This window comes from Sarcophilus harrisii, chromosome 5 (genome assembly GCF_902635505.1).
Source record: "Sarcophilus harrisii chromosome 5, mSarHar1.11, whole genome shotgun sequence".
Taxonomy (NCBI): Eukaryota; Metazoa; Chordata; class Mammalia; order Dasyuromorphia; family Dasyuridae; genus Sarcophilus; species Sarcophilus harrisii.
This window is the reverse complement of record NC_045430.1, coordinates 96,040,286-96,328,643: the sequence shown is the minus strand read 5'-3', so window position 1 is coordinate 96,328,643 and position 288,358 is coordinate 96,040,286. Positions and strand designations below refer to the sequence as shown.

Here is a 288,358-nt window from a genome sequence, read left to right as displayed (position 1 = left end):
TGTGGATAATAAATTATGAAGGAACAATTAGTGTAGGAAAGGACTTGATCCTGCAAATTCAATTAGAATAAATGCAATAATCCAAGTGAGAAGTGATGAGAGATTGAACTAAGATGGTGGCTGTGTCTAATGCTGCCGAGTGGGTCTAGATAAATGAGGGCTGTGAAAAGATCATGAACTTAGCAATAAAAACATCATAGGTGACACTGAAAAGATCAGTTTCCATAAATCAATAATTATGGTAACCATATTGCAAGGAATGAGAAAATGGAGATAGTTCTTGGCATTTTGGAATTTTCTTGGAATTTGACAATGAAAAGGAAATAAGAGATAATACCATAAGGGTATGTCAAGTGAGGGTTTTGGGTTTTTTAAAACTATTCTTTGAATTGGCCAAATACGACAAAATGTATTAAAATCTAAGTAAACTACCCACTTCTATGGCATTTTCCTGATGTACCAGCTAATAACGCTGATAAAAAAAAAAGGGGGGGGGGGAAACTGATATGTTCTTGATTGAGCCTGATTCTTTGTAATTGATAAAAATTGATAAATTTTTAATGCTTACTAATCATCTTTGTGATCCATTTGAGAATTTTGTTCGCAGACTCTGTTCTCTTTCCTTTTAAAAAAAATTTTTTGAAAGGGGGGAGAGGGGGAAGGGTGTGTTTGTATGTGTGTGAGTGAATTAGAATATTTCCCTTCTCCAGTCCACCAGTACCTTTTCAATTTTCCATGGGCTTCCAAATATCACTGAAAATGGCTAAGTAATTGTAGATGCCAGTTCTTTCAGGACTTATAGATGGTTTTCATATGTGCCAAGTGACATGAATTTAGAAAGGGCAAGTAAGTACTTTCTTATTTCCTTACTTATCCTGGGTATCACTTTCTTGTTGAGTCATTTTTGTTCTGTCATTTTCTGTGCAAAGATCTTGCTCTTTGACAGTCCAAAGAGAAACAAAATCAAGACTTGAAGGGCTCTGCCTTATTTTTTGTGATCAATCTATCTGCATCAAGCAATGGTTCTATCTTTTCTTTGTTCTTTTCCCCAACATACATAAACAAAGAGCAACTGTTTTTGTGGTCCTTAGCTTCTTTTTCCAATAAAATCAAAGAGATTCCCATTAATTGGGGAATGACTAAACAAGCTATGATATATGATTGTAATGGGATATTATTGTGCTATATGAAATTGACACAAATGAACTCCCCTCCAAAATCACCCCCTTATCAAAATGTAAAATAATCACTGAAAAATTTTGTAAAATAATCACTGAAACCATGTCCCTTTGATCTGCAAAAGAAGAAGAAATCAGGGTTTCTCAGGTTCCAAGGATTCTAGAGAGAGGGCCCATCCTTCCAGGATGAGAGAAGCAACATTATTCAAGGGCAAATTAATTCCCATTGATCTTTTGGGAAGTTACATACTCACTCAAGAAATTCTAAAATCTTCAAAGCAATTCCCATTCAATTGAGAAATCCTGGACTGATTATCAATTCAAACTGCTCCCAGATTTATTCATAAAATAGGTCTTTGCTAATCATTCTTTGCAAAATATTTCTTCATTAAGAAATAGGCGAGTTAAATGGAAAGCCTCTTAGTGTAAAATAAAATCTCCTTTTTTGTCACAGACTCTGGGGTTAGTGAATTTTTTTGCTTCTGAACCTGTGTACCTCTAAGCAGAAAGGATCTCATTCATTTATTCACATATCTCATTATTGCTGGCCCATACAAGAATCCCAAGAGCAGGCTGAGGTAAGACCCCTTTCCTCTGGCCCATTCTATAGTGAGGACGGCCCAAACTCCCAGAAAAACTTTAGGCTGTCTGGGGCTCTATGCCAAAGCAGATTTTTTTGTCCAAGGACACTTGGCCAGAAAATTTCCTGCAACTTGACAAAAAGCCCCCTTAAACAGGAGGCTCTCTCTCTCTCTCTAGGGACACCTACAAAAAATGGAAAGCTATAGAATTAGGAAAACTTGGGGCCAGTGGCAAAATAAAACAGTTTACTTCCTCTATTCCTAAAGATTCTCCTTTAGGCTGTCTCTTAAAAAACATGGACAAATTTGGCTTAAAAGATCTCAAAACAAAAACGCTCATTTACTTTTGCAATGCTGCCTGGTCTCAATATATCTTGGAGAACCAGGAAAGGTGGACAGTTAACGGGTCAATTAATTACAGCACCATGAAAGAGCTTGACTTATTTTGCCCGAGACAAGATAAATGGACTGAAGTTCCTTATGTTCATGCTTTCATGGCTTTTCTCTCAAGACCCTAAATTAAGGCAAAATTGCTGAATGTTACTGGACAGGTTTAATGAAGCAGAACTGGAGATAGAAACTGACCTTTTAAGATGACCCCCTCTTTTTCAGTCCTTTAGGGGTGCAAGAAGCATCTGCTCCCCATTGCAGCCCTCATCAGGAGGATTGCATAGTCCCTCCAAAACCATGCTCTTATCAAAAACAGGACCTTGGGTCCCACAATAGATGACTCTCCTCTCTTCTGAAGCCAGATTCTGGGATCGCAAAGCCCCCACTCCTTAGCCCTTCTCACACAAGAAGAGGGATCCCTTTTTCCTCAACCAGCTCCCTTCTGCCTCCTTCTGAAGCTGCCCAGCCCCCATGCCTTAATCCTTCTCATCCTGAGAGTGGAACTCTCCTTTCTCCTCCCCAAGAGCCTGATTCAGCTACAGATCCTGATGTGGCTACTTCTTCTAAATTTTGCCTAGTGAGGGAAGTTGCCAATCCTTGGGGAGGAATGCTTAGAGTGCAGATTCCAGTTTTCCCAAATTAAGGAGAAACTGGAGAGGTATTCTGAGGACCCTACCAAGTATACTGAGGATTTAAAGCCATTGCCTTCTAATAAGATCTTCCCGGGTAGATATTAATATCATTATCTCCTCCTGTTGTGCCACAGAGGAGAAAAAGAGAATCTGGGATCTGGCCCAAAAGTTTGGGGATGTGCTGAATGAAATGAGCAGGACCAGGAGATCATTATATACTTCAACAACGATACTAAATGATGATCAATTCTGATGGATACGGCCATTTTCAGCAATGAGATGAACCAAATCAAGTCCAATGGAGCAGTAATGAACTGAACCAGCTACACCCAGCAAAAGAACTCTGGGAGATGACTAAAAACCATTACATTGAATTCCCAATCCCTATATTTTTGTCCGCCTGAATTTTTGATTTCCTTCACAGGCTAATAGTATACTATTTCAAAGTCTGATTCTTTTTGTACAGCAAAATAACTGTTAGGACATATATGTTTTAACATACTTAACATGTATTGGTCAACCTGCCATCAAGGGGAGGGGATGAGGATGGGGGAAAGGAGGGGAAAAATTGGAACAAAAGGTTTGGCAATTGTCAATGCTGTAAAATAAAAAGCTATAATAATTTTTTTAAAGTATATCACTGCAAGCTGTAAAAAAAAAAAAAAAAAAAAAAAAAAAGTTTGGGGATGACATGGCCTCTGGTAGGTAGCCCCCGGAGCTATAGCTGTGCCACTCTCAGACCCCAGGTGGAGCTACCAGGAGGGGAGTGGAGATGGAGTGAGAAGGGACCACTTCCTAACCTGCCTCACTGAAGGCATGAGGAGGAGAATTAAGAAGCAGGTTAATTATGACAAAATCAGGGAGATCACCCAAGCAGCTGAGAAAAATCCCGTCCTTGTAAAAGGCTGAAACTCTGAAGAGGTGCATTGGAATCAGACAACCGAGCACTTAAGGCTAATTGCCTATTGGCCAATACTCTATTAGTATAGGCTTAGAAAATGGCCCTTCTCACTATTCTGTGCTGGCTCAATCTTTTGGTGTAGACAGATAATTGTAGGAGGGATTAGGGGGTGGAGTAAGACAAGCCAGAGTCACTTTGGTGGTGGATGAAGAGAAGGGAGGTTGTGGAGAGCTTGTGTCCATCCCCTTCACTTCTCCCCCTAGAGACCAAGAATAAAGACCAAGGACTTTTGCTTATCCTGACTCCATCTGATTCTAAGGCATCCAGGATGCTAACTTGGACTTTACACGCCCTTTTTCAGGGTTGCCTTGTAGATGCTTTAAGGAAATACACTTATCTGGACTCCACTTCTCCAGAGGGGACCACTGTCTTCAGCATGCATTTTATTAACCAATCTGCCCCAGATATATGAAGGAAACTGCAGAAGTTAGCCTTGGGATCCCAGATTCCCATGACCCAATTGTTGGAAGGGGCTTTTGGAGTTTTTAACAACAGGGACTGAACAGCAGCAGAGGAGGAAGACCAAAGGGCCAGAGCAAGAAATGAAGAGCAGCCTCAATTATGCTGCTTATTTCCAAAGAACACAGGGATTCATGCTTTAGGTGTAAGGGGCAGGGGCCCTCCACCGATCCTTGCCCTGAATGCAATAAGGAAGGGCACTGGAACAGGTAGTGCCCAGAGAGGGGTAGAACTGCCACCTCAAACCTCGCCTCCAGTCTCCTCAGGACCAGAAGTAATGGGGCCTGGGGTTTGGCCAGCCCCCCCCCCCCCCCCCCCCCCCCCCCCCCCCCCCCCCCCCCCCCCCCCCAGCCCTTACTCCATCACCACCACCAAACCCAGGGTCACTTTGGAAGTAGCAGTAAGCCCACTGAATTTCTTTTCGATATGGGGCCTTCTCTTTCGGTTCTGCTCTCACATTTGGGTCCCACTCGTCCCTCACCTCACAAGGTAATGGGAATTGAAGGGAAATTTCAGAACTGTTGGGAAAGATCTGACATTGAAAAGGGAATCTGCACTCTAACAGCATTTCCTCTGCTTTGCCAGTTCAGTGACCTATTGTTTCCACATTCCTTTCTAATAATCCTTTCCTGTCCCGCCCCATCATTGGGGTGAGATTTGATGGTGAAGCTGGGGGCCCAATTCTCCCTTCTCAGACCTCTGAGTGATCTTTTTATACTCCTTTCAAGACCCTTGAATATTCCCTATAAAATCTGGGATGAAATAGATTCTTTTGTGTGGGACCAGGAAGGGCTACATATGCTACCCCAGCCCTAATTAAGCTGCTAAATCCTGATGTATTTCCTCATAGACAGACACCAATAACCAATTAAACCTGAGGCCAGGGAAGCATTACAACCTCTGATTGAGAAGTTTCTTAAGTTTAAGCTTCTGATTTCCTGCCAGTCTCCATGCAACATTCTAATTCTTTCTGCTAGAAAACCGAATGGGGAGTTCCACATGGTACAGGATCTTAGGGCAATTAATGAATTAGTCATTCCAATCCATCCCATTGTGCCTAATCCTTATACAATTTTTACTCAGATTCCAGGAGACACAAAGTGGTTTTCCACACTAGGTCTTAAAGATGACTTCTGTATAGCTTTGTATAAAGACTAGCAGTTTCTCTTTGTTTTTTAATGGAGGAAGCCAGGGGAGCTTCCCCACCAACTAATTTGGATGGTTCTGCCTCAGGCCTTCCAAGATAGCCCACATATATTTGGACAGGCATTAGCTAAAGATTTAAGGCAGTGGTTCTCAAAGTATGGCCTAGAGAATTCTGGGGATCTCTGAAACTCTCTTAGAGGGTCTACAAATTCAAAAATAGTTTCTATTTTCAATATGGTAAATGTCTATAAATATAATCCAGATAAACAAAAACTCTTTGGAGAGATCCTCAATAATTTTTAATAGGATAAAGATACTGAAAACAAAAGTTTGAGAACCACTGATTAAGGGAACTAGAACTGCCCACTAATAGCCTTATCCAATATGTGGATGACATTTTACTCTTTATTCCACCAGAGAGGAGTCCCTACATGTAGCCACAAAGACCCCAAATTTTCTAGCCTCAAGAGACTATGGGGTCTCCTTATCAAAGGCCCACATTGTCTGCCAGTCTGTCAAGTATTGGGGACACAATCTCACTCCCACTTCCTGCTCTCTGAGGAGAGAATACAGGCTATTTATTCTAAGCCTTCCAGACCCTGCCTCAAAGAAGCTACTGCATACCTTTTTAGGCATGGCTAGCTTCTGCAGGATCTAGATTCCCAATTTGGGGATTATTGCCAAATCTCTCTATGATTCTAGTCAAGGTCCCAATAACCTTCCTCTTGAATGGGGACCTGATCAAGCCAAGGCTTTTAAAACCCTGAAAGCCAAACTGACCTCTGCCCCTGCCCTTGGCCTGCCTAACTTAGAGAAGTCCTTTACCCTATATGTGGATGAAAGGCGTGGACAGGCTTTGGAGTCCTTACTCAGGCTCTGGGAACTGCCCCCAGACTAGTTGCTTATTTCTCAAAGAAGATGGACTTAATTTCCCTAAGATGGCCCTCCTACCTCAGAGCAGTGACACCACAACCCTTTTAATTGAGGAGGCCTCAAAACTAACCTTGGGACAGCCTTTAGAAGTTTTAACCCCCCACAGAGTCCAGAGCATTTTAGAAGACAAAGGACACCAGTGGCTTTTGAGTGGGAGGTTTACTAGAAACCAGGCCCTCCTGCTAGATACCCCCGACCTAACTCTCTGAGTGTGTCGTCATACTTTAAATCCTGCCACCTTGCTCCCCGACATCTCCCACCCTGGAGAAATTATCCATAATTATGAAGAAGCTCTAGATTCTGTCCACTACAGCAGATCTGACTTAAGGGAAATTCCCCTTGAGAACCCAGATGGGGAGTGGTTTACAGATGGGTCTAGCTTTCTTGAAAATGAGGAGACAAGGGCAAGTTATTCTGTGGTAATTCTTCATAGCATCCTGGAGGCTGAGCCACTACCTCCTGGGACTTCTGCTCAGAAGGCTGAGCTCATAGCCCTAACCAGAGCTTTAGAACTGGGCAAGGGAATGAGAGTGAGCATTTATACTGACTCTAAATATGCTTTTCATAGGTCTGTTGATAGCAAAGAATTCTTCCATTAAACACACAGAAGAAATTCTGCATCTGTTGCAAGCTGTCCACGAACCCAGGGAGATCTCAGCCATATTTTGTAAAGGACACCAGAAGGAAGATTCGATTCAGACTAAGGGAAACTGGCTTGCAGATTCAGTTACTAAAGCTGCTGCCTGTTTACCACCATGGCACCTTTAATCCCCCAGCTTCCTGATTCTTATATTGCCTTCCTATAGTTCACAGAAAAAGCCCTTCTTCTGCAAGGGGTACATCCTTTCTTCCTCTGGTGGGTTTCAAACGCCTTCAGACCACCTCTTAATCCCAGAGGCAAGTCAGTGGAAAGTGATCTTTGGTCTTCATCAGGTTACACACCTGGGGAGAAATGAGCTCCAATCCCTGTTGAAATGCATTTTCCCTGCTCAAAAGCTGGGAGAAACAATCAAACCCGATTGCCAGGCCTGCCCAATTTGTGCCCAGGTGAATCCTGAGAGAGCTGTTAAACCTCCCCCTCTCCTGAAGCCAGTTGAGAGAAAGGGCACGTATCCTGGTGAGGATTGGCAAATAGATTTCACACATGTGCCCCCTTGTAGAGGTTTCAAGTTGCTTTTGGTCTTTGTTGATACCTTCACTTACTGGATAGAAGTTTTTCCTTCTAGAACTGAAAAAGCTCAGGAGGTATCTAAGTACTTGCTGAAAGAGATCATTACACGTTTTAGCTTGCCTAGCTCCTTACAAGGTGATAATGGGCCGGCTTTTACTTCTCAGGTAACGCAAGCTGTATTCAAAGGGCTTAAAATCACCTACCACCTCCACTCTGCCTGGTGCCCTCAGACCTCTGGGAAAGTAGAGAAAATGAACCATACTCTCAAATGAGTCCTCACTAAACTGTGCTCAGAAACTTGAGAAGATTGGATAAGGAACTTCCCATTAGGACTGCTTAGAGTCAGAACTGCCCCCTCAGAAATGCAAATTAAGACAACTCTGAGATACCACTATACACCTGTCAGATTGGCTAAGATTGTGATCTTAGGAAAAGATAATGCGGAATGTTGGAGGGGATATGGGAAAACGGGGACACTGATGCATTGTTGGTGGAATTGTGAACACATCCAACCATTCTGGAGAGCGATTTGGAACTATGCTCAAAAAGTTATTAAACTGTGCATACCCTTTGATCCAGCAGTGTTACTACTGGGCTTATACCCCAAGGAGATACTAAAGAAGGGAAAGGGACCTGTATGTGCCAAAATGTTTGTGGCAGCCCTCTTTGTAGTGGCTAGAAACTGGAAATTGAATGATGCCCATCAATTGGAGAATGGTTGAGTAAATTGTGGTATATGAATGTTATGGAATATTATTATTCTGTAAGAAATGACCAGCAGGATGATTTCAGAAAGGCCTGGAGAGACTTACACGAACTGATGCTGAGTGAAATGAGCAGGACCAGGAGATCATTATATGCTTCAACAACAATACTATATGATATTCAATTCTGATGAGATGTGGCCTCTTCAACAATGAGATGAACCAAATCAGTTCCATTTGTTCAATAAGGAAGAAAACCAGCTACACCCCAGTGAAGGAACACTGGGAAATGAGTGTGGACCACAATATAGCATTTCCACTCTTCTGTTATTGTTTGCTTGCATTTTTATTTTCTTTCTCAGGTTTTTTACTTTCTTTCTAGATCCAATTTTTCTTGTGCAGCAAGATAACTATATATACATATTACATGTATTGTATTTAACATACTTTAACATATTTAACATGCATTGGACTACCTGCCATCTAGGGGAGGGGGTGGGGGGAAAGAGGGGAAAAGTTGGAACAGAAGATTTTGCAAGGGTCAGTGTTGAAAAATTACCCAGGCATATGTTTTTGTAAGTAAAAAGCTATTAAAAAAAAAAAAAAAAAGAATTGTCCCTCAGGAGATCATTAAGCTGAGCCCTTTTGAACTTCTGTATGGAAGGCCCTTCCTCATCTCTGACATTCTTGTGGATCTAGAAAAGCATCTGGTCACTCAGTTTGCTACACAGCTTGGTGCAGTTAAGAAGGTCCTTTCTGAATATGCAAACTGCCATGTCCCTAAACTTATAGACGCTCATGCTCAAGTTGTCTCCCCTGTAAATCCTGGGGACCTGCTGTACTTAAAAACCTGGACCCCTCAAGGGTCTGACCCTCTAGGTATAAAGTGGAAAGGCTCATACAAAGTTGTTCTGACTACTCCAACAGCAATTAAATTGGAAGGGTCCCCCAGCTGGACTCATATTTCTAGGATTAAAAATGCTGCTTCTGTTACCTCTCCTTCAGATACCTTAGGATATTCCTATGAACCCATAGAGGAACTGAAGTTTTTCTTCTGCAAGAACCTTGAAAAAACTTTGGAGAAAGGAGGGTGAAATTGCCTATAAACTCCTTCCCTCATCATCATGAGGATTGTACTCCTAATACTCTCTCCAGCTTTCCTGGTCTTACTCTGAGCCCTTGCCAGTGGAATGATAACTTCCTGATCAGACCAGGGAATTCTGTGGGGAATGGGAGTGTCCAGGATTGTTGGATGTGCCATCATCACCCCCAAGGTGGCCCACAGATGGGGCTTTATGCATTTTTTGCAAAGGTTCCCATTCCCATATATCACCAGATCCTCCCTGGATGCCGCCCTATTTGTACCAGCCAATCCCCAAGGGAACTACTCTGACCCGACTGTTCCCCGTTTTCTAGCTGGGAAAGATCTCATATTTACACATCACCTTACCACGGAGACAGTGGTTGTCACTGTGGCCCATAATGGCCATGTTTACATCCCTGACATTGGGACCTGTACCACCAATACTGTTGTGCAGGCAAATGTGACCTCTCTCAAGCCTGCCACAATTTCACCTCGGCAACTTGCACTAGCTGAAGAGGTGGGTCACAGGCTAAATGAATCCCCAAAGAATAACTGTGCAAGAATAACTGTAGGGTATCTATTCCGAGATTATCCTGGCAAACTCACTCACAGTGCTTCTATAGCACCTTCTTTGAAGCTTCTTCATAACCTCCTAAAAACTAACATTCCGATTGATAGAATGTTATGTGACTACAATCATCCTTGGGGACAAGCAACCAGGAGACTGCTACAGAATCTGACCTCAGGGACCATCTGTGCACCAAAGGGATATGCTTTTCTCCGTAAAGTAAGTTCTCCATTCCACTTCAATGTTTCTAAGGGGCCTGTTAAAAGAAATGCCTCTGGGACCCTTCCCTACCTATAATTCTCTTTACCCAGTGCCTGACCCTACCCCCTTTTTTTATTATAGCTTTTTATTGATAAGATATATGCATGGGTATTTTTTCAGCATTGACCCTTGTAAAACCTTCTGTTTCAACTTTTCTTCTCCTTCCCTCCACCCTCCCCTAGATGGCAGGTAGACCAATACATGTTAAATATGTTAAAATATATGTTAAAGACAATATATGTGTACATATCCATACAGTTATTTTGCTGCACAAGAAAAATTGGACTTAGAAATAAAGTAAAAATAACATGAGAAGGAAATAAAAAATGCAAGCAGACAAAAACAGAGGGAGTGGAAATGCTGTGTTGTGGTTCACACTCGTTTCCCAGAGTTCTGTCACTGGGTGTAGCTGGTTCTCTTCCTTATTGAACAAATGGAACTGATTTGGTTCATCTCATTGTTGAAGAGGCCATGTCCCATCAGAATTGAATATCATATAGTATTGTTGAAGGATATAATGATCTCCTGGTTCTGCTCATTTCACTCAGCATCAGTTCATGTAAGTCTCTCCAGGCCTTTCTGAAATCATCCTGTTGGTCATTTCTTACAGAACAATAATATTCCATAATATTCATATACCACAATTTATTCAGCCATTCTCCAATTGATGGGCATCCACTTAGTTTCCAGTTTCTGGCCACTACAAAGAGGGCTGCCACAAACATTCGTGCACATACAGGTCCCTTTCCCTTCTTTAATATCTCTTTGGGGTATAAGCCCAGTAGAAACACACACTTCTGGATCAAAGGGTATGCACAGTTTGATAACTTTTTGAGCATAGTTCCAAATTGCTCTCCAGAATGGCTGGATGTATTCACAATTCCACCAACAATGTATCAGTGTCCCAGTTTTCCCACATCCCCTCCAACATTGGTCATTATCTTTCCCTGTCATCCTAGCCAATGTGAGAGGTGTGTAGTGGTATCTCAGAGCTGTCTTAATTTGCATTTCTCTGATTAATAATGACTTGGGGCATCTTTTCATATGACTAGAAATAGTTTCCATTTCTTCATCCAAAAATTGTGTTTATATCCTTTGACCATTTACCAACTGGAGAATGGCTTGATTTCTTATAAATTAGAGTCAATTCTTTATATATTTTGGAAATGAGGCCTTTGTCAGAACCTTGCCTGACCCCTTTTAAGCACTATACCTTAGGCTACTTGAGTGTTCCTTTCACTGTATACAATGCCAGCACCTCAGACACAGCTCCCACCCCTTCAAGGAGACAAAAGCAGGGATTTGGGGAAAATGTCCTGTGTTATGTAAAGAAAGGCACGGCAATTCTAGTACCCTAGGTTGGATATTTAGAACACAAAAGCATTCTTTAACCTGACAGCCATAATCAACCAGCTGGCCAACAAAACTGCATATTCTTTCCAGGAGATACAAGAATCCCTGGACTCTCTTGTTAATATGGTTTTAGATAATCAAATGGCCTTAGCCTTGCCTCTAGTGGGGGTATCTGTGCTCTGGTCAATTGATGCATGCACATTAACAATTCAAGGGAAGTCGAGCTTCACACTGAGAGAATTTTAGAGAAATCTGACTGGATGCAAGACATTCATAAGCAACTACTCATATACCTTCCCTCTCCAACCCCCCAGTCTTCCTCTGGATAGGAGTTTCTGGCTATGGTCTCTACTAACCCCTATACTAACTTCACTTCTAATTATTATCTTTTTGCTCATAATCGGCCCCTGCATTTTCAGACTCCTCATGAGATTTGTTTCCTCTAGGCTTCAAGCTGCAAATGTTGAACTGTTCCTGAAGCCTGGAGATCATGGGACAACTGATGGGAACACACATCATGAACATCCATTGGATGCCGCAGCTATTCTCTTCAGATCTCATACTTCCTTCTAGCACGAACCCCCAGTGAGCTCAGGGACAATTCTATGACCCTTCTCAGCTTGAAGAAGTTACAGAAGTCTGAGATCTTCACTCTTTTTTCCCCAAATGAATTTGAAGGTAACTGCTTAAGGGGGAAGATGACACAAGTGAACTCTGTAAAAATTGTGTAAAATAACCACTGAAACCATGTCCCCTTTGATTTGCAAAAGAAGAAGAGATCAGAGTTTTCCAGGTTCCAAATAATCTAGAGAGAGGGCCCATCCTCCCAAGATGAGAGAACATTACTCAAGGGCAAATCAACTCCTACTGTTCTTTTGGGAAGTCACATCCTCACTCAAGAAATTCTAAAATCTTCAAAATTCATTCAATTGAGAAATCCTAGTCTGATTATCAATTCAAACTGCCCCCAGATTTACTTAAAGAATAGGTCTTTTGCTAATCATTCTTTGCAAAATATTTCTTCATTAAGAAATAGGCCCATCATACCCTTTGATCCAGCAGTGTTACTACTGGGATTATATCCCAAAGAGTTTATAAAGAAGGGAAAGGGACCTGTATGTGCACGAATGTTTGTGGCAGCCCTTTTTGTAGTGGCTAGAAACTGGAAACTGAATGGATGTCCATCAGTTGGAGAATGGCTGAATAAATTGTGGTATATGAAAATTATGGAATATTACTGTTCTGTAAGAAATGACCAACAGGATAATTTCAGAAAGGCCTGGAGAGACTTACACGAACTGATGCTGAGTGAAATGAGCAGGACCAGGAGATCATTATATACTTCAACAACAATACTAGATGATGACCAGTTCTGATGGATCAGGCCATCCTCAGCAACGAGATCAACCAAATCATTTCTAATGGAGCAGTAATGAACTGAACTAGCTATACCCAGAAAAAGAACTCTGGGAGATGACTAAAACCATTACATTGAATTCCCAATCCCTATATTTATGCACACCTGCATTTTTGACTTCCTTCACAAGCTAATTGTACAATAATTCAGAGTCTGATTCTTTTTGTACAGCAAAATAATGTTTTGGTCATGTATACTTATTGTGTATCTAAGTTATATTTTAATATATTTAACATCTACTGGTCATCCTGCCATTTAGGGAGGGGTGGGGTAAGAGGTGAAAATTGGAACAAGAGGTTTGGCAATTGTTAATGCTGTAAAGTTACCCATGTATATATCCTGTAAATAAAAGGCTATTCAATAAAAAAAAAAAAAAAAGAAAAGAAATAGGCCCATCAGCCCTGTTTGTAGTGGCCAGAAACTGGAAACTGAATGGATGCCCATCAATTGGAGAATGGCTGAATAAATTGTGGTATATGAATATTATGGAATATTATTGTTCTGTAAGAAATGACCAGCAGGATGATTTCAGAAAAGCCTGGAGAGACTTACACGAACTGATGCTGAGTGAAATGAGCAGGACCAGGAGATCATTACTATATGATGATCAATTCTGATGGACGTGGGTCTCTTCAATATAGAGATGAACCAAATCAGTTCCATTTGTTCAATAATGAATAGAACCAGCTATACCCAGCGAAAGAACTTTGGGAAATAAGTGTGAACCACTACACGGCATTTCTAATCCTTCTGTTTTTGTCCGCCTGCATTTTTTATTTCCTTCACAGGTTAATTGTACATTATTTCAAAGTCTGATTCTTCTTGTGCAGCAAAATAACTATGGATATGTATACATATATTGTATTTTACATATACTTTAACATATTCAACATGTATTGGTCTACCTGCTATCTGCAGGGGGGGAAGGGGAGGGAGGAGAAAGGGGAAAAATTGGAACAGAAGGTTTTGCAATTGTCAATGCTGAAAAATTACCCATGCATATATCTTGTAAATAAAAAGCTATAATAAAAATTTTTAAAAATGAATAACAAAAAAACAAAAAAAAAAAAAGAAAGAAAGAAAAGAAAAGAAATAGGCCCCTTAAGGGAAAGTCTCTTAGTGTAAAATAAAATCTTTTTACCACAGACTCTGGGGTTAGGGAGTTCTTTCGCTTCTGAACCTGCATGCCTCTGAGCAGAGGAGATCTCATTCATTCATTCACATACCTCATCAAAATGACAAGCAGGAAGATTTCAGAAAAACCTGGAAAGATTTATATAAACATGGTGAAATGAACAGAACACTGCACACAATAACAGCAATATTGTTTAGTGAAGAACTGTGAATGACTTAGCTATTTCCAGCAATACAATGTTTGAAGATAATCCCAAAGGATTACTGATGAAACATATTGTCTGCCTCCAAAGAATTGATATTAAATACAGATTGAAGCATGCTATTTTTTACTTTCATTTTTTCCCCCAAGTCTTCTTGTATAAAATGATTACTATGGAAATGTTTCACATAATTGCGCAGATATATCTATATCTGATCGTTTATTGTTTGGGGATAGCGGTAGAAGGGAAAGCTAGAACTTGGAACTTAAAGTTTTAAATTGTGGAAGTGGAGAAAAAATTGCCTAGAGCACCAATATATTAATTGACTTAAATGTCAAGTGTTGAACCATCAACATGTTTCAGAGGGAAGACTTGACCCCAGTCTTCCTCATTTCCAATTCTATATTTTCTCATACAGTAGAAAAAAAGCAAATGGGGAGAAAATCCTGCCTTACGACTCTTATCCTCAAAAAAACAAATAACAGAAAAATAGATAAAAACCTACAAATCTATTTAATTTTATGATCTATTTTCCTTAAATCACTATTTCATAGTGAAATTATTATATGTGAACTCATGGCTGAGGAGCTCAAGAAGACGGATCTGCTGACCTTGAAGAAATCTATGATAAAGCACATCAATTTTTAGGGCAATCAGGGATCACTTTTTAAGACACCATAAAAAAAGATGAATCCAAGAGAATATTTAAAAGGTTATGGATGTTGCTTTTATAAAGAAAAAAAAAAAAAGGGAACCAAGATTATATAAATTAAAAATGCCTGCTTTCTCATTTCTATAGCATATTTCTTTCTTTCTTTCTTTCTTTTTTTTAATTTAATAGCCTTTTATTTACAGGTTATATGTATGGGTAACTTTACAGCATTAACAATTGCCAAACCTCTTGTTCCAATTTTTCACCTCTTACCCCCTACCCACTCCCCCAGATGGGGATGACCAGTAGATGTTAAATATATTAAAATATAAATTAGATACACAATAAGTATAATGACAAACTGTTATTTTGTTGCCAAAAGAATGACTCTGAAATATTGTACAATTAGCTTGTGAAGGAAATCAAAATGCAGGTGGGGTATAAATATAGGGATTAATTAATGTAATGGTTTTAGTCATCCCCCAGAGTTTTTCTTCTGGGATAGCTGGTTCAGTTCATTACTGCTCCATTGGAAATGATTTGGTTGATCTCATTGCTGAGGATGGCCAGGTCCATCAGAACTGGTCATCATATAGTATTGTTGATGCAGTATATAATGATTCCCTGGTCCTGCTTTTTTTCACCAGCACGTCTGAAGCCTCCAGGCCTTTCTGAAATCATCCTGTTGGTCATTTCTTATAGAACAATAATATTCCATAATATTCATATACCACAATTTATTCAGCCATTCTCCATTCAGTTTCCAGTTTCCACTCAAAAGGGCTGCCAAAAGTGGACATACAGGTCCCTTTCCTTCTTTATGATCTCGGGTTATAAGCCCAGTAGTAAACCTGGATCAAAGGGTCTGCACAGTTTGATAACTTTTTGGGATAATTCCAAACTACTTCCAGAATGGTTGGATTGCCACAATTCCACCAACAATGCATCAATGTCCCAGTTTTCCCGCATCCCCTCCAACAATCATCATTATTTTTTCCTGTCATCTTAGCCAATCTGACAGGTGTCTACAGCATATTTCTAAGAATTGAATTATAAAGTAAAAGTATCCTTGATTTTGAAAAAATAGAATAGAATAAAAAATAAAAAAGAATAGAAAAGATAAGACAGTGGTCTACATCTTTATTGTGTTATACAGAGGACAGGGAAGAAGAGATCTTTCCTTATCCTATTTAGAAAAAATCATTTGGGTAGAAAATAGTTTCAAGGACCCAACTCCAGCAAAATGAATAGTTTAAAATTATTTAGAATACTGACAAATATAACTATAGAAATAACTGTCAATAATCAACTTGAGGTGTACAATAGGGAAACATGAACATCTAAAAGTGTTTGCTTATCACAGAATATGGACACTTTAGGAACCCCCCCACCTACATAAAAGGAAATTCCTTATGTGAAGGTCTTTAAATAGTCTTATTCAGATGACATATTAATCACATAGAGCTCCTGGAAAATATTGCAAATCCTCTTTAAGTGAGTTCAAGAGCAAACTACAAGAAAGTAGACGAAACATGTATTGTTCAGACTAGGGCACATCACTGTAAATATCTTTCCTACTGCATTTACTACTATTGTGCTCTATACATGCTTTGCTCAAGCTAAACTGAAACACTTAACTATTTCCCACTGGTGTCCTGTCTTCTCACACCTTTGTGATTGTGTATGTCACCCATTATTCCTGAGATTATTCTGAAATCCTCCTTTTCCTTAAAATTCCAACATAGACAACAGCTCTCCTGGAAAGGCTTAATCTATTTCTTCTTCAAATCTTTATTCTATTGTTTGCCCTTTCCAATGCAATTAACTATGTTTTAATATGTATTAGATTTTTACTTCCCTGAGGACACTGTCTTTTTCCTTCTTGTGTCCTCCACAAAGCAGAATTAACAAATGTTGGTTGAACTGTTTATTTGGATGTGGGATATGTGGACATTTTGGTCAAACTGGAGAAAGTCTGGGATGCCATAGTGAAGGATTTTTTTTTGGTAAACAATGGGAAAGCATCAAATAATTCTGTCCCCTGATCGTTTTAACCTTTACCTAAAGAACTATCCGTGTTAGGGGGGAAAAAAATTAAAAAACACCCACACTCACACACACAAACACATAAAATGTTTTGCAAATTTTAAAGCTATATAAAAGTCAACTATTATAATCATTATGTTTGAGTTCTTTCTTAAATCCAATTAAAGCTTATTTTTTACTTCAGACTGTCTTGATTTTTGTATCTGCTTCTCAAAGATAATTTTTTAGAAACTCATGAAATAAAAAAAAAAAACCTCGGGAAAAAATTTCAATATTCTTTAAATATGAAACTAATATTATCATAATGTTATATTTTAGGCTACACACACACACACTCACACACACACACACACACACACAGTTGGGGGATGATGTAGTGTGGGGAACGTGGACCTCTACTGACCAACAGTGAAAAGTAGATAGGAAGCTTCTTTGTGAAACTAGGTGACAACCAGGTAACATAGCTTGATGATACTGGGCTCAGAAATTGGGATTACTACTTTGCATTTAAAGATTCCTGTGAGCTAGCTACATATTGACTTAGAAAACTACTTTAACATTATCTATGTTCTATTGTGTTTTTTAAATTAAATATCTCCAATTACATTTTAATCTGGAGGGAATATTGACACCTCCAAGTTTCTGCATATCTAATATCTTTGACTGAATGCTTGTTTGGAGACAGAAAGACCTAAATTAAAATTTTTTCTCAGATTCTTATTAATGCTATGATACAAGCAAGTTACTTAACCTTTCTCAGGCTAAGTTTCCCCATCTATGTAAAAGGAATAATAATTCCTACTTTATTAAGGTTGTTCTGAGGATCAAATTAGATAATATAAAGTGCTTTGCAAACCTTTATTATTCTTTATTATGCAAATGGCTAGCTATTAACTGCTGTTAAAAAATTAAGTGGTTAAGTTACTATTCCTATCTAGACTGTTGGTAAGAAATTAAAAACCTGGCATGCATTTATTTAAAAAAAAAAAAGTACATAATTTAATTTAAAATCTCCTAACTACTGATAGGAAGAAGATAGAATCTGTATTTTTAAAATATTTTTAATTTTATATATTTTATATGTATATGTATAATAAATATATGATTTTTTAAAAAATATTTAAATTATTTCTTGAAAATGCAAAAAAAAAAAAAAAAAAAAAGTAAGAGTCAGAATGATAGACTTGTTGAATCAAACCCAGATTTCAGGATTTAAGTATTTCTGACAGGACTAAAAAATGAACAAAAATCAAAGTCCAAGTTTTGCCTGTGCCATTTGCTTTGTTGTCTTCCTTTTTCCCATTAAAAAAATGACTATCTTTAGAGACCAGCCACTATTCATCTGAATTAGTCCACTTAACTTCAGGACACTTTAGCAAATTGGAATTTTTCTCATTAGTAAGTGATTGAAAACTTACTATCAATCTAGCCAAGCCCATATCATGTTTCATATCCCATCTAGTCATTCAACTAGAACAGCAGGAGTAGACAGTATTGTGCCATTTGCTCTGAGACTGGCACCAAGTTGAAGGCATACCTACATACTTTCACTTCTTCCTATTGCTCTGGGAACAAATATTCAAATCACTATGACTACTATCTTATTTGGTGACAATCTATTTCCATATGGTTCCACTTATAATCTCTCTGACTGCTTTAACTGATGGCCTTCCCTGGTCATCACTTCCCTATAGATAAATTATATCTCCCTATTAGAATGTAAACTCCTTGAGGACAGGAATTATTTCAGCACCTAATGCAAATGCCACAGTAGACATTTAATAAATGCTTGTTAAAAAAAATATCTGCTTATCAACTTTGATAAAGGAAAAAAGAACTTCTTTGTTTTCTGAAATTAAAACATAAATTTCTCAATATACTCTATTTGGCTTAGATTCTGTAAACATTTATTAAATGACAAAGACTTTTACAGGAATTATATTTCTTATGTGTTTTGATTATTCAATTGCCATACAACTATGCTAAATGTTCAGGCAATCATGAGTAGGATTTATGTAAGAAATAACTATATTTCAACAGCAAAAAACTCACTATCCTGCCCATGTGATAAAAAGTTCATTGAGAACAATTATTCCCAATAAAAGGCCCACTAAAGAGGTCATAACTTTCCTCTCACTATATTGTACTTAAAATTCTATTTCTGCTCTTTGAAAGACAAATTGATGACTCCTTTTAATTAATCAAATACATTTCCAGTGATGATGTCCCTTATGACACTTCTCATGCCTACTTAAATCCACAGTAGGCGTGTGTGTGTGTGTGTGTGTGTGTATTTGTGTGTGTATTTTTTTTTTTTTTGTAGTTTCTTGCATTACTTACAATTTTGATTGTTTCATCATCATGGAGTTCCATAATCCACAGCTATAGAAATTTAGGAAAATTTTGCTGGTCACAATACTGACTTTTGTAACAGTGAGTAATTTAGGATCAGTGAAAGAACTGTACAATTCTCCAAATTCAATCCAATCTGATCTCAATTTGAAAATTACAATATTTAAAGGGCCAAAGTTCTAAGATAACAGTTTCACATTTAAATCTGAATTAACTTACCAGCAAATGCAACCGAGAGCCTGGAGCATTGCTTGATCTTCATCTTAATCATTGCATGATTTTTGTAGCTTGAAAGAATTTTTCATTAAGCCTCAATTAGTATTGCCTCAGTAATCAATTCTTTATGTGTGCTTCCACTACATACACTAATTATTTAGTAGTCTACCAATCCCTAGACTCATCTATCAGTTTTCAATACTTTGCTTTATTTTTAAATGTTTGATTTCTTCTTTTTACCACTTCACAATTTTTCTTTCAAATTTTGAAATGCAATACTTCTTAAGTTATACTTAGAAACCTAACCCAAGCCAAGAAATTATCCTATCTTACAAGTGGTACATAAGTTAATGGAATATAATATAGTGCTGCTTTCTTCTTTTCCTTTTGGCACAGTGTCATACTACAGGGTCATTATACATAAACTGGAGCTTGCCAACTTAAATCTTCATTTTATGTTAAACTTATAGTCAATTATTTTGGAACTTTTCTATTCCTCTGTCAGAAATATTTAAGTCCTGAAATCTGGATTGGGTTCAACAAATCTCTCATTCTACTTCTTCTTCTTTTTTTTTTTTTTTTTTTTTTGCATTTGCAAGAAACGATTCAAATATTTAAAAAATATGGACTCTAATTAATACTATCTTCTTCCTACCAGTGGATTTTAAATTTCATATTTTATCAGGGGATTTTAAATTAAATCATATATCTTCATAAAGTTTATTTGTATCTCTAGCTACCAACACAGTGCCTGGCACTTAATAAATACCTGTGGGCTGACTGTATTTGAAATTTTAGATGCAATTAGCATTTCTCCTTTTTAGCAATACTAACAGAGGCAACACTTTCAGTCTTAAAAATACATATCAAAAACAAGCATACTTCATATTAAGGGACAGGGACTGTAATCTGCAGTGTGATATAATGAAAAAAAAAATCAATTAACATTAAAGGATAGCAATTTCACTTTTAATTATTAATTAAAGGATGTTAAAAATTAGATAAGTGTTGAAATCTTTAAAAGTATGAAGTAATTCTAACTCTAGAATAAGAGTGGCTTCTAATATATTATTTAAAATTTTGTACACATCCATCATAGAGATCAAACTATCCAATATTTCACAACAAATTATGACTAAGAGTTCTGCCTCTAAACATCACAGTCATATCAATTTCAATAGCTTCTTTACTGCTTCTTTATAATGAGAAAGGTTATTTTTAGTATCACCTTCATTTTTAAGTGCAACAACAGATTTTTTATAATTCTCAACTTCCTCCGAACAAAGAAGGTCTTCCTGTGTGACTTCAGCAGTTTTTTCTGAAGCTTTAATTTGGAGAAGAGTCTTCAGGATATTTTTTTCTGAGCGGCTTTTCTCCCATATATATTCCTCCATGTCTGCTTCAGTCTTCTTTTTCTCCCAGTCTTCAGTTTTCTGGAAGAAAATAGTTTTGAATGTTCAAAATTCCTTAATGCAGATTTAAAAAATTTGAATTTTAAAAATTTATTGTGTAAAAATTAGCAAGCCACTTAAGCTCTTTCTGAACCATAGTTTCATCTATATTTCTACAATATTTCAAAAATCTGTGACTGTCAGTGTGAGTACCTTGTACACCCATATATACTATATATTTCCTATGAAATGATGTGGACAAAAATTTGTCACCTTGAAGCAAGTTTTGTTTCTAATTTTGAGAGGCTGGTACTGAAACTATGAATATATACTCCATGCCACATCCTTAAAGTGAAATTTGTACTGATACTGATAATGATGATGATAGCTAATAACCTTTATTGCCTACTTCCCAGGATTACCATGATTGGAAACTTGGGACAATACAGGGATAAGAGGGAAAAATAAACTCTTTCATAGAGGTTTCTTGCCAGACTCTCCCACCCCACTGTAAGAATAGCTACAAGGGAAAGTTTAAGGACCTGCAATGTTTGAATGAATATAGGAGTACTAAGAAATAACCTCAAGGCTGTATGTCATCCAGCCTCAGCATTCTAAATATGACAACATGGAAAATGCAGTGACAATGTTGAAAATATTTTGGGTGAGTATTCATGCAATATCAGATAACCAAGTGGAACACAGGTATATGCGAATGAGAAACCTGGGAGCCTTTACAACGTGTTTGGGACTTGGCATGAAATACTTACTCACTTTTATTTTGAGGTAACACTTCTAAGAAGAAACTGACTTTTTTTTATAGATTATCTTCCTATCATATTGAAATGCAATACACAAATTGCAAATTAGGGAGAGTTTTCCATGCCAAACTTCAGTTCTTAAAAATTGTCAAGATGCTGCCAACAATCTCATACAGCATTTTTCATGTTTTCCTTAATCCAGACACAGAGACAACAAGAACTTCATACAGGTATAGTGTTCTCACACATAAAGAAAACTAAGTGCTGCACCAAGCCACAATTAGAATACAAAATTTATCCTATTTTCTGGAGTCATCTCTTAATTTAAACAAAAAGATCATTGTGAGATCTTAAGACATCTTTGAGTTTCTAAGGCTTTTTAGCTGATAAAAGTTAAAGTATAATAATCTTTTTATTTTTTGCGAAAATCCTTTTTTCCTCTTAATCTGTAACTATTTTTCAAATAGATTTATTTTTTAAAGATAGCTTTTATTTTTATGTCATCTAGATTTCCCTTTGTATTCCTCCTTTTCTCAACTCCCAGGGAGAGTCCTCTTATAACTTTTTTTTTTTTAATAGAGGAAGAGAAAAACTCAGGCAAAATAGATCAACACATCAAAAACAACAACAAAAACAACAACCTACAAACCAAAAACCAAACCAAAAAACCGGATACTATTTGAAATACTCCACCTTGAACCTTCATCACTGCAAAGAGGCAGGAAAAATGATTTCTCATATCCCCTTTTTGGAGCCATGCTTGTTCCATATAATTCTGAAATATTTATTTTCAATTGATTCAAAGATGTTGTTTTCCCCCTAACACTGCAGTCACCAACTATACTGTTTTCTTAGCTCTAACTCCACTTTGTATCAGTTCACATAAGTCCTTCTATATTTCTCTGTACTCATCTCTGTTGTATATTACAGCACATTAATATCCCATTAGGTTTATGTACTACAATTTGATTAGCTATTTCCCTATTTGCTGTTTCCATTTCTATGCAACCAACCTCCTACCCCTATTCCCCCAGCTATAAATATTTTACTGAATAAAAGGCTTTTTAAAAATCAATCACCAATGAACCAAAACAGTTCCAATAGAGCAGTAATGAATTGAACCAGCTACACCCAGCTAAAGAACTCTGGGAAATGAGTATGAACTACTACATAGAATTCCCAATCCCTCTATTTTTGTCCACCTGCATTTTTGATTTCCTTCACAGGTTAATTGTACACTATTTCAAAGTCTGATTCTTTTTGTACAGCAAGATAACTGTATGGACATGTATACATATATTGTATTTAAAATATATTTAACATATTTAACATGTATTGGTCAACCTGATATCTGAAGGAGGGGAGTGGGGGGAAGGAGGGGAAAATTGGAACAAAAGGTCAATTGTCAATGCTGAAAAATTACCCATGAATATATCTTGTAAATAAAAAGCTATAATAAAAAAAAAGACATGTTGTAAAATGTAAAAAAAAGAATAATAATTTGCACTTCTAAAAAAAAAAAAAACAATCACCATTCTGAGATACATACTTAGTAGGGGGCTCTCTGGGTCAAAGAGTATGTTCATAATTACAAAGTGCTTTCTAAAATGATTCTATCAAATAGCACTTCCATCAACAATATTTTGGCAACTTTATCCTTCTACAACTCCTTCAACTGTTTAGTGTTCCTATCACTTCAGACACTTTGTTGGATATGAGAGGAAACTTGAGGGTAATTTTGATTTGCATTTTAAGTGACATGAAGCATTCTTGCACATGGCTGCTAATAATTTGCAATTCTTTTGAAAACTTTTTGTCCACATCTGTTGACCACTTCTCTACTGGAGAAAATGACAATGAATAACTAAATGAAATTAAACTGGCTCTTAGTCTCACATATTTCTGTTACTTGTTTATATGTTTCGATATCAAACCCTTATCACAGATTTCTGAGAGATTTTTTTTAATAATTTGCTTCCCTTATTATCTAGAACATTAATTTTGTTTATGTAAAAGTCTTTCAATTTCATGTAATCAAAATCTATTTTTTTTTTTTTTTATCTTTCAGACTGCCTCTCTATTATCTGGTCAAGAAATTTTACCATACCCATAGCTGCAAAACACATATTATAGACGGCTTTTCTAATTTTTTTTTTTTTTTTTAATGTTGTGATCTTAATTGTATGTTCAGGGCATGTATCCATTTTGAATTTATTGTGGAATGTAGTTTAAAATGTTCATCTAGGACCTGGGACCCATTCCTGCCTAACTATTTTTCATTTTTCTGTGTGTGTGTGTGTGTGTGTGTGTGTGTGTGTGTGTGTGTCTGCTGAGACTTGCCCAGGGTCACACAGCTAGAAGTGGTAAGTGTCTGAGGCCACATTTGAATTCAGGTCCTCCTGACTTCAGGGATGATGCTCTATCAACTACGCCACTCCGCTGCCTCCTAATTTTCAATTTTCTAGCAGTTCTTACAAAGCAGAGGGTTCTTTCCTAGGCAATCTGTTTTTTCAATTTATGGGTCACTAAATTCTATTATTTCTTATTCTTCCTTGTCAAGTCTGTTCCAATATCTGTTTTTCTATTTTTTAAGCAGCAACAAATGAATTAGATGATAGTTACTTCAAAATAAGTTTGAAGACTAGAAGTTCTATTCCTCAAACCTCATTTCTACCTCCTTCCCATAATTTTTTTTTCTTTGGACAATCTAGATCTTTTGTTCCTCTAAAGGAATTTTGCATTATTTTATCTAGATCTGTAAAAGATTTCTTTGGTAACTGGATTGGTACAGCATTAAATCTCTGTAAATTAACTTTGGTGGTACTGTCAGCTTACAAAATTCCAAGGTTTGCTAATAACAGTGAAATAAAAGGAACTATCACTGGATCAGTTAGGATGTAACACATAGCTGGTTGAGAAGTGCTGCTGATCTATAACTATTTAAATACTTTTACATATTACAAAATTTTCTTAACTTTAACCTTTATTGCCAGTACAGTAGTAATATTCTTTCTTACAATGCTGACTGATTCTTTGGAGATTTTTATTCAAGGTGAAAATGAAAACACTGGAATTAAACTGTAATTTTATATTTTTAGTATGTACATAAATTAGCACAGTACATCAGATTATTTATGATAATAATTCTAGGTTCAAATAAATAGTGTTTGAGAAAAAAAACAATGTCATGACATTATGATAGTAATAATAATTTATGAATTCTGACAATGATTTTTTTAAGTAAAAGCTATTAATAAGGACCGTTTTTGCTAATTAAATCTTGGATGAGGTAAAAGATGGTCAATCAAACCACCAATTCATCAATAAGCATGTCTGAAGAACTTTACATTCATCATGTTACATATTTAAGGATGTACTGAATAAACACAAAATAAACACAAAGTACCAAGACAGGGAGTATACGGAAAGAAGAGGACAAATAGACAGGATGAAACCATGTGAAAACACAACTGGGAGAGGGGAGCATGACAAAGATAATTGGCAAGTGAGAGTGAGAATTGGTTAGGCAGGTAACAGGAGGAGTCAGGAGAGGTGTCAGTAAAGAGCAGAAAAGAAAGTTTCTATGAGGAGAGTGTCAGCAGGGGCTAATGCTGAAGGATGAAACAAATCTCATGAGATATGGCAACTAAATGATTATTTGGTAACTTAGGAAGGGGTAGTTCCAGTTCAGTGAGGAGGTGAGAAGCCTGAGAAGAAAGGAAATGAAATCAGTAAGCATAGACAGCTTTGTCTAGGATGTTAGCAAAGAAAGCGAGGAAGAATATAATGTAAGAGCTTGAGGGAATATAGGAGGGACTGGTGAAACTTTAAGGATAAGGGAAACTTAAGCATCTTTGAAGGCAGTATGGAACAGAGAAGTAGGAAGGGAGAGATTGAAGTTTAAAAAGAGAAAGGTGATGACTGAAGTGATCAATGCTTTAGAGAAAATGCGGGGGGGGAGGGAAGGGAAGGGGGGAGTGATATGAGAGGGAGAAGAGAAACAATCTCAAAGCCTAGGTGATTGGTGTACATACCAAACTACTTGGGAACCCTTTTTTTCAAACCAACTTAAATGTTCAGTGTGCTGTGAGTCTCCATGACAAAGAATACCTAACTATAAATTATTTAAGAATTACCATTCTAGACACTATGGTTCTCTTACATATTGTTGTTTTGCTTTGTTTTGTTACATTTTGGGGGGGAAGGTGAGGCAATTGGGGTTAAGTGGAGTTAAGCCCAGGCTCACACAGCTAGTAAATTTACATAATGTTTTGAAACTAAAAGGGAGGTTTTGTGTTAACTTTACAAAATAAATGCATTTCACTTCCAAGTACATCTAAGAGTTTAATCTTCTTATCCATGCCTCTTGCTGCAAGTAAATTGGGATCAGGATTGAACTGTACTTACTAATCATTTATGCCACAAGAATTTCAACATTTTTAGAAAAAGTAGCATCCAGCTAAGTGAAATGACCAGAACCAAGAGATCATTATAGACGGCAACAAGAAGACTATACGATGATTAATTCTGATAGACGTGGCTCTCTTCAACAATAAGATGATTCAAACCAGTTCCAATTGTACAGTAATGAAGAGAGCCATCTACACCCAGAGAGAGGACAATGGGAACTGAGTGTGGACCACAACATAGCATTTTCACTCTTTCTGTTATTGTTTGCTTACATTTTTATTTTCCTTCTCAGGTTTTTTTCTTTCTTTCTAGATTTGATTTTTTTTTTTTGTGCAGCAAGATAACTTATAAATATGTATACATATATTGGATTTAACATATATTTTAACATATTTAACATGTATTGGACTACCTAACATCTAGGGGAGAAGAAGAGGAAAATTTGGAACAGAAGGTTTTGCAAGGGTCAATGTTGAAAAATTACCCATGCATATGTTTTGTAAATAAAAAGCTATAATAAAATAAATTTTAAAAAAAGAAAAAAAGAGATAAAATACTATAACGAATTTATTAAGTGTCAAAGTTGAGTATATATCAAAGATGGTTTTAGGGAAGAAGTTTTATACACACACCTATGTATATTTCATATATTCATATATATATACATGTGTATGTATACATGTATTTTTAATGATCCAAGGATTATATACCTAAAATGAATTATAGTCAACCCAATTCAAAGTAGTCAATGGTCCATCATTCCTCTGCTTCCCTAGGAGGATATCATATAATGAAAAGTATGCTAGACTTAAAGTCAGAGACCTGGATTTGAATCCTGATCCTTCCACTTGTGCAGCCCTGGACAACATTTTAAGTCTCTGGGCATTAACTTTCTTATTTTTAAATTGAGGGTATTGATCTAGATAGATGACTTCTAGGTGCTTTCCTGCTCAAATCTCTGATTCCCATTCTCAGTTGCCTCTTTTAAAAAATATATATATTTCCCCTTCAAGGCAGCCCTTAATGTTTTTAACTTGATTTCACATGTATGGAAATGATGGGCAGAGAAAATTATACAGTATAATCTATTTCCTCCTCAGAGTCCCTGGGGATGGAATCTCCCTAGTCTCAAGTCATCATTATTCTATCTTCAGGAAATTGTTAGGCGCCTGACTGCTCCTGTGACACATTCACACTAATGTGATACTGAGGTCTTTGTTCTGGCTCTGCTGTTATAAACTGCTTGCTGCTCTTTTAACAAAAGAAACCCTAGCCAGAAGTTCTTAACCTAGGGTCCTAGAACTTGCTATCTTAATACATATATTGATAACTTTTAAAATATTAATTTACAATAATTAATAATATATTATGTTATTATATGCATAATATAATAATATATTTAATATAATAAATATAATTTAATGTCCTTTACAAAAAAAAAAAGAAAAAGAAAAAGTAGCATCCAATGAAATTCTTACACTTCCCATTAGGGGAAAAAAAGGCAATATGGATTACAGAGCCCCCAAGAAACTGAATCTTACTTTACTAATTCATTTTATATTAAATAAAAACTTGGAGAAACTATTTTAAAAATCTAACTACAATGAATTAAACATGGAACCAAGACTGAACATCACTTAATCATGCATATGTTTTGCAAATAATGTGTATCAACACATCAATAATATGAGAATTCTTCAAAGCACAAGAATTCCAGGATCTTCAGAAAATGACCATCCACATATTTTTATACTTCCCATAAAAATTAGACAAATTGAATTATTGTGGTCCAAATAAATCAAATCTTTATCTTAGTAATTCTGCAACAATTTATCAATGAGAACTCAAAGCTTTTGTCCCCCTGACTCAAACCCAAAACTAATTAAGGGGAAGGGAAGAAAATAAGAACATATACAGCATTTACTACATGTCAGGTATTGTGCTAAGTGCTTTTACAAATATTAATTTTTTTGCTCTGTGTCTATTTTATTAATCAATTACTTAGCAAAACAAAAAAAAAACAAAAAAAAAAACCTAACTCCATCTCCTGTTTTCTAAGGTCCTCAACATTCTCTCACCTATATCCTAAACTTTAAAACTGTCTACTCCTTCCACTGGCTCCTCTGAAATTCCCATTTCAAAATGAATAAAATTCTCTTCATCCTGACTTCCTTTTGTCACACCCCCTCCATCTATTAACCCTCATTAGACTTGGCTCCTTTTCCTCCTTCCCATCCCCACCATAGTCTGGTTCTACTCTATCCTCAACTCACAGGCCCAACACAATTGTCTTGGAGAGGGAATGCCTGCTTCCACTTCCAGTTTGCTTCAACACCATCACTCATCAACTTTTCCTTCTCAGAAGTTCACAATATCAAAAATTTTCAGGATTATGGTGGCTGTTGTATCCTGGATTATTAATTCCTTATTAAATAGTTTAGTACTTGACTCACTTTGTTCTTCTCTTCCTCGTCTCTTGCTCTTATCCGGAGGGACTTCAACATCCAGGTGGATGCTCTCTCAAATTCCTTAACCTCTTAGATCCAGAGTCTCTTCCAAAGTGATGGCTTATCTCTCTGAGTTGTTCCACTTCCTTAATTAAATCTCTTCCTATGCCTCAGCCCTCCTAAACCCTTTCATTGTGTTCACTGTGACCTCTAATCCCTCTACTTCTCATTTTCTGGCTTTTACATCCACTCTGATTTTATTTTCTCCCTTCTCCAATCATGAACCTAGATTCAGTCTACTGTTCAATTCTACACTATATTCTCTCAAATTCTGTGTTCTCTTGTCCTACACTGCTCATTCCTTGAACTGTATAAGCCAAGCAAACTGACTTCTGTTGCTCCATATCCCATCTCCATTTACTGCTTTGTCCATACTCCATGGCTGGAATGCAATCTCTTTAGCCGTGCCTTTACAGCATTTACAGCATTTCAGGGAACCTCAGATTCCATTGGTTTTATTATAATCTCTGTGCAGATGACTCAGAGTCCTATATATCTATCCCCTGTCTTTCCTCTGTACTTTAATCTCACATTACTAAGCTTACTGAACTATTTTTTAAAAAAATCTCAGAGTATAAAGTTTGGCCCCTTTATTTGCCTGATAGGCAAACTGCCAGAGAGAAAACTTAACCATACCAAAGTGGGCTCTGCAGCTTAGAATCACAAGGGTTGTCTACAGCACTGAGAGATTACAAGGTGAACAAGCTAGAAAATGTTAGAGGTGACACTAGTCTCCAGGTCTTCCAAGTTTCGAGGCTGGCTCTCTTAATGATGCTGCTGCACTGTTTCATGTCTCAAATTCAACACTTCTCAGACAGAACTCATTTCTCATTCTTGCATGCCCATAACTTTTGATCTTCTTAACCCTTCATCCTTCTTCACTTCACGTATTAAAAGTCATCAAATCTTACTTTTCCTACTTCTACAACATCACCTCTATCCAACAGTTTTTCTCTATAGTTAACATCTTAGTTTAGGCCCTCATTACCTCTCACTTAGATTACTTACACAGTAAGACTCTTAATGAGTCTTACTGCTTCTGGGCTTTCTCCATTTTGTTCCTTCTTTTCTACTGCTAGCAACCTGATTTTCCAAGTATAGATTCTCACAATGTCATTCTCCTATTCCCAAATCTCCAATGATCCCTGTTGCTTCTAGGATCAAATATAAACTCCTTTGTTTATCTTTTAAAGTCCTTCCCTAATTTGTCTAAACCTATGTTTCCAGATTCATTATAGTCATTCCCCGTCTTGACCTCTGTGATCCAGTCCAACCGGCTTTCTTTCTGTTCTTTACATATACTCCATCTTCCATCAGCTGGCATGTCCACACACCTGGAAAGCATTCCCTCTTAAATCTGTCTCACAAAAACTCTTCCTTATTTGAAGAATGATCAAGATACACCTGCTAAATGAAGCTTTTCCTTATACCCTCAATTGCTAATAGTCCTCCCTTTCACATTACACTCATTTAAAAACATAAATAAATTTACTTATATATACTCTCCTCAGATTTATTCTACATTTATTTATACACATCTGTGTTGTCTCTCCTGTTAGAAGTATTCTTCTTATAAGGATAAGTTGATTCACTATGTTTGTATCTATAGTGGTGCACATAGTAGGTGTTTTGTAAAGGCCAAATGATTAATTGATAGGACAGTAATAATAAACATCACTGAGTTGAAAAGGTCTAGAAGACAGGACTATTCTTCATTGAATACTAGGTGGTACTATCAAATTTCAAATATGAATCGCACTTCACTAAAGGAAGAAAAGACTGCAATTCATTAAAAATTTTGTTTAATCCTGTATATTTCCATGTCTCATCTGGATTCTTCAACTCAAAGCCTCTTCAGGGATGGGACTTGTTGAGAAAGGATCAAGAGCCAAATTTAACACAGTCATTATTTTAATTACATCTATTCACTTCAGTCTAATTTGCTCCCCTGGCACCAAAGCAATGAACCTTCAAGATCAAAGGCTTCTCAAGTGAATCCAGAATGCAAGCTTATTTGGATTCTAGGATAGAGAACCAGAGAAAGAATCTGCTAAGTCAGCTTTTTATTTTAACAGCTATTGGCAAAATGAGAGAAACAAAAAACTATTTGTCATTTATTTGAGCTGTATTTACCAGGCTATAGGTTCTGAAAGGAGTTTTACTAATTCAAGTCAAAATTACTTTTAAGTTAAATTGTCTCAAGGCAAGAGTATCATTTCACTTTTGCTGGCATTCAAATAGAGTAGATGGATCTGAATAAACCCAGCAACAACTCTCATTAGCTGTGTGACCCTGGACAAGTCATCTCACCAAATTGTGTCAGTTTCTTGATCTGTAAAATGTGTTAGCACCTCCCTCTCAGGACTGTTGTAAGAATCAAGTGAGAAAACTGCTTAGCAGAGTGCCTGACAAAGAGGAAGTACATGATAAATATACTTGTTCCCTTCTCCTCCCACATAATGTATATTTTAACTTACTTTACTCTCAGTGCAAAGCTAATAATGACATTCTGTAGCATATTTGTGTTAATAGCCACAAACACTCAATTGAATATTTTTAATAAGGTTTTGTGAAAATTAACATCATTCGAATAAAAGCTTTGCTAAAGATGTTAAATATTCAAAACAGAATAACTTACCCATGATTCATGGTATAAAACTGTTAAGAGATACATGGTATAGTCATAATTCTGTCTCTGTAAAGGGCACCTTTAAAAGGGTAAGAAAAACAGGGATTAAAATCTCAGTAAACTGAATTTTTACAACTGTATATACTAATTTACACTTCTTATTCCTCAAAAACATTTTAAAATTCAGTCCTTTACTTGGAAACTTTTTACATAACTGATATATTCTTCATTCTATGCCTTATATTATAAATAAAAGTATTTTTTTACTAGTTATTTAATTCAGAGCTTTCTTTTTTCTACTTTTATTCACTTTTGCTTTCTTGTTTAATAAAACCGTTTTGCCTAGTAATTGTTTTAGACTTTTGAAATTTTAAAATCTCTCCAAACAGAATTCTATATTATTCATTCTCTCAGTGATGGCCACTTTTCGTATTAATGTATTCATTAAACTTCTGTCTACTAATAGTTTCAATACTGAAAAAAGAAAACTTTTCTCAAATCTAACTTTGTAAAGTTCACTAGAGTACATAATCTTATTTTTTCAGTGTAGATAATCATCAAACATTAATCTTTCCAAAAGTTTTGAGATGTATGTGTTCTGTTAAACTTTATATAAGAAAGCAGAAAAAGAAATAAAATCTCATTTGGTTTATTTAAAAATAGAAATGTAACTTTTTAAAAAAAAATCAGGCCTGTGGTTTCACTGGTTTAGAGCAGTGTGTTAAACTTAAATAGTAACGGGGTCCACCAGACCATACATAAGGATCTCTGCAGGCTGAATATTGACTTTAAAAACCACTTATGTTTATACTTCTTTTTTTTACTAATTAATTTATTTTGTTAAGTATTTCCCAATTACATTTTAATCTGGTTTGGGCCACACTCAGAGTGTTGTGGGCCAAATGCGGTGTTTGACACTTGTAGTGTAGACAACTCCTGATGAGGACACTCCTTCTACTAATATTCAGCAATTTACAGTCTTAAGAAAGTTGCCTAAGGCACTGAGAGAGTAGGTGATCTGTCCAGCGCCAAATAGGTAGAAGCAAAACTTGAACCTACATCTTTGTGTCTCTGAGGCCATCTTTCTGTACACCTAACTATACCAATGTAATTACCACATAGCAAATTGCTTGAATTGCAATTCTATTCAAAATTTATTTTACACCCTTCTACTGGAAATAATTATTGCCACAAAACACATAAATATAAACACAGAGTATAATTTATGTTATAGTCTGTACTAGAGGACAGCTAGATGGCCCAGGGGATAGATAACAGAGCCTGAAGTCAGAAAGACCCGAGCCAAACACTCACTAGTTGTCTGCCCCTGAGCAAGTCACTCACCCTGTTTGCCTAAGTTCCTCATCTGCAAAAGTGAACTGGAGAAGGAAATGGTAAACCACTCCAGTATCTTTGCTTAGAAAACCCCAAATGGAAAAACAGAGTCAGACATGACTGAACAACAAAGAATTTCTTTCTAATCTTAAATATCTTGATATTCCCATCATGCTAAGGAGCTAGAAGAATTTCAATAATATACCTCATGATGGATTTACATAACTCTTGTCCAAATGCTAGCCTACCTAAATTTGGAGAGGCTCATCATTCAAGGGATTGTCTCTGGCCACAACAATTCACACAGATTTTCTACATTATGGCAAGGGCTAGTATATGTGCATCAGTGAATTGAAACCCCTCAACCCTTATCTTCTCATAATAAAACCTTAGATTCTTGAAGTAACACAGCATTAAGTTAATAAAGCTTAATCACTTAAGTTTAATTTATTTAAATTTAAAGATTTTTTTCCCCAAGTTACACAAGTTGAATAACAACCACATATTTATTTTCATCAAGAAGGAAAAGAGAAGTGAAGCATCAAGAATCGATCACGGCCAATAATTAATGATCCAATAAGAATTCGTGTAACCATCCCTCTGCCAGTAGTTTCAATAAGATAGTTTAGGATGATAAAAACTTGGCTACTTTATATTTGCTGTATAAGATTCATATTTTATTTGGTTCAGGTTGAACAAATTATTTTTTTTCTATAATGCCAAAATATATTAATTTTAAAATTAATCATTAGTAGCTTTTTTTCCTATATACTGCAAATATCCAAATGTTTGGCAACTTGAAAAGAAAAAATCCAGATAAAAAGATCAATTTTCTACTTTACAACCTAGATGTTTGACACATTGCAGACCATAAACCTTCACAGTGAATTCAAATTTCCTAAGATCACTTCTACTTTGACCCTACTTCTACTTATCAAAACCAATTGAAGTTCAATTTATTAAGCTAAAGTAAACTTTAATTCTGGTCATGAAAACTTTACTACCTCAAGAAGATATTTTGTTTGATAAAGGAATCTATTATTAAGGTAAAATATTTAAATTATTATATATTTTAAATGGTCTCTGCAAAAAAGTTTACAATTTTAAATGGCCAATAAATCCTATTTTCATCTCATGAAATGAACATGTTTCCACTGACTAAAGTATAATAAATAGGTAAATTTAAAATTAACAGCAATTAAGTGAAATGAGTAGAACTAAATGATCATTAAACATGGCAACAGCAAGATTATATGATGATCAATTCTGATGCATGTGGCTCTCTTCAACAATGAGATGATTCAGGCCAATTCCAATAATCTTGTGATGAAGAGAGCCATCTGCATCCAGAGAGAGGATTGTGGGAACTGAGTGTAGACCACAACATAGTACTTTAACTTTTTTTGTTGCTGTTTGCTTCCATTTTGTTTTTTTTCTCATATTTTTCCTTTTTGATCTGATTTTTCTTGCACAGCATGATATTTGTGGAAATATATCTAGAAGAATAGCATATGTTTAACATATGTTGGATTACTTGCCAGGTAGAGCTGGAGGGAAGGGGAGGGAAAAAATCTGAAACAAGATTTTGCATGGGTGAATGCTGAAAATTATTCATGCATATATTTTGAAAATAAAAAGCTTTAATTTTAAAAAATTAAATTAACAGAAATACTGGATAAACCTAAATCTGAGATTGGTGTTAAAATGACTGTGCCACAATGATTCCTGATAGAGGCAAAGTGGATAAAGTGGATAAAATGAAGTTTTTGTCTTTACCTGTCTGTAGTGATGGTTAGTAAATCTGTGTTCTTGCAGTACCGCTCTCCAACGAGTCTAATAAATTTCTTCTTTGCATGGTCATTTAAATTCAGTTTGGAAAGTCTAATCTGAAATGTCCAAGAAGGAATATAATTCAGCAAAATTAGTTTAGATACATTTAATACCAACAACCACAGACAGGTGATAATACTAGATTTATATTTTTAAGTCAATTAGGATGAAATCACATCAGAATTCTAAAAAAACAAAAAAAAATCATCTGTTGGAACATAATACTAATAGGCTTATTCTATTTCTCATTGGAAACAGATAGGGAGCAAAATCATGTTAGGTATCTTTGAGTTTTCTGTCTTGTCTATCCATTGGATACTTTCCCTAAAAGATCAAATGCTGGGAAATTGAGATTTTCCTTCAGGAAACTACGCAATTCTCATAGATAGATAGTTAAGACTAGGATAAGCAGTAAAAGATAAAATGTAAAAAAAAACCACACAAATATTTCATTATTCCATGAGCATAGGATCATGTAGTAAGGACTGAAATGAACCCCAGAAGCCAATTCGTTCAGTTTCCTCATTTTCTATCTAAAGAAACTGGGGCTCAAAGATTGAGTGGTGTTGCTCAAGGCCACACAAATAATAAGCAACAGAGATAAGATCTGAACCCAGGTACTCTAAAGAGAGACCTACTGATCTTTTTCCTAGAAGTTGTGATTGTTTCATTACATGTATTTGTATTTCAAGCACAATGCCTGGCATATAGGAATTGTTTCATAAATGCATGGTGACTTTGATGGATTTACTAGACCACCAGAATCATATTACTATATCTAGTTTGGAGGCATTTACATAACAGGGACAGGTTAGACCTTGAAGAAGATTAGAAACAGAAACTAAAGGGGAGAAAAGTCAAAAGACATGGTGTCACAATCTGAAGAAAGGGCACCTTCACTATATTTTATAAATATGTGGTCATTCTTTATTCAATGTTAAACGGAAAAACAGCCTTGAAGTTATAAAAAGAGTGGTAAAGATACAGACAAACTTCTGGAAACAGGATACTAAATGCAACTGGATTCTCCTTACAAAGAGATTTTTAAAAACAAATTATATATCTAGAATAGCTTGGGTAATGTCTATCTAGTAGAAGGGAAAAAAGATTAAGAGATGACTTTCTCTAGCCCTTTGTAAACCATCTTTTATTAATTTTAGTAGATTTTATTTTTAAAAAGAGATGGAAACAGTTTTTGATTTGTTAAGAATTACCTAAACAAAACAGATTTTATTAGAAACACTTTTTAAAACAATAAAGGGAGAAACAACCAAAAAAAAAAAAAAAAGGCAAAATGAAGTTTTTAAAGCACTTAATAATAATATTGACCTTTAAAAAATCTGCCAGCCAAAAACAATGAATATGTTTCAAATACTTTGAAAACATAAAACTTCTAAAAAATATTTAATAACCACTATAATTTGACTATTTACCTAAGAAATATAAAGAAAATGTATATGTGTAGCTGAAATCCTTATTTTCACAGTATTATTCATGTCACCACTTACTCATTTTCACATTAACATTTTAATACTTCAGCAAAATTGAATAGTTTATACCATAAGCCCATAAACATTTCAAAACAAGTTTATGGCACACTTGCGCCACCTGCTAGCACACAAAGGCATTGCAAAATTACTTTAACCTTAAATACAATGACACCAGCATAGGCAGCATTTCTTTTTCATTGTTTTAATAAAACTACCAAAAAAAAGTTTTTTAAGGTTCTCTATTTTAAAATATAAAAATGTATTTTATTAGGATTATACCAAAGTTAATATGGAACAATTCAAACTCCTTTCATGTTTGATTTACACGGGTGTTCGTTGTTTCTTTTTTTTTTATAAAGCCATTTAGCAAGATGTAGAAAAAACAAATGTGTGTGCACACACATACATTCACAAAAGCTAAAATATTTTAATGATTTCTTTTTGTTGATTCTAGCCAAAATAAAACTCAGAAGATCAAGGGAATGAATAAGTAACGAGATATTTATTTCCTTCCTCTGTAGTAACAGTTCTCATGTCTCAAGGGCCATTTATAATAGATATTAAAAACAGGTTCCTAACAATAACATTGCCCTAACCTGGAAACTATGAACTTATTTAAAATATATATATATTGATAACTGTTATTTCATTGTAATTGATTTACTCTGCAATCTACAAAAAAAAAAATCTTTTAAATTTTGCATTAAATAATACATTTAAAAATGTTAATTTAAGAAGAAATTCATAGGCTTCACCATCCCAGTGATCATGAATAAGCTACACTTCTCTCCAATCTCTACCTCTAATTCTCTCATTCTTACTCCCCTCAATCCTATTTTTTCTTTGTCCCATTCCTTCCACTAAGCACTCTGGAACTCCCCTTTCATGAATAACAAAATTTCTTTCATTTTTGTCCTGGAGATTCCTTCCATCTTGTTATTCTCATATTTGGCCCTAGCTGTCTTTACCCAGCATTGGATACTCTTTCTGACACCCTAGTTCTGGAGGACTCAGAATTTTCCTTGCTCCCTGGATCGATTTTTCTTCTGCTACCAAAGTACCATTCTCTGAGATTCACATTATTGTACTCTGAAGCCAATGACTGATGAGTCCCTTCCATGAACAATCATATCAGGAGAAGGTCCAGTTCTGTTATTACATTTCAGGCTCACACACTGTGGCTTGATCTTCTAACCTCTCCACTTTCCTCCAGGCTTTCCAGCTTCCCTTTAACATTTTGTCTTCAATTTTCATAACTCCCCACATTTAGCACTGTGCCCAACATAGAGTAAGTCTTTAATAAACCCATCCATTCATCTATCTATCCATCCCATAATCCTAATATCAATTATCTATATTCCCCAAGTCATTCTGCTTCTTCTCAAGAAATTCAGTACCCTAACTTATCTTGTAATGCCAGAGAAACTGAGGCAAGACAGAAATTAAGAGAGTTTTTAATATTTAATTTGAAAGGGAAAGATTGTGCTGGGGGCCTGTTGCCCCCAAGGATGATGTCTAAAGCGTCCAGCAGCTAATGTGTGCTTCACATGAAGTATATATATACACATGGCTCCAAGCTACCCTCTGGTAGGGCAGAGTCATAGCACTGAGAACAGGAACAGACTATAAATCTGATTCTGATAGGGTGGAGGAGGCACCAGATATTCTGAAAACTTGGGATAAATTACAATGACAAGATAGGGGGTAGGACCATAAATTCTAACAAACTGGGAATTAAGAAGGTGTCCAGCTTAGAGCCAAGGAACTCTAGACTCCCCCTTATCTTCAGTTTACATACTGACAATTTATAACCTTAAAGTAAGTAGCCCTGAGTTATATCAGTCTTAATGAACCAGAAGTGGGAGAGGTGGGGGGAGTGGGGAGGGGTTTGCAACTAAGGGGATTGAGGCAGAATAATTAAGGAAATTGAGGCAGGACCAATTAGAGAAACTGAGGCAGAACAATTAGGGAAACTGAGTCAGGACAATAAAAGTGAAGTGTAGCACAACAGTCTGTCACTATATACACTATACTTTCCTCAACTGCTATGACCCGTTTTCTCTCTACTTCAGTAAAACACAGGAAAGGAGATATCCTTTAGCTCATCATATCCACAAGTCACTTCTCTTTATCAAATCATATCCTCCTATCAGTCCATCTCTCCCAATAACTTAATTTTCCCTACCTAATCTTTGACCTCTCCTGGATCACTAATTTCCCCCCTCTTCCCGCCATCTTTCAATACTTTTCTAGGCCATAAGCCCTGCTCTAACATCCCTTACTTCTCTTTTCAATCTCAATTCTATAATTGAGATTTAATGACAATTTAACTATATATCATCCTCTACTCGAGTCTCTTACCCGTCTTTCCAAGCCCCAAATTTAGATTATTCTTATTTACCTCCTTTGCTCCTATAGCCAATAAACTGAGCTGGAGGAAATCAGGCAACTGTGCTATCTGAATCCACTACAAATTTATGTTGTACTTGTTTGTTCATTTCAGTTGTGTCTGACTCTTCATGATCCCATGGGGGGGTTTTCTTGGCAGAGATACTGGAGTGGTTTCCCATGTTCTTCTTCAGCTCATTCTTACAGTGGAGGAAACCAAGAGAATTAAGGGACTTGCCTGGGGGGGGGGAGGGGGGAATAAAGCAAATCTGAGACCCGAACTGAACTTGAGAAGAGCCCAAGGCTCTATTCACTGAGACACCCAGCTGCCCAAATTTGTGTTATCTGAACCCAATTGGATCTCTACACCAGAAAGATAATTCTTTCATTTCTACCTAATGGTTTCTCTACCCCATTTTATTCTAATGTTGTTACAACAACAAAGATTGTTCTAAACTTTTTCTTCTCCCCTAAAGTCTCCCACTATATCCTTCCCATACTTTCTCAATTGAGGACCTCACTGAGAAAATTAAGACCATTCAACAAGATTATGTCATGATCAAGTCTGATTGATCATCAATCTCTTCAATAGTGAGATGATTCAGATCAAAAATTCTTGTGATGAAAAGAGCCACCTACAACCCAGAGAGAGGAGTGCAGGAACTGATATGGTTCACAACATAGAATTTTCACTCTTTTTGTTGTTTGCTTTCAGTTTATTTTTCCCTTTTTTTTTCCTGTTTGATTTTTCTTGTACAGCAAAATAATTGTATAAATATACATGTATATATTGGATTTAGCATATATTTGCACCCTGTTTAACATATATTGGATTACTTGCCATTTAGGGTGTTGTGCCTCAGTTCCTAATTCCTTATTGTTCTGCTCAATCCTGCAACAACACTACTTCCTTCTAATCATCATGATCCAGATAAGGAGAAAGACCTTTTCTATCTTAGACATTATGACCCCAGACTTCCCTACTTATCCAGAACATCCAGTGCCTCCCCCCATTCTGTCATTGTTGTTCTTGATCCAACTTATCAGAATGTCTCCCCTACCCTGTCAGAACCTGATTGATAGTCCATTCCCGCTCTTAGTGCTCCTCCCCTGCTTTGGTCTACCCCTATAGCTTGGAGTCGTGTGTGTATATATATTTCATGGGAACCTCACATTTCCAGCTGGATGCTGGATTCTTGAAGATAATAGTCTCATTCAGCCCTGGGACCAAACCATGGATCCATTTGGTTCCAGTAAATCTCTCCCTTTCAAATAAAATATTAAAAACTCTCTAATCTCTATCTCAGTTTCTCCAGCATTACATTGGAAGGGGATGGAAAATTAGAACACAAAGTTTTACAATGGTTAATGTTGAAAAATTATTCATGCATATGTTTTGAAAATAAAAAGCTTTAATAAAAAAAAGAAAACTAAGATCATTTGTCATGAGTCCTACATCTCAAAACTTCTTAATATCATTCCTTATTCTTTCTTTACCTATTTTTGATAAACTGCTATTAAATCCAATCCCATTATATGTATTCTGAATCCTCTCTTATCTTCTCTATTGGTCTAACAACTAATCTCTCATTTTTTTTTGCTTGCAAAAGAAAAGTCCAAGGTGACCAATACTAGACCAAACCTAGGCTCTATCTTATCATTCCTTCAAATTCCACAACTCTTCCCCCCTTACATAAACTCTTGGAAAAAGCTATCCATACTTCTTACTCACTTATTGTATAAATATATATGCATGTATAAGATTTAATATATATTTCTACCATGTTTAACATATATTGGAGGACTTGCCATCTAGGGGAGAGGGCAGGGAAAGAAGGGAAAAATTGGAACGCAAGGTTTTGAAAGAGTTAATGTCAAATTATCCATGCATATGTTTTAAAAAATAAAAAAAACTTTAATAAAAAATTGTATAATAAACTTGGGTAATGGGGGGGATGTTTCTGAAAGCCCTCAGATTCTCTTAATGCTTACCCCTAGAATGTATTTTCTCTTTTTCCCTTTACTTATTTTTGTATTACAAATGGTCTCTAAAACTATTAAAATATTAAATTATATGTCAATTAAAAATATATTCATGGAGATAACTCTTCAACATTAATCCTTGAAAAACCTTGTGTTCCAATTTTTCTCTCCTTCTCTCATCCCTCCCCTAGATGGCAAGTACTCCAATATATGTTAAATATGGCAGAAATATATGCTAAATCCAATATATGCATACATATTTATATAATTATCTTGCTGCACAAGAAAAATCAAATCAAACCTGGAAAAAAAAAAGAGAAAGAAAATAAAATGCAAGCAAACAACAAAAAGAGTAAAAATGCTATGTTATGAACCACACTCAGTTCTCACAATCCTCTCTCTGGGTATAGATGGTTCTCTTCATCTCAAGATCATTAAAACTATCCTGAATCATCTCTTTGTTGAAAAGAGCCACGTCCACCAGAATTGATCATTGTACAATCTTCTTATTGCTGTGTACAACGATCTGGTTATGCTCATTTCACTCAACATCAGTTCATGTAAGACTCTTCAGGCCTCTCTGAAATCATCCTGCTGATTGTTTCTTATGGAACAATAATATTCCATAACATTCATATACTATAACTTATTCAGCCACTCAGTTTCCAGTTCCTTGCCACTACAAAAAGGGCTGCCATAGACATTTTTGCACATGTGGGTCCCCTTCCCTCCTTTTAAGATCTCTTTGGGGTATAAACCCAGTAGAAACACTGCTGTATCAAAGGGTATGCACAGTTTGATAACCCTTTAGGCATAGTTCCAAATTGCTCTCTAGAATGGTTGGATCAGTTCACAATTCTACCAATAATGTATTAAGTGTCCCACTTTTCCCACATCCCCTCCAATAATCATCATTATTTTTTCCTGTCATTTAGCCAATCTAAGAGGTATGTTGTGGTATCTCAAGAGTTTTCTTAATTTGCATTTCTCTGATCAATGGTGATTTAGAGAACTTTAGATTTAGAGTCATTTGACTAGAAATGGCTTCAATTTCTTACATCTGAAAACTCTCTGTTCATATCTTTTGATCATTTATCAGTTGGAGAATGGCTTGAATTCTTATAAATTTGAGTCAATTATCTATATTTTAGAAATGATGACTTTATCAGAACCCTTAAATGTAAAAATATTTTCCCACTTTATTGCTTCCCTTCCAATTTTGTCTGCAACTTTTTTTTTAAGAGGAATTATTCTTTATTAAAATAAGTTGTAAAAAAAATTTTGCTATAACATATTGGGAAAATAAAGAAATTTTAGTTTTGATAGACTGCACTTAAAAAAAATTAAGAGAAATTCATACTAAAATCAAAATATTAGTTCAATATCCAATATATAATTTCATGTTCTTCGCTGACAAGTCTTCCATATATTTTTACTCAGGTGAAATACTTAAAAGTGCTTGATCTCCTTCAACTTCTCTGCAGGCTTCAGGTATAATTCCAGGAAGCAAGTCAACTTCACTTAAACAGGTAACCGTTATCAGCCTTTACCTCTTCTGCCCTGTGGTCTCTTTGTTGCTAGTTACCTCCTTTGTCATCACAAATGCCTCTGTGAATAATCAGCTCTAACACAGAAAGGAGCAGCATCACTCTCTAGAGGGAGCAGCAGCAAGATTTTCTGTCTCTCCCATTTGAAAATCTTTATGACCTGAATACAGAGCTTCAAATCCACCATGAGTTATAGTGCCAAAATAATCACAATAATCTTCATATCCATAATAACCTGAAGGATATCCCTTTATCTTTTACCTCCATAGCACTGACCTCTCACTGAAGGGAGCATATGAGTGAACTAACTATAACAGTAGAAATCATCATAATTTGGTTTTTAGCTGCTTGACTTTACTTACTTTTTTTAATCTGCATTAGAATAACTGCAACATTTTCTCCCCTCTAAGTTTTTATAGCACCATCTCACTCACCTAAATGAATGAATGCATAATTCTTGTTTAACTTTTTTTTTCCCCTGAGGTAACTGGGGTTAAGTGACTTGCCCCCGGGTCACACAACTAGGACGTGTTAAGTATCTGAGGCTATATTTGAACTCAGGTCCTGCTGACTTCAGGGCTGGTGCTCTATTCCACTGCACCATCTTACTGCCCCACTGAATGCATAATTCTTTAGTTGCTTTATTCCTGCTAGTCTCCCAAACTAACAAAACAGAGATGCATACACAGCATATTCACCGTTCAAGATCTGGCTCAGCCCAGAATCCTTGCTTCTTTTTTCTTATCATTCAGCTGGTGGCACAAAAAGATACCTCCAAGGCTCTCTGTAATTTGCTAAATCCTTCAAGAATCTACTCCTCAGATTTGCTCTTAGGAATAAACAAAGCAAAAAGTTCATTATTGGTGACTGAGATGCAAATACTGATGTTTCCAGAGCGAATTTCATGAATATTACATAGTTTAACAGTTTATATATTTATATTATATAGTTTAACTCTTGAATTGTTTTACACAGAAAACTACAAAAGCAAATACTCTATTTAGACCAGTCTAGTTTAGATCTGTCATTAAGTAAGATTTAGGATCACGCAGACAGGCCTAGCTTTTTCTAATAATAGAAAAAGTCCACCTTCAAACAGTTATGTGCCAATGAAATGCTGCTGTCTATAAACAAAGATTTAGAGGAAGTCCTCCCCACCCCCATCCCCTACTTCCTTTGAGTGGTCGCATCAATTGCATAACCTATTCTTTCCAAGACTGCCTTAATTGTTTGCCATAACTAGTCCTTGGCCAGAATCAACTATTTTGGTTCCATGTTGTTCTCTCTACCTTTGTTTCCATAACTCCATCAAAAAAGGTATTTTGTTCTAAGAAATATGAGAGCAGTTTTTAAATTGTTGAAGTGCTACCATTGCATCTTCTTTGCCAAATTCTTTTAAAACTTCAATTCCTCTTTCTTCTAATCATTGTGTGCAACTAACATTGCAACATAATTTCATCTCGTGTGTGTGTGTGTGTTTAAGGCAACTTTCTATGGAAAACTAGTATCAAATAATGTTTGGAAATTCTCAGGAGTAAGTATAAAAGTATCCAAAAGGTCTTTAATATTATTCTCATTAATATGTTTACTAGGCACATTTCTAGAAATCACCCCATTCAGAATGGTACTAAATCCTGTCTGAAAGGATCAAGTTTGGGGAATTGTGTGCTTATTCCTTCCTCTATCCAGCACAAGTGGAGTTACTGATGGTGACCTCTTAAATACCAAATCTTATGGCATCTTCCCAGTCCTTGTCCCTCTTAAGACTTTTTCTAACACTTGGCACTGGGGACCACCTTCTCTCCTGAAAACTCTTGAGTTCTCATGACGTTAACATTATTTTGATTCTTCTATCTGTCAGAATGTTCCTTTTAATTTCCTTTGATAGCTTATTATCCATATTATGCCCCCTAACTACGAGTATTCTCCTGGATCTTTTCTCAATCCTCTTCAAATCTCTAATTTGATAACCTCATTTAGCTCTAAGGATTTATTTTTCATCTCTATGCAAATGATTTTCAAACCTCTAGTCTTTCCTAAGCTCTAATTAAATAATATATCTCCAACTGCCTACAGGATATTTCAAACTGGCTGTTTCTGAGACATTTTAATTTTAAACTCATCATGTCCAAAATAGAATTCATCTTCCCAACCATTTAAAATTTTTTTTTATAGTTTATTCATTAATATCAATATTGGCATCTTATTTTGAGACTAGGTCTCCCATTTTGTCCAAGCTACAGGTGCCACTCATGGGTTGATCCTCCTGCTGATTAGCCAGAGGCTTTGACTTGCTCCATTTCCAGCCTGGGCTGGCCTGCCCTTCCTTAAGCAGCCATGCAGTGTTGCCACTTCTGGAAGCTCACTATACTGATGCTAGATAATATGTATACTTAGTGCAGATTTGTTAACTCTGCTGTACCTCAGAGCCTTCAAGCTTAAGTAATCCACCAGTTTCCTTCTTCCCAGGAGCAATGATTGCCATGAATAATGAACATTCATGCACCCCTATATACTCAGTGACATTCTTTGTTTTCATTTCACCTAAAAAATCCCTCCCCATCCAAAAAAAATCATCTCTTTTTAACAAAGAATAAAAAGAGGGAAATTTTTCAGAAAAAAAAAAAAAATCAATGTAACAACCATGCCCAACATTATATACAGGGTCTATAAAACAATCTAGATTATACTGCACAAGTCATTAAACTAAATACATACATATATATATATATATATCTTTTGCCCTAGGAATAACTTTACTAAGCACAAACCCACAAGAATGAAATATAAGTCTTATATATGCAGAAATATTTGTAGTAACATTTTTTAGTGGTAGCAAAAAACTTGTAACAAAGTGGGTGGCCACTGACTGAAGAATGGCTGAATATATTGTGGCACATGAATGAAATGGCCATTTTACTGTGCCAAAAAAAATGACAAAATATGAAAAATTCATAGAAATTTGGGAAAACTTATGAACTAAAGAGAGAAGTCAAAACACTGAAACAATTTACTCAATGACCACAATAATGTAAATTAAAATTACACTAGAAAGACATCAGATATCTTTTGCTTTTATATAACCTTCATTTCAAAATTTTCCTATGTCTTCCCAATGCTTTAGGAAACAAATCTATGTATCAGACAATTTTTAAAAAGAAGGGGGGGAAAGCAGGTCAGCAAAATCAATCAACCAAACAACTGAGACTAATAGTATATATAATATTCAATCCCCAGTGGTTCCCTCACCTCTGTAAAGACAGGAGGGAAATATATTTTTTCCAACTCTTTTCCAAAGCAAATCTTCTTGATTATTATGATTATAAAGCTTTTTTTTTTTTTTTTTTTTGGTTCTTTCTACTTACATTGATGTATTCATGTTATATATCAGTTAACAAAACCCTTGCATTCTGTTCCATAAAGGTGCATCTCACCTTTGTCCCTTCCTTTCTAGTCACTTATCTCACACTACTAACTCTGGGATCAGATATGTTTCTCTGATTGCTTTGTAAGCCCTTTACAGCCTATCCTCAACACATCTTTCTAACTTCATTGTCTATTATTCCCCTTCTTACACAGTCTAACCAAATTGGCCTCTGTGGGTTCCTTAAAAACAGTGTATGCTGTCCTCCATATCTGGAAATCTACACTCTCAGAATCTCTCCTTTCCTTCGGAGCTTGGCTCAAACATCACATTCCACATGAAGTTGTTCCTGATGCCTTCCCTTCGGCTACATGTATCTTCTATTCCAGAGCTTCTTAAACTTGCTACTCACAATCCTTTTTCACCCAAGAAATTTCTAACTTTCCAGGTATAAAGAAATATAAAATAGGTTTACAAATCAAACAGTTACTGATAATAAATCATAATTTTATGACCCTCTCTTTCAGTCAAGTGATCCCATATAGGGTCGCGACTCCATATAAGGTCCCAACTCCATACAGGGTCATGATTCATAGTTTAAGAAGCTTTGTTCTACTCCAAAATTAGCAGGCATTTATTTTAGATACACTTTATTTTATATATTTTACATATTATACGCATTTTGAATTTAATATTTCTAAATATTTCTAAAGCCAACTACAATGCTCAGAAACCAGTGGGTATTTAATAAATGTGTGCTTATTGATTGATTGCATATTTCCCTACAGCAGTTCATATAAGTCTTTCCAAGTTCTCTGAATTCTCCATATTCATCATTTCTTATACCATGGTAATATTGTTTTACCTTCATTTACCACAAACAACAATTTATTTAATTATTCTTTACTTAATTGGCATTACCTTGTTCCTAGTCCTTTGTTATCACAAGTACTATATGAATATTTTGGTATATATGGAATCCATCTTGGAGATCTTTGATCTTCTTGACAGTATATGCCTAGCAATGGGATATCTGAACTATGAGTATTTTACAAACTTTTCTTATTTTTAAAAATAATTCTAAACTGCCAACCAGAAAAGTTTATCGAGACTGAAGGAAAGCATCTGACTGTTTTCTTGTGGAAAAGATCCAACGATGTGGAATAGACAATAATATGGTGAGGTAGATTTGGAACTAATTCAATTACCAAAAAAGTGAACATTAATGGATAAAAGTCAATTAGGAAGAAAAGACTCTCTTCAAGTATCCCACTGACCTATGAATGGCCTTTACTCTTTAACATTTTAGTCAACACACACAAGTTGTAAATAATACAAAGCTGGGACAAAAGAATCAGAATTCAAAAGAGTCTTAAAAAGGATTGAATGTTGGGTTGAATATAAGAGAAAATTTAATTGGGATAAATGTAATCTTACATTTGGATTAAAAAAAAATCATCTCTTTGCACAAGCATAAGCATAAGATGGGGAAGGTATAGTCAGTCAAAGACTTTTTAGGTGTTTACCTGTGATGTGATGTGACTTTCCTGTGGAAAAGAATAGCTGAACCTATTGTAGCATATGAGTGAAATGGTCACTTACTGTGCCAAAGGAAACAACAAAATATGAAAAATTCATACCAGACTACACCAAAAAAGACCTAGAGCTCAGAAGCAGATAAGTGGTAGTCCCTATCACATTTTACTCTGGTCAGATGCCATCTTAAGTAGAACAGTACTTAAATGTGAAGTCAGGTATCAGTGAAGTAGGGTGATTAAACAATGCTAATTTATTTTAAAGTTGAACCTAAAAATTCTTAAGATAAATATGTCACAATGCTTCTTAATGTTTTTAAAAGTTCTCTTACCTTTAATGTCACAGTTCTTGCTTTGGGATTATAAAGAGATGGTCCTGCTGACACATAACTACTTGTCTCAATTTCGATGGGAAAATGCTTCTCACATTTCTCATCACTGTCCAGTGCTTTTGGCCATTCAGTACAGAAATCTGGGAATTTTAAAGTTTATTTCAAATATGGCTATGTAGAGAATTATAGAGACCTCTTCAGACTCCCATAGTCTTTGTTTATCAAATTGCAAAAATAATAGGAAGCTGATTTATAAAATATATTTTCACATTTTCACATTATCTTTTTGATGCTCATATTAAGCTTGTCATCAAATGAGACAATGGATATAAAATAGTTTGCAAACCTTAAAGTACTACAAAAATGTGAACCATGAAGATGATGATGATGATGATGATGATGATGAAATGAGAAAGCCAAAGCAGTTGATATATCCCCATTTAACAATGAAAAAAATGAAATTTAGAAATATTCAGTGACTGATTCAAAATTACACAAGTTGTTAATGGCAGAACTCTGACTAGAACCCAGTTCTCCTGGCTTCTAGTACTATTTTCTTTCAGCTAAAGAATTTATTCTTCAAGAATCATATTCTCTGTTCGTGGTCTTCCCTCATTTTTTGGTCATTCCTAGTCTCACCCTTCCTTTTCTCTCCACCACTCAGTCCATTACAGTCTAATACATAGTCAAATTAAGGAAACAACCAATATTTACAAGACTATAAAGGCATTTTGGGATAAAAAAAAATTTTTATTATATATTATATTATAGTGAAAGTACCATACAAGTATTATTTTACATTGTTTAGTTAACTTGCCAGAGATTTAAAGCATAAAGAGCCTCTTCCGGGCACCTCCCTTTAATTATTTCCTTATCTCTCAAAGTTGAAATTTCAGCTCAAAGCCTTATCTACCCTTCAGAAAGGGTGTAATTTTGGAAAGAGTATATTTATTCTCTGTCCCTTTTTTGTGTTACTTTGGCCTACAGCCTAAATTATTGATCACAGGAATTGAGAAATCAGAATCCAATAAGGAAAGCCTGTCCTAGACTGAGGTGGGAATGGGAATACTAGAATGAACTTGCCTCTCTGAAGTTCTACTTTGTTCTTCTATCTTTGCTCTGAATGCATACTAAGCTTTCCAACAGGTGGTTCCCTGTAGTCCTTCCACTTTGTTGTAAATTCAACCTACATTTTTTAAACCACCTTTGAATTCAATTTCTCAAAAAATATATTCACAAATTTGCTCCTCTCTATAACCCATCTACTTACTAAATCTAGAGGTCCTTGTCTCCTCGAAAGGTTCAAAATAGTTCATTCTTATGGTTTCACTTACTTAAAATATTAACATCTTGTTCTTTGATATCTATTTCTTCAATTTGTACTATTTTAAATTTTATTTGGTAATATTACTCTCTAAATATATTTTTTGCCTTTTTACATATGGATTTTCTATGTCAACTAAACTAAACTATTCTAATTCTTTTTATTCCTCATAGGGTCTAGAACAGAACACTGCAGTAAATGATGATTAATAATAGTATTTATTTAGTACTTTAAAGTTTGTAAAATACTTTATAGATTTACCTACTCAATTGATCCTCACAACAATCCTGAAATAGAAGCTATTATTATCCCTATTTTACAGGTAAAGAAACTAAGATCGAGATATGTTATATGATTTGTCCAAGGTTATACAGCAAGCTAAGCAGGCAGGATTTGAATTCAGGTCTTCCAGACTCTCAGTCTCTATTATTCTACCTGATAAAATAAATTCAATAAATACAACTAAAAGACTACTAAGAAGCATGGGGAAAATAATATAAATTTTTTTAAAAAGGAGAAATTTAACAGAAATATTAAAACAAGTTAGAAGTTTTACAACATATTACAGTTATGAAATTTTTTAGTTTTTATACTGTTTACATAAACTTTAAATAATCACTCACCTTTTAGAACTCCACAATGCTTTTTAATTGCTACAGGAGTCAAATGTAAGAAATTGGGGATCTGAAATGAATCCACATTTAAGAAAATAAGTTAATAAAATATCTTAAGAAGATTTTAAAAAATATTTGTGAAAACTAAAGCATATTCCCTCAAAGAATTTTCTGATAAATCACAATAGCAGCAGCAACTTCTCTACTTTAAGTTGTTCTCAATCTCTATTGTTGGAGTTAGGTCATTCAACCAATTCAGAATCTACTTAATATTCCTAATCTAGCCCACAAGGTTATGGGGAGAGACTTTATTAAATACTTTGCTGAAATTCAGTTATCCTATATCTACAGTATTCCTATTACTGACCAGCCTGGCAACCCTGGCAAAAAAAGGAAAGATGGTAAAAGTAATGTAGCTTTTTGCTTTCTTTGGGCAGAAATTATTCTATTAAATCATAGCATCACAAGCATTGTGAAGCATTTAGAAGATACCATGTGATACAAAGAGGCTCATCTGTGACCAATGACTCAGTTCCTCACAAAGACAATACTCGAGCACAAGTCTCCATGGAGCCATTTTTAAACAAAAATATCCAACTTATTCAACAGACATGGGCCCAAATTATTTTTGGTTATTTGTAAAATTCAAAGCAACTCTCAGACATAAAAAATGTGTCACCTAAGGATTCTTGAAAGAATGTACTTTGAAGACAATTTCAAAAGAAATATCTAAAACTGTTTTCATTAATAGTAGCATCACTTGATTAAAAGCATATGGCTATACAATGTGACAATTTTCATGAGAAATATGACAGACAGATCCTGGTATTTTTTTTTTATAATAAATAAATGAATGAATAAATAAAAAACAACAATCAAAAAAACCCAAAAAACTTTTACGTTGAAGCCACATCTTTTTTCAGTATTTATAATTGTTAATTATGATTGCATCTACCCTGTACCTTACTTCAAACTAATTCCCTCTGTATTTGAGGATGGGACTGAACCTGTGATTTCACTGATCACTCCCTCAATCAATTCAAGTCACCAGCTTCTCTTCAGTTTAAAAGCCTTAGAGTTTTTTCTAAAACATTTATAGGTAAAATTGGTTACCTAGGGTGACATATCAATATGTATATTGACATACAAGAAGGAGAGACAGGAACTTGAGTTTCTGAGATCACCTTTCTCTCTATTATGCCATGCTACTACTTATTATTCGTACTCTACTATATATATATATGTATATATACACGAATGTATGTATGCAAAAATATTATCAAATTCAACTATCAGAAGCATTTATAATTTCTTAACTTGAATGTAATTTTCTTAGATTCCTTCAAATATTCCCTTTAAAAACACAGCTCATTTTCAGCATTCTCCTTTAGTCAACTTTTTTCTAAGAGTCAAAAAGAATATCTTTTAATAATATTAACAATAACTCACATTTGCATAGTGCATTAAATTTTGTCATTATCACTCTGTGACGTATATAGTATAAGTATCATTATATCCACTTTATAAATGGCTAAGAGAAGCTAGATGACTTTCTCAAGATCACATAGGTATGAAGTATCTAAAGTGGGATTCAATTCCAGTCTTCTCAACTCTAAGTAAAATGTTCTATGCTGGGCTGATTTAGTGGAGTAACAGACATAAGACTACTTAGTCATTTGTAATATAAGAAGAAATGTTCTCCAATATAAATCACTTTAGTAGCCCTATTTTCTTTACAAAAATAAAAAATCCTACCGCTCATATCATTAAATAAAAAATCTGCACACATATTATAGTTTTATAGTAATCAAATTATTAATGTGTAACTTCATGATGTTTCAGGAATGCAGAAGTTGACAAGCAAATCTCAGCAATATTCTACTGTCTTTCTAGAGGGGTAAGAAAAGAGAAGTGACCAAGGAGTAGAATTTTCATAATCTTCTCTCTGGCAAAACTTCTAATTTCTACATATTTTACTTTCCTAGTCCCATGGCTAAAGCAACAAAGCTAAATAGTTAGCAACTCCATTACTGCCTCCCTAAGAAAATTATGAACATATTACATAAATTACATGAGCACATATTAAAATTAAATGTGTGGATATTATACCTTAACTCAAGTTACTACATTCAAATGAAAATCATTTTCTTTTTCTTTTCTTTAACCAATAAAATTGAAATTCATTTTACCTTTATTAGTTCTAGATTTCCATCCTTGGCCATGGGTACTCCTTTTTCCACTGGATAGCCCATTCGAATAGGAAGAGGCACTGCTGAAGGTTTAAATGGTGCTGCAGCAGGATAAACACTCATCCAGTCCTGATCAACTGTCATCTTTGTTGTCCTAGGATTTAGAACCTAAAGAATAAACATTTTTAAATATTTAAAAATAAAAGAATATTTAAACAAGAATATGTTTGTGTATGTCTAATTTTTTTCTTTAAAAAACATTTAAAAAGCAACAAAATAAAGCAAAATATATGCAATAGAGAGGAGTAACTTGTGTTTTAGTTTCGAGAATTTCATGGAATAAGAGGTCTCACTTATCCTTTGTTAAACCAATTTTTCAGAATTTATCTATCTCACTAAGGAAGAATATTTCACTAAAGTACCATTCTCACTGACTCCTTAAACCCTAAATAGAGGGACCTTCACTTACTTCCTTCTCTGAAAATGATTCCTCTCTATTCATGAATTCACACTATGAAAATACATTTTGCATTTGGGTTGTTACATTTCCCTTTACTCGAGGCAGGGAGAACAATCATTGAAGTAATTATGTATCAACATATGAGTAAACATTTAAACCTCCCAAAATTATACTTAAAAATTTTTGGTAAACATTACCTTTACTGCTTACCTGTTTTCTGGACTTTCCAGATGTTTTCCCTGTTTTATTGCTTTCTGTTTTAACTACAAAGCAAAATAAAGGGTTTTAAAAATTAATTTTGTCACTTTAACTTTAAACTCATAATGGTAACTCAAAGTTGCTTAATATTTAAAATTAAAGGTTGGCAGAAACCAGCAAAGAAGATGGAATAGAAAGAAGCAATGCAGACAACTCCTCCCCAAATACCCACAAGAAAAACTTTAGAAAGAGCATTAAGCCAAAATATAATTGTGAAATCCAAGGGAAAAAATCACAAGTCATTTTGCTGACTAAGGTAAGCTAGAGAGACAGATAGAGGTCTGAGGGCAGTAGAAACAGGACCTAGGCAAAAAAAGCCTGCCAGTGCCAAGACTCAATTGGAACTTATAGCTATATGCTAGGGTAAGAAGCTGGACCGAGTCTAATGGAGGCAGGAAGAGTTGCCAATTGTCAACTCTGTGGCTTTGCACCCCAGAGATGGTCACACATCCAATGTGCACTGAGGGGAATCTATACCTTTACATACTAGGTCTGAGAGTGTAGGTAATGGGAAAAGAAACGAAGAAAGAAGAAGCTATGTGATTTCAACCTCAAGGCATATCAAATTAATCAAATTACTAGAATCAAAAATGAAAAAAAGAATTCACAAGAAAGACTCAAGGAAATCATTAGAAATTACTTAATCCAACAGCATGACTGAAAATCAAAACAAAGGAAATGAGTGAATACTTTAAAAAATACAAAATGCCCAAATAGGACAAAAAAAAAAGAATTTAAATAATCCAATCTCAGAAAGAAACTAAGCAAAACAAAAATGAATACCACCTCCCCCCCCCAAGTAAAACAAATCAAGCATATAAGCATAGGCAAAAAGGAAATAAAATTATTGCTTTTTGCAGATATCATTAAAGAACACTAGACAATCAATTAAAAATTAATTGAAGTAATTAATAACCTCAGCAAAGTTTCAGAATATAATATATTAACTTTCAGCATTTACTAACAGCAGAAAAATTAAATGAGAAATCTCCTTTAAAATAACAACAAAATTTATAAAATACCTGATAGTCTACCTATCAAGATATGTACAGGAACTTTAAGACTACTATAAGATATACAGAAATAAAGATAGACCAAAATAATTAGGGAAATAAAAACTGATCAGAGTAGAGATGAGCCAATATAATGACAATATAAAACAAATTAATTCAATATCATACCAATATAACTACCCAAATATTGCAACAAAATTACAAAACTGACTGGAAGGAACAAAAGGTCTAAAGGAGATTAACACACAGAAGGAAGGGGCCCTATTAGTAGTATGTTTCAAACTAAACAACAAATCATTAAAATAATTGATATAGAGAGGTCATTAAATAGAACCGATTAGGTAATAAAACCTACAGAACCAAAAATAAGCAAGTATTGAGTAGTAATAACAGGCAAGTTGAAAGATCCCAAGTACCCCAAGATAGAACATCACTATATGGCAAAAACCATAAGGAAAGTCAGAAAGCATTATGACAGAAACTAGGTGTAGAGCAATATTTTGTGCTATATGTCAAAATGAGCTTTGAATGGATACATAACTAGGACATAGAGGCTGACACAATAACCAAAATGAAGATGTAATGAATAAATTACCTTTTAGATCCAATAGTTCATGACAAAACATTGGAAGAGAAATAGCCAATTTTGATGACATAAAAAGGAAACCTTTTTGTACATACAAACTCTGCCTCAAAACCCCCAAACAAAACATGGCAGCTAAAATTTGAAGGGAAACGGGTAACTGAGGAAAGAAATTTTTGCAGCAAGTTTTTATGGGAAGGGATTCAGTTCCAAGATGCATAAAGTACTGATTCAGATCTTTAAGAAAAGGCCACCCTCCTTGGATATGAATAGGTTGCTTTCTAAGAAAGAAATCCAACCTAGCAATCCTCACATGAAAAAAAAATGCTACAAGTCATTAATAAAGAAATACAAATTAAAGTAACCTCAGGTTCTACTTCTGCCCCACCAGATTGGCAAAGCTAACAAAAAAAGGAAAACAACAAATGTTAAAGGCCCTGTGTTGTGCAAACAGATGCACTGTTTGTGGAGCTGTGAAATGATTCAGACATTCTAGAAAGTAATTTAGAATTGCTACTCCCCAAAAGTTACTAAACTGTGTATCTTTTGACAAAGCCATATTATAACTTGGCCCTTAATCTAAGATTTAAGAAAGAGCAAAAAAGGATCCATAAGGATAAAAATATTTCCTGCACATCTTTTGTGACATTAAAGAATTAGAAACTAAAGAGGTAGCCATCAAATGATGGCATGCTATGCTCCACAGAATCAACAAAGAGTCAGATAAAACTGAAAGAATGAACAACAACAAATTATGGCATATGAATATAATAAAAACTCTTTTGCTTTAAGAAAAGAATAAAATCCATACCAAATGTTTCCTATATGCAAAGCACTGGGTATATAGAGAAATATAGGCAGTTCTTGCTCTCAAGAAATTTACATTTCAATGAATGAGACAATGCATATAAAAGGTTTCATCTGCAAACCAGACAGAAAGGTCCCATGGTCCTTAGGGTGCAGTGGCAAAGCAAATGTTGATTCTTTTTAAACATTACTTCCATGGAAAATATAAATTTCTGTTATTGAACCATTGTACTTTCTTTTTTGGATCTTTAATAGATATAGCTACAGCACCTATAGAAGTAGTCACCTGGCTGAACTTCAATAAGACTTGCTTCCCAGGTTGATGGCTGGTGATACTGGATTGAAAATATCATTTTTTTCAGTCCAGGGTTCTGGAACATTTCCATTCACGGCACCTCTAATGAGATGGTAGTCAAAGTGGTGGTAGTAGTTTGACTTGCCTGGCACATGCTGCTTCCTGTTTCTCCCTCAGGGTGCCTTCATTGGAAAATGGTAGAATGGTTTCCTCCTTTTCCAGAGGAGTTGCTTCCATCAGTGACAGCTAAGAGGTCTGAGCATGAAGCAAGTGGTGGGGGAAAGGGAGAAAGGGAGGAAGTGCTGCCACTCCCAGGGTTCCTGTGCTCTTGTTAGTTGGTCAGAACTAGTGGAGGGGAAGGTGAGGGAATGAGGAAGGTGGGCTTTTTCTCCATAATAATTTCTTCCTTTAGTGACAGCTGTGGGGGCCTGGCTGGTGGGCACTGATATCCCCAAGATTCTGGAGTTCAGATTCCTGGGACTGTTTCCTTAAAAATCTGAGGGAAGATGATAGTCAATCTAGCACATTGCCTCCTTTCAGCTGCCCTGATTCTTCAGCTGGGCTGGCTTGCCTAACCTCAAAATAACAGGGCAGCAAGTTGATGAAGATGAGTGATCCCTTTCCTATATGAGAGTCATGAGGGCTATGCTAGAAGCAAGACTATACAGACTATACAGTATGCAGAGTAGTACAGCCATTCCCAAAGCCCTGTGACAATTTGTTTGTTGATGACAACTGGTCAGCAATTGTTGCTGGTGGTAATGATGGATGTGGGTCCCCTTTTGCACAATGATTTCTTCCCTCTGATGGGGATGCCATGTGTAGTTCAGAAATGGTGAGGGGTCACCATTTAATAATAAAAAAAAAAAGCTGGAGAGATCTCTAGAAGCAAAGCAAAGTTTATTATACATTCTCCCAAGAAGGGCGTCCCATCCATCAAGCAGACAATCAAAGGGAGGAAGCACCGTCAGGGCAGGGCCAACACTTTTAATCCCTAGCACAAATACCCTCTCCCACAACTAACCCTCATCCTTATTGACTGAGAATCTTACATTCTAAACGCAGGAACTACCCAAGAAATTGAATTTGACCAATAAGTACATAATTGCCCATATTTGACTGAAAGGGGGAGATACTGATGTCATGAGAGGATAGCAGGAAGGGGACTTAAGTATGCCCTTGACTAAACACTCAAAAGTCCTTCAGGCCTACTCAAACTCTGAAGTAGATGAAGCCTTACTCGATTTTCAAAACTGTCTTGAAAGATCTCACCTCATCTCGTTTCAGTCGGAAGCAATCTGAGGGACAATCCTATTCCCAAGACTTTTGGTTTCAGAGTTTAGTGCTGTCTCCTTCAGGATTTGAGGGGTGATGGTGGTCCACCTTACCTGGCATATGCTACCCTAATATCTCTCTAAGGGAAGAAGTTGGGGAAGATGTATATGAACTAATACAGAGTAAAGTAAGCAAAACCAGGAGAACAATTTATTCATTGACAACATTTAAAAACAAACAAATGATGAATGTAATGATTAACCCAGGATTCTAAAAGACTAATGATGAAACATGCTATCTACTCTCTGACACAAAGGTGATGAACTCGGGGTACAGAATGAGATAGATATATTTTGGATAGGGCTATTACTGACGTGTTTTGTCTGACAATGCATATTTTTCTTTTTTAATTTGTTTTTCCAAGGGAGAGGAAATCTGGAAGAAGGGAAAAGTTTTCTGTTAATTATCTTTTTAAGAGCAATAAATCTAGTGAGAGAAAAGTTAAAAGAAGGTAGGAAATGTTCTGATGTTCATAAAGATTATACATTTAGAGTTGGAAGGTATAAGAGAAGTCATCTTTTATGGATAAGAACCAAAGAGGTACACACAGTATCAGATTCATAGTAGTATCAGTGGATTTGTATCCTAAACCCTAACATCAAACTCAGAGGTCTTTCAGTAATTAACTGCCACAAAATTATACTATTGGTAAATAAGAACGGACTTGTATTAAGTGCAATATTCTAATCCTTCTTCCATGTAAATTATTTTCTTAAAAAAACATATCTTTTGAAATGTGATGGACTTCGAGAACAGTTCAAGATGTTACCATCACTTCCTGGTCACCTGACTACAAAACAATCAAGGAGATTGAGATAGTGAACAATTAGGAAGAGGAACAGAAACCTCACTCAGGTGAATGAATTCAAGATGTCCTCAAGACTAATCCTGGTTAAATATCCTTCTCCTAAGCTGGGTAAGCAAATTTCCTTTTGATAACTGTTGAATAACCTATGATTATCTTATTTTATCACAATATGGAAGCTTTCTTACCAAAGGACTAGCCTGAATCAGGTCCAGCCCAGAACAAGTGGCTTAATTTATAGGACTGGTACAGAATGAAGTAGGGGGTGGGCAGTGCAAAAGGTCAGCCCAGAAGTGATGGTTCTGGTAATGCCTCTAGAGATGGTGATGGCCTTTGTCCTATCCCTAGAAGAATGGAGAGTAAATTGTCTATGGCTATTGAGCAAGCCGAGTCTGATGTGAATGTGTTAAGAAAGGTACCTTGAAGAAGATAACTGTGTTAAGTCTTTCAGACTTACCAGCTGTATTGCCCTGTCAGCCTGGTAATTTAAGACCCTTCACTCATCTTACCTATAAAGCAGCCAAGAGAGACTGGATTTTTTGGGTACTGAAAAGGACTTTCAAACCCTTATAAAAGGAATATTCTAATTAGGAAAAACAGAAAAAGCAATCTTTCTATTTCCCAATGGAAAAAGCAAACAAAGAAAGAGAAATACTCTCTAGAACTCAGTGATTTTGAATCACTGTTATCACCTAAATTCTCAGTGTAGAGAATATGGAAAGAAGGCCCCTTCCAACTTTAAAGGAGGGAGTATTTGTGAGTGAGCAAAGAACTGCTTGGTTATGAATGATTTTTCTAAAAATGTTATAAACACTAAAAAATAAGTTAACCATATTAAATAGTGGCATGTGGGACCCCAATTTGCAAGAATGCAAATTAAGGTAGAGCCCTAGAATTTCAAAGTTGTCTAATAATTGTGCTAAAAGAAGAAACTGTTTATTTTTATGTAGTAGTTTAGAAATTTGTTCAGTTGTATCCAACCCTTTGTGACCCCATTAGGGTTTTTTTTTTTTTTTTTTTAACAAAGACATTGGAGTGGTTGCCATTTCCTTCTCTAGCTCATTTTACAGATGAGAAAATTGAGGTAAATAGGGTTAAGTGACTTACTCAGAATCACATAGCTCATGATGTCTAAGGCCATTTGAACTTGGGAAGATTCCTCTTCCTGACACTACATCCATTGTGCTACCAAGCTGCCTGGATCAGAGATCAAACAGAATTTTGTCACATGGTTTTTGTTATGATTCTTTAGGGTAGATCACTTAAGAAGATTCCTGAAAGCATAATGGACACTTCTGGAATTAGAGTAATGGACAAATGTTGCTTTAACTTGCATTTGTCTATTTATTAGTGATATGTACCATTTTTTCATATGGCTATTGATAGCTTGGATTTCTTCTTTACAAAATAACCTCATTTTAAAGGAGGGAAAGGGACTCACATGTGCAAAGATATCTGTGGCAACCCTTTTCATAGGGGCAAGAAATTGAAAACTGAGTAGATGTCCATCATTTGGAAAATGGCTGAATATTATGGTATATGAATGTAATGGAATATTATTGTTCTATAAGAAATGATCAGCAGAATAATTTGAGAGGCCTGGAGAGATTTACATGAACTGATGCTAAGTGAAATGAGCAGAACCAGGAGACCATTGTATACAGCAACAACAAGATTATATGACAATCAATTCTGATGGATGTGATTCTTTCCAACAATGAAATGATTGAGGCCAGTTTCAATTGTCTTGTGATGAAGAGAGCCATCTACACCCAGAGAGAGAATTGTGGGAACTGAGTGTGGATCACAACATAACATTCTCACTCTTTTTGTTGTGGTTCACTTGCATTTTGTTTTCTTATTCATTTCTTTCCTTTTTGATCTGATTTTTCTATGTTTACATATATTGGATTTAACATATATTTTAACATGTAAAAAACATAGTGGATTGCTTGCTGTCTATCTAGGAGAGGAGGCGGGGAAAAGAAGGGGAAAATTTGGAACATAAGGCTATGTAAGGATCAATGTTGAAAAAATTATCCATGCATATGGTTTTTTTTGGGGGAAAAAAGGACAATAAGAACTTCAGAGAATAAGAAGGGATGCTATTAATATCAAAACATTTTATAAGTTCTACTGTCAACTCTTCCTCTATTTGGCAAGCTTAAATGTTATCTTTTTCTGTTATTTTATTATCTATTCACTTGACTTTTGTATCAATAGACATTTAAATGTCTTTGTTTTAATAAAACTTTCTAAAATATTTTTATTTTAAACCAAAATAAAAATAAACTTTTATAAAAAAAAAAAATAACCTCTTTATATCCTTTAATCATTTATCAATTGAATGGGTTTCATTCTTAAGGTTTTGAATCAGTTCCTTATTTATAACACTGAGAGGATTTCCTATACAGAAGTTTTGAGACCACTAAAAATTACACATTTAGACAATCATGGGTGGTTTACAATCATGGGTGGTTTATAATCTGCAATCTTTGGAGAAACATCCACATCAATGAAATTGCAAATTCATGTATTTTAGTAACTCCAAGGATACTCTACATATTGGCTGCTTAACACATTTTGACTGGAAAAAAAAAATCAAATTCTGCCAAAAATTGAGATTAAATATCTGTTTATAGAAGGCCAGACACACCACCCCACAGACACTAGGACTAGAGGTAATTACACTAACAAGCTCCTTAGAACCAGGAGAACATTGTACACAGTAACAAGACTAGTGAAGGACTTGGCTCTTCTCAACAATAGGGTGATTCAAGCCAATTCCCATAGTCTTTGGATGGAAAATGTAAATCACATCCAGAAAGAGAATTATGGAAACTAATTGTAGATTAGTATTTTCACCTTTTTGTTTGTTTTTTTCTTTCTCAGGTTTTTTTTTTCCCCTTTTGATCTTATTTTTCTTGCACATGTTAAATATGTTATTATGTTTCAGAGGATTACATCTATATCAGATTGCTTGCTATCTTGGGAAGAGGGGAGGTAAAAGAGGGAAGGAGAAAAATTTAAAACACAAAACTTTACAGAAATCAATGTTGAAAACTATCTTTACATGTATTTAGAAATAATAGAAAATATTGAAAACACCCCACTAACAAGCTCCTATAACTTTTTTTTTTAAATGAGCAAGTAAAGAAGAAAGAACCCAACCACAGAAACTTAGTGAGAACAAAGAAAGGCATTTATCTTTAGAGAAGGATACTAAAACAAAAAAAGCCTCAATCAAAAAAGTAACTTCAAATGGTCATCTGCTCAAAAAAGACTTCAGAGAACTCAAAAAAAGACTTTAAAAAAATCAAATGAGAGATGAAGGATAAATTTTTTTTTATTTATTTAATAGCCTTTTATTTACAGGTTATATGCATGGGTAACTTTACAGCATTAACAATTGCCAAACCTCTTGTGATGGAGGATAAATTTAAAAAAAAAAAATCAAGAAAAACAAGATTATGAAGAAAAAATCAACCAACTGGAAAAAGAAATCTGGAATCTTAAGGAAGAAAATGACTCCCTGAAAACTAGAATTGGGCAAGGAGAAAACAGCAAAGACATGAGACCAACAACAAATAAAAGAAAATATTAAAAATGAAAAAAAAATAGAAGAGAATGTGAGATCTCACAAGAAAAATACCTGATCTAAAGAACAGATAAAGAGAAAATACAAGAAAAACTAAAATTCCTGAAAGCTACAATAGAAAAAAAAGTTGATACAATAATATAAGAAATAATTAAAGAAAATTGTCCTTAAGTGTTAGAACAAGAGGAAAAGTAGAAATAGAAAAAACCACCAATCACGACCTAAAAGAGATAAGGAAAACTTAGGGAAACATCATAGGCAAATTCCAAAACCCACAGGTCAAAGAGAAAATATTACAAGCAACAAGAAAAAAAGAATTCAAATACAGCAGAACCACAGTTAGAATCACACAAGACCTACTAGCAATTACATTAAAAGACCACGGTTGAAGAGCAAAAAAATTGGGGTTGCATATGAAAATACCATACCCAGCAAAACAAGTTTAATCCTGAATGGGAAAAAAAAATGGATATTCAATGAAATGCTAGATTTGGAGAATTTTGTTGCAAAATTTGACATATAAGACTAAGAAAAATATAAGGTAAACATCAAAGACTAATTACAAGGGATTCAATAAGAACAAACTATTTATGCTTTATACAAGGAAATTTAAACAATGTCTAAGATAGTCAGTAGTAAATGGGCAGTTCTAAGGATTGGGGCAGAGCTGAATATGATGTGATTATAAAAAGCAAAACTGTGTAAGAAAAGATAAAGAGTAATTATGTTATATGAAAGTGGGTATAAGAGAAATAACTGACAGGAATTAGATGGGACAGGAGGGCAGGAGTAGTTTTGGAACCCTACTCTCATTGGGAGTGGGTTAATGAACAAATAATTGACAGACAGATATATCTAGAAGGGTGTAAGTTTCCTAAATTTAGAAAGAAGCAGGAGGCTAGGGGGATTATGGATGGGGGAGAGGATAAAAGAAGGATTTTGAAAGGGAACCCTACTCACATCAGATATAGGTTAAAAAGAATAATATAAACATTTGGAAGGAAATAAAAGTTCTGAATTTATAAAGAAATGAGGGTAAGGGAATTGGATGGGAGGGGAAAGTATAGAAGAGTAGACAGATTAATGGGAATGAGATAAGGTGATTAAAGGTAATGAGATAAAGAGGAAGGGGAAAGATGAGGGGAGAGGACAAGGAAGGGATCCTTGGAGGAAGAGTGGGAAGGCAAAGGAACAGGTAGGTAGGGAGGTAAAGCAAAGGAAACAGGAGGGATAGGAAATAGGAGAAACACACAATCATAATAATAAAAATCAGGCATAAAATGTATTAGGTCAAAAAAAGCAAGGATAGCTACTTGCTGGTCTGAAAGTATATTTGATCTATATCAGCCATATTAATAGTTTAGACTATTTAAAGTAACTAGACATTATAAAGTTGGAATATTGCTGTAGTGTAGGAAAATGTGAGTTAGTGAATTTAGAAGAATATGAAAAGACTTGAACTTATGTAGGAAGATAATATCTATCTTCAGAAAAACAGGATAAATAAGCACAGTATAGTGTATGAATACACCTGTGCATGTGTGTCCATCTATAAAAAAAAGTATGTATATATGTGTATACATGTATATACAGTTGGTACCTTAGTATTCCTCATTAATTAGGTCTAGAAAGCAAGATGAGGCAAAAACTACAAATAGAGAACAAATTTTTCCCATAAGGAGTACATATCCAGGCTGCAGCCTAACTATCCCTTCCCACCCAATTCCCAAAAGGGTGGTGGAGAGACAAGCCAAGCCAGCCAAGCTCCTTCCTTCTTGACCCAACTCATTTTCTGAAAGAAATCTTTATATCCTTCCCTCTATCCTAACTGTCCAAGCTTACCTGGGGGTGAGGGGAAGGAATCTCGATATGAAGGCAAAAACTATGGGCCTAACATGCCTGGGCTCAGGGTTGTGAGGAATCCTAGGTCATCTGCCACCATAGCCTCCACCTGGGCTCCCACCCCTGGCTGCTGCTGCTGCTGCTTCTCCTCAGTGACCTTTCCAGTACTGATGTTTTAGAAATTGGGAAACTACATGCTGCAGTAGCAGGACTGCTCAGCAACCTGCCAGCTGACGTGTACAATCTAAGCCATGGACTACAACCAGAAATCCTCATCATTACTACCTTAGTTGGGGAGGGGCTACTCAAAGCTGAGAGCAAATAGCAGGGGCATCAAGAGCTAGGCAGTATGTGTGGCCAACCTCACATTACTAAAACAAGACAACATAGTGTGACAAGTGCTGAGCAAGGGTTGAGTGTCAAAGGATATTTTTTCTTGTCAAAATGCTTAATTTGACAAGTTTCGAGGCAGACAAGGGCCAAGGTATATGTATGTGTCTATCTATTTATCTCCAAGCTTAATTGTAGCTTTCTTGGAGGGAGGGAGGGAATGAGACCAGGAAAGGGGAAAAAATAAAGTAAAAGGTGCACAGCAGAGAACAAAAGAAAACTTAGAAGGAAGCAAAGATGGACAGCTCTGAACACGAAGTATAAATATGTAGTATTAATTATATAGGCTTTCTTGAAATTGAAATTTATTATTTTATATTTTGAATTCTCTTGTACTTTGTACACATGGTAAAGTTTTTTTTCTATTTTGTATTTATGTTGTATATATAAGTATAAATAATCATAATAAATGTTTACATACATGAACAAAAAGCAATAAAAACAGGGCGTATTATTCTTTTTGGCAGACAGAATTAATCAATTTCCATATTCAATTTACCCTAATCATAGTTCAGCTCAACTTGTAGGAAAGCCTGCCATTTGCAAGGGGGATTAATCTTGTTCTTACTTGGATGCAGAGAATCCAAAGGGCTTGGAAAAATCCTATTACTCTAACTCTTGACTCTTTTCTCTGCCTGAAATGTTCTCATTACTTTTTTTTTTAATTTCCAACTAAAATCTTGTATTTTACGGGAAGTCTTCCTCATCTCCTTTTACTTTTAGTGTCTTCCCTCTATTAATTATTTCCTACTTATTCTCTGTTCAGCTTGCTCTGTACACGTCTGTATATTGTTTCCCCCATTGAATTATAATTCTTGGCGGGAAGGGACTTTAGATTGTTTAAAGAACTTCACCAAAGTGCCCGGCACATCATAGGAGCTTAATAAACGATAGCAAAAAGGAACCATTTCAACTGCAAATAAGAAAGCATTTCGATTAACTAACTCAAAGGGGGAAAGGCTGCCTCCAGAAACGAGAGGACCAAAGGTTTAGACTCTCGGCAGTCATTCAGCGCAATTCCTAGATCGTTTTTAAAGGCAAAGCTAGAATACAGGGAAGCCTTTCACAGGCTCCTCTAGCCCCTCCCGCGACAGGTTCCGATTGGTCCGGACCACCCTCCCGCGACAGGCTCCGATTGGTCCTGCACGCTGTCTCTCTCATTCGATTGCAAGCTTCTCGAAGGCAGGGGCTCTCCTTTGCCTTTCCGGTTTACGCGAGCGCAAGGCGCGGAGCTGTTACGGCTTAGTAAACGTTACTTGACGCACAGTGAGGGGGGTCGGGGACAAGCTCCGCAGGATCCCCGCTGCGCTGCGGGCGGCCCGAGGGAACTTCCCGCTTCCGGCCCCAAGCTCCGCACAAATCCCGCCCCCTCCGTCCCGGGCTAACCCAGAGCATCGATCGGGGGTGAACAGAGGCAAAGTCTAAAAAGAAACGGGGTGGGGAGGGGAAAACTCACGCATATTCGGCACGTGCGAGTCAGCCTGCGCGTCTCTGGCCGCAGACAACGCCGTAGCAAAAGGGCGCAGAGCCCGGGCCTGGGGCCGCCCGGCACGCCTGAGAAGGCTTACGAGCGCCGCCATTGTTCCTCTCTAGAGCCGGGGACGGCGAGCCGCGAAGGACAAACATAGTATCTACGCGAAGGGGGCGGAGATTGCCTAACTCCGTTTCTTGACGCAGTCCTAGATCTGCCCGCGGAAATACTAGGAGAGGAGGACTTTTAAAGAGACAAACCCACGTGCTAGCGTGAGTGCCATCAACTTCCTCATCAATTTCATTTATTTAATGACTAAATGTGTACAAGATGCTGAGGTTACAACAACCTTGGAAACATTGTTGCAAATGGTGTAAGTTTTATCATCTCCACTTTCAAGTGGAGGCGCTGGGACTCGGGACGTGATTTGTCAAAGTTAGCAAGCTGGGGCTCCTTTGGAACTCGGGTACTCTGTGCCGAGTTCTCTACGAAATACGTTTGCGTATGCACGTATGTGTAGATACAATGTACATGCACATTGTATACACATGTACACACATATATCTATACGTGGGTATTTACATACATGTATATATATATAAAACAATTGGCATTATTCTGGAGTCACGGAGGACTCCCCCATGTTGGGGGAGGAAAAGAAAAGGAAAGAGAGAAAGGAGAAGGGAAAAGGAGAGAAAGAAAGGAGGAGCAGAAGAGGAGGAGGCAGACAGTAAAGAATAAAGCTGGAGAGGCCTTCATAAGGCAAGGCAAGGTGTTGGTTCTCATTATAGCAAAAACAAAATAAGGATAAGGAATAAGAGGAGAAATAAGCGATCAACGATTTTGAGAAATTGGATTTAAAACTATTTTTTAAAAAAGGAGGGGGACATCTTACTGGATAATTTACAAAAAGCATGAGTTGAAGTCCTCATGCTATGCATGTGGGCTTTGCCTGCTTTCTTTGATGCAACCAATAATGATCTTCCATCTTTATGATGCTGGCCAATTAGATGATTTCTGTACTTTGTACTATATTTATAAAAAATGTATCACACTCTGAATTTGGAATCTCTTGGCCAGAAGCAGAGCCATTTGACCAACCCTTTATTATCGGATCTTATGCCCCTCATAATAAGTGATGTTTTATTTGGAGATTTTCCTTAGTTTACTTCCTTGATTAATTTCAAACATGATATTATTACCCTGGATAGGAAAGTGGAAGAGTATGGGGGGAGGATATGTCAAGATAATGAATTCATTTTGGGATATATAGTTTAAAATGTTTACAGGACATTCAATTTAAGATGTTCAAAAAGCAGATGGTGATAAGGCACTAGAACTCAGGAGAAAGACTAGAGTGCGAAAGACTATTTGTATATATACAAATCTAGGAATCGTTTTCATAGAAATGATCATTTAAACCAACAGAGATCACAAAGCAAAAAAAAAAAAAAAAAAAAGAAGGCCCAGGATAGAGCTTTGGGGGACATGTAAAGATAACATTGACCCTCCCAAAATCTTCTGTTCCAACTTTTCCCTTCTTCCCCCCACCCCCTCCTCTAAAGGGCAGGTAGTCATGGTTATCTTCAAAGGAGCAGCCTGCTAACCCATAACTTTTTCATTCTTGGAGATTTCTATTTATACCATCTCTTACCAGCCCAAAATGGCTATTGGTAGCTTCTAGTTGTATAAGGAGCAGCTATTTTGATGCCAGCAAGAATGTAAAACACCTCATCTGCCTTGCTAAATGAAACTCCCAAAGTGAATTGAATTAGACCTTATGGATGTTAAAAGGAATATATTCATCCCAAGTAAAAGATTAGACTGATTTCAAAGAATGGCAGTTCAGAAGAGGGTCAAAATATAGAATTAATCTAAGGTTAAAATATTCATTTTGGATATAATATGCCAAAAAAAGCTAATATCCAGAAGAGGAAATTAGCATAGTTATTAAAATGCATAATATATTGCATAGTAAGTGCAATTAGGTAAAAGGCCAGCAGGTGGGAGCAGAGGACCAAGAAATAACCCCTTTTTTCTCAATCTATTCCACTGATCTGATTTTTTAAAGTTTTATTTACTAATTATTACTGTTTTATAATTGAAATTGAACTTGAATTCCATATAATTGAAGTTTATTTCTCTTTCATTACTTTAACCATTATTTTCTTGAGATTCTAAAACTTTTGTTCCTCCCAATTGCTGTGAAAGGTAATGAAATGTTTTTTGCCTTGAACTAATAAATTCCTGAGCAGGAAAGAGAGAAGCCCTCTTAGGAATCTGTGAGCTATAGTTTTGAATAGAGACTAATTTATGAGTCCACCTTGAATCTCATGCAATTTTGAATGGGAAGATAGGTTACCTTTTTACAAATGAACCATAATCCCTTTAATTTCAACCAACATAGGTACAGTAGTAGACAATATTCTGTAAAGATTGCATTTGTGTCTAGGAAAGAACCCAGGGTCAGAACCCAGCATGATGTATATATAGCTACACAAATGCCAGGGAGCTGGTAAAAATTTTCCTGCCAAAAACATGACAGTGCTTAGGTATAGTGTAGTCTAGATTATAAAATTTGAATTGAGGGCCCTTCTGACTTGAGTCTGTAATTCTGGATTTTGCAACATCTTGAAAAAAGCACTTCAGATATTTAATGAATTCAGTCTCATGTCTGATACTTCAAAGCCTGACTTTACTGTAAGAACCCTGAGGTCCAACCCAATTTGACACAATTACCACTCTCAACTTCACAGTGTTTGGTGGTGTTAACACCTTTCCAATGGTACTTCTCATCACCATGAGATCCTGAAAGGTTACAAATCAGCAGGTTCCCTTGGGAATTTATAACTAGCAAATATGCATTTCTGACTCCCCTAATCCTAGCTGATTAAGTTGGCACCAAATAATGGGATTTGGTAGTAATTGCTAGTTTGAGTAAAAAGCATGTGAAGAAATCACAATGGTATTCTCTTTGCCAAAAGGTATCTTTACTTATAAAAGGTTACAGACAAAATGAGGAGGTAAAATAGACACCAGAGTGGTAAATATAAAATAGATTTGGGAGAACATATAGTTAACAAAGAAAGGGATTTTAACAATTAACAAAAGAAAAGACAAGTTCCTCAGTGGAACAATTGATGGGGAGACAAGGAATACACCATGAAGAAAAAGTACGCCAATGACTGGCAAGCTAAATCTATAGAGGAGTTTAGCACTATAAAAGAGTGTTAGCTATAACAAGGAGAAAGACATTGCAAGGTATGAGGGAGAAGGGCAAGACAGCGCAAGGCAGAATGCTGTGTCGGGGCTGATCCCAAAAAAGGATTCAGCAGTGAGACATCATAGTGATTTTAAATCAGTAATTTATTGTTAAAGGGGTTATAGCTTATATCAAAGTAATGAAGTTTGGGGAAGATAGTACTGTGGATCTCCACTCTTTTGGAGAGGTATTTTCTTTCTCTGAGGTTCATTTTTCTTGGGTACCTATAAATTGATTCAGAGCAAAGCACCAGTACTAGCCATCTTCCTGTTCTTGCTGAGTCTTTTCCCTTAATTATTCCCTTAATTATCAGCTTGTCTGGATTGACAACTGGGATGGATGGTATGGAAGAGGGAAGAAACAAATATTTGCTTGTTTCTTGAGAGCAGTGTTACTAAAGGACAAAAATAATCGTTATACATATATTGGATTGCTTGTCATCTCAGGAAGGGGGTGGGGAACAGGAGAAAATCTAAAACACAATGTTATGCAAGGATCAGTGTTGTCAAATTATCCGTGCATGTTTTAAAAATAAAAACCTTTAAAAATTAAAAAAAAAAGTGTGACCCTGAGCAAGTCACTTAATCCCAATTGCCTCCGCCAAAAATATTTTTTTAAAAAATAATCGTTATACTTGTGAATAAATACTTAAGAGTGATAAGTGTACGTATATAGCCTAACTTTTTAAACTGTCATATAACATCTCATAACTAAATTTGAGAGGTTGCAAAATAGGATTATCAGCAAATATTTTATTTGTATACCTATTTTATATACTATATACCTGAGGTCATGTAAAAATTTCTCAGATGAAAAGGATTTGTGAGTGGAAAAAGTATAAGAAACCCTGTTATACAGGACTGGGTGTCTGAGTTCGTAGAAGACATGACTAATATTTCTGAATTGGGAGATGAAGGAATTGAATTACATATTAAAATTCTTGTGTAGTTTTAATATTCCATGCTTCTAAAAGCAGTGTAATATAAAAGAAAGACTATAATAGTCCTTGGATTAGGGAATCAATAGATCCCAGTTCTACACCTGATCCTAATACTAACTGGCTACATGATGAAGAATTTCTGGCTTAGGTTTCTTACTGTCATCATGCTCAGAAAAACACTGTCCCAGTCTCTATCTTGAACTTTCAAGCTGGAAGCTTAGTCACGTTAACCCTTACATTATGATCTTTAAAAATCAAGGCTGGGAAACAAATCAGTTTCAATTTTGACCAACTAGATCTCTTTGTGTATAAGCTGAACCTGAATAATAAAAATATAATTAACTGTAGTTAGATGGAGATTAAATTATTTGTCCCAGAAAATACAGCTTGTATTTGTTCAGGATTGGGAATTCGGACCCTGGACTCTTCCTTGCTCAGTGCTCCTTTGCCTGTATCATATTGTAAAACATTTTATGTAATTCTCTCAATCTATTTCAACTCTAAAATACTCATATTTTGATTTGGTTGACCAATCATAATAATAGGGTATAATAGGATTAGTAGATTTTGTCAGAAATTGATGGCACTTTCTACATGTGTAAGGATCAAAATGAAATGATACTTACAAAAATGCTTTCTAATCCCTTTCCACTATAAAAAAAAGACACTACAAATAAAGTGGCATTGTGACTTTATGAGGTTTTGTCTTAGTTTTATATGTTCTTCAAATACTCTATTGTCTGGGACAAATAATCTCTTTAAGCCTCCTTTTCCTCATCTATAATATGTAATACTTGCCTCAAGGAACCATTGTGAGAATCAAAGCGATAATGTACATATAAGAATAGAGTTATAAACCTTAAGTTTACAAGTTTTAACTTGTAAAAGTTAATTCTACTTTTACTCATAGTTCCTAAGAAAAAAATTATATGAGAGATCACTGACTAGGTACTGCTGTCAATCACCTTCTTAGTGACACAAAGATAATAATTTTCTTGTTTAGGTACAGAGGAATAAGGATCAAATGAAATACTTAAAAAGTGCTTTGTAAATCCATTCCACTATAGAAAAAGAACTACAAAGAAGTGGGTATCGTTACTTCTAAACTGATAAGGCAGCATTTATGTTTTAAGGCAACTTTCTACGAACTTTGATCTATTTACTGGAGTTTTCAGAGATTAAGAATTGAAATCCTTACTGTCTCAGCATTTATTTTCCCTTCCTTGGTTTTTTTCTTTCCCATAATGCTAACATACTTACAAGAATATTTTTATTTTTTAGAAACGCATAGCATATTATATTCTTTATGTAGTTTTCCCTATAGCAACTTCCACAGCTAGATCTGCACACAGTAAGCTGAGCTGTGATGGCTTTCCAAGAGATGAGAACATCCCACAATACTTCATTTAGTCTTTAAAATTTCTTTATTGCTAAGATCACATACAAAAGAAATACCTGTTATTAGGCTAACTCGGTTCACTAATTTCCTGTCTAAGACACCCTCCTTCCCAATCTTACTCCTAGTCTCAGATGCTTCCAAACATTAAAGATTACTATACTCCCAACAATAAATGAATCTCTCATGCATGCAAACAGAAAAAGCACAGGTTTGATTATGTTTATTCCATTGGATCCCTATAGCCTTTAGGGTAAAAGATATTTTTTTTTGCTTGGCATGTCACACGCTGGCTGATTACCCATTAGTCTCTTCCTCCCCTCCCAACTTCCTCACTCTCTATACTCTAGTCAAATAAAATGTTGTATATGGGTAACAGCAAGACTTCTGTGTGCCTTCACATAATCTCTCTTACCTCTTGAAATTGGTAGCTTCCTTTAAGGCTTAATTCAAGTAATACCACCCTCAAGAAAACTTTCCTGAATGCAAGTTATTAAGAGAAATTCCCTCTGCCTCTTTTAATGTTGTAAGGATTCTGTACAATTTTTACTATCTATGAATACAGGATCATAGATTTGATGCTAAAGAGGATTTTAGAAGTCTTCTATTCCAATTCTACTTTACAGATGGGTAAACTGAGGTCTGGAGAGGACAAATGATTTATTTAAGTATATACACAGTAGCAGAGCTACACTTTGAATCTGGTACTCCAACTCCAAACCCATTATGCATTCTACTATTCCATGTTCTTTCCCCACAATAAAATGTAAACTCATTAAATGTCAGGAAGGTTTCATTTCTGTATTTGCATCCCTAATGTCCAGCACAACACCTGTCATATAGTAGACTCTTCAGTAATTAACTGCTTAATTGAATCACGTCAAAGAATAAAAATGACACCACTTTTTAAAAATTTACCAAAGGATAAAAATGATGATGCCTTAAAAATGACGACACTAACAGAATTCAAGATAACTCAATTATACAATAAGAACTTGGAGATATAATTTATCACGGGAATTAAGCCATTGGTAAAAACTTAAAAATAACTTTACAAGAAAATCAATCTATTTATTTTAAAATTTAAATTAAAATTACTTTAGATGGACAAATGAAATTATTTAAATTGTGACCCTGTAGATGGGAATATTATTCAAGAAAGAATAAATTCAAGTTATTGTGCTTCACTGGATATATTTATAAAAATTTGTTTAAAGAATATTAAGAATATATAATTATATGTTAAAAATAATTATAATATTCAGAAAAAATATAATTCAAGATTTTTTTTTAAGAGGCAAAAAAGGAGGTTTTCTTAGGCTATTTGTTCAAATCACCGAAGTATAAGTCAAAAAGCCATGATCTGGTATTCACAAGTTAGACAATATTCAGAGTTATATGAAAACTTTGGATCTTAGAGTTCATATTTAATTTTCAGTCAAGTTTAAAGTTGTCTTGGCTAATTCATCTTAAAAGCAGACATCGTATGACTCTAACAATCTAATATTTGACAAACCCAAAGGCCCTGGCTTGTGAGATAAGAATTCACTATTTGATAAAAACTGTTGGGAAAATTGGAAACTAGTATGATAGAAAGTAGGCATAGACCCACAACTAACACCGTATACCAAGATAAGGTCAAAATGGGTTCATGATCTAGACATAAAGAATGATATTGTAAACAAATTAGAAGAACATAGCATAGTTTACCTCCCAGATTTGTGGAGGAAGAAGATAATTTTGATTATATTAAGTTTAAAAGTTTTTATGCAAACAAATCTAATGCAGACAGTATTAGAAAGAAAGCAATAAACTGGGAAAACATTTTTATATCCAAAGGATCTGATAAAAGCTTCATTTCTAAAATAGAGAATTGACTCAAATTTATAATAGTTCTAGCCATTCTCCAATTGATAAATGGTCAAAGCATATGAACAGGCAATTTTCAGATGAAGAAATGGAAACTTTGTAGCCACATGAAAAGGTCCTCCAAATTACTATTGATTAGAGAAATTCAAATTAAGACAACTTTGAGATATCACTACACACCTCTCAGATTGGCTAAGATGATAGGAAAAGATAATGATGAATGTTGGAGGGGATGTAGGAAAACTGGGACACTAATATATTGTTGGTGGAACTTTGAATGGGTCCAACCATTCTGGAGAGCAATTTGGAACTATGCTCAGAAAGTTATCAAACTGTGCATAACCTTTGATCCAGCGGTGTTTCTACTGGGATTACATCCCAAAGATATCTTAAAGGAGGGAAAGGGATCCACATGGGCAAAAATGTTTGTGGCAGCCCTTTTTGTAATGGCAAGAAACTGGAAACTGAGTGGATGCTCATCAATTGGAGAATGGCTGAATAAATTATGGTACATGAATGCTATGGAATGCTATTTTCTGTAAGAAACGACTAGCAGGATGATTTCAGAGAAGCTTGGAGAGACCCACAAGTGAAATGAGCAGAACCAAGGAGATCATTATACATGGCAACAAGACTTTATGACAATCAATTCTGATGGGCATGGTTCTCTTCAACACTGAAATGATTCAAACCAGTTCCACTTGTGCAGTGATGAAAACATCCATCTATACCCAGAGAGAGAACCATGGGAACAGAGTATGGAACACAACATAGCATTCTCACTCTCTCTGTTATTATTTGCTTGCATTTTGTTTTTTCTCAGATTTTCTTTTTCTTCTTTCTTGATCTGATTTTTCTTGTCCAATAAGGTAACTGTATAAATATGTATATGTATATTGGATCTACCATGTATTTCAACATATTTAACATATAAAGTACTATCTGCCAGCTAGGGGAGGAGATGGGGGAAAGGAAGGAAAAATTTGAAACAAAAAGTTTTACAAGGATCAATGTTTTAAAAATTACCCATGCATATGATAAAAAGCTTTAGTTAAAAAAATAAAAAGGCAGATATAATGCCATCTCTATTAAGGAGATTTCAAAAAATCTGCATCATTCATATACACTTGGAAAAAGCCCAAGAATTCAGGGTCATAGGATCTGAGTTCAAGTTCTTTCTCTTATTGGGTCCTCATTTTCCTCAAGTAGCTTCAAAAAGGTATATTCTTCCTTTCCTCAGGTCTATTCTGTGGACAATCATAATATACAGGAAAAGTAAATCTTTGCCCAGTTTTGTGTAAGATCCCAAAGTGGTTTGTATACTTTTTTTCCCCTTGAGGCAATTGGGGTTAAGTGACTTGCCCAGAGTCACACAGCTAGGAAGTATTAAGTGTCTGAGGCTATATTTGAACTCAGGTCCTGCTCACTTCAGGACTGGTTCTCTAATAACTGTGCTACCTAGCTGCCCCATATACTTTTCTTAAGCTCAAACTTGTTTCACCTTTTCACACCCACCCTACCTCCTAACAAAGGAAAATATATATACCCTTGACAATTTGGGTAAATACAATTTTAACCTTATTTCAAATAACAGTCACACCTTCACTGAAAAGCAAACTTTCAAAGTTGTTTTATTGGCTTCCTAGGCAAATGAACAAAAGTTACATGAAGTTACGTGGTTATTTTTTTTCCTGAAGGTTTTTTCATGCTTTTTTTTTTTTCCTGTTTCATAATCACAATAATACAATCATTTGGAACATAGCTTAGCATTTTTTTATTTGCCACCAAAAGAAGTGAATCTATCACTTGATACAATGCTGTTCTAAACCCATTTAACACATAAATACATTAATTAATGCTGACACATTAAATGCTCTTATGCTTGAAAAGAATAAAATCCTTTGCTTTGACAAATGGGTTTATATTTGCTTGGCTTACCTAATCTAAAATTGAGAAAAAATTAATATAAACCTTGCTTATCTTATTCAGTTTATCATTTTTATGCAAGTACTTTTCTAACAGTTCTTTGGTAGATAGACAGCTCTTTGTATTTAAGATGTTTTATAGCCTTTTCTCCTGATAGGCAGTTTTGAATTTTCTTATTTTCAATACTGTCCAAGAGAACTCCTCTGATGCCTTCAGGCGTTCCTAGCACACCAAAGATGATAAATAAACCCAGACAGTCCTCACCTATCAAATTACAGAATTCTTCCATTTTCTCAAATCGATCTCCTTCCCCCCCTCCACTAGTATACACATCTAACACCACATCCTTGTTGAGCAGGTCACAGGAATTAGATTCAATGTGAAGAGCCGTGGACATCTGTAAAGTCTGTATAAACAGTTGAAATAGGATTTCCTTACAAGAGCCCCAGAATGTCCATATCCAATCAGTCCTAAACAACATGGCCTGATTCTTGGTCATTTTGTTTGTAGTAATCTTCTTATCCATTCCATTTTTATGGCAGAAACTAATAAAATGAATTTAAAAGATCTCATTCAATGCATTGGAATTTAGGGACAGTTTATTTTGAAGCTCTTCAAATCCAAGACAGTCTTTCAGTTTCTGAGCAGCATGGACCACAGTTTGATTAAAAATGTTACACATAGCATTGAGATCAAGCTTGTCCTCCCGAGTCACTTCTTGGGATGATTTCTGGCCCATCTTCTTGGCAATAAATTACTTCGAAATTTCCAAAATGAGATGCTGTCAAGATAGATTTTTTTTTTTTCACAAAACAGATTTTGTAGGTAGTCATTAAGTTGCACCTGTTATTTGTACATGGTCATCTCTCTTTTCTAGCTCTAAAGTAAAGACTATATATCCTAGCAGAAGATGATAAATTATGCTTCCTGGCTTGCCATCTGGATGTATTCTGTTTGGATTGACTCAGACTGGTTAAACAAGGTTTGGTAACTAACATCCACACAAAGCATCCAGGATTCTCTAGAATTCAATACCTTTGTTTTTATCTACTTTATACTCTCTAAATTTCCTTCCTAACAGTTTCAAATTTTTAGTTGAATTCATATTAACACCTAAATTCCATTTACAATCTTCCTTTCATTGTATTTTTTTACTTTCTAAACTCATGCCAATGAGTTATTTTTTTATATTTGTACTCCCTTGCACTACGACCACCCACAATCAGGTCTTTTTATTATTAGCAGTAAAACATTACAAGTTATAATCTCACACTTCTATTCTTTGGCATGTATTCTATATTTCTAGTGATTTCACAAAAATAATGCATGTAGGTTGTCAAAAAATTCCAAAAAAGACTAAGAATTGGAATATATGGAAATTTCCAATTGACTTTTACATAGAAATACCCAGTATTGCATGCTGTTTTGTAATTTTTTTTGAAGAAAAAATTGTTAGCTAGATTGCACTAAATGAAGCTAATTTGGCATTTATATTATTCTCCAGATGTTATTTAGAGCCATAACAGGAAGCTGGTAAATTTTCCAATAAGTAAAATGAATGGCTATTTGAATTTACATTAAAATACAGTACATTAATAACAGTTTCTGATGCCATTATCAAAAAAAATTTTTGGTAGGGTTAAAGGTAATATTCTGATCAATTCATGGTAGTTACAAATAATCTAAAACTATAAGACTTGAAAGAATTTCCTGGTGACTAATGAAAAATTTATGTCTTTGATAATTAAATAAGTTTGCAATTCATATATCCTAATAGTATTTATGAACTCCCTTAATCTTAAGATCCTTGAACAGGGTTATTTACTAAGTTGTCCTACTGAAGAAAGGAGTAAATTAGCATGACAATTTATGTATATACATTATTGGGTCAAAATTTTTTCCAAATCTTAAAAAATTGTAATGGTAGGAAATATTTTATTTGAAATTTTCTCTTCTCTTTCCAAAAAACATAGGACCACTATACCATAGCACAGTTTGGGCTCCATTTAATATAACAAAATTGACATCACAAACTACTTTTCCAGTAGTATAAGAATACTGAACTGATTGGATAGAACTTTATTTTGGGATTAAACTTCAAGGAAGTTAACTATTTCAAAAGCTCCATTCATTGGTAACAGGAGAGTTTATAATTAAAATATACTAGACAACTTATTGGTAGGTTTTTGCTGTGGTAATGTGTTTATAGAAGAAAAATAAGGAGTTTAATATTATAAAGTTTTTTTTTTTTATTTTGAAATTCTTTCTAAATAACTCCTTTGGAATAATAATTTTTTTAAAAGCTATTCTACTTGCAGAATAAAAAATAGCCCTCAAGTTCTTCTTCTTAGGTGAAAGAATTCAGGATTTGAAGTCAAAAGCTTAAGTTACATAATACTCCAACCCATGGTAGAAAAATAATTCTTGGGGATTTCAGATTCACTAACTTAACTCATCACTAATTATGTCACAATGGTCAACACTTGTCAGCATTTGGTAAGGTAAGAAAGTCTTGAGCTCAGAAAGTCTAATCTTTCCAGGAGCCAGTTGGTACATTTGCAAATGGTATTATATGAAAAGATGCCATAAAATAAAAGTTCTCTTTGCTGTGATTAATGTATGAATACATGCTTTAGAAAAATATACAAAAATAAGATAGCAATAGTAAAAAGGCATGTAAGGACATAACCGTGACATTCAGGTAAACATATTAAGTTGTTAAAGGAATTCTATGTATTGATGTCTAGAAATTTACCAGTGATCACTTAATTTTTGTCTAAAAAAGCCACAGTAAATGAAACGGAATACTTAACAGTCCATTTTCTTCCAAAGTCATTCACCAATGTGAAGAACAACATAGTAACATCATTTAAAAAGCAATACTTTAAATATATCACAGAATTGTACATTAAATAAAGTAAAAACCATTATACTATCATTCAACAGTGTTTCATTGTTCATGGCAACTTCAGAATAGGCACCTGCCCCACCCCTTTCCTTATCCCCTTGAGAAAAAAATCACTTCCAAACAAGTAGAAGTGAGCACGATAAAATGAACAATCTGTAGCCCAACACATCTCTTGAATCTGTTTCTGAAATAGGACAGAAAAGAGGAGTCCTTATAGGTACCCAGCTATCACTGTCACACATTGGAGTCTTCATCTGTAATACTAGCACTAGGAGAACGTGTGGCAAAGTCTTTAAACATGTCATCTTCTTTCAACATATGCTGGAAAACAAAGAATAAGAAACATACTTGTGAATCAAAAGTTCAAGAATTGTAAAAGCTTAGATTTGTTGGATTCAAGTATGTTTGATACTTACTGTTAAATTGTTGATGCCTTCTGAAAATGCCCCTATTTGCCTTACTGTTCCTTCTGAATCTTCCATCTGCATGAAATAAATCATTCAGAGATATTTGAATTTCAGACAAATGTAGCAACTACAAACAATCTAATAGTAATACTACATACTGTACCTAATGAATAGGTGTGGGTATGACTTAGATCCAGAGGAGACTGTAGTAATATTAAATGGGGCAAATTCAACCTTTACACACAAGTATTTTCTCCCAGAATTAATCTATAGCAAGCAATGACTTCTATAAACATCAATGTGCACACACATAATTAGTATCCTAAGAAGAGCTTTTAAATATAGGCCCTTAACCAAATGTTTATTCATTGACTGGGTGAAGATCATTACAAGGAGAAAGGTGACTGAACCAACTATCAATAATTAGAACAGGAAGAGGAAAAGGATTTAAACTGTATCTACAGGGATATAATTATAAGGAAGAATATTTTTATTAGTTAATATAAAATGTATCAATAAATAAGAAAAGTCAAAAAGATTACAATGATAGATCCCTCAATGCAGTGTTTGTTCTATTGTCTTTGATAAAGACACCAAATAGTTTTTTTTAAGTTGAATGATCATGATTTCCTTTTAATCTGAAAAGGTCATAGATATAATCTGAATATCTCTGGCTTAATGCTTATTCATATGATTATGTTGATAATAGCATTTATTTAATTCCTATTATGTTCTAGGCACTAAACTAAGTGATTTACAAATATCTCATCTGATCCTCACAACCATCCTATTATCCCCATTTTTTTCAGTTAAACTGAAATAAACAGGTTAAATAACTTGCCCCCCCTTTGGCTAAATAGGTAGTGAGTTTGTTTGGCAAGATGTGAATTCAGGTCTTCCTGATTCTAGGCCATAGGCTCTATTGACAGTACTACCTAATAGCTGCTGTATAAATTTACCAAGAGAGAGAATAACTTTTAACATTTGTGCTGGGAATAATATCTGTTAATAGCATTATTAGGATCTACTATCTATCTAATAAGCAGAGAAATGTTACTAATAAGTTCTAATCAAAACATAAGTACCATTATAACTTTTTATCTTAGAACTCATATGCCACGTAGTATCTGAATAACAATTCACAATCTCATTTACCTGTTCTAGTCTGTCTAAATCGTCATCATCATAAAGACAAATATCCAAACCAGAATTATATCCTTTCTTGGCTGCCTGTCCCAATTCCATTGGGCATATATATTCCTCCATTTCTTCTTGTTTCTTTTTTCTCAGATTCCCAAAATTGCTGAAAGTAAGTTTCTTTGGCTTTAAAAGAAAAATGTGAAGTTAGTAATTCAGTAAGATCACTGACCTGATCTATTCATTATTTTAGTATGAGCCATTTATAGATAAGAAACTTATGATTAAAGTCACTAGCTTCATGCACCCAAAGTTGAAAAATGAGTTTTGTCTTAAATTTCATAATAATCCTTAGGGATAGGCAAGTAAGTATCTGATATATCTCTTCCTTTCTTTGGATGGTAAGGACAAGGAGCCAGGAAGGGTTTGTCATTTAGATCTTTATCTCCATTAAGTTTATTAAAAGTACCTTGCTTGGAAAATTAGAAGAGAAAGAAATAGCCTGAACTGGACATGAATCTGATAACATTTAAGAATGCACTTAAATTGGCAGACATTCCTAATAAAAGTTTTTTAGCCTGTGTAATTTTTATTCATTCTTCAAAATAAATATAATTCATTTTGTTGATTGCCTCTTGAAATCTTACTGATTAACTCACTGATGAAGTTGATCAGGCAGCTGTTATTAAACAAGGAAGTGCCCTTCTTATCTTCTGGATAAGAGCCTAAAAACTGTCTAATACTTTGTTCTAAGCTACACAGCAATAGAGATTATAACACACTTCACTAAGGCTTGCACCTTGTAATTTTGGTGAAATAATAAAAGTTCCAATGACTAAAATCTCTTAGATTGGTGGCTCACATATGTCAAATGCTATTCTATGCATTATTTAGGTAAATATAACAGGTACAGACTAATATTATTCTTCTTTATCATAAAAGGAATAAGGCCCTATTTAACAGGATGCTCTGAGATTCCATATGTAATCTTGGTTGCTTGTACATACTCAGTGATAGGAAGCTTAACTTACTTTCACTTTGGCAGTAGCTGTTAGAAGTACATAGTCAGGTGATTCCATTGTCTCACGCTTCTGATGTTGAGCCTCAACACCAATCAATAAGTTGAAATGGGTGGCCAGATGCCGTCTCAAGAGTGTTTTATTTGGTGGAATGTTTAACAACTGAGCCATTGTTTCAACATTAAAACGAGGCTCTAAAACCTGTAAACAAATTTTTGTCCATGACATTAAAAACCAATATTCAAGGTGCAGCATGGGTCTATACATACATAATCAGTAGAAAAGCTTTTAAATACAGCAAAGAGTATTAACATGGAGAATAGTGGCTAGGTATTATACAAATCCAAATAGGCCAAGAAAAGGAAATAAATTTAAATTGTACTCACAATTACATTAACTAGCTATAGGGAAGAGTATCCTTAGAGTAAAAGATTATTATCCACTAAAATGTAACAGTAAGGAAATTTGTAAGATCTAGGACCTACAATCAAATCAAGACTACCATTATTTCTGGAAAGAACACTATTCTACTCACTTTCCCTGTCCTCCTAATACCTTAAGGAGATAAAAGGTGGAAGGCAGAAGCACCTGGGTGGGGAATACCCTGGGGTGCTCCAGGAGTGTGGCACTCAGGACAGTCTCTGATATCTGGCCTCTCAGCACCATGTAGGGAACAAAGTCAACTTAGGTAAGAAGAGATCACCATCTCTCTCCTTGGATGTCTTCACTCAGATGGCAATTGTCAGGTTTGGGGAACAAGGGCATAGATTCCTTCAGTATATGGTGAGTTGGACTAGACCCAGGCCACTTTCAACTCTTAAAATTCTGTGATTTTTCCCCTGAAGATCTCTAAAAATTGAAGTTGTCTGTGAGTAATTATATTTCTCCCTAACAGCAAGTGCATGAACTAAGTAATTTTAAATACTATTAGAATTCATGTTAGAAAACTGATCAAAACAGAGAAAATAACATGCTATGTGTAATTTTTTAAAAATGCCTACTGTTTGTGTTCATCAAATACACTTTAAACTGAAACACAGCTTTACCATGAGTCCACCATGTACACCACTCCCTCTCAAATTTGGTGCATACTCTGCCAAATCTACAGAACGTAGCCATTCCATCACTCGATGATTGGTCCACTGAGAAACTTCTGAAGGAGTGATATTATTCTATGGGAACAAATAATCATTGAAATTTTTACTTATTGACATACAAGTTCTACCCTTAATTAACTTTTCCTATTTTGTCAATAATTCCCACCCTGTCTATATAATCAAATTACCACCCCTACCCCCCCACACACACATCCTCTTTGGGTAGTAAATGTATTTGTTTTTTACGACAAAGATTAAAGTAGTCATCTTTTAAAGCATTTTAAAGACACAAATAATTTTAATTTCCTTTACTAAAAATTACACTATATACTTTTTCATATGTATTTCACATTATTTCACTCATTATATACACATCCTATAAGTTTATAAAGTTACAGTAAAACATTACCCTACTGAAACACAATGTTTTAAGGGAAAAGAAATTGCCCAATACTATCCAAGTCTCCTGACTCCCTAGTCCAGCATTCTAAAAGCAGAAAGTTGTTATTGTTTTGGGGGTGGACTCACTCTCCTCATCTATAATGTAAAAGTAAGTTTAAATATCCTACAAGGTAAAAAAAAAAAAAAAAAATATATATATATATATATATATATATATATATATATATATATATATATATATATATATATATATCCTACAAGGTCTCTTTCATCTCTATAATCTATAATTCCAAAGAAAAGATTTTTTTAAAAGTATCATTATGGAGAAAAGTAATATAACAACACAGATTTAGAGTTATAAAGTACATTAAAAGGTCATCTTACCCAGTCTCCTCACATTATAGATTAAGAAATTGAGGCTCAGAAAAATTAAATCTTGTATGTAATGTAAATATTAAGTAATGTGGTTGAAATTCTAACCAAGGTTCTCTAATTTCAAACCCAATACATATAAATGGGAGAAAGCTATAATTTTTTTTTTTTCTTAAAAGTTTTGAGAGGTAAGGTTTAGAGGGTTTTTGTAGTTAACTTTAAAAAAAAAAAAACAACAAAAAAACACACCACAGGCTCTCAGGCACCTGGCAAGAACAAGCAGACTTTGGTTATGTGCTTTTAGCCTCAATAGCAAATGTTACCTCATCTGATGGTCGCCTCCGTAGACAGTTGGGTTCAAAGTTATTTATCCTTAACACCTGGATGGCTCTTTTGATACTAAGATGGTGTAGCACACTAACAACCTTCAAAGTCAACAAATCATCCTGGGAAGGGTAAAAGGGAAAAAATTACTTAGTATATATGTTGGATTATAATAAGAATATCACCTCTATCAGAAAAAAACAGACTTTAAAATCAAATTCTCCATTTTCTTAGATTCTCACAAAATGAAATCCTCCAAGTTAGTAGAGTATCCACTGCTATACTTCCAAAGTCTCTTAAGTACCAACAATCTTTTAATAAAGCATCTATTTACTACCACTGGAAGCAACCACACTATCCTCTCCCCAAGAAAAGCATACTCAGGGGAAAATTAGATCTCCTAATCAGTGGCATTTCCTAACTAGTGAAAAAAGGAAGTTTCTAATAGCTTTTGTTTATTATTGCTGTTCCATAAAAATTCCCTAACTTTTGGATCTTTGCCACCTTCTACTCAATCCATAAAAGATTGGTTAAAGAATTTGGCTCTAATCTTTCATGTGAGGATTTGAAACAATTTTAGAAATACAGTGCTAACAAGAGAACTATTCAGTCCTGCACACATATGTTGTATCTAGGATATACTGTGACATATTTAACATGTATAAGACTGCTTGCCATCTGGGGGAGGGGGTGGAGGGAGGGAGGGGAAAAGTCGGAACAGAAGTGAGTGCAAGGGATAATGTAAAAAATTACCCTGGCATGGGTTCTGTCAATAAAAAGTTACAATTATTTAAAAAAAAAAAAAAAAAAAAAAAAAGGCAGCTAGGTAACACAGGATATGGGATCTGGAGTCAGAAAGACTCTGACTTCAAATCTAAGTTCTGACATTAACTACCTATGTAATCCTTGGGCAAAGCATTTGATTTTGTTTCCATTTCCTCAAATGTAAAATGAGGAAAATAAAAATAATAGAACTTAAAAAAAAAAAAGAAAGAAAGAAAGAAATACAGTGTTAATTGGAGAGAAATGAAGGAGGAAGTAAAAGTTTGCAATACTTTGCAAATCTTAAAGCTGTGTGCAAATGTTAGCCATGATGATGATGATGAGGTAGAGTGTTAAAATGCAGATGCCACAGAAAAGACTATTTCAGGGAAAGCATTTTTGAAGGCAGTGCTAAGATACCCCAAAACACCTGCAGTAAGTGAAAAGGAATAAAAAAAGTCATACTTGACACACCTTACTGATAACAGATATCAGATAAAAAAGGAGAGGAAAATAAGTTTTTTAACTGCTTATTATATTTTAAAAGAAAAAAAAAAAGGGAGAGTACATGGAGCATTCCTATTTTCATTGCCTGTGGTTGCCAATGAAGGAAATTCTAGCTTTAACTAAATAAGTTTTCTTGAAAGATATCTTGATATATCTTGATATCTAAATCTTGATATATAAAGGACATAAAAACATATTTAGCATTCTTCAAGGACTTTGTTATCCATGGCAAGATATTATAACTTTATATTATTTTTATTTTACTAAATTCTGTCAAAGGGATATAAGGCAAGAAGATGCATTTGTTATCCTTAAATATCACTGCGACTTGAACTGGAAAAAGAGATTTAGTAAAGCCATATTTATACATTAAAAATTGCCAGTGAGTAAATTCATCAACCTAAAATTTTACAAGAAGAATTCTACAATGATCAAGAGTATGCCACTCTCAAGAACAAAATTCTGAAGACATAAATACAAACAATTCTAGGAAACAAGAAAAAGGGTGAGTTGTCTAAAAAGACTCACATGGAAGTGAAGAATACTTCTAAAAGAAAATGGAAATAAAGGAAAGTCACAAAATATGAATGCAAAAAAGTAGAATAATTTTGTGATTATGTCAGGAATGCTAAATCCTAGAAATAACAGAATCCTATCATGAATAGCATCATAAGGGTAACAAAATGAGCTTTGACAGCTTAGCTGGTGGAAAGAGGAAGAATTACTTACAACAGTCATATAATGAAGCATGCGACCATCTACCCTTCCTTCATCAAACTGTGTCTTATATTGGGGAAGACCAATGTCATCCAACCACCCTAAAACAAATCAACATTATTAGTTCTTCCTTATAAAACTATGTGATATGTATTAAGGATTCTTATAACAAGGTCTACTTTCCTGACATTTGAGAAACAAAATTAGCAAAATCTTTTATAACACTCATAAAATCTTACTGGTGACCCAGTTGAAATCCAGTTTTCCATGATTAGTTTCCTCTTCAGATCCCAGGGCTTGTAGAGCTAGCTGTAGCTTCTTTCGATGAAGTGAATATTTAATTCCCAGTTCCTAGAAGTATAAACAGATAAATTTACTTCATAATTTTAGCAGCAAGAATTGGATATTTTTGACAAATATGAAAATTCATTTCCCCAAAGTGAAGCTTTCAAAATCCCAGACCTATACAGAATCATAAAAGTAGCTCAATCTTGCTGGCTAATTAAAACATGTAGCTCAATCCTAGGAAAAATACTTTGTAAAAAGCAGGGCCACCAGAATTTAAGAGTATTTTAGATGTTCATTTCTATGTAGGTTTCATTCACAAAGTATCTGTCTATAATGAATATTTTCCTCATTATTTTATTCAAAATATTAATACTACCAATCTGCGATTTTATTGGTAAGGGTACTCCCTCCACCCATGTAGATTCAAACCTCTCTGAGCCTCAGCAGATGGTTTTGTGAGTAATTCTGTCGAAAAAATTCAACACCTGGTGGCCAAGTTTTTGGTCATAGGCTTTTACAAAAATCTCTGATAGGATGCTTTTCACACAGTCATAGACTATGACTGAGCATACAAAAAACTCCAAAACTTTTCCAGCTTGATAGAACCTGCCAAAGTTTGCAGCCCTGTAGCACATAGAGGAGTTTAACGAAACCTGAATCTGAAGCATCTTTCTTATAAGATGGAATTTAGAAATGACTATGGAAGAGGCAAGGTAACTGGAAATGGGGGCGAGGAAATCGACATGATTGTTATGGTCATACTATTATTTAACATTTAATGCCCCCACTAATTTAGATGGACTTTGTGGCATCTTAAAGGCTTAGTCCTTACTCTCAAAGAGACCAAATGCTATGCACATGAGATGGATATGGAACATGACACATAGACTTACTCAGAAACTTTACGGTTTCCCCTTTTCTTATCTTAGTTATACACTGCAAAACCATAAACATATATAAAATCAAAAGATAATTTAGGTAGGCAAAATAAAACAAAGCAAAAAACTTTCACCTTTTCTAGATCTTGCTGAGATGCCTGCAAGAGAGTTTGCCCAGATGTAATCCAGTGTTTGCCTGAATTCGTGTATGAACCTAATCCTTGGTCCAAGAGCCAGTTGCAAACCTGCTCTTTTGTCCATTTGGCAAATGGCATATCCAAGTCACTAAAACGAAAATGAAAATATTACAAATGTAAAAGTTTCAGATTTATATTTTCACACTAAATATTATTTTTACTGATGACCCAGCATCCCTTGAATCAAGCCTATTTAATAAATCCAGGCAAAGAATAAAATGTGATTCTTTATTTGAGAAGGAAGTAGATCAGTAAAATTAAGAGACTGCCGTCTAGAGCCACATTTTTTTTCTTTTTTTATTATAGCTTTTTAATTACAAAACATATGCATGGGTAATTTTTCAATACTGACCCTTGCAAAACCTTCTATTCCAAATTTTCTCCTCCTTCCCCCCAGCCCCTCCTCTAGATGGCAGGTATTCCAATACATATTAAAATATATGTTAAATCTAATATATGTATACATATTCATACATTTATCTTGCTGCACAAAAAAATTGGATCTAAAAAGAAAAAAAAAACCTGAGAAGGAAAACAAAAATGCAAGCAAACAACATCAGAAAGAGTGAAAATGCTATGTTGTGGTCCACACTCAGTTCCCACAGTCCTCTCCCTGGGTGTAGATGGCTCTCTTCATTACTGAACAATTGAAACTGGTCTGAATCAATTCATTGTTGAACACAGCCACATCCATCAGAATTGATCATCGTATAGTCTTGTTGTTGCCATGTACAATGATCTCCTGGTTCTGCTCATGTCACTTAGCATCAATTCATGTAAGTCTCTCCAGGTCTCTCTGAAATTATCCTGTTGGTCATTTCTTACAGAGCAATAATATTCCATAACATTCATATACCATAATTTATTCAGCCATCTTCCAATTGATGGACATCCATTCAGTTTTCAGTTTCTAGCCATTATGAAAAAGGCTGCCACAAACATTTTTGCATATGTGGGTCCCTTTCTCTCTTTTAAGATCTCTTTGGGATATAAGCAAAGTAGTAACACTGCTGGGTCAAAGGGTATGCACAGTTTGATAACTTTTTGAGCATAGTTCCAAATTTAGAGCCACATTTTCATTTAAATCTGAAGCAATATAAGTTTAAAATGAAAATTTCAGTGTGGGCCATTCAGCCAAACACATTGCTTAAAAAAGCAATCAAGCAAATGGCTGGTACTTTTTTTAATCCTTCCCATTTCTTATTTAAGTTTTAATAGGAAGAACAAATCCCTCCCCCAGAAGACTGAAATACACCTAAATGCAACTGTGATAACTTTAGCAGTTATGTTTTCTCTTCAGAAATTAATCAATGAGAAAAAATTAAATGAGAATATAATAATATGCAATTAAAGGACCATTAAGGGAGAATATTTTAATTCTTTAATTTACTATATTTAAACATGCAAAAGGAATTCCTACTTATAAAGTTTAGAGATGACCTTTTTTCTATAGAATATTTGCACTCCATAATTTCCAGAAGACATTTATAACAGAAAAAGATTCTCTGCCAAATACAAGGGTTTAAAAAAAGCAAAGGATACATGAGACAAAGAATACAGGACTTTCTAGTCCCTTACCATTGGCATAAACTTTTGTTTCCATGTTTTGGACAAGGCATGTGCCAATTCCGCCCTCCTTTTGGCAATAAACGCACTAAGCAGCCCAAGACAGAACCCAGAACTGTGATGTTTAAGTAAAAGGAAACTATACAGAATTATTTTAGAAATTTAAGAAATCCTAAAAATTTTTCAGTTCTATTTTCACAGGCATCAGTAGGTATACCATACAATAAGACATTCCAATACTTGGCAGCTTGATCCCTGAACTAAGTCACCAATCTAGAAGTTTTTCACAGTATCTTATCATCCTCCTCCAAAGAGAAATAGGTGAAAGATTATGTAAATGAAAATGGACATTTCGCTACCCACTTCAGTGAACAGTGTCTTCAAAGGTATTGAAGACATCATTCTCTTTACTTATCATCACCATCATCATCATCAGCCCATCACCACCACCACCATGATCATCATAATCATCACTAACATTTAAATAGCATTTATTATGAGTCAGGCACTGTGCTAAGCAGTTTACAATTATTATTTTATTTGATCCTTAGAACAACTCTGTGAGTAGGTGCTATTTTTGAAAAAAAAAAAAATTGCTTTTTATTTTCAAAATACATGCAAAGATACTTTTCAACATTTAGCCATGCAAAACCTTGTATTCCAAAATTTTCTTCCTTCTTTTCCTTCACCCCACTCCCCTAGACAGCAAATAATACAATCTCCACCTATATAAACTTGAATAGGACTGGAAAAGCACTATTTCTACCAGTTTGTTTTGTTTTTCTTACCTGTTTGATTGCCCCAGGTCTCTAGACCAACCCAGACGAGGTCCAGCAGTTGCCCTTGTTCCTCCTCTTTTGAACTCGGGCTCAGACATATCATCTGGATTGAAAGTGGTAGACTGGCTCCTCTTAAGTCTGAATAATTGACAAAACAGATACAACAATGTAAAATGTCTGAAAACTTTGTACCTTAGAGATCTTGAGAGGAACATTTTAAATTAAATTATATCTCGTGGCTTCCTCTCTTTTTTCCATATGCCTCAAACTAACCTAAAATGGTACCTTACCCTTTCCAACCTTAGTTGTTAAATAGTCCATTTATACCTTTTTTTTTTTTTTTTAAGTGAAATTAGCAAATATTTGTTGAGTCTCTCCACTATATGTGAGACATTCTCTATGCTATTTGTGAGAAATTAAAAAAAAAAGATCTTGAGTACTAGAGCTGTTCATGAGGAATCCTAAATTTCTTTCACTTACTTTCCAAATAACTTCATGATACCCCGGGATTTCTTTTTGGAGTCTGGAGAAGGTGGAGATATCTGGAAGGGACTGATGCACTCTGCATCCTTTCCTAGGGAAGATAAGCCAGCCAGAGCTGGATCCTCAGCAGTTTCCTTTTCTGTTTCAGCTATTCCAAGAACAAAACAAAAAGACTCATTGATTTAAAACTTGTGGAGGAAATTCAATCAACATTACCTTATTTAATTTTCGGGAACATACGATCTCTTCTATGGGCATCCTCAAAAGTTGCCACATTGTAGCTACCAAAAGATGAACCAAGAACTTGAGTTCTTATCTAGAGTCAACTATCTGAATTGTAAATTAGCTTAAAAATGAAAATAACTTAGAAACCCTAGATTAAAAGGGTTATAGAGGTGCCATGCCTTTTTTTTTGGGGGGGGGGGGATAGGTGGGCGAGTTGGTGAAATATCTAGAACCTATCTACTTTATTCTCTTAAAGATCATCAATGATTTCTTTTAGTTTTCACATCTAATGATCTTTTCTAGATTTTTATCATTTCTGCAGCATTTAATTACTATTAAAAATCATTCATGGAGAAACTTCCTGATACTGCATTTTCCTGATTATTCTTTTCTCTTGGACCACCTTATCTTTTTCTCCTTTGCTTTTTCCTTCTGCCATTCCCATTGTGGACATTCCCCAAAGTTCAATTCTGAGGTTTTTTTTTTGCCTTTTCCCTTCTCTCTGCTCTCCTTTAATGATCTCATCCTTTTCCATGGCACCAACTATCAAATCTGTGATAAGTCCCAAATCTCTACCTGTATATAGGACTATTCATCTCAGCACTACCCCATTTTCAATTTCCTCCTACTTGTTTGCACTTCAGTAATCTTCAATGACTCTTCAAAAACAAATGTCCCCTGTATGTTCACGAATGTTAGTGGCAGCCCTCTTTGTAGTGTCCAGCAACTGGAAACTGAGTGGATGCCCATCAGCTGGAGAATGGCTGAATAAATTATGGTATATGAATATTATGGAATATTATTGTTCTGTAAGAAATGACCAACAGGATGATTTCAGAAAGGCTTGGAGAGACTTACATGAACTGATGCTGAGTGAAACGAGCAGGGCCAGGAGATCATTATATACTTCAACAACAATCCTATATGATGATCTGATAACGTGGCCCTCTTCAACAATGAGATGAACCAAGTCAATTCCAATAGAGCAGTAATGAATTGAACCAGCTACACCCAGCAAAAGAACTCTGGGAGATGACTATGAACCACTACATAGAATTCCCAATCCCTCTATTTTTGTCCACCTGAATTTTTGATTTCCTTCACCGGCTAATTGTTCACTATTTCAGAGTCCGATTCTTTTTGTATAGCAAAATAACTGTATGGACATATATATATTGTATTTAACTTATACTCTAACATATTTAACATGTATTGGTCAACCGGCCATCTGGGGGAAGGGGTGGGAGGGAAAGAGAGGAAAATTGGAACAAAAGGTTTTGCAATTGTCAATGCTGAAAAATTACCCATGCATATAACTTGTAAATAAAAGGCTATTTAAAAAAAATAAATATCCCAAACCCTAATTCATTCATCCCCCAAAACAAGCTCTAATTTCTACCCCTGTTAATTAAATTGCTATTACACAAAACCTTATTACAAAAAACTTTTCACTCTTCTCTCCCATGGCTCTATTACTTTTTATCAGTCACCAAATTCGCTCAATGTTAAGTCTGAAATATGTCAAATTCATTCTTTCCATAACATTCCATGATCACTACCCTAGTGCATGGACTTTAATACTGACTGCTCTGATTACTGCAGTAGCTTCTGAAATTGATTTCCTCTTCTCCCTTCCGCGCCCCCCCCCCCCCCCCCCCCCCCCCCCCCCCCCCAGGGCCACCAGCTTGATTATGTTACTCCTTTAAACAGCTTGTTTTCTCCTATTCCCTACAAAGTCAAGTCTGAATTCTTTTATCTGACATTCATGAGCACAACCTACATTGTCAGGTTAATCTTGCAATGTATATACCCTAGCCAGATTTTCTGAGCACATCTTCAACTTTCTCATACACTCAATTTTGCTGATACCATGCATGTGGTCTGGAATCCTATGTGCCACCATATATTAAGACCCAAATTCAACTTCTACATCTTCCAAAAGACCAAAACTCACCTTCTACATCTTCCAGAAGTCAATTTCTTTCAATTAGAAATAATCAGTCTAGAAATAATCAGTCCCTCAATTTCTGTAGCACTGTGTACTTACAATATTTATTCCAGACTGTTTTATAGCATCAACACAACAACATTTATATGTTCTTAGTGTTTATTTTGTACCAGAACTATATTACAATTATCTTATTTGTTCCTCATAACCAACTTGGAAGGTAGATGCTATTATTATGTCCATTTTACAGAAAAAGAAAGTAAAAACAGAGAAATTCAATGACTTACGTAAGGTTCACACAGCTATTTAAGTGTCTGAAACTGCATTTTAATTCACCCTTTTCTGACTCCAGAGCAAGCAATCTTACCACTGTACCTTCTAGCCGCTGAGTCATTTAACTATCTTATTCTATAATGCCAATTATCTTTTAGAGTAGGAACTATGTCTCTTTTCATATTTCTATCATTCTTTTGGCACTTTCCTCTTTGACTCACATATTAACAGCCATTCAATAAATGCATACTGAATATATTGTTTTAAAAATTATGTAAAAAGTCACTTTTCATTTGATTCTAATCTAACACTTAAGAAAAAACTGAATTCTATTATGACTATTGCAGTTTTTTGGAGAGAGTGCAAATGTATTTGTGATCTTTCACTGGAAGAACTCTCAATTAACAAATTACATGTCTCCTCATGTACGTGTGACTACTTTTTATATCTAGACAATGGCTGAGATATCTATAGGCTTTAAAATTATACCAAAAGTCATTTCTTGAATTGTTTTGAAATTGACTTATGAAAGCAAAATTGCTTCTTTGATAAAGGATTAATTTGAAAGGTGACCATCCACATGGGTCTGGGGAAAAGCAGCCCACCCTGATGTTTCTTATGTTCACATTCCCAATAGTCTTAGGTGTCCCAGGAGACATGAATATAAGGAGTATTGCTACTCCAATGTAATACTGTACATTTTACGAAGGAAAGAAAATATTATCCAGAAAACACATCAATAGCTGTTTGAAGAAAATCAGAGAAATTGCAGAGGTTCATTTCCTATTGAAGCAAAGTGGTGAGGACAATGTTATTATGAATAAGCAATATATATCTCTCAACAAAATCAGAATGTATCTAAAGAAAGGGGCAAAAACATTTGAAAATAGATGGTAGAAGGATCAAGTTAGTGCCTTCCTCCCTAGCCCCAACACATACAGCAGTGCTCAGTCTGGCTACTAAAAAATATAGCACAAGATAGGTCATTTGGCTTCTCCTGAGTATATATGTCCTACTTCTACCCTGATTTATACACACAGATGGGGAAGTTTACATATAAAAATGGGAACCTCATAAGAAAAAAACAAAGAAAGGTTTTAGTTCCTCGATTGCAGCTAAACTAGGTAAAGGGGTACCCTTGGAACAGATTACTTTTGTCTTTCTCAATTATAATACTCCAATCTCATTTTTATTCTTTATTTTTCTTTCTGTTTTGTCTTGCTATTTGAAAGTTTAGGTACCTTTTCTGATTTTCTCTCCTCAGTTTTACTTCTTTCTGTGATCAAAGTATTTGTCTTTTGATCTTTTGAGACTCACTGAAGTAAGCACAAGTTCTCTTCAAAAATTCCCCAAATGTATAATAATAACTCATCCCCTAAAAGATCTGAGATAAATCTAAAAGTATCAGCTGTGGGATTTTCCAAAGACTTCTCATCAGCTGACAATAATTCTCTAGAAAGTCAAACATATATGGAAAAGATCAGAGCCAGGGGTAAAATGTTTAATAGTTAATCATTTCTCTTCTCACTAAGGATGTTTTTGATGACAATAATGAATGCAAAATGATATCTAAGCTACTACATACTCAAGATGAAGAAAACATGGAGATAAGGCTGATAATAGCTACTAAATGAACATTAGCATCCTATTTTACCACCTTTTGAGAAGACTGGGCTTCTAAGTTATCACAGGTACGCTCACAAGAGATCTCATTAGTACAGGTTATAATGAAACAAAGAGTAGGCTTGGAAGTTGTGGGTGAGGATTAAGTAGAAAAATTCCTTTTAGTAAAAGATGGGTAGAGATAAAAATGTCAGCAGAAAGACTCTTGTTTTCTGATTACTGCCAGCCTACTTTCTAGCACAGGCCAAAATCAGAGGTTAGCTACATTCAAAAGCACAGCACTGGCACAGGGCTGGCATGCAGAAGTACTATACCTAACGTAGGTGCACTTGCACTTCGGCTACGATCTTCAGATATCCCAACAATGCATAAAATCACACGCGGCACAATGGCAGAGAACACGAGGAATAACAAAATAAAATACAAATCAAAACTCCTATTGGCAAAACTCATACCATGGGAAGAAAGGTACAATAAATGCATGCCCACTTGTCTCCCCACTCTCCATAGCATGAATGTTATATGAAGATTTTGTTAAGATTTTCAACATGAAGTTACTTTATTACCAAAATGGGTGTAAAATGGTTCATGATAAAGATAGAAAGTCTTTAAATATGCTTCAAAAGTTTAATCACAAAGAAGGAAGCAGGTTAAAATGCTCATAGACTGTCAAATCCATTATAGCATCTCTCTAGCCATTTTCAAAAAGCATATATTGACAGACTAATGTCCCATTTGTTTTAACTACTCATTTCTACTTTTGGGGATAATAATAAATAATAAAAAGATTATATTGCATTTAAAAACTAACATAACTAAAGAAAAAAAATCTTTATAATTCCAGGGGAACAGTTAGGCACATACTTTAAGGAGGCATGCACGCGCACGCGCACACACACACACACACACACACACACACATACATATGGATATAGGGACCATACACATATATGTGTGTGACCCAAATATCTGTGGATACAAAAAGGAGATTTGAAAAGGCATTTATTTTGCCCCTACATACCCAAATTTGGTACACTTGCTGTCCTCTTGTTGTTTTTAATCTTAAAAAACCCCCGTCCAAAAGAAGATCGTGCTTTTCGAGTGCCAAAGGCATTATCATCTGCTGGAGGCCCAGGTCCTTGGACTTTGGGAGGAAAGCTCCCAAATTTGCTGATTTGCACAGGAGGTATTGTCTAAAGAAGAAAAATTCAAACTCAATAATACAGAATATCAAATGTTTTTCTAAGATGTTAAAAATCTAATTCTGAAAACCAATGACGAAAATGTTATTTTCATTGATCCCAGAATACAGGTGGGTTATTATTTTTCTTAGGATCTCTGGTTAAAAATGTCTTGGTATACATTTTTTTATTTGGGGAGAGGTGAGATCTGGATCTCTGGTATCCAGTATTCTTCTAATAATGCAAATATTCTCTGACATGTTATTTGACCATTGTCTAGGGACCCTAAAAGTTTAAGTGATTTGTGGAAGGTCTTATGGCCAAAAGCCCATCTTAACCCCAGGTCTTCCCAATTATCTGCTGCTCATAACTTCTTTTGGCAACACTATGGTGGAATATATAGCAATTCATAATCACAAAGTTTTGTCCTTCATTCCAAAGCAAAACTAAAATACAGTAAAATCACTGTAACATAAATAATTTCTAAGGCAAGTATGATAGTTTTGTACTTCAAAACCAGATATAATTCCACTTTATTTATTTATAGTCTACAGATATATACTGTTAACATTTTTTTTTTGAGAAGTGTTTTGGAATAGGATGCTCCAATTTATATTCTAGCATATGCTACTTATGAATTATTACTTTTAAAGTAATTAAGAATACAGCAAATTATGGTTAAAAATGAAATTATGGGGGCAGCTAGGTGATGCAGTGGATAGAGGACCAGCCCTGAAGTCAGGAGGACCTGAGTTCAAATCTGGTGTCAGACACTTAACACATCCTAGCTGTGGGACCCTGGGCAAATCACTTAACCCCAACTTAACCTTCAGCAAAAAAAAAAAAAAAAAAAAGAAGAAGAAAGAAAGAAAGAAAGAGAGAAAGAAAGAAAGAAATTATGCTAGCTAGATATTTTTAATCTTTGTTATATAATTCAGAAGTCACTTTAAGACCTACCCAACATTGTTATCCTAAATAACAATACAATCTATAATAAGGAAAAACATTCTTGTGTGAATATTTTGATTGCATATAGAAAAGGAATTTGTTATGTTATATATTATAATGCTTAGCTGGCATAAACATGCCTTTTTTTCCTTTTCATATATCTCATCTCTCTTGCCTTTTGGAGGTACAGTATAGATACTGTGTGGGTTTTGTGGTAACAGAAAGAGGTCTTGTACTTTCCTTCTCTTGACATTTACAAATTCCTTTTTAGAATTAATTTCCACTTCAGTGTTATTGGACCCCTAGGTCAACAAAAGATTAGATTAAGAAGTTTCTTTCCTTTCTCCTAGAATACAACAAAGCTCCCAAAGTCATTGGCTTTTTGTAATTCTATCATTAATCATTAATATATCATTATTATTAATATAAGCTTTTCTGTATATTACAAAAACCAATAGAAAATGGCTTCTCTCATACAGGCAATTCTATTCTGTGGGTTACTTGATGTTTCTTTGTGCTCTGAACAAAATAAGTTCGCTGACTTGTACCTTAAAATTTTAAGTTAATTTTGTTCCCCCATGACTATATTTTACTCTATTTCACTAGGACACTAGTACACAATCAAATGTTTAAATGTATTCCTATTCAGTAAATTATGCTTCAACATCAACATCAAAATGATTCACCTCTGGCTCACAAAGCCACTGGAATTTCCCTTTCCTCTCCCTTGCCATCTGATCTGTGGATTTCCTGCCAACTGAGACACAGAGGGCAAGCAAGCCAGCCCAACTGGCAAGGCACCACAACACAGGCCGGAGCCTGTGTCAAGCATCATCATACTGATTCTAATTCCCTCAGATCCCTATGGATTCAACCCAGGACCGTGATCCATGAAGTCTCAAGAACAGTTATGCTTCCCATACAGGACCCTTAGCACAGAAAGCACCCTGAGATTCCCCCTGGAACTCCCAGGTAATACATCCATAGTTACTGAAGCCCCAGAAAAGAACTTTGCTACCGAAGTCCTTGGCACTGTCAAATGGTTCAATATTAGACAGAAAGAGACCCCAAGGACCATGGGACTTTTCTCTCACATACAACTAAAAGTTTCTGCATATATTATGTATCCCATTAGAACATAAGCTCTTTCAAAGCAAGGACAATCTTTTTCTTTGTATCTCCTAAATTTAACACAGTGTTTTGCATGTAATAAGCATTTGATAAGTTCTTTAATCATCCATTTGTTTCTTTATTCATTTACCTTTACCTCAGCACTTCTCCTATTCTACAGATAAACATCACTCTGCTATCCTTAAGCTTCTCCTATCCAGCTGCTTACTTTAATTCTTTTCCACTATCACCTTCCCTCAATACTAAAAATAACCTGTTTCACAATCCCCTAGAAAAATAAAGCTCTCTAGGAAAATTGCTATGTTTTATAACTATATAAAGCTTTCTTGCAAAACAATTATAAATACTATTGGACCAAGGATTGATAACAGGCACAATTCAGAAATGGAGTAACTCATGATAGGACAATTTAATATGCAAAGAACACATGGACTTTGGGAATATCTCTATTGAAGATGGTTATATAAGAGTCCCTGGAGATGGGGGAGAGTGGGATTTGTAAAATCTTCATGAGAAAGCCCAGTTACATGCAATCTAAACATGATGATATAAGCATGTGTTTGTTTTCCATGATGACATTTAAAATTGTTCAAGTACAAAATTGATCCCCCCCACCCTTTCCCTGTCCCCACTTTATTCTGACAAAAGTGTGTATCCTGGCTCTTTCAAGCTTATTGAATGAACTTTTTAAATTATCAGTTATATAAAGCCAATTATACTAAGTCTCACCTCTGGAAGCATCTGAAGAGGCTCCTTTTCCTGTATGGAGAGGAAAACAATTATTAGGAAAAAGCATGCAATTTATAGCATTCATTGTAGAGAATTCTCTCTGATAAAACTTAATATTCTATACTTATGTGCTATTTTTCAAGAAAATCCCAGCACAGCTTCTAATGAAGTGCCTGCAAGATGTGCTATAACATTTCCTTTAATGGCTAAGAAAGTCTCCTGAAGTTATTAGTTTCAATTTCCCTTCTTTTCAAATAGATAAGTGACTTTCCATATTCATATTTGCTCATGCTCTCATTAACTCAGGTACAAGGTAGAGAAATGGCAATACTAAAGCTACCCCTTGTAGCTTTCACTTGTAAAATGAGAAAAATATTCCTCTTTTCAGAGCAATAAGAGAAACCAGTCAGGAACCAACCGTATCAGAAACTTCTTTTTTCAAATTGCCCAGACTACTGGATTTTTGCAGAGTTGAAGATCTAAAAATAACAAAAATAAGATAAATCAATAATAAATAAGTCTTATACCAATATCTTTCTCTTCTTATATAAAACATCTTGAAAAAAACCTTGAAACTATATGTGGGCTAAAGAAATACTGAATTGATTGAATATCACATAGAAATAGGAATTAATTATGTACTTAATGTATTTAATTTAGCTAAAACACTTAAGTTTTTTTAAACCATGGGAAGGGGAACCTAAAATGGAAGATAATTTCCGTGAAGGAAGCACCTTCTAGAAATCATTTTTTTAATTAGCAACAATGCATATGGAATTATTTTCCCAAAATCCCAAACAAGAAAAATTATAAAGTAATAAATGATATTAATTTATAATGTGAAATTAAATTACTGACAGACAGATGATATTGAGTTGAATGTATTTTCAAATTATGTTACATAGAAAAGCACTTCATACATGTATTAATTTAACACCCTAGACTGACTGTATGTAAAAAGAAAAGTACTAACATTGGCATCAACGACTGAACAAAATTGTGGTATATGTGTTCATATACAGAAAGTAACAATGAAATGATTGCAGACAATCTTGGATAGTATGAGTTAATGCAGCGAAGTGAGATGAATTAGAACGATTCATACATGAATGACATTATGAGGAAACTATGATCAAGTTATGATCAACTGTGTATAATGAAGCGTGTCATTCACTTTCTGAGAGACAGGTGATGGGTTCATAGTTCAGGAAAAAAAACACTCTATATTATTCAAAATTAATTTTGCTTGACCATACCTATTTGTTACAAGGCATTTTTTCCTTTGTTTTTAAAATTAGAAGAGAGTTTGGGAGAAGGGATTTAGCAGTAACACACAATAAGAAATAGAAATTCAGTTTCAAGTATAAGATCCTTTTTGTGTTCTGGTATGTATGTTTCCATAACTCCTCATCAATTTTCTTCTGTTCAGATGGTCAGTAGCATCATGATCATCTATCTCCTTTATCTTCACCCATTTATTTTCCTTTATATTTCCATCATTTGATTTGCTGGATTTCCTCACACATTTTCCTTTTATACAGTAATTCCCACCCTTCCTCCTTCCTTTTCTTGCTTATTCTTTTTTTTTTAAGTTAAATCTTCCTTTAAAAACTACTTACTATAAAAACAATTTTTTTCTAGAGAGCAAAAATAACAGTTTCAATTAATCTCCATTTGAGTAATAGGATTGGATTTGGAACCAAAAGATCTTGGGTCACATCCCAGTTCTACTTAACAGCTTGGTGATTTGAAGCAAAGACTTTGACTCTCCTAGTTTCAGTTTCCTCACCTCTAAAAATAGGGATAATAATTTGCATCAAATTGTTGTCAGAACTAATTGACTTATCGCAAAGTCATTATCTCCAATGGCCTCTCAGACATCTTTAAATGGATGTCCAATAATCCTTTTAAACTAATCATGTCCAAAACTAAACTCACTATTTTTCTCCCTGAAACTTTTCTGCCTTCCCTGTTTAATATAGAAGAGACACCATTCTCCCAGTGCCTCAAAGCTCACAACCTCAGAGTTATCTTTAATTCTTCACTATTTCTCCATAACCTCCATTTCTAGTTTGTTGCTGAGGTCTGTCAATTTCACATTTGTCAATTCACCTTTTGAATATGCTCTTTTCTCTTCTCTTTGGCACTGCTTCCCACTCTGGGGCAGTTCCTCATCATCTTACACTTTCCTGCTGGGAAATCTACCTACCTTAAGTCTTTCTTCATTCCAAACCATCTTTATTCAGCCACCAACGTGATTTTCTTAAAGAGGTCTATTCATGTCACACCTCCAACCGCATTCAACAAATTCCACTGGTTCCCTAGTGCCTCCAGTAACAAATACAAAACGATTTAACCTAGCTCCATCTTCCTTTATCTTACTCCCCTCCATATACTCACAGATCCATTAACACTGGCCACTTTGCAGTTCCATAAACAAAACACTCCATATCTTGACTCTGAATGTTTTTTCTGATCATCCCCTATGTCTGGAAGGCTTTCTCTCCTTATATTCCCTTAATGCCTTGTTTAGCTTCCTTTACTTCCCAATTAAAATTCCACCTTCTACAGAAAAGCTTTCTCAATCTCTCTTAATTCTAGAGCCTTTCCTTTGTTAATTATTTCTTATTTGCCCATGTAAAGCATACAGCTTACTTTATATATGTTTGTATGTTGTCTGCCCCCATTAGATTGTGAGATTTCTATGAACAGGGATCATCTTTTGCCTCTTTTAATATACCCAGAATTTAGCACAATCACTAGTCTGGCACATAGCAAGTGCTTAATTGATGTTTATTGATTGAAAGAAGATTCCTAAATGGTTGAACTATAGTTTTATTTAATCAAATCCCTTCACTTTACAGAAAAAATAATTTCAAAAATTATAGTACTATAAGGGAGCTATTATTAATAAAACTATGTTGATTAAATAAAGGAATGATTCACCTTAAAAAAATTAATGTTAAAAATCCTAATTGTGATATTTCTTCTAATCACTGATGATACAAATCAGATGAAGAGCAATCATAGCTCGAAAAAAGAGCCCCAGTTATTCTAGCCACATTTCTGGCTTTCCACTTTTGCCCAAATATCATTCCTATGTTATTCCTGTAAGAAACACCTTTTGATGTTAGAGGAATATGCCTTTTTATAGTTGTTCAAGCAATATCCATGAGGCACATAGGTAGATAATTTGATTTTTGTTGTATATAAAAGGAAACAAACTCAAAGAAAAAAAATCACTTGTGATCAATATCATAAAGCTTTTATGTGGCAGAGCCAAGACTTTAATCATAGTCTTCTGTTTGGGTGTGGTGAATTTGCTAATATACAAACCATTTTTCTCTCTTTTTTGGGGGGTGAAGTGGGGAGATGGAGGGAAGGTTGGAGAGGGCAATTGACTTGTTCAGGGTCACATAGCTAATAAGTATTAAGTGTCTGAGGCTGGATTTGAACTCCAATCCCCTTGACTTCAGGGCCAGTGCTTTATTAAACTACTGGACCATCTAGCTGTTCCAATTACTAAATTATTTTTAAGGGAATAATTTAGCCTGCAAAGTTGAGGTGGGTGACAACTATTCTTATTAAGCATTCAGCATACACCCAGAAAGCAGAGTGGAGTACTGGCAGAATGCCAGGTCAAAGAAAGAGAGCTTTCAGAGTTGTGCAAATTCAAGGAATGTGTGTATTCAAAGAATACTTTATTCAACAATAAGACAAGCCTACTGATTCAATCTTTCAGGAAGTCTCCACTATTTTAGAAACTTCCATCCTCTCTAGATATTCTGGTAAATTAGCAAGAGGCTTCAGGCTCCACCAAGAAAGTCTGATGGGATTAACTACAGAGAAGCATCAGAAATAGAGAAAATGGTGCTGGGAGAGGGAGATAAGAACAAGAGAGAAACACAAGTCTGGTTAAGAAGCTAAATTCTATTAAAGAAGGGAAAGGGACCTGTATGTGCAAAAATGTTTGTGGCAGCCCTTTTCATTGTGGCTAGAAATTGGAAATTGAATGGGTGTCCATCAGTTGGAGAATGGCTGAATAAAATGTAGTATATGAATGTTATGGAATATTATTGCTCTGTAAGAAATGACCAGCAGGATGACTACAGAGAGGCTTGGAAAGACTTACATGAAGTGATGCTGAGTGAAATGAGCAGAACCAGGAGATCATTATACACTTCAACAACAATATTATATGAGGATCAATTCTGATGGAAGTGGCTATCTTCAACAACAATGAGAGCATCCAAATCAGTTCCAATTGATCAGTTATGAACAAAACCAGCTACACCCATTGAAAGAACACTGGGAAATGAGTGTAGACCACAACATAGAATTTACACTCTTTCTGTTGTTGTTTGCTTGCATTTCTGTTTTTCTTCCCAAGTTATTTTTACTTTTCTAAATCCGATTTTTCTTGAGCAACAAGAGAACTATATAAATATATATACATATGTTGTATTTAAGATATACTTTAAAATGTTTAACATGTTATCAGACTGCCTACCATCTAGGGAAGGGAGTGGAGGGAAGGAAGGGAAAAGTTGGAACAGAAGTGATTGCAAGGGTCAATGCTGAAAAATTACCCATGCATATGTTCTGTCAATAAAAAGCTATTAAAAGGGGTGGGGGTGGGGGGGAACTATTTGAAAAAAAAAAAGCTACATTCTTTGACAGTGTCTAACATTGCAGACTTAAAAGACTTGAAAAGGAAAGAAAAGGGGCTGTTTCCCCTAACAAAAGAGTTCCTAGTTAGCCGGTTAGGAATTGGGGAGGACTGCTATACTCTTTTCCTTATAGTGTAATGCCGGAGAAACTGAGCAAGACAGAGGTTAGAGACCAATTTAATACTTTATTAAGTGGAAAAATATACTGAGACCAAATGGATCTTGGTCTCAGGATGGACGAGACTGTCATCTCAAAAAATGCAGCACTAAGTATCATAGAGCAAGATTTTTTATAGGATAACAAGAACAATGACAAAATGGGGGAGGTACCTAGATGGGGATAACCTAATGGGGGGAGGCACCTAGGATGACACAATGGAAGGAGGTACTGGAGAGGTTATTGATATTCTAATGACATCTAAAATGGATAAACCTTTATCCTATCAAACATTAAGAAGGAATGACTATAACCTAAAGGTATTTCTCATCAACCATTTAAGAGGGAATGATTATAGCCTGGGGTTGAGGTAGAACAACTAAGGTAGACCTTTATCTCATCAAACATTAAGAGGGAAAGGTTATAATCTGAGGCAAAATAACTAAGTAGGACAATTAGGGAAACTAGGTCAGGACATCAAAAAGGAACTGTGGCACAACAATAGCTTTTCCTAAACTAATAAAACTAGCACTCAGAAAAGGAAATTTAGAGAAACCCTATAGCAATGTATCTAACATAACTAACATAACATATCTAACATAACTAATGGGATAAATGTCCATTAGACACATTACTATAGGGTTGGTGACAGAAGACATTTAAAAAAAAAGTTAATACATTTTCTATAGCTGAATAAAATATGAATGGGTTACCTTGTTCCCCCCCTTAATTAATTTTTGATGCATATTGCTTTATGAATCATGTTAGGAGATAAAAATCAGAACATGACAGAAAAAAAACACAGAAAACAGAAGTTGTAAATTCAATCTCCATAGTTCTTTTTCTGAATGCAGATGATATTTTCTATCCAAAATCTATTGGTATTGCCTTGGAGAATGGATCACCTTTTATGATAAGTGAAATTTGTCTTTAGAAAAAAGGCATCCCTTTCACAAATTTCAATTCAAAAATGCTTTAGATTTTTACATCATCATTGCTGTTTTCACATTTGTAGAAAATTTTAACTTTAGATTAGAATGAAATCAGATAATAATGGGTTCCAAATGAATATATTTATTTTGCAATAAGAAGAAAATATCCTCATATAGCAAGTGGAAATGACATAAGAGGACATATTTGACCCTAATAACAAACTCTGTAAAAAAAATTATTAAAACTCTGTTTGAGACTTAGCAATTCACTTGGTTAAAAAATAATATTCACTGCTCATCAAGTTCTTAGCTATATTAATGTGGGTCATATTGTTATGCCACAGTTCCCTTTTAATGTCCTGACCCAGTTTCTCTAATTGTCCTATTTAGTTACTCTGCCTCAGGTTATAACCTTTCTATCTTAATGTTTAATGAGGCTATAATCATTCCTTCTTAATGTTTGACAGGACAAAGGTCTATCCATTTTAGCCATCATTAGAATATCAGTAATCTCTCCAATACTTCCCTCCATTATATCATCCTAGATGCCTCCTCCCATTAGGTTATCCTCATCTAGGTACCTCCCCGATTATGTCATTGTTCTTTTATCCTATAAAAGAGTCTTGCTGTCTGATATTCATGGCTGGATTCTTTGAGATGATAGTCTTGTTCAGCCCTGAGACATGGATCACTTGGTACCAGTAAATCTCTTCATTTAATAAACTATTAAATTGTTCTCTAATCTCTGTCTTGCTCATTTTCTCCGCCATTACAATATCTAACCTGGGGGGAAGGGGAAGAGAAATGCTTCTTTTTTTTGCCTCTAATAAATAGATATAAATTGAAGATATTACTTACAACAGATTATCACACAGTGGCACTTCTAAAGCAGCATCAAGAGTTATTTTTCCATCACTGAAAGGCAAAATAATTTTTAGATTATTAATGAATCATTTGACTTGGGTCACAAATTAGATCCCGTAATGGAAGAAATGGATGAAATCTGTGAGTTGAGTTTTGAAACACTTTGAATGAGATGAGGTGAGATCTCTCAGGACAGTTGTGAAAATAAGTAAGGCTTCATCTACTTCAGAGTTGGAGTAGGCCTGAAGGTCCTTGAACACTGATTCAAGGGCATACCTAAGTCCCCTTGCTGTTATCCTCCCATGACATCATTTTCTCCCTACTTCAATCAAATATGGGCAACTAATATTGTGCCACAGTTCTCTTTTGATGTCCTGACCTGGTTTCCCCATTGTTCTATCTGCCTCAGGTTATAACCTTTCCCTCTTAATGTTTGATTTAGTTACTCTGCCTCGGGTTATAATCATTCCCTCTTAATGTTTGATAGAATAAAGGTCTTATATCTTAGACTTTACACTATACTTATTCCCTCTTAATGTTTAATGGGATAAAGGTCTTTATCCATTTTAGACATCATTAGAATATCAGGAGCCTCTCTAGTATCTCCCATTATGTCATCCTAGGTGCCTTCCCCAATTAGGTTATCCCCATCCAGGTATCTCCCCCATTATGTCATTGTTCTTGTTATCCTTTAAAAAAAGTTTGCTGTTTGATACTTAGGGCTGAATTCTTTGAGATGATAGTCTTGTCCAGCCCTAGGACCACATGGATCCATTTGGTCCCACTATATCTCTCCATTTAATAAACTATTAAATTGGTCTCTACTCTCTGTCTTGCTCAGTTTCTCCAGCATTACATTATGTACTTATTGGCCAAGTTCAATTTCTTGGTTGGTTCCCAGGTTTAGAATGTTAAGACCCTCAGTGATGGGAGGGGTGTTTGCATTTAGGGACTATTTAAAGTATAAAACCTGTCCCAAAAGGTGCCTCCTCCCTTCGAATGCCTGCTCGAAGGGTGAGATGCCCAATTCTCAGGAGAACTTACAATAAACTTTTGCTTTGCTCCTAGAGATCTCTGCAGCTTTTTATTATATTTTATTATATTATGTCACCATTCTGAGCCACACAACTTTTACCACAGAAAAATAACTTTAGAGATCAAAGTAAGTAGCAGGAAGTATAAATATTTTATTCAACAACAGGGATAAGAGCACTGCTTCTATTACCTTTAAGTAAGTCTCTAACATTCTAATTAGGTATTTTGATGGGATTGACAAGATTAAACAAGATTAAATCCTACCAAGGTCTGATGGGGTTAACTACAGAGAAACTACAGTGAAAGCCACCAGAATAAACCTGATCTTTGGCAACTCCTAAGAGGCCAAAGTTAGCAAATTACAAATCCTCCAAGATTATGTCATTCTTCTTTCCCTCCATCCAAAACATCCAGCATCCAGTCTCTCTATTTAGCAAATAAACAGTTACACTGGATAGGTTCCTCCCACAACCTGTTAACAATGCCCAAAGGCTGTGTAAAACCCCATACATGTATGGGTCTACCTTAATTCTGAGGACCTTATGGCCATCATGCAAAGAGTGATGCTCATTGGACATTTTATCTTTTAGTCTTGCTTCTGGGTTTTTATTGACCTCTAGTCAAATTAACCAAAGTGGGAGAAATTACTCTCCAGGAGGATCTTATTCCCCAACACTACTTAGCATTATTATAGAGCTGAAATGCTAATAATTTTTATAACTTATTAAAGGAAAATTAGTTAGAGAGTATTATGGTATATTAAATTACAGCTTTGTTTCTAGTGATAGTTAATTTCTTTTTAAAATTTACATTTTAATTACTTTTAATATTTAAAATCACTTTATTTGGTCACATTAAATAAATAAATAACCTTATATATTTCCCCCATTCTTTAAAACTGAAGCACAGCCTTTGGATGACCATACCATTAGACTTATAACCCAAAATGTATTTTAAAGGAGACATACTTCATGTCAGCTGCAGTCTCTGATTTGGGTGGAGATTTTGACTTTTCAGATGATTCCAATTCTTTGGACATTAATGAAAATGAAGGTACTGAAACTTGCAAAATGCTCATATGAAGCTGTAATATAGTCATAAGAAAAAATGTAAATAAAAATTTAGCAGTCAATATCAATGAAAAAAAATAACTCAAATAAATGGTTAGTCATCAAAATTATATTCTATCAGCAGCCAAAGCATTCACAGAATTTGAGACTTATAAGTGACCTTCATCAATGATCTTATTCAAATCATAGGTAAAACCAATCTCCAAGATAACAAACCTGACAAAAGTTTCTGTTTAAAGACTTCCAAACAGGGAGATCCCACCATTTTCCACAGTAGGTCATTCCATTTATGGACAGGTCTAATTCTTGGGAAATTTTCCTGACATCAAGTTAAAATCTGCCTCTTTGCAAGTTCTATCCATTGTTCCTGATTCTGGTCTCTAGGATCACACCAGAAAAATTTTAATTCCTCTATATATGATAGTCCTTCAAATCCCTGAAAACAGCTAAATTTTCCCCTCTGAATCTTTCTCTAGGCAAAATTAATTGATCTTATATGATGTGGGCTCAAATCACACATATAGTAAGTATTTGGTAACTGCTTGTTTCTGATTTTGAACTCATTTACAGCTTTTTGATTTTGTCCTGTAATCACCAAAGTCATAATTGCCTCTGAACTTAGTTCAGAAATTCAACTGGCCGGTAATAATTTTAGAAATCCAGCTCTCTTACTAATCATTGCTATATTCTTGGCCTTAAGGAAATCTGTTTTTCTTGGGAAATATGAGTGAACATCAGGAGTCTGATTTAGTATCTTTATACCCCACCAAGCTATTCTTCAAGGATGTCTAGTTTGCTCTCCAAAGAAGTCTGACCTAATAGCTTTTGACTTGACATTTGGACTTAATCAATGAATACTACCTACTCATAGGATAGAAGTAGGGGATTGTGCGACCCCTCATTCCCATCTTTCAACCAATCATATCATCCCTCATGCCTCAACTAATTAGCCAGTCATTATTCTCAACCCTATGATGTACCTACACTGTTCTGTTCTTTGTTCTAACCTTATAAAAACGAATTAAGTCTTTGAGCCATTACTCTAGAAACTGAAGCAAAAACCACTCTTATTATGTTTGAATCCTATTAATAAAATATTATCTTTCACAGAGAAACTTGGCTCAATTTATCTTTGATGAATTTTACTCTCAACATTTCCTTTTCTTCCCCTTTCCCTCTGATCTAGCCAAATCAAAAGAGAAAGATCATGAAAATTAATAAACAATTTTTTTTTATGTTTGACATCTGTAGAAAAGAGATTACAGAATCTTTTTATTACTACACAGAAATAGAAAATATCCCAAATCAGGTATGAGCTTTTGAATATCAACTTGCAGATTATGACAGGAACAAAAGTTAAGTTTATAATGAACTTCATAGTGAAGTTTCTCTGGGTTTACTAAAGAATTTAAAGTTAGTAATTAAGAAAAAAATATTCTTTTAATCTCTCTCTCTCATACACACACACACACACACACACACACACACACACACACAGATACACACATTCACTCACTCACAGAGATTGTAGGCTACAAAAGTTTCTAATTTCTTGCACTGATTTTATTCATCACTTATGTGACAGATGCCTTTTGTACTAAGTCCTGGAATGGAAAGAACATTTAACTACTTTGTCTTCTCTCAGGCAAACTGTATTCAAGGTGATTTATTCTTTAAATCCTTGGAAGTTGTCACAGGAAAAGAGGTCTTTTTAATAAGAACAATTTTCAATTGCTCCCAGAAGTCAGAGAGCTCAAAAAATGATTTTAGTGAATGTATTTGTGAATATTTAGTGAATGTATTGAAGCAATAAATGTATAGATCTAATTGCAATTCTTTAAACACATACGTGTAATTAGAAAGAAAAGGCAAATTTTGATGGGAAATCTGGAAGTTTTCACCTCTGAAAACTCTTAACAAAATCATATAATTAATAAGAAATCCTGCAAAACATATTCTCCATGATATAAGGTAGCCAGAACACTAGATTGTGCTATTGAGGACAGGGGGGAGATGGAAAGGAAAGGAGGAAAATTTAGAACACAAGATTTTGCTGAAAACAATCTTGCATGTCTTTTGAAAAACAAAAAGGTATTATTTTTTAAAAGAGGATTAAATTATTTTTAAATTAAAAAAATAAAAGAATGTTTAAAAATAAATAGATAAATAAAAACAAAAAGAAAAATGATGTAAAGAAAGAAAAATAATACCTCTTCTGGAATACTTGTGTTCAATATATCAAGGCTGGGAGATCCTGTAACTGGAGTAGAAGGCAGACTTTTCTCCAGATCACTTATGCTCTGCATTTCCAACAAGGCTGAAATTGAGCTAGGTAATTCTTCATATTCACCTTCTTTACCTAAGTAAAAATGAAGCAAAATAAGTTCAGGTCAATTATTAATGATCTTTAATTCTTGGAAGAAGACATTAATAAAGATCAATATAATCACTGTAAATTCAAATGTTTTTCTCCCTCCAATATGATTTTAACAGTGCTGAGAATTCCCTGTGTGTAACATTCATTCAGAGATGAGAATAGGAACTCTTTAGTGACTTATGTCTTAGAAAACTCTCTGGGGTACTGAAAGTTACCTCAGAAAGAAGACATGAAGTCATGTCTTCCAAACTCCTCAGCAAGTCCTGAACTATGATATGCTGCTGGTCTTCAGTTCAGGAAGATGAAAACTGTACCCAAATTCCTAGAATCTAGGAGTCATGGCATTGAACTAAAACTTCATGATAAATGGAAACAAGTAGCAGCCTTTTTCTAAAGGCAAGGAACTGGAAACTGAGTGGAAGCCCATCAATTGGGGAATGGCTGAAAAAGTTATGTTATGGAATATTATTTAATATTATTATTGCTCCATAAGAAATGATCAGCACGATGATCGCCTGAGGCGACTTACGTGAACTGATTCTGAGTGGTGAGTAGAACCAAGAGAGAACATTGTACACAGCAACAACAAGATTATGCAATGATCAATTTTGATGGATGTGGCTCTTTTCAACAATGAAGTAATTCAGGTCAATTCCAATAGACTTGTGATAGATGAGAGAGCCATCTGCATCCAGAGAGAGGACTGTGGGAGCTGAGTGTGATCCACACTCAGTAAGGGTCCTTTAAATGGGTGGCCACAATGCAACAGCAGATTTGAGTGGCCCAGAAGTAATCTCTGTGGGTATAGGACTGCCCCTTGGGTGGGATCCTGTCCATATCGAGATAGCTTCTTAACAGGAGAAAGCTCTCTCTCTGATTGGCTGTGTGTGTGACCTCACAGACCCTCTATAAGCCCACTGCGGGCAGCAAGTCACTTTCTTTATCCTGGGGTAGCCAAGCCAAGTGGATAGATAGCCAAGAGAGGTAAGGAGGTTGACAGTGAACATATGGGTCTTTGGACCAGGTGTTCCCTAGGGAGTTAACAAGTCAGGGCATTATGTGAGTAAGTATAATAAAGGCTTTAAGTTTGCACATGGCTTGCTGTTCTTGAGCACTCGAATTCGCACTATTGGTTATTAAACTACAATTCAAAAAATCATGGCCAGAGGCCTCTGAAGGCCTCAGAGGAGGCGAGTTGGTAGAATTAGTTGACACTGCAAAGGTCAGTGGCCAGAGGTACTCTGAGGGCCTAGGAATCAGGAGAGACTGGTAAATAGTAACTGCTATGAGAGCATATTACAGATCACAACATAATATTTGCACCTTTTGGGTTGTTTTTTTTTTTTTCTCATTTTTTTTCTTTTTTTGATCTGATTTTTCTTGTGCAGAATAATAAACATGGAAATGTACAGAAGAATTGAACATGTTTACTATATATTATTGAAGTGCTTACTATTTAGGGGAGGTGGTGGAATGAAGAGAGAAAAGCTTGAAGCAGCTGAATGCTAAAAATTATTTTTTCATTTATTTTGAAAATAAAAAGCTATTATTAAAAAAAAATAAGTGGAACAAAGCAAAGTACTATGATCTCTGCTTAAAGTGGTACTTAACTCAAATTCTCCATGCTCCTATTCTGTTTTCAGTCATGTTCAATTCTGTAACCCTTTCTGGAATTTTCTTGGCAAAGATATGGAGTGGTTTGCCATTTTATTCTTCAGTTGATTTGACAGATAAGGAAACTGAGACAAATATAGTCAAGCGACTTGCCCAGGGTGACAGAGCTAGTTAACTGTCTGAGGCCAGAATTTAACTCAAGATGATGCACCTTTTTGATTCCAGACCTGGCATTTTATCTACGTATTTATAATCTTAATCACAACAAATCATTCTGCAAGTTATAGAATAAGAGGTTACAATCCATAAAGCCAAATAAACATCCAATATGAATAGGGACGTTCTTTAAGGCAGAGAAAGAACTCAGAAATTAAAGTTATAAAGTGTTGTCAAATGAATTTTTAAAAAAGCATTTCAATGTTCTTTCCCCAAATAACAAATAGAAATTATATGGAAACCTGTTTTGGACCAATTTGAAAATGAACTTTCTAAGTTGTCCAACTTAATGAGCTATCTTGATAGTCAGTGTTGCTCCCCATCACAAAAATGTATTCAATTAGGGACTAGATATATAGACAATCAAAAAAACTAAGGCAAAGTATATAGAAATGCACCTTTATTAAACTTGAATAAACATTTTCAAGTAAGCACATTAGAAAATATAATACCTTTTTTCCCTTGAGACAGCATCACCATATTCTGTACTTTCTTGTATCTGCTCAAACACTGTCTAAGATCTTCAATTTTTCGATCCTAAGAGAAAACAATATTCATACTTTTCAATAAAGGCTTATTAAATCTTCAAAAATGAAATATGTATGTATGTCTGTGTGTATATATCGAATTCAGTGAATGGGCAAAAAAAACTTAGGAGTTATTTTTTACTAACTTTTCTCCTTAAGAAAAGGAAAAAGAAAAAGGGACATCAAAAGAAAGAAAAAAAATAGCTCATTTTGTTTCACTGAATAAAAATTATGAATATAAAAAAGAAAAAGGAAAATGAAAGAATAGGCAAGAATCAGAAAACAGATTAGGAACAAATAAGATAAATATAGCAAGTCCTAAGACATGACCAACTTAATACTTATTATCAAATGCAACATTATATTTATTATGTTGTTTTACTATATTTTAAAATAATGTTTTTGATCAATCTCTCAGATAACAGGTTAGTGTATCAGATTGGAGATAGTCATGTTTGACGCATAAAAGTTAGTGTAGCTGGAACTTTCTTTTCTTGTTCTTCAGAGAAATTCAGCTGAAACTAAAAACTGATAGAGAGGGTAGAAATCTCAGTCACTAGTTCTGATTATACTTCAAGTATCTCTTGTCATTCACTTGCACAAGAGAATAAATATTGTGATTGAAAAGGGAGACATCTGAAATGGAATCAAACAAAAATTTAATTTTGTCCATAACTACCTTTTCCTCATTTGCTGCCATCAGGGACTCCATAGATTTTTTCATTTTCTGTACTTCAATATCTGAAAACAGACAATATCCCAAGAGTCAATCTAGATCTCCCTATTATAACATGGATGGACTATTGGTAAATAGGACACATACAATTTCTTCAGCTTTCTGATTAAAATGTTTTAATAAAAACCTATTAAATGATTCTTACTTACAAAAATTGAATTTAAAATATATATGCACATACTAGGTGAAACAAAATCTGAAAAGTCAAAAATAAATACATTCAACCTCAACTGCTGCCTCTCCCAAAACATGAGAGCTACAAATATTTACCCAGAAGAATTAAAACAAACTTCAAATATAATGAACTTGGTTTTTTATCCCCCCAGAAAGTAAAGTCATCTATTAAACAGGCAATGTTTAAAGGTGGTGAATTGTGTACAGAATGAAGAGCTATTGATGTTTAGTCATAACCATTACAAATATACAAATGACAACAGGTTGGTGCAGTGGTAGAGGTGAATACTGAAATAAACACACATGCTGAAGGATGACTTCTTGAAAAGATGAGCCAATATTAATGTTTCATAGAGATAATAAGTACTTTGCTTCATCTATAAACTTTCAGACTATTTAGTTATTAAAGAATAAGGATCAAAGTAAATGGGACAGATATTTATAGCACCCCATACCCAAGTTTATCATAATAATAATTCTCATATAGATAAATAGATAGCATTTTAAGGTTTACAAAATCCTTTCTTTCTGTAACAATCCAATGATGTAGATTGTAGGAGGGGTATCAGGGCATCTTAATCTTTGATTTCATTGGTACTAGCATGGAAAATCCCTCTACCAATACAAACTGGCAAGTGTATTGTAACTCATTTACCTGAGGCATTGAGAAGGTAAATGACTTGTCCATGATTACAAGTCTTCCTGACTCTATAATTATCTTTTTAACCTGGTACTTCTCATGAGATAAAAGAACAAGTTTTATTAGCTCCATTTTACAGGTGAGGAAACAATCTCAGAGTGACTTAGTTACACAATGTCAGAGCTGGGCTCTGAATCTTGTTTTTTTGATTCTCATGGTAGTACTTTTTCCAGTATATCATTCTGCCAGTGGGAATATGATGTAATGAATGGAGAGCTAACTGTGTAGTCAGGAGCACCTAGATCCAAGTCCTACCTGTGAATGGCTATGTGGCCTTGGGTAATTCATGTAACCTCTCAGTGCTCTGGACAGCCAAGACTGAGCATCAACCTAAATTAGTGGAAGCTTTTCATCTGAGAGTTCCTTACGCTAATGACATTTCAGGTTCAGTTTTCATTTAGTTCATAACCTTATACCTACTATTCCCCCTTCATTTTAAGCAGTCTTCCTTATACATAATACTATTTAAAGGAAGATATTCTTTTGGACTAATGATGGTCAAGATTAGTTAAAGAGATATGATATAAATGCTTACTTTCTTTTTCAGATATTAAGTTTTAAAGTCAAGTATAATTTGCTATCTAAAGAGGAGTTCCAGTACCAGAGTTCTGGATTTTAAGGTAGAATACTTGAAAACCAACAACCTCTCTGGACTTCAGTTTCTTCCTCTATAAAATAGGCCTAATAATGTATTATGTAAACCTTAAAGTGTTATATAAATGAATTATTATAAACTTTAGTAAAAAGATGGAACTCTTTACATCTCAATTCCACAAGAATTTAGTCCTCTCTCTTATACATGGCACTATGAATGGTATTCAGATCTCTGTAATATAATAAAACCCAAATGAAACATGCAAGTAGAAGAGTCTCCTAGAAGAAGTACCAATTGAGGATGTTTTTCTTCTTACACTACTATAGTGGTGGTGGCTCACTGTGAATTGTACACTCTTGGGGACAGAACAAGAAAGATGAGCTTGAATGTACGCAAAGATTCTCAATCCTCTGGTTTGTTTATGACACAGAAAGCTTATTGATGAAGCAATTTGACAAGTTTGGTAAAAGCAACATTTTAATACACATGCAAAGTTACATGGATTACACTTCTGAAATGGTAAATGTTGATATAAAGATTCCAAAAACCTTACTTTTTTCTTTGAGCTTCTTTTTACAGTTTTCATCTGTGCAGGAAAACCCAGTGGATTGGAAGTTAGCTTAAGTTAATAATAAGAAATTATATTTTTAGCCTTTTCTATTTTGTGATCATTACCAATTTCTGGGGAGTACCAAAAACATGACACCAAATTCAAACTAACTTCTTAATGATTCTAACTCACAGGTCTGTTCCACGTCAGCACTTTAATCCTGCTGCAGCCAAAATACCACTAGTAAAAAGATACGTTGGCCTTGGAATCAAGAGTTCTGGCTCTTCCAATAACTTGTTTCTCATCTATATGATGAAAAGATTCTTTGACAGAACACCTAAGGTTACAACATTCCATGATTTTGTAACTCTCAGAACTGGAATAAACACTGAATATAAATATGTGGGGGGGTGAGGGGGTGTATGTGTCTGTGTCTCTCCATCCCTTAGCTAACCTCAACTCCATAGAAGTCACAATACAAACTATAGTAAATTGTCATTTTACAAGCAAATTTGATTAACTCAATATTCCACTCGCTAATTCCCACTGAAAATATATGTGCATTAATAACTTTCAAAAAACAGGTTCCTGTGTTTAATTTGGAAAGTATCATTTTGTGCAAAGATCTCCTTTTTTGAGTCAGGCTGGTTCCACCATGCCAGTTATCCTCAATCAGGCAGAAGTACATCAGAGAGTTACCAAGAGTAAGGAAGAATATATTTTCCCTATTTCCAAAAGATAGAAAAGGATTCTGTATCCTTCCTCTAGTCTTATTCTGCATGAAGTGAACAACATTTTGCAATCTTAGGAACAATTATCACTATTTTGTATTATTTATGCACCAATAATAGGAATTTCCTAGTTCAATTATTCTAGGAATAAAATACACAATTTGCTGAAATAAAGTGAACTACTAAAGCAAGCAAATGACTCTATTTTACCTGAGAGCTTTATAGTTAGATAGGGGTACTCTGGAGTCAGCTCACACTATTTAATGAAAGTTAAATCTGCAGTGTTAGCATGTAAACCTCAGAAACTGGCAAATGATAAAAATTTATTGTTATATGTATATTTTGGCAATTTTCTAATATTAAAAATATTGATGGAAAAATTTTGATAATGCATATTAAACTTAAGTATGTTGTAGGTATTTTTTGCCCCCAAGAAGAGCCAGTTATTAGACATTTTCTGCTATATCACTGCCTATATATACCTTGGAGGATTTCACCCATAGGACAGAATTATATGAGCTCTGAAAGTCTCGTCTAGCCTCTATTTTGAAAGTTTTCATTCTTACCTCTATCAATCACTTCAATTCCTTCTCCTTTCATTTTGCAAACCAGTTTTTCTTGTAGTCTTTGTACTTCAGATTCTTTTTCTTCCAGCTGTTCTTTTAAAGATGTAAGTTCATCCTGAATAAAATACAGAATAACTTGGTTAAAAATACTTTTGTTCTACAGATCTTTAAACATAAATATCACAATCATTTTAACATTATGTTCAAATGAAAACTTTCCAAGAACTTAGAATCAATACTCAGAAATCAACCAAATATATGACAGACCAATTAAAGCACAACCAATTAATGATAATATGGCTATAATTCATTCTATTAAATGATGTCAAAGAATAGGCTATCAAATGGAAGAGAGAAAAAGTGAAAGTGATAGGTCAAGCCTCTTCAAAATTTGAATATTATACTGAATAATGGCTTGTTTATTTTTGGCTGAAAAAAATGATTTTTGGTAACAAAAGATAAGTGATTTGCATGTTTTAAGTAAAGAAAGCAAAATATAATAGACAGATGCTAATTACATGCCATTTCAATAAAACAAGAGAGCATCCATACTCATATGGAATTTGGAAATTCACTTATCGGGCCAGCTTCATCAGAATATGAGACTAGTTAACATTCATAACTAAAATGAAAGAATAAAAGCCAATGTAACAAAGGAGGAAAAAAATAGGTAATGGGGATAGAACAATGCATATGTCTTTAAACTTCTTTGATTTATCGATCAATTTTGCTGATTTCACCCCTTCTTTTTCTTTTTTTGTCTCTCTTAAAAAATATTCTTTGTTACATTGGAAGAAATTTAGGCTATATAAAAAACATGTATGTTTTTAAAAAGAAAAAGTGGTTAAAATAATAGCTGGCACTTAGCAAGTAGTCAGTTTTCAAGCTTAACATCAATTTCTTGATTTTTTCCCCCCCTTTGTTCAGCATTTTGGGGGGAAACTCTTAAACAGGACTCTATTAATTCTAAGATTTTTTAAATTCAAATTCAGAAAATGAAGTTTAAATTACACTAAGAAACATAAACCTTTGTTTCATCCATCATTTTTAAAAACTCCTCTTGATAGGATATTGCTTTTCTCAGCATTAATGTATACATGTAATGTGACATTTCCCAAATAATCAAGTTGAAGATATCTGGAATCCCTCCATTAAAAAAAAATTTTTTTTTTTTTTAATTTTTATTAAAGGGAATAGAAGGAGCAGAGAAAAAGAATATTTAAAATATAGTGGAAGGGAAAGTAATGCCATTCTCTCTGTGGTAAATAATAGTTATGCCAGACCAAAAATATCTAACTTTTCATCTCCCTCATAGAATTTCTACACTAATCTTAACAAGTTGCACAGATGGTGGAAACTAATACATTTACTGTGAAAATGAAATGAACTTCTTAAAAAAGTAAAATTGTGTGACAATTCTACTTTTTACTAACAAGTAGAAAATTAGGTCTATTCCAAGTTTAAGTTAGATTTAACTTGGAGATTTCCATTTTCCTCCTTCCATCCCTCTTCTCTCCCTCAACTTTCTTCACTTATGTGTTGTTACCTTAATTTTTATTCCAATAATTTTCTGAAAAAAGTAGGGATATGATCATGCTTCAGAATATTTTAAGAAATGGCTTATGACTTCAAAAATAGTCAGGTTATATGACACACGAAAAAAACAAAGCACATTAAGAGAGCATGCCAGTCACATGGGGACATTAACACAGTTTAACGAGAAACACAAAGGTTCAACCATCCATTATCTACTCCACCTTTAATGAGTGACATTTTTGTTCCAGCCGCTGCTTTTCATACTGCATCTGCCCAACCTTGATTTTCATGCTAGAAAGTTTGGCCATTAAAGACTGGTAACAGAGATAGAGCAGTGAAAGAAAACTAAAGATAGAAAAAAACAAAGCTGAATAGCTAAGAGAAGAGAATCAGTTTAAAAGGCAGTTAGATCATCAGAAAAATGACAAATTAAGATTTTTATGATAAATCAGATTCTGGTTTTCCTTCAGGGCCAAAGGGGGAACTTCAGGAGGTTCCCAACTGAGGGAACTTTTTTTTTCATATACATTATTCTTCATCACCCATATTTTTATATTCCTGAGAAAAGGTGATTAATACATTTTACAACTGTGTTCAATTAGGAAGAGTCACTTACTTTGGTGGATTTAAGCTTTTTTTCATATTGAAGTCTCTCACTGTCCATTTCACCAACTCTTAACCTCAAATCATTAATTTCCTGCAGTAGGCCCTGTCATCAAAAAAAAAAAAAAAAAAAAAAAGGGAAGGAGGCATGGGGGGGATAAAGGAAAAGTTATCAATAAAGGAAGGAAGGCCAAAAGTGGGAGAACTTTGAACAAGGTAGAAAGAGGACAAAGAACAAATGCTTTTCTTAATTCATTTTTGGATTTGCCTTGAAATGCTGACACTTATTATATATGCTTATTACCAGGCATAAATTTAGGAATATTAACTAGTCTAACCATTTAATCCCTTTATTTAATAAAAAAAGGAACTGAAATCCAGAGAAATTAAATAATTTGCCCAAGCTCACATCACTAATACTTGGCAGAATTGGGATTTGAACCTTGGTTCTCTGTATCCAAATTTAGAACTCTTTCCATAATACCATACTGTAAAAAAAAAAAAAATAGGCAGTTATTAAGTTTATAGTAAGAAGGATGGAAGGAAGAAAGGAAGGATGATGGGGGAGGGAAGGACAAGGGAAAGTCATTAATCTTGACATGTAGCTAGAAATTTAAGGGATGAAGTCCAGAAAAACAAAATAGAAACAAAAACAAGAATATAAAGTGCCTATAAATACTTCAGCTATATTAAAATTAAATTAATATATTATTTGTGAAGCTTACAGCTACTTTAATAGCTTCTTGATGTCACCCCTTTTCAGTTTACAGATGTGCTCCTTCTGGGAGAAACCTCAGAAAATTAGACCATGTTGTATCTACTGTTGTTGATCCCTAATAGTTACAGGTTTCTTAAATTTTATCAATTAGATAAAAAAATTAAGCAAAAACCAGCTTCTTGATCTTTTGAATAATACTTGATTTGTAAGGTTTTGAAGTAAGGTAGCATATGGTTCTAGGATACTAGTTGCTATTATAAGGCTAGATAATTTTCATTCACCTTTCTAAGTCACAAATTGTTCTATAGTACTGAGTTCATACTTATACCAGTCATGATAAGAAGGAAAACAGGCTAATTAAAAGATTTCCATCCATTAAAAAAAGTCTTATCAACCTTATCATAAATTAATAAAATATAAAAGATGATTGCAGAGTAATTATTGCTTCCTTTGTCAGGTACTTATAGATAACAAATGAATATATTCCCATCTAGTCTTTTACTATTAATAGCAAAAAGTAAGATCCAAGAAGTGTGCTGTCTTCTGTGGTAGACTAACTTGACAAGAGGAAATCTTCTCTAGGTGGTCAGTATGGATCTGGTAATTACCAGATTATTAAATTATTAATTATTAAAGATACAACTTTACTAAGAGGGAACATAGATAGTCCCTTTAACATTCCTGTTAGTAATGATCATTAGTAGACAAAGGAAAAGAATGTAGAGTCTTCAGGAATTATAACGTCGGGGTTGGGAGCAAGTACCCCAGATTTACTCTCTTATAGAGACCATAGGTGGAGGTGCCAATTTTCTCTGTGGAGGGTGTGAAGATCAGACATTTATAGATCTGCTGGATACAGTTAAGTCAGATATCATTCCTGTGGACTGTATTCAGTTTAGTCACAGAATTCTTAAAAAGGTAAGTGGTGGGGGCAGCTAGATGGCACAGTGGATAGAGCACTGGTCCTGAAGTGAGGAGGACTCGAGTTCAAATCTGGCCTCAGACACTTAATACTTCCTAGTTGTGTGTGAGCCTGGGAAGTTATTTAACCCTAATTGCCTCAGCAAAAAAAAAAAAAAAAAATAATAATAATAATAATAAAAGGTAAGTGGGTTTGGGAGGAATCACTCTTTGGGGTTAAATTAAAACAATTGCCCAGAAAAATGTGGAGAATAATCCATGCTCTCATTCCATACTATTTTAATAAAGCAGCAGTGCCATGTGAAATTACTACCCTCATGGCAGATATAAAAGACATTTCCTCTTCCTCCAATAATGCAATGTGGAATGAGAGTTGCTATGTAAGAAATTCAAGATGGTCACCTTTAATGCTTCCCTACTCCCTGATATAGTGATAGTGGTTAAGGATAACAGATATTCATCAGTTTACTGAGTCACTAACTTAGTGAATGACCAATTTTTTTCCATCCCAATATCCAGGGATATCAAGAACAATTCTTTTTAATATGGAAAAGCACTTAATGTACTTTTATTTGTTGTTCAGTTGTTTCAGTCATGTCCAACTCTTTGTGACTCCAATTGATGTTTTCTTGGCAAAAATATTAAAGTAGTCTACCATATTCTTTTCCAGCTCAGTTTATAGATGTATAACCATGGCAAATTGGGTTAAATGACTTGCCCTAGGTTTCACAGCTAGAAAGTGTCTGAAGTCATATTTGAATTCATGAAGATGCATCTTCCTGATTGTAAGCTCAGTACTCTGTCCACTGTGCCACCAAGCTACCTTCAATATGCTTTTATATAATGCTTCTGAATTCTCCTGCATATTGTTATAATGTTGTCTTTTGTGATTTGGAGAACTCATACTGTAGTTTTCATTCAATATTCTATTAATGATGAAATGATGATGATTTTCATTGTATTGGCTGGAAATTCTTCTGAGTCTACCTACTGCTATGTAGGCAGTTGTCTTCTATTTCCACTCTCGTGAATAGAAGAGTTATGCTCACTAGATAGAGGGGCCTTCAAGGTCAGAACTATTTGGGAGAATCTAATGACATGGGCATGCTCAGTCTGTGCCCAATATGATATATGATGTGGTTGGTAGGTGAATGCTTAGCTAGACTGCTGGGTTTGGAGGACCCACATTAGTTATCTAGCATCCTTTTTACCATGATTTACAAATACAAACATCAGGATCTGAACATTTCAGACAACCACCTGGCTCTGTCTATTATAACTCTACACTGATCTGATACCATGACAAATGAGTCTCTAAGGGATGAAGTACCTGAGCAGTCCACATAGTGGGATGAACTTTGGGCTGCTTAAATGGTCTGTGACACTGCCTTACACATGGGGAAAGAGCAAATCATCATTTACAGGGACTCTGAGGCCATTGCTATGGGCCTTGCTCAGTGGTAAAGATCTGAACCCTTCTTGAGGGCCTACAGGTCCAGGAGGAGAACTTCACCCATTTTAGTGGGCCATATTAGTGGTTCCCCAGTGCCCAGATTGTCCTGGCAAAATGAAATAATGCTGTGAACAAACTCGTCCACGCCATTTCTGTCTCTCATTGGGAGCATTTTCACTCTGGCCACGGAGACAGGGATGTCAAGCACCCCTAGACACAGGATCATGTTACCCCTTTTTCTCTAGTGAAGTGATAGCCAGTGTTTTTGATTGTTCACAGTTACTGTCACCATTACTGTCACATTCCCCACAGAATTCACATTGCTCAGAATAGTTACACTTTGCACTTTATCTTCTCTGACAAATATCAATGACATTTTTTCAGGGAATGATTGTGACTGCTTGGCCTGCCATGTCCAAGACTACTGCAGGTGCACAGATACCCCTCTCTTACTGTCACCTTACTTCTGTTTTTTCTGATCAAGGTATGGCTCCCATAATATCACTTTGCACTTATTTTCATTTGGCCTTCAGGCTACAAGTTCGACTGAGCACTGGAATGGATACTTATTTATTGGCTCTAACCTTTGTCAAATGGACTGACTGCTTTTTGAAGACTGTGTCTGCTCTTATTCACCATCAATCTACTAGGTGAACTGTCCTGCAGTTTTTTTATATAAATCATAAATCAGTATTTATTAAGCATCTACCCAATGTGCCAGGCACAATGCTAAGCAATGGGGCTGTAAAGAAAGGCAAAAACAGAACTTGCTGTCCAGGAGTCCATCTTCTAATGAAGGAAAAAAGTATTCAAACAACTATTATATATAAGGGGAAAATAGTTTGTAATCTCAGAGGAAGGGCATTAGGCTGTGAGGGCAATTGAAGAATGCTTGTAAATGTTGAGATTTTAGCTGAGACTTGAACAAAACTAAGAGTGAAAATGAGAAGGGAGAATATTCTAAGCATGGAGGACAAGCAAGGAGGTCAGTGATTCTGGCTTGTGTAACACATGAAAGAAGGTAAAGGGGAAGAAAATGAAAAGGTAAAGGCTTTAAAGGTAAAAGGCTTAGATGATGAGGTGGATTCCAAAGACAATTCTCCAACCAAGGCAGATGTGAATTTTGCTGACTTGTTTTCGTTGTTTATTCTCATTGGTTTGTTTTTTTAATCACTCTTTTTTAAAATATTTCTACTCTCTTTTTGGAAGCTGTCATGCAAAATTTCACTGTGTTTGTGATACTGCACTGCTCCATGCAACTTTTTGTGATGAAACAATTTTTTGAGTATCAAGTATATGCTGTTTGCACTGTTTTAATTTTTAATTTGACAAAATTAGAATTTCATGAAATAAAAAAATATACTGATATATTTAGCAGGATTTATTATTTAGCAGGATTAAACTGAAAAAGATCTACAGTGGGACATTATGGAAACATAGTATTTAGCTTTTTATTGGGGACTTTTTTGGTTTTTGGAGGTAATAGGGTGCCATTGAAATTTACTGAATAAGGGGAAATGTAACATGGTCAGACTAGAGCTTACAGGAGATTCCTTTGGCATCTAAGTGGAAGATAGAATAAAACAGAGAAAAATAAGGTAGGGAAACCAATCAGCTATGTACTACTAATCACTACAACCCCAGTATAGTTTTAGGAGTGAAAAATTTTGTCTCTATCTTGTATTTTCTTAGGAGTTGTAAAGCACCAAAAGCAGATACCTTACCTCTTAAAGAAATGGAAAACGTTTCCCCTAACATCATTTTTACCTTTCCCCTGTATGATTTGGGGAAATTGCTTTGCTGAAAACCTAAGAGGGCTTAGAAGTGAAGGGAGAGATTGGGGACTCTGATGACACAGAAGAAGTAAAAGTGAACAGCATACCTGCATAAAGGAGAAATAAATGATAAATGGAGGAAGATTTTGCTTAAGTGACCTTTCTACCAGTTCAGAGGTAAAAATTAAAAAGTGGGCAGTGGGACCTCCAGAGAAACTTGGAAATTACTAAAATACAGATCAGAAAATTTGGTTCCAAAGAGTACACATCCTTACAAAGGAGAGGTTACCACCAAGGAACAGAAAACTCAAAATATATAGCAGAAATGGGAAGGAAGATATTATCTCATATTAAAGCAAAAGTTACAAGTAAAAGCATTATAATCCCTTAGCTTCTATTTCCAAATATACATTTGCAGATGTTTTGGAAAGAAGGACTACCTTGTTTCCCACATTCCTCTTTGTGGTAACTGGTTGTCCATTCCTGGCTGCTTAATCTCCCAATTACTTCATAAAGGCTCTGACAAAATTACCAGAGGTCAAATAATTCAAGAAAGTTGATTTGTAATATATACTATATTCTTAAACAAGTAGTTAATTAATTATCAAGGCCAAGCTTCAATTACATCTGTAAATCTCTCTCTTTCTTTCTCTCTCTCTCTCTCATACACACACACACACACACACACACACAGATCTATTCTGAAAAGAGCACCTTCAAAAGCAAGTTGTTTCCAGGGAAACAGAATCCACTTTTCAAAGAATATCTGCTCTTTGAGGGTATAGGGCTTGTATGATTTCTTTATATCCCTACACCCCTAGCTCAGAGACTGACAGTGCTTAATAAATGCTTACTTCAGGACTGATTTCATAAAAACTCACCTACTGCCTCCCTAAAAAAAACAATAAATAAATAAATGTTAGTATGGCAATTCTACTCTTTAAGAACCTAAAAGGATCTAAATTTTTGATATTCATGTTATTGTCCAACAGATGGAGCTATTGACCAATGAAAAGAAACATCTATCAGCAAACCCTGGGGAAAAACATTGCTAAAAATGAAAGAATCTAAACTTTCAAAAGGCTTTTGAAATATTTAGGTTCCTATTTCTTCCTCATTCAGAAGCAAAAATTTCTGAGAAATTCACTGAGTAATAAAAACAAAAGAAATTCATAGATTATTATTATTGGATCATAAAAATCATGTATCTGCTATGATATACTCAAGTGCTTATGACTAATATGGCAGAAAACTAGAATTCAAACCCAGATTCTTGAACTTCAGAGCCAATGCCTTTTCTATTTCACCTCAGCCCAAGCTGTTAGTTACAAGGGACAACTTGTTCTGAGACTCATACAATTTCCAAGAACCAATTTACTTCTAATGTGAAGGAGACAAATAGGAAAAGAAGTAGTTTTATATTTGACTTTAAATTTGGAGATTTTAAAAAATATATTAAATGAGCTGATATATGAATAGACACATGATTTGGGAATCTTTAAGGCACTACAGAAATGTTATTTAAGTTACTAAGATATATGTTATATCCTCTATCATATTACATCATATTATAAGCTCCGTACTGTTAGGTATGAATATATTATAAATGTTTTAAAGTAAGAATTATACGGTGACTCCTCTTTGAGACATTTTAAAAGTAGGTTTATTTTAACTCTCATCAGAACTTCCCATATATGACTAGGGAAAAGTTGAGTCAGTGGAGAAGAGAATTATTAAGGCATTTCAACAAAAAGTACAAGCAAATAAGGAGTTGCAAAATGTTGTAGTTGAGTTTTATTGGACTCATGAAAGCATTTTCAATGGTTAGTTATTATTTGGCATCTCAAGAAATCTAATGGAAGTCATACATAGAGATTAAGTTTGGCCTAGCATGATGGTACATAATGCACAAGGTCACCTCTTGATCCCCATACTGTAACCTCTTTTCCTGGAAGGGAGCTTGTTTTACCTCCACTTTCTCCATCTGTTGGCTCAGTTCTGTTATTAAGTTTTGTAGGGATTATGGGATTGAAGGAAATGAAAGGAGGAAAAAAAAGGATATAGTTTTGAAAGATCAGGAGGATTAGAATAGAAGTTTAAAAATAAGACTGTGAAATAATGACATTAGAGGGAATTAGATTGAGGTAAACGATTATGGTAAAATCTCCAGGGAAAAGTTAAATGACATGGAATTACTTAACCTTGAATAGAGCTGGAGAATATTCATCTGATTAATGAAAGTGATTTTGCAGAGAGAACTCTGAGCAATTTCCATCTCCAAAAAGGATAGGACAATGGGGAAAGGTTAAGAAACTGAAGTGTAAGGGATTTAGTTTATATCAGAACTTTTAAAGGTAGAGGTGAGGAAGATAAAAGAAACAGAATTATTTTCCCATGCCTAGTTCCCTAATATGGTATAAACCAGTTCGTTTTTATTTCCTTCTTCCCTCAAGGTGCCATGTATACAAATAAGCCAAGGAGGGTAATTAGAAAAATGGAGAAAACAATCAAGGTGAGAGACAAGGAAATTGAACTACTCTCTTTAGTGGCAATCCTTCCAGAATGGTTTCACTTTGCTCATAAGATATAGATTGATAAAGAAATCTATCCAAAAAAAAAAAGACATGGAATAAAACTTCAATTAAATGAAAAGGAAAAATATCCTGGTGGTGACTATTATCTACTAAAAGAGACAAGGGAATCAATCCATTTGTATCACTTCAGGATAAATTCTTATCTGAAGGTGTTTAGGTGTAGTTCTATCCCAAAGCAAGAGGCCAAATTAAATACTGTTAAGTCTATGACTAAGCAACCAATAGAAGGCCTCTCTCTATATAAAAACTTCCATTAGAAGTTCTGAGAGTTGGGGCAGCTAGGTGGGGCAGTGAATAGACCACCTGAGTTCAAATTTGTTCTCAGACACTTAACGCTTCCTAGCTGTGTGATCCTGGGCAAGTCACTTAACCCCAATAGTCTCGGCAAAAAAGAAAAAAAAAGTTCTGAGAGCTTTTATTTGGCAGGAGGGAGAGGAGACAACAAATGCAAGAAGTTTGTGATTTATTTGATGTAGGGGAACTTAACCAACATAACTAATTAACCAATTAATTCCTCCCATTAATGCAAACAAAACAAAACAAATTTTTAAAGAATCTCAAAAATTTAACCTTCTATAATTAGATAATGACAGAACTGTCTGGGATACTGAGAGGTTGAGTTGCCCCATCACATAGTATGTACCAAAGACAAGATTTATTTGGTGGTCAGAGGACCAGAGGACCTGCTAATTCATTTTGTCTCTTATGTTAAAACTACTTACTATTAAAACAATAAATTCATACTTATTATCTAGAAAATAAGATAAACTAATTCACTGTTATTTGAGATTACCTAAAAATTCCATATTTGTCCTAAATTTTAAATGTGTTTAAAAATGACTGACTAAATAATTAATACCCTCAAGGAAACTGCCATGAAACACTAAAAATAAATGCTTTGTTTTTAAAAAGAGTTGAAAACCAAATAGATATTTTAAAATGAGTTGAAAAACTGACTTCTAATAAACTGCATAAGTATACTCACCTCTGTGTCTCTGAACCTATCTTCATAGTCTAATCTGTCCTTTTCTACAGAAGTCAATTTTAGCTTTAAATTAGATATTTCAGCCATGAGGTCCAATTTCTGAGTTTCTAGAGATGTTCTACTCAGAAGTTCCTGATAAAGAAACATATTAATACTTGAAACAATTACATTTAGTTCTATGCTGCATATACAAAAATATCTCACAAGAAAAAAAAATTTAATATATACTATAAAGCTGGGCACCTTTACAAAACATCTTGGGTAATGATCATATTTCTAAAGTCCTTTTCTTCTACAAGGGTTTATCTAACTTTAAAAAACACAGCTAGAAAGACCCCACCACTGAGGACTAAATAAATGGTATGGGCAACAAAAGATGGGAGAAAGCTAGCTTGGAGCTCTTTCTGAATGGTATTCTTCTCCTTGTTTGCTGCTAAAGACTGATCCAAATCTTTCTAGTAAAGTTTTGGTTTTTTTCCTTGAAGATGGGTAGCAATTGTTTAACCTCTGGCAAAACAGCAAAGATCTGTCACATGATAACAGACAGGATGATATCGACCCCTTTTTTTGCAAGAGAAAAATAAGAACTGATTCTTTTTTTTTTTTTTTATGTTTAATCCCCATATAGGTAAATAATCTTTAAATTTAGGAAACAAAGTATATGCACAAATTAAAATTTTCCAAACATGTAAATGGAATTCTCATATAAGATTTGATTTTTTTCATTTGCTCATGGATGCTAGCATAAACAGTCAACTCTCTAAAATTTTTTCCTAAAATATACCAGGCAAATTGAAGCACACCAAATAGAAATCTGTGCACCCAGAAACCCAACAATACAACATATTTATGCTCTCTTCACACTTATCAGAAAATCTTCTGCTAGTGCTTGCTTCCCTCTCCATACCTGTTGTAACATTTCTTCAGTAGCATTTAATTTCTCCCTGTGTTCTTCAAGACAAAATTCCAAATCACGAATCTTTTCTCCCTGAGCTTCCACCTGATCTGTTAATACACTCACCTGAAAAGTATAAAATATAGGCATAAAGGAAAGAGAACTGTACATTTCTGCCTATTTCTCAATTAAAACCACAACATATACATTTATTCCTTAATTTCTCTAAATTAAAAAAAAGTCATAAAATTTACTCAACATTATGATATCAACCACTGCACATCACCTACATTTACTCATTCCCTTACTTTTCCAAAGGTTTGCCGTTAAAATATAAAAGAAGGTATTACCAAACCACTTGCGTACAACAATTTCTAAATGAGGCTTGATAATTATTTTAGAGTATGTATATATACAGAGACAGAAAGAGAGAACAGAATGAAAAGTGGCTTTTGTTACTTAAATTAAAAGGGAAATGAAAAGTCAGATAAATTTCTGCCTTTCAGAAAGAATAAGAAAAATCTCATTTTTATAGAAAAATCTATAAAAAGATTTTGTAGAATTAAAGACCATAATTTTTTAGATCTATGTGTTTTAGAACATAATTTAACACCTTTAACATTCAATTTTTCATTCTAAAAGTTCAATGAAGGGAACTATGAATTTATTCTTAATATATCACATATTGGACAAATCCACTTGACTCACAATGGCAAGGCATTTATGTGTGTGAGTGTGTGTGTGTGTGTGTGTGTGTGTGTGTGTATGTAAAATATAAATATTCATTCCTTCATTCTGAAGATGTTCAAAGGATTGTCATTAAAATATGGAGGAACTTACTGAGAATGACTTATGTGCTAAATATGTATATTATATGCTATATACATGTATGTTATTTAAACACATATGTATACATGTATGCTAAATGTAAAGATTAGAAAGCTGCCTAGTCACTAAATTAAAATGAAATCTTTGTGAATATACTAAAAGAAAAGTTAAATATAAAATGCTACCTGGAGAACCAGAGATTCTTTATCATTTTCTAAACGTGCTAGTCTTTCTTGATAAACATCTCCATTTCCAGATATACGTCCATTAGTCTGAAAGAGAAAATGATTAGATGAGAAAAAGACCCTTTAAAACTGGCACAATTCCAGATCTCAAATCATATGCAACACACTTGCCACTGGCATTACCCAAAATATGTACTAACAAGAGTCTAAGTTGATTCATAACACCCTTTATTTCAAAATAGCTTCTGCTGGCATGAATAAACATGTCAAGGATTTAGCTTTTTTATTTCCCCCACTAGTCTAAACAGCTTCTTTGAAGCAGAAAAATTTGACAAGAACAAGTTTTTTTTGCTGTTGATCACTTCTGACAGATATTGCAGTTATTCTTCTAGATATATATGTAGACTTGTCCCCTTAATTAGTCAGTGAGCATTTACTAATACCTTTTTATGTGCCTGACAGTGCCAAGGGCTAGGGATTCAAAAAAGACCAAGACAGTTTCTGCCCTCAGGAAGTTTACAGTCTCAGAGATGTCATGTAAATAACTATTTTTTTGCCCTCTTTCCCCTTCCTTTCCTGCTCCTTCCCTCCCTCCCTCCCTCTCCCTATTTCTGTCTGTCTCTCAGCAAGAATGGATATGGAACAAGGAGTAGCAGATTATATTCTGCTAAATGTTGAGAGATTTCAAATATATACTCTTGGATCCATTGTGATGTTAAATTCTATTTGGTTGCTTCAATTGGGATGAGAAACCTTTATAAGGATAGATTTGCGGTGGATATGTGCCAACCCATGAACAATAGATAAATGGGTGGCAATCTCAAAGGGAAAGTACAGAGGGAAAGGTTGGAATGAGGATGGGGACAAGTGGGAAACATTTCATGCAAAAGATGAGATTTGGTGAGTCACCTCTAAAACACAAGTATATTTGTACTGCTGTCTACATCGTAGCCATGACATTTTCATTTTCATTTTCAATCCTAGAGAATTTTTCCTTAGAAAAAGGATGGGGACACCAATCTCTGAAAATTCAAATCTTATTCTTCCTCAAAAACAAAGTCTTCCAGTGAACATTTCCCTTAGTCTCAGCACTCTTCTTCCTCTGAATTCTGACAACAAATATTGCCAATAGATCATCATTGTCCTTGCCTAGCACACTTATGCTTGTCATTGTTTATATCTTGTTTTCAATGAAGTCTAAATCATGTCTAACACAGAATCACAAGAACTAAAGGTGCTCAGAAAATGTTAACAATTAGTGTTCAAAACCTACACTTCTGTGGAGGCAACCATAGTTTTGTTTTTCAACTATACATGACTTTGGAACTCATTAAAATGAATAGAAATCATTAACAAAAATTTTCTCAAATACATTTGGAGTGAGGAAGGGATAAACTACAATTCCCATTGTAGATATTGCCATATTAATATGAGACAGTGATTCCTCTGATACAGAACATGGGAAGAAGAGGTCCTTCTCAGCAAGGGACTTCCAGAGAGATTCGTCAATGCTTTCAATGTGGTAGGAGACCTAAAAACCGATATACAAAATGCAACAAGGGCTTCCATTGGGCCTCAAACAGTAGATTGACCCAGGGAAAGGAGAGGCAGGGCCCAGCTCCAAGACCTCAAACAAAACACAAGTAGGGCATGATGGCAGCTGGGGTTACACCCAGAGAGTCTTTAGAACTTCAGGACTCTGACATGATCAATCAGCAAAGAAGCAATCAGATAGCAGAAAGGGATTACAATTGGGGAGAATACAGGCTTTTTAACCCAACAGAAGGGCAGTGTCCAGTGCAAACAACTTCCATGTAATTATCAGATGATGAGGAGACACTTAGAAAATGATGAATGAAAGGGACTAGATAGGTTAACTGCTTGGGGGAAAGGGTTTGTTTGTATCTCTACAGATGGAGAAGGAATCAGATGGGTGCCAAGGAGCAGTATTCACCAGAGAGAGACAGAAAAAGAGAAAAACCTTGAAACAAAGGAGATTTAAGAAACATCTGACCCTGAAAGAGCATGGCTGATAATGAGATTATTACAGAACTTCACAACCAGCAGGAATCATTGGATTCCCTGAGATGAAAAATTGTTGATAAGACTGTTGTGGAACTTCAAAATCTGCAGAAATCATTGGATTCTCAGACACATGAAGTAATGGACAATAGGTTGGTTTTGGACTATTTCTAGTACTAATGGATATGTATAATTCCTCATGTTGACTTATGTTGTTTGTTTGTAATACTTTCCATGTTGATGGATTTATGTATAGCTGTTTCAAGTGAGACCCTTCAGAAACTCACTAATCTGGTTTGATTCTCCATTTTCCTTTGGTGTTTCCATATCCCTTCCTGAAACATCAGGGAGAGTGTGATCACTTCCTTTTTGGGTGTTTTCACTCCTTTTTTGAGGGGTCAAGGAAGGTGTGATCACCTCCTTTTTGGGGTTCTCACCTTCTTGAGAAGTCAGGGAGAGTGTGAACATCTTATGTTCTAAAACAAAAGAAAGCAGGAGACTCCTATGTTCTAAAACAAAAGAAAGCGGGAGACCCCTTTGTTCTAAAACAAAAAAAGTGGGAGACTACATCACCTGGCGATTATCTAAAGATAAACACCTGGGCGCCAAAATGTAATGTTCTCCTTGGTTTTCCAGAGGTCTTGGGAGTAGCCTTCTTTTCAGCAGACTATCACAAGAATAGCCAGATGTTAAAGTCCAAAAGTCTTTATTGTCTCTTTCACCTAGTGCTCAGCTAACTTTCTCTTGGCTTTCAGAGGGGACTTGGTTTCAGTGGAGAAAATGTAGGAAACTAGCCCACCATGGTGGTGTGAGATGAAGTGAGTCTGAGTCCAAGGGTTTGTGTTTCAGCCTCCAGCCACCACAAACTTGGACCAATGAATCTTTCTCTGCTTCCTTTGATTGTCTCTATATGCGCTACACTAAGTATAAACCAATCATTATATCACTAGGAAACCATTATTTGTTGTAAGATTATCATACTGAACTTAGAGAACTATTAATCACCATGCTAAACTAGATAATCATTGTTTTTATCAATTCCACTGACAACACCTTTTAAGAATCCTTATTTCAGAGTTCTGGTCTGTAACACTCTCCCAGACTGCAGAAAAACCTGGCCATTACTCTGGGGACCCGACCCAGCTTTTTGAGGGGTCCGACCAATGCCCTCCTTGCTCTGTCTTGGGAAGATGTTAACCAGTCTGCCCCAGATATATGGAAGAAGCTGCAGAAGTCAGATTTGGTCCCTCAAATTTCTCCCTTAAAAACAGCTGTTGGAATCTTTAATGCTAACGATCAGGCTTAACTGCAGAGAGAGGCCACAGAATTAAAGCAAGATTTGAATAAGTCCCTACTCTTGGCTGCTATTTCCAAGAACCACAGAGTTCCGTGCTTTAAACTCCCCAGTGCTTGTCCTGAGTTCGAGCAGGAGGAGCACTAGAGGGGAGACTGCTTACAGGTTCTAAGTGCTCCCTCACTGCCCTCCGGCAGGAGTTTGGGGCTTGGTCAAGTTCTTGCTCGATCCACCACAACAGCCAAACACCTGGTAATCAGTAAGATGAGATGGGCTTCTTCTGGTCTCACTTGCCCCTCCCTCCATAGAGTGGGGATAGAAGGGGAACCCAAGAGCTGTCTCTAGACCTCTCCTCTGCCTTGCCAGCTTGGTGCCCTGTTATTTAAATGCTCCTATCCTGTTCCCTTATTGGGGTACCATTTAATGGTGAGAGTAAAGACTCAATTTTCTCTTCTCAGACCTCCAGAGAAATTTCTTAAGCACTTACTTTTAGTTAGAGTTGAGAGATCCTGAGAAGCTTAACTGCAGTCTTATCTTGATCTGCAGACCTGACAGGCAGAGCCACGCCCTCGGTGATCCCAGACCCATAGTCTATTTCTTAAGGGAACTGGAGCTGCTTGAAAGCATGTTTATCCCTATATTTTAATCTGCAGTCTCACCAGAGAGGAGTCCCTAAATGCAGCCATGAAAACCCTAAATTTTCTAGCCTTGAGGGGCTACAGGATTTAACATAAGCCCACACTGCCTCCCACTCTGGCAAATATTTGGGCATGGCTGACCTTTGCAGGGTCTGGATTCCCATTTTTGAGACTATTGCCAAACCTTTCTACGATTCTATTCAAGGCCCCAATAATCTTCCTTTTCAATGGGGGCCTTTTAAAACACTGACTCTCCAAGTATGCCACAACCCTAACCCTGTCACTCTGCTCCCTGACACCTCCCCCAACCAGGAGAAATTAGGCAAATACCCCCTTGCAGGAGGTTCCAAACTGCTTTGGAGTTAAAACCCAAAGGCTCTGCAGGGCTAAGTTCCTTGCAGAGAGACAAACAGTTCAGCTTTTACTTCTAAGGTATTTCAGAGTATTCCTGTGAGCACTCTGGAGAAGAAAGATGAAACTGTCTGTGTCCTTTCTCTCACTCTCTTACATAACTTTTTCTCACTCCAAAAATGAGAACTCTTTGCTCCTAGTATTTTCTCCTACTTTTCTTGATTAGCATTCTATACCCTGGCCAGCAATTAACTCTTTAACTACTTTCAGCTAGGGAGCTCTGTGGGCATTGGGGGTTGTTCAACATTGTTGAGTGAGCTATCATCATCCTAAAGGCAGCCCACAGACAGAACCTGATGCATTTTTTGCAAAAGGCCCCATTCCCAAAGGTCACCATCTAAACCCTGAATGACATCCCACTTTTAATCTGCTCCTGAGATTTGTTTCCTCTAGGCTTCAAGCTGTGAATTTTCAACTGCTTGATCATGCCTTCAGCCTGCAGATCATGGGACAACTGATTTGAGATACACAACACCCCTTAGATGCCATGCTTGTGTTTTCAGATCTCACAACTCCCCTACTAGCTTGAAATGCCACCCCCTCTTTGCCCTCAGTGAAGTTGGGGATATCTCTATGATCCTTGCCATCTCGAAGCTGTTACAGAAGAGACTTTTGCCCCTTTACCCAAAATGAATTTGGAGGTGATTGCTTGAAAGGGGGGAAATGACAAGGAAAACCCTGAAAGTGTCCTCCCTGACTATGGGGAACTCTTGAAAAACTCCTTTGGGAGAGGCCCACCTCAGGGAATCAAAGTAAAGTGGCTTTGATGCTGTTAGTGGCAGTGCAGAGAGTTGTGGGGATCCCCTTTTCGGTCGGAGGCGCAGGTCCAACATAAAAGAATTCATGAACCCAAAATATGTAGCAAAAAAGGAAGTTTTATTGGCACTGAGAAGTCAGCTTTGCTAGGAAGACTGACTTCCTCAGTGGCAAGGTCCTGGCAGAGAAATGACAAGAGGTTTTCACTGAGAAGGTCTCTTCACAGTGGCCAGGAGTTCTGGTAGGCAGCTGTGCCTAGGGAAGAGGTCCCTTGGCATGGCATAATTCCTACTGCGGATTTCTACAAGAAAATGAGTTTGAAATTGCCTTTTTTATAAGAGATCTGAGACTGCGATTTCGATTGAATGGGATTCCTTCAATGTTATCACTGCCCCCAAGCCTAGATTTCCAGTTGAATGAGACCACTTAAATTATATCAGAGCTAAGTAGGAGTGGTCCTGGACTAATTTTCAACTCAATAGAGGGTACAGCTAGTCACCACCAAGATAACAGAATGAAGCCACTTTATCTTGATTCCCTGAGGTGGGCCTCTCCCAGAGGAGAGTTTCTCAGAGTTCACCTCCATGGTTTCCCCACCTCCACCAAATCAGGAAGGACAGTTTCAGTGTTTCCTCCCATCAAGGCCACAAACTTTAAGTGATTTACCCATAGAATCCACCAGTCTGGATTTTCCTGATTTTCCTCTATCCACTATGTCACACATTTCTAAATACAATATGATTGTATATATATTCCATAACCATAAAGCAAATGAGTTCAACTAGCAATTTCCATCTCCTGAATGCAGGTCCCTTTTAAATTCCATCCAGACACAATTCTACTCAGACCATGGAGGCCAGGGGATGTCTTCAGGATAGGAATTAAAGGGTGCAGCCAGGACAATCCTTAAAAGAATAACTAAAAAGCTAAATTTTATTTCTGTTGTTCCATCATATTCAATTCTTTGTGACCCTATTTGGGTTTTTCTTGGCAAAGATACTAAAATGCTTTACTATTTCCTTCTCCAATTCATTTTATAGATGAGAAACTGAAGCAAGTGGAGGCCAGAGTCATACAGTAAAGTGTCTAAGGAAGCTTTAGAACTCAGGTCTTGACTCCAGGACCATAATCTATTTACTTCCGTACTGCTCCCCTCTGCTTCCCCCAAAGCTAAACATTACAGACTAAATTAAGCTTTATGACCATCAGAAACAAAATGTTACCTTCCCCATTTTTGTAAATATGAGTTAAGTTTCAGACAAGGAAAAATCTGAGGTTATATATATACTGACAACAATTCACTAAGAATCAGGTGCTAACTTAGTAAACATGTGATAAGTATTCTAAAGACCAACACATTCCCTTTCAGTTGTTACAACTTAATTTTGTCCTTAAAAAAAAAAACAAAAAAAAACTGTAATAACCTGAATTTAATTATCTGAATTCTCAGGAGTTTCCTGGAGTGGTTTCCTGGAATGGAGTCTAGGGACTTCTATAGGGGTGAGGTATAGGGGTGAGGTGGGTGGGTGGGTGGGGAAACATAGTATACAAGACAAGTTTTTAATTTGAGAAAATACTCAGATTTTTAAAATTCAGTTATGCATGATTAGTTTTAATTACAAGTACTAATTGCCATTAAAAAAAAACACACAGTATGTGAATAGACAACATCAGTGGTTTTCATTTTCATTTTCATTTTTTAATGAGGTATGGAAATCCTATTAAAACAAAAATTTTCTTTCATTCTGACTGAAGGAAATCATTTAAAAAAAAATAAAAAGTGGGATTAGCAATGCTCTTATTTCCCAAGGGACAGAACTAATAAACAAAATGAAATGTTATGGAACTATCTTCAGAACACTCTGAAAGGAAAAACAGGACTATAAATGGCTTCAAGGAAAAAACCCACAGTTTTATTTCCTAAAACTGGGCTAACATCAAGTTATTTCCCAAGAAAACACCAAACTAATAACTGCTACAGGAAAACAAGGAAAATTAAAATCTACTAGAGAAAGACAACATATTTTTGATATTATGTAAAAATACTTATGCTCATAATCTAAAGTTTGATGGGAATCCAGAGACAATCTAGTCTCTTAAAAATGAAGAAACTGAGGCATGGGACCTGTTCAAGATAACAGTTAAGACACTGAAAAGACACTCCAACTTTACAGAATGGATGAAAGTGTCTCTTTAATGAGTAGTGAGAGTCAGTAGGAAAGCGAAGTAATAATGAGAAGAAGAAGAAAAAAGCATCATGGAAGTAGTTTAAAGAAAAGGTCCAAAGAAAACAATCAGTCTATCAATAAACATTTATTAAGTACCTTCTATTTGCCAAAAAGAATCAGATAACATGATGGAAATCATATGTAGAAGTAATTCATGTTCCCTGGTCCCATATTCACTTTACAAATACCACAATGGGCTAGTAAAGTGTTCATATTTTTTAATCCAGAAAGACTAATATAAGCCTTATACCCCAAGGAGGACATTCATTATTTACACTAATATATTTATAGCAGCACCTTTTTTAGTAGCAAAGAACTAGAAACAAAGTATATGCCCATTGATTTGAGAAACAACTAAACAAATTATGGCATATGATTGCAATGCTCTATTATTGTACCGTAGGAAAACTATGAATGCAATGAATACAGAGAAGCACTGAAGAATTTGTATGAACTGATAAAATTAAGTAGAGTCATGAAAACAACCTACACAATGTAAAAGAATTATCACAAAACAATCAGAAGTCAATGCTGCAATGTAGTCTAATGGTGTAGACAACACTCCCCCAAAAAGCTAGGGGAGTACCCAGCATTGGGACATGATAGAGAAGTTGAAAGGAATACAGCCAAATAGGAAATGAAGAGATATAACAAAACGAAATAATGATCACAAAACAATCAAAAATGAAGACGGCATAATTAAAAAGAATAAACATGACCCTAAAAAGAGAAATGAGAAAATTCTTTGGGAGTGGTGGAAGGGCCACTGGTAAGGATCACTTAAGTTATTTTCAAATTTCTAATGTACTGATCAATTTTGCTAGAGGTTTTTTCTTTTTTTTCTTTAAAAAAATTTTTTTTAATGATTTCTTATATCTTTATGTACAATATTTGTTTTCTCTTCTGTATATAAAAATGCTTATCTTTTTTGGTATTTACAAAACTAAAAAAAATTTACTTACAAAAAATATAGGATGGTGCTCTTGGACACAGCAGAAGTAAAGGAAAAAACTCTGGTAATGATAAATGTAAAAAATATTAATAACCATTTATTTAAAACCACAACAAAGAAGTGCCAAGGTAAGAAAAACATTATCAGAGCAAATTTTTCAATGAACTTTATCTTCCTAAAATTATAATCTGGAAGTTTAAAGATTAAAAAAAACTCCAGTTCTATTATGATCCTTTTAGAAGTACAAAAATGTGGAATACCAGAATGAAAACTGGATTTGGAGTCAAGTTCTAGCAATCTCACTTATTGCATTTTGCTTTGTCCATCAGTTATCTCATCCATAAAATGAAGGTGTTAATTTCTTATATAACTTATCCTTCAAGGCTATTGTGAAAATCAAATTAGATCTTTATATATAAATTATTATCCAATGATGTCATATCTCCAGAAAGGGCAAAAGAATAATCAATATAATGTTTGCTGCCTGACAATCCCAGGACAGAGGTTTGTACAAAATGCCTTTGATACTGTCAATCATGAAGGCTTATGGGAAATTATGCCAAAATTTAGTTGTCTGAAGAAGTTTATCAGTATTGTATATTATTTTCATGTCAAAATGCTTGCCAAGATTCTGAATAATGAATGATGTCCTTGAGCTTTTCCAAACACCAAGGACAAGATAAAAGACTGTGTGCTTCCTCCTATGTTTTTTAGAATGATTTTTTTCTCAACCATGTTGTCAAGCACCTTCAGTGATGATGAAAACAGCATCAAGGTCAACAACCACAATGATGATAAATTCTTTACTTTGAAAAGGTTACAAATTAAACCTAAAGTGGAGGGAGAGTTGGTGCATGATTGATTTTTTGTTTGCAGATGAAGGTGCACTCAATGCAGCCTTTAAAGCCGAGATGCAACAAAGTATGACTAGATTCTCTGTTGTTTGTGTTAATTTTGGCCTAAATTAATACCAAGAAAACACAGGTGCTCTTATCAGCCAGACCTAAACCATCCATATGGAGAATTATCAGTTATAGTAAATGAAAAACTTTTGAATACTGTAGATAAGTATAATTTGCAGGGATATACACACTGATAATGAAGTTGACCTATGCATTCATAGAGCTAGCTCAATATTTGGAAGACTCCAAAGGAAAGCATGGGAGAAATGTATTAAGACTATCAAACTGAAGGTATATCAAGCTATTGAGCTGACCTTATTGCTGTATGTCTATGAAATCTGGACAGTGTTCAAATCACCATGCCAGGAAACTGAATCACTATCTTTGTCTTAGGAATTGTCTTAGAAAGAGTCTGAAGATCATCTGGCAGGATAAGATATGAATGAAGTCTTTTCTCAAACTAAACTACCAAGCATGCAAATTCTACTGCAGAGAGTACAATGGGCGGGCCACATTGTTCAAATACCAAACACTTCATCAAAAAGACTATTTTATTGAGAATTCACACAGGGTGAACACTCACATGGTGGTCAGAAAAAGTCTCAAAAAATTTGGAAATGATTGCATATCTTGGGAGACACTGGCACAAAACTTCCCAGCATAGCATGTTCTCATCATAGAAGGTGCTGTGCTTTATGAGCAAATTAGAATTAAAGTTGCTCAACAACAACAACAAAAAAATAATAAGATATGTACAAAATTACAGTGAATCCACCTCAAATGTTCACATGAAATATTTGTGCCCGACCTGTGAGTAAAGCCTTCCAAATTTATACTGGTCTGCTCAGCCATAGTCAGACAGATTATAACTCAACTCAGATTATAACTCAACACAGTGATGTTATTTTGGTCCTCTTTGAGGATGAAGGAGAATCAATTCCTAAACTAAGTTTCATAAAAGGACATTATCACACTTAAAATCTAATGATAAATATTCTGTTAATATTTATTAAATGCCATGTGCCAGGTGCTATACTAAAGCACTGGATTTCTCTAAGAGCCTAGTTAATGTTTTCTTTTGAGTACCTAACATAGAAAGAACATGTGCTTCATATACTTCATCACAGTGAAGAGAGGGTCAGAAAAAGTATGAGTACTCAGAAGTTCTAGTAATAATATTATTTTGCTTTAGAGTAATACATACGTTTGACTAAATCTTCATTGATAATCAAGATAATAATCTAGCTGATAGGCTTTAGGTTTTAATAGGGAGAAGTATATTATGTCTCAGAACATTTAATTCCAACATCATATACACTATTTGATAAAACAGGCAAAGAAGTAGTTCTATAAAATTCCTTGTATGATACAAAAATATTGCTGATGGAATCACTAAACAAAACAAAGAAAACTAGAAACCAATTTTCCTAATGGATATTTATGCAAAAATTTTAAATAAAATATTGTAAAAAGCTTACAGCAATATAATGGAAAGATTATATACTATGAACACATTAAATTTACACTAGGAATACAGAGCTGATTTAATATTAGGAAAACTAATGGCAAAATTGGCCATGCTAATAACAAAACTAACAGAAAGCATATGATTATCTCAATAGATGCTGAAAAATCTTTTGACAAAATACAGCACCCATTTCTATTAAAAACACCAAAGGACATAAATAAATTTTTTTAAAAAGAAGCTTTTCTTAAAATGATAAGGAGAATATCTCTAAAACCCTCAATAAGTATTATCTGTAATGGGGAGAAGCTAGAAGTCTTCCCAATAAGATCAAGAGTAAAGCAATGATGTACATGATCACAATTTAAATAGAAATATAAACTATATTAACTATAGACAATATAAAATACTTGGGAGTCTATCTGCTAAGATAAATCCAGGAACCATATGAACAATTATAAAACACTTTTCATACAAATGAAATCAGATCTAAACAATTGGGAAAATGTCAATTTCTCATGGGTACATTAAGCCAATATAATAAAAATGACAATTCTACCTAAATTAATTTACTTATATTCAGTGCCATTCTAAACTACCAAAAAATAATTTTATAGAACTAGAGAAATAATAAGAAAATTCATCTGGAAAAACAAAAGGTCAAGAATGTCAAGGGAATTAATAAAAACAAATGTGAAGGAAAATGGACTAGATGTATGAGATCTCAAACTATATTATAAAGTAATAACATCAAAACTATCTTGTACTAAGAGAATGGTAAATTAGTGGAATAGATTAAGCACATAAAACAAAGCAATAAATGACCATAGTAACCTACTGTTTGATAAACCCAAATAACCCAGCTTCTGGATAAGAACTCACCATGACAAAAACTTTTGGGAAAACTGAACAACACAGCATAAATTAGGGATACTAACATACCATACCAATACCATATATCAAAATTGGGTCAAATGGGTACATGACTTAAACATAAAGGATAATACAATAAGCAAATTAGGAGAAAACAGGCACACTATTCATTTCTTCCTAATATTCTCTCTTTAGGTAGGAGCTAATTGTGTGTGTGTGTGTGTGTATCTATATCTATCTATATTTAATGTAGCATCTACATTTCTTTTTTTCTCATTTTCAATTGACTTAGTTTGCATTATTCTATAGTTATTATCTTCTGCTTGTCTCTTTTCATATCTTCCCAACTCCCCCCTGTCTCCCCCCCCCGCCCCGTCACGTTTTCTTGTCCTGCCTTGTAATAAAAATCATCATTAAGATTATCCAACATTTTATCACTAATCTTTGAAAATGCTATTCTCAGCCAAGCAATAATAGTTGCTAAGTGACAAGTAAGGGTGAAGATTAGAGGAATGAGAGAGGGAGGTAAAGGATAAGAAAACAAATGGTACTTTAAAAATATTAAGATGCAATTAGACTGGTCACAATTCCTATCAATTATACCTCTCAATTAAAAAAAAAACCACTTGAAAATTTTCTATGCTTCTTTTTAAAAGAAGTTTTCAAAATGCCTTATGCCTTTCCACAATCCTAACAATGAAATTTTATTAAGAAAAACAAAGTCACCATCATGAAAGAAAAGGTAAATTACAGCCAAACTGTGAAGACCTCTGGCATGCTATATTCTCTCTAGCCAGAGAAAGAAATGTCATGTAATGAGCTTTCATTTCCCAGCCTGTTTTATTCCTCAGATAGAGGAAATCAAAGGAAAAACTTCTCTGCTCCAAACACAATTACAGGTGAATGATATCAGATGTTTAAAGAACAATTAATATCTATATTATGCAAGTCATTCTCAAAAAGCAAGAATATAAATTGTGAATACACAATTTAAGATAATCTAATTTGACTTCACAAACTCTTCACAAATTTTTCTTATAGAATATAGTCCAAATATCAAATTCATAGAAATATACAAGCTCAATAGGAGTAATGAACATGGATGCAAATTTTTTTTTCTTGTCATTGTTTATTGCGACATATAAAGATCCCATTACATTAACAGAGTAGTTTGTTGAGCCACTCCTCAACTGATCTGTGCCAAGTTTCGTCCCAGTTTTTTCTTTTTTTTTTTTGCTTGTAATTTCTTTCTTTCTTTCTTTCTTTTTAAGCTTTTTATTTACAAAACATATGCATGGGTAATTTTTCAATATTGACCCTTGCCAAGTCTTCTGTTCCAAATTATTCCCTCCTCCCCTCCTCCTCCCCTAGATGGCAAGTAGTCCGATATATGTTAAATGTGTTAAAAATATATGTTAAATCCAATATATGTATACATATTTATACAGTTATCTTGCTGCACAAGAAAAATCAGATCAATAAGGGAAAAAAAATGGGAAAGAAAACAAAATGCAAACAAACAACAGAAAGAGTAATAAGAATGCTATATTGTGGTCTACACTCAGCTCCCATGGTCCTCTCTTTGGATATAAATGGATCTTATCACTGAACAATTGGAATTGGTTTGAATCATCTCATTGATGCAAAATTGTGAAATGAAAATGCAATACATCCAAAATATTATTCACTTTGACCAAATTAGATTTGTACCAGGATAATTCAACCAGCATAACAATTTATAAAATCGATTATATTAATCCAAAATATCCTGAATCACTTGACATTAATAACTGAAGAAATACTTATTTGCAAAAAATACTATAAAGTGTAGGCATAAAAGGGATGTTTTTTAATCTAAAATATAAACATAAAAAAATTTTGCAAAATAAAAAGTTAGCATTATTTGTAACTGAATAGCACTAGAAGCTTCCCCAATAAATTTAAGGATTACAGCTCCTTACAATTTGACAGTTTTAGAAATGTTAGTGATTGCAATAAGAAAAGAAAAAGAAAGTAAATGCATAAACATTGCACCAAAAATTTCCATTTGCTGATCACATGAAGGTATATAGAGGGCTGAAACTATTGAGTCAATAAATTTGAGGTCAGGACTACCAAGCACTTGAGGCTAACTACCGACTGGACAATACTCTATGGGCATATGCTAGTGGAAGTGGTCCTTCCCACTATCCTGTGCTGGTTCAATGAGTGGTGTATATAGAGGATATGTAGGAGGGAGTAGGGGGTGGAGTAAGATGAGCCAGGGACACACTTGGTGGTAGATGAGGGAGAAGGAGGTCTGTGGAGATTCTGCTTCCATCCTGTTCAATCCTGCGTCTAAAGACCAAGAATAAAGACTAAGGACTTTTGCTTATCCTGACTCTGGCTGATTCTGGGGTGTTCTGGGTGTTAGCACGGTTGTCACAAAGATATGCTTGTAAATTAAATCAGAAGTGAACAAGCAAAGAAACTAAATGACACAATAGCTTTGGTAAAGCAGGATACAAAATAAACCCACAAAAACCAATTGCATTTCTAAATAGTATATCTTCTTAAGCTAAAATCAGCAAATTTGGTTTTTTTTTTTTTTATATGTTGGTAATTATATTTTAATATAATTGGTTTCCTTTATATTTTTATATAATATATTTTATAATTTGATATATATATATGTTGTATGTCATGTTACATTATATTACATATTTATGTTACATTACTTATTACATTATATGTTATAGATTGTATTGTATTATGAATTATATTACTTACATATTATACATTATATATTATGCAAATTTATAATTTTATAATTCTATATAATTTATTTTGTGAATTTAAAAAGACATATCCATATATGTGATATAAAAACAACAACAAAATCTAGGAGGAATAGTAAAATTCATTCCACACCTAGGAGTCAAGTCTAGTTGGGCACATGTAAGACTCATAAAAATACAATTATAAAACACTAATGAAAGTAAAAATAACACATACCTGAAGGGATATTCTTTGTATATGATAAAACTGCCAATATAACAAAAATTATATAAATACCTGAATGAATTTTTAGATTTAGTTCTGTACTGATCAAACTACTGAGGGTACTTTATATAGCTAAACAAAAATAACAGTAGTCTTAGAAGGCCAAAAGTTTTACAATTTCAAGGAAAAAAATGAAAAACAGTAACAAAGAGAGGGTGAAAGAATTTCTGGACCTTAAATTATATACAAAGGCAGTGATATTTGGTTTGGGTGAAAAAAACAGAAAAGTATATCAATGGAAAAAAAGAAACTAAGGGAGAATCAACTGAAATCTATAGCTATGGCTTCAATAAGCCCCCAAATTACTTGGAAAGGAACTTCCATCTGACCATGACTACTGAGGAAAATGGACAATGGTTTAGTAGAAATCAGATTTAAGCTAACATATGGGATAGGAATGGGACTTTTGATTTCATTAGTATGGAGAATTCCCCAGTGAGGAAACACTTGAGTGTTGTTTAAAGCCTTAATAGCCACTTGCTCAGGTCACTCAGACAGTCAAATAAGGAACCATATCTTAGATGATAAAAAAGGAATAGGATAAAAATGAATACATAGCTTAATAGCTGAATTAAAACTTTGGGGACAGACACTCTGCGTAAATAAAAGCCATTAAAAAACTTTATGGAATTATATACATTATATAAAAAGGAAACTATTAGTTACTTTTTAAAACCATATGTAGGGAGAGGTGATCATAAAAGATGAAACAGAAAATGAAATTTCCAAGTTTTTTCCATTAATAAAATCAGCTATAATAAAAATAAAGCATCACCTGGACAAAGATTTTGACACAAATTATTCTAATAATGTTTTTGTTTTTTATTTGTATCCTCCTCACTTAGCACAATGTATGATACACTGTAAATTTTGTTTAATAAATACTTGTTAATTATGGTGTCATACTGAAGATACATAGGGAATTACAAAAATAAAAAGGGTCAAAAACTGCTGCTGAACTGCAAACTTTCCAACAGCAATAATTAAAATACTGGTTCAAATCACTAAGAGAAATGATAATATTAAAGATATATTTTTTAAAAATCTGAGAATTTACTTCCCATCTAGAAAACTGATTGATTACAAAAGATGCCCGTGGAAAGACAAGTACATACTAGACAGACAAGTACATAATATGCTGCTGCTGGACCTGTGAATTCTAAAAAACAGCTAGAAATTAGGCTCAGGAAGTGATTATACCAACACTTTTTGTGGTAGCAAAGAATTGTGGGAGCAGGTAATGGAGTATCCTAAGAAACAATGAATATTTCAGATACAGAAAAATGTGGGAAAGTATGAGATAAGCAGGGCCAAAATACATAAACATACACACAATGTATGTATTTATAGGGTGTGTATAAAATATTAGAATAATGAGTGGAAAAAGAAACAACAGCAAAAATTGAATGCTGTATACTTATACTGATTACAATTTGACTCAAACAAAGAAGTGAGAATATATAGCTCCCTCCTTTGAGATGTGGAGAAGTATAAATAATTTAATGAGCAATATTTATAAAGGAGAAACAGACATAAGACAAGATTTCTTACCATCCTCAAAATATAGAAATCACAACAAAGAAAAAAGCCGGGGACAGCTAGCTGGTGCAGTAGATAGAGCACCAGCCCTGAAGTCAGGAGGAGCTGAGTTCAAATTTGACCACAGACATTAAACACTTCCTAGCTGTGTAATCCTGAGCAAATCACTTAACCCCAACTGCCTTAGCAAAATAAATAAATAAAAAAGAAAAATAGGAAAAAAAAAAAAAAAAAAAGCCCTCAATTATTTCACTAGAGTCTGGCCACCAGCATTTTATTTTGAGATCTAATGGCTTGCTGGTTTTAATGAAATGCTATACTATTATATACTATTATAAATCAAATATTATAAATTATAAATAATTATAAATCAGAGGAGAATCTGCTAAATGGGGTCAAACAACATAGGGAGGTTGCTAAATAATGGTCTCTGAAAATTTCAAAATAAAATTAAACAGTTTTCCGATTACTAATATATCATAAAAAGCTGCAAATTAAAATACAAGTACCCCACCATTTGACTCTGAAGCCATTCAATCAAAGTTTCTGCTGTTGAGTCAGGGACTTGACATCTCAATCCTTCCTTCTCATCCATTTCCATCACCTCTAGCAAGCCACGAAGATCTTCTATGAGATGCAAGGCACGCAAGCTTCCCATGAATGGGGAGGTTGGAGACTGACAATCAAAAATCCCATTGGAATATTCCAAGGCCTTAGAACCTAAAAAAAATGAAATGAAAGCAATGAAGTTAACATAAATTCAGCTCTTGTAAAGCCAAAAGAAAAACTCTATTTATGACCTTGTTAGGAAACTATTTTATCAGAGTTGTTGAGAAACTCATGGTCTAAAATAATTATATCCTATAAATATCACCATAATGCCAAACTCCTTCACACAGGGAGCTTAGCAAACAATGAATTCCTGACAAGATAATGAAACCATAAACATCAGATTTGGAAAAGACATCAAGAATTCATCTAGTTCAACCTCAGTCTAATTCAGAAATCCCCATACCACAATTTTGTACCTTTTCAGTTTTGACTGGTTTGCTTTAACTGATGAGGAACTTATTATAATCTATCAGAAGAGTCCATTCCACTATAGCCCCAATAAAAATCTACCTTCCTAACAAATCCCACCTAGCTAATTTACTTATAAAGTTACTAACATTGAGCTGACACTTATGATAAATAGTAAACAATAAGAGAGTAACTAATTGCCCTTGATGAATTCAAATCACCTGGCCCAGATGAACTCCATTCTCAGGTTCTAAGAAAAAAAATGGAAAATTAGAGCTATCCTCTCAAAAAAATTTTTAAAGGGGGGGAGGGGAACAGCTAGATGGCACAGTGGATAAGAGTGGCAGCCCTGAAGTCAGGAGATCCTGATTTCAAATCCGAGCTCAGACACTTAACACTTCCTAGCAGTATGATCCTGGGCAAGTCACTTAACCCCAATTTAAAAAGTCGACTTGTCCAAGAAGGGGGGGAAATTGGGACCCCTAGGGGAAACAGGTACCTAGAGGAGTGGGAGAACATGGAAACAGAAGGGAAATTTCCAAGCAAATGTAGGGGGGGAAAGTTCCCCCAATGGTGGGGAAGGGGTCTACCATGGAGTAATATCTTGACATTTCAAAATAATTGGCATTGTTCTGAGCGTGAGCAGGAATGGAAAAGGGGTATCCATGGAATAAGCCATGCAAAGCAGTGGCAGAAAATGCGTGGAATGGAGACAACAAAAAAGCTAGAGAACAGGTCCTACAGAATTTATGACAGTGAGCTTAACTTCAATTCCTGGTCAAATTCTAGATTAGATCAATAAAGCTGAATACCTAGATAGGAAAGCAATAATTACAAAGAACCAGCATAACTTTATAAGAACAAGCCATGCCAAACTGACCTTATTTTTCTGACTATCACAAAACTAGTAGATGAGGGAGTGCTTTGGAGGTAGTTTACCTAAAGCATCTGTAGAGCTTAAAGTTTACCATCAAAAAGTTTGCACTGAGTTGATGCATTTTTTATATTGTTTCCTAAGTGGTAGAGAATAAGGAAAATGAAGGCCTGGCTTAGATTGAGATGCTGTGTAATATACACATTCTCTGACTCAAATATATAAGAAAGAAGATATTGTATGAAGCAAGGACATTTGGCATCCTCAGGATGGGGAGGGGAAGAGTTAGGAGAAAGAATAAATATAGTATTGGAAGGGTAACATCACTAAATAACTTCCGAGGCAAAACAGTTCCAAAGAGATATGCCACAATTATAGAATAGAGATTCCATAAAGAAGTCCAATTCTAAACTTGGGGGAAACATGATGTACTACAGAGAAGACTGATCTTAGAAGAACTGAATTTATATCCCAGTTCCACCACTAACTACTTTTGGGATTCTATGAAGAATACAGAGAAAAGAGGACAAATCACTTTTCCTGACTGGATCTCTTTTTCCCATCTATACAAAAAGGAGGTTGGAAAATATTCCCAATAATTTTTTTGTGGGACAACATTACAGCATGGAAAGGTACATGAAAGGGAAGGGCAGGGGAGCAAGAGGACAGAGAAATAAATGTGTGTTAAAAACTAGGTTAAATTAAGAGCTAATAAGTAATAAGGGAAAGATGTCCTCAAAGTGTCAGAATTTGTCCAAGACTGACTACTATGTGGTGAAACTGGTTATACCAATAGGCTCTCCTCCTTGATAGAAACTCTTAAACACTGAGTTTGGATTTTTAGAAGCTGAACACTGATCTAACCTGCTATGATACATCCATCTGCTCCAAAGTTTAAGTCTAATCCTTCTATATGACAGACCTTCAAATGTTCAAAGGCAGTTATCACATTCTTTCTTCCCCTTGAGTTTTCTCTACAGACCAAACAATCCCATTTCCTTTAATTGTTTCTCAGAGTATGGCTCTCTCAAGTATCTCACCATTGTAATCATTCTCCTCCAAGCATCTTTTTCAGTCCTGTCAAAATTCCTCTTAAAATGTGGTACCCACAATTGGACTCTACATTGAAATGGTCAGAAGGATTTGAGAGCAAGATAGGAATATTTTCCAATCTCCTTTTTATACAGAAGGGAAAATGTCTGGGAAGGTGATTTGTCCAAGACTGGCTCCTATGTAGTGAAACTGGTCAAACCAATGGGATCTCCTTATTGACAAGAACATTTAAGCACTGAGACTGGATTTTAGAAGCTGGATACTAATCTCACCTGCTATGATACCATCCATCTGCTCCAAAGCAGCCGCCAGCATATCGCTGGCATCACTCATCATCTTCTAGTTTCTCAGGTGAAAAGTGAGATCACAGTCTAGATCTGAAACAAAAACAATGGTGAGGTTATTAACTGTACTCAGAAAATTATTAACTCCTACTTGAAAAATTATGATTTGTTTTCAGTGCCCTAAGCTAAGGGAAAAGACCTGATCTAACTTATTCTTATTCATTTATTGGATATTTATTAAAGACCATATACTATTTTTAAAAATATTATGCTCAGAGCCAGGAGGAGATCCAAATAATATTACTTTTTACCACTACTACTTTACTAATAATAGTTAATATTTATATTACTATGAGGTAAGTACTTCACACACCTTATTTCCTTTAGGCCTCGCCTTACTCTTCGTGTGAGATAGATGCTATTATTGTTCCATTTTCCAAGAAAACTGAAACTGCAAAAGGTTTCTTTTTTTCATTTCATTTTTTTATGAAAGCTTTTTATTTACAAAACATATGCATAGGTAATCTTTCAACATTGACCTTTGCAAAATCTTCTGTTCCAAATTTTCCCCTCCTTCCCCCAACTCCCTCCCTAGATGGCAGGTAATCCAATACATGTTAAAATGTTAAAATATATGTTCAATCAAATATATGTATATATATTTATACAGTTATCTTGCTGCACAAGAAAAATTGGATCAAGAAGGAAAAAAAAACTGAGAAAGAAAACAAAATGCAAGCAAACAATAACAGAAAGAGTGAAAATGCTATGTTGTGATCCACACTCAGTTCCCACAGTCCTCTCTCTGGGTACAGATGGCTTTCTTCATTACAAGACCACTAAAACTGGTCTGAATCATCTTATTGTTGAGAAGAGCCACATCCATCAGCATTGATCATCGTATATTCCTCTTGTAGCTGTGTACAATGATCTCCTGGTTCCGCTTATTTCACTTAGTATCAGTCATGTAAGTCTCCCTAGACTTCTCTAAAATCATATTAATTGCAAAAGGTTAAATAGCTTGCCCATGCTCAGCCTAAGCCTAAGCCTAAACCTTCTTGACTCTTAAGTGCAGCATTGCAACCATTAGGCAATCACAGCATTTCAATCTAGTTGGTAATTTCTTTCTGTGAGTGTAATCCCATCCTGATAAACACATAGAACTATTAAGCCTTTCTAATATTTTAGAGCAAGAAGTTCAAGGTCAGCCAAACACCAAGTTTTTACATTTTAATATACAATAAAACTTTAAAATTTAAAAACTATGTGTAGTTCTAAAGCAGTCTAAAAACAGGTGGCTAGGATTTGTCCCTCTGGCTGGGCTAGGCCTCAGTTTACCCATCCCTGTTTTAAGGCATCAGTTCTCAAATAATTTAGTTTAAGGACCTCTTAAAATTTACTCTTAAAAATTGAGAACTTTTTGTCATTAGCTTCCTCAGGATATATACCTAATAGTGGGATGTGTGAATCAAAAGCTATGAACAGCTGAGTAACCTTCTTTGCATAATTCCAAATTGTTTTCCAGAATGGTTGCATTAATTTACAACCTGTATATTATTTGCCTGTTTATTTTCTTTTTTTTATTATAGCTTCTTATTTACAAGATAAATACATGGATAATTTTTTAGCACTGACCCTTGCAAAACCTTCTGTTCCAACTTTTCCCCTCTTTTCCCCCATCCCCTCCCCCAGATGGCAGGTAGACCAGTACATGTTAAATATGTTAAAGTATATGTTAGATACAATATATGTATACATATCTATACAGTTATTTTGCTGTACAAGAAGAATCAGACTTTGAAATAATGTAAAATTAACCTGAGAAGGAAATCAAAACTGCAAGCAGACAAAAACAGAGGGATTGGAAATGCTACATTGTGGTTCACACTCATTTCCCCGAGTTCTTTTGCTGGGTGTAGCTGGTTCTATTCATTATTGAACAAATGGAACTGATTTGTTTCATCTCATTGTTGAAGAGAACCATGTCCATCAGAACTGATCATCATATAGTATCATTGTTGAAGTATATAATGATCTCCTGGTTCTGCTCATTTCACTCAGCATCAGTTCATGTAAGTCTCTCCAGGTCTTTCTGAAATCCTCCTGCTGGTCATTTCTTATACAACAATAACATGCCATAACATTCATATACCACAATTTATTCAGCCATTCTCCAACTGATTGCCTATTTATTTTCATAAGCACTCCAACTTTGATTGTTTTTATCTTTTCCACTTTTTTGAGTATGAGGAGAAGTCTCAGGAGTTGTTTTGATTTAAGCTTCCCTTATTATTAGTGACTGGAAATTTTCATTCATATGGTTACTAAGAATTTTGAAAAATCCTTTTAATGCCTCTCTTAATAGAAAACAACTGGATTCTCATCTGTTTTTGTATTCAATCTGTTGTGATATGTTGTTTTGACTGTGAAGTATATGGAGAAAACCCAGTCTCATACTGACAATGTAGTTAGAAAGGGAAGGATGATTTTAATAGGCAACAATGTCTCAAGATCATTATGAAAATAATTTGACATCACCAGGGGCCCAAGGATCATACTTTGAGAACTACTATTTTAGAGGGTTCTGTTGGGGTCACTGAAAGCACATGGGTTATAAAATACATAGAAAAGATGATATGAAGAATTATTAGAAAATTTGGATGACTTGCTTAATATAATGGGAAAAGACAAAATGAAAATACAAATCTATGATTAAAATAACACAAATGAAAATGTGGGAAGATAACTATGCAAATTAAATTCAATGATCAATTTTGATTCCAGAAAATTAATGAGGAAACTGCCTTTTACTTCCCTCCCTTTGGTAGAGATGTGGTAAATTCTAGGTATGGAATTTTGTATACTCTGTCAGATGCTTTTGCTGGGGTTTGACTGTTTTTCTTTGTTATAAAGAAAGGTTTAATGGGAAGAACTGTAGGGATGGAAGTTTGCAATGTAACAGGGAATTTAAAAAATATCCAAAATATTACTGTGACATTTAAAATAAAAAAGAGTCATCATTCAAAAGATAAGTATTCAAAATAAGTAGAGCTTGATACTTTGCTAGGTGGTGTTCTGACATGGCTTTTGAAAAAGATGTGGTCATTATAATGAGACATCAGAAAGTTCCACAAATTATCTTAAGTAAGCAGATTTGGATGACAAGTCAATTCTTCAAACACGATTCAGAAAAAGTTTTGCATTCATGAATGAAGTAAATTAAGCCTTCTTAAAAAGAGAAGTGTCGAAGCATCAAATAGGGATGTGGGCTGATAGCTTGACTAGGGTATAAAAGAAAACATTTTCTTCCTCTTTCAGCTGTAACATTATAATTTTAGTTAAGAAAGCTTCTCCTCTTTGGGTCCAAGTTTAAAAAAGGGGTTAATGCTAAGTTATGGATTTTTCCCCCTACTGAAAAAATTAGAATAATTTTGTGCCTAATGATACTTCTACGTCTAAAACTCTATTCTATGCTTCTATGAGTCTATAAGAATACCTAAAAATTTAGGGATAGGTATTTGTTTCTGTTTCTAAGCAGCTGAATCTCATCTCTTCTCCGAACTTCACAAAAAGATATTGTGGTTAACATCAGTTTCTCCATAGCACCTTTACATTAGATAAGATGGCAAAAGATAGAAACAGTCAAAGGGGATTGCTTGTGGAAAAACAGCCAAATAATATACCTTATATGGAGAAATAAGAACAGAGAGGAGTAAAATCACTTGTGTAAGATCACAGTGCAAATCAGTGGCAATCAAGCTTAGAAAAGAATATTCAAACGTCACAATCACAAACTTCACACATCTCAAGCCCAAGTTTCTATTTTTCAAGGTAGGAAATTGGAAAGAAAAAATTTCCATTTGGAACAGCTGGCTATTTCATTCCTATTTCTAACCTGAGACATAATTCATGTACTATGAGACTGGAGGTGTGGGGAACACTGGCCTAATTACTGCTTGTGCTATTTCTAACAGTAAAAGGAACTTGAACCTTGACTCCAACCTTTTGCAGGCACCAATTTAGTTTCAGTGAGAAAAAACCCCAAAGTACATTTCTATTCTATATGGCTGGTACCATTTATGGATTGAAGAAGGCTAAAGCAGTTAAAATAAAAAGTATTGATGCTAATATGCTGCTGGGAGTTATTTTATTTCCAGAGTATGAAACATGAGATCAAGGAATGGCCTTATTTAGTTTAAGTGTACTCTTAATAATAATGACAGCACCTGGCATTTTTACAAAATTTTCTACTTTTCAGAGGGATTCCATAATCAATCATGTCAACTAAACCTTGCAATACCTCCATGAGGTACGCCAGTCTGGTATTATTTTCTCTATCTGCGAATTAACAAACTAAGAATTGGAAAAATGAAGCGACTTGCCAAGGTCCTATAATTAATTAATTAGTGGTAGAGCTAGGACTACAACCATGTCCCCTTACTTTTGTCCTTAGAAGGTAAGATTTTTTCATTATCCTCAAAACTATGATATTCCTCTGGGAATGGGCCTACAAAAGTAGGAAATATTTTTCTCAACTGTGAAGAAGTGATATTTTTAACAATTGAAAATTAAGAGTTCATTGTGTTTGCTTAAATTTGTTTACAACAGCAAAATAACAAAAACACACCCCAAATTAAAAATAAAGTTGATTGGACATTAAGGGATTAAAAGATATCATCAATTTCTAACCTAGTAATCAGAAAAAAAGAAACAAAGCAAAAAAACATTAAAAAGCAATCATATGTCCACTAAAACAACAAAGATAACTTTTAAAATGAATTCTAATGTTGGCAAAGTCTTGGGAAAATAAGTGCTTTACTAATGTATTAATTAATAATGTATTAATTACATTAATAATTAGGATTGCAGATTGCTGCAAACATTTTGGAGATGTTGACATTGCCACAACTTTGACAAAACACCTTTATACCTTTTGATTGCCCCTAAAAAGAGGGAAAGTTGTTATATTTGTACTAAATCCTCTATTTGTAATTAGCAAAAAAAATTAATATGCAATATATATGTGTAATATGAAGTATATAATATGGAATATTAATTTATTAGAACTGGGTTTGTTTGTTTTTTAATCTAGACTTCTGGTTTCTTGATTCGAGAGAACTCCCAATATGTAAACTCCTCATCTGATAGTACAGATCAGTAACTTATTTTCTTAAAGAGTTGCCCTGGGCACTTGTGAAATCATGGATCTGAATGAGATGAGATCTTAAATTTGAGAACTCAAGTCAACAAGCACTTATTTTATAAATGTTTTCTATGTGCCAGGCACCATACAAAAAAAAAAAAGAAAAAAAATACATTATTCTTTGCCCTCTTAAGTTCACAGACACAACATGCAAACAACTATATATATAAACAACATTTATAAAGGGCAAATTAATAATGATCCTAAATCTAAAAGCACTAGCATTAAAGAAAATCAGGAAAAGCTTTCTATAGAAAGTAAGTCGTTAGCTGGGCTAGACAGGGAAATGAAGAGATGGAGATAAGGATGAAGCCAATTCCAGACCTGGTTAAGGCTGGTGAAAATGGAGAATGTAGAGATAGAGAGTTTTGTGCAAGGAACAGTCAGGGGAGGCCAGTGTCACTGAATCACAGAAAACTGGAAGGGCAGGAAGGAGCCAAATGATGAATAACTTTATAAGCCAGAAAATTTTATATTCGATCTTGGAAATAATAAGGAATTACTGGATTTTATTATTTATTAGGAGTCATCTAGTTCAAACTCCCCATCCCATCTTAGTCCCATTTTACAAATAAGGAAACTGAGGATCAAAGAAATTAAAGGATTTTCCTGGGGTCACAAGTAACAGAACTAGCACAATACTTTAAAGAACTGATACCAAAAAACTCAACAAACAACAAATTTTTGTGCATTCCTTTCCAGACTCATGGGGAATTCCAATACTTTTGGCTTGGTTTTCCTTCCTTCTTTTGTTTTTTTAATATTAGTCTATATTTTTTATATAGAAACACACATACACAAGCACATTTCTGTAGAGAAAGGGAGAAAGAAGTATCAGTTCTGATTCTGCTGCTTTAAATCTTCATCATCTCATATGGATTATGTATTTCTATATTTTATATTGATTAGCTTTTCTTTTCTTTCTTTTTTTTTTTTAAAGCATTTAAGTCTTATCTGACTCTTCATGACCTCATTTGGGATTTTCTTAAAAGTGGTTTGCCATTTCCTTCTCCTATCTTTAAAGGCTAAAACAGTTGGGGTAGGATTTTGTACTTTGTTTGGTATGGGTTTTTTTTTTTTTTGACTTGATTGCTTTTGATGACAATTTTAAAATATGCAATAAACCAAATAACTTTAAGAAATAAGGTGTCAGTGCAGTAGACATAATAAATCATCTTAGGGTGTATTGCAGGCAAGAATAGTCTTGGAATAGTCTTGAATTAGAAACAGCTTTCCTAAGAAGAGAAATCCACCCTGGGTGTGGTGACTCCAGAGTTGGCAGGACATCCTCACCGCCCCCTTCCTTGGCCCTCCGCAGCTATGAGCTCAGTGAATGACTTACTGAAGTTTAGCTCAGACTGCCTGCTCAGGCTCTCAGGCAGAGAGGGACCAAAAAAGAACATATCAACTATTCATTGGAATACTTTATCTCCCAAATTTTCCATTTCTCATTTTAGGTGAGATGTTTCTTCCTAGATTTACTTCAAAGTTTAGGCACAAATCTAAGGCTAATAAACAAGAGAATAAAAACCTCCAGGAAGAGACGGATCCCCTCTCCTCTCACTTACAACAGACTGGCTACATTGGCCTAAATGTAGCATCCTGGCTCTAAAAACAGGATGAAACCCTTCCCATACATTAGTCACATATTTCTCAGTGAGTGCTGAAATGAAATTGTTCTCAGAATATATGAGAAATATACAGAAATGAATTTCAAAAACCTAGTTTCATTAAATATAGAAAGGAATTCTTTTCTAAATATAAAAACATCTAAGAAAATAGAAGGAGAGATACTATGGGAGTAACACCAGGGACCTAATTTGGACTATGCCTAGAGTTTCACATAGTTAGAAGCTAGAGCAGCAACAGAAGTGAACTGTTTTTTTTTTTTTCCAAAAAAAATATATGTGTGGACAGTTCTTCAACATATCCCTTGCCAAACCCTGTGTTCCAATTTCCCCCCTTCCCCCACACCCTCCCCTAAATGGCAAGTAGTACAATATATGTTCAACATGGTAAAAATATATTAAATCCAATATATGCATACATATTTGTACAATTATCATGCCACACAAGAGAAAAAGTGAAGCAAAGTAAAATGCAAGCAAACAACAACAAAAAGAGAATGCTATGTTGTGAACCACACTCAGTTCCCACAGTTCTCTCTCTGGGTGTAGATGGCTCTCTTCATCAATGAAGAATTGGAACTGGTTTGAATCATCTCATTGTTAAAGAGAACCATGTCCATCAGAATTAATCAGCATATAATCTTGTTGCCGTGTAGAACTGTAATGTTCTGACTATCTTTGTGGAGGTCTCAGGACCTGCCTTGGTTTCAGCAGAATAATCACCAATAGTCTGGGATAAAGTCCAAAGTCTTCATTATCTCCTTCACAGTCTGTCTCCTTCAGCTGGGTCCCCGCTAGCTTTCTGGAGGCCCTCTGGAACAGGTCCTGGTTTCAGTGGAGGAATACAGAAGGCAGGAGAGAAGCCAGTATGTCTTCCTCCCAGATCTCTTAGCTCTTATACATTCTACTATAAGTACATCATCTTAGGTGTCAATCTTGTAGAATAGATGTCAATTTGTGGAACTATACTAAGTACATATAAACTAGAGAATCATCGTCTTAATCCCAATGAGTAACACCTTGGCTTCTCCCAAGTCCTGCTTTTTACATATAATGACCTCCTGGTTCTGCTCATTCCACTTAGCATGCGGATTATTTGTGCCTGACCCATGGCAGAGCATTCTGAGCTTGTATTGTTCTGTTCAGCCACAGTCAGACATACTGTAACTTGACTCTAACATAGAGAAGTCATTTTGGTCCTCTTCAAGGACGAACAGCCACAACCGTAGCTTATTATCCGCATGTCCTTAGAAGAGTCACTTACCTTCCACCTGAGGCAATTTCCTCAACTATAAAATCAGGATATTAGACAAGGTGGCCTCTTGTTTCCTTCCAGTCCTAATTCTATGATTCTATAACCCTCCCCACTTACCTAGCTGAACCTCTTCCTACTCTCATTCCTTCAATAGGCCCAGATTGGCTCAGAGTGAACATAAATACTATTGTTTTGATTTTGGCCAGAAACCTTTGAAGGTCTTTCCCAAAGTTATTTTTGATTAGATAAAAAAAAATATATATGTTTTTTTGACCATTTTTTGCCTCATTTCTTACTTAGTTTCAATCATTATTTGGGCATTGCCTCAGTCAAATTGAGACCTATTCAAAACCTTAACTTAAAAAAAGGTCAAGGTCTCTCCCTGCATCAGGGCCATCTCTGATTATCCTGATCTATTAATTAATGTAATTATTAATTAGTTAATTCTAACTAGACTGGTGGTGGTTGTTAAAAGGTTGAGAAGGTTGGTTAAGAGTTGAAAATAAACTTTTCAAAATATATTTTAAAATATTATTTAAAATGCATTTTGTATTATTTGCTGTACCTGACATTTGTGTCACTTCTTATATATTTATATAACATATAAATATAAATGTAATATAATATATATATATAATATAAAAGTAGATATCTATAATTTTAGTTCCCAGAAGAACTATTTCTAATGTCTTTCATGTTAACATAATCTCATGTTCACACCAGGGACTCAATAAATATTTACTGACCAACTCAGATGATCCTGTGAAGAGACAGGCCATCTGTATAAATACAAAATGAAAAGGAGCAGGGGAGGGAGGTTACAAAAATAATAAAAAAGGCTTCCACCAAGAGTCACTATGTCCTTGATACAGAGCCTTAAGGAGACACGCATAAGACAAATTGTATTGAAATATATACATCAGAAAAATCATTTCTCTTGTTCACAAAAATACTGGGCCAGAAGAGAAGGTTTAATTCAGGAAACATTTAGCAAAACGAAATGGCAGGAGATGAGAGCTCAAAATGAAAAGGGGTGTGATACTAATTCAGACTCATATTTACTACAGGAAAGACTATCACTTGTCCGCAATAGAATGTTAAGTCTTTGAGGGAAGGAATGATATTTTTTTACTTTGATTTTATCCCCAATATCTGGCACTGCCTAATACATACATATTCCTTAATAAATGCTTTTTAATTGACCCTCTCCTTTTTTAAAAAAACTGGTAAAAGATCCATGAGTGTTAAATGTAACATTTTTGATCTATCGATCAGTTTTGCTTTTTCCTCTTTTTAAAAATTCTGTTATAAGAAAAATAAAATAAAATTCTGGTATGAGGGATGGTTCTTTGGGAAAGAAGAAATGGAAGGATATTGGGAGAAATTTAGGCAATACCAGAAGATACATATAATAATTAAGAAAAATAGAAAAGACTGACTTCCTGCTTTTGCAGATGAAAAAACTAAACTCAAACCTAAAATCCTATCAGGAATAGGTAGGAGAACCAGTATTTTAACCTGTATCCAAATGCAATGCTCTTTCTGTACAAGTTCATAATGAATTTGTTGAAATTGCTAACTTGAGTTATACCATTTGAGATCAGAGTTGTGCTTCATATAGGAAATACCAATTACCTACATTTATCTAGAACATTCTACATCTATCTACAACAGATGGATGGACAAAGCACTTGAAGGAATAAAGCATCTCCTAGTGTTATGTTCTATACTGACAATAGGTCTTCTTTTAAAAATCAAATTCATTAAAGTCTTTTGTAACAAGTTTAAACCACCTAACATTATATTGGGTCAGCCCCATGTAAATACTGATATTATAATACTCCATGACCTGTCCCTTTGGCCTATTCAAACTCATAGTTAATCAGGCAAGTTCTCAGACTGGGAAACTGCATATTTAGTGGATGCACAAAAGAAAAATTGTTTGTGGCATCTAAGGCATTCAGAAGCCTAAGTTAGGTGCCCCTAAAGAGTACTTTTATGGGAAAATTATTTTACTCCATCTTTTGCTAAATGCAAGCATATTGATCACATGCTAGCACACTGAGGAATTTTTAGCATGAACATATAAGTTGGATGTATGTTTGATAGTCTATAATTGATACTGATATTGGAAAGTTTGGGAAAGACAAACATTCCAGACACATTAGCATAAACTTCCAGACTTTTGCTATGGAAAATTAACTTTGCCAAGAAATGCATAGAGATTTTATAGCACTATCGCCAGAAAATAACTTTCTAATTACAGTAGATTTCTCAAAGGAGGGACAGAAGTATTCTTAGTTTCATCACAATCCCTTTTCTTAAGCCATCAACTTTGCAGGTATTGTAATCAACAAATTACCAAGTACAGTGATTTCTAGAGCAGCCAGCTGATGCAGTAATTGATGCACTCAGACTGGAGTCAGGAAAATCTGAGTTCAAATATGGCCTCAGAGAGTTACTAGTTGTGTTACCTTGTTTGCCTCAGTTTCCTCATCTGTAAACTGAGCTAGAAAAGGAAATGGCAAACCAGTCCAGCATCTCTGCCAAGAAAATAGAACCACAAAGTTGGATATGACTGAAGAGACTGAGCAACAACAATAGAATGACAACTAACACCACAAACCTATACTTTTGCCTCAATTTATTTTAAAGAGCAGGAACATTATCAGAATGGTATTATCACATCTTAATGCAATTATTTCTCTTAAAAGGGTGGTCTCTACCACTAAAGATACCTTAAAGTGAATTGTTATAGACTGAGCAATTATCTCATCACTCGTTGTTCATAGGATTACAGAATTTGGCACTGAAGAGACTTAAAAAATCATATAGTTCAATCAACCAACAAGCAGGGATTACACATGTGCCATGTGCCAAGCACTATGAGAAGTGCTGCATCCAAATCCTCATTTTATTGATAAGAAAAAGTGGCTGGGATGAGAAACAATTTGCCCAGAATCACTCTGCTAGAGTCAGCATTTGAACCCCAATCTTTTGTGTTCAAATCTACTACTCTCTCCCCTGCAGGGCAAGTTTCAACAAAAGGAGTCAGTCCACAGAAGAATAGGGGGGCAACTATGGGAAGACTTAATAAAACATTTGGAGCTACACTTAGCTGAGGACACATAGGATAAACAATGAAAGCAATACTTATTCCAGAATCCAATTGCCAAAATGAAATCATTTTGCTTAAAACAGAACTAACTTTAAAGGCTATCATCTCCTAGTCTTTCTTAATTAAAGAATTAAACTGGCAAACACCCACCCCTATATAAAATATCTTTAGTGGTAAAGACCATCCTTTTAAGATAAATGGTTGCATTAAGGCATAATAATACCAATTTTGATAATGTTCCTACTCATTAAAATAAATTGAGGCAAACGCAGTTCCATTGTGTTAGAAATCATTCTGTTGTTGTCGCTCAGGCTTTTCAGTCATATTTAATTTTGTGGTCCCCATTTGGAGTTTTCTTAGCCAAGTTGTTGGACTGGTTTGCCATTTCCTTTTCTAGCTCAGTTTACAGATGAGGAAAGTGAGGCAAGCAAGGTAACACAGCTAGTAACTATCTGAGGCCAGATTTAAACTCAGATTTTCCTGACTCCAGTCTGGATGCTCTAACCATTGAATCAACTAGCTGCCCTAGAAATCACTTTATCTGGTAATTTGTTGATTACAATACTATACCAGGTATTAGTGGTAAATGTAAGAGGTAAAAACAGAATGAAACATCCAATATATACCAATATATTCATAATGATGCTGTATATGTCAATAAAAAAAAATGGAGACCAAAGGGTATCCACCAATTAGGAAATTACTTAAGCTGTGGCCTACTAATGGCCTATTAATTAAGAAATTAAGAATATGAGGAATACAGAAACCATGGAAAAGATCTGGATGAACTGATAGGGAATAAAGGAACAATCTACACAATGGGCCAATTAACAAAATGAATGAACAGTAAAGAAAGCCATATTCTGAGTAACTGTGATAACTAATCTTGGTTACACAGGCCAGACAGTGAAACAAATCACTCTTTTTTCAGAAGAAGAGAAAATATTATCTAGATCGTGAGATGCAGTCATTGAAACCACTGTTTTCATTTTATTGTTGTTGTTGTTGTTGTTTTTTTTATCATAAGGAAATGCTTGGTTGAAGGGGAGAGGATGAATCCAGACATAACAAAGGCTATCAACAAAACTTAAAAATTACACACTTTATTAGCTAAGGGCTCAGGGGAATAAGACAGGGTGTGTGCTGCAATGAAATGTTAATGGTTGTGGTTGTTTTAAACTGATGCTGGAGTAGGTATATTAGTTACACTGTGTAGCTGGCTCACAATTATTTCACAGCAATAAAGTATTATCATATTAGAAGGCTTGAATATCCCTTGCCATTTCCTACTGATATCCAAGGCAACCATTTCATTATAAGTTCTATAATTCCAAAAAAGGTCAAGGCTGCCATCAAAAACTTGTGTTTTAGTCATGTAAATAAGACTTGAGACAAGTAAAAACTTCCTGGCTAGGAAAAATATAGATGGTGGATGAATGTAACAATAATTTCAGTAATTTAAGATGTATAGTTAAATTTAATTCAACTCAACCATCATTTATTAAGCACTAATGTCAGGGACTCAGGAAACAAAGATGAAATGCACCATCTTTGAAGGAATCTGAACCTAATATAAGGAATAGACACATCATACAAGTTAAGATATAATAAAGAAGAGAGCTACAGCAGAAGGAATCAATCAAAGCTTCTTGTGCTGATGTGGTCTTTAAAGGAAGCAAACAGGTGGAGACATAGTGTGTCCCAAGCCCATTGAGAGACAAGGGAAAGCAAGATGAGATAAGAGAACAACTATTTTCTTCTTTTTTTCTTATTAAAACTTTTTATTTTCAAAACATATGCATGGATAATTTTTCAATATTGATTCTTGCATAGCGTTGTGTTCCCTCCCTAAAACCCCTCCCCTAGATGGCAAGTAATCCAATATATGTTATACATGTTAAAATATATGTTAGTTCCAATATATGTGAACATATTTATACAATTATTTTGCTGCACAAGATCGGATCAAAAAGGAAAGAAAATGAATAAGAAAACAAAATAAATGTTATGTTATGATCCACATTCAGTTCCCAAGTTCTCCTTCTGGGTGTAGATGGCTCTGGGTGTAGATAGATAATTAAAACTAGCCTCAATCATAAGATAACAGTTATTAATAAAGGTGTGCTGCAACACAGAATGCATAAAGACAAGGGGTATTGGGTAATTATCTTAAAGGCAAACTGTGGAAGATATCAGATAGAGGATTTTACATTTTATCAATCAGTTGCCAAGTATTTACCAAGAGCCATCTGGGTGCCAGTCATTGTGCTAGGTGGTAGAGACACAAACACAAAAAGAGCAAGACAGACTCTGCTCTCAAATACCTTTCAGGGGAGAGTATGTATATGCAGAGTTATATATAGCTGGGGAAAAGAATCAAAAAACTTCATATAGAAGATAGCATTTGAGCTTAATCTTGAAGGAAACTAGAGCTTCTAAGAAGCCAAGAAGAGGAAGAAAAGCATTCCAGAAGAGGGGAAACAAAAGGCAGAGTGAGGAGCCACTATTTCCTATGACAGAGAACAGAAAAGACAATTTAGCTGGGCCATGGAATATGGATTATAAATAATACGATTGAAAAGGTAAATATATGCACTAGTTAAGTGCATAATATTTGATGAATAACAAGTGGAGGAAAAATAAAGATTCATATCAAAAGTTGAAAAATACAATTTTAAAGTTAAATTGAATTTTTAAGTGATTAAAAAAAGAAAACATTAAAACCAGATCCTGTTATATATGTATAGATATATGTGGTATCCTAGAAGATCTTACAGGAAGCAATGTTGGAGAAATCGTAGTTCAGTTTTTAATGTTAATAGCATACCAAAGCTTATAAAGACACACAGAGATACATAAATATACACAAGCATAAGCTTTATGTGAGGGAAAAGTAGCCATAATGAACTTAATATCGTCATTTCTGTCAAGACATTAAAAAATTTTTTTTCATCAAATGAAGGTGGCCTAGCTGTACCAGATCTAAAACTATATTATAAAGCAGAGGTCACCAAAACCATTTGGTATTGGCTAAGAAAGAGACTAATTGATCAGTGGATTAGGTTAGGTTGACAGGATAAAACAGTCAATAACTTTAATAATCTAGTGTTTGATAAACTCAAAGACCCCAGCTTTGGAGACAGGAATTCACTGTTTGACAAAAACTGCTGGGAAAATTGGAAATCACTATGGCAGAAACTAGGCATTGACCCATACTTAACACAGTACACCAAGATAATGTCGAAATGGGTTCCTGATTTAGGCATAAAGAATGAGAGTATAAATAAATTAGAAGAACATAGGATAGTTTACCTCCCAGACTTCTGGAGGAGGAAGGAATTTGTGACCAAAGAAGAACTAGGGATCATTATTGATCACAAAATAGAAAACTTTGATTATATCAAATTAAAAAGCTTTTCTACAAACAACTAATGCAGACAAGATTAAAAGGGAAGCAATAAAATGGGAAAACATTTTTACAGTCAAAAGGTTCTGATACAGACCTCATTTACAAAATTATATATAGAGAACTGACTCTAATTTATAAGAAATCAAGCTATTCTACAATTGATAAATGGTCAAAGGACATGAATTTTCAGATGAAGAAATTGAAACTATTTCTAGCCATATGAAAAGATGTTCCAAATCATTATTAAACAGAGAAATGCAAATTAAGACAACTCTGAAATACCACTACACGTACCTGCAGATTGGCTAGAGTGACAGGGAAAGATAATGCTGAATTTTGGAGGGGATGTGGGAAAACTAGTTCATTGATACATTGTTGGTGGAATTGTGAACAAATCCAACCATTCTGGAGAGCAATTTATAGGTATAATTATGAAAAAAAAAAAAAAAACAAGCCATTCTCTAATTGATAAATGGTCAAAGGATATGAACAGACAATTTTTAGATGATGAAATTGAGATTATTTCTACTTATATGAAAGGGTGTTCCAAATCACTATATGCAAATTAAGACAACTCTGAGATGCCACTACACACTTGTCAGATTGGCTAAGATGACAGGAAAAGATAGTGACAAATGTTGGAGGGGATGTGGGAAAACAGGGACACTGATGCATTGTTGTGGAATTGTGAATACATTCAGTCATCTGGAGAGCAATTTGGAACTATGCTCAAAAAGTTATCAAACTGTGCATACCCTTTGATCCAGCAGTGTTACTACTGGGCTTATATCCCAAAGAGATCTTAAAGAAAGGAAAGGGACCTGTATGTTCAAAAATGCTTGTGGCAGCTCTCTTTGTAGTGGCCAGAAACTGGAAATTGAATGGATACCCATCAATTGGAGAATGGCTGAATAAATTGTGGTATATGGATGTTATGGAATATTATTGTTCTGTAAGAAATGACCAGCAGGATGATTTCAGAAAGGCCTGAAAAGACTTACATGAACTGACACTGAGTGAAATAAGCTTGACCAGGAGATCATTATATACTTCAACAACAAGTACTATATGATGAACAATTCTGATGGACATGGCCCTATTCAACAATGAGATGAACCAATTCAGTTCCAATTCTGCAATAATGAAGAGAACCAGCTACACCCAGCGAAAAAACTATGGGAAATGAATATGATCCACAACATAGCATTGCAATTCCCTCTGGTTTTGATTTCCTTCTCAGGTTATTTTTACCTATGTCTAAGTCGTGATTTTTCTTGTGCAGCAAAATAACTGTATGGATATGTAAACATATATTGTGAACATATTTAACATGTTTGGGTCTAGGGGAAGGGGGAGGGAGAAGGAGGGGAAAAGTTGATCTCCCAATATCAGGGGAAAAAATGAAATAACAGGTTAGGATCAAAATAAACAAACAAATATATAAACATAAATATACATACGTATATACCTATATGCATCATTTTTATCATTTCCATATGCATATAATCATCTAATATGTACTGTTAAGCAAATGGACAAAATATGACTAAGTCATCAAATTTTTTAAATCAGAAAAGTTTTGCTTCTATCAACATCAATATTTTATTGAAATGATTGCTATGCAATGGCTATGCTTAAGTTTAAATATGATTTCAGGAACCAAAACCATCTATCCTTACTCTTAGACAGTATAGCTAATTACCTGTAAAGACTCATTTTATGGCACACAAAACCTTTCATTTCCATGTAAGAGATAAAAGATTTTTAAATGCTAAAGTTTTTGGTGTGGATGAGTTGTAAGCAAAGGGTAAATGAACCAAATTAAGATTAAAAAACACAAGCTACTGTTTATCATTTTAAAGCCCTTTACAACCAGGCTCCAACCTTCCTCGCCAGACTTCTTCCACTTAATTCCCCTTCATAACAAACTGACCTACTTGAAATTAGTAGCAGCACATATTTACTTTCTTTTGCTCTCATCCACATCTGAAATCATTTTCCTTCCTCATCGCTAAATCTCAAGAAAGTCTTAAAAACCCAGCTCAAATGCTACTTTACCTAAAAAAACTTTCCAGATCTCACCTTGCCCCCAACTACCAGTGTTCTCCCCAATTGTTCAGTGTATTTACCTTGCATAAACTTAGTATTTCCTTAGATCAGTACTTAGCGTTTCTTCTAAGAGAATGTAGGCTGTTAAAAAAAAATCTATTGATTGCCATCACATTTTTCCCCCTTTTTTTGCACAGAAAAGATTAGAATGCAAGAAGGTATTAAGAGTCTATATTAGGGAGAAAAGGAATTAGCAATGGGGGAAAAGAAAGGCTAAAAACATGAGTAAAAACTTTTTTTGTAAACTTCACAAATTTGCTGAACACTTTATCTTCCCTTGTTAAAGAATAAAAGCCACAGTAGGTTTGAACATGTGCCTTATGACCATAAAGGCTTAACAATATATATTATTTCCTTTTTTAAAAATTATAGCTTTTTATTGACAGAACATATGCATGGGCAATTTTTACAACATTGTCCCTTGCGCTCACTTCTGTTCCAACATTTCCCTTCCCTCCCTCCATTCCCTCCCCTAGATGTCAGGCAGTCTCATACATATTAAACATGTTAAAGTATGTCTTAGATACAATATATGTGTGTGCAGATCCATACAGTTCTCTTGTTGCACAAGAAAAATTGGATTCAGAAGGTAAAAATAACGTGGGGAGAAAAACAAAAATGCAAGTACTCCACATTCATTTCCAATGTTCCTTCTCTGATTGTAGCTGATTTTGTCCATTATTGATCAATTGGAACTGAATTGGATCTTTGTTGAAGATATCCACTTCCATCACAATACATCCTCATACAGTATTGTTGTTGAAGTATATAATAATCTGGTTCTGTTCATTTCATTTAGCATCAGTTCATGTAAATCTCTCCAAGCCTCTTTGTATTCATCCTGCTGGTCATTTCTTACAGAACAATAATATTCCATAACATTCATATACCACAATTTACCCAAGCATTCTCCAATTGATGGGTATCCATTCCTTTTCCAGTTTCTAGCTACTACAAACAAGGCTGCCACATACATTTTGGCACATACAGGTCCCTTTCCCTTCTTTAGTATCTCCTTGGGGTATAAGCCCAGTAGTAATACTGCTGGATCAAAAGGTATGCACAGTTTGATAACTTTTTGAGCATAGTTCCAAATTGCTCTTCAGAATGGCTAGATGTCTTCACAATTTCCACCAACAGGGTATTAGTGTCCCTGTTTTCCCACATCCCCTCCAACATTCCGCATTATCTTTCCCTGTCATTCTAGCCAATCTGACAGGTGTGTAGTGGTATTTCAGAGTTGTCTTAATTTGCATTTCTCTGATTAATAATGACTTGGAGCATCTTTTCATATGGCTAGAAATAGTTTCAATTTCTTCATCTGAGAATTATTTGTTCATATCCTTTAACCATTTATCAACTGGAAAATGGCTTGATTTCTTATACAGCCAATTCTCTATTATGGAAATGAGGCCTTTATCAGAACTTTTAACTGTAAAAATGTTTATTGCTTTCCTCCTAATCTTGTTTGCATTAGTTTTGTTTGTAGAAAAGCTTTTTAACTTGATATAATCACAATTTTCTATTTTGTGATCAATAATGATCTCTAGTTCTTCTTTGGTCACAAATTCCTTCCTCCTCCACAAGTCTGACAGGTAAACTACCCATGTTCGTTCCTCCAATTTATTTATAATCTCGTTCTTTATGCCTAAATCATGAATGCATTTTGATCTTATCTTGGTGTACGGTGTTAAGTGTGGGTCCATGCCTAATTTCTGCCATGCTAATTTCGTTTTCCCAGCAGTTTTTGTCAAATAGTGAATTCTTATCTCAAAAATTAGGATCTTTAGGTTTGTCAAATACTAGATTGCTATAGTTATTGACTTTGTCCTGTGAACCTAACCTATTCCACTGATCAACTAGTCTATTTCTTAGCCAATACACCAAATGGTTTTGGTGACCACTGCTTTATAATATAGTTTTAGATCAGGTATAGGTAGGCCGCCTTCATTTGATTTTTTTTTTTTTTTTTAGTTCCCTTGAAATTCTTGACTTTTTGTTCTTCCATATAAATTGTTATTTTTTCTAGGTCATTAAAATAGTTTCTTGGGAGCCTGATTGGTATAGCACTAAATAAATAGACTAGTTTAGGTAGTATTATCATCTTTATTATATTTACTTGGCCTATCCAAGAGCACTTAATATTTTTCCAATTGTTTGAATCTGAGTTTGTGTGGAAAGTGTTTTGTAGTTTTGCTCATATAATTCCTGACTTTCATTTGGCAGATAGATTCCCAAATATTTTATGCTATCCACAGTTATTTTGAATAGAATTTCTTTTTGTATCTCTTGCTGTTGGATTTTGTTGATGTATAAAAATGCTGAGGATTTATGTGGATTTATTTTGTATCCTGCAACTTTGCTAAAGTTGTGGATTATTTCTAATAGCTTTTTAGTAGAATCTCTGTGGTTCTCTTAAGTATACCATTATATTATCTGCAAAGAATGATAATTTAGTTTTCTCATTACCTACTCTTATTCCTTTAATCTCTTTCTCAGTTCTTATTGCCAAAGGTAGCATTTCAATACAATATTGAATAGTAATGATGATAGTGGGCAACCCTGTTTCACTCCTGATTTTATTGGGAATGGTTCCAGTTCCAGGTCTGTGTCATAAAAGGCATTTGATAGGACTCCTTCAATCCCTATTTTTTCAAATAGTTTATATAGCATTGGAGTTAATTATTCTTTAAATGTTTGGTAGAATTCACATGTAAATCCATCTGGTCCTAGGGATTTTTTCTTAAGAAGTGATTAATAGCTTCTTCTATTTTTCTAAAATGGGACTGTTTAACCAATTTATTTCTTCCTCTGCTAATCTGGACAAGCTATATTTTTGAAGGTATTCTTCCATTTTATTTAAATTATCAAATTTATTGGCATCAAGCTGGGCAAAGTAACTCCTAATTGTTGCTCTAATTTCCTCTTCATTAGTGGCAATTTCTCACTTTTTGTTTTTAAGACTAATACTTGATTTTCCTCTTTCCTTTTTCTAATAAAATTTACTATGGGTTGTTGGTGTTGCTTTTCCCAAAACACAGCCAGGTGATAAAAGAGTTCTGATCTTTTATTGTGTCCTTCAATATAGCCCGGTTAGCTCATAGGCCTATCTCTCTGCAAGACTCTTGCAACTTTGTCCTTGGCTTCTGCCTCTGCTTTCTTCAGCCTCCAGCCAGCATCAAGTTGGAAGATGCAATGAATCTCTTGCCTCAAAGATAGGGCTTGTGGGCTTCCTCCCAGAGTGCTCCTCTCCAACTCCAAGTAAAAACCCTCCAGCTCTCAAAGCTTCCTGTATGTATAGAATCTCCCAAAGGTTAACTCCGCCTTCTGGAGGGAGAGGGATTCTGGGTTATATCCCAGAGTGCTCTCTGGCCCTAAGGGAGGTGTGAATTCGGATATCTCTTTCTAAACCCTGAACTCTCCCAAACGTGTGAACTCCATTGAGTATTTAGATACTTATGAGTTCTCTAAAAGTGTGAACACAAGCATTGTTTCCATCAGTTATACTTAGTACCTTGTTTCAAGTTCTGGCCCAAAATATCTTCTAAGATCAATCATGTTGAACCATGCCAAATTGGATAATTATTGTCTCTATCAACTCCATTGGCTTAACAGTTTGTAAAGATTCCAACAATGGGTTTATCTATTTTGTTGGTTTTTTCATAGAACCAACTCTTAGTTTTATTTATTAATTCAATAATTTTTTTTTCAATTTTATTAATCTCTCCTTTTATTTTTAGAATTTCAAGTTTAGTGTTTGGGGGTTTTTAATTTGTTCCTTTTCTAGCTTTTTTAGTTGCAAACCCAATTCACTGACCTCTTTATTTTATGCAAGTCGCCCTCTAAAGATATAAAATTTCCCCTTATTACCACTTTGGCTGCATCCCACACATCCCACCTCTTTATTTTATGCAAGTAGGCCTCTAGAGATATAAATTTTCCCCTTATTATCACTTTGGCTGCATCTCACACATTTTGGTATGACGTCTCATTGTCATTTTCTTGGGTGAAATTATATCTATGATTTGCTGTTTCAGCCAATCATTCTTTAGAATGAGATTTAGTTTCCAATTATTTTTTGGTCTATTTTCCCCTGGCTTTTTATTCAACGTAATTTTCATTGCATCATGATCTGAAAAGGATGCATTTACTAATTCTGCCTTTCTACATTTGAATTTGAATTTTTATGTCCTAATATATGAACTGCTGAGAAGACTCTTTTCTGTCTCCATTTAGTTTTCTCCAAAGATCTATCATACCTAACTTTTCTAGTATTCTATTTACCCCTTTGACTTCTTTATTTTGTGGTTTGATTTATCTGAGTGCAAGGTTGAGATCTCCCACTATTATAGTTTTGTTCTCTATTTCTTCTTGCAGCTCTCTTAATTTCTTTTTTAAGAATTTAGATGCTATACCACTTGGTGCATATGTTTCATATTGATATTGCTTCATTATTTATGCTACCCTTTAGCAAGATATAGTGCTCTTATCTCTTTTAATTAGATCCATTTTTGCTTTTGCTTGATCTGAGATTAGAATGGCTACCCCTGCTTTTTTTACTTCACTTGAAGCATAGTAAAATTCTGCTCCAGCCTTTACCTTTATTCTGTGTGTATCGCCCTGCTTCAAGTGTGTTTCCTGTAAACAATATACTGTAGGATTCTGGCTTTTAATCTAGTCTGCTATCTGCATCCACTTTATGGGGGAGTTTATCTCATTCACATTTATGGTTAAAATAATTCTGTATTTCCTGCCATCTTGCTAATCCCAGCTTATGCTTTTCTCCTTTCCTTTCCCCTGACCTTCCTCCCCAGTATTAAACTTGTGAGCACCACTTGCCTCACACAGCCCTCCTTTTTTGGGATCCCTCCCCCCACCTTAGAATTTCTCCCCTTTTCTTATCCCTTTTCCTCACAATTTCTGTATTCCCTTCCCTTTTAGCTTTCTCCTTCCCTTTTCATTTTTCCCCTCCCACTTTTCAATGAGGTGCTAGAAGTTTCTCTGTAAATCGAATATGTCTAATAGCCAATTCTGATGAGAGTCAGATATATACTATGTACATCCCCCTCTCTTCTTTCTCTCTGATATAATAGGTTTCCTTTGCCTCTTTATGAGATATAGTACCCCTACTTTGTCCTTTTTCTGGTACAATTTCCTTTCCACCTCTAGTTTCTTTGTTATAACTGTAAAACCAGATCATCCATGTGTTCTTTATGTATATTCATAACATAGTTCCCAACATTTCTTTTTACCTTTTTAATGTTTCTCTTGAGTGGAGATTTTTATTTGGAGATCAAACTTTTTGATTAGTTCAGTTTTTTTTCATCAGAAATAGATGAAATTCACCTATTTCATTGAATGTTTATCTTCTTCCCTGGAAAAAAATGCTCATTTTGGCTGGGTAATTTATTCTTGGCTGTATACCAAGTTCTTTAGCCTTTTGGAATATCAGATTCCAGGCCCCTCAATCCTTTAATGTGGATACTGCTAGATCTTGGGTAGTCCTTATTGTAGCTCCTCTATATTTGAATTGTTTTTTTCTAGCTGCTTGTTTTTCCTTGGTCTGATGGTTCTGAAACTTAGCCACAATATTTCTTGGAGTTTTGATTTTTAGGGTCTCTTTTAGTAGGTGATCGATGAATTCTTTCAATGTCTATTTTACCCTCTATTTCTATCAAACATCTGGGCAGTTCTCTTTGATGATTTCCTGGAAAATGGTGTCTAGGCTCTTTTTTTCATCATAATTTTCAGGAAGTCCAATAATTCTCACATTATCTCTCCTAGATCTATTTTCCAGGTCTGTTGATTTCCCAAGAGGGTATTTAACATTATTTTCCATTGTTTCATTTTTTTGGTTTTGCTAGACTTGGTGTCTACTTGAGTTATTCATTTCCATTTGTTCAATTCTGATTTTTAATGATTTTCTTCGCTTTTTAAATTTCTTTTTGTAATTGTCCAATTGAGTTTTTGAGTTGTTTTGTTCTATGGAATTATTTTTCATTTCACCAATTTTATTTTTTAAGAGAGCTATTTTCTTTTTCCAATTCACTAATGCTGTTTTCCTTGGAATTGTTTATCTTTTCCAATTCGCCAATTCTGTTTTTCAGGAATTTGATTTCTTTATCCACTCTATGTTTAAATGAGTGGGATGATTTATCCAGACCCTCTTGCCAAACTTCCCTTTCCTTTCCCCATTTTTCTTCTTGCTCTCTTGTAAGACCTTTTTAATTTCTTCAATGAGAGCCTTGTGTGGTAGGGACTATAGATCATATCTCCCTTTGGGGATTCATCTGGAGAAACTGTTTTTAGTCTCCTCAGGGTTTGAAGTCTGCTCTCTGTCAGTATAGAAGCTATCTATAGTTAGAGCCCACTTTAAATTTTTGCTCATTTTGACAAAAAAGAATCAAAGTAAAACAAACAAAAAAACATAAATGCTTTTTGGGGAGTGTGGTGTTATGAAGCTTCCTCTACAGACTACCAGACATAGCAATGAAGCAGCAATTGAACAGCAATGGCTGCGGGGCCTGCACATCAGCCACTCTCTTGAGACTCTGAGAGCACCTTGAGTCATTTTGGGTGCTGGGTGTGTATGGTCAGTCCCAAGAGACCCCAGTGTTTCAGGATTGAAGTCTTTACTCCCTGTGTTTGTAGCTTCTCTGCTTGCTCCCAAGGCAAAGAAGTTCTCACTGGGTAAAGTTCTCCTGGCACATTTTTCGATGGCTGAGACTACACTCCACCCCCTCCAGTCTGCTCAGTGTGAGCTGCCTGTCTGCAGTCTGAGCCTGATGTAACCACCCCCCACCCACGAGCAAAAACAGACCTTTTCTAGGATATATTGTTGGTAATACATTTATGGGTTTTTTCCAGTAAAGCACTAATTCTGAGGCTGTATCATGAAAAAAAGTCTTCTGAGGGCAAGGAGGAGCCTAGATAGATGCTTGTGTCCTCTCCGCCTTCTTGGCCAGAAGTCCTAGTAGGGTAATTCTAAAAGGAGTGAGGGTCCTAATAGGAGTTGGGGGATATATATTATTTTCTAACAGAAATTTCCTGCAGATGGAATTAAACAATTTTTGAAGGAATATGTAGGAAAGGTAAAGTATGAATGGGGAAGCCTGGTGTAGTTGAAAGAACCCTGGGCTGCCATTCAAAAGTCCTGAAACAGCCTCCTTAATTCTTGTGACTTAGGGGAAGTCATCTTTCTTTTGGAGGGGTTCAATCTTTTTAGCGGTAAAATAAGGGGAGAAAGGTTTTTCAGTTTTTGACATTCTTTGATACATATCTCTCTCTTTATATATATATATATATATATATATATATATATATATATATATATATATATATATGTATCTCATCATTTTCACAGAGAATGACATACTTTTAAAATTGATGCCTTTTCTTTTCATATATCCTTTTATTTTTTCTATTTTAAAATTTATTGTTTTATTTCTTTGCATAATTTCCTCCTCTTTCATATAACAAATAATATTTTTAAGACAAAAAAAGGAAATAAAAAAATAGCACAATCAATTAACATATCAAAAAAGTTTGAAAATATGTGCAATGTGCAAGGTTTGGAGACTGTTTGCCATTCATTTCTCACATTGTTTTCTGACTATATCCTTTTCTTCTCTCCCCTATTCAGTCTTCCCTTCTAACAAAGATATTAAAACAAAAAGACATACATACAGATAAAACTTTAATGGGCTGTTCATTCCTAGATCCTATCATCTGCCAAGCACTGTGCTAAGTATCAAAGATAAAGAATCAAGCAACCCCTACTTACAAGGAATTTACAGTCTAAGGGAAGGGACAGGGACAGTAAGCACATATATGCACATATACAGCATAAACATATAAAAAGACAAAGACAAATGTAAATTATTTGGGGAGGAAGGGCAAGAGCATTGCTTGCATACATCACCTTATATTTCCTTAGAACCCATTAACCTCTCTGTATCTCAGTTTCTGCCTTCCCCTAAAGGGTAAGATGGAGAAAGCTCATTTATAAAGAACCTTTGCATACCACAGACTAACTCATCAAAGATTAAAAAGGGAAATGATAGCTCTTGGAAGGGCTATGGGAAAATAAATATATTGATATACTGCCATGGCACCTGTGCATAGCTACAATTATTTTAGAAGGCAATTTGGAATTGATTACACTCAAAAAGTTACTAAATATGGTATATGCCTTTTGACCAGTTCTACTAATGCTAGCTTAAAGCAGCTTTTTGTGATGGCAAAAAAACACAAACTACAAGCATGCCTATCAACTGAGGATTGGCCAAAGAAAGATTTTCTATGAACTGTGGTAGAGTGAAGGGAGCAGAAACAGAATAATAATTTATATATCATAACATCACTGTTATAAAAATAAACAATTTTAAAGACCTTTGTAAACTGATGAAAGAAATAAAATCAGGAGAACAATTGTTCAATAATAATAAATAATTTTGAAAGTTGTAAGAGCTATGACAAAAACAATGAGTATCCATGGTTTCAAAGGACCAACGATAAAATGTATTATCCAACTCTTCTGACAGATTTAGGGTACAGAATAAGACATTTTTTTAATATAGGGAATTTGTTTTGTTTGACTATATATTGGGTATACAGAATTTTGTTTTCTTTTTCAATATGAAAGAAATCAAGAAAATCTTTTAAAATGTTTTTAACTGAAAGGCGAGGTGCTACAGAATATGTTGCATGCACTTTCAGATGCAATAGATTATTAGTTTTCTTCATTACTTGAAACCAGAAACCTCTCAGAATGGGGAGTAATCTGTACACGTCTACAATGTAAAAACAAAATACATATCTTTATGACCCACATCTTCGTTTTCCTCCAACTTAAAAACAAAACCACCTATTGTATCATTACTCTGTCAAGTGCCTCCCTTCAAATTGTATATGCTTTATAAACTGATGAAGAATGAAATGAGCAGAACCAAGAGAACAATAATTCGATAAAATTCAATAATAACAAACAGACTGGAAACCTGTAAGAACCATAAACAATATAGAAGGATCACAGGCAATCTCTTTTAATTTCCTGGGTCTGACAAGCAGCCTTCTTTTCAAACTATTCAGGTTATAAACTGACTACTCCCAATATATACTAGTTGGATTAGTTGACAAAGGATGGTATTTACAGACAGAATCTTTTTAACAGCTTTGTGGAATTTTGCTCTGTTAATGCCTCTTTCCCCAAAAAAAGTCAATAGTTGAGTTTTCTTAGTCTGCTTAGAGTAGATAATTATGAAAGAAAGTTGCTGAGATGTTTGGAATCCTGCCCTACATCATTTCTTTCTCCCTTGATTGTTAGAAATTGAAACTAAGAAATCATAGGGACTATCATCAGAACTTCTTCTCTATATTCACAATGTACACTGACATAATGGAACCAGGTCTGGAAAGCCCTTAATATTATAGTTTTGAAAGAGACTTTTGAGAACATTTTATCCAGTCTCATTAGATAGATAAGATCCAGAGAGACCAAGGATTTATCCAAAATTATCTATATTAGTAGAGTAGGGCTGAAAGTCCAGAATCTCTTAATTCTAGGGCTCCTCCTAAGTCTAGGTTATATTGATCATGTCAGAATGAATAGTGTTACCGTCTCAGACATTTGCCACTCACTGAACAAAGCAGATTTCAGTTTATTTCAACTTAAAGACCACGAAATAACTACTAAACGCAAAATACAGTGCTATTTGGATTCTAGAGATACAAAGATAAATATGAGCAAGTTTTTGTCCTCAAATTTATGAGGAGAATGGAAGTAGAGAGAACACAGTGTATATATATAAATAAGCATAATTCAAAATAAATTGAGGAAAGAGAAGTCATTAATAATTTGAGGAATGAGTAAAAAGATTTACTATAAAGGCAGCACTTGAATTGAATCTTCAAAAAAGATAAGAATTCTGAGTGGAAGGAGAAAATAGAAGGCATTTCAAGCCTAGACAGATAGGAAAATGAGATGCTGATTTTAAAGAATAGATGTTAGTCTAATCTGGCTGAAACATAAAATACACAAATGGGAATAATATGAAATAAGATTAGAAAAGAAGGAAGGAGAGAGCTGGCACCAGAGTAAAAAAAAAGACCTAAGGCCAATTAACTATGGGAATCTAGACAAGTCAATTAACCTTTCAATGATTTAAGCAACTCATGAATTCTGTAACTTGCAGAGGATCTTGCAGTTTGGTTTCTCAATAGTAAAAAAGTTTCTTTATCTAGAAGTTTCCTATGCCAATGAAATCACAGGCCCAGTCCCTTTCTTTATCCCTTAAATGACAAGCTGAAGGGTTTGTACTTAATCCTATGAATATTTGGGAGGTTCATACTTTTGAATAGGATATGGACATGGACATGGTTGGATCTAAAATATAGAAACTTAAATGGGACAGAAACTGGAAGTGAGGAAACCAATTAGGAGGATATTACAATATCAAAGATTAAAGGCTATTTTGGATTAGTAGGAATAGTTAAATGTCCATTAAGTTAATAATTTCTCATTTTTGAAAAAGTTGAAGTTGTTTAGAGTTGTAATATTTTTAATTTATTTTATTAAAGTTTTTTAGTTTTCAAAACATATGGATAATTCTGCAACATTAGCCCTTACAAAACCTTGTGTTCCAGTTTTCCCCCCCTTTCTCCCACTTCCACCTCTCCTAGACAGCAAGTCCAATATATGTTAAACATATATGCATGTATATTTATAATAATTATATATAATATATAATAATATAAAATATGTAGTGGGGTTTTTTGGTTCGGTTTTCTGGAGGTCTTTGAGGCAGCCTTCATTTCAGTTCAGAGTAATCATCACAAGAGTAGCCAGATGTTAAAGTCCAAATCCTTTATTATCTCCTTGCCTGATGCTGAGTAGCTTTCTGGAGAGCTTTTCAGTCTGGCCTTGGTCTTATTGGGGGAAGTGCAGAAGGCCAAGCCAGCCACCAGGAATATCAAAGATCAAATTGAATTTCTCCCCTTGGTTCTGAGAGCTTAAGCTCCTGCCTCCAGTCCTTTGTCTTCTCTGCCTCTGAAAGCTTCTCCTTTGGGGCTGTCAGTCCCTGTTTATATGCTCCACACTGAGTATAAACCAATCATTATATCACTAGAAAACCATCATTTGTTGTAAAGATTAAATCAATCATACTGAACCATGCTAAACTAGATAATCACGGTCTCTATCAATTCCATTGAGTTAGCACCTTGTAAGCATCCTTATTTCAAGTTCAGAGTTCTGGCCCATAACATCTCCAACTTTCTTTTGTTTTAGAACATAGGGTGGTCACTCTCCCTGACTTCTCAAGGAGGTAAGAACCCCCAAAAAGGTGATCACCCCTTCCCTGACTCCTCAAAAAGAGGATGAAAACACCATAAAAGGAGGTGATCATGCCCTCCCTGATGTCTCAGGGAGGGAGAAGAAAACACCAAAGGAAATGGGAAATCAAATCAGATTATCAGGTTTCTGAAGGGTCTCACTTGAAACAGGTATATATAATATCATCATGGGAGGTATTACACATAATTACATAAATTACATAAGCACATAGTAACATAGGCTAGTAATGATATGACATATAACATGAATCAACATGAGGAATTTATACATGTCCATAAATCCTAGAAATAGTCCAAAAGGAATCTATTGTCCATTACTTCATGTGTGTAGGAATCCAATGATTCCTGCAAGTTTTGAAATCCTGCAATAGTCTCATCAACAATTTTTGATCTCAGGGAATGCAATGATTCCTGCTGATTTTGAAGTTCTGCAACAGTTTTAACAACAATTTTTCATCTCAATGAATCCAATGATTCTTGCAGATTTTTAAGTCCTATATCAGTCTTATCATGTCTCAAAGAATCCAATGATTCCTGCTGGTTTTGAAGTTCTGTAACAGTCTTATTATCAGCCAGGCTCTTTCAGTGTCAGATGTTTCTTAGATCTTCTTTGTTTCAAGGTTTTTCACTGTTTTCTGTCTTTCTCTGATGGACAAGATGAATACAGGTCGTTGGCACTCATCTGATTCCTTCTCCATCTGTACAGATACAAGCGAACGCTTTCTCCCAAGCAATTAACCTATCTAGTCTCTTCTATTTTACCACTTTCTAGATCTCTCCTCATCATCTGGCAATTACACTGGAGATCCATCTGTACAGATACAAACGAACCCTTTCTCCCAAGCAGTTAACCTATCTAGTCTCTTCTATTTTACCACTTTCTAGATCTCTCCTCATCATCTGGCAATTACATTGGAGATGCTTACACAGGACACTGCCTTTCTTCAGGTTAAAAAGTCTGTATTCTCCCCAATTGTAATTCCTTTCTCCCATATGATTGCATTTTGGCTGATTGATCATATCAGAGTCCTGAACTTCTAAAGGTGTAAACTGGGCTATCATCATGCCCTACCTTTTGTATGAGATATATTGGAGCTTGGCCCCCGCCTCTCATTTCACTGAGTCAATCTACATTCTGAGGCCCAGTGGAAACCTTGGTTGCATTTTGGACATTGGATTTTGGGTCTTATTCTCTCACTCTGTCCTCTCACTCTATCTCTATACCTACATTGGGCTTTCAGATAATTATCTCACTGTACAAGAAAAATCAAATCAAACCAGAAAAGAAAATGATGAAGAAAATAAAATGCAAGCAAACAGCAACTAAAAGAGTGAGAATGCTATATTGTGAACCATACTTAGTTCCCACAGTCCTCTTTCTGGGTGTAAATGGCTCTTTTGATCACAAGACCATTGGAACTGGTCTGAATCATCTCATTGTTGAAGAGAGCCACGTCCATCAGAATTGATCATCTTATAATATTGCTATTGCCATGTACAATGATCTTAGAGTTGTAATTTTTTTAAAAAAAGACAAAACACATATTTTAGAAAACGTATTAGAAAAGAACTGAGTGCCTATGATGTGCAAGACACCTAATAAGGAACATCTCAAAATATAAAGCAAATCAATGATGAATGATAGACCTATCATAAATCGGAATCAATATCATACTCATTTAATGTATATATAAAGTCTAATGTTAGACAGGAATTAACTGTCCTACTACCAGGTTCCATAATTTCAACAAATTTTAAACCTTAACTGAAGACAGAGCATAATGTTATAAAAGGCTTCAAGTTATTTAGAACAAACAGTAAAAATAATCCTTTCACTAAATATGAATATAGCACTTAGCAAGGATAGTATTTAAGTGATAAGCTAATGGTGGGGGGAAGGGAAGGAATACAAGAGGAATATACATAGAATTTAAAAATTATGAAGATGATTTCACAATATCTAATTCTAATTACCTGATAGGGAGGGAAAATTACACTGGCAGTGGTTTAATAGGTGTCAATCTTTTTAATAACCTTGTGCTAATAAAGGAATTGCCTCTTAAAATAGACCAACTCTGCTTTACAAATCCATTTTAAAGCTAGTAAAACATTTACCAATCAGGCTCATAGAATTGTAAGGGACCTTAGAAGCCATCAGCTTTTCCTTCTACACTAATCAGGAATTCCTTCTATACTTATCCCTAATGGGTGATCATCCAATCTGCTTGAATATCTGCAATTATGAGACCTAATAAGGTAATATTTGTACGGTTTTAATTGTTAGAAAATTCTTGTGTTGGGTAAAAATCTACCTTTATGTGGCTGCTCATTGGTATGGAAACATCACCTAGATTTGGAGTTAAAGGCTTCTTCCTTCCTTCTATCTAAAAAAAATTATTTTTTAACCTTGAATATCAATGTTTACATTTATTCCTACTGAGTTTCACCTTTCCAGGTACTTTGCTCTGTCATGGTAATTTAAAATATTGATTTTGTTAGCAAACCTTTGTTAGCTTGCCCATCTGCAAAACTGATAACAAATCCCTATAATTTATTGTATCATTTATAGAATTAAAACATAGAATGAATGTTAAGTATAAAAGGAACATGACAAAATTGTTACCAAATATTAAACTATCCTATTTATAACCAGCAACACATTGTTCCAGTCTAAAATATTTCTTGGAATCACAATCATAGACATAAAAAACAAAACAAAAAATCCACACACAAAGAAAAGACATTTTCAAGCCAGCACCAAGCAGTTATTAAAAAAACATGTTATATAATAGGACCAGAAAGAACCCAAAAGACAAAGTGAATTTTAAATGACTATATTTATTGTATTTACTATAAGAGACAGTTTGAAGGCAAGAGTTTAAAAAAAAAGGCAAAAACTCTCCCTTTGAAATAGCTTGAAGCAGTTTTTGCTTATTTTTTGTCTGGCAGGTAAATTCAAACAATTAAGCTGGAAATTTTTTTTTGTTTTATCTGATTTTCATCACGTCATAGAGACAACACATCTAATGTCAATGAATACCAATCATCTTACACACTTCAAAACTTATTCATTCTCAATTCTTATTAACCTCCTTGTTCAATCAATCAATCAAACTTTTACTGAGTACTCATGATATGTTCACCACTGGTGTTTTATGTAAAGCTAAGAAGTGCCTACAACACAGTTTTGATTAGGAAGACAAGCTCTAGCCCAAGTTTAGGCCAATATAGATTTATTAAAAAACATCTACTAACCTATCCAATAGTCTGCAGTGATAGAATGAAGTTAAAAGCCTTGAAGTTAAAAGGGACTTCCAAAAGTCATGTAGTCCCAATTCTTATCCACAAAGTGTTCTGGGAATCTCAAAACACTATATAAATATGAACTATTATTATGATCCTGAATTTCATCTCTGGCATCCTGTAACAAATGGTCATTTAGTTTCCATCAAAGACTTCTAATAATAAGGAATTCCCTCCCTCCTAAGGTATCCCATCTCTTTTTTGGGGGGACAGATCTAACTGCTAAAATGTTTTTTCAATGTTGATCCAAAGTCTGGCCTTATTTAATTTGTACTAGTGTTGGTCTTGATCATTACAATTAAATAGAACAACTCTAATTTCTCTCCCACAACAAAATGGGATTCATCTAGAACTAAGTAAAAACTGAATGGGTTATGCTGGCTCTAATTTTGTAAATTCACTGGCTTTCTTTTAACAAATATCTGGCCCAAGAAAAGCCTATGATAAAAATATAACTTTGCTTTACTTTGAGGCAATATGGTATAGTTACAACAATTAAAATAGGTATTTTGCCAGCAGAGGTCCCAGGCTCAAATCCCAGTTTTGGCACACATCTTGTGTGATTCTTGAGCATTTAACCTCGGACCCCTATTTTCCTCACCTAAAAAAAAATGAAAGAGCTGGAGTAGATGACCTTCCAGGTCTAAATATATGATATCCAGGATAGTAGAATGAAGCAACCAAGAACAGAAAATGAGCAGGGGAAAAAGCCAGTGAAAATTCAAGTTATTAAATGGTAGGACAATTAACTACCTGCATTTCTCACTAAGGGTATGACCTCTTTCAGTGAAAAAACAAATCACAGAAACAAATAATGAATTTGTTGGTTGCAGCCAAAGCAGTACTAGAAAAAAATTTATATACCTAAACATAATCAACAAAAGAAAGTAAGAACAGATCAATGAATTAATTGACTATACAGGTTTTTTTTTAAAAAAATAGAAAAAGAACAAATTAAAAATCCCCAATTAAACATCAAAATAACAATTTAAAAAAACAAAAAGAGAGTTAAATAAAATTGAAAGAAAAAAAAGATTGAAAATAAAACTGGAAGCTGTTAAACAAACAAAAAATAGATAACCCATTGATTAATTTGATTTTTTGTAAAAGAAGAAAATCAAAGCGCCAATCTCAAAAATGAAAAGGGTGAATGCATCAACAATAAAGATGAAATTAAAACCATTTTTAGGGGCTATTTTGCCCAATTATAGGCAAATAAAACTAACAATAAAAATAAAACAGATAAATATTTACAAAATTATGAACAGTCAAGATTAACAGAAGAGGAAATAGAATTATTAAATAAGCTTGTCTTTAAAAAAGAAATTGAATAAGTAATAATGTGTTCTCTAAAATTCCCAGGATCAGATGGATTTTAAAAGTGAATTCTATCAAAAATTTAAAGAACATTTAATTCCAATACTTTCAAAAGGAGTCTTACCAAATGCCTATTTACAACATATGGTTTTGATCTACAAATCAGGAAGAATAAAAACAAAAAAAAAAAATAGTATTTTATTTACAAATACTGATGCAAAAATTTTAAATGAAATTTAAGTTAAATATTAGCAAGGAGATATCACAAAAATCATTCACTATAACCAAGTGGGATTTATGACAGGAATACAGGGCTGATTCAATATTACAAAAACTATCAGCATAATTGATAATCTTATTGATTTTAAAAAAACTTCAAAAATCATTTGATGATGCCAATAAATGCAGGAAAAAGCATGACAAAATACAATACCAATTCCTATTTAAAAAAAAAAACTAGAGAAAAAAGAAATAAATGGAAATTTTCCTAATATCTAGCATCTAATATTTTCTGTAATATTACTAGTAATCTAGTATTATCTTTAATGGGGGTAAACTAGAAGCCTTCCTAGTAAGAGCTGGGGTTTTGACATTATTATTCAACATTGCTTTAGAAATACTAGCTATTGAAATAAGACAAGAAAAGGAAGAATAGAAAATGAGGAAACAGAATTATCATGCTTTGTAGATGATATGAAGCCCAGGGAATCAATTTAAAAACTGACAGAAAGAATTAACATCTCATCTACATTTCTACTTATTACCAACAAATCCCTTTTAAAATAATTATAGACAGTATAAAATTTTTGGGAGTCTACCTGCCAAGACAAATCCAAGAACTACATGAAAATCATTACAAAAGACTTCACACCAATAAAGACAGATCTACAGAACTGAAGAAATTAGTTGCTCATGGCAGAGCCATATAATAATAAAAAGAAGATAAATATACTTAATTTACTTATTCAGTATCATACCAAACAAACTACCAAAGAATTATTTTAGAGAACTAGAAAAAATAATATCAAAACTCATCTGGAAAGAACAAATGTTAAGAACATCAAGGGAATCAATGACAAAAAAAATTTCTTTGGAGAAAGGTGGCCAGATTTCAAACTATACTAAAAAGTAGTAATCATCAAAACCATTTGGTCCTAGATAAGAAATAAAAGTGATCATATTAATTTAGTGTTTAATAAACCCTAAATTTTGATGGCACAGTGGCTAGAGTGTCAGATTTGGAGTATAGAAGACTCCTCTATCTGAGTTCATATCTGCCTCAGAAACTTACTTTGTGATCCTGGAACCCTGTTTGCTTTAAGTTTCCTCAAGTGTAAAATGATCTAGAGAGAAGTGAATCATTCTGGTAAGAAAATCCAAAAAGGAATCAAAAGCGTTAGATACACCTGAATACAACTGAACACCACCACCAAAACCCAAAGATCCAAAGCTCATCATATTTCCCCTCCCTTTTTTTTCCTATTTTTTTTTAAAACATGGTTAAGATGGAAGCATATTTTGCATGACTTCACATATAATGTACCCATCATTATTATATTATTATGATTATCATCATTATAGTCTTTGCCTTTGGTGAAGGGAAGGAAGCAGAAAATTCAGAACTCAGAATAAAAAAAACTAATATTTAGGGGCAGCTAAGTTGATTCACTGAATAGAGCACCAGCCCTTAAGTCGGGAGGACCCGAGTTCAAATTTGGCCTTAGACATTTAATACTTCCTAACTATGTGATCATGGGCAAGTCACTCAAACCCCAATTGCCCCAACAAAAAAAAAGAAAAAAACAACCACCACCAGCACCAAAAAAACCCCCAAAAAACAAAAAAACACTAATGTTTAAAATAAACCCTGGAACTAGAGTAATGGACTCTTAATGCTGTTTGATCCTCACAACACCCCTTCAAGCATGTTTTAAGAGGCTATTATCTTCCCCATTTTACAGATATAAAAACTAAGGCTGAAAGGATAAAAGAATTTATCTAGTGGCACATGGTTGTGTTTGAGAGAAGATTCGGCCCCAGGTTTTGTGGACTCCAAGATCAATTCACTATGCTATACTAACTCTTCAGTCAGTCAATAAATATTTTTAAGCACCTTCAATAAACCCAGGCTCAGCACTGGGGATACAAAGAAAGGTAAAAAATAGTTCTTACTTTTGAGGACCATACAGTTTAATGGGAGAGAAAACTTGCAAATAACTATAACAAAGAAGATACCGAAAGGATAAACTGGAAATAATTAACAGAAGAAAGGCATTAAAATTAAGAGGGACCAGGCTTCCTGTAGAAAGTAGGATTTTAGCCAGGACTTGAAGTTAGGGAAGCCAGGAGAAAAAGATAAAATGTCAGAAAATTCCAAGCATGGAGGGCAGCTAGTTAAAATTCCTGAAGTTAGAAGATGAAATGTCTTCTTCGAACAACAAAAGGACAGTGTTACTGGATTGAAGAGTATTGTGAAATATGAAGTGTAAGAAAGCTGGAAAGGTAAGAGGAAGAGGGGTAGATGGAGGTGTGGAGAGCAGAAAGGGCTTCGAATGACAAATAAGAGCATTTTTTTACTTGATCCAGGAGGTGCAGGGAACCACTGGAATTTCCTGAGGTCATAAAGTCAGGCCTGCACTGGAATTCTTTGAATGGGTGTGGGTGGGTAACATATTCCGATCTGTGCCTAGCAAGATTAATTTTATAATTGAGTGGAGGATAGTCGGGAGAGATTTGAGGCAGGGACAGCAACCAACAGGCTATTCCAGTAGTTCGGGGCTGAAGGAACAAGGGCTTATAGCAGAGGATGGCAGTGTGAGAGAGGAGAAAAGGGGAATATGCCAAAGAGAAGTTACAAAAGTAAAATCATCAGGCACTGGAAAAAGATTTGATATGAGATATGAAATATGGGGATTGGGGCTGAAGTAAAAAAGAGGTGGAGGATTGGTGGAGGCTGATGGAGGATTAACAATAAACAGTAAAGTTTGGAAGAACAGGAAGTTTGGAGGCTTTACTGAGAAAAAAAATGAGTTCAGTTTTGGGTCTGTTGAATTTAAAATGTCCATGGCACATATAGCTCAATATGTCTAATTGACAATTCAAGCATTCTAACCTTTTAGGGTCATTTTTTTTTTTCCCCTTTAGTGGTTACCAAAACCAGGCCTGATTTATTTTTCTCCCATTATGTCTTTGATAGGAAAAAACAGACTCTCCAACTCTGAAATATCTATATCTATATATAGAGAAAGCTTTCACTCATTCAAAGGATATAGTGTAGTATAATAGAAAGTGTTAAATTTAAATTTAAGGTGATCTCAAGTCTGATTTCTGATTCTGTTACTTAATACCTGTTACACTCTGTCATGATAAGTTAGTTTGTTTTCAGCCTAGGGAGAAATATGATGAATCCTTGGGGTTAGGGGGCATTAAAAAGTGATGTACTTAAATTTTCAAAGGATTGATGTTAATACTAGGCATCAAAAATTATCTCCCAACTAAGATAATTTAATTTAATATTTTAAATGATTTAAAAAGCATCTGGAAAGTGATGATCTCCTGGTTCAATCAGTTACCTCTTCTTCACTTTTGGAGAGGTAATTTAGAATGAAAAAATATGAGTTCAGTCACAATCACTACAATTGGAATCCTTGCCTAACTTAACATTTCTTTCCCTAGCTAACCCATGGCCTCTTTGTGGTTGAGGAAAAATTCACTTTACTGGAAACATTTGGGAATGAAGCAGCAGATTATAGTACAGGGTCTATGGATAGATGTCAAGGAGAGAAGTGTGGTAAAGAACTGGCTGTTTCTCAGGATTCCCTTTGTCTTGCTTTGAGATGCCTGTGAAAATGAGGACTTTTCAAAATCCCACTTCTTTCCCACAGCTCAGTTTTCCTTTTGCTCCTAAGAAGTGTACTGCAATGCTATGCTTGCTTCAGCTTACCCCAACCTTCAGAATTGCTTCCTCTGGTTCTGAGATAGCCGTTTCCTTTAATACAAATTCCTTATATAAGACACTTATATCTTGGATTACCACATAATTGCTCACTTGGAAAGGTATGTGCTGTCAAATGAAGGAACTGAAATAGGGAGAAGAAAGTCTTGAGTCATTTTGTCATTTTCAAAATGTCAAATTCCTTAAACTCAGGAATCCCTCTTTTAATAAATAGAACCAATGGTCTAATTTAGAGAGCTGCAATGGCTGATCTTTAAGGATCCTCCCAACTCTGGTTCTGTGACTGAATAAATCAATTGCCTAAGACAAGATTGCCTGCCCTCAAGAAACTTACATTATAAAAGGTCAAGTAAGCAAAGAAATAAAATTAAGTTACTGCATAAAAGTAGCACACTGAAAACATAATAAAACATGATCCCCAGAGGAAGGAAAGACTTTTCTAAGCATTTTAAAATGCTTATCTACAGGATAAATCTAGCAATTAAAAAAAAAAAGGTTCCTCCAGACAGTTAAATCTGGTGTCATCCTCAATACCTCATTCTATGCATAGTTATATAGTTATACATATACACATTAAGTATATGTCCCTTTTCTGTCCTCTGACACTGTTAATGCCCTCATGAACCTCACACTTCGACTACTTCAATAGCCTATTGATTGATTTCACTACTTTAATATTTTAATAATAATTTACTTCCTATTCAAATTCATTTTCCAACTGTCAAATTGTTCTTATTAGAGCACTATCTTATTCTCCATTCAAAGAATTCCAATGCCTTATTACCTCCACGATCAAGTTGCATTTGATTTTTAAAATCCTTCTTAATCTCTCTTTTCTTACTTTTTTAGTTTTCTTGCATCTTGCTTTCTTGTATATATTCTGTGATCCACTGACATTAGTCTCTTTCCTTTTTCTCAAACATACTACTCCATCTCCCATCTCCAAGCATTTTCACTAGCTTTTCCCCCATTCATAGAACTCTTTCTCTTCTCATATCTGTCTCCTATTTTCCCTGGCTTCCTTCAAGTCAAAGACAAAGTCCTAGTTTATATAGGAAGTCTTTTCAGAGGCAGGTAGGAAGGACAGTAGATATAGCACCAGTCCTGGAATCAGGAGTGAAAATGAGTTAAAATCTGACCTCAGACTAGCTGTGTGATTAATTAAGTCATTTAACCCTAGCCTCACTACTGCACTATACCCTTCAAAAGCAGCTTTTTCCAATCTTTCTTAATCTTTGTGTTTCCTTCTGAGGCTATCCTTGATTTATTCTGCGTGTATCCTATCGATACATAACTGTTGGCATGTTTTCTCTCCCTGAGGACAAAGGCCCTTTTTGTTTGTATTCCCAGCACTTAGCACAATATTTGGCCATAATAGATATTTAATAAATTTTTGTTGACTGCTTGACTGAACTGAGAGTCAGGAAGACATGGTTTATAATTATGGCTCTGCCATAAATTTAATGAATTTAAGTGATTTAGCATCATTTTTTAAATCTGCAAAATGGGGTTATCCTATTAGCCCTGCTTTCTTTATGAAGTTTTTGAAGAGATGATACAATTCAAAAACTATCAAAATTTGGCAGTGGTCTACTTTTTAAGACTATGTTACTTGCCTTCATACACTAACTGACACATCTGAGTATTTTAGAGATAACCCCTAAAATGAAGGCAGGAATTGGAGAAGAATATGACTTAAGGCACTAAAATGAAAAGAGGTTGATAGATAATTGCTACCACGACCAAGATGGGCTGATAAATTTGGATAGTGAGAACCTTAAATGATGACAGATTAGATTGGCTAAGATGAAAGGAAAAAAATGATGATAAAGGTTGGAGGGGATGTGAGAAAACTGGGACACTAATACATTGTTAATGGGAGTTGTGAACTGATCCAACCACTCTAAAGAGCAATTTGGAAAGATGCCCAAAGGGCTATCAAACTGTGCATATCTTGTGATCCAGCAGTGTCTCTCTGGGTCTATATCACAAAGAGATCATAAAAAGGGAAAAGAAACCATGTGGGCAAAAATTTTTTGTAGTGGCAAGGAACTGGAAACTGAGGGGATGCCCATCAGTTGGAGAATGACTGAATAAGTTATGATATATGAATGTAATAGAATATTATTGTTCTATATAAAATGGATGACTTTAGAAAAACGTGGAAATACTTATATGAACTGATGAACTAAGAAAACATTGTATACAGCAACAACAAGATTAGGTGATAATCAACTATGATGAACTTGGTTCTTTTTCACAATGAGGTAATTCAAGGCAATTCCAATAGATTTGTGATGGAAAGAGCAATTTGCACCCAGAAAGAAGACTATGAAGACTGAATTTAAATCACAACCTAGTATTTTCATAATTTTTGTAGTTGTTTGTTTTTTCTTTCTCATTTTTTTCTTTTTTGAAATTTGATTTTTCTTGTGCAGCATGATATATGTAAAAATATGTTTAGAAGAACTGCACATGTATAAGCTATATTGGATTACTTGCTGTCTAGGGGAGGAGAGAGTTGGAGAGGAAGGGAGAAAAATTTGGAAAACAAAGTTTTACAAGGATAAATCTTGAAAGCTAACTTTGCTTGTATTTTGAAAAATAAAAAGATATTATAAAAATAAAAAATTAAAGGACAAGAGGTTATTGGTTGATAGTGGGAAGAGAGTTTGAAAATGGCAATGAAGAGAAAGCAAATATTCTGATACTCTTCAGTGCATGCTAGAAATAGTGACCAGAAAAATAGGAAGGAGCCAAGTGTCTATGAATACTAGAAATGTAAAGTTTAAGGTAAAAGGCAATCTGTTAATTTGGGGGGGTACAGAGGAAGAAGCAGGCAAATCTGGAGACATGGGGAAGAGGAAAGTAGAGAAAAAATGGAAATAAGGATGGGAGTTGATAATTTATTCCATTGGAGCTTCTGAAACATTAGTATTGAGAATGGTTTATATAAAGGGATAGGAATATGCTAACTACTGATGAAGAAACTTAGGCAAAATATCCAAAGATAGAGATAGGTAATTAAAAAGTTCAACCTGGCTGATGACATTGGAAGATACTCCTGAGAAACCCCAGGAAAATGACCTAATACAGGTAAAAACAGGAGTAGGGATGGACTGTGATTGACCTGGAGTTGGCTTCAGTCCTGCTGAAGCTAAAAGTGAAGGACAGAGGGAGCTATCACTACCCTTCAATCACAAAGAAGCAAAGACAATGCTTAGAATCACATTCAAGACTTTGGAAGACAATCCAAGAAGTCATAAACACTATAAGAAGTAAAAGAACAAGTGGATAAGACTCTGAATGAAGCACCAGTTCATAACTGTGATGCAGACGTAATAATCCAAAAAAGCTAAAATCATTTCCCAAGGCCTGAAAGACAGCCTCCCTTTCAGAGTGTGATGAAGAATTTAACAATGTATGTTAGGGATTTGCACAGTTGCAATACCTTTGTTATCACTTGAATTTCCATGAACAAAAAATTATCCTTTTAATATAATATGAACCATTAAAAAGCATAACTATGCCTTAAGTTTTAATGGACAAAATGAAAAGGAAGGGTATTTTTATGTCATTATAAATATTCGAAGACAATATAGTGAAATGGAGTGACTCAGATTAAATGCAGTGACCCAGACTGGTTCCAAAGGATATTATCATGATAGGAATTTACCTATTCCAGGTAAAGAAATGATTGGAGGAATTCAGGGAAATGACTAAAATTTTTTTTAGAGACCCACTGTTGCTTATGTAGTAAAATAGTTAACTTTTTTTCTTAATTGAAGGAAGAGTGCTCTTATTTGGGAAAGTGGGAATGAGGAAAGCTGTACTTTAAAAGTACTAATGAAGTTTAAAAAAAGAAAAGAATTCTTAATCAGAAGAAACTAGGTTTACATACCAGCTCTGACATTTGCTGTAATGGACATCACTTAAATGCTGTGAGCCTCAAATTCCTCAACTATAAATGGAGATCATACCTATAATCACCCGTTTCACAGGATTGTTATAAGGCTCAAAGTGCTGCAGAACTTTGTAAACTCTGAAGCATTATTATATAGGTGTCTTTTATTATGAACTATTACAACCACTACTGCTTCTGCTACTATTACTGCTACTACTACTACATGGTCATCTGTTATTCACAATCATTTCAAACTAATGATATTCCTTTTATAAATAACATATTTTAAATGTTTGGCTTGTGGAGGATTGGGAAAGGATAAGACAATGGGGGCGGGATAAAGATGTCATCCTTCAGATTTTTTTTTCTTCTGTTTGTTCCAAATCTGCCTTAGTAGTTCTCAAATTAAAAATCACTTTCCCCCTACAAATATTTTTATATTTAGTTCACAGGATTTAATTTTCATGGATAAAGTTACAATGTTCATTTCTCCTCACCTCCATCTCCAGCTGCATGGAAAACAGCTTACTTGTGCTAGAGCCATCTGCACTCAGAAAGACGACTATGGGGACAGAATATAGATCACAACATAGTATTTTCACCTTTTTGGTGGTATGCTTGCTTTTTGTTTTCTTCCTCATCTTTTTTTTCTTTTTGATATGATTTTTCTTGTGCAGCATGATAAATGTGGAAATACATAAGAGCTGTACATGTTTAACACATATTGGTTAACTTGCTGTGTAAGGGAAGGGATGGAGAAAAGTTTGGAACACAAAGTTTTGCAAGGGTGAATGTTGAAAACCATCTTTGCATATATTTTGAAAATAAAAAACTTTATTTTAAAAAAAGAACTTTGGAATTGACTACATGACATGGAAGACATTGGCACAGGACTGCCCAGCATGATATGCCCTCATCAGAGAAGGTGTTGTATTCAGTTACAGTTGCACACATTATAATTTGACTCTCACTGATACCCTTCAAGAATGAAGGATAGCAACCAACCACTCAACTAGTACATAACTGAAGAAAGGAAATATAAATTTTTCACTAAGCACGTTTTTATAATTAGTTCTAACTCATTCTTTCTATTTAAATAAAATTAGACTTGGAGATTAAATTACATTTTCAACTAGAAAATATACACATCTAGTACTTACTATAAAGACAACACCACCAACAAAAATTGACTTTTTAAAAAATTCCATTAATTTTAAGTTTGAAAATTTTTAATTCCCATTGAAGAAAAAAAAAAGTAGTTTGGGGATAATAATTGTTAAGTTTATTTACCTAAATTATCCCCAATCCCCAGAATATTCTTGCCTCCTTGATTCCATTCAAAGTTCTTCATGCTAACTGTGGTGTTTTGACTTTGTTTCCCCAGCATTGTGCACTTATTGGCACAAAGTAAGCATTTAATAAATGTTTGTGGATTCACTGACAAGGGCTGGCTTGCTGGGGAAGGTAAGGGAGAGGAATGGTATTTGGAAATTAGGATGATAAAATTATTTTTAAAAGACAAGAAAACTACAAATTTCAGAATTTCACTTTTCCTTATTAATAATTATATAATGAGCAAACTTGAAACCATTGTAATTTAGACAAAAAAAATGAATAGGAATATGTCAAACTCATTACCATATTCTACTTTGGAATTACAGTCTTTAAAAATATTCTTTCTGACAGTCCCAATTAGGAGTTTCTTCTACCCATTTTTACAGCACTATAAAGTATATTCCCCTTCTATTATTTCCATGAGTATCAGTTCTGCTACTGGAAAAAAAATTTCCTTTTGAACTCACTTCTTGATTCCATACTATATACAATGAAGTACCTATATGCCTCCAAAATTTTCCTTTTGAGGAGTTAATACTGTACTCATATCCTATAAATCCATTACAGGTTCAAGACCTGAAGTTTTTCTGATCCCTTTAAACAAGAAGACTGTCCCCCTTGAGGCTGCTAGCTTTTAAAAGGAGATGATGATTAGAAGACAGAATATAACTCTTCTTCATCCCTTACTCCCATCACACACAAGCTCAACCATATCAAAAGCTAGACAGCTTTCTGTACCCAGAGACACAACCAGATGGAAGACAATCCACTGTGTCCACCACTTTTTGCACCCAGAGACACAACTGGATGGAAGACTATCCACTGTGTCCACCTTTGGTTCAGTGCAAGAGCACTGAAAGTGAAATATTATTTCAATCTTATTTCAGGTCTGCTACTTATGGATTGTGTTTCAAGGAATATAAGTTTATGGCCAACTAACCAGCAATATGTTAATCAAATTATATCGGTGAATATTTTATTTCTTAACAATTATAGTTCAGCTAATATGTTAGCCTTATATTGAATCATTACAAAATCAAGGCAACTTTTTGGGGGGAGAAGGGGAGATTTTTTTTTTTTTCAAACAGGATTTTTCATTTAGAAGTTTTGTCCCAAGATCACACAAGGTATAAGGCTAAGGCAGAATTTACTTGTGCTAACCTCCAAAAATCACTTCTTTTTTCAATATACTGTCTCACCACTATACCTTTTATTGCATACCACCTTATAATTTCAATAGAAGAAATTCCTTATATATGAGTTATATGTCTTGTTATTTTCCTTAAATTCAACTCAATTTCAATAACAATCTTCTGATCCTCATTCTGGTGAATAAATCCAATAAATCCAACCTTCATTTTAACTTATAGCTACATCATTCTTGCATGTTCTTCATTAACTATTCTTGGCTGATGAATTCTACTGTATATAGGCTGTCTTTAGACAGTAAGTTTCTTAAACAACCAAAATTAGTTCTTTCCTACCAACAAGTAAAAACTATTCTGCTTTCATTATGTCAGGAAGGAATGCTAACCAAAAACGTCACTCTTCTGCTATTACATACTTTTGAGTATGAAGAATTTTAATTAAATGATTACTGGTAAGCACAAATGCAAAAACTTAAGAGTCAGCAAAAAATGGGTTCAAATCCCACTTCTGACATATACTTACTGAATGAACTTGGAGTAGCCCATCACTGGGACTCAGTTTCCTCACCTACAAAAATGGTCATAATTATTTATCTACCTTCACAAATAATGAAATAATACATACATATAAAAATCATTGTCTCTATGATGAGGACTCTCACTAACACAGTGACTAATCATTACTTCAGAAGACTGATGATGGATAATCCCTCCTGCCTCTTGGCTGAGTGTGATTTACTAAAAGTACAATATGAGTTATGTATTCTGAACCCATGGTTCATGTGTTAAATTTCTTTTATTTGATTATATTTATTTCTTACAAGGAAAGGTTTCTATTTGGTGGAAGGGAATATTCAGTGGGACAAATAGGAGTAAGGAAGATTCACTTTTCAGAGTTCAAATCTGGCCTCACACACTTACTGTGTCTATGTGGCCCTTCGCAAATCACTTAACCCTGTTTGCCTCATTTTCCTCATATGTAAAATGGGCTGAACGAGGAAATGGAAAACTGCTATCTTTACCAAAAAAATCCTAAATAGGGTTACAGAGAGTCAGATATGACAGAAAATGACTGAACAACAAATGTGTTAGTAAACAGTGATGGACAAACAAAAAAAAATCAGTAAAATATATTTATATATACTGAAAGAAAACAAAAATAAGTTCAGAGGGAATACAAATTGTCCAATTTTGTTATTGTTTTCTCTATACTTAATATACACTTTAAAAAAATCTATGTAATAGAAATTTCCAGATTCATATAAATTCTTTCTTGTTCTTAATTAAAAACAGTTCAGTGAAATGCTTGTTAATAATTAAGTCCAAAATTAAAATTAAAATTACAAAAATAAAATGTTTTATAAACAAATTGCTATATGTTCATTTGCTTTATTATTAAGAGACTAGAATTTCTTCAAAAAAATAATTTTGGTAAACAGTGATAACACATTCAAAGGAACCATTGGTTAAAGCAACATAATTATGACAAGAACCGATACATAGTATTTCTTATTTTCCCTAAACTTACATCATTTAGGTTGCAAAGAGGGTCTTCTTGTCCTACTATTCTGGTTATCACTCATGATTATTTTGCTTGATTTTTGGGGGAGTGTTACTTCCACCATCAACCTTCATTTTTTCAAACTGAAACTTTTCAGTCTGTCTTCAAATAACAGGGCTCCCCAAGAGGATACAGAGTTGCCACTTGCCTCCCCATTCATAAATGAAATCGTTTTCTTTTCAAAGTAAGAGGAAGAGATTCTAAACACCATATGAGTCAGATCTTCATTAGTCTAGGATGGTATAGGGACAGTATCACTAGGAAGAAAAGAATCAATGCTATATCCCTCTAAGCAGTTCTCCATAGCCTAGTTCAGTGATTTGTTCTTGGCCTCTTAAGCCCTATTTCTGAGTTACTTATTTAGCTCCTTAGGTCAATAGGTTGTCATGGTAACCAACAGTCCTAGAATTTAAGCCCTGTGACAGTTAGACTTTGAGCAAGAGACTCACAGGATCCAAAATGATTTATGTCCCCTCACAGTTCCCATTAGAGCTTGACATATCAAAGACATATAAACTATAAAAGAATCTAAGCTTTAAAACTATAGCAAGAGGAATAGTCAAGAAGTGTAGAGGAATGTTTTAGGAAAGAGGGCTGTTACACACGACAATGGGTTTCTTAAGCAGAGTAGTGGTCGTCTCCTTTGCTTCATGGATGAAGAATACAAACTTCTATGAGTATGGTATGGCAGTCATGGGAAGCATGGGAATGGATGATTACTCAAAGAGTAGAAGCAAAGTATTAGCAACTTTCTGCTGTTTTCTCAGATGAGGAAGGTCTGAATGACCAAACCCCAGGCTATGAGGTCTGACCCCTTTGACACTATGGCATCCTCATCCTCCCAGAATGATAGCACCGACACAGAGATTAGCAGCTCTGAGTCTAATTTCAGCCTCTCTGTGGGCTATTTTCCCTCCCAGGAAACAAACTCTTATGAGGAAACAAGCCCAGAGAGTGATACCATACATTTTCTCCCACCCATCCAAGGAGCATGGCTGACTAAAAGCACAGGGAGAATGAAAGGAAGACATAGCCAAGCTCAGATAAGCCCAGAACAATTTTCCAAACTTAGCATTACTTTAGCGTGGGATATTGATCTGGGTCCTGACCAATCAGACACAGTAACTGACTGGGACTTAAAGAAAGAAAATGACTGGACAGACATGAAGCAAGAACAAAATATACATGGGACTATGAGGAAGTTAGATTGTTTTGCTCAAAAGTTGGAAACAAATATTCAGAAAGAAGATAATTTTATCCCTGAATCACTTCTAAAAGAAGATTCCCATATCATCACAGTTCCCCCTCTAGAAACCACTAAAACCACAACTAAGTCCATCCAAGAAGAGAATATGTCTCAAGATTCTCCGGTTGTTCAACTTCTAAAAAACAGACATCTGGTCCAAGAAGTCATGCCACAGGAGCTCAGAGGAACAAAAGAGGTTAAGTATACATAAAAAACTCTGTGGATGTTGCACTGGGAAATCACTTTCCAGAGGGCAGAGATGAGCAAGAGGAGCTACCAAACAAGGTGGGAGGATAGAATGAAGAATTGCTGTGGGAAAGCCCAGAGCAGAGCCTAAATCTCCCCAGAAGGAGCAAGCTCACCCTGCTGAAGCAGTTGTGGGTGATAGTAAAGTATCAAGAAAAAAGGGTGAGGGAAATGTTTTTCCTTCAAAATAGAAAAAGAATTGAGTAGAAAGACAAAGGGGACTGGAGGGAAAATCTCAAGGAAGTGAATATGAACCAGGCAGATTCTTATGGGATTACATATTAAAATACTAACATGAAAATGATAGACCAAACACTTCATAAATTTCCTCCTTTCACAAACACTGTCAAAACACACTGAGACAAGAGGAAAGTTACCCTTTACCACCCTTTACCACATATTTCAGGTGGTGTAACCCCTCATTTCCTTGGCAGATGGAAACACCAAGCTACAAGGACAAGAGAACATGTTCTGGAGAATCTTCTTCACTCTCCACAGGAAAGAGGGAATACCAGCCTCCTCCTTCCTCAGGTATACAGTTACTGTCCTGTTTAAACATAGGCCGGCTTCTCAGGTGGTTAAGGGAACAAGTCATTTCCTCACTCTCGGGAAGGGAACAGTCCCAAAACAGAGCCACAGAGGGCACAAAATTGACAACCTCGAAAAGACAGCGTTCATTCAGAGAAAGGAGAGTTCAGCCGCAGGATACTCCAAAATCTACCAACCTGTAAACCACTGAAACTTTGTGATAGCAATTCTCCCATTTTCCCCACAGGGTCATCTTTTAGCTCCAATAAAATACATCTAAATTAATCTTATTTCTCATGTTTACTTACATTCCTTTAGTACTTACTAAGTTACAACTCTTATTCTGAAAATAGCAAACAAAAAAAAAACACTCTTATTTCTGATTAATAAACTAGTTATTTAAACTACAAGTACATAATAAGATTTTAAGAAATGCTTTCTTCACAAAAATCTCATAAAATAAGTAGATATTATATAAATAGTATTTCATCCTACTAGAAAGTAATATGGGTCTATACAGACTAACCTCTTCTTGGTATTTTTCATTTAAAATTTGTCTTAATCTCAATGTTTTCTTCCCCATATACTTTTTTCTCTCTTCTTCCTAGCCCATAAATTATGAACAGAGAAACTCCTATGCCAGAAAACAAGTATAACCACCAGATTAATAGTCTGACCCATTGATAATATGTTTTTGTTTTTTTTTAACCACATAATACTTTTCTCCAGGATCTATCCCTACCCATTTTTTAAACAAAAAGAGGAAAAAAAGGAAAACTAAATATATTGAAAAATCTTTAAAAATTGCAATTCATAAAATATTTATAATCACACTTGTATTTTCCACCTGCATAAAGGAATGAGATTTTTGAATTTCAAATTCTCCCTTCCTCAGTTCCCTTCTTTTCAAAACAGTAAGCAATTTGAAATAGATTATAAATGTGCAATCAATTAAAACATATCTCCATATTAGTTGTGTTGAAAAAAGAAGAAACAGATCAAAAGAAAAAAAAAACTAAGCAAAGTATTGTATGATAAAAAACAGAAGACTTATCCTTATCAGTGGGTTGGACAATTAATCTGGTGGTCAGACTTTTTTCTGGCATAGGGATTTCTCCATAATTTATGGTTAGGAAGAAGAGGGAGAAAAAATATGAGGGGAAGAAAACACTGAATTCAGACAAAATTTAAGTTAAAAAGTATTCAGACTCCAATAGTTCTTTATCTGGATATGGCCTTTATTCATGATTGAAATAATTTTGGATTATTGTATTGCTGAGAAGAGCCAAGTCATTCATAGTTGATCATCACACAATGTTGTTGTTACTATGGTTCTGGTGAGGTTTAGACTAATATCTAATTATCTTACATCATATATATACACACACCAAGATAAGGTATGTGTGTGTGTGTGTTTGTGTTTGTGTGTGTACACATACACACATACACCCTTTATGTCTAAACCCATTTTGACTTTATTTTGGTATATGGTGGAAGGATATTCTGAATATTCTGCCACATTGTTTTCCGATTTCAATTGTGAGTTCTTATCCCAGAAGCTGGGCTTTGGATTTATCAAACACTAGGTTATAGTCATTTACAACAATGTCTTGTGATCTAACACTATTTCTTAGTTTATATGAGTTTGGCAGTTTATCTGGTGCTGCACTGAGGCATATTGGGGATCCTCGTGCTGGAGTCTATCCATTCACTGAGTGCTATGCTGAGATGCATGGTGGATTTTGGTGTTGGCATTTGTTTGCTTGCCTGGTATAACACTAGAGCTCAGGGCCTCCCATTGGCTTTCTAGGAAGCTTCATGAACTGAACTGTGCTCCTCTTTTACCCAAGTGAAACGTAATTCCTAAACTCTTCCACCTTTGTTGGCTTAGAAGATTGTTTCAATTTCTTTTTGCTGCTCTTTTTCTGACATTTCAGAATTCATTTTAGGGCACTATTTTATAGTTGTCTGAATGGGACTTGGTGAGAGTTTAGGCAGTTCCCTACTTATTCTGTCATCCTGGAAAAGGAACAAGTCTCACTCTTCCCCTTATTCATTTCTTTCACCACAGTAATATTCATCATATACATGTACCATGATGTGTTTAGCCATTCTCCAATTGATAGGTACTTTGTTTCCCATCTTAATTCATAATGTCAAATTTTTTTTCCTAATTGAAAATGAAGATTGGTGAGCTCTCAACATTAAAAAAAAAAAAAAAAAATTACAGAACCATAAGGATTTACAAGTTAATTCTACCAAACATTTAAAGTTAAATTCCAATACTATGCAAACTGAGAAAAGAATTAAGAAAGGGGTGGGGGTGGGGGAGTCCTACCCAATTCCTTCTATGACACAAATATAGTTTTGATATCAAAACCAGGAAGAACAAAAGCAAAGAAAGAAAATTATAATCCGGTTTTCCCAATAAATAAAACATTAGCAGAGAGATTACAGTAATGTCACAAAGATCATAAACTAGCTTGGACTTATACCAGAAATTCAGGGAATTAGGAAAACCATAATTGACTGTGTCAATAATAATAACAAAAACCAATGGAATTACATCAAGAGATAAAGGGGAAAGATTTTTACAAAATGCAACATCCATTCCTATTAAAAAAAAAAACACTAAAAAGCATAGGAATAATTTTTCTTTCTAAATAAGTAATATCTATTTAAAACCAAGATACAGAATGCATTATTTGTAATGGGATAAATTAGAAGCTTTTCCAATTACAGCAGGGGTGAAGCAAAGATATTATTATTCATATCATACTAGAAATGTTGGCTATAGAAATAAGACAAGGAAAAAAAAAACTCTGATATGATGACATACTTAGAAAACCCCAGTGAATCATTAAAAGGGAAGATTGGAAAAGTGTCCACATTGGAATGAATTCAAGAAGATGGAATTTAATGGGGATAAATATAAAGTCTAATACAATGAATTCAATAAAATCAAATTCAAAAAAACAAAGCTATGACTAGAAAGAAGGTTAAGTGAAAAAGATCAATATTAGTAAGCTATGATATAACAGCCCCAAAAGCTAATGAAATCAGCCACTAACTGCATTAGGAGCAGCATGGCATCCTCCACTAGAAAAGTGATAGTCCCTACGAACTCTGTCCTAGTTCAACCACATATGAAATATGACATTCATTTCTGGATGTCATATTTTTAAAGAAAAGAGATTGACTCAAAAATATGCTAGAGGATGATGAAAAAACTCAAAACCATACCATATATGTATCAAGCTAATGACACCCTAGAAAGAAAAAAAATCTGGGGAACAGCAACACAACTGGAGAATCAGAAATGCAAAGTAACACATTAAAAGTGGCAAAAAAAAAATACTGCCAAATTTGAATAAGAGGGTCTGGTATTTGGTTGTATTCTTGACTTCTTTGAATAAACCTGCTTGACAGGAGTCAAAAACAGTCAAGATTCAAGTAACAATCTTAGTACAACTGTAAGCCCAGAATTTTCTCAACAATGCTCTTGGGGTCAAGGTTCAACAGATTAAAATAAAACAAACACATTCAATTAAAACCATAGGAAGACTGAGAGATGACATTCAAAGTCCTTGAACTAAAGAATTTAGACTTGACAAAGTCCATGGTATTTGAACTTAAGCTCTATCAATGCCTGGGATCTGAGCGCAGAAGAGTTTGGTCAGTTCTTTTTAGAGCCTCTTAATAAAAACAGATGACTGGGTCTATTCATAACTTTTCTCTCAACTGCCCGGCATAATTCTTTCTTAAATTTTATCTGGGAATCTCCATTCTTTGTAAGAGATAACATTTTTAACACTTTATAAGGAGGAAGGGAACTAAACTCTCCCTTTGTGGCTTTGCATCTATAACTTACTATCAATAGACAACTGGGACCATCCAAAAAAACTTTACTACTACAAGAACTAAAATATTTAAAAGATTATATCAACCAAGATAATCCTTTCATTCAAAAGTCATCCATGAAATAGTACAAAAAGGTTGGCATCATTACAGCTGTTTAAACTAGTTAGACATTAGTAAAAATGTTAACAATCCAGATTCTAAAGATGAGGGTGCAATAGTCTTTCAGCATAAGCTAAATGATAAATGTGTAGGAGATTTTTTTCATATTTAGGATTATGATTAGCATAAATAAACTAAGATAGTTCTAGAAAAATCACTTAACTTAGTTGGACCACTCGATTTTCTATCCTTTAAAATGAGGGGATTGGGCTAAATAATTTCTGAAAAGCAATTTGAAACAGTACTCTAAAAGTAGTGTTGAATAAAAGTCAACTGTGCTTTGACTTGGGTATGTCATTACTAGGCCTTTATCTCAAAAAGATCTAAGAAAGAGGAAGACATCTCATATATATAAAAATATTGGTTGCAATACTTCTTACAGCAAAGTAGTAGAAACAGTGAGGACAGCTAAACAAATTGTGAAACAAATTTGAAGAATTCAGAGAAACTTAGGAAGTCTTTTACATGAACAGATGGAAATGAGGTGAGCAGAAGCTGAAAAACACAATGATCACAATAATGTAAAAGAAAACAACTTTAACAGGCTTTAGGATGTAATGTAATACAGTAACCAATCATGAATTTAGAAGTCTGGTGATGAAGGATGTCTTTTGGCAGAAAGGTATAAAATTCTGCTCACATATGCACATGCACATACGTGCACACGCACACACACACTATAAGACATGACAAATGTGCTCATTTGTTATGCTTAATTGTATTATTTATTTGTAAATTAGAGTAATATGAAGTAAAAAAAAAACAAAAAGCAAAAAAAAAGATCAAGACAGAAAAAGATAACAATAAATGTTGGAGAGGATGTGGGACATTAATACATTGTTGCTGGAGTTGTGAACTGATCCATTCTGGAGAACAAGTTGGAACTATGCCCAAAGGGCTATCAAACTGTGTATACCCTTTGATCCAGCAGTATCTCTACTGGGTCTGTATTCCAAAGAGATCATAAAAAAGGGAAAAGAACCCACACGTGCAAAAATGTTTGTAGCAGCCTTTTTGTAATGACAAGGAACTGGAAACTGAGTGGATGCCCATCAGTTGGAGAATGGCTGAATAAGTTATGGTATATGAATGTGATGGAATATTATTGTTCTATAAGAAATGACCAGCAGGATGATTTCAGACAGATCTGGAGAGGCTTACATGCTGAGTGAAGTGAGTAGAATCAGGAGAACGTTGTATACAACAACATTATGTGATGATCAACTGTAATGGATGTGGCGCTTTTCAACGAGAGAGCCATCTGTACCAGAAAGAGGAGTATGGGGACTAAGTGTGTATTATAACACAGTATTTTCACCTTTTTTGTTATTTGCTAGCTTTGTTTTCTTAAGTTTTTTTCCTTTTTGATCTGATTTTTCTTGTGCAACATGGTAACTGTGGAAATATGCATATGTATGCATATGACTATACATATTTAACATATACTGGATTACTTGCTGACTTGGGGAAGGGGTGGAGGGAAGGGAAGAAGAAAAAAGGGTGGATTTTGAAAACTTATCTTTGCATATATTTTGAAAATAAAAAGCTATTATTAAAAAGAGATCAATTGAACATTTTAAAATATGCAGAAGTAACAAATGCTATACTTTAAAACTATGCTTAACAGATATTCATGAATTTATAAACAATGTTATTTTTTCTCCTTTGTATTTAAAATGTTTGATGCTTAATTTCATAATAAAAATTTTTAATTTTTTAAAAAAGAAAAAAATTATATAGCTTATTGTTCAATCTCATATCTACTAAGGCAAGAGTTATTTTTTCCAGGGACTACTAGACTCTCTCGTAAATTCAGTGAACAGAAAAACAAAATAAGATCCTCATTGGACAAAACTCACTAAAGGACTTAACTGGGAAGGAAACTATTTTGGATCATTTCCTAAGAGATTTCTTGGCTTAGATGAAATGATAGCAAAATGGCAATTTCTGTTCATTCCCCTGCCTCTGTCGCAAGACTTTAAGATTTTATACATTAGAACTTAAAGTTTTATTCTTTGTAAAAAGCCTTATAATTAATCTTTGAGGATTTATTATGAAGCAATACATTATTTTTGTAATTAATAAATTTATATGTATAAATTCATAATTTGTTTTAATTTAATAATTTAATCTTTTATTTTAATCTTTAATATTAAATTTTATTGATTATTAAATTTTTGTTATTTATATGTAAACAATATACATTTATATAGTATGTATTAAATGTATTATTAAATTTAATAAAAATTTTAATTTAATTTAATAAAATTTTCAATCATAGAATCACAGAATTCTTTTTTTCTATTCTGAAATAAAACTATTAATACATTTATTTTTCTTCAGCTGTCTCAATATTTTTAAATAACAAAATAAAGGATGAGCCATGATGCTCAAAATAAAATGTCACATGTGTTGCTTGAAATAGAATTTGTTTATTTCTTGACATAATAAAATAATATAAACACACTGGACTGTAAATATCTTGTGAGCAAGAATTACTTGGGAATTTTGGGGGGGGGGGTCATCTGTGGCATCACAATATCTGTTGAATATTATTCTTTGTGATAAAAACAGAATAATTCTTTTATATAAACACATTTAATCCTGTTAACTAGTAGACTTCTAAGAAGCTAGTTGAAAAAAAAATACAAAAGAATGTAGTTCTTCAGCATTCCACTGGCAAACAGCAATAGAAGTGTCAAGAAGATAAAGGTTTCTACCTTTCAAAGAAAAATTGCTTTTAGAAAAAAAAAAACAAAAAAAAGCAAGAATTTTAAGCTGGTTCATTAAATTGATAAGACTTATCCACGTAATAAGTATAAAAATGCATGAAAATAGCTTTGAATGCCAGGTCAGCTGTCTGAATGCAGTGACTTCCATGAATTCTTCCATATTTTCATCATGCACTTTACCATTTACAATTCAAAGAAAAAATATATAAAATTAGTAGGAACACTAAAACAACTAGCCTAGCACTAAAATTAATAACATGGAAATTTAATCTCAATGGATTTTAAAACATCAATTTACTTGGAATTGGGCAAATGTACCATTCCTCAATTAGGAATTATTTAGAGTTATTTAATAACTTAATTCTAACTTGAGAGAAGTAGAATAAAGAAATCCCCGCCCAAATGATAATTATGATTCCAGTCTTTCAAATTTAAGAGCAAACTACAAGGTCAGAGCAGAACTCTTAAGAGGCTTCAAAAAAAAAAAAAATTCGATTACACACAAAAAAAGAGCCCCTTGGCAGTAATACTAAAGAGTTTTTACAGTGATACTATGCTAAAAGACTCACTCTTCTGCTTTTCAGAATATGGACAAGACCATATAGGCTCACTCACTAGAAAAGGGCAAGTAATAGGCTTTGATAAAAATCAAATCAGTCTTAAGACTTTAATGGATAATCAGCTGGCAATGATATAATCAGATCAACTCTGCCAACAGATCTATAAGACCAGGGATTAACTGATTTTAATTTTATAATCTTAGAGAATTTCCAGAGGCGCAAAGACTTGCTCAGTCTCACAGTTAATATCAGTCAGAGAGGGCTTAAAGCCAAGGTTTTGGTTTTTTTTAACTTAAAATCAGTACTTTATTCAGTTAATAAATGTTACTCAATTACATCAAATTCACCATCTCATTTTATGTTCATAATAACCAAATATTATAAGGTAGTCCAAGTATAATGCCATTTTTTTAATAGTTAAAGAACCAGAAATTCAGTTTACATAATTTAATTTGGGCCATATAGCTATTATGGGACAGAGCCTGGACATTTTTTCCCCCTACAACATGTGAATGAACACCTGACAGCCCTCAGTAAATGAATGAAAATTATTTCTATCAAGGACTTCATGATTTATGCATTGAAAGAATATATTTTTAAAAATTTAAGTTGATTTGAAAACCAATTCCCCTTTCTGTACTTTAAGACATAATAAATATACATAAATATACATTAAAAATTTATGTATATTTTGACACATTATTACATTGTTGCATGACCTTTTCCAAAGAAATATACAGATCTTAACTATGGAAAAATATGAAACAAATTTGTCATTGATGCCCTTTTTTCTTGTTCTTTATGTCAGTATTGGAAATTCTTCTTGAGGGCAGTAACTAATCACTTTTGTCTTTGAATCCTTGAAGAAGAAGAATAGTGGCACAAAAGTACTCAAAAAAAAGGTTAATTCTACAGGAATATTCACAAAAGAATCATTTCTCAAAGAGTAACTTGTTATTGTTACTAGTGTGATACTAGTAGCATTGTTAGGAATGATATAATTTTTAAATGATAAGAAATATAATTTAGGGGATCAAATACATACATACACACATATACGTATAGGCTATATATACCACTCTCATATGCAAATGTGTATATTGCCAGGATCAAGGTAGGATTTTTATCAAGAAATTCTTGGTAAATTCTTGATTGGTTAAATATTAAGAAAATTATATGTATAATTAACTATATCAATAGCATAACCAACAGAAATCATTTGATTTATCTCAATCTTGAAAGAGCTTTTGACAAAATACAGCACTAATTCCTATTAAAAAACACTAGAGAACATAGCAATAAATGGTATTTTTCCTAAAACAACAATATCTGTCTAAAATCATCAGCAAGCTTTATTTATAATGGGAATAAGCTAGAAGCTTTTCAATAAAATTAAAGGTGAAGCAAGGATTCTCATTATCACTGCTATTATTCAATATTGTAATAGAAATTTTAGCTATAGCAATAAGAAAAAAGAAATTGAAGGAACAAAAATTGAGAAAGCAAGGCTATCACTCTTTTCAGATGATATGATGATGATAATACTAGAGAATCAAGTAAAAACGTAGTTGAAATAATTTACAATTTTAACAAAGTTTCAGAACCCATGTAAACCCATATAAAATCATCAACATTTCAATATATTATCAACATCTATATATATTCTCTCTCTTTATATATATATATATATATATTTTTTTTTTCATTCAAAAGCCAAGATACAAAAAGAGAAATGCCATTTAAAATAATTGTAGACAATAGAAAATTATTGGGAATCTACGTGGCAAAACCAACCCAGGAACTATTAACAAAATTACAAAATACTTTTCAAACAAACTCAGATCTAAACAACTGGAAAAATTATCAACTGTTCATGAACAGAATGAGGCAATATAATAAAAGTGACAATTCTGCCTAAACTTATTTATTTAGTGCCAAACCAATACAACTACCCAAAAAATTATCTTAACAGATAATACTGTTATATAGAGCTAGAAAAAAATAACAACAAAAGAACAAAAGGTTAATATCAAAAGGTTTAATGGGGGGAAATACAAAAGAAAAGGTGGCCTTTGCAATACAAGATCTCAAACTATACTATAAAGCACCAACATCAAAATTGTCTGGTATTAGCTAAGAAACAGAATGATAATCAGGAGAATGGATTAGGTAATAAATTAGATAGTAAAAAAAACAGTAGCAAATGACTACAGTAATATAGTGTTTGATAAACCAAAGACTGCAGCTTCTGGGATAAGTATTCACTATTTGACAAAAACTACTGGATTAGAAAACGATATAGTAGAAACTTTTTAGGTCAAAGTTTCTTAAAATGTTGGGTCACTATTCTATATAGGATCTCACAACTGAATGTAGGGGTTGTGAAATAATGATTTATTATCGCTAAATGTTTGATTTGTATACCTATTTATATACTTACACACCCTCAACCCAGGTGTTGAGAGCAGAAAAAGTTTAAGAAGCCCTGGTATGGACCAACCTTTTGAACCATGTACCAAGACAAGGTCAAAATGGATACATGATTTAGACATAAAGAGTAACACCATATATATATATATATATATATATATATATATATATATATATATATATATATATTTCATAGTTCAGAAAAAGGAATGAATATATATACATATACATATATATACAAATATACACATATATATGTATGAATATGCCTTCTCAACTATACATTAAAAGTTAAGGCATTTAAGTATTTCTTATAGAAGAATCTAAATTAAAAATGTACAACTGATGGGGAGTTGCTCAAGGCCAGAATTACTTTACATTTGGATTAGTGAATGTTATTATTACTTATTATAACTGGAGGAAGTAAATGGCATTCATAAAATGGAATGTTGGAAAAAAGAAACTATGAGTGTGACTATAGTTTTAATGGATTCCAGAAATGAACACTGATTTGAGAATGGAAACTATTTACATTCCAAAAAAGGATTTTAATACTGATCTTTGCCTGGGCTTTGTGGATCTTGTAGATTAATAAAATTATTAATAAATTAATAAATCTTGCAAATAAATAAATCATAAACTTTTTATGATAAGCCAAGTAGGGAACACAAAAAAGAAGAATATTACCGAATCAAATATAATGTAATTTATTTACAAGCAAAGACAAATGAAAACTTGGGCATCATGTATTATATATAAATAAAAAACTCTGAAACATTGAACTAAATGACAGATAAAGTAGAAAAATGGATATGACAGTCATTCTTTCCTTTCTCCTCAAAAAATGTTCCCTATACCCCTGTAATTTTTCTTTTTTTTTTTTTTTTAAAGAAGCAGCAGCCTACATTGTGAGGTAGAAGAACTGGATTTCAATCCTTTGCCATTTATACTCTCCATAATGATAGGCAAGTCATTTACCTTATGCCTGTACTATTAATCTCACAACTGCTTTCAGGAAAGGACTTGGTAAAAGGATGAATTACTATTAGAGAAGAATTTTGGTCATACAAATGGGAGACGGAAACAATGAGAAATAGTTTATGGTGGTCAACAATGATAATCATTCTGATTATCTCATATATGTCAAACCAAAGTCCAAATGGGGAGCTTTCTTAAAATGTGAAAACAAAAGCAATTAGATACACTTAAAGTGTAAACTATCTTACATAATTAATTTTTATATATTTTATTCCATCTTGTATCTTCAATAATAAATTTATGCATAATATATTTTTACTATGCTTAACATATATTGGATTACTTGCCAAATGGAGGAGGGGAATGGGGGAAAGGGGGTGAAAATTGAAACACGAGGTGATGCAAGGGTCAATGTTGAAAAATTATCCTTGCATATGTTTTGAAAATTAAAAAGTTTCAATAAAAATGGAAAAAAATTTATGTATATTTTGACACATTATTACATTTTTTGCATGACCTTTTCCAAAGAAATATACAGATCTTAACTATGGAAAAATATGAAATAAATTTGTCTTTGATGCCCTTTTTTCTTGTTCTTTATGTCACTATTGACCTTACTGTATTCCTTTCTTAGAAAAAGTGACATTCAGAAAAAAAACAACTCAGAAATACTACTGTACCTTAAGAGAAGAATGAGGTATTTATAGAATCATGGGAAGTCTTGTATAAACTGATAAATAAAAAAAATTTAAAAAAAAATAAAGCTAAATAAATAAAACAAATAAAGTAAAATAAGCAATATATAGGTAACATTCCTGAAACAATAAAGCAAATAAAAATGGAACCAAAAAAAAAAAAAAAAAAGGGAACTGATTAATTTTAATGTTCAATCTCAGATGATTACACATATCTTCCTCTTAATAAAAGCCTTGAGGGAGTTCAGGTTGCAATTGTAGTACATATACTACCAGTTTCTGTGTCAATTGCTTTTACTCAGATATTTTTTGTTTATTTGTTTTCAGTATTTAAAGGATTCTGGACAGTTCACTTGTCTAGGATACAAGTCTGAAAAGTAAGAGAGGCAGTTACTGAAATTAGATCTGAAACAGCAAGTACTCATTTGAATGTGACAAATGTTAACATATTGGAGTGAATGGAGATGTAATTATAAAAGAAATGGAATTTTTTAAGTAAGAAAATATAAATCCCAGAACTGTTCTATGATTATGACATAAATATAATTGACCTTATCATAGACAGAAGATGAGAAAAAATAATATGGGATCATTCATGGAGAATATCCAGATTATGAATCCATAAAGATAAGAAAATTTAAGGGCAATTTTCAGAACTCTATTATACAAAGACCATAAAGCTGCAGGAACTGTCTGTCACTCAATACCTAGTTGTTGAGAGTATAAATTATTCTATTGGTTCTGCCACTTATGAATAAAGTGTGCTATAAGAAACTATGACAGGAATGATCTCAGAGAAACCGGAGAAGACTTACATGAATTGATGCAGAGTAAAATGAGCAGAACCAATAGAATAATTTATACTCTTAGAACAAAAACATCTTTGAAAGATGTAAAAACTCTGTTCAATTCACTGATCAACCATGATTCCAAAGGACCAATATGCTACTGAATTCCTAACAAAGAAATTATGCAGAATAAGACATAAATTTTTTAATATGAATATTTCCACATTGAAATTTGTTCTGATTTACTCTGCATATTTGTTACAAGGGTTTTCCTTTTCTTTTCCCAGAAGTAACAGGGTGATGGGAAGAGAAAATAGGATAATAGAAGGAGAAAGAAAGAAAAGCTTTATAATTGAAATTTTTTTTAAATAAAGTGAGATTCGATTAAACAATCTCTAAAGTTCCTTTCAGTTTTTAGCTCCACGATTTAGCACCATGATTCTTTGCACTTTATTATGTGATTGTAAAAGTAGTGATTTGCTATAGAACAGCATGTGAAAGTCTTCCTGATCTCAGATTTTCATCAAAGATGTACCTGATACATAAGTAGATTATCATGTAAATTTAATAGTAATAGGAAAATGGGAATTTTCTAATTTCTTAAAATTTTCAATTGATTTTTTAAAAAAGTATAACATTGCCTAGAAAAAATAATAACAACGTTCATATGGAAAAACAAAAGGTCAAGAATTTCAAAGGAATTAATAAAAAAAAAAATCAAATGAAGGTGGCCTAGCTGTACTAGATCTAAAATTATATTTTTTATTATTATTATAGCTTTTTATTTACAAGATATATGTATGGGTAATTTTTCAGCAATGACAGTTGCAAATCCTTTTGTTCCAAATTTTTCCCTCCTTCCCCCCACCCTTTACCCCAGATGGCATGTTGACCAATAAATGTTAAATATGTTAAAGTATGTTAAATAGAGTATATGTATACAATAAATACAATATGTATTATTGTTTGCTTGCATTTTTGTTTTCCTTCTTAGGTTTTCTTTCTTTCTAGATCCATTTTTTCTTATGCAAAAATACAGTTATTTTGCTGTATAAAAAGAGTTGGACTCTGAAATAGTGTACAATTAGCCTGTGAAGGAAATCAAAAATGAAGGCAGACAAAAATAGAGGGACTGGAATTCTATGTAGTGGTTCATAGTCATCTCCCAGAGTTCTTTCCCTGGGTGTAGCTGGTTCAGTTCATTACTGCTCTATTGGAACTGATTTGGTTCATCTCATTGTTGAAGAGGGCCACGTCCATCAGAACCGATCATCATATAGTATTGTTGTTGAAGTATATAATGATCTCCTGGTCCTGCTCATTTCACTCAGCATCAGTTTATATAAGTCTCTCCAGGCCTTTCTGAAATCATCCTGCTGGTCATTTCTTACAGAACAATAATATTCCATAATATTCATATACCACAATTTATTCAGCCATTCTCCAACTGATGGGCATCCACTCGGTTTCCAGTTTCTAGCCACTTCAAAGAGGGCTGCCACAAACATTATTGCACATACAGGTCTAAAATTATATTATAAATCAGTGGTTACCAAAATCATTTGGTATTGGCTAAGGAAAAGACTAGTTGATCAGTGGAATAGGTGAGGTTCAAAGGACAAAATAGTCAATAACTTTAATAATCTAGTGTTTGTCAAACCCAAAGACCCCAGTTTTTGGGATAAGAACTCACTGTTTCACAAAAGTTGCTGGGGAAATTGGAAATTAATATGGCAGAAACTAGGCATTGACCCACACTTAAGATAAGGTCAAAATAGGTTCATGACCTAGGCATAAAGAATGAGATTATAAATAAATTCAAAGAACATAAGATAGTTTTCCTCTCAGACCTGTGGAAGAGGAAGGAATTTATAACAAAGAAGAACTAGAGATCATTATTGATCACAAAATAGAAAATTTTGATTATATCAAATTGAAAAGTTTTTGTCCAAATAAAACTAATGCAGACAAGATTAGAAGGAAAGCAATAAACTGGGAAAACATTTTTACAGTGAAAGGTTCTGATAAAGGCCTCATTTCCAAAATATGTAGAGAACTGACTCTAATTTATAAGTAATCAAGCCATTCTCCAATTGATAAATGGTCAAAGGATATGAACAGACAATTCTCAGACGAAGAAAATGAAACTATTTCTAGCCATATGAAAAGATGCTCCAAGTCATTATTAATTAGAGAAATGCAAATTAAGTTAACTGAGATACCACTACAAATCTGTCAGAGTGTTACTACTGAGCTTATATCCCAAAGAGATTTTAAAGAAGGGAAAGGGATCTGTATGTGCACGAATGTTTGTGGCAGCCCTTTTTGTAGTGGCTAGAAACTGGAAACTAAGTGGATGCCCATCAATTGGAGAATGGCTGAATAAATTGTGGTATATGAATATTATGGAATATTATTATTCTGTAAGAAGCAACCAGTAGAATAATTTCAGAGAGACATGGAGAGACTTATATGAACTGATGCTAGGTGAAATGAGGATAACCAAGAGCTCATTATACACTCTAACAACAATACTATATTATTATCAATTCTGATGGACATGTCTCTTTAACAATGAGATGATTCAAACAAGATCCAATTATTCAATAATTAAGAGAATCAGCTATACCCAGAGAGAAATATGGGAAATGAGTGTGGATCACAACATAGCATTTCCACTCTTTCTGTTATTCTTTGCTTGCATTTTTGTTTTTCTTCTTAGGTTTTCTTTCTTTCTAGATCCATTTTTTCTTATGCAGTAAGATAACTGTATAAATATGTATACATATACTGTATTTAACATATACTTTAACATATTTAACATGTATTGGCTCCATATAGGGGAGGAGATGGGGGGAAGGAAGGGAAAAATTGGAACAGAAGGTTTTGAAAAGCTCAGTATTGAAAAATTACCCATGCATATGTTTTGTAAATAAAAAGCCATAAAAAACAAAACAAAACACTATTTGTAGTCATATGAAAAGGTGCTCCAAATCACTAGTGATCAGGGAAATGCAAATTAAGACAAATCTGAGATACCACTACACATCTGTCAGATTGGCTAAGATGACAGGAAAAGGTAATGAATGTTGCAGGGGATGTGTGAAAACTGGGGCACTGATACTTTGTTGGTGGAACCGTGAATGGATCCAATCATTCTGGAGAGCAATTTGGAACTATGTTCAAAAAGTTATCAAACTGTGCATACCCTTTGACCCAGCAGTGTTTCTACTGGGCTTATATCCCGAAGAGATCTTAAAGGAGGGAAAGGGACCCACATGTGCAAAAATGTTATGGCAGCCCTTTTTATAGTGGCAAGAAAGTGGAAACTGACTAGATGCCCATCAGTTGGAGAATGGCTGAATAAATTGTGGTATATGAATTTTATGGAATATTATTGTTCTGTAAGAAATGACCAATAAGATGATTTCAGAGAGGCCTGAAAAGACTTACATGAACTGATGCTGAGTGAAATGAACTGACATTATACACAGCAACAAGAACACTATATGATGATCACTGACTCTAATGGCTTTCTTTAACAATGAGATGATTCAAACAAATTCCAGTTGTTCAGTAATGAAGAAAGCCATCTACACCCAGAGAGAGACCTATAGGAACTGAGTGTGGACCACAACATAGCATTTTCATGCTTTCTGTTGATGTTGGCTTGCATTTTGTTTTCCTTCTCAGGTTTTTTTCTTTTCTTTCTAGATTCAATTTTTCTTGTGCATCAAGATTAACTTTATAAATATGTATACATATATTGGATTTAACATACATTTTAACATATTTAACATATATTGGACTACCTGCCATCTTGGGGTGGGGGAGAGAAGGGAAAGATTTGGAACAAAGTTTTGCAAGGGTCAATGTTGAAAATTATTGGAAATATTTTTTGTTTTGTAAATAAAAAACTTTGATAAAAAAATTAAATAAAATTAAACTTCAAAACAAAAATTAATGTTGCCTCCACAATGGATTTTCTCTGTAAATCATTGTAAAGACCAGATAGAGTAGAAATTCTCATTTTCTTTAGTTCTATCATCATTTCCTCATACTGTCAACGATGACGAATTTATTAAAGAAATTTTTAGTTTTTTCCCCCTATGTTGTCAGCTTTTTTCCTCCAATTTTATCGTGATTTTTAATATATTCTAGTTTATTTAAGTTTTTTCCCAAGTTGCCCTCCACAAAATCACTTTATTTTACGTAATAATATTGTTCATAATCATCTTCTAATTTTCTCCATAAGTGTTTAACAGAACTGTTGCTAGGAATTTATGTACCTAGGGCAGGCAAGTGGTAGAGGTCCCCCTGAGGAGCAGGAGTATTGCTGCCATTAAGTAGGAACCAATCTCTATGCTGCTCAAGAGTTAAGAAACATGACCCAAGATTAGGAGGCCACAGTAGATCCTGTGTCCTAGTCATAAGGAGATATAAAGGAGGAAGCATACATACCAGGATCAAACTGAAGAGGCTTTAGCACCCAAGTAAATCAGAAAGTTAGTATGGTAAGATACATTCTAAATAGTTTGCTTTGAGACAAAACCCAGCTGGCTCCATCTTATTCTGGATTTTATACAAAGGAATATGTGTTTAAAATGGGAATCCTCCTGGGCTGCCATAACTTTCTTCTTGATAATGTTTAAAAGAACAATATGTCCAACCTCTAAATGATTTAAATGGACAGAAAAGTTCTCACTGAGCACAAGATGAAAAAAATTAAATTTTTGCCTGAACTTGCTCCTGAACAATCAACTATATTTAATTTAGGTTAACAGGAGAAATTAAACTTCCTCAGTCCTCCCCATCAATCAAGTGCTCCAATTCTGGCCTGTCTAGCAGCTGAATATTTGAAACATTTATGACAGAGAGATCATCATTTTTTTTTCTTTGTTTCTCTATCAGAGGCCTTATTTAAATCAGTCAAAGATATTCTTTGTTACATAGTTTTGAAAAAAGCAAGTGACTTGCTTCCTCTGAAATGGCCCCATGCTATAAATATTAACCCCCAAACAAAAAACCACTGACAAGCCTGCATAATGACATTTCATTTAAAAAGAGGAAAACATTTTTGTTAAAAAAGAAACCATTAAGAAGACCAAACAAAAAAAAATTTTTAATAGAAAATCTCAGTCTAATTACAATTATCATGATAAACAGATATCTTTCATTTGTCAAAATTTTTCCTGTACAGTAAAGTCTTTGTATTGTTTTTATTCATTTAATAAAACACTTTTTTACCACTCTACCCATGACCTCAAATTTCTAATTTTAAAGAAAACCTCCAAGGATTGAATAGAATAACTATTATTACACCACACTTTGCAAAATACATATTTTAATAATGGTTTTATTTCCCGATATCTATTTAGACCAATCACGTCCCTTATTACTGTGAATTGTATTGACATTATTTTATGAAAATATAAACCTTTAAGGTTTATAGCTTATTCTGTATATTAAAGCAAGATATATAAAATATATGCAAATGACTTCTGAAAATGATTCCAAAAGTTGGATTAAAGCCATTTCTGAGGTCCTTTTCAATCTTAAAATTCAAGATTTTGTGAATCAAAATAAAGTTGTCTCAGAAACACACAGACACAGACACACACAGACACACAGACACACACACAGAGACTCACTCAGACACACACACAAACATTTCTAAGGATTTTGATCTAAAATAGTAAACATACATCGTTCATTTAAAAGAGGAAATTTCAATAATGAAAACCTGTTTGGTGTTTAGAGGAGGCTTCCTGGTTTATAGCTAGGAGGTCTCAGTTCCAGTTATAATTTCATAGGTGGAAAAAAAAAGGCATTTAATAAACTTTAATAAGTGTCTCATTCATTCTTAAAGAAGACCAATGACATAACAGACTAATACTTTGACTTGTCCAAGTGGTCAGACTCTCTTCCAGAGTCATCAAAGGCCAGTGGCAAGACAAAAGCAAAGATTACTAGTAATGGCTCACAATACAAGTGGATAACCTTGGCATCTAAGCACTTCACAGCACTTGCCTTAGCTGTCTTCATGATAATATAATCCTTATTTATCCATTTTACCAGGGAAAGGTCTGTCACTTCCACTAAGTTGGGTTAGCCCATCTGCTGAGACATTTTATCATGATGTGACCACTGCTTGTACTATTCTTGAAGTCACGGGTAAGAGCTGGATTATAGGTGGACACTAAAGGTGGATGATCAGCCCTGAAAAGGACTCAACAAGATGTTAATCCAGAGATGCTGGTCTTCCCTAAACTCCCCATCCACCCAGCTAGGTGGTTTAGTAGAGAGAACTTTTGGCCTGGAATCAGGAAAACCTGAGTTGGAAATCTAGCCTCAGATGCTTAGTAATTGTGTAGTAGCTGTGAGCAGATCACTGAATAAGTTCCCACGTTTTGCCAAGAATTGTGCTAAGTGGTAGCAACACAAAATGACAGTCCAGGCTCTCAAGGAATTCAGGATCTAATAAGATCTAATCTAATATATATTACATATAATATAAATAATACTAATCTAGTGGGATCTAATAAGACAACAAGGAAGGGTGTGTGTGTGTGTGATGGTAGCTTGAAGGAAGCTAGGGAAGTCAGTAGACAGAGACAAGAAGGAAAAGCATTCCATGCATAAAACAGTCATTGAAAATATAAGACAGAATATCTTGTTTCTGGAACAAGAAGAAGGCCAATATCACTAGATCAGAGATCTGGGGAGACCTGAAATATGGGAGACTTTGAATACCAAACAGGATATTGTATTAATCCTAGAGTCAAAGGTTATCAATGGAGTTTATTGGTGTGGGTTAAGGAGCAGGGCACATGATTACCCTGTACTTTAGGAAAATCACTTTGATGGCTGAATGGAAGATAAATTAAAGTAGGGAAACACTTAAGTAAGGCATATTATAGTCAGCAGGCTATTGTAAATAGTTCAAGCATAGGATGACAAGGACTTATACCAAAGTGGGTAGCAGTATTAGGGTAAAGGAGAAATTAAGAGACCTTAGTAAAATATTGTATTATAAGAGATGACCCCTAGTTAGTGAGTCTCAAGGATGGTATTACCCTCGACAGTAATGAAAAAGTTAGGAAGGGAGAGTGGCTTAAAGGGAAAGATAAGGAGCTGTTTTGAACATGTTGAGTTCAAGATATCCACTGGACATCCAATTCAAGATGTCTAAAAGGCAGTTTAAAATATGAGTTTGGAGGTCAGCAGGTTAGAGCACAGAGAGAAGATTTAAATTAATGGAAGTTGATGAGATTCTCCAAATGAAATAGCATTGAGGGAAAAGAGAAGAAGGCCCAGGACAGAACAATGCAGATTTTTAGTTTTAAGATGTGGGTTATTTGTACCCAACCTATTGGAAAGTTCATATTGGTCTGATCAGCCCCACTGTATCTTGATCCCAACATAGCAATGCTGTGTTGATCCTCTTTAAGCACAAAGGACGATAACCAACCATACACATTATTTTATTTGATACAGTAAGCAGCATTTTTTTTCCCATTTTTTCTTAGCCCCATTTTACAAGTGAGAAAAATGATGTTCAGAAAGACATAGAGCTAGTTAAATGTCTGGGGCAGAATCTCAACTATGATAACATTTCTGTTCTCCTTTTCTCCATTTTAGATAATGACATTTCCCAATTCCTCATCTTTAATAAGAAACTATTGTTGATTTGATAGGTGGGAGATTGGGAAAATTATGAAATCCTCCTTGAATAATTATAAATGTGAATACTGAGAGGAAATACAGTTATTAGCGCAGCCATTTCACTCAGAAGTAATTGTAGTGATATATAGCCCATGTTTAAAGTTTTAAATAATTTCTATATCCATTTCAAGAATACCATAGCAATTTAAATATTTAGCATTGTTACATTTCAAAGTACCAAGTTTGAATGGTGAAAATTAGTAAATGAACATTGCAAAATTTTTATCTAACTATATCCACAAGCCATCAGAAAGATGGAAGGCATCCTGAAGGACTCTAAGACATCTATTTTTCAAGGCAAAACAGAAACATCCCTACTTCTCTGGCTTATGCTCTTTCTCCCATCACACATATGCCCATTCCCTTTAATACATGCTATTGTTATTTTTATGGTTTTTTGTTTTTTGTTTAGGCCATTGGAGTTAAGTGACTTGCCCAGGGTCACACAGCTAGGAAGTATTAAGTGTCTGAGGCCACATTTGAACTCAGGTTCTCCTGACTTCAGGGTGGGTACTCTATCCACTGCACCACCTAGTTGCCCCTTTTAATAGTTGTTATTGTTGTTTGTTTGTTTTTTTCCCCTTACATACATGTTAAAAAATGTTTTCTTAGCACAAAATGGTCTCCAGGAATCTGGAATCTTCTTTATTCATTCCATACTCCAATTATCAATACATATATATTTTGTTTATACATGTTTATATTTTGTCTTTCCCATTAGACTTTGATGGATGCATCCTTCTTTTCTTGTTTACTTCTTTCCTTTCTAAATGTCTTGAAGTTTGTAGTATAGGACTTTTTTCCTGGAGATAATTTGTGGATTTTTTCAATTAGCACTTTGTTTTCTGTGATTGAGTATCCTATCTTGGAGATCAATTTATTCTATCTTTATGGAGTTCATGCTTTCTTTGATTATAAACTTTTTGTTTCTCTCCTGCCAGATTCTCTTTTACTGCTATGTTTTTGTTAGACTCAGTTACTAAGCACACATTACATGTTAGGCACTACACTAAGCATTTTACAAATATTACCTCATGTAATCCTCAAAAACAATACTTCAAAATAGGTAGGTACTATTATTACAATCATTAGTATTGCTACCATTTTACAATTTAGGAAACTGAGATGTTAAGTGATTTGTCAAAGGCCAAATAGCTACTAATTAACTGAAGACAGGATTTAAACTCAGGCCCAGTCTTCTATCCACTAGGAATAAAATAAATTATCCCAGAAAAAAAATGAGATAATCATTTCAGCAAGGTTACAGGCTACAACAGAAACTTTCAAAAATCAACAAGATATCAAAACCCAAGAAACAATAATAGAAAGATAAATCCCATCCTACAAAATGCATATATCTAGTGACTAATATATCAAAACAGACAAAAGAGTTGTATAGAGTCAATCATTAAATGTTTCTTAAAGAAACAAAGAAGTGAAGGATTCGTTGATGTCTGTGGCTGAGCTAGGTCAATATAATAAAAATGATAATACTATGTATATGAATTTGTACTTTGAATGCTATATCAATCAAATTAGCAAGGAGATTTTTTTTTTTGATAGAACTTGATAAAAACTAAAAAAAATCATTTGGAAAAACAAAAGAACTAGCATATCAAGGGGAGTAATGAATAGGACTTGGTTCTCAAAGAAGACAAAAATGACATCAATATGTTGGGGGCAAGGTAAAAGCATGTCCAACTGTAGCTGATCAGATCAGTATGAATTTGTAAGGCTCTACCATGGGTGGGCACAAATGGCCTACATGAACATTTGGAATAGAGTTGTCTCTAAATTTGTACATTTCTTCTGAGCTACTGCAATTCTGCTTTGGTCAGAACAAATGATGCATGTATGAAAAGAAACAGAGGCAAAGAAAATACTTTCAGCCTTCAAACATAATAATCATCACAATAATCTATTATTGATTAAAAATAGATCAACGTTAACGGAATAGACTAGACAAGGAAAAGAATTTCTAATTTCATAAAAAATGCTTGGAAAGATGGGAAAATAGTCTGGCAGAAATTAGGATTACAGCAATACCTTTTTACCATATAATACACAGCAAAAGATAAATAACTTTGACTACTTGACACTGAAAAATGCACACTCAAAATTAATGCCACTAAACTAAGAAAGTGCTCAACTGGGGGAGAAATCTTTCTACCTACACCTCCCTTATCAATTTCACTACACCACTCTTCCAAACTTTCATCTCCTCTTACCCTCCATCTCAGCCTCATGTTTTACAGAAAGAAAAAAATATATATAATTTATTATGAACTCATTCCTCATCAATCTATCCCTGACTCATACAAAGAAGTAACTGTACTCTTTAATAAAGACCTCTCTGTCATTCCCAATTTATCATTTATCTTCAACCCCAATCTACTGGCTCCTTCCCTACCATCTACAAATAATAAAAAGAATAAAAACTTTTCAAAAACCCTCACTTGGTCCTTTTCATCTCTTCTGTTCTATACCTTCTTCTATCCTTTGCGGTCAAACATTTGGAAAAGCTGTCTCCACCTGCCTCCACTTTCTCTCCTCTCACTCCTTAATCCTTTAAAAGTCAGCTTCAAACCTCATCATTCCACCAAAACTTTCTCAACTTACCAATGATTTCTTAATTGACAAGTCCAAAGGCCTCTTTTTGCAGTCTTTATTTTTTCTTAACCTCTCTACAACTTTTGATATCATTAATCACTCTTTTCTCCTTAATATTCTCTTCTTTCTAGGTTTTCAGGGCAGCATTCTCACCTTATTTTTTTCTTAATTTATGAGACCACTCTTCTCAGTTTCCTTTTTCCTCATCTACATCATGCCCTCTTCAAAAAACATGGAAACTGAGAGGATGCCCATCAAGTGGAGAATGGCTGAATAAATTGTGTTATGTGATTATGATAGAATATTATTGTTCTATGGGAAATGATGAGCAGGATGCTCTCAGAAAAACCTAAAAACTCCTCCATGCACGCAAGTAAAATGAAATATATTGCATACAAAGTAATAGCAGTGGTCTAGGATAATCAGCTGTGAATGACTTTGCTATTGTCAACAATACAATAATCCAAAACTATTCTGAAGGATTTACGATGAAAAATCCTATCCACATTCAAAAAACTGATTGATTCTGAATACAGACAGATTGAAGCATATGCTCTCTCATTTTTACTTCATTTTTCTTGAGGAGAGGGGAGGAAGGAAGGAATCTATGTGTTCTTTCACAACATGATTTTTATGGAAATGTTTTACATAACTTCACATGTGCTTAATAGGTTTAGGGATGGGGATCCAGGTGAGAATTTATAATTCAAAGCTTTAAAAAACAAATATTTTTTAAAACTGTTTTAAATTTAATGGGGGGGGGGGGATAAAAATATTAAACAAAAAAATAGATCATACCCTCTAACTATAGCATTTTGACCTGAACTCTCCCTCTACCCATCCCGTTTCTACTGACCTCCAACCTTTCACTTCCAGTTGTCTTTCAAACACCCGAATGGGATGTCTAGTAGACATCTTAAACTCAACACATACAAAACCAAATTCATTATTTTCCTCCATAAATTCTATCTCCTAACTTCTCTATTACTGATAAGGGCAACACCATTCTCCCAGTCCTTTAGGCTTACACAAGTCAATTCCTCATTATTTCTCCTCCCCCATATTAAATCCGTTCTCAAAGTCTCTTTATTTTACCTCTGGAAAATCAAATTGTTAGTTTTAAAAATGAAAAGGGAGAACTTTCCACCAATGAAGAGGAAATTAAAGAAATAACGACTAGTTTTGTTGCCCAACTTTATACCAACAAATTTGATAACCTAAGTGAAATGGATGACTACCTCCAAAAATATAGGTTTCCCAGATTAACAGAGGAGGAAGTAAATTGCTTAAATAGTCCCCTTTCAGAAAAAGAAATAGAACAAGCTATTAATCAACTCCCTAAGAAAAAATCCCCAGGACCAGATGGATTTACAAGTGACTTCTACCAAACATTTAAAAAACAATTAGCCCCAATGCTTTATAAACTATTTGAAAAAACAGGGAATGAAGGAGTCCTACCAAATTCCTTTTATGACACTGACATGGTGCTGATAACTAAACCAGGTCAGTTGAAAACAGAAAAAGAAAATTATAGACCAATCTCCCTAATGAATATTGATGCTAAAATTTTAAATAAGATATTAGCAAAAAGACTACAGAAAATCATTCCTGACATTTCTTGAACAAACTGCTCCATCTCTGAACTGTTCCTTGCCTGGAATGTTCTATCTCATCTCCGCCTACTGACTTCCCTAGCTTCTTTCAAACAGCAACTAATATCTGTCCTGCAGACAGCCTTTCCCAACCCTTCTTAATTCTAATTATTTCCTATTCATCCTATATATAGCTTAGCTGTTCATATTTGTTTGCTTTTCTCCACGCCTTGATTACAGAAGCAAACAGAGGCAGAGTTAAGTGTCATGCCCAGTACATGCACAGCTAGTAAGTGTATGAGGTTGGATTTGAATTCAGACCCAGTGCTTTAATTCAGTTCCTACCCAGGTGTCCGCATCTATGTCCAGTAAAACTGGTTTTCTTGCTGTTTCTTACACCTAAACATATCACCTTCCATTTCTTTGACCTTGCACAAACTATTCTCAGCCCTAGAATGCACTTTTTTTCACATCCATCTCTTTGAATTGGTTCCTTAACTCAACTTTGCTGTCTCCTTTTAACTCAAATATCACCTCATACATGAAATTTTCCATTAAGTTCTCCCCACCTTTCACCCACCAAATGCCAGTGACTTCTCTAAATTAACTCATTTTTTTTTTGTGCATATATATTTATCCTTACTAATTTGGGTACATGGTCTTTCCCCTAATAGGTTGTATGCTCCTTGAGGACAAGACTATTTCCTTTATCTTCTTATTTATTGTCTATGGTATTTTCCAGCATCTAGCACAGTGTCTGGCAATATCAAATATTCTTTAAGAAATGTTTATTAATTAAGTGCTAGATTTGGAGTCAGGAATTCTGCCTCAATCAATTAATTACTGTATCAAAGTCCAAAAGCAAATAAGTTAAAAAATAAATTTCTCTCTATTTGGGATTTAAACCTCTTCAAACTAACAATAACAATTCTTTACTATCTTTCCAGGCTTCCTACATATCACTATATTATTTCCTTCATAAATTCTACAGTTCAGATTTTTCAATCTTCTCACTGTTCCTTTTAATATTACATCTCATCCACATGACTTTGTATTCCTCCTCCCCATCTCTGAATCCTTGCTTTCAAAATCTTCATAGCATCATATTCACCACAAATGAGGGGAGTAGCTATTAGTGCCCTTCCTACTAAGATTACCTCATATTTACTTTGTATGTATTTTGTATAACAAGTTTGGGGAGACAGGTCATTGCAGGTTGCTTCTGTTTTCAGGATTTTGGTTGCCAGAGACAATTGCTACTTCTTTCTCTTGGGTAGGGCAATAAATTGATTGCAAAACTTATCTCAGGAACTGTTAAAAATCCTCTTTAAGCAGTCTAAATGTGCAAGACAGATAAAATCACCAATTTCTGGTGATTCATTATCAGGAAAGAAGAAGCAAAATTTAAGAGGTCAATGAAAGGCTCATGAGTATACAGATTTTTTTTTTTTTTTTAAGTGCCAGACTTTCTCTTGGTTGGAGAAGAAAATTTCATTGAGTTTTGATTTATTAGTAGTGGATAAATATCCTGAAGCAGAAAAAAGTTGGATTTAGGAGTTTGGAATAGGGTTTTTTTGGGTGGTTTTTTTTTTTTTTTTTTTTTTTTCTGTTCTCAGACTAAAATGAGTCTTTACTGGCAATGGGAGTAAAAACCAGAAAAGTTCACTTCCTCCATTTCCCCTTTCAACATTGGTCTATCTGGAAGATAGAAGGAGATAAAGTAGAGGCATTGACCAAGTTATGGCCAGATAAGGGAAAAAATGGGTAAGAGTGGCTCAGCTCATATTCCTAAATGGGGGGTGGGGGTGAGAGTGGGAGGTAGAACAGGATTAGTTAAGAGGGAGATTGGTTTGCCACTTATACTAACCATCTCTAACTTCAGCTGGCAAAACAGATTACATTTCTGTTTATATGTATGTGCACCCATGTTTTTTCCATTATTAAAAAGTAAACTTTTCCAGTGTAAAGCCTGTTTTGCTTTTATCTCTGTATGTCCAGTGTCTAGTATAATGCTTAGTTGGCACTATCTAATAAATGTGTGATTTATTGATCATAAAGGAAGTCCTAAATAGAGTTCAAATAGAAAAATAAATGATCATTTATAAAGCAAGTTTCTTTAGATGCTCCAGTTTGTGAATTATATTGTACTGAATGCATTAAAACTCAGAATGGTTCTTACTTTCCTCAACAAGATTTATGACTTCTTAAAAAAGATAAGCCTAAATATCTACAAAGGAAAAATCAAATGGATGAAAATTGTATTTTCTTCAGATTCTAAGATGCAGTTGGATGTGAAGTTCAAGTGAGCTCATCTATACACATATCTTGTACAAGATATAACAGATGGAAGGTGATTTAACAGTATGATGAACAGTATGAAAAGTGGCATGTATTGCATTTAAAAAATCGAAAAACACTTTCAAGAATCACAAGTAGCCACTTGACATATTTTATGAATCATTCCTTTTTGGTCTTTTTGCAGACTTTTTTTCCTCATACAAATTTATGATTTTTTAAAAAAATCTCCTTTCAATATTTTAGTCTAGTTGCAGTAGAGTCAAAACTCTTAATACATGATTAATAGAACTCTAAGATGAAGGATTACCAATTGCTATTTGAGAATGAAGAAAAATTCCTGTATTTGAAACTCTAGATAATTTGAAAATTAAATAAATAAAACTATTTAGGGCTCCTGGACAAATAGTTCTCCACTCTTTTCTTAGAAAAAAAGCACTTCTATGTAGACAATACTTACCTGCAATATCTACTTCTCAGGCCAAATTCTCTCCTTTGAAGAAGCATCAGATGCCCATTGCAACGTTTTTATTTAACCATTAAGCAAAATCTAAGTCACTAGCATTAGACCCTCCAATTTAACTGACAATTACAGTGCTTTTTCTTTTGAGGGGGAGGGAAAAAAACTACTTAAAGTTTTTTCCAGTCTATGCGTCCTCTATAGTGACTGTCAATGTTCTCCAATAACATTCATTTTTCATGTAAGGAAATAGCAGGGTTTGCTCTTTTCTGATGTTCTGTATATGAATAGAAGTTCCACCATTTAATTTTCATGTCTGGAAGAGGAGTACCATACAATTTTACCATGAGGTATAACCATAATTAGGTTTTCAAATATGGGAGGTGCTTCGAGGTGCCAATACTAAAAAAAAACAAAGAGTTTTGGAACTAGTTCTTTTCCAACAGTGTAATCCTTTAAAATTTGAAAGCAAAGAATTATAGGAATTGCTTACAGTTCAAAATATTTGGCTGACTGTGCCAAACCTGACTTAAAATAGCATCTACTCTCTCAGCAGTATGAAAAAAGTAAACAAGAAAACAACTAGAATGCTTATCCTAACTTCAAAGTGAATGGGAGCTAGGTAATAAAGTGCTAGTATCAAACAGTACAGTTATACACAAGCAAGAATCTCATAAAATGTTTTGATTTTGTTAAAAAGAAGCATCTGGTTTGATATCTGGAAACCTTTTAAGAAAAAATGTTAATGGGCTATTACAACCCCTGATGCTAATAAAATAACTTTGCAATAACATGCCCTCCAATTTGAATACACAGCATATATTTTATTTATTTATTGTACTGTTCTAGTAGTTTTGTGTATGAGAAATCATACATACTAATCACAAGGTTAATTTAAGTCCCAACATTGCCATACATAAAAGCCTTCCCCTCCTCTCCTTCTGTGAGTTTGACTTTTTTTCCTTCCCTCTACATTTACACACACACACACACCACACACAATCAGAAAATTCTTTTTTTTTTAAACCGGAACAGACAAACTAGAAATTAATTTGAAGTTTAAATATGTTTTAGCCATTTTAAGACACTTCTTTCACTTGAAAAATGTAGGTGGGCTCTAAACTTTGAAAAATCTTGGAAACATTGAAAAAAAAAAAGGTTTAAAAGTAAAGGGAATCTAATTTCCTCAATTTACAAAGTACAAAACCAAGAGTTACAGATATTAAATGACTTGCCCAGGATCAAACAGAGAGTAGTAGATAAGTAATAGATCTAGGATCTTAAATGAAACACACTTCTATTTTATTACACCTTCTTCCCCAAAGTAAGCTGGTTTACATTTCATCTGAAAAATATCTGGGAGTTTTTGTGAAATGCAAACTCCATGAGTTAACAGCATAACACAGCAGTCAAAAATAGATCAATATGATTTAGGATTGCATAAAAGAGGTGGATTAGGTAAGAGTTCTACTGTATTTTGACTTTTTCAGACTTCACCTGGAAAGCCTAGATTATTATCATGGTTCAACATGCTTTTGGTCCAGACTTGCAATTTTATTGGTTTAGGGAATTTCCATTGTAGACACTCCATCTGTTGAGGTGTGTGAATGTTTGTGTGTATATGAGTGTGTGTGTGTGTGTGTGTGTGTGTGTATTACCAATTGCTATTTGAGAATGAAGAAAAATTCCTGTATTTGAAACTCTAGATTATATATATTCTGACTTTCCTCAACAAGATTCATAATTTCCTAAAAAAGATAAGCCTAAATATCTACAAAGGAAAAATCAAATACACACACACACACACACACACACACACACACACACATATGTATATGCATATGTATTATGGTCATTTTAATCAAGGTAGCTAAAGTTTTATTGTTATTTTCAGTCTTTTAAAAACAATTTTTGTTTTATGGTCTTGTTAGTCATTCTGAGCTCTACTTCAAATGGTACTTGCATCTCTTAATAAACTCCATAATTAACATCTTAAAAAATTGTGTGGCAATACTGAGAATTAAAATGAATTGTCCATGACCACAGAACAGGTTTGCATCACAACCTAAACACAATCCAGGTCTTCCTGAATCCAAGATCTCTGTTCATAATTTCTTGCTATCTGTGGCTCAAGGTTTGCTTGGTTATAAAATACAATATAAATGATGATTATATATAAATGAATATTTATGAATATACTATATAAATGAATATAATATAATATGAATAAAATTATTGGAACAAACAGAAAAACAAACGAAGGAACAGAACAGCTTTTATCTGCCAGATGGATCCATGAGGTTGCCAAAGAAGCATTTCACAACAAACCAAGTCTTTTATTGTTCAAATTCTGTCAAGGGTCTTCCAGTTCAAATATATTCAGTCCAAAATGTATGCAAAACTACACATGCTGTCTCATTATGAAATTAGATTATTCCTCAGGAAATTTCAAATTCTACAAAAATAAACCAGGTATACAAATCAATAAACACATTATAATTTGTTTTGTGCCTTTCGAATTTTGTTAATGATTGAAAAGGAATTCTACAATATAAAACAGAATACGTAGAAAATGTAGAAACATTCTCCACCCAAAAGAAAACAAAATAACAAGCATTTCCTCCATTGCAACAAGCTTGCAAAAAAACAAGCATTTCCATAACATAGTACAATAAAAAAAGATGATTGCACATGAAACTGCAAATCTGCAATACACAACTTGCTATTTCTTTCAAATATACAAAAAATTTATCATGTAAATTTCTTTTTTTTCTTCCTTCACCCACCCTCATCCTAAAAAAGGCCACCATCAGATACAAATATGTATGTGTAAAATTATATATACATAGAGATGTGTCTATGTATATGATATATGCAATTATATATATATATATATATATATATATATATATATATATGTAAAGCATTTCTATCAGTTCTTTCTTTGCATACAAATATCATCTTTTGGCGCCCAATGTGGGGCTGAAAACCCTCACATTTTGGCGCCCAAACAGGGACTGACAGGACCCTCAGCTGATTTTAGTGGAAAAGCTCCGATCCTGATTTCAGTAGAAAAGCCTCTGATCCTGATTTAAGTGGAAAAGCCTCTTCAAGCCAGAAATTAGAGTGAGTACAACAAAGAAATTTTGTAGAATTTCAGCTAAGATGGGACAGATCTTTAGAAAACAGCTTTCTGTTTCTGTTCAAGGAAAATGTTTAGAGAGCATTGTTAAAGTTATGGAAAGCCAAGGTTTGATCATAATTATGGAGCAGATCACTGAACCCCGAACCTGCCACTAGACCTTATCATTTACCTCCCTGACCACTAGAAACCCTAATCTAACCGCAAAACTAAACTTTACCTCATCATATTTTAGTTCCCTGACCGACAAGGAACCTCAAAAAACTGGACTTCACCTCATCAATATGACTTGATTTTTTAAAAGGCTTAGATAAAATTGCATTTTTTCTTTTTTTAGTTTTATTTTTTCTAACATCTACTGAATTTAGCATTCATTTTTTAAAATTCTTGGATTACAAATTCTCATTCTCCCTCCTATTCCTTCCTCTTACATTAAAAGGAGGAAAGAAATTTGAATTCAATTATATGTGTGAAATCATGCAAAACATTTTCATATTAGCCATGCTGGAAACAAGAACAACAACAACAAAAAAAGCAAGAAGAAATTTTAAAAGTGAAAAAAATATGCTTCAATCTACATTTACTGTCCATCAGTTCTTTTTCTAGAAGTAGAATAGTATTTTTCATCAAAAGTCCTCAGATTTATTTGGGACTATTTTATTACTGAGAATAACTAAATTATTCACATTTGATCATCATACAATAGTGCTGTTATTGTGTGGATTGTTCTTCACTTTGTATAAGTTTAAATGTCTTCCTAGGTTTTTCTGAAACCTTTTAATTTCTTATAGTACAATGATATTACAACACAATTATATATGACAACCTATTTAGCCATTACCCACTTGATAGACATCCACTCAATTTCCAATTCTTTGCCACCACAGAAGGAGCTGTTCTAAATAGTTTTGCATTTGTAGTTCATTTTCATTTTTCTTTGATCTCTTAGGGATACTGTACTAGTAATGGTACTGTAATAATTCCAAAATGCTCTCCAGAATTTTTACATTAGTTCACAACTCTACCGACAATGAAGTAATGTTCCAATTTTTCCACATCCCCTCCAATATTTTTCATTTTCTTTTTCTGTCATATCAGTGAATCTGACAGGTGAGAGAGCTGGCACCTCAAAGTTGTCAAACTTCATTTTTCTTTGAATCTAAATTTATTATTTCATACCTGACAGAAAGGAGAATCTTTAAAATATCACATAATAAAATACAGATAGGCCATTTTTTATGAAATGGCCCTAAGTGGAAGCATTAGAAACTTTAGAAATAAATAGAACAAAATCAATGAGGCAAGATGAAAACCAGATGAAAACAGAGAAGCTGAAAGGAAAGATGAATGCAGGAGTAAGTAAATATAGAATATAGAAGACAGCTGAAAGCTGAGAGAATTAGAAAGCTCTCTGGGAGAAACATGGAGAATAGTCTAAACTTGTTACTCTATAGCACCATCTCAGGAATGCATGTATTGCCTGTTTTCTGTCGTGCTCTTTGGTTTGAGAGAGAAACAAGTAAAGAAAGAGAGGTTTTGCCTTTGCTTCACTATTAGAAGAGATATGAGAAAAACAGATGTCCTGCTATTTGAAGAAGGGACTATAAAGGCTGCATCACTCTGTTACTATCTGTAACTAACTAAGCTGTTACTACAGTTTTGGAAGGAAGAGTCCTAAAAGAGATGTGAGAAGATAGGAAATTCTATAGCTTAAGAAGACTGCCCTTTACTGAAAGATTGTAACACTCAATGCTGTCTGTAGTATAAAGTCACAAGCTAAAATAACTTGTCATAGCTTAAACTAAGTGTTGTAGAGAGGCAACTTTGCCCAGCAGATGAGCTATAAGAAGCATTCAGGAATGGACAGCAGGTAAGGTTTTGTTCAGCACTTGACATGTAGAGCAGACTATTCTTTAATGAGACTCAAGACTATAAATCCTGTTTTCCAGAGTTGTTCATCTGCCCCATGCTGATGGGTTTCGACACCTGTCCCCACTCTACCCCATAAATATTGTGTGCACTAGTGGGAAAGTTTGAACCATGTTTATTTGTTTGTTTGATTATTCCTGCTCTTGCCTTCTACTGAGTAGATGTTAAGAAATTGAGAGAATAATCAAAGGCAAATAAGAAACAAAATTATTACCTTTTGCAGATAATGATGATGTAGTTAAAGAACTCTGAAGAATCAACTGACAATCAAAAATTCAGCAAACTTATAGGGTATTATCCATCTAAATCATCAGCATTTCTATATATCAATAAAAATTAGCAGAAAGAGATTAAGAAATTATTTAAAATAGTTACATAATAATAGTTACCTACTAAATAAAATATTTGGGAGTCTACCTACTATGAAATACATACAAGATCTGTATTTAAATATGACTACAAACCACTATTTATAGAAATAAGGACAAAGTAATTGGAAAGATATTAATTGTTCATGAATAGGACAAGTCAATATAATAAAAATGACAATATTAACTAAATTAATTTGTTTATTCAATGTCATATCAATTGAATTTCCAAAAGATTACTTTAAAGAATGAGGGGGAGACATAATAAGATTTATAAGGAGGAAGAAAAGGTAAAGAATATCAAAGGAAATAAGTAATGACAAAAAGGCACCAGGGAATGAAGGAAATCTAAATCTCAAAATATACTACAAAGCCTGAGTTCCATAATAATTTTGTTAAAAATAGAGACTAATCAGTGGAACATATTGAACATTCAATATACAAGAGCAAATGTTAACATATACACACACACAACTATAACAAAGCAAATAGCCTAATATTGAGTAAACACAAAGACTCAGCTACTGAGATAAAGACTTACTATAAGAAAAACTGCCAAAATCTTGTAAGAAATAAAAAAAACACATGATTTCAACGAAACATATGAAAGAGTGAAGTAAGCATAACTACAATTTATTCAATAACGCTATTAAAAAAAAACTTTGTAAATTCTGAAGAACAGTGATCAATAATAAAATGATTCTTCATGATTATAGAAGATCAATGACGAAACATGCTATCTACCACTTGACAAAGAGATGATGATTTTAGAGTATAGCGTAAGATATCTATTTTGGGGGGAGTATATATCCAGTGAGGGGATTTGTTTTGATTGCCTATGAAATCATCTGTCACAAGAAATTTGCTTTTCTTTTCTCTCTTTTTAAGTAGGGTAAGAGGATGGCAATGAGAGAGAATCGATTTCTATTAATTAAAAAAGGGAGGTTGGGTGGTGCTGCATATGTAGAATAGTGCATGCTTTTTCAAATATTGTTAGATTTCTCAATTGTTTGCTTTCTTATAAGAGAAATTTCATGGAATGAAGATAATCTGGAAATGTTTGTTATGTCAAAATACATAAATTTTTTTTTAATTCTTCCTATTCATTTAATAAATGTTTTCTGTTTAAGAGTTAATGGTGTCATGGGGACAGATTTTGTTAAAAAGGAATAGACACTGCTAGAAGGCTAGGAATTATAGTGACGAGAAAAGGTAATATATTCCATACGCATATCAGGGTTATATTTAGGACTTTATGAGAGAAATTGAGTAGTAGCCAAATGACTTTTTCCAGGGCTAGCCCCATTTTGGGTAAAGCTCCCACCTTCTTTAACTTGTGACAGAAGATTGGGGTGAGTGTGCAATCAATACAGAAAAAGGGAGTGGTGGTTTCACACTGAATGCCAGATGTACTACATCACTCACTTGGCATGCCTGAATTATACTTACAACATGATTTTCTTCATTATGAAATCAAGATAAACAGCTAGCATTTTGTGTCTTTTGGTATACACACTAAAGGGATACATGTAGGTACTCAAGGATTAGGACTGTTCATAAGGATGCAGGAATTGTGAAAAATGTTTACTAGGAACTTGTGGGTACTTGAGAAAATGCCTTCTATACTCATGCTCAGCTCTAGGAAACAGCAGTTTTAAACTGAGATATAGCCTCTTTCTACAAATCAAGTTGATCTTTGTTACATTCAAAATGTATCTAATATAGTGGCATATAATAAGCACATCCAATAAAATTCCCTGGTGATGGGATATTTAATTGATCACTTTGTAAGAAATTATGCAATTATGCACATGCTCTCCCTTCCCCCAAAAAAAGGCAATCAAAAAAGAAGACTAAGTGCCAGAAGCTATAAAAAGTTATTAAATATTATCATATTAAAAAATTAGGACCTAAACATTACTTACAATACCCCATAATTCTACTATAAAACTCCTTTATACTCACAGTGAAGAAAAGTGACTTATCATAAGCTTGAAAACTTGATTATTTTACATTTTTTAGCAGTCAGTGAACTATATAATCTCCAAGGATTCAACACTAGATATTTAGGAAAGCAGAATCATTGGGAAAACAGTTTTCCTTCTACTTTATATTTAGGAATAAAAATAGTATAAATATTCAGATTATTTTCAATGTCCTTTAAACTTCAGTATTACCATGCATCTCAATTTATTCAAGAGCTATTAAAGCAAAAAAGTATTATAAAATAAACTTTTATGAATTGAATTATATTTTAATAGTTCTCATAATATATTTATCTAGAATTTGAAGGTTTATAAAGCACCACATGTGTAGCATAGCATTTAATCAACACTTACAAAGTAAGCATAAAGATATTCCTAAAGCAAGTCAGACCATGTCATTCCCTTACTCAATTAGTTCAAGTGACTACTTATGAGTTTATGATCAAATATAAACTCCTCTGGCATTTAAAGCTCTCTATAACCTGTCCCCAAACTACCTTTCTTTTCATTCACACAGCACAGTCAAGTTGACTGACTCACTGATATTACTGTCAAGTCAAACTGGCATTTTTCACACATGGCATTCCATCTCCCATATTCATCCTTTTTCCATGTGTTTTCTCCTTGTCTTAAGTGTACTTCCTCCTTATTTCCCCATATTAAAATCCCCAGCTTTGTGCAAAAATAATTAAATCATCAAACAAAAGGATATGTTTATACAAAAATATTAATAGCAATAGACTCCAAATAATTTGGAGTCAAAAAACTGGAAACTAAGGTGATGCCCATGAATTGGAGAAAAGCTATTTAAAGCATCACAAATATAAAGAATTATGAATATAATATATACTGTTATGCAGAAAGAAATGATAAAAGGGATGGTTTCAGAGAAACCTTGGAAAATTGATGTGAATTGATGTATAAAGAAGTAAACAGACCCAGAACAATTTAAACAACAATATTTAGGGGAAAAAACAACAACAACTTTGAAAGACTTAAGAACTCTAATCAATGCAATGACCTATCAGGATAACCTTGAGGATATATGTTGAAACAGCTACTTTCTTCTTGATGGAGAGTTAATGGACTCAAGGTGCAAAAATTTTGGCCATGGACAACACAGGAATCTGTTTTCCCTAATTTCTCATATCTGTTAAAAGGATTTGCCTTTTTCTTTTTTCACTGGGGGACAGAAAAGATAGGTGACATAAAATAGATTTTTTTAAATTGAAAAAAATTAAATTAATAAATAAGGCAATTTTTTTGTATCTCAAAGAGATTTATTTTTTTTAATTATAGCTTTTTTATTTACAAGATATATGCACGAGTAATTTTTCAGCACTGACCTTTAGTCCCAACTTTTTCCCTTAAGGCAATATTTTTAAATGAAGTCTTTCTTGATCTTTTTTCCCCCCTGAGGTAATTGGGATTAAGTGACTTTCCTAAGGTCACACAGCCAAAAAGTGTGAAGTGTCTGAGACTACATTTGAACTCAGGTCCTCCTGACTTCAGGGCTGGTGCTCAATCCACTGCGCTACCTAGCCTATTTTTTTTGGATGAGGCAGTTGGGGTTAAGTAACTTGCCCAGGGTCACACAGCTAGAGGGATTAAGTGTCTGAAGTCAAATTTGAACTCAGATCCTCCTGACTTCAAGATTGGTGCTCTAACCACTATGCTAGTCTAGCTGCCCCCTTTCTTGATCTTTTGATTCCAATATGTTAGTGCTTCCTTGTATTTACTTTCCATGGATTAATGTATCTACTGCAGTTTTTTTTACTTCTTAGACCATATAGAAAAATTAGTCATATTATTCAATAAATATTTATTGCATACTAGGGGAAAATGTAAAGTTAAGGGCAAAGACTGTCCTCATGGAAACTATAAAACATAGTATATCAAAAGTGCATTAGAAAACCGTAAAATCTTAAAGAGAATGAGGACACATTCTAGGTGAACCCCCTTATTTCACTTGGCTCTCTCACAAAAACTATAGATAGCAACATCTATTTTTACAAGAAAATTTTTTTAAAAATAAAGAAAAAATCATTGAAGGTTAGCTTTCAAATTCTTAGAAGAGAAGAAAAACCAGATGAAATAAAGTTTTAAAAGTTACATATACATTTAAAAATAAAAACAAGCTATAGCTTATTAACATGCTTGAAAAAAAGGAAAGAAGATAAAGAAATACAGCAGTACAATCAAATTTACATCCTACAGCAAGATCCATTTGGGAAGTCATTCAGTTTGACTACAGTACAAACTGAGGGAAAAAGGAATAATGTGAGATAAGGTTAAAAAGGCAGCATAGTAAAAATGTGGGGAAGGCCTTCAATGCCTGAGAAAAGAACTTGTGAGTTTTACTCAGCAACTAAAATTAAAGAAATTAAACTTTCTTAAAACATCTACATTTTTGTGTGATGTCTTCATAGTCTACCCTCCTCCCAAAATAATATTATCTTAAGATAATATTAATCATGCTATCTTGCTAATATTATCATAATATTAAAATTGATGGCAGATTGTTGGTGGAGTTATGAATTGATCCAACCAATTCTGAAGAGCAATTTGGAATTGTGTCCAATAGGCTGTCAAACTGTGCATAATTTGATCTAGGCCCTACCAGGCTAGTATTCCAAAGAGATCATAAAAGAGGGAAAAAGATCCATATGTGCAAAAATCTTTGTAGCAACTTTTTTTGTAGTGGCAAGGAACTAGAAATTGAGTGAATGCCCCACAGTTGGGGAATGGTTAAATAAGTTATAGTATGTGAATGTAATGAAATATTATTATTCTATAAGAAATGATGAACAGGCTGATTTCAGAAAACCCTGGAAGACTTACATGAACTGATACTGAGTGAAGTGAGCAAAACCAAGAGAATAGTGTACATATACGTAGTAACAATAAGAGTACATGATAATTAACTGTGATTGACTTGGCTCTTTTCAACAAAGGTAATTCAAGGCAACTCCAAAAGATTTGTCATAGAAAGTGCCATCCGCATTCAGAAAAAGAACTATAGAGACTTGGGTGCGGATCAAAGCATAGTATTTTCACCTTTTTGTTGTTGTTTGATTGCTTGGTTTTTTTTTTCCTTTCTTGTGTTTTTTCCCTTTTTAAATAGGGAGGTTTAGAAGAACTGCACATATTTACCCTGTATTAACTTCCTTGCTGTCTTGGGGAGGAGGGAGAAGAGAGAAGAGGAAGAAATATTTGAAATGCAAAGTTTTTGCAAAGGTGAATGTTGAAAACTATCTTTGTAGATATTTGGAAAAATAAAATACTATTAAAAATAATTTGGGAGGAAAAATGATACAGAGTCAAAAAAAGTACTAAATCTTAATTTGAAAAAGTCCCACAAATAACAAATTTAAACCCACAGGTGGTAAAAGAAAGATGTTCAGAAATTTTTTTATAAATTGCTTCTGGCTCCCTTGGAGAAAATCAGTTCTTTTTAATAAAAGCCATAAGGCACATATACTTGTAGACAAAATTAATCTGTAACATTTTTATCATATGGATTCTGGAAACCAAATATCTGACAATTTTAGAAAATTTATTTTGATTCAGTCTAAGAATTAGGTTTGTACTTTTTTTTTTATCTCTATGCTGCTAAAAAGTTTTAGAAAATAAAAAAATTCAGACAAGCTGATTAACACTAATGCTCAAACTTAGCCCTACAAAACCAATGATAACCCATAGTTCCTGCCTTTCAGTAAAGAGACAGAGGACTAAAAATGCAGGATGTAGCCTACATTGTCAAAAGTAGTCGGTTGATTATGTATAACTTTTAAAAATGTTACAATAGAGAGTTCAAGAACAGGAGTTCATCAGTAAAGAATGTGATGTAAAGATAAAAGACTCTGAAAATAGTAATTTAGATAGATCACTCAAATTCCAGTATTAAAAAATCCTAATATGACAAGTCAGAAGAGCCTGAAGAAAAGAAAACAAAAGGTTTCTCTGTAGTAGTGTTATGCCAGTTTCCTTTGATTGTTCCACCTCAGTTTCCCTGAATTGTTCTGCCTCAGTTCCCCTGGTTGCAAACTCCCCCCCACTCCTTCATCTCCTATCCTCCATCCCCCTCCCCACCCCCGACCATTAGGACTGATATAACTTACAGCTGGCTACTCTAAGATTATAAATTGTAAATGTTTAATATCAGATAAGGGGAAGATCTTCTATTTTAGACATCCTGGCTCCAGGCCTTCCGAACTTATCAGAATGTCTCCCTTATCTCTGGAATCTTATATTTGATACTGGATACTTTGAGACTTGAGTCTGATCCAGTCAATTAATTAAGCTCTCCAATAAATAAAATATTAATCTCCATCTTGCCTCAGTTTCTCCGGCATTACATTAGCAGGAATTTTGCCCCTTCAGGTCATAGCAAGGGATCATCCAAAATGCTAGAAATGCTTTAGAAGAAAAATTCCATAAAAAGGTCACCAAATGACATCCTCAGAATATTTGTCATCGTATGTACCTGAAAAGTAAAAGTAAGATTTCCTAAAAACTAATTCATTATTTTTCAATTCATATGCCACTATGTTTTTTCAAATCATTTGGGAAATCAATGTACTTATTTCCTATAGAAGAATGAGAAGCAGCACAAAAAAGACACCACTAAAATTAATCCATGAGAAAAAATTGAGCCTCAGCTACCCAATATTCTGAAAATTGCCTTGACTTCCTTCCTCCAGAAATTCACAAAATCAAGTTTCCTCCAAGACTTGATCATCAACCAAAAACTTGCAACTCACATTGCTAGTGCACTGTCATTAACTGAAGCTTTATAGAGAGCTACCAAGACACAGAACAGCATTCAAAACAAAATAGTAGTGAATAAAATCTCCCACACAGCTGGACAGAAGTCTACTGTTCAGGGCTGCAGGAACGATAAACAAACAAACAAAAAAAGCCAGGCATCAATGCAGAAGTTTCACTTCTCTTCATATCATTGCAAGTCACATGAAGTTACTTCTTTGTCTGCCATTTTTTCCTACATTGGACCAGTGCCCAGATATTGAATTAAAATTTAATGCCATATACTTTAACATATTTAACATGTATGGGACTACCTGCCATCTAGGGGAGGAAGTGGAGGAAAGGAGGGGAAAAGTTGAAACAGAAGTTTTTGCAAGGGTCATTGTTGAAAAAGTACTCATGCATATGTTTTGTATATAAAAAGGTATAATAAAAAAATTTTTTTTTAAAGTTAATGCCAACATTTTTGAACAGGTGGGAAAAGGATCATAAGGAATCATAGTTTACATTGAGAAACTCATAATTATTCAAGCTTTAATATAAAGGAGTATATTTGAAGGGGGGGGGGAGGTTTTCCATCACAAACTCCCTTTTAGAGACTGAGAAAGATAGTTATATTTGTGACTGCTTTACTTTTATCTTTGCTTTCCCAGTGCCTGGAACATAGTAGCTACATGATAATGGTTGCTGATTGATAGGAATATTTATTATATCTTGAAGTGAATAAGCAAAGTTTAGAAAACTCTATTTAGGACTACAACAATGGAAATGGAAAGGCCCACCACTACAAAATAAAATTAAGATTGTAAAATTATAAAAAAGGAGCATACCTTCAAAGAAGAAACACAAAGAAGATAACTTACTCCCCTTTTTGCAGAGGAAGAGGGAGGGGGAAATCAAAAACTAAGGAAACCAATATAGTTAAATTCTTTGTCAATATTTTCTTTGTCTATTTTTTCTTTTTTTTTTCTTTTTCAAAAAATTTATTATAGAAAATGCCTTTCTAGTAGAAAGAGGGATACAGAGAGTGACTTTTGAAAACAAACAAAAAATTTATAAAATTTTTAAATATGTATATGTAACCATATATGTTATTATATTATATTATTATTATTATTATATGTTATTATATAATAGGAAGTGTAATTTAATTGACCTTTTACAATTTATTATTCCTTGATTTACTTCTCCTGGCTACAGGGCCTATATGCAAGAAACTCACAATCAAATGGGGAGAACAATATGTAACATGCAAACAATTATGTATAAACAAGACATATAGGGAAGATAATCCCAAGAGGCAAAATGTGCAGATCAAGGACAAGGAAAGGATTGCAGAAGGTGGAACTTCATCTAACCAGGAAATTTGCAAAATAGAAATGAGAGGTGTGGATTGGGGAGAGATATCTTGTTCAAGGAATAGCAAGGAGATTAGAATCACTAGATTGCAGAGTACCCAGAGGGGAATAAAGTGTAAGGCAGAAAGGGACTAGGTTATGAAGGGTTTTAAAAACCATAGATTTTATTATATTTGATCATGGAGATAATAGGGAGCTACTAGAGTTGCTTAAATGGGGTCAAACTTGTGCTTTAGGAAAATAAGTTTGACAATTAAGTAAAGGATGGAGTGGATAAAAACTTGAGGCAGGGAGAACTAAAGGCCAAGGTTGTCAAGATGAAGGTCTGAAATGGGTAAGTTGCACTGTCAGAGGAACATCCCCTGATGTTTAATAAGAGTAAAGGAGGAGATAGTGATAGAAGGCATTAAGAGTGATATGAAATAAAGAATAGAGAAAATACAGAACTCTGAGAATGGTCTTAATTTTTTCAGTCAAATATGAGGCAAGATTCTCAGCTAAGAGAAGGGAGAGACTATGCAAAGCTTAAGAAGGGATAAAAAGGTTTGGAAAAGCCATTTGGGTGAGTGAAATAGTGAATATTAAGAGATTTCACATCTGAAATGTAACCCATTAAATATAAGCACCAAAGATGCATTGCTCAAAGATGCTGATGACCAGTGTACCTGTGTAGGCATGTCAGAAAAATACAAAAGAGAAATGTGCACAGGAACAAAGATGAAAACATCCTTATCCTTCAATTAAGATGCCAAGGAATCATCAAAAATGCACAGAATCACAATGAGTCATCAGATTCCTCCACTTTCCTCTCTTCTCTGAGGCAAAACTCTGACCTGCATGAATTCTCACTCAGCAACTCTCTGGTTGGTTTTCTCCCTCAATAGCAAAAGACTAATGAGCCAAACTATTTCCTTAAAATCTGAATAACTCATGTGTCTCTTCCATCATTTTCAGTGTAGCAAACTGGCAGATCATATAACTTCACATTCAATTGATGATCCAGTCTTCTTAGGCCTTCAGAACACTCACAAATATACAATTTTTATTTAGTATCTTGTTACCATAGTAGCTAAAAGGGCCATTCAGTCTATGAACAAGAAATACTGACCTATTTCTCATCTCTCTCCATTGTATCCATTAAGTTGGCAAGTTAGTAACATCTCCCATAAAATTAGTGAAGTTTTATAGGCTCTAGCATCAGCGTAGGCTTAACACCTCAATGCTCACCCCCTCCAACTCAGTCAGATTTTTCTCCATTTTATGATCAACTGCAAAGAGTCTTTTAACCATTAGCCATTGCCTTGAAGAGGAGACTCAGAGCCTTAAGTAACCTTCTTTACTTTCCTTAAAGACTTTTTCTGGGCCTAGAGGAAAAGAGTCTAGGGAGAAGGATAGCAAGAGAAGCTTGAGCGGATATAATTTAGATAACAATTGAGAAAGAAGTTATCTATAACTTTTGCATACATTCATTCATCCTATCTACCAAAAGAAAATACATTAATTTCTGAGATTCAGTAACACTTTTCTTTAAAATTAAAACACTGAATTTAAAATTTTTAATCTCAAATCTACCAGAAGTAGTAGCGACTTCCTGGATTAAATGATTATAGATTTAGACCTAGAAGGGACCTCTGAAACCATCTAGTTCAAACTTCATTTTACAAATAGAAATTGAGATTAAACCCAGGTTCACACAGGGAATAAGGCAGAACCAGGATGTAAACCCAAGTCTTCTGACTCTAAATCTGGCATTTTTCTTTCTGGAGTAATACAATATGCCTTTTAGCCACAAGGAGACATCAATATTATCTATTAAATATGGAACAAACTGAATTATCTATCAGCTTAATGGGGTCCCAAGACAACCAGGATACATACATACACACACACAAACACACGTGTAGGTATGTGTGTATGGGTATAAATATATGTGTGTGTGTGTGTGTGTTTTATCCAATTTAACCATGTCTTCTAAAATCTTAGAATTCCTAATTTGCTGAAGTTTAAGACTGATTCTTTGAAGAAAAAAAATGGAGAGCAAATGAGAAGTGAGCTACCCAGGAATTTAGTAGCCTCTTTTTCTCTATATAGAGGAAGAGGGGCGGACTAATGGTTTCACAGTGACCGGTAACACCTGCATTAGGAAATTCCCTCTAGCAATGCAGGTCAGTAACACCTTCTCAGCAATTTAGTAGCTTACAACATTGAAAGATTAAGTGATTTACCAAAGTCACACAACTAATAAATGTCAGAGGCAAAATTTGAATCCATGATTTTCTGCTTTCAAATTCAATTCTCTATCACTACATCAAAAGCTGCTTCTTTATTTGTCCAATACTGACCAAGTAGCTCTTGTATAACAGGACTCTTTCATTAGAAAATAAACTCATTGTGAGCAGGGTTATGTTTACTGCATAGATTTGTTGCTTAATAAATGCTTGTTGATTGACTTAAATTTTAGATTTAATTCTTTTTTTCTTTTTTGCAGAGGCAATTGGGGTCAAGCGACTTGCCCAGGGTCACACAGTTAGGAAGTGAGGTCACATTTGAACTCAGGTCCTCCTGACTTCAGGACTGGTGCTCTGTCCACTGCACCACCACTGCACGCCCCTGTTGATAGACTTAAGACTAGAAATCTGTTATAACTATGTGACTGGGCAAGTTACTTACTCTATTTCAAGCCATTTTCCTCAGCTATAAAGTGGAAATGAAAACTATTCTTACAAGGTTGCTGTGAGAAGCATTCACATATATATTCAATATCCATTTAATGTTTATTGAATTTAATTTTTAATGTTTGTTGAATGGATATTAAGCATCTAGCTGCAAACCAGAAGGGTTGGGAAAATCAACTTCAGACCAACAGAAATTGAATTTCAACCCAAATAGTAACAATGGGATCATAAAAATCAAATCCAAAAACATCTAATATCATTTCTCTCTAGATGGATCAGAATTTTCTTTAGCCTTTTTTCTTATTAATGATCTTTAATGGTCCCTCTGTCTCTCTTCTCATTCATATTTCACTGAATATGCTAGAGCATTAGACTGTTCCAATCAAGTGTTTAATTGCCCACATTCTTCCCCCCAATCTCATTCACACAAGCCCTTGTACTGGCATTGTCATATTGTATTCCTGAAAAATGCAGCATAAGGGGAAAATTCAGTTTACTATCATAAATGTTGGATGGTGGCCTTATAATTACACCCCAGAATCTGCTCAGCATATTAAGCAGTATCTCCCACTATATGGCTATAAAAAAGAACAATTTTTGTGCAGAAGTCCAATTGTGGAACACTCAGTCATTTGCTAGAAGAGAACATAGTGCACTGGGGCACACTTCAAATTTTTTTGTTTATTTGTTTGTCGATATAAGCTTCAGGCTGTCTTTATTTACCTGTTGTTTGTTTCGTTGGGAAACAAAAAGGAAATAGCTATGAGTTTAGGAGAATAAGGCACTAGTTACTTACTGATAGGCCAAGAAAGTTGCTGTTAATGACCTTAGTGGTATCCCCTTTGTCGAACTATAGCCAAGATCAAATCTGTTGTATCTTTTCATCTTATGATACAAATAGTTTCAAAACAAGTTATCTCCTTCCTTACTTTGCAAAAATAGGAAACCATGAGTGTGGAAAATTAAATACAATGTAAGTAAAACTCAATTTTGAAGTTTCCTTTTTTAAAACTCATTGTCACTATGAATGACTTTCTGGGTAGGGGGAAAATATGGGATATGTTTGGAAATGCAAGTGATATGAAAATGACCAACAAAAAACGTTTTCAAAATGAGCTAACTCCTAAAAATAATAAGCATCTACTATGGGCATGTGCTGAAAAACAATGAAATAATACAAATGAAAGTATGCTAAAAATTGTATGGAACTATAGAGAGTAATACATTATTGCTGATATTAAATTATAAGAAACATTTTCACCATTTAAACCTGATATAATGAACTCAAATCCCTTTATGAACATTGATTCAAACTAAATGAGTGGTTCTTGAGGTCTACCAATAAGGAGAAAGAATTACAATCTTGGTTTCACCAGACTGAATACCATCACATTGACTTGATTTAACATGATTAATATTTTTTTAATCTGATCTGATAATTTTATCAGATTAAAGTAGTGTACACCAAGACTAGAGAAATTTAGAAATAAAAAACCCATTTCCCTTATTACTAAAACAGGATACACAAAGTTAAGGTCAAATGCTTTCCAGTCCAAAATGTGGCCTGATTTATCTGAAAAGAAAAGTAGCTATTGTTGTTCAGTCATTTTAGTCATGCCCAACTTTTTGTCATCCCATTTGGAACTTTCTTGGCAAAAATACTGGAGTGCTTCGGCATTTCCTTCTCCATTTCATTTTGCAGATAAAGAAACTGAGGCAAACAGAGTTAAGTGATTTACCCAGAACCATACAGATACTATGTGTTTGAGGTCAGATTTAAACTCACAAAGATCAGTCTTTTTGACTCCAGGGCCAGCACTCTATCTACTATGAAACCTAGCAATAGGAAACTAGCAAAATTAATCTTGGTAACTGTAGCCATGTTGTCTAAAATCAAAAATAAGGAATAACAGGAAACACTTCTAGGTGTTTAATCCAGATTGCTGTATTTTGGAATTTATAATTTGCAGAATTACTAATGATTTAGCTGTCAAATAGAAACAAAAGCTAAAGCAGAAAACTAAAAACCTACTGGTATAAATGTTTTCATGATAGGGGCTGACTGAAGGTAGAAAAAGAGGAATATATGAGAACGGAACATATGATTGAGATGACAATGTCAAAAAGCAGGGTTTCTGTTCTTTGTGACTCCCTGACCCAATCCTTAAAGTAGGAATGAAAGACCTCTGACTAGGGATGGAGTATCATTAATGAAGGCCAGGAGCACTATATTTATTTAAATGTCTCAAATGTCAAATATATAAATACAGTGTGTGGTTAAAAAAAAACTGGCAAAGGAAAGATATGTTTTATTTCAAAATAATAAAAAATTACTCTTTTTAAAGGAATACTTAAATAGAATTGTTCATCAAGTAAGACTCCAGCATGGAAGGGGAAGAAGCATGGTGGTGGCAAAAGAAACACAGAAGATACTATGAATATAGCATAAGGAATAGGATCTAGAACAGAAACAGGAGATTGGGCCTATGATTTCTCTATAATAGGAAATTCCTTCTGCCAATGTAATAAGTGACTTCTCTTAATTTATTGTTTTGAGAGTTCTCAAAGCACTGATAGCTAAAATGACTAATCTAAAACCCTTCTGCCAGTATGTTACTAGAAACTAAGCTTCCTGGATTTAAGGCCAATTCTCTATCCACTATCCCATGCTTCCTCTCAAATTGAAATTTCTGTCTATAATATGGAATTGTTTAAAATGATTGTACACATATAACCTGTATCAGACTACTTGCTATTTTGGGGAGGGATAAAGTAAAGGAAGATGAGAGAAAAAAAAAATTGGAACTCAAAATCTTACAAAAATGAATATTGAAAACTCTTTACATGTAATTGGAAAAAATACCATTGAAGTTTAAATTTTTTTTTAACTTAAAGGTATTTCTCTGTCTAGTCTCAATGTACAGCACTATGTAACAATGTGATATATCTAGTCAGAACAAGAAAATGGATGCATTCCAGAAACAGATCACAAAGCTCAAATGAATTTGACACAATGACAGACAAATCCTGTTGTGACCTAGCCTTAATCATTGAATGAATGGGTGTGTCCTCAGTCAAATGGAGTCATGTGGAAGACCTTAGCTTTAAAAGGTTCAAGGTCTCCCACTGCATTCAGGGCCATCTCCAGTTATCTTGATCTGTATCTAGCCACTGAACCCAGATGTCTCTGGAGGGAAAATGAGGCAGGTAACCTTTCACCCTTCCTCACTTAAATCCAATTGATTTGCATGTTATGGCATTACTTCCCTGATGTCATGGTCTTCTTCAAGAATTAAGGACAAACAATAACAACAAGGTGGTCTCTCACTACTAAAAGCCAAATGGCTAAGGCATTCTTGCCTTGCCTTGCTAATAATTTCATATGAGGAGAAAGTATTGAGAACTGCTGTATTGGATTTGACTTTGCTAGGTGATGAATATTTTTTGGCCAACACCATCTATCTATAATAAGATATAGCATGGTTGTGATCTGCCTTGATGAAGGGGTACTGCTAGAGAAAAATCTTCACTTTTTGAAATGTAGAAATAAATCAAATATTGCCTGCCCAGTTTGCAGGAGAGTGTTTATAATATGAGCTAGCACAAACTTATCAGAGCTGGAAAAACAATTCTTAATTTTTAGGGCTTTACTAGTAAACTTCCTCCTGGCTTAAGCAATTTGTTCTGTAAAGATAATGGGAGGGGTCCATGTATGTGTGTGTGTGTGTGTGTGTGTGTGTGTGTGTATGTATGTTTCCTCTGATTGGGATTTTCAAAATAGTCTTGCATCTAATTCGCATCTGGAATGCTGGTAGGTCTTTGCAAATCCTAGATGCATTCTATTTTACAACTTGTTCATTCCTTACCCCGGGTTTGCTTTTAGTAGTGTCATTAGGATTTAATGTGATTTGTATTCAGTCTTGTAGATTTTTCACTTCAAAGCCTCTTCAAACTTCTTTTGCTTTAAAAATGAACTTGTTCCAGATCTTTTTTTCCCACAGGTAAGGGAGGTGTCTCTGCACTGAGCCAGTGCTTGAAAACAGTAACCCAGAGCAATGCTGGTAGGCCAGGTGGGTGGGGAAGCCTATAAAGGAAGTTCCAGAAGAATGTTTACTAAGAGCTTTTAGCTACTGAAACACTCCACAATTATCCACCTGGCTTGTCAGTCAAGGGAAAAGTGGGACTGCTTGATGGAGCTTTTGTGGTTGGCATGCCATGTGGAAGACTTTGTTGCTCTTCTGGTTGAAAAAGCTCTAGATCTCTGAGTTGGCATTGAAGTAATAATAGTAATATTAACTGGCATATGTATAAGATTTTGTCTATAAAAGTCCCTGATTTAGAGTATCTCTTTTGAGTCTCCATGTTTTTTTGGTCCAGTCCAGACCTGTGATGTCATCAATGTAGGGACCTATCCTTTAGTATGTAATACCCTCTACCTGTGAAGATTGTCAATTGTTTTGTACTTTAAAGTCTGCAAGAGTCCCACAGCTGGTTTATATCAAAGGCAGGACTTAGCCAGACCCTTCCTGGGTCTTTGTTCTATAAGGCTGTGCTATGATGCTTCCACATTTCACAACTAAAGAAACAGACTGAGAAAGATTAAGTGAGTTGTTCAGAGTAATAGTGCTAATAAGTTCATGAAATTCAAACTCATTCATTCTTTCTGATTCCAAGTGTAAAAATCAACCACATTTTCCCCAAATGCATAATGTATGGCTATGGCAAAAATAAATTTTAAAAAACAGCTCTCTTGTATAAAAATAACACGTTGAGAAAGGCAAGAGAATTTTCCTTTTATTTCAGCTACTATTTCAGTTTGCCTTTGCAAAATGTTTTAGTGCTTTGTTTTGTTATTTGCCAAGATAATTGGGTCTACTGTTCTGCCACTTGCTGACTTGAGGAATTTCATGATAAACCTCTGCCACAATGCAGCCATTTCAGATCAAATAAAACAGTGTGTTTTTTTTGTTTTTGTTTTTTAACAAAAGCATATACATGATAAATAAAACATGATTAGAAAAGAAAATATATACATACATTTCTTTACACATATTTGATACTTTTGTCATTGATTCATATGAAAGATTGTTTCAAATTACTAGTATCTACTTATAATTGAAGTGGAGTGATGAATAAGGTCTTTAGGGAATAACAGACTGGAGAATTCAGAAAGTGTTTGAGAGAACATTAATCAACAAGGTTAAGCATTAAAAATTCACTGAGGAAGGAAACTGAATATCCTAAAGGTCAGTAGATAATGTCAACAGATTCAATACTGAGTAATAAATAGATAGTGTGAACCTTAAAAAAGAAATGATTGCTGAGAGAAAGCAGTAAGTATGAAGAAGAATGCGGAAGTGGCATTGAAGGATGAGGAGTATTTGTAGTATCCTACTTTCACCAAGGAATTGGAGGGTATTAAAAAGATGCATATAGTACCAGAAAGCCTGACCAAGGATGTAGGCTCATGAGGAAGAAGCCTAGTCTAAATAGTGCCAGAAGATGAAGGGAGAAGAAATAGTTTAACTTGAGAGAAAGTTATAGAACAAATATTAAAGGGAATACACTGGAAATAGAGGGTTGATTTGGAGGACATAGCAAGAAGATTGAGGTGGATGGAAATGAAGAAATAGAAAGATTAGTATTCACTGTTACCAGAATACAGAAAGTAAAAAGGAGTAAACATTTTCAAATCCTTGGGAGAATAATCCAGGCAATCTATCTGTGGAGAATGGAGGTCATCTGAAAAAGACAGATGATTGGAAGCTTCACAGTCATCACTTGAGAAACCTTATCACAGCTGTTGCTGCTGTGTCCTGGGAAAACTCAGAAGACCCACCAGAGAACAGGTACTGGACAAAAAAAAAAAAAAGTCTACAGAATTCATTACTAAAATCTACTAAATACAACATGCTACACTAAGTGCTAGGGATACCAAGTCACAAGAGTATATTTCCTTGTTATCCAAATTTAGCTAATGAAACAAGAAAGAAAAAGAAAGATGAGACATGAAATAGTTAAGTAAACAAAGTGAAAGCCAATTTGTGTTAATTTTTGGTAGATGATGGTCATGTTTTCAAAACCTGAAACTGGGATATAGAAAAGTGCTAGAGGAGGAGGTACAAAGAAAAATAGAAAAGATAAGTTGTAAAGACCTGAATATTGAGCATTAGTGGAAATAGCAAACTAAATAAATAGGGTTGAATTGAGTACCTTTATTTTCTGGGTTCTTTAACTATATTCTCTTTCTTTGGGAAATTTTTTATTTCTTTCTACCTCAAATAAAAAGGAATCATGGACCTTTAGGGAAGTGGGAGGTCATAGGATTAGCATTTACTGTAAGAACACGGGATGGAAAGTTTGAAAAAAAAAATTCAAGTAGAGAAGAATGATTAAGGAAACTTAATTCCAAATATGGGACATTTTTTATTTTGCAAAGTCACATTAATGTGGAGTTAATTTCCATTTCCAACAGCTATCAGGGTGTTAATGCAAAGAGGATAAACACTAAAGTTCAGATGACTTCATACAGATCTTATTAGCAGACCCACAAGCTCAATAAAAGTGTTTTCTTTGAATTTTCACTTCTTTCATTTTCTCTTACATATTCACTTCTCTCTCCTGTTGCATATCTAAAAGGCAAAAGTATCTATGTGACTCTCCTATCATTTACAAGAGAAAGCAGAGTATGTTCAAATTTTCATTCAGATAAAACAAAAGCCCTTTTATGCCACATATAGTTATCCATACTATGCAGTTATCACAGATATCTCTAGAAAAAGACCATAGGTACCTGAATATTGTTTTATGTGCTATAATATGCCTTTGTACTTACAATTTTTAAGAGACATTAAAGCAGGAATTCTTAATTTTTTCAATTTTAATAATGATGCTAGTAAAAGATCTAAAGGGCATTTGCCAAAGTGTTGACTGAATCCTCTACTTGGGGAAGACATGAACAAAAATCCCATAGGATAAAGACGCATGGATGACTTATAATGTACAACTTTGGAGGCTGAGTCCACCTGAAGGAGATCACATGATCATTTAAGTACTCTTATTTCCTTAAATTAAAGGTTTAAATACCAAACATTGTTCAACACAAAGAAACCAAAATAAGATCCATTTACTCCCTCCACCCTGATATTATACCATTTACTCTCTTTTTTTCTTGATAATTTGTATTTGTATACAAGACATTGCCCAAAGGGGATAACCTGGTCTTGATTAGAACACATAATTTCATCAACCTCACAGGCCTTTTTGATTGAGCAGTTATAGAAATATACATCCACCTGGACTTATTACATATGGGCCAAATTCAATACTTAAAGCAGTAAGAGCTTCTAAATCAAGGCAAATGTTACCCTTTTAGCACAGAATCTTTTCCCTCCCCTAAATGCCACAGCACATTACCACAGATCATTGCCTAAGTATGTAAATTTAAAAGCACCAGATCTCTCATTTTTCTTGAAATGCCATTCTTCAATTTCTTTCTTATTGCTTACAAACCAAGAAGAGTCAGGTCAGTTGCTTTCCTAAAAAGACTAAAGTAAATCTTGGCTGACAGTATCAACTCACTAAAAATTTATTGGTAACAATGTAGTGAATAGAAAGCTACCTCAGAGTCAGAAAGATCTCAAAAACAAGCCAGCAAAAGGAGAAAGGATAATCTGTGGAAGAGAGATAGGAAGTAGCCTGTGCTAGGAAAGTTAAACTACCACCACTACCACTCAACTCAAATCCCAAGTCTTGGGAATAGTAGTATTACCAGAAGACTAGCTCTGTTCCTAGCAATAAACCCATAACCATCATTGACAGGAGTGACCATTGCAGAGAAATTATACAAATTTTACCTGTTACAAGTGCTAAGGTATACAAATTTGTTACAGGAAGATTAAATGTGTATGTGTAAGTGCATATATACAAGAGAGAAATGATAATTTCTTTCTGCTATTAATAACTAATTTTTGAAGACTACTAAGCTTTTCCCCCTCTTCTATTTCCTCATCTAGAAATCAACCACAATGGAAAGTCTTGCTCAATTCTAAGTTTAGACTAATGGGAGGATTTCTCTCATTGTGTTTATTCAGACAGGTCTGGGAAAATGTTGATTCTCCTTTGTGTCAGACAGGTGATATGGAAATTGATAAGTCTCTTTGATCAAGATCTAGGTGCTAATTTCTCTCATTAACTATTAACCACAGTTGATTATCAGATTAGATATATACATCGTGAAGATTTTATGTGAATGTGAATGTTTATACACATATATTGGTAAAAATTTTCCATAATTGTAAGAAAATAATTTGAGCAGGAAGTTCACTTCAATTGGATGGAGAAAATGACAGTAGGATTCAGGGAGAAGAAACACAGAAGAAAGAAAAAAATTTTGAGGAATATGTGCATTATTAAAGAGATGGTAGATCTAAAAAGTGGAGCAATGGTTACAAAGGCCCAGTAAGAGAAATAATGAAGTAATCAAAAATAAACGAATTCAAAAATCCAGTGTTCCATAAACTCAAAAATACTATTTAGGAAAGAACAGCTTATTTGATAAGAATTTTTAGGAAAGCCATAAAAGAGTATGACAGAAATTAGGTTTAAACAAAAATCTCACACTTAATTCCACAAAAGACCATAAATACCATTAAAAAATTGCAAGAGATAACAGAATATATATCTTGAATAGCTATGAGTAAAAGATGAATTTTTAGCCAAAAATGGGACAAAGATAAAAGAAATAATTTTGAAATAGATGAAATTAAAAACTACTATGCAAAAATTAATGCATCTTGAATAACAAATAAAACAGTAGATTGGGAAAACAAATTTTCTATCAAAATAGCTCTGATAAAGATTCAGTCTCAAAGATATGTAGAAAAGTAACAGGCATTTCCAAGTAATTAAGTGATCAAAGACTATGGACAAATAGTTCTCAAAAGAACAGCAGATCATTAACAAGCATATTAAAGGTTTAAATCGCTAATGATAAAAGAAATGCAAATCCAAACAGTTTTGAAATTTTATCTCATGCTTTATGAATTGGTAATGATGACAAAGATGGAAATAGCCAATTTTTGAAGAGTTTTAGAAAGATAGGCAGTCTAATATATTATAAGTAGAGATGTGAAGTATTCCAACCTGGGAAAACAATTTGGAATTATGCAAAGAAAATAATTAAAAAGTCCATATCTTTGGACCCACTGCGAGGCATATAACCAAAGGAGATCACTGACAAAAATGAAGAATTCATCAATATGAAAATATTTATAGCAGCACTTTTTTAGTAGTGGCAAAAAACTGGAAGCAGTAATAACTTAGTAGGTACCCATCAAATGATGGGCATTTGACTAAATAACTGACTAATATATTGACTAAATAAATTTTGGTACATAAAACTTAATGGAATATAAAGAGAGAAGCATGGAAAGACAAATGAATTGATCACTTAAAGGAAATGATCAGAACCAGAATAACAATATTCATAATGATTATACATACACACGGAAATGTAATGAACAGCCACCATAAAATAAGTGAAATAATGCTATAAAATGATAATCTCAAAGAAAAGATGAGAAAATGCTTCCTCTACTCCTTAGTAGATGTGGGGGGGATCATGAATGTAGAACCTTGCTGATCATATCAAACTCTTTTTTATTCTCCTTTTTTCTTTATCATAAAAGATGTTTCTCTGAGCGAGACATGGGCAAGGGATATAAAAGGAAAAGTATCAACAAAAGATATTAATGAAGATCTATTTTTAAAATGAACTGTAAATGACAAAAACAATACTGGCAAGACTGAAATGCATTATTACATTTCTCAAAGAGGGGTAAATTGATGCAATCTTTTCAGAGACAAATTTGGCAATATGTAATAAGAATTAGAAAACTGATCATACTATTTTTCCTGTTGATCCCCCTGGGAAAATTTCCCAAGGGTATAATTTAAAAGGAAAAAGAACCATCTATACAAACTATCTGTAATAGCTTTATTATCAACAGGGAAAAACAACCTAACACATGTCTAATAGTTGGGTAATGGTTAGAAAAATTGTGGTATATCATCATAGCATGCCATCAAAAATGACAAAAAGGATATAAACATATGGAAAGACAAATAGCATGATGAAAAGTAAATACAGCAGAATGAGGAAAAAGTAGCATAAATATCACTTGTGACTAGATTTATCTATGTTATCTATGTAAGTATGCAAAGATTATAAGACAAGTTTATTGTTATTATAAAAACAATGTTAAAGAATGTTTTAAGATAAATAGTTCCAATCCCATGGTTATAATGATATTTATTTTTGCTTGTTTTTATTTGGTTTTTTTGACATTGGTTTAAGTTTATAATAAAAAATGATTTTCAAGAAAACCACAAAACAAAACCCAGTATAATTAAGAACACAAACTGCTGGACTAAACTCATTTTCTTTTCTGATAGCATTCTGATAACGTAAGTTGAGGGAAATGCTCTGCATAATTTGTCTAGAATTTAGCATAGTTTTAAATACAGTATTTTATACTATTATTTATAAATAGATTTCAAAAGAGAATAGAGCCTGGAATTGGGACTTCATTGGGACAGAAACTACTAGATGAAAATTTTTCTTTATTATTAAGGATTAGCACCCTTTCTGCCATTTATAATTCTTAGAGAACTGTCTATAACACCAAGTAGGGGAAAATGATTTATTCATAGTCACATAGACAATATCTTTCAGAGATGAGACTTAAACCCAAGTCTTCATAATTGAGAGATCTGTTGTGTCTCCATTATGTCAGAATATGATTAAATGGTTTCAAAAATAGTTGGATAATTATAATCAAGGTATAGTGGTTAATGACTCAGTGTCGATGGCATGGGTCAGCAGGAATCTGTGCTTAGTCTTCTGCTATACAACATTTTCATCAATGACTTTGACAAAAGCATAGATGTCAAGCTCACCAAATCTGCAGATGATATAAAGCTCAGAGATAAACTAACATTGAATGTCAGAATACATTTTCAAAAAGATCCTCACAGATTAGAGCACTAGCCTGAATCTAATAAAATGGAATTTATTTAGGATAAATGTAAAGTTTTACAGGTTTGGGGTCAAAAAATCAACTGCACAAGTTCAAGATGTTAAAGTCATAGTTGGACTGTAGTTTGAAAATAATGCAAGGATTTTGGTAGACTGCTAGCTCAATCTGAGTCAGCAATTTGTTCAACAGTCAAAGAAGCTAATGTGATCTCAGATTGTATTAAAGAAACAAAGCTTATCAAGAATGAGGAAGAAACAGTCTCTCTACTTTCAACTATTCATCAGGCTTCACCTGGAGTTTTGTCTTCAATTCTGAGATTTGTGGTTTTTAGAAGGGCATTGATGAGCCAGACTGTCTAGAGGCTAACTAGGATAGTGAAGGGTTTTGATCTGGCACTAGAGAAGGAAAAGAGAACTAACTATCCTGGAGAAAACTAGGAGAAACATGATAGCTTTCTTCAAGTATCTAAAAAGCTGTCGTATGGAAGATGGATTAAACTTATTCCATTTGGGTACAAAGGACAGAACCAGAAACAATGGTCAGAAGTTGTAAAGAGGCAAATTTTGGTTCCATGGTCCAAAAACTGGAAAGGCCAGTGTTGAGAGTTGGCAAATTCCTCTTCCTGAAGTCGTCAGAGGCTGAATGACTACTTATTAGGCATGTTACAGTGTGGAATCTTTTCATGAATAAATTGGGGGAAAAAATAGATGGAAATTGAATTCCCTTTCAATTGAAATTCTGTGATTTTGTGATTATATGGACACTCCAAGAGAATGAGATAGATAGCAAATAGAATGTTGATGTCAGGAAAAACTAGTATGCTAGACACTGCTAGGACATATATAACACAGAAAATGACAAGAAACAAGACTAAAAAGATAGGTTCAAGCCAATTTGTGAAGAAATGTAATTGCTAATCTGAGGAGTTTGTATTTTATCCCAGATGCAATATGGAACTGTTACCAAAGGTTTTAAGGCATGAGAATGGCATAATCAGTTCTGGACCTTAATATACTGTACAAGATTAAATATCAATTAGTATACAGAGTTCACAGAGAACAAAAAAGGAGGAAGCATTTTTACTGGTTTCTGTTTTGTAAATATTTCACTTAACTCAGTGATGGGCATCATCATCCTCATCATCATTATCCTGACAAGAACAACAATCCCACTGAAATCATGAAAGGAATGATTTCAGAGAAATCTGGGAATATGTGTATGAAATGATATAAAGTAAAGAGAGGAGAACCAGGAAAACAATTTATAAAATGACAAGAGTAAAGACAAACAACCCTGAATGCAATGCCCAGTTAAATATTTATTAACCACCTACATATGCCAGGCATTGTGCTAAGCACCAGGGATACAAACAAACAAAAAAAAAAAAGGCAAAAGACAGAACAGTTCAAAGGAGCTCATAACCTAATGAGGGAGACAGTAAGCAAACAAATATGTATAAACAAACTACATAGAAGACAAATGGGAAATAGAAAGAATGAGAGGGAAGGCACTAGAATTCTTAGGGATTAGAAGAAGCTTTCTATAGAAGAGAATATTTTAGCTGGGACTTAAAGGAAGTCAAAACCTTAATAATATCAGAGGACCATTGAGAATTCTACCTACCATCTGACAGAGAGGTGATAGACTGGAGAGCATAGAATGAAACATTTTTTGTACATGACCAATGGAGGAATTTATTTGGTATGACTATATATGTATTTGTTTAAAAAAAAAAAAAAAGAAAGAAAGAAAGAAAAGAAAGATTTTGCTTTTGGTTTTTTTTTTTTCTTTTTCCCTCCTTAATGAGGGGAGATAAAAAGGAAAGGAGATACTTTTTTTATTAAAAAAAAATTTTACCAGAATTTTTAAAGTATACTGCACACCTAGAAACAAATAGCATAACGATTTTTTTGCACTGCAAAATGTGCAAAACTGTACACACCCAGAAGCAAAACTATTAGTTCTTCAACAAACAGTTTCTATTCCAGTGTGATGACTGATCTATTAATGGAACCAGCCAAATTTTAGCAAAAATAAAAAACTGATAATAACAACAGACACTTTGTTCTACTCAATTCCCAAAACAACACAGTCCTGCTGACCATACCAGTTCCAGCTGTTCGGTCAGAGAAGAGAACACAAAATCATGGCTTCCTAAAATATATTCACAATTAATTCTCCAACTCAAAATACTTTTATTTTAGGAACGATATGATTTTGGGACAGAACATCTTGAAAAACAAAAACCTTCAGCATGTGCCTTCACCTTTATGTTATTACTGTAAAATATTCCTTTCCAGACACCTCCTGGATTCTGTGGCTAAGACACTAAAGAGAAATGGAGCAATTCAGTCACTATCTCTAACTTAAGTTGGACATGAGTAAGGCTTTGCTTCAATATTACTTCTTTATCTAAATTTCTCCAGTTCTCAATCTGGCAGAGGCAACAGCTCTCCTTATTATGACTACTGTTGAAATCAAATTGAGATAATAAATTTGGTTCAAATCAGCTTTGATTCTGAATAGAAAGCATATGTAGCCATATATCTGATTAAATAGGGACTCCAGTAGTGGACTGGAGAATACTTTGTATCTTCCACAGTACACTCTACAATACCTTGTATGTGGTGTATAGGTAATAAATTTACCAACTTTCATCTAAGTTAAAAGAACAACAGACTTGGAAGAAATCCTGGGTTCAAATTCCAGCCCACTTACTAGCAAACAATAACGCTAACAATAATGTTACCAAACACTTTACAAATCCTTTAAAGTAGATGTTATCATGATCCCTGTTTTACAGCTGAGGAGACAGAGAGACAAGGGTTGAATGGCTTGCCCAAGGTCACACAGCCAGTAAGAATATAAAGCAGGATTTGACCTCAAAACTGCTTGACTCATGATCCAATGTTCTCTTCACCACTGTGTCACCTAGCTACTATGTGTGACATTAGGCAAATCACTTTTCTGAAACAGGGTCCTCATCTATAAAAGAGATAATAATATTTGTTCTGCTATTGTCACTGGACAGCTAGGTGGCAACATGGCTAGAGGACAAGGGCCAGGAGCCACAAAAGCTCATCTTCCTGTGTTCAAATCCAAAATCAGATACTTACTAGTTCTGTGACCCCAGGCAATTAATTTAACCTAATTTGCCTCTGTTTCCTCCTCTACAAAATGATCTGGAGAAGGAAACTGTAAACCATTCCAGTATCTCTGCCGAGAAAACCTCAAAAAGAGATCACAAAGAGTAGAACATTTTCCTTAAAATAATCAGCAGCATCTATTTAAAACCATCAGTAAGCATCATATGTAATGGAGACAAACTGCAACCATTCCCAATAAGATCTGGAGTGAAACAAGGTTGCCCACTATCACCGTTACTATTTAATATTGTATTAGAAACGCTAGCTATAGCAATAAGAGCTGAGAAAGAGATTAAAGGAATAAGAATAGGCAATGAGGAAGCCAAATTATCACTCTTTGCCGATGACATGATGGTATACTTAGAGAACCCCAGAGATTCTGCTAAAAAGTTATTAGAAATAATCCACAAACTTTAGCAAAGTTGCTGGTTATAAAATAAACCCACATAAGTCATCAGCATTCTTATATATCACTAACAAAATCCAACAGTCAGAGTTACAAAGAGAAATTCCATTTAAAGTAACTACTGATAATATAAAATATTTAGGAATCTATCTGCCAAGGGAAAATCAGAAACTTTATGAGCAAAATTACAGACCACTTTTCACACAAATTAAGTCTGATCTAACCAATTGGAAAAATATTAAATGCTCTTGGATAGGGCGAGCAAATATAATAAAGATGACAATATTACCTAAACTATTCTATTTATTTAGCGCTATACCAATCAGACTCCCAAAAAACTATTTTAATGACCTAGAAAAAATAACAACAAAGTTCATATGGAAAAACAAAAGGTCAAGAATTTCAAGGGAATTAATGAAAAAAAAATCAAATGATGGTGGCTTAGCTGTACCAGATCTAAAATTATATTATAGAGCAGCAGTTACCAAAACTATTTGGTATTGGCTAAGGAATAGATTAGTTGATCAGTGGAATAGATTAGGTTCAAGGGATAAAACAGTCAACAAATATAGCAACCTAGTCTTTGACAAACCCAAAGATCCCAGCTTTTGGGATAAGAACTTACTGTTTGATAAAATTGCTGGGAAAATTGGAAACTAATATGGCAGAAACTAGGCATTGATCCATACTTAACGCATGACACCAAGATAAGGTCAAAATGGGTTCATGACCTAGGTCATAAAGAATGAAATTATTAATAAATTAGAGGAACATAGGATAATTTACCTCTCAGACCTGTGGAAGGGAAAGGTCTTTATGACCAAAGCAGAACTAGAGATCATTACTGATCACAAAATAGAAAATTTCGATTATACCAAACTGAAAAGTTTTGTACAAACAAAACTAATGCAGACAAGATTAGAAGGGAAGCAATAAACTGGGAAAATATTTTTACAGTCAAAGGTTCTGATAAAGGCCTCATTTCCAAAATATATAGAGAATTAACTCTAATTTATAAAAATCAAGCCATTCTCCAATTGAAAATGGTCAAAGGATATGAACAGACAATTCTCAGATGAAGAAATTGAAACTATTTCTAGTCATATGAAAAGATGCTCCAAGTCATTATTAATCAGAGAAATGCAAATTAAGACAACTCTAAGATACCACTACACACCTGTCAGATTGGCTAAGATGACAGGAAAAATAATGATGATTGTTGGAGGGGATGCGGGAAAACTGGGACATTGATGCATTGTTGGTGGAGTTGTGAACGAATCCAACCATTCTGGAGAGTAGTTTGGAACTATGCTCAAAAAGTTATCAAACTGTGCATACCCTTTGATCCAGCAGTGTTACTACTGGGATTATATCCCAAAGAGATTATAAAGAAGGGAAAGGGACCTGTATGTGCACGAATGTTTGTGGCAGCCCTTTTTGTAGTGGCTAGAAACTGGAAACTGAATGGATGTCCAGCAGTTGGAGAATGGCTGAATAAATTGTGGTATATGAAAATTATGGAATATTACTATTCTGTAAGAAATGACCAACAGGATAATTTCAGAAAGGCCTGGAGAGACTTACACGAACTGATGCTGAGTGAAATGAGCAGGACCAGGAGATCATTATATACTTCAACAACAATACTATATGATGACCAGTTCTGATGGACCTGGCCATCCTCAGCAACGAGATCAACCAAATCATTTCTAATGGAGCAGTAATGAACTGAACTAGCTATGCCCAGAAAAAGAACTCTGGGAGATGACTAAAAACCATTATATTGAATTCCCAATCCCTATATTTATGCACACCTGCATTTTTGATTTCCTTCACAAACTAATTGTACAATATTTCAGAGTCTGATTCTTTTTCTACAGCAAAATAACGTTTTGGTCAGGTATACTTATTGTGTATCTAATTTATATTTTAATATATTTAACATCTACTAGTCATCCTGCCATCTAGGGGAGGGGGTGTGGGGGGGGTAAGAGGTGAAAAATTGGAACAAGAGGTTTGGCAATTGTTAATGCTGTAAAGTTACCCATGTATATATCCTGTAAATAAAAGGCTATTAAATAAAAAAAACAAAAAACAAAAACAAACAAACAAACAAACAAAAAACAAAGAGTAGAACATAGTTAAGGACTAAACAACATTTATTATCCCATACGGTAGTCATGAAGAATATAAACCATTGTTATTAATCAATTAAATGCCTCAAAAAAAAAAAAAATCAAAGCAACAGTTACCTATAAAGGGTCTTGTTTTAAAATGCATGTGACAAACATAAAGTAGGTAAACAAAAAACAAAACCCAGGGACCTATTGCATCAAATCTTTCAGTTTTGAGACTCTTTATGCAGAGTTTCACTTTTACTTCATTTTCCCCATCATGCTCTGTACTCCATCTAAATTGGCCTATGTGCTACAAGATGTACAAGGCATTCCTTCTCCTATATCTATGTCTTTGTCCCCCATTTCTGGAATGGAATGTTCTCCCTTCGCAGCTCCACATCTCTTTCAAGAGACTTTTTCTTTTTCTCCCAGATGTTCTTGTCACAATTCCAAATCACCATGTATTTATTTGGTATAGATGCCATATTTATTTATCTATAAACAAGTTATATTCCCCAGAACAATGAGAGCTCTATGAGAGCAGGCACGGTTTCATTTTTATTTATTTATTTATTTATATTACCATAACCCTCACAAGGCCTGCCCCACAGCAAGTGTTTAATATTGTTCTATCATATTCAGCTCCTTGTGACATCATTCGGGTTTTTCTAGACAAAGATACTAGAAAGGTTTGCCATTTCCTTCTCCAGCTCATTTTACAGATGAAGGAACTGAAGCAAACTGGCTAAAGTGACTTGCCCAGGATCACACAGCCAGTAATTGTCTGAGGGAGGATTTGAAGTTGGGGAGATGAATCTTCCTGACCCCAGGCCCAGCATTCTATCCACTGTCATCTAATTGCTTGTCTGTTAATTCATCAATCAAAATCATTAGTCTATTTGAGGACTCTTACAAGATACTTCATCTGTTGATTCAGGGCTCTTTCTCTGTCTCCTAAGCCTGGAATGCTCTCCCTCTTCCCCTCAGATGATTTCCTTTAAGACCCAACTAAAATCATATATATCTTCTATGGGAAGATCTCCCCAATTCTTCTTAATTCCAGTACCTTCCCTCTGTAAATTGCCTTCTATTTATTTGGTATTTAGCTTGGTTTGTATATATTTGTCCTCATGTTATCTCCCCCATTAGATGTAAATTCCTCGAGGGCAAAAACTGTCTAGTGCCTTTTTGTATCCCCAGGGCTAAACACCATACTTGACTTACTAAATGTTGATTTATTTTGATTTATCTGCTTACCTGAAATTCTCATCCTAAGCTCCTAATTCTGCCCTCTAAAGCCTAAGGAGAACAACTTCACCCCTCTTTCATCCAAAAAACCTTCAAGTGCATTAAGACAGCTAGTATAGTCTTCCTAAGACTTCGAAAGTGAGATCCAAGAGAGGTTGTCACACAACTAGAAAGTCACAGAGCCAGAATTTGAACACAGAACTTTTGACTCCACGTGCTACTTACCACTATCCCAGACTTCCTCCTCACCATAATTTTAAACTGTTACTTAAACATATTTAATACAGTTAATTTCACAACAATGTGGCTTCTTAAATACAATCCAAAAACAATTACTGGATACTGGCTTTCCTTCTGCTTCAGTCACTCCAAAGCTCCTTGGCAGTATCATAGATAATGGATTCCTGTTTTATCTCTTAAAAGCACTATACAACATATAACATGTTGCCCTCTTTCTTTGCATATTTGTTTAATGCAGATATGCAGAAAGATAGATTATTGTATAACAATAATATATTTAATAATCATTGATATAATACCCTCAAATAATTGATGAATTAATTTCTTATTTAAAAAGTCTATTAAATAACTACTACATACAGAACATTAGTCAATCAATCAACAAGCATCCATTAAGGCAGCCACTATGCTAAACACTGAGTTAAAAGCCAGGTAAAACATAAGTGCCTCCAAGCAGTTCACATTCTGATGGGGAGACAACCTGCAGATGACTGTGTATCAATGAGATACATACAGGATAAACTGGAGAAAATCTCAGAGGAAAGACAGTGAGAACTGAAAAGGGCCTTCTTTTAAAAGGTGGGATTTGAACTTAGTTTTAAAGGATGCCATAGAAGACAGATGGCAGTGATGAAGAAGGAGAGCATTCCAGGAATAAGGGACAGCCAGTGAAAAGGTAATAATCAAGAAATAGAGATGATCTGTGGCCAAAATCAAAAGACAAACAGAGAAGGGGGAAAGTTTAAGGAAATTGTTGTATATGAAAAATAAGCAAAGGAATCAATGTCACTGGATGACTGTGCACATAAAGGGAAATAAATTGAAAGATAGGAAGGTACCATGTTGTAGAAGAGCTTTAAAAGCTGAGAAGGTGATTTGCTATTTGATCCAGGAGATAACAGGGAATCACTGAAGTTTACTGAGACATGGAGTGACAATAGTCAGTCAGATACTTGTGCTTTAATATCAGTTTAACAGATGAGGAGATAGATTGGAATGGGAAAAGTCTTTAGGCAGAGAGAACAATCATTGTATATAAAATTAATAAGCTATTAGTGTAACAGGAGGTGATTAGGAGAGCGTTTCTCACCTGCTGGAATGCAGCACTTCCCATGAAACTGGGAATGTATAGTCTGGTTCTTTGGGGAGAAACATGGTGCTTTGTGGCACAACACCTAAATACTTGGGATTGAATAATACAGTCATGCCTTATTAGTCCTCATGGTCCAATATAGAAAAGATTTTCCTTGGAAAATCTCTTCTATAAAAATGATAGAGAACACCAGAAAAAGCCTGTTTTCCTCTTTGGGGATCAGAATCCTCCTGGATTGAATTCAACTTCTGTGAGTTCATGGTGGGAGCCTCTTTGAGCAAAGTGGCATCTAGGGAAAAGCTTTTCAAGTGCCAAGCCACACAAAAAAGGGGTGAAAAGGGGGGAAGGGAGAAAGAATTAGAGACACTGGCATTTCTTTTTAAGTTTTTTGAGTACTAGATACTATTTTACAAGAAATCATCAAAGAGAACTGCCCAGATGTAATAGAATCAGAAGGTAAAATAGGCATTGAAAGAATTCATCGAACACCTTCTGAAAGAAACCCTAAAATAAAACCCCAAGGAATATTGTGGCAAAATTTCAGAACTATAAGATTAAGGAAAAATTCTACAAGCAGCCAAAACCATTTAAATAACGAGGTGCCAATAAGGATCACCCAAGATCTGGCTGCCCTACATTAAAGGAAAGAAGGGCCTGGAATATGATATCTCAAAGGCACAAGAACTTGAGATGCAGCCAAGAATAAACTACCCAGCTAAGCTGAGCATTTTCTTCCAGGGAAGAAGATGGATATTTAATGAAACAAATGAATTCCATTTGTTTCTGAAGAAAACCAGAACTAAACAAAAAATTTGATCTCCAAGAATAGAACCAAGAGATGCAGAAAGGTAAAATAACTCTTGAGAATTGTATTTCTGTTGTGGATATACAAAAAGAATACATGTATAATTTGATTGTACTTGATATACATAAAAAGGGAAGTAGATATGGAAAAGGGATGATGGAGAATAAGGTGGAAGGAGGGATAAAAGAGGGGAACCACATCCCACAAAGAGGCTAAGGAAACTTATCATATCTGAGGGAATTTAGAGAGGGGAGGAACATTGTGTGAATCTTACTCTCATCAGAGTTGGCTCAAAGAAAAATAATTGACATTTGTTTTAGAGAAAATTTCTCTCCATTAAAAACGTGGGAGAGGAAAAGGAAAAGAAAAGAGTAATAAGGGAAGGAAGGGGGAAAGACTCAAAGGGGGAGGGAGGGATTATAAAGAGGATAAGTATCGTGATACAAGAGGGGTACATAAGTTTAAAAGGTGGGAAGAGGGTTGGGGAGGCAAGAATAAGTACAATCTGGGGTTATTAGGATGGCAGGAAATACAGATTTAGTAATTCTAACCGTAAATGTGAATGGGATGAACTCCCCATAAAGAGGAGGCAGATAGCAGACTGATCAAAAGTCAGAACCTACAATATGTTGTTTACAAGAAACACATTTAAAGCAGGGGGATGCATATAGAGTAAAAGTAAACTGAGCAAAATCTATTATGCTTCAGGTGAAGTCAAAAGAGGGTAGCCATCCATCTCAGATCAAGCAAAGTAAAATTGATCTAATTAAAAGAGATAAGGAAGGTAACTACATCCTGCTAAAGGGTAGCATAAACAACGAAGCAATATAAATATTAAACATATATGCACCAAGTGGTATGGCACTCAACTTCCTAAAGGAGAAGTTAAGAGAGTTGCAAGAAGAAATAGACAACAAAACTGTAATTAGACAAATCAAACCACAAAACAAATAAGAAAGAAATTAAAGAAGTAAATATAATATTAGAAAAATTAGGTATGTTGGATCTTTGGAGAAAATTGAATGGAGATAGAAGGGAATATACTTTCTTCTCAGCAGTTCATGGAACCTATTCAAAATATTGACAATATTAGGACATAAAGACCTTAAAATTAAATGCAAAAAGCAGAAATAGTAAATGCTTTCTTTTCAGATCATGATGCAATAAAAATTACATTCAAAAAAGTTAGGGGAAGAAATCAAAAAGTAATTGAAACTAAAAATCTCATCTTAAAGAATGATTGGGTGAAGCAGCAAATTATAGATACAATTAATAATTTCACTCAAGATAATGACAATGATGAGACATCATACCAAAATTTGTGGGATGCAGCCAAAGCGGTAATAAGAGGGAATTTTATATCCTTAGAGGCTTACTTGAATAAAACAGAGAAAGAAAAGATTAATGAATTGGGCTTGAACTAAAAAACTAAAAGACCAAATTAAAACTCCCAATCAAATACTAAATTGGAAATTTAAAATTAAAAAGGAGAAATTAAAATATTGAAAGTAAAAACTATTGAACTAATTAATAAAACTAAGAGTTGGTTCTATGAAAAGCCAATAAAATAGATAAGCCTTGGTAAATCTGATTAGAAAAGGAGGGAGGAAATGAAATTAGTAGTCTTAAAATGAAAAGGAGAACTTTCCACCAATGAAGAGGAAATTAGAGAAATAATAGGAGTTATTTTGCTCAACTTATGCCAATAAATTGATAACCTATGAAATGGATGACTACCTCCAAAAATACAGACTTCCAGACTAACAGAGGAAGAAGTAATTGCTTCTGAATAGTCCCATTTCTAGAAAAGAAATAGAACAGGCAATTAAACAACTCCCTAAGAAAAAACCCTAGGACCAGATGGATTTAATGTGAATTTTACCAAACATTTAAAGAAAATTGGCCCAATGCTATATAAATTATTTGATAAAATAGGGAATGAAGGAGTCCCACCAAATCCTTCTATGATACAGACATGGTAATGATATCCAAACCAGGTAGGCTGAAACAGAAAGAAAATTATAGACCAATCTCCCTAATGAATATTGATGCAAAACTTAAATAAGATATTAGCAAAAAGACTACAGAAAATCATCTCCAAGATAATACATCATGATCAAGTAGGATTTATACCAGGAATGCAGGGCTGGTTCATATTAGGAAAACTATCAATATAATCTGGCCATGTTAATAACCAAATTACACAAACCATATGATCATCTCAATAGATGCAGAAAAAGCATTTGATAATATCCAACATCCATTCCTATTAAAAACACTTGAGAGTATAGGAATAAATGGACTTTCCTTAAAAATAATCAGCAGCATCTATTTGAAACCATCAGTAAGCATCATATGTAATGGAGACAAACTGCAACCATTCCAATAAGATCTGAGTGAAACAAGGTTGCCCACTATCACCAGCTATTATTTAATATTGTATTAGAAACGCTAGCTATAGCAATAAGAGCTGAGAAAGAGATTAAGGAATAAGAATAGGCAAATGAGGAAGCCAAATTATCACTTTGCCAATGACATGATGGTATACTTAGAGAACCCCAGAGATTCTGCTAAAAAGATTAGAAATAATCCAACTTTAGCAAAGTTGTTATTATAAATAAACCACATAAGTCATCAGCATTCTTATATATCACTAAAAAATCCAACAGTCAGAGTTACAAAGAGAAATTCATTAAAGTAACTACTGATAATATAAATATTTAGAATCTATCTGCCAAGGAAAAATCAGAAACTTTATGAGCAAAATTAGACCACTTTTTCCACAAATTGTCTGATCTAATAATTGAAAAATATTAAATGCTCTTGATAGGCAAGAAATATAATAAAGATGAAATATTACCTAAACTAATCTATTTATTTAGCGCTATACCAATCAGACTCCCAAAAACTATTTTAATGACCTAGAAAAAATAAAACAAAGTTCATATGGAAAAACAAAGGTCAAGAATTTCAAGGGAATTAATGAAAAAAATAAATGATGGTGGCTTAGCTGTACCAGATCTAAAACTATATTATAGAGCAGCAGTTACCAAAACTATTTGTATTGGCTAAGGAATAGATTAGTTGATCAGTGGAATAGATTAGGTTCAAGGATAAAACAGTCAACAAATATAGCAACCTAGTTCTTTGATTAAACCCAAAGATCCCAGCTTTGGGATAAGAACTTACTGTTTGATAAAATTGCTGGAAAATTGGAAACTAATATGGAGAAACTAGGGTTGATCCATACTTAACGCCATACACCAAGATAAGGTCAAATGGGTTCATGACTAGGATAAAGAATGAAATTATTAATAAATTAGAGGAAATAGGATAGTTTACTCTCAGACCTGTGGAAGGGGAAGGTTTTATGACCAAAGCAGAACTAGAGATCATTACTGATCACAAAATAGAAAATTTCGATTATACCAAACTGAAAAGTTTTTGTACAAACAAAACTAATGCAGTTTTTTGAGTAGGTGGCTTTTCCTGGTTCAGTCAGCAATCTACTTTGGCACAACTCCAATAATGGGAACTATGGGGGCCAATAAAGGATTGTTGCATCATCCAAAGCACAAATCCTTCAGTATGTCTCTCTCCGTGGAGCCAGGGTGTGCATATGTAGTTCCATTGGAGGTACCCAGTTCAAAAGATTTTGGATCCATGTCAATTCCTTGTTAACTTGTCAGTCAGCTAAATAAAAATAAATAGCTAATATTTATAAAGCACTTACTATGTTCCAAGTTCTGTGCTAAGTACTTTCCAATTATATCTCCTTTGATCCTCAAAACAATTCAGGAGGTCAGTGCTATTATTATCCCCATTTTACAGATGAGGAAACTGAGGCAAACAGAGGTTAAGTGATCTGCCTATGGTCACACAGCTAGTAAATGGCTAACTCAGGAATTGAACACCCAAGTCTTCCTGATCCTGGGACTCTAGTTACTTATTGTATACCTAAGTGCTTCTACCTAGCTAAGCTTTTATTAAATGCCCACAGCATGCCAAACACTGAAAAACATGGGATAGAAATAAAGGCTGCTTTCAGGGAATTCACAGTCAAATAGGAAAAATGACATGCAAACAACTATGTATGAACAACATATATGTCAGACAAACTGGATGTAACGTCAGAAGAAAGATTAAGGAAGACTAAAAAGACTTCTTGCAAAAGATAGGTCTTTCTTTGGCTGAGACAAGAAGGAAGTCAGGAGGTAGAAAGGAAGAGAGCATCCTAGACATGGGGGATGATGGTGAAAATGCTCTCTGAGCTAGGAGATGGAAGTGTGAATTAACATTAAAAGTAACCTGTTTGGAAAGGTGCAGTGCCCTAAGCCAAATAGCTTAGAAGGCATAAGGCACATAGGCACAGAAAACATAAATCTGGCTTGGGTGACTTATATTGTACATAAATTGGAAGAAGTTCAACATGACTTATTTTTTTATATGTGCTTTCTGGAGATGAGGAATGTAGGATTACATTTTACATAGTGCAAAAATGTCAGTTATGGTTTCAATGCAACATAACTTTCCAGAAGAATTCTTCTCACTTCACACTAGCTATGAAATAGGTAAGTTTATTTTTAATTTCAGGACCCTTTATTACTTCCATTTCTTGTTCTATTAAAATACAAATTGTCTACCATTTCAGCGGTATCAATTCCTGCGGCCTCAAAAATGAAATTATTCTGCTCTTTCCAGAAGGCATTTTTTTTTTACATAAATTTGATTTTAATCATCCTGGGGTAGGTGGTAAAAGTACAACAAATAATTTAACTCAGTTCTTCCACAAACCAATAAAATCCATACTTTCTTATTCTGAAGTCAGATACTCAACTAGAAAGATGAAAGATTCTTTTAATATAGTTTATAAGCATATTCTGCCTCAACATTTATTAACTAGATGTTGCATTGCATAAAATATAGATGGATTTCTTTCCCTATCTACTGGTTCTGTTTGATACAGGAGACTGATGCCCAACTTAAGGAACCAACTCTACTCAAAATGAATTTTTTACCAGCTGGCATCAAGGGGTCATGCTACTATGCTCTGAAGAACAATGCCCAACGCAAAAAGAAACTACTCTTGATCATCATTCCATACTTTTTTTTTTCTTTGAAGAAAAACCTCAAATGCTGACTATTGATGACTGATTCAGGCTCTGGGTTAAAATGTTTGGAAAACTGCAAATCACAGCTTCCTGGATAACAATGAGTTTACAAAAACAAATCTCTTCTCAAAGAAGCCAGGAAAACCAAATCTATATTCTCTGCTTCCAAAAATATATTTTCCCCTTCTACATTTGATTGGTCTCCTGGTAAGCCAGATTTATGTTTTCTGTGCCTATGTGCCTTATGCCTTCTAATCTCCTGGTAGATAGATATGGTGCTATTCAAAGAAGATCTTAGTTCTGGTCCTTTATGTTTGAGAAAATCTTGTTCCCAATAATCACATAGAGTATACCCTTGTAACTCATTCTTCATTAGTGATATACTATACTACAGAAATAAGACAAAAAGGACACTGTAAGTCAATCGTTTCTTAAAACACAGCAAACAAATATTGATTGTGCAAAGACTTCCTGATTTAACTTGACAACATTAAGTTATACTATTTTTAAAAATAAGAGAGATGAAGTAGAGAAGGCAGCATTGTTCACTGTTTTAGAAGGGTATTCAAGTGAAGTATTTAAGCACAGTACACTATGTACTGATGAAGTCCCCAAGAGGGATATGATTCAACCGCCCAAACTGAATTTCTCATATCCTGTCTGGTATTTTATATACTATGCATAGTGGAAATGGTAAAGAAAAAAGAAAAAAAAAAATAAGGCAACAACAAAGAAACTTCTTTCTTGAAGAACTGAGAAAAGACTTAGAAGGACTTCTTTTTTTGCCTCTTAATAAAATGTGTTTCCTGCCTGCCCTTCCCAACATCTCCCCAGAATGGGGTGTGGATGGTCTGTGGATGGAAAGGCTGGGAGGTGGGAAGATGAGGGCAAAGAGGGAGAGGACACTTCATTTTCAAACCTTCAGGAATTTTCCATGTAGAAAACCAAAGCGAAGGCCAGTGCTTAAACTACACTCTTTTCCACTCTTTTCCCCCTCCCCCGCCAGGGAATGTTCCTGTTCAAAAACAGGAACGGAATTGGAGAAGGAAACCAAGCCCTGGAAGAGGAGGAGCAGCAGCTGCAAAGACCAGCAGCTGAACACACGCTAGACACACACCATGCTATTTCCCTCCCTTCTCCCAAAGTGCCACAAAACAAGTTTACCTGGGTGCAAAATCGCCAGCACAGCTGCAAAAGTTTACTTCCCCTGAGGGTTCATAAGCTCAGCACTCTGGTCCCCTCCAGGCTTGCAAAACATGAATCCTTTGGCTTCTCCTTCCTGGGTTTTCCCACCCTCTCTCCCTCTCGAACCATGTCAGGAATCCGGGAAGGCAGGGAGCTGGGAGCTGACATCACTCCCTGTTCCAGGTACCTCCCTCCTCCCACTGCCTCCTCTCCTTCCCTCCCCTTCCCCTTCTCCCCCCTCCTCCCGTGGGGACTAGCCAAAGAGAGTCGGGGAGCGGGGTGGAGTTGAGCGCTCCTAAGCCCCAGCTGATTGGACCCACAAAAAGTCACTCAGAGAGAGTCAACTCAATTTGTAGATTCCCAGCTAAGCGAGAGTTTTGCTGGAAGTTGTGGATGTTGATGACACAAAAAAAGTTGGTTTTCCTGCCATCTATAATTGAGGGAAAAAAGAATCCTGGGAAAGACCTCTGTATGAAACTTTTGAACTTCTTTTGCTGTTGTCTCCTAGCAACCAGAGCCGAAATAAAATTAAACCAACTAAAAAGTCCACTTTCAAACAATAATTGCCTCTGTGCCATGGAAAAGTATCTGGTCTTTATGGATGTCGAGAAGGGATAGAGCTTATTGTCATGCAAACAAGGTTAATTACAGATCATCTCTCCACCTTATATTCTTGGATATTTGGATTTTCCTCCGAGAGATCATTAAAAAAACAAAACAAAAAGCAACACCTTATCACAGGAATTTTGAGTGAGATCCTTGGAACATGCTTTCATTTAGTGATGTCTGACTAAGCAAGCATATGGCTGCCTGCCTTTTAGCAGTAAAAACCAAAACAAATGCACACACACACATCGCATCACATCACACATCTACCCGGCAGATATCAAAGGAACCTCTGGGAGAATTAATGCAGTGATTTATCTCTTTAAGAACTATTATTAAAGTTGTCATTTTAATACATTAGAGAGGGAGTATCTAACAACTCCAATGAACAACCCATATGAAGGTAATTGAATCTCTAGAGAACCAATTGAGGTTGCTAGACTATCACTTAAGGAGAAACCCATTTGGGCTTCACTGTTTTCACAATGTTTAATAGTCCCCTGGTGAGGAGAAATGAACAGAATAGAATTAGTCCCAAGAGAGTCTTTTCATTTATCCTAAGTCTGGTTAGCTGGCTTTTAAATACACAATCACTATTTGTAGACAAAGGGGGGAAAAGTCTCACTTCTGAAAGAAAAAAAATATATATATTTTATAACTAATTTTGTTTGCTCCAATGTGGAGAAGTTGTAATAGAGAATTTCCTGTCATGCTGGACCTTTCCAATGGAACAAGACTCAACCAGGAAGACTTACTCCCTCAGTAGGCTATATGCAATGGGTGTATAAAGGCTTCACATATAGACACCTCTCATAATTTGACTTTCTTTCAGCTCTCCTTTATTTATTTTTTTTCATTTTATTTTATTTTTATTGACAGAATCCATGCCTGGGTAATTTTTTTTTTTTACAACATTATCCCTTGCACTCACTTCTGTTCCGATTTTTCCCTCCCACCCTCCACCCCCTCCCCTAGATGGCAAGAATATGTCCTAGTATATCCTAGATACAATGTATGTGTGCAGATCCAAACAGTTTTCTTGTTGCACAGGGAGAATTGGATTCAGAAGGTAGAAGTAACCCGGGAAGAAAAACAAAAATGCAAGCAGTTTACATTCATTTCCCAGTGTTTTTTTTTTCCTTTGGGTATAGCTGCTTCTGTCCATCATTGATCAATTGAAACTGAATTAGGTCTCTTTGTCAAAGAAATCCGCTTTCATTAAATTACATCTTCATACAGTATCGTTGTTGATGTATATAATGATCTCTTGGTTCTGCTCATTTCACTTAGCATCAGTTCATGTAATTCTCTCCAAGCTTCTCTGTATTCATCTTGCTGGTCATTTCTTACAGAACAATAATATTCCATAACATTCATATACCACAATTTAACCAACCATTCTCCAATTGATGGGCAGCCACTCAGTTTCCAGCTTCTAGCCACTACAAACAGGGCTGCCACAAACATTTTGGCACATACAGGTCCCTTTCCCTTCTTTAGTATCTCCTTGGGGTATAAGCCCAGTAGAAACACTTCAGCTCTCCTTTAGATGTGAGGGAGGGGGGAGGAATGGATTTCTCCCTCCTCTCCAGTCCCCAAAAACAATGCTAGCCTAGATGAGCCTAAGCCTCAAATTCCTGGATCCCTTTTCTTTGGTTTTCTTTTCCTGAGCACAGATCAAACAGCAATTCTAAAAGATTGATGTCTCCAGCCTTGGTAGCTACTTCATAGGTTTAAGAATTCTGGCGTCCGAAGACTGTGTAAGCTGATCAATAAAAGATGCTTCCTGGGTAGAACACTTTTCAGAGGAGAAAACTAGCAACAGAACATCCTGAATCTGAAGGGGCCAAAGTCCTTTCCTTTTGAGTTAGAAGATCTGGACTTTGTGAGTTACTTAGGTCTAAGAAAAAAAAGTGATGACTCTAGAATCTGTTTCCAAAAATGAGATTGGCTCCATCTCAATTTTAGTGTTCTAGGAGTACCCTTGAATGTTTGTTATGCTTTTTTTTAATGCTATCAGCAGAAACTGCCTTTCAAATGCTTTTCCCTCACAGTTGGCTTCCTGTTCCATTTAACCAGTTAAAATGGATTTGTTTTTATAAAAGGGGCACTTATTTATTTTGAAGCCCAAAAAAGTCTAAGAATGTCTTCAAAATCTCAAAGGCCAGGCATCTCTCTACTGCGCCATAAAACTACTCACTCCCTGTAAATGTTAATATTTAATAAATGTTTGTTGGATTAAAGTGATGAAAATATTCAAGTTTGTGCAACCATGGGAACGAACCCTGTGGCTGCTTTGCTCAGGTGCTTCAATCAAGAGAATTAAGAAGTATTTGTCGCATACTTTTCATGTTGTTTATTTGCTTTCATTCCAAACTTGTCCCACTCATGAATCCTTAAAAGTACAAGTTGCAGCATACTTGATATCTCTTCTATCGGAGGCCTCCTCTATACTCCCATTTTCACTTAGTACAAGCTCTCATTATCATCCTAATGCAATAGCCCCCTAACCAGTTTTTCCCCCTCTTCTACTCCCGCCCCTTCACCAATCCATCAGACAGCTCCTGCTTAATTAATCTTCATTATACATAGATGATTGTATTCCTCTTCTCTTCCAAACCCTTCAATGGAGGAGGGAAGGTCAGCCTTCTGGTCAGTCACAAAGTTCCTAGCTAGGAATTGCCTCCATTGTCCATTGACTTCTCTTCATTCTCCTTCATGCTTGCATATATCATTATAATTCTCTATGAGTATTTCATGGGAGTTCCACTAAGGCTGTCCTTCATGGCATTCTTTTAGGCAGCCCATTCAAGTTCAAAGTAAAAGGCAAGGTAGTCTGTCCAATGACCAGTAGACAATTCCTTCCTACAGTCCTTAGCTTCTATTGAAAGACCTGTGAATATGGCAAAGAAGATGGCATGTGTAGATTACCTTCTAACCTATCTATGTAGATTAAGAAATCCCTTTGGGACTAGAAGGGGAAAACAGAAATTTTCCTTTGCTTTTGACCTCAAATGCTGAAATCGAATTACCAAAGACAGTGAATGTATATGTTCCTGGTGGCCTGTAGAAAAGGAACATTTTATGGGCTAAGTCAAACACTTCATATCTAATAGTATATCCCTTTTGGTAGCAATAAGGCCTTTCCCGTTGGCCTAGCTACCAAACTCTCTTAAGTGGAAAGAATAGAATGGCAAGGTAATTCAAACCAAGTCCTAGGAGGATCAGCTGATGAAACTAAGGAGAATTCTCAGAGGAATTTTATCAATGTATTCAAATATTTGAAAAGGCATAATGAGAAAGGAATAAATGAAACTGTTTTCTTTCTGGATAGAAGGGAAAGTTAGTATAAATGTGGAGAAAATGAAAGGAAGGAGATTTCAGTTTGATAAGCACAAAAACTTCTTAGCAGTTAGAACTTTCATATGCATTGGTGGCTCCTCAACAGTCAAGGTGTTCTCAAGCTATAGTTGAACCACCATCTGTCTGGGATGTTACAGAGGCAATATACCCATCAGGTTCTTTCTCATTCTATGATTTTATGATTTAAGACCTGTTAAATATTGTGGCCTTTCCCTGGCTATCTTACCTTGCTAGCTTTGTCTTCTAAGTGAAGACTGGATATATAGGGCTTCCAAAAGTCAAAAATTCTTAGGGCTGAAAGATAATTTTTTTTTCCCTCTCAAGTTATTGAAAATTTTCTCTTTCACAGTTAAGAAACTTTTTCTCCTTCAATCAGACAGGCTGTTGTGAATGATCCTTGAAATCCCTATCTATGTAGGGGACCTTTTTCTTAGCCATCTGATTCTGAATGAGACCAGTTTCTAAACAGTTCCATCAAAATGAAAAGCTTTCAACCTGCATATATCTTTAAACATAGTTTAAATATTTATTTTATAGCAAATCAAATCTGGCCTACAATATCCAGTGACATGAGGCTCTCAATTACTTTCTAGAGTGGGGTTCATGTGCTACCTTGCACATGAAGGATGCTCTTAAAGGATGAAGGAAGGTACACACAAGCCACAAGATAAATATTTATCAATTTCTGAACAAGTTTGACTTCTAACAGTACCATGTTAGATATTTCGGTAGCTGTGTAATCACAAATAAGTCATTCTATTTCTCAGTCTATTTCCTCATCTGTAAAATAGGGAAAATAATACTTGTGATGGGGAGTGAAGTCACTTTTAGACTTTGATCTGTTCAGGCCTTGAGTTGCCACCATGAGTGGCCTGTTCATATAACAGTAAATGTGTGCATTGTGCTCAACTGATGTAATTCATGATGGCTCATTTGGAAGAATGCACACTTTATAACTAATTTTGATTAATCAACAATAAATATTTATTAAGTATTTATTGTATGCCTGGTGCTGTGCTATGTAGTCTATGTAGTGGATAGAGACCATTGATTGGCTGTTGAGCTAGATTTGAGGTATATTCAAAAGCTGCTAACCAGCCAAGGTCAGGTTGGCCATTTTCCTTTCTTGCTTGATTACTGTATAGATAAGAAAGAATCTCTCCAAGAGGTTTCCACAAATGAAAAGGGCCCAGTTTTATCGCAGACAAGGCCTCTCACATAATCATTATTTCAAGGTATCTTCATCCCAACTTCCTTTCTCACAGATAAGTCAGGTTCCTACACAAAATGTTTTCTCCCTTTAAGAGTCTTAGGGTTCCCGGGCTGGGGGAGAGGATTGAAATTATCTTTCTCTAATGCTGGTGAGCCCCTATTTTAGGATATTAATGTTAATATTACCTAATGTTAAACAGCAGTGAGTTTTACTTCACCAGTTAATATCAATTAACTTTGCCAGGCACTGTAGCAAACACTTTTACAAATAATATTTCATTTAATCCTTACAATGACCTTACAAGTAATTGCTGTTATTAATCTCATTTTTCAGTTGAGGAAACTGAGGCCAAAAATGAGTGGTTAAATAGTAGCTAAGGCTGATTTTGAAATCTGGTTTTCCTGATTTCAGACTCCAAATCCAGAGTCATATCCATTGCAGCCACTAACTGTTTTAAATTGAATAAGGTCAACTCAAAGCAGTTTCTACATTGTATTTGCCATATCACCTTCCCTCCAATTATAGCATAGCAACTGGATGAGTCTGAGTCTCAGGTACCTCTGAACTGAGTCCTGCAGATCATTACTCAGAGCTTTGCTGCTAAGTTGGATCCTACAGGTTACTTCTTGAAACATCAATGCCAGAAGACCGGCTTGATTGGCTGCAAATTCCAATATGGAGCTCTGGTGACACACTGCTTAAGGGAAGGGATACTGTCTCTGTCATTCAAGGAAGGCAGAAACCAAGCAGAAAAGTGCCATGGACACCCTTTCACCAGTTAATGTTTTTTGCATGTATCTCATTTTTGGCTCAATAGACAATAAGTAATCTGGGTTTTTGTTTGTTTGTTTGTTTTTGTTTTTACCACAAGGTTAGCAGACCAAAGCTAGTTATGGAATGTCTGTGCATGCTCCAGATTAGGAAGTAAGGCTTTCATTACATAACATCATGACCCTCAGCTTCCTCTTCCATGTGATAATGATATCAGTTGAGCACCATCTGTATGCTCATCAGATTATAAAGGGTTTGAAATTGTAGTGGTCTATTTGAATAGGAAAAATTCAGAAAGTGAATGAAGATAGATTGGCAAAGAGGATGGTTTGTTTGTGCCTTTTTTCTCTCTACTCTGTGGGTAGTGAAGAAATTAAAAGATTCAAAGCCAAGGAAATAACTGTGCTTAGTGTATAGAGTTGTGGAGAAAATCCAATATCTAAAGACCCTACTCTGGAGACGACCAGCTGCAAAGGAAAGACTCCTGCTGGTCCTAGAATGTGGAAAGCAGGTTTTTTCTGAAAGGAAGGAGGTGTGAACTATAGCATCTAGCTGTAACCAATGGGACAACAACTGAAAAAGACTGCAGAGCCAAATCAGTAGACTCAGTAAGAAGCCATCAACAGACCTGTAGTAATCAAGTCACGAGCTGTTCCTCTTCTTAGTGCCTTAGTTATGAATGTACATCTTTTGGAAACATATGTATAACTATTCTTCCTACTGATGCTGTGTACATTCATGGGAAAATGAGCTTCAGGTTTATGGGAGATTCATCTTGTTGCTCCTATTTTTACAATTTTACTTAAATAATTGCCTTTCTTTAAGTTAATTGAATTCTCTTGCTGAGCAGAAACAAGTTAAGCACACAGGTAGAACTCTAGCCCTAAGAGAATATATATCTATACCATAGAGAACCTTGAACCTTGGTCATACAGCTAGGACTCTATCTAGGGAAGAATATATATACCAGAGCATTACATTGTAGATTACATTATGGTGGTTCAATCAGGGTTTAAAATATTGATTCCCACCAACCCCAAGTATTTATTCCCTTTTAGGGAGCTTCATATATTTTCAGGGTTCATTTAAATCTTTTTCAGTTTTTTTCTGAGCTAGTCTGCCTGTCCAGTAGTTGGGCAAATCTGAACTTCTATTTGGATGCATTAGATTTTGCAAGGATCCACTTGAGAAAGTTTCTAAGCATTTGTAGGGTAACACTAAAGAAAAATTTTCCAGTCTTTTCATCTGGAATTACTCTTTGTGTTACAGAGGGATCTATTGGAAAACTTTATGCACTTTATTATGTGCTAAAAGGAAGTATGGAAGGAATTTTCACCTGGTATACTTTGGTTTCTTACCCGTTTGGGTAAGAAGGAAGTGACTTCTAGATGATCCCCAAATCAACAATTCTTGTTGAGAAAGCTGTATATACACTGGAAACTCTTTTTGAATCTCTCCTCAGAATGTGGAAATCTATTTAGCTATGTTTTTCTTTTCCTTTCATCTTTTTGTTGCTATTGCTGTTTCTTTTTTGTTTTGTTTTGTTTTTCTGTTCTAATTCTCTTTGGGTAAAATTATACCTTTATAACTTCCAACCCTGCAGTAATAGATGAAACTTTGTAAAATGCTTATTTGTTGTATTTGTATAACTTTTATTTGCAAACAAGTAAAATTTCTAAGCCCACCAGCAATGCAGTCCTTGCAAAAGACTTTTTTGGGTTATCTGAGAATTAAATGGAATGCGAGGTCTCTTTAAATGATATGTATGAGGTCAATAAAAATTGTCCCCTGTGAACACTGTTAAGATATTTTAATGAAAAGATAATTAAAAGAGCAATGTTTGAACCTTCCAAGTCCCCAGGGAACTATCCAAAACTGGAGAAATAGCTTAATGTATAAGAAAATATTTGTTATTTTCCTGGGTATAGCAAATATTTAGCTGAAGGGAGAATATAACAGGAATGAGATCTAAAGTGAAATGTGCATTCTTTTTGTTATTTGTTTGTTTAGATTTTTTTTTAAGTTTCCAACATTAACTTTTATTAGATTTTTGACTTCCTCCTTCTTCACCCTCCTCTCCAAGACAGCAAGCAATTTGATATGGTTTATGAATGTGCAATCATATTAAAAATATCTCCACTCTAATCATGTTGTGAAAGAAGAATCAGAACTAAAGGAAAAAAACACAAGAAAGAAAGAAAAGATGGTATGTTTTGATCTGCATTCAGACTCCATAATTCTCTTTCTGAATATGGATAGTATTTTTCATCATGAGTCTTGAAATTATCTTAGATCATTGTATTTCTGAGTAGAGCTAAGTCTATCAAAGTTGATCATTGCAAAACGTGCTGTTATTGATGTAAATTGTGTCCCCTTTAACCTTTGGGGGGGTCCTGAAACTGTGTCCCCTTTAATCTCTGAGAGAAGTGTGATTCAGGGTCTCAAGCTCTCCCCTGGGAAGGGCACACCCTTCTGTCCATAAGGGAAACACCTTATCTCATTCAATTGGAGATCTTGACCAGGGACATAATCAACACCTTCTACTGAATTGAAGATTAGTCCCTAGAACTGATCCCAGCTGCTCAAACTCCCAGTTAAGTGACTTCATTCAATTAGAGATCTCATAGTCAATAGTCCTATTGACTGGCTCAAATTGCTTCCCATCTATTGAGTGGCTCAAACTGCTTCCCATCCCCCAGCCCAAGGTGTACACAATATAACCAAGGGTTGGTCGAACCTGTCTTTGCAGAAGTCCCAACAGGATCATGCCCACTGCTGAAGATATTTTCTTTTCAGTGTTACCTGACAGGACCTTGTCCACTAAGAAGTCTGTCTTCCTAGCAAGCTGGCTTCTTATGCGAATAAAACCCATTTTCTCTCACAAACCTCATGCCTGTATTCAATGGGATTTGCAAATTCTTTCGCAAAGCCGGCCACTGGCCAAGGTGGATCCCAGTGCTGTTAGGGGATCTCTTTCTCTCAATTCTAGCACTTCATCATTTGCACCTCATCATTATTATATACAATGTTTTTCTGGTTCTGCTCACTTCATTCAGCATCAGTTCATATAAGTCTCTCTGGGTTTTTCTAAAATCTATCTGTTCATCATTTTTTATAGAACAATAATAATTCATTATATTTACACACCACAATTTGTTCAGTCATTCGCCAATTGATTGGCTTTCCCTAGATTTTCAATTCTTTGCCACCACAATAAGAACTATCATGAATATTTTTGTACTTATAGGTCCTTTTCCTTTCCTTTCCTTTTATTTTTTAATCTCTTTGGGATACAGACTTAATAGTGGTATTGCTAAATCAAAGGTATGCAGTATTTATAGTTCTTTGGGCATAGTTCCAAATTCTCTAGAATGAATGGATCACTTCACAAACTTCACCTCCAAAGCATTTGGTGAGCAACATTCCTCTTCCAGAGATGATACAATAACTCTTTATTAGTAGTTCCCCTAACTGCCAAAGATGGTTAGCTATGAAGTCAGGAGGGGCTGCTCACTTCATGGCCTAAAAGAGAAAGTGAGAAAAACAACTCCCTTCCTTTTGGTATTTTTCCAGCATGTCTTTTCTCTTGGATTTCCAACAAATTGGTTTCTCTCTCCTTTTTTCCCAGTGACAATAGCAACTAAAAGTCCATAGCTACAATAATATGCATAGGCGAGACTTAGTCCTTTGATATCTTCTGCTTTATATCTTCTACCCTAAGCATACATTTATTTGCTGAAAATCATTCTTAAAATAACATTGCTGTTACTATATACAATGTTTTATTAGTTACACTTATTTTCCTCTTCATTATTTCATGCATGTCTTTCCATATTTTTATGAATTCATTGAGTTCATCATTTCTTATAAGATAGTAGTATGTTATCACAATAATATTTGTTCAGCCATTTTTCAATTAATGGTATTCTTGTAATTCCTAGTTCTTTGCCACCACAATGAAACCTTTTATAAACATTTTAGAACATATAAGTTGTTTTCCTTTTTTGCTAACCATCTTTGGAAATAGAACAAGAAGTTAAAAGCTTAATTTGCCTTCAAGAGAATTTTTGCTTTTCCTGTTCTCATTATGCTTCATTGTAATATGAAAGTGATGCTAGGTCATTGAAAATGGAATAGAACTTTTGGCAAGTCTTATCAATGTAGAATCCTCATGCAGCTCTACTTAGCTACAACTTTCTCCTATGTAAACAGTAAAGACTTTTAAGATCTATTCCTTTGCTGAATTTATAGACTCTATAAAGTATTTCTCTACCATTAGGGGTACTAATCCCTGATGCTGCCTCCTCAACTTTGATGACTGTCTTTCCACATCCATCTGTCTTCTGCTTAGTTATATCAAATGTTTGCTTGGTTAAAGGCATTGATTTCTAATGGTCTGCTCTTGATAATGATGTGGTCTATGGGGGAATAAGAGAAGAGGGTTTTTACCTCACTATGAGAGTGATTCCCTCTTAGAAAACTGGTTCACAAAACTACAATCTTCAATTGCCAATGGATTGGTGAACTGCTGAATTTCTTCCAAGAATTTAAACCCTCTAGAGGTGTGGTTACCTTGTTTAGTTAATGAATCACATTATTCCCTTTTTGACATAATCAAAGACATTTTATAAAAGCATTTCAGGTCATGGGCATTAAAGTTTCCTCATTCTATGAATACATTAACTGAACTGGAGGAAAATCAAATCCCTAGCTCTCCTCCTTTACATTTGGTTTTCTTAACGAATTTTGTAAAAAATAATTAAACTCACTTTACATATAAGGAAACAAAATTTCTGACCAGTTAAATATATTACTCTAAGATCAAAAAGCTAGTTAGTGACAGAGACAAAACTAAAGCTTTAGCATTTATTGTGGAGGAGTTTTTTGACTCCTCTATTTGCCCAATGATCTTTATCATAAATGTGAGACACCACAATGTATATAGAACTGAACAGATTTAAGTACATGTGTCAGATTCTTCATAACCTCATGAACTGTACTGTCTATTCAGTTAAGTGACAGGTCCAGAGTCATGTAGTTAGTATGGTTCTAAGCCCATACTTTGATTTCTTGACCAAGCCTGGTACTCTACCACTAAACCATCCAGCTGCCTCCTGGGTTCATATGCAATTCATATGATTCCTATGTATATCTCTGATAGATAACTCCCAAATATTTCATAAATTCAAAACTAAGTTATTTTGAATGTAATTTATCTCTTCTAAGTTTTTTTGGGGGGAAGAGAAGGTAATATACAGAAATGTTGATGATTTTGTTTGTGGATCTATTTTATACACTACCATTTACTTATTTGTGGATTTATTTTACATACTACAATTTTGCTGAAATTTTTTTATTTTTTCAAATAATTTTAGTTGAATTTCTAGAGTTTTCTAAATAGATTATCTTACCATCTCCAAAAATGATAGATGTACTCCTTAAAAATCCTCTGTAAGCCAACAAAATGAGTCACTCCTCTGACTGAAAGCCTAGTGTATTATACTAGTTGCTTCCCTTGTGATCACAAATGGGTATGGCCAAACCAAAAGACATGTCAGAAAAAGTTCTTTCTATTCCAGGCACATATAAATGTGGAATAAAGTGCTAAAGTCAAAGTTATAAAACTAAAAATTAAGTTATAGCCCTGCCAGAGATTTTCTGTGTGATCATGGGTTATCTACCTTGTCCACTTTGTATTTGAATTTCTCCATATGTAAAGTCAAAGTTTCATTCACATTTATTTATATTAATAATTAGCATTCATAAAACACTATAAAGTTAATAAGGTGATTTCTTCACAATCCTGAGAGGTATCAATATTATTATTCCCATTTAACAATTAGGAAACTTATGTTCAGAAAGAATGACTCCTTCTCCCATAGCCTCAAAGCCAGGAAGTATCAAGAACTAAATTCCAGTCTAGCATCCCATACATTTTATTACTACCTTCATTAAATACCTATCATGTTCAGAGTGCTTAAGTGCTAGAAACTGAAGAGGGGGGAGGAGAATAATGCAAACTGTAGATAAAAAGATATTTCTGTTCTTGTATAGCTTTACTGTTTTATCTGGTGTCATAAACACAGATAGTTATTAAAAGACTATTTTCCTTTAGATCAGTAAAAGAGCGGGTTAAGAAAGCAAATTGTCAAGATAAGGCCCACAATTGAAAATGTGAAAAAAAAAATACTTTAGGAAGGGCCTAAAGGTTTGAAAATTCCAAATAGAATTCCAAATTGCAAATGAAAAGGCCAGAAAGGAGAATTAATTTGCCTCAGATCTCACACTTTCTCAACACTTTTGTTTAAATACATTTGTTTAAAAACCAACAGGTTATTAAGAATGTATACCAAAGAGATTATAAAAAAAGGAGAAGGACTCACATGTACAAAAATGTAGCAGCCCTTTTTGTAGTGTCAAGGAACAAGGAATTGAGTGGATACCTACCTATTAGGGAATGACTGAACAAGTTATAATATATGATTGTAATAGAATATTATTGTTCTATAAAAAATGATAAGCAGGCTGATTTCGAAAAAGCCTGGAAAGGTTTGCATGAAATGATGCTAAGTGAAAGTGAGAAGAACCAAGAGAACATAGTGCACAGTAACAAGAAGATTATGTGATGATCAGCTTGACTTTTTTCAACAATGAGATGATTCAAGGCAATTCCAATAGACTTGGGATGGAAAATGCCACCTGCATTCAGAGAGAACTGTGGAGACTGAATATGAATCAAAGCAAAATATTTTCACCTTTTTTATTGTTATTTGTTTGCTTGGGTTTTTTTTCTCTCTTGTGTTTTTTCCCTTTTGATCTGATTTCATGACAAATATAGAAAGATGTTTAGAAGAATTGCATGTCTTTAATCTATATCAGATTGCTTGCTGTCTTGGGGAGGAAGAAAGCTAGGAAAGAAGGGCAAAACATTTAAAACACAAAGTTTTGTAAAGCTGAATGTTGAAAGTTATCTTACATGTATTTGGAAAAATAAAATACTATTTTTTAAAAAGGAGGGGGAGGATAGATATCTGGGAAATGTAGCCGGCTAGTCACTATATATAAAGATGATGTGTTCACTAAGCTTAAGTTCCTAGCTCTGATCCATATTTACTCTTCCAGAATTATAATTATAGAATTATTTTAAAATGACAAATCATAAGAATTTCTGCCTTTCTGAAAGAGCACAAAGCACTCCAGCTGAAAAAAAGTATATCTGAATATACAGTAAAACCCAACCATGTCAGAGGCTGGAGATGATAGAGGCTATTGTAAATAAGTCAATAAGTATTTAAGAGCCTATTATATGCCCAAAGTATATGGGTTGTTCAAAGAGTACTACCACCTTGGTGAGAGGGTTTGCTGAGTTCTTTTTAGGGCTGTTCATCCACCTTTGGTGTCCCTTGTCACCCAACTCTCACTGGTGGCTCTAAGAAGCTGTAGCATGTGCTAAACCACGTTGAAAATAGCCAACAGGTTTTAAACCCATTGGTGAGTTAGAGGGATGCCTGTCTTACCCATGTAAAGACTTCTTCCAGAAGAATAGATAGATTAGAATAATTTGTTCCAATGGTCAGGAAGGTGGCTGAAGCAGAGCATGTGGAACTTGGCAAGCCATCAAAGATGCCAAGGCCATCTATTGCATCCTGGGCTGTACCCAATTGTCCTGAATTTTCTCTTGCCATTGGACTTGTTTCTGGAAAAGAGAGTGAGATTCATGACTTCATGCAACTCTGCCTCACTTAAATCCAATTCACACTCATTATAACGTCATTGGTCTTCAAAAACAAAGGATGAATAAAAACAAGAATAACTATATTCCAGGCATTGTGGTAAGCACTGGGGATGCAAAGTAAGGCAGAAAAACAGTCTTTGCCTTTATGGAGCTCACAATTTAATTGAGGGGATGGCAAATAAATATGTTCAAACAAGCTACATACATAGATAATAAAATGTTAAGAGGGAAGATACTAGAATAAAGAGGGATATGAAAGGCTTCCTTTAGCAGATGGAATTTTAGTTGGAATTTTAAGGAAGTTATCATGGAGGTCAATAGTCAGAACAGAGTAGGAAGAACATTCCAGTATTTCTAGAGAAAATTCCCAGAGCTAAGAGATTATATCTTCTTTGGCCAGGAATATGTCCAGGAGTCCAGTGTAACTGGAATCAAAAACACATAGCAAGTGTAGGGGTGGTAAAGTGTAAGAAGAATGGAAAAGTAGAAGGGAGTTAGGTTGAATGGGGGAAGGATGACATGTTCACATCTGCCATTAACAAAATAACTTTAAACACTGGGACATGAGTGTAGACCACAACAAAGCATCTATACTCTTTCTGTTATTGTTTGCTTGCATTTTTGTTTTTCTTCCCAGGTTATTTTTACCTTCTTTCTAAATCCAATTTTTTTTGTGTGTGTAGCAAGACAACTGTATAAATATGTGTTAAGGGACAGGTCAATTCTCCGAGAGCCTCCACAGTTGTGGATCATAACATCTGAAGGAGTTGCAGGGCAGCCTTTGCTGACACGGGTGCTACAGACTGGGAATGAGATAAACTGGAGGCAGAGGGAAGAGGAAAGAAGTCAGACAACGCAAGGGCTTCTCAGTCAGAGAGATCAAGGAACAGCAACTGCTTCTCACAAAAGGAGATCATTCTGGGTTGGATCTCCAGCAGCCACTGTCAGGTGGCTCCTGTGTATTCCAACAAATATGTATACATATATTGTATTTAACATATACTTTAACATGTTTAACATGTATGGGACTACCTGCCATCTAGAGGAGGGGGTGGAGGGAAGGAGGGGAAAAGTTGGAACAGAAGTTTTTGCAAGGGTCAATGTTGAAAAATTACCCATGCATATGTTTTGTCAACAAAAAGCTATTTAAAAAAGAAAAGAAAAGAACTTTAGTGGCTGAATGGAGGATGGATTAAAGTGAGGAAAAACTTGAATCAGGCAGACCCACCAACAGGCTATTGTAGGCGTCCAAAGGAAAAGTGATTAACCTTGCAGCAGTGTCAGATAACAGTCCCAGAGGAGAGAAGGGGACTCACTCAGTTTGGTAAGTATGGGTACCCAATCAAATATCAAACCCAGAAAGTCCAAAGGATCAATCCATTCAGCATAGACAACATATTCTGTAAAGAGCCAGCCCAGCATCTGAACAACCTTGCCAGTCAAGACCAGAAATAGTTGTTGCTGGTCACCTGCTCAAACAATCTTTGAAGCACCCATTCCTTATGAAATTGAGCCTAGCAGTAGAATAATCTTCCTAACAACACATCTGTGCATTCAGCAATTGCAAATACCTTTCCAGAAACCAGCCCACCTGAGCTATGAAGCAATTTATTCATCACCAACTCCATTCTGTACAGAGAACTTCAGAACTTCAGGAGCTTTCCAGAGAGGAAAGACATACATCCTAAGCAGTTGTATAATTGTTAGTTGCCTTGGACACACATACTCTCTTCAAACTCATTATCATTGGATTCTAAGTTTGTAATCCATTTAATTCTCACTCAGTTTTGTATATCTGTAGGAAAGCTAAGTAACCACAAAGTACCCTTGTAAGAACTTGAAGCAACAACTAATTTTTGGGGTCCCTTTCACAAGTGTAAGTACAAGTTGAAAAGTAAATTTTATAGGAGCATTACATTGTCACATACCATGGCATTGGTTTAAATAAGGTAACTGATAGGAAAATATTTAAGCATTATTATTTTAATGGAAATAAGATTAAAAATGTTCTAAAGCTATAGTTTAGTATCAGAACTAAAAATCCAGCATTTCTAAAATGTGTTTTCTCCTTTCCTTTACTCTTATGTTTTTTGACTATGCACTAACACTATGGGAATTTATTAGATGTGCACATATATAATTAACATTACTTATTAATGACATACAATTATATTAATTACAGGGCCTTGCCCCACCCACCTCTCTAGGATTAGAGATGTTATGATTAGAGGTGAAAGAAGTAATGGGCTGCTTGAAACTGAGAACTTGAATTGTTCTTGGCTCAATGAAAAAGACTACACATGGGGCACTTGGATGGGGTTGTTTTTGGCTCTGGAAAGAGAACAAAGCTTTGGCTTGGACTAATTGCTGCTTCTATCTATATAAGGCCCATCTAACATGGCACCTCCTTTAGGAAACCATCCCTGATCCCTGAAGTAATGACCCTTTTCCCTTGACTTTCACAAGCATTTTGATTTCCATGTCTATAATACATTTGTCATATATTACTGCAAATTATAGTTGTCTGTATTTATATCATGCTCTCACTGGACAATATTTTTTTAAAAATCAGACAAGGGATCCAATCTTTCTTCAGCTTTATGCTACTTCTGGTGATCTTTACGCAATAAGTTCTTAAACTGTTGAATTGAATCAAAGACACTGATATTGACAGCTGGAAGAGACCTGAGACCAACTGATTTGATATCTTCTTTAAATTGAATCATTCAGCAGATGTAGAGGAGTGTGTTTGGAGATTCATCTTCCCTTCCTCTTCCTACCCTCAAACACACATTGAGAACTCTGAACACTTTCAGGCATGGACTTTGTCCTCTTGTGCAACAAGGGTCTTCTCATTGGTTCCCACATATTGCTTTCTCCTACCCTGTGGGACAAGGGGTGAGAGAGAGTTTAAAGTGGTCCACAAATACTGCATTAAAGAGCTACCCTCAATGGATAACACTGGAGACAATTTTCATTTGGGGGTTTATTTGTTTTTTTTCTTTCCTCTTTTTGATTATGTAGCTTGACACTCTGAAAATTTCCTCCATCAGTAGGAATGGAAACAAGCCTTTATTAAGTACTTATAATGTATCAGGCATTTAACAAATATTATCTGATTTGATCCTCACAAAAACTTTAGGAGGTTGGTACTACTATTATTTCTATTTTACAGTTGAAGAAACTGAGGCAGACAAAGGTTAAGCAACTTGCCTGAAGTTAAATAGCTAGGAAGTGTCTGAATTCAGGTCTTCTATTTCCAGATCCCACATCCCATCTACTAAGCGAAGGCTTCTTAAACTTTTTCCGTTTCCAAACCCTTTTCCCCTGAGAAATTTTTACATGGCATATAAATATATAAAATAGGTAGATATGCAAATCAAACATTTACTGATAACAAATAATAAAGAAATTTATATATTTTAATGGTATTTTATTTTTCCAAATACATGCAAAGATATTTTTCAACATTCACCTTTGTAAAACATTGTTTCAAATTTTTTTTCCCTTTCCTCTCTCCTTCCTCCCTCCCTTCCCAAGATAGCAAGCAATCTGATATACATGAAATGTATGCATTCTTCTAAAGATATTTCCATTTTCATCATATTGAGAAACAAAAAAAAAAAAAAAATCAGTTCCAAAGGGGGAAAATAAGAAAGGAGAAAAAAACAACCAAACAAATAACAATAACAACAAAGAGGTGACAATACTTTGCTTTGATCCACATTGAGTCTCCATAGTTCTCTTTCTGGATGTAGATGTCATTTCCATCATGTCTATTAAGAAATTTATTTTAAAATAATTCCTTGACATACATATAATTTTATCATTTATTAAAGAAAAAGCAAATTTGCATACTAGTGAAATGGATTGCTTGTGTATTTTTATATAAAGAATTCCATCTTGGTGGACATAGAGCATCTTCAATATTTTTCAGAGTTGCTTGATATTTTGATATTTCTCAACCTACACATTCACTTTCTTGATCCTATAAAGAGTCACCCATCCAAAGTTTAAGAAACTTTGTATTAAACTACCTAATTGCATTAAAGGGAGAAGACTAAATTTATCCTTCTACACACCTTCTCTCAAGCTATAGTGAAACTACATATAGTAACAACAGTGTGTGCTTATTTTTTGTTATTGTTCTGATCCCATTGATTACAGCAAGCGAGGCTCTCCTGTCCTCCTTTATCTCTCAAAGTCCATCTAAATTTATGTTTATTGTTTCCATGATCCTATATATCCATCTCATCCTCTGCTGATTTTTCCCAATATCAAGGTCTTTTTCAATAAGTCCCATCTTCTTAATAAGTGACCAAAGTATTTAAGATTCAGCTACAGTATTTGACTTTCTAGTGAATAGTTTGAATTAATTGCTTAAAATATTGACTGATTTGACTTCCTTGCCATCCAAAGGGTCCCCAAAGTTTTCTCTAGCATCACATTTTGAAAATTTCAGTTTTACAGTCCTCACCTTTGCTTATAGTCCAGTTCTAACAGGCATACATTGCTACTAGAAAAAATAAAGCTTAGACTATACAGACTTTTGTAGACAAGGTGATATCTCCACTTTTTAATGTGCTGACCAGATTATCCATAATTTTCCTCCCAAGGAACAAGCATCTTTTAATTTCATGGTTGTAGTCCCTGTCTGCAGTGATCTTTGAGCCTAAGAATATAAAATCTGACATAGTTTTCATTTCCTTTTGCCAGGAAGTGATGGGACAAGTTGCCAAGATCTTAGGCTTTATTTTTTATGTTAAACTTCAAGACAGTTTTTACACTTTCCCCCCCTCTCTTATCAAGAGACATCTTAATTCTTTTTTACTTTCTTCCACAAGAATAGTATCGGCTGCACATATGATATTATTTCCAGCTTTTGATTCATCCAACCTGGAATTTTCCATGCTGTAATCTGCATATGTTAATTAAATAAAATGATCATGCATCCTTGTACTTCTTTTCCAATTTTAAACCAATCAATTGTTCCATGTTTGACTCTAACAATTGCTTCTTGGCCTACATATAGTTTTCTCAAGAGACAAGTAAGATAATATGGTGCTCTCATCTCTCATCTTACCACATTTTGTTGTGATCCACATAGCCAAAGGCTTTAGTATAGTCAATGAAGCAGAAGTAGATATTTTTCTAGAACGTCCTTGCTTTTTCCATTATCCAGAGAATGTTGGCAATTTGGTTTTTTGTTCCTTTTTTTTTTTTTTTTTTTTTTTTTGGCAATTCTTGGTTTATATATTCCAGAAGCCTTTGCTTGCAGAACCTCAAGCATAACTTTGCTGACATGTAAAATGAGTGCAATTTTCAGTAATTTGAACATTCCTTGGCATTGCCCTTCTTTAGGATTGGGACATAAACTGATCTTTTCCAAGTCCAGTGACCACTATTACATTTTCCAAATTATTGGCATAATATTTAACATCTACTGGTCATCCTGCCATCTAGGGGAGGGGGTGGGGGGAAGGAGGGGAAAAATTGGAACAAAAGGTTTGGCAATTGTCAATGTTGTAAAATTACTCATACATATAACGTGTAAATAAAAAGCTATGAAATAAAAAAAATTATTGGCATAGTAAGCATAGCATCTCTACTTCATATTCATGAGGGACATTATTTAAATCATTCTTGTATGATCTGATGGCTTTCCTTACTTTCTTCAATTTAAATCTGAATTTTGCAATAGGATTACAAGTGGAGTCATTGTCAGTTTCACTTGTTTTAACTGACTGTCTACAGCTTCTTCATCTTTGGCTACAAAAGTAGAGAATCAGTTTGATTTCTATAATGATGATCTGGTGATGTCATTGTGTAGAGTTGCCTTTTGAATTGTTGAAAAATATTCTTATCACCAGTGAGTTATCTGGATAAAACTCTCTTAGTTTTGGACCTGCTTCTTTTGTACTCCAAGACCAAATATACCTATTATATCAATTCTCTTTTGATTTTCTACTTTAGCATTCTAATCCTCTATGATGAATGTGATATGTTTTGGGGGGTTATTTCTAGAAGATGTTTTAAGTCTTTATAGAACTGATTGATTTTGGTCTCTTCAGCATCAGTGGTTGGAGCACAGAATTGCATTACTGTGATGTTAAACAGTTTGCCTTGAAATTGAACAGATATCATTTAGTCATTCTTGAGATTATACCCCAGTACTGTTTTTCTCACCTTTTTATTGACTTAGGGGGCTATCCCATTTCTTCTAAAGGATTTTTGCCACATGTATATGTATATGTACATGTAGACATATACACAAGTATATGTAGTGAAACCTGTATTAAATTCACCTATTTCTATCGATTTAAGTTCACAGACACCCAAGACGGTGAAGTTTAATCTTTTTCATGTCCTGTTTGACCATATCCTGCTTATCTTGGTTCATAAATCTACCACATCCTGCTTATCTTGGTTCATAAATCTTACAAGTCCCTGTGCAATATTGATCTTTATAGCACTGGACTTTCCTTTCCTCACCAACTTGAGTTTCCATTCCACTTTTGCCTAGCTGCTTCAATTATATGGAGCTACTTGTAGTCCTTCACTCTTTTCCAATAGCATATGGGGCTCCAGATCTGAGGTGTCATCTTTAGATGTCATGTCTTTAATCATTTTAGTTGTCCTTGGGTTTTTTGGATAAAGATACTGAAAGGATTTGCCACTATTTTCTCCAGTGGATTATCTTCTATAAAAACTCTCTACTATGATATGTCCACTTTGGGTAACCCTGAATGGCATAACTCATAGTTTCACTGAGTTGTGCAAGCTCCTCCAATATGACAAGGCAGTAAACCAGGAAAACATGCTACTATATGCCATTTGTTGTTCAGTTCTGCCCAACTCTTCATGACCTCATTTGGTGTTTTCTTGGTAAAGATCCTAGAGGGTTTTCCATTTCCCTTTCCTCGTTTTTTTACAAATGAGGAAACTGAGGCAAACAGGTGACTTGCTTAGGGTCACACAGCTAGTAAGTGTCTGAGGCTGGATCTGAATTTTTAAAGATAAGTCTTTTTGACTCTAGGCATGGTTCTCTAGTTACCATATTCCATACCTGTTCTAAAGTTTGGTTTCTAACTTCCTGTTCTGAATTCTCAAGTTTCTGATTTGGCTTTGGGTTTGCATAACACTATCATTGTCCTGTTCCTGTTTTAAAGTTCCAGTACTAAAGCAGGACTCAAGTGCTATCAACTAGTTATAAATCACTGCTGGTTCAGAGATATAATTGCCAGCTCCTGTTGTTCTGGGATTCCTGCCCCCATTATTTGACTGCAGGTTTCAAACTGGGTTGATGGCTGGAGCCCAAATCTCATCAGTTCCAAAGGACAAAGGCACACGATTAGTTTACATTTTTTTCTGCTCCAGTATAGTCTAGAGTCTAGATACTACTTTGCTTCCTCTTATATTGGGACTTCACTCTTAGGCATGCATTCCCTGTCTGTCTGGAATCTATGACCCAGAACTAGGGTAATGAATGAATGACAGAGCTGGGGGTTGGAACCTGTTCCTATATCCTGAACAATCTTGGGATCTGATATGGGTCTGGGATCCCTTCTTGCCCTGATGTAAAATCCTCTTTAAATTACTGTGGTGACATTAGCCAGACCTTCTCCCCAGTGTTTGTCTCCCTGTGCCAACTTGGATAGTTCAAAAGAAATATTGGGGTAGAGCTGAGTATGATGGGATTCTAAAAAGCAAAACCTTGTGGGAAAAGGTGTAATGCTGAAGAAACTGAGGCAAGATAGAGATTAGAGAGTTTTTAATATTTTATGTGAGAGGGAGAGATTTTGTGCAAGGGCATGTTGCCTCCAGGGCTGATATCTCAAAGCATCCAGCAGCGAATGTGAGTTCTCAATGACATATATATGGCTTTAAACTCAGGTAGCTAAACAAAGGTGGGAGAGTGGAGTCCAAACTCTGGTGAGCGTGAATCTCCAGGCAGGGACCATCAAGCTGATTCTGACAGGTTGGGGGTAGCCACATAAATTCTAACAAATTTCGAGGAGTTTAGGAGGTATCCAACTAGAGCCAGGAAGTCTGAAACTTAAAGAGTTATAAACAATGCCAATTAGATATCTGATAGGACATTTGGAGTCTTATCTTCTGGAATGTCAGATCGCCACAGTCCTAATCATCTCAGTTCTAATGAGCAGAAAAGGAGGGTTGCAACCAGAGGGATTGAGGCAGAACAATTCAAGTAAACTGAGGCATAACAATTAGGGAAACTGAGGCAGAATAATAAAAGGGAACTGTGGCACAACAAAGATAAAAAGAGTATCGTCTATAAATGAGATGCAAAAGGAAGAGCTGACATGGAACAATTAGATGGGGGAGGAGGAATGGTAGTTCTGGAACTCTATTCTCCTCAGAAATGGGTTAAAGAGAGTATAAAAGTCTTCTAGAAGGGTATAAAAGCTTTTTTAAATTCAGAAAGAAATAACAGGCTAAGGGGATAGGGAGGGGGTAAGAGGATAAGGATAGTATGTTTTTTTAAAGAGGGAACCGTACTTATATCAGATTAAGGGAATGATGAGGGAATAGAGATAAGGGGAACTTATAGAAGAAAATGTAGATTAATCTAAATGGAATAAAGAGGGAGTAACATATATCTGGAAGACTATAAAAGTCTTCTAAATTCAGATAGAAACAAGAAGGCAAAAGATTATAAGGGAAACAGAAAACTGGGGGGAAAGTTTTACATCCAAGGACTCTGATAAGTTCCTCATTTCTATAATATAAAGTGAATTGACTCAAATTTATAAGAATTCAAGCCATCTTCCAACTGATAAATAGTCAAAGGATTATAAACAAACAATTTTCAAATGAAGAAATTAAAGCTATCTTAAATGATATGAAAAAATGCTCTAAATCACTATTAATTAGAGAAATACAAATTAAGACAACTCTGAGGTACTACTTCACACCTTTCAGATTGGTTAAGATAATAGGAAGAGATAGAGAGCATTATATGATAGAAAATATGTAAAGAATTACATTGATTACATTATATTACATCTGAGAAGAGATGTTACTATGTACAATGTTTTCTTGGTTTTGCTCACTTTACTTTGCCATCAATTCATGTGAGCCTTTCCAGATTTTTCTGAAAGCATCCTGCTTGTCATTTTTATAGCATAATAGTATTCTATCACATTCATATACCATAATTTGTTTAGCCATTCCCCATTTGATAGGCATCCCCTCTATTTCCACTTCTTTGCTACCATAAAAAGAAGTGCTTTTTATGTTTTTGTTCTTCAGGTCCTTTTTCTTTTTAAAAAAAAATCTCTTTGGAATATTGTTGGGTCAAAGAGTATGCACCAACATCGAATTTTGAACTGATGCAGCAATTCTAGAGAGCAATTTGGAAATATGCCCCAAAGACAATCAAACTGCATTGAACACAATATCAGCAACACTATGTGATAATTAGCTATGAACAACTCAGCTCTTCTCAGCAGTACAATGATTCAACATAATTCCAAAGGACTTATAATGAAAACTGCTATCCATGTGCAGAGAAGGAAGTGGTAGAGACAATGCAGATGTGTGGAATGGAGAGATGAAGAATTTACAGTAATGTGGGAATTATTTTTCTTTATTTTCATTCTTCCTGTGTTTCCCTATGACGTGTCTAAGTATAATATGTGCAGGTCTATATTTACTTAAACCTTAGTTAGTTACAAGCATATTTAATTAACCTAAGTTGGTGACATTTATCAGTGTCTGACATTTATCAATATTTAGTCTTAAATATTATTATTAAATATTAGCTTGACCATTGTCAGCTCAATTATCTAAAGCCTGAAGGCCTAAGCCAGAAACCTTCCATTCTAATCTCTCCAGATAGTAACAACCAATTAGATGCACACCCCCTTTCCCCACTTAATGCTCTCTTACTTGTGATGTAATCTCTTGTAACAAAATCTATAAAAGCTGTGTATATTCACTGTTTCTTCGGCCTTCCTGCTATGAGTATTTTGACTTCCCTTTATCTCATAGCTGGACTGCCCATCTCTAATGAAAAGCCATAATAAACAATTTTTCTGTTTTCTACTTTGAGTGATCTCCTAGTAGTCATTTTGGTTAGGGATCTTGTCAAGTCCCACACACAGATCTAAACTTTTTTTTCTTCTTCACTTTATTTTCTTAGGTTGGGTTTTTTTTTTTTTTTCTCTCTCCCTTTGGTCTTTGTTTTCTTTCATGATATAACTAATATGAAAATGTTTTGCATGATTGTTTATGTAAGCATCAAATTGCTTGCCTTTTCAATGAGGAGGGCAAAGAGGAAGAGAGGATTTGGAACTCAAACTTAAAAACTATTTTTAAAAATTTTACATCTAATTTGGAAAAAAATAATCACAATTTGGGTCCAGGAGGCGGTGGTGTCCAGATGTGTGAGTAGATGAGGATTATTCCTTTTGCAACCTGGTCTTTGAAGAAACAAATCAAGGACTTTTTCTTTTTTTGTTCACTCTCTACCTCTCCTTTCACTCTTGATTCTTAGGAAGAATCACTTAAAGCTTAAGTGTAGCTAATGTATAGGGTGTTCTCAAAAGAGAATAGAAAGGTATTTCAATGGACAACATTATACATTGTAAATAGAATTGGACTTCTATTTACTTTATTTTCTTCACACCAAATAAATGCTTAACACAAAAGAATCACTGGTGACTTAAACATGTGATTTTATAACTACTGTTATGTTGTTCCAAGAGCTTGATACATAAAACTTAAACATATCTTGAAGGATGACCAAAAGGCATTTCACACTTAACTTCTCCTCTTATCATTGGTCATCTTCTCTGGACATCTGGTTGTAGGAGGCAGAATGGGGGTGCACTTTGCATTGTGTAATCTGCCTCTATTGAAGGGCCTGATGAGGTGTGGGAATGAGTGTGATTTCTTTTGCTAGGAAGAGGCAGTTCCAAAGTGAAAGAATTCGATAACCCCAGTGACAAAAAGTAGGAGGTTTTATTTATTATACACCAAGAGGCATTCTTTTAGGGGTCCTGTTTCTCAATGGAGAAATCTGCAAAGAATCATTTAAGAAAAGACCTATTTTATGAATAAGTCTAGGGGAAGTTTGATAATCAAACCAGGATTTCTCAATGTAAAATTTTTCCTGAGGATGTGATTTCCTAAAAGATCAATAGGAGTTTGATTTGCCTTTAAATGGTTTTCCCTATCTCACTCTGAAAGGATGTGAAAGCATTTGGAGTCTGGGTTTTTTTTACAAATCAAAAGGGACATGGTTTTTGTGATTTTACATAATTTTAGAGTTCACTCAGGTCATACAGAATTCACATGTCAGACCTAGGAGCCCTGATCTCTTGAGCTCACAAGATTGCCTCCAAAGCTTAGAAATCTTCTCTTCACAGATGCTCAGTAAAGGAACACAAAGAAGAAATATCTGCTAGGACTCTGTGATCTAAACTCAAACTCACTTAAGTTGGCATATATGATAGCTGCCATGGGCCCACATTTTACCATTTCTCCTGGGATGGCAAGGTCAGGCTTGAAGAATCTTAACATACTCAGCAAAAAGGAAGAGAGAATAAAGTCATTCCTTTTACGAGTCTTCCTGACTATGTGATCAGTTCTTTCTGTAGCAGCCTTCTTTCTTGGCTGCCATCACAGAGACCAAGTAACAACCCAAATTTTGTTAAGTTGTCATTCCAAGCTTCAGATCTTTTGTACTTAGACCAACACAAATGACCATCTCTGTTGGTCAGACAATCTCTGTTCCGCTGAGAATGGAGAATATTAAATTTCTATAGACTTATCTGTGTACATATTGCTCCTCTTAGCAAAAAAGCAAAAAGCTCCTTTAAATGTAGGGAGTGAGCTGATAATTTTTGCCTTTGCATCACCATTGCCTTATGCCAGGGTCTACAATATGGCAAGTGCTCAGTAAATGTAAGGACCAGAGGAGAAATTTACTAAAAAGTATAACTATAGAACATTATGTGGATGTGAGCAAATAATGAGATTGTTGAATTTAGAAGCTAGAAATTTGATTCTTGCCATAATGAATTATCCACTATAGAAAAAAAATTTATTTCCAAACCAATGAGTCCCTAGTTTTCTGAATTTTTGAAGAATGACAGACTAATGGTAAGGAGAATGATGAATGATGAATCCTCTCCAATCACCCTGATACCTTCCTTCCCTTGCATTTCTCCCTAAACTGCATCACTCACCCCACCACTATTCCTGAATCTGTACTTATTATCATAATATATGATGAGCTGTATTTGTCCTGTCCTAATTTAGACTACTATGGTTGAGTTCACTTGCCTTCTAAAGCTTAAATTATTTTTGGAAGAAAGGAGTCACGTGTGTAAACAACAGCACCTTTGTCAGAAAAGGAAGAGCTTGAGTCTGAAATAGAGCTTTTGACAAGTATCTGCACAAAAGGAGGAGGATGGGTAAGTAATTCATACCCTGAGGCAAAGATAAATTAAACTAGAAATAAGTGAGTTATCAGAGAGTCTGCATGGTTCTGCAAATTGTGTCTTCCATTTCTGAAGAGCTCATATTTTCCCCTCAGGCTGCCTCGCCATTTCCTGGCTGTAGAACTTCTAATGGTACACTGAAGCTAAAATAAGGGGAAGACAAATAGATCCACCGAGAAGGATCCTCCATAAGCTCAATCACTCACCAAACTCTAAGTCCACTTGTGCCATCTTTTGCTTTTTCACTCATGGCTTAGGAGACACTCTTTCCCAGGAAGCTACACTGTTCAGTGGATAGAATGCTGGGCCTGGAGTTGGGAAAACCTGAATTTGAATCCTGAATGGATAAGTCATTTAGCTGTGCTGTTTGCTTAAGTTTCCTCTATTACAAAACAGGGATAACAATAGCACTTCCTTCCTAAAGTTGTTGCAAGGATCAAAAGAAATAATATTTGTAAAACATTTAGCACAGTGCCTGGTACATAGTAGATGCTATAAAAATACATATTACCTTCCCTTTCCCATTACAGCAAACTGGTTCTATTTGTGAACACAGACTCAAATACCCCCAAATTCATTTCTCAGGGAAGCCTGAGCCGAAGGGAAGGAATAAGACAACTAAGCAGCTTTAATTAGTCAGGAAGACCTGGCTTCTATCCCAGGCTCAGCCACTTACTAGCTAGTTATATGACCCTGGACAAATCATTTAACCATTCAGCGTAATGCCAGAAAAACTGAGGCAAGATAGAGATTAGAGAGTTATAATATTTTATTTGAAAGGGAGAGATTTACTGGGATCAAATGGATCCATGTTTTGGTCCCAAGATTGAATGAGACTATAGTCTCCAAAAATCCAGCAACCAATGTCAGATACAAATATTCTTTTATAGGGTAACAAGAACAATGATATAATGGGGGGATGCACCTAGGATGGGGATGACATACTGGGGGGAGGCACCAGAGAGTGAAAGTACCTGATAGTCTAATGATGTCTCAGATATAAGATCTTTATCCTATCAAACATTCTGATGATTAAGAGGGAAGGGTGGTGTTGTGGGATTGAGCATTACAATTAGGAACTGAGGCAGAACAATTTAGGGAAACTGGGTAAGGGAAATTAGGGAAACTGAATCAGGACAATAAAAGGGAACTGCGGCACAACATTCCACACTCTCTTCTGACTATTCAAATCATTGATTTACCTTCCTCTAGATACCTGAAAGGTCTTAGCACCATAATTTTGACCAACCCTGTGTGAAGCAAATAAACCAAAATAAAACTAGAAAAATGCAAGGACTTATGGCAAAGACACGTCTCTCCCTGAGAATTCCAGAGTTAACAACAATAAGAAGGATCCCTGTTGCAATCATGTCAGGTCCTTTGCAGTTTCGGAGAATCTCAGCCAGAGAAATCAGTTTGAGATGGATAGTTCACTGTGAGTTAGGTGGTCTGCAGTCATTTGTGCATTTAACTCAGCCTCTGCTTACAGAGCAGCAGGGCTCA

General features: G+C 34.6%; 4 protein-coding genes across 12 annotated transcripts; 1 reads left to right on the top strand and 3 right to left on the bottom strand.

Moving 5' to 3' along the window:
• Positions 1 to 19,152: 19,152 nt before the first annotated feature.
• Positions 19,153 to 64,081, bottom strand: MRPS35 (mitochondrial ribosomal protein S35). Of its 2 annotated transcripts, none has more exons than XM_031938070.1 (8): positions 63,913 to 64,081; positions 51,741 to 51,793; positions 51,071 to 51,238; positions 48,891 to 48,951; positions 46,944 to 47,083; positions 34,251 to 34,360; positions 31,149 to 31,218; positions 19,153 to 20,874 (listed from the first exon to the last, which is right to left on the bottom strand). In XM_031938070.1, exons 1-8 carry the CDS (start codon positions 64,034 to 64,036, stop codon positions 20,605 to 20,607), a joined length of 996 nt encoding a protein of 331 aa, XP_031793930.1. In that variant the 5' UTR covers positions 64,037 to 64,081; the 3' UTR covers positions 19,153 to 20,604. The 2 variants fall into 2 exon arrangements, with proteins under 2 accessions (XP_031793930.1, XP_031793931.1); XM_031938071.1 differs by lacking the exon at positions 63,913 to 64,081 and adding an exon at positions 54,478 to 54,957.
• An 8,919-nt stretch (positions 64,082 to 73,000) lies between these two features.
• Positions 73,001 to 74,084, bottom strand: REP15 (RAB15 effector protein). The gene is given in 2 exon segments (XM_003775336.4): positions 73,001 to 73,453; positions 73,455 to 74,084. Coding segments are annotated over 2 exon segments (726 nt in total). The 5' UTR covers positions 74,060 to 74,084; the 3' UTR covers positions 73,001 to 73,332.
• PPFIBP1 (PPFIA binding protein 1) lies at positions 73,103 to 260,895 on the bottom strand. Of its 8 annotated transcripts, XM_031938061.1 has the most exons (30): positions 260,677 to 260,895; positions 144,570 to 144,674; positions 141,865 to 142,070; positions 125,229 to 125,315; positions 124,228 to 124,341; positions 123,321 to 123,452; positions 114,888 to 114,980; positions 114,493 to 114,585; positions 112,736 to 112,850; positions 111,442 to 111,474; positions 109,363 to 109,424; positions 108,609 to 108,693; positions 106,160 to 106,308; positions 103,848 to 103,963; positions 101,839 to 101,895; positions 95,640 to 95,700; positions 95,222 to 95,251; positions 92,254 to 92,425; positions 91,547 to 91,579; positions 87,161 to 87,311; positions 86,690 to 86,818; positions 84,273 to 84,423; positions 83,212 to 83,323; positions 82,985 to 83,073; positions 80,986 to 81,108; positions 79,838 to 79,963; positions 78,804 to 78,992; positions 77,791 to 77,958; positions 76,645 to 76,710; positions 73,103 to 76,549 (listed from the first exon to the last, which is right to left on the bottom strand). In XM_031938061.1, the coding sequence occupies exons 2-30, from the start codon at positions 144,631 to 144,633 to the stop codon at positions 76,463 to 76,465; spliced, it is 3,093 nt and encodes a 1,030-aa protein (XP_031793921.1). In that variant the 5' UTR covers positions 144,634 to 144,674; positions 260,677 to 260,895; the 3' UTR covers positions 73,103 to 76,462. The 8 variants fall into 8 exon arrangements, with proteins under 8 accessions (XP_031793921.1, XP_031793923.1, XP_031793922.1 ...); XM_031938063.1 differs by lacking the exon at positions 91,547 to 91,579; XM_031938062.1 differs by lacking the exon at positions 111,442 to 111,474 and having other exon boundaries at positions 260,677 to 260,894.
• Positions 189,191 to 191,488, top strand: C5H12orf71 (chromosome 5 C12orf71 homolog). The gene is made up of 2 exons (XM_003772711.4): positions 189,191 to 190,620; positions 191,105 to 191,488. The coding sequence occupies exons 1-2, from the start codon at positions 189,961 to 189,963 to the stop codon at positions 191,399 to 191,401; spliced, it is 957 nt and encodes a 318-aa protein (XP_003772759.2). The 5' UTR covers positions 189,191 to 189,960; the 3' UTR covers positions 191,402 to 191,488.
• Positions 260,896 to 288,358: the final 27,463 nt, after the last annotated feature.

What these genes read in the sequence shown, in the direction of transcription:
- MRPS35 (XM_031938070.1), bottom strand. Translation starts at nt 64,036, where the DNA reads ATGGCGGCGCTCGTAAGCCTTCTCAGGCGTGCCGGGCGGCCCCAGGCC. An exon ending in CTGGAAAGTCCAGAAAACAG is followed by an intron (nt 51,239 to 51,740) that starts GTAAGCAGTAAA and finishes TTTATTCTTTAG; the next exon opens with GTTCTAAATCCTAGGACAAC. An exon ending in TTTTATACCATGAATCATGG is followed by an intron (nt 20,875 to 31,148) that starts GTAAGTTATTCT and finishes ATTTTCTTCCAG; the next exon opens with AAAACTGAAGACTGGGAGAA.
- PPFIBP1 (XM_031938061.1), bottom strand. Translation starts at nt 144,633, where the DNA reads ATGATGAGTGATGCCAGCGATATGCTGGCGGCTGCTTTGGAGCAGATG. An exon ending in AAAAGCTTAAATCCACCAAA is followed by an intron (nt 114,586 to 114,887) that starts GTAAGTGACTCT and finishes CTCTGTTACCAG; the next exon opens with TCTTTAATGGCCAAACTTTC. An exon ending in ATCATGAAGTTATTTGGAAA is followed by an intron (nt 86,819 to 87,160) that starts GTAAGTGAAAGA and finishes TCAATTATTCAG; the next exon opens with ACTTAAGAGGAGCCAGTCTA.
- C5H12orf71 (XM_003772711.4), top strand. Translation starts at nt 189,961, where the DNA reads ATGACCAAACCCCAGGCTATGAGGTCTGACCCCTTTGACACTATGGCA. An exon ending in AGCTCAGAGGAACAAAAGAG is followed by an intron (nt 190,621 to 191,104) that starts GTTAAGTATACA and finishes TTTCCTTGGCAG; the next exon opens with ATGGAAACACCAAGCTACAA.